The sequence below is a fragment of the Metarhizium album genome (genome assembly GCF_000804445.1).
Source record: "Metarhizium album ARSEF 1941 chromosome Unknown scaffold_2, whole genome shotgun sequence".
Taxonomy (NCBI): Eukaryota; Fungi; Ascomycota; class Sordariomycetes; order Hypocreales; family Clavicipitaceae; genus Metarhizium; species Metarhizium album.
The window spans coordinates 665,446-895,975 of record NW_024467576.1 but is presented as its reverse complement, the minus strand read 5'-3'; the positions used below and the strand labels follow the sequence as shown (position 1 = coordinate 895,975).

General features: G+C 55.1%; 60 protein-coding genes across 60 annotated transcripts; 32 read left to right on the top strand and 28 right to left on the bottom strand.

Annotated features, from left to right (window-relative positions):
• Window positions 1-1,901: 1,901 nt before the first annotated feature.
• MAM_01385 (Lysozyme-like domain protein) lies at window positions 1,902-2,606 on the bottom strand (the record flags this gene model as incomplete). The annotated part of the gene is made up of 1 exon (XM_040820184.1): window positions 1,902-2,606. The coding sequence occupies one exon, from the start codon at window positions 2,604-2,606 to the stop codon at window positions 1,902-1,904; it is 705 nt and encodes a 234-aa protein (XP_040681672.1).
• A 3,788-nt stretch (window positions 2,607-6,394) lies between these two features.
• On the top strand, window positions 6,395-8,559 carry MAM_01384 (trehalase precursor; the record flags this gene model as incomplete). Its single annotated transcript, XM_040820183.1, has 2 exons — window positions 6,395-6,561; window positions 6,696-8,559. The coding sequence occupies 2 exons, from the start codon at window positions 6,395-6,397 to the stop codon at window positions 8,557-8,559; spliced, it is 2,031 nt and encodes a 676-aa protein (XP_040681671.1).
• Window positions 8,560-8,876: 317 nt separating this feature from the next.
• On the bottom strand, window positions 8,877-12,634 carry MAM_01383 (DNA-directed RNA polymerase I polypeptide; the record flags this gene model as incomplete). Its single annotated transcript, XM_040820182.1, has 2 exons — window positions 8,877-12,104; window positions 12,164-12,634. The coding sequence occupies 2 exons, from the start codon at window positions 12,632-12,634 to the stop codon at window positions 8,877-8,879; spliced, it is 3,699 nt and encodes a 1,232-aa protein (XP_040681670.1).
• Window positions 12,635-16,043: 3,409 nt separating this feature from the next.
• On the top strand, window positions 16,044-18,739 carry MAM_01382 (DUF1212 domain membrane protein Prm10; the record flags this gene model as incomplete). Its single annotated transcript, XM_040820181.1, has 2 exons — window positions 16,044-17,916; window positions 18,048-18,739. The coding sequence occupies 2 exons, from the start codon at window positions 16,044-16,046 to the stop codon at window positions 18,737-18,739; spliced, it is 2,565 nt and encodes an 854-aa protein (XP_040681669.1).
• A 2,339-nt stretch (window positions 18,740-21,078) lies between these two features.
• MAM_01381 (ADP-ribosylation factor family protein) lies at window positions 21,079-21,926 on the top strand (the record flags this gene model as incomplete). The annotated part of the gene is made up of 4 exons (XM_040820180.1): window positions 21,079-21,128; window positions 21,266-21,338; window positions 21,382-21,439; window positions 21,493-21,926. 4 exons carry the CDS (start codon window positions 21,079-21,081, stop codon window positions 21,924-21,926), a joined length of 615 nt encoding a protein of 204 aa, XP_040681668.1.
• Window positions 21,927-24,395: 2,469 nt separating this feature from the next.
• MAM_01380 (l-allo-threonine aldolase) lies at window positions 24,396-25,713 on the top strand (the record flags this gene model as incomplete). The annotated part of the gene is made up of 3 exons (XM_040820179.1): window positions 24,396-24,483; window positions 24,557-24,815; window positions 24,891-25,713. The coding sequence occupies 3 exons, from the start codon at window positions 24,396-24,398 to the stop codon at window positions 25,711-25,713; spliced, it is 1,170 nt and encodes a 389-aa protein (XP_040681667.1).
• A 1,109-nt stretch (window positions 25,714-26,822) lies between these two features.
• MAM_01379 (tyrosinase precursor) lies at window positions 26,823-28,454 on the top strand (the record flags this gene model as incomplete). Its single annotated transcript, XM_040820178.1, has 2 exons — window positions 26,823-26,855; window positions 26,913-28,454. The coding sequence occupies 2 exons, from the start codon at window positions 26,823-26,825 to the stop codon at window positions 28,452-28,454; spliced, it is 1,575 nt and encodes a 524-aa protein (XP_040681666.1).
• Window positions 28,455-30,942: 2,488 nt separating this feature from the next.
• On the top strand, window positions 30,943-31,960 carry MAM_01378 (uncharacterized protein; the record flags this gene model as incomplete). Its single annotated transcript, XM_040820177.1, has 2 exons — window positions 30,943-31,381; window positions 31,467-31,960. 2 exons carry the CDS (start codon window positions 30,943-30,945, stop codon window positions 31,958-31,960), a joined length of 933 nt encoding a protein of 310 aa, XP_040681665.1.
• A 1,176-nt stretch (window positions 31,961-33,136) lies between these two features.
• Window positions 33,137-34,812, bottom strand: MAM_01377 (Cyclin PHO80-like protein; the record flags this gene model as incomplete). The annotated part of the gene is made up of 2 exons (XM_040820176.1): window positions 33,137-33,304; window positions 33,367-34,812. The coding sequence occupies 2 exons, from the start codon at window positions 34,810-34,812 to the stop codon at window positions 33,137-33,139; spliced, it is 1,614 nt and encodes a 537-aa protein (XP_040681664.1).
• Window positions 34,813-38,247: 3,435 nt separating this feature from the next.
• On the bottom strand, window positions 38,248-39,378 carry MAM_01376 (proteasome component PRE3 precursor; the record flags this gene model as incomplete). The annotated part of the gene is made up of 5 exons (XM_040820175.1): window positions 38,248-38,566; window positions 38,632-38,872; window positions 38,933-38,967; window positions 39,097-39,142; window positions 39,234-39,378. The coding sequence occupies 5 exons, from the start codon at window positions 39,376-39,378 to the stop codon at window positions 38,248-38,250; spliced, it is 786 nt and encodes a 261-aa protein (XP_040681663.1).
• A 330-nt stretch (window positions 39,379-39,708) lies between these two features.
• Window positions 39,709-40,495, bottom strand: MAM_01375 (ERV2 protein-like protein; the record flags this gene model as incomplete). Its single annotated transcript, XM_040820174.1, has 2 exons — window positions 39,709-40,153; window positions 40,197-40,495. 2 exons carry the CDS (start codon window positions 40,493-40,495, stop codon window positions 39,709-39,711), a joined length of 744 nt encoding a protein of 247 aa, XP_040681662.1.
• Window positions 40,496-45,880: 5,385 nt separating this feature from the next.
• Window positions 45,881-46,633, top strand: MAM_01374 (uncharacterized protein; the record flags this gene model as incomplete). Its single annotated transcript, XM_040820173.1, has 1 exon — window positions 45,881-46,633. One exon carries the CDS (start codon window positions 45,881-45,883, stop codon window positions 46,631-46,633), a length of 753 nt encoding a protein of 250 aa, XP_040681661.1.
• Window positions 46,634-46,918: 285 nt separating this feature from the next.
• MAM_01373 (uncharacterized protein) lies at window positions 46,919-48,286 on the top strand (the record flags this gene model as incomplete). Its single annotated transcript, XM_040820172.1, has 1 exon — window positions 46,919-48,286. One exon carries the CDS (start codon window positions 46,919-46,921, stop codon window positions 48,284-48,286), a length of 1,368 nt encoding a protein of 455 aa, XP_040681660.1.
• Window positions 48,287-53,206: 4,920 nt separating this feature from the next.
• MAM_01372 (General substrate transporter) lies at window positions 53,207-55,361 on the top strand (the record flags this gene model as incomplete). The annotated part of the gene is made up of 5 exons (XM_040820171.1): window positions 53,207-53,220; window positions 53,296-53,388; window positions 53,462-53,863; window positions 53,930-54,980; window positions 55,041-55,361. The coding sequence occupies 5 exons, from the start codon at window positions 53,207-53,209 to the stop codon at window positions 55,359-55,361; spliced, it is 1,881 nt and encodes a 626-aa protein (XP_040681659.1).
• Window positions 55,362-56,618: 1,257 nt separating this feature from the next.
• On the bottom strand, window positions 56,619-57,494 carry MAM_01371 (chitosanase; the record flags this gene model as incomplete). The annotated part of the gene is made up of 3 exons (XM_040820170.1): window positions 56,619-56,906; window positions 56,984-57,325; window positions 57,399-57,494. 3 exons carry the CDS (start codon window positions 57,492-57,494, stop codon window positions 56,619-56,621), a joined length of 726 nt encoding a protein of 241 aa, XP_040681658.1.
• An 866-nt stretch (window positions 57,495-58,360) lies between these two features.
• Window positions 58,361-59,092, top strand: MAM_01370 (glycoside hydrolase family 23 protein; the record flags this gene model as incomplete). Its single annotated transcript, XM_040820169.1, has 1 exon — window positions 58,361-59,092. The coding sequence occupies one exon, from the start codon at window positions 58,361-58,363 to the stop codon at window positions 59,090-59,092; it is 732 nt and encodes a 243-aa protein (XP_040681657.1).
• A 1,034-nt stretch (window positions 59,093-60,126) lies between these two features.
• On the bottom strand, window positions 60,127-60,793 carry MAM_01369 (phosphatidylglycerol / phosphatidylinositol transfer protein; the record flags this gene model as incomplete). Its single annotated transcript, XM_040820168.1, has 3 exons — window positions 60,127-60,237; window positions 60,340-60,556; window positions 60,630-60,793. The coding sequence occupies 3 exons, from the start codon at window positions 60,791-60,793 to the stop codon at window positions 60,127-60,129; spliced, it is 492 nt and encodes a 163-aa protein (XP_040681656.1).
• A 1,212-nt stretch (window positions 60,794-62,005) lies between these two features.
• Window positions 62,006-63,470, bottom strand: MAM_01368 (uncharacterized protein; the record flags this gene model as incomplete). Its single annotated transcript, XM_040820167.1, has 3 exons — window positions 62,006-62,770; window positions 62,858-63,036; window positions 63,173-63,470. The coding sequence occupies 3 exons, from the start codon at window positions 63,468-63,470 to the stop codon at window positions 62,006-62,008; spliced, it is 1,242 nt and encodes a 413-aa protein (XP_040681655.1).
• A 678-nt stretch (window positions 63,471-64,148) lies between these two features.
• MAM_01367 (spherulin-1B precursor) lies at window positions 64,149-66,459 on the bottom strand (the record flags this gene model as incomplete). Its single annotated transcript, XM_040820166.1, has 3 exons — window positions 64,149-64,860; window positions 65,610-66,371; window positions 66,428-66,459. The coding sequence occupies 3 exons, from the start codon at window positions 66,457-66,459 to the stop codon at window positions 64,149-64,151; spliced, it is 1,506 nt and encodes a 501-aa protein (XP_040681654.1).
• Window positions 66,460-67,017: 558 nt separating this feature from the next.
• On the bottom strand, window positions 67,018-67,902 carry MAM_01366 (ATPase, vacuolar ER assembly factor, Vma12; the record flags this gene model as incomplete). The annotated part of the gene is made up of 2 exons (XM_040820165.1): window positions 67,018-67,560; window positions 67,624-67,902. 2 exons carry the CDS (start codon window positions 67,900-67,902, stop codon window positions 67,018-67,020), a joined length of 822 nt encoding a protein of 273 aa, XP_040681653.1.
• Window positions 67,903-68,498: 596 nt separating this feature from the next.
• Window positions 68,499-69,794, top strand: MAM_01365 (decaprenyl-diphosphate synthase subunit 1; the record flags this gene model as incomplete). Its single annotated transcript, XM_040820164.1, has 2 exons — window positions 68,499-69,554; window positions 69,621-69,794. The coding sequence occupies 2 exons, from the start codon at window positions 68,499-68,501 to the stop codon at window positions 69,792-69,794; spliced, it is 1,230 nt and encodes a 409-aa protein (XP_040681652.1).
• A 1,743-nt stretch (window positions 69,795-71,537) lies between these two features.
• MAM_01364 (allantoinase) lies at window positions 71,538-73,143 on the top strand (the record flags this gene model as incomplete). Its single annotated transcript, XM_040820163.1, has 2 exons — window positions 71,538-72,053; window positions 72,115-73,143. 2 exons carry the CDS (start codon window positions 71,538-71,540, stop codon window positions 73,141-73,143), a joined length of 1,545 nt encoding a protein of 514 aa, XP_040681651.1.
• A 1,598-nt stretch (window positions 73,144-74,741) lies between these two features.
• On the bottom strand, window positions 74,742-76,952 carry MAM_01363 (Lipopolysaccharide kinase; the record flags this gene model as incomplete). The annotated part of the gene is made up of 1 exon (XM_040820162.1): window positions 74,742-76,952. The coding sequence occupies one exon, from the start codon at window positions 76,950-76,952 to the stop codon at window positions 74,742-74,744; it is 2,211 nt and encodes a 736-aa protein (XP_040681650.1).
• A 1,691-nt stretch (window positions 76,953-78,643) lies between these two features.
• MAM_01362 (uncharacterized protein) lies at window positions 78,644-80,116 on the bottom strand (the record flags this gene model as incomplete). Its single annotated transcript, XM_040820161.1, has 1 exon — window positions 78,644-80,116. The coding sequence occupies one exon, from the start codon at window positions 80,114-80,116 to the stop codon at window positions 78,644-78,646; it is 1,473 nt and encodes a 490-aa protein (XP_040681649.1).
• Window positions 80,117-80,609: 493 nt separating this feature from the next.
• MAM_01361 (Cytochrome P450) lies at window positions 80,610-82,272 on the top strand (the record flags this gene model as incomplete). The annotated part of the gene is made up of 2 exons (XM_040820160.1): window positions 80,610-80,897; window positions 80,947-82,272. The coding sequence occupies 2 exons, from the start codon at window positions 80,610-80,612 to the stop codon at window positions 82,270-82,272; spliced, it is 1,614 nt and encodes a 537-aa protein (XP_040681648.1).
• Window positions 82,273-82,471: 199 nt separating this feature from the next.
• MAM_01360 (Longevity assurance, LAG1/LAC1) lies at window positions 82,472-83,816 on the bottom strand (the record flags this gene model as incomplete). Its single annotated transcript, XM_040820159.1, has 2 exons — window positions 82,472-82,861; window positions 82,905-83,816. 2 exons carry the CDS (start codon window positions 83,814-83,816, stop codon window positions 82,472-82,474), a joined length of 1,302 nt encoding a protein of 433 aa, XP_040681647.1.
• Window positions 83,817-84,310: 494 nt separating this feature from the next.
• MAM_01359 (TRAM1-like protein & fumonisin) lies at window positions 84,311-87,826 on the bottom strand (the record flags this gene model as incomplete). The annotated part of the gene is made up of 6 exons (XM_040820158.1): window positions 84,311-84,961; window positions 85,024-85,311; window positions 85,381-85,694; window positions 85,793-86,075; window positions 86,729-87,218; window positions 87,327-87,826. The coding sequence occupies 6 exons, from the start codon at window positions 87,824-87,826 to the stop codon at window positions 84,311-84,313; spliced, it is 2,526 nt and encodes an 841-aa protein (XP_040681646.1).
• Window positions 87,827-88,481: 655 nt separating this feature from the next.
• Window positions 88,482-90,944, top strand: MAM_01358 (cytochrome P450; the record flags this gene model as incomplete). Its single annotated transcript, XM_040820157.1, has 13 exons — window positions 88,482-88,668; window positions 88,746-88,918; window positions 88,991-89,066; window positions 89,129-89,175; window positions 89,258-89,493; window positions 89,550-89,697; window positions 89,792-89,833; window positions 89,888-89,979; window positions 90,054-90,145; window positions 90,222-90,323; window positions 90,390-90,510; window positions 90,655-90,823; window positions 90,879-90,944. 13 exons carry the CDS (start codon window positions 88,482-88,484, stop codon window positions 90,942-90,944), a joined length of 1,551 nt encoding a protein of 516 aa, XP_040681645.1.
• Window positions 90,945-91,782: 838 nt separating this feature from the next.
• On the top strand, window positions 91,783-93,198 carry MAM_01357 (Zn(2)-C6 fungal-type DNA-binding domain protein; the record flags this gene model as incomplete). Its single annotated transcript, XM_040820156.1, has 1 exon — window positions 91,783-93,198. The coding sequence occupies one exon, from the start codon at window positions 91,783-91,785 to the stop codon at window positions 93,196-93,198; it is 1,416 nt and encodes a 471-aa protein (XP_040681644.1).
• A 228-nt stretch (window positions 93,199-93,426) lies between these two features.
• On the bottom strand, window positions 93,427-95,101 carry MAM_01356 (cytochrome P450; the record flags this gene model as incomplete). The annotated part of the gene is made up of 4 exons (XM_040820155.1): window positions 93,427-93,783; window positions 93,859-94,406; window positions 94,513-94,905; window positions 95,077-95,101. The coding sequence occupies 4 exons, from the start codon at window positions 95,099-95,101 to the stop codon at window positions 93,427-93,429; spliced, it is 1,323 nt and encodes a 440-aa protein (XP_040681643.1).
• An 821-nt stretch (window positions 95,102-95,922) lies between these two features.
• On the top strand, window positions 95,923-108,197 carry MAM_01355 (beta-ketoacyl synthase domain-containing protein; the record flags this gene model as incomplete). Its single annotated transcript, XM_040820154.1, has 5 exons — window positions 95,923-96,397; window positions 96,465-102,537; window positions 102,590-103,296; window positions 103,395-105,152; window positions 105,211-108,197. The coding sequence occupies 5 exons, from the start codon at window positions 95,923-95,925 to the stop codon at window positions 108,195-108,197; spliced, it is 12,000 nt and encodes a 3,999-aa protein (XP_040681642.1).
• Window positions 108,198-109,795: 1,598 nt separating this feature from the next.
• On the bottom strand, window positions 109,796-111,451 carry MAM_01354 (DnaJ domain containing protein; the record flags this gene model as incomplete). Its single annotated transcript, XM_040820153.1, has 1 exon — window positions 109,796-111,451. One exon carries the CDS (start codon window positions 111,449-111,451, stop codon window positions 109,796-109,798), a length of 1,656 nt encoding a protein of 551 aa, XP_040681641.1.
• A 7,289-nt stretch (window positions 111,452-118,740) lies between these two features.
• Window positions 118,741-119,659, top strand: MAM_01353 (uncharacterized protein; the record flags this gene model as incomplete). Its single annotated transcript, XM_040820152.1, has 3 exons — window positions 118,741-118,796; window positions 118,877-119,243; window positions 119,300-119,659. The coding sequence occupies 3 exons, from the start codon at window positions 118,741-118,743 to the stop codon at window positions 119,657-119,659; spliced, it is 783 nt and encodes a 260-aa protein (XP_040681640.1).
• A 638-nt stretch (window positions 119,660-120,297) lies between these two features.
• On the top strand, window positions 120,298-120,906 carry MAM_01352 (uncharacterized protein; the record flags this gene model as incomplete). Its single annotated transcript, XM_040820151.1, has 1 exon — window positions 120,298-120,906. One exon carries the CDS (start codon window positions 120,298-120,300, stop codon window positions 120,904-120,906), a length of 609 nt encoding a protein of 202 aa, XP_040681639.1.
• Window positions 120,907-122,796: 1,890 nt separating this feature from the next.
• MAM_01351 (ser/Thr protein phosphatase) lies at window positions 122,797-123,835 on the bottom strand (the record flags this gene model as incomplete). Its single annotated transcript, XM_040820150.1, has 3 exons — window positions 122,797-123,515; window positions 123,583-123,643; window positions 123,704-123,835. The coding sequence occupies 3 exons, from the start codon at window positions 123,833-123,835 to the stop codon at window positions 122,797-122,799; spliced, it is 912 nt and encodes a 303-aa protein (XP_040681638.1).
• Window positions 123,836-127,209: 3,374 nt separating this feature from the next.
• MAM_01350 (uncharacterized protein) lies at window positions 127,210-128,897 on the top strand (the record flags this gene model as incomplete). The annotated part of the gene is made up of 2 exons (XM_040820149.1): window positions 127,210-127,311; window positions 127,440-128,897. The coding sequence occupies 2 exons, from the start codon at window positions 127,210-127,212 to the stop codon at window positions 128,895-128,897; spliced, it is 1,560 nt and encodes a 519-aa protein (XP_040681637.1).
• Window positions 128,898-129,922: 1,025 nt separating this feature from the next.
• Window positions 129,923-131,650, top strand: MAM_01349 (phosphatidylserine decarboxylase family protein; the record flags this gene model as incomplete). Its single annotated transcript, XM_040820148.1, has 4 exons — window positions 129,923-129,978; window positions 130,063-130,375; window positions 130,665-130,836; window positions 130,983-131,650. The coding sequence occupies 4 exons, from the start codon at window positions 129,923-129,925 to the stop codon at window positions 131,648-131,650; spliced, it is 1,209 nt and encodes a 402-aa protein (XP_040681636.1).
• A 97-nt stretch (window positions 131,651-131,747) lies between these two features.
• MAM_01348 (glutathione S-transferase II) lies at window positions 131,748-132,850 on the bottom strand (the record flags this gene model as incomplete). Its single annotated transcript, XM_040820147.1, has 5 exons — window positions 131,748-131,959; window positions 132,037-132,204; window positions 132,315-132,372; window positions 132,445-132,627; window positions 132,755-132,850. 5 exons carry the CDS (start codon window positions 132,848-132,850, stop codon window positions 131,748-131,750), a joined length of 717 nt encoding a protein of 238 aa, XP_040681635.1.
• A 784-nt stretch (window positions 132,851-133,634) lies between these two features.
• On the top strand, window positions 133,635-136,200 carry MAM_01347 (uncharacterized protein; the record flags this gene model as incomplete). The annotated part of the gene is made up of 7 exons (XM_040820146.1): window positions 133,635-133,732; window positions 133,895-134,419; window positions 134,473-134,994; window positions 135,048-135,186; window positions 135,246-135,325; window positions 135,376-135,449; window positions 135,512-136,200. The coding sequence occupies 7 exons, from the start codon at window positions 133,635-133,637 to the stop codon at window positions 136,198-136,200; spliced, it is 2,127 nt and encodes a 708-aa protein (XP_040681634.1).
• Window positions 136,201-136,569: 369 nt separating this feature from the next.
• MAM_01346 (uncharacterized protein) lies at window positions 136,570-137,528 on the top strand (the record flags this gene model as incomplete). The annotated part of the gene is made up of 2 exons (XM_040820145.1): window positions 136,570-136,779; window positions 136,848-137,528. The coding sequence occupies 2 exons, from the start codon at window positions 136,570-136,572 to the stop codon at window positions 137,526-137,528; spliced, it is 891 nt and encodes a 296-aa protein (XP_040681633.1).
• Window positions 137,529-137,877: 349 nt separating this feature from the next.
• Window positions 137,878-139,930, bottom strand: MAM_01345 (succinyl-CoA:3-ketoacid-coenzyme A transferase; the record flags this gene model as incomplete). The annotated part of the gene is made up of 7 exons (XM_040820144.1): window positions 137,878-138,015; window positions 138,073-138,294; window positions 138,361-138,590; window positions 138,678-138,985; window positions 139,054-139,240; window positions 139,327-139,611; window positions 139,690-139,930. 7 exons carry the CDS (start codon window positions 139,928-139,930, stop codon window positions 137,878-137,880), a joined length of 1,611 nt encoding a protein of 536 aa, XP_040681632.1.
• A 1,114-nt stretch (window positions 139,931-141,044) lies between these two features.
• On the top strand, window positions 141,045-141,507 carry MAM_01344 (Major facilitator superfamily domain, general substrate transporter; the record flags this gene model as incomplete). The annotated part of the gene is made up of 2 exons (XM_040820143.1): window positions 141,045-141,320; window positions 141,385-141,507. 2 exons carry the CDS (start codon window positions 141,045-141,047, stop codon window positions 141,505-141,507), a joined length of 399 nt encoding a protein of 132 aa, XP_040681631.1.
• Window positions 141,508-142,766: 1,259 nt separating this feature from the next.
• On the top strand, window positions 142,767-146,049 carry MAM_01343 (Male sterility, NAD-binding protein; the record flags this gene model as incomplete). The annotated part of the gene is made up of 3 exons (XM_040820142.1): window positions 142,767-143,718; window positions 143,793-143,805; window positions 143,889-146,049. The coding sequence occupies 3 exons, from the start codon at window positions 142,767-142,769 to the stop codon at window positions 146,047-146,049; spliced, it is 3,126 nt and encodes a 1,041-aa protein (XP_040681630.1).
• A 479-nt stretch (window positions 146,050-146,528) lies between these two features.
• On the bottom strand, window positions 146,529-148,699 carry MAM_01342 (Peptidase S8/S53, subtilisin/kexin/sedolisin; the record flags this gene model as incomplete). Its single annotated transcript, XM_040820141.1, has 5 exons — window positions 146,529-146,958; window positions 147,079-147,356; window positions 147,415-147,926; window positions 147,994-148,427; window positions 148,494-148,699. The coding sequence occupies 5 exons, from the start codon at window positions 148,697-148,699 to the stop codon at window positions 146,529-146,531; spliced, it is 1,860 nt and encodes a 619-aa protein (XP_040681629.1).
• A 2,852-nt stretch (window positions 148,700-151,551) lies between these two features.
• On the bottom strand, window positions 151,552-152,778 carry MAM_01341 (Glycosyl hydrolase family 43, five-bladed beta-propellor domain protein; the record flags this gene model as incomplete). The annotated part of the gene is made up of 1 exon (XM_040820140.1): window positions 151,552-152,778. One exon carries the CDS (start codon window positions 152,776-152,778, stop codon window positions 151,552-151,554), a length of 1,227 nt encoding a protein of 408 aa, XP_040681628.1.
• A 1,515-nt stretch (window positions 152,779-154,293) lies between these two features.
• On the top strand, window positions 154,294-156,171 carry MAM_01340 (uncharacterized protein; the record flags this gene model as incomplete). The annotated part of the gene is made up of 2 exons (XM_040820139.1): window positions 154,294-154,461; window positions 155,311-156,171. The coding sequence occupies 2 exons, from the start codon at window positions 154,294-154,296 to the stop codon at window positions 156,169-156,171; spliced, it is 1,029 nt and encodes a 342-aa protein (XP_040681627.1).
• A 7,909-nt stretch (window positions 156,172-164,080) lies between these two features.
• Window positions 164,081-164,368, top strand: MAM_01339 (uncharacterized protein; the record flags this gene model as incomplete). The annotated part of the gene is made up of 1 exon (XM_040820138.1): window positions 164,081-164,368. One exon carries the CDS (start codon window positions 164,081-164,083, stop codon window positions 164,366-164,368), a length of 288 nt encoding a protein of 95 aa, XP_040681626.1.
• A 5,250-nt stretch (window positions 164,369-169,618) lies between these two features.
• On the bottom strand, window positions 169,619-171,332 carry MAM_01338 (DNA primase large subunit; the record flags this gene model as incomplete). The annotated part of the gene is made up of 4 exons (XM_040820137.1): window positions 169,619-169,781; window positions 169,870-170,477; window positions 170,539-171,083; window positions 171,143-171,332. The coding sequence occupies 4 exons, from the start codon at window positions 171,330-171,332 to the stop codon at window positions 169,619-169,621; spliced, it is 1,506 nt and encodes a 501-aa protein (XP_040681625.1).
• Window positions 171,333-176,471: 5,139 nt separating this feature from the next.
• Window positions 176,472-178,607, top strand: MAM_01337 (Calcium/calmodulin-dependent/calcium-dependent protein kinase; the record flags this gene model as incomplete). Its single annotated transcript, XM_040820136.1, has 2 exons — window positions 176,472-177,987; window positions 178,048-178,607. 2 exons carry the CDS (start codon window positions 176,472-176,474, stop codon window positions 178,605-178,607), a joined length of 2,076 nt encoding a protein of 691 aa, XP_040681624.1.
• A 5,473-nt stretch (window positions 178,608-184,080) lies between these two features.
• On the top strand, window positions 184,081-186,988 carry MAM_01336 (uncharacterized protein; the record flags this gene model as incomplete). The annotated part of the gene is made up of 3 exons (XM_040820135.1): window positions 184,081-185,403; window positions 185,464-185,651; window positions 185,716-186,988. The coding sequence occupies 3 exons, from the start codon at window positions 184,081-184,083 to the stop codon at window positions 186,986-186,988; spliced, it is 2,784 nt and encodes a 927-aa protein (XP_040681623.1).
• A 1,127-nt stretch (window positions 186,989-188,115) lies between these two features.
• Window positions 188,116-189,438, top strand: MAM_01335 (tRNA (adenine-N(1)-)-methyltransferase; the record flags this gene model as incomplete). Its single annotated transcript, XM_040820134.1, has 2 exons — window positions 188,116-188,203; window positions 188,270-189,438. The coding sequence occupies 2 exons, from the start codon at window positions 188,116-188,118 to the stop codon at window positions 189,436-189,438; spliced, it is 1,257 nt and encodes a 418-aa protein (XP_040681622.1).
• A 1,011-nt stretch (window positions 189,439-190,449) lies between these two features.
• On the bottom strand, window positions 190,450-194,442 carry MAM_01334 (uncharacterized protein; the record flags this gene model as incomplete). The annotated part of the gene is made up of 1 exon (XM_040820133.1): window positions 190,450-194,442. The coding sequence occupies one exon, from the start codon at window positions 194,440-194,442 to the stop codon at window positions 190,450-190,452; it is 3,993 nt and encodes a 1,330-aa protein (XP_040681621.1).
• Window positions 194,443-200,250: 5,808 nt separating this feature from the next.
• MAM_01333 (DNA-binding SAP) lies at window positions 200,251-201,052 on the bottom strand (the record flags this gene model as incomplete). The annotated part of the gene is made up of 2 exons (XM_040820132.1): window positions 200,251-200,813; window positions 200,902-201,052. The coding sequence occupies 2 exons, from the start codon at window positions 201,050-201,052 to the stop codon at window positions 200,251-200,253; spliced, it is 714 nt and encodes a 237-aa protein (XP_040681620.1).
• Window positions 201,053-204,024: 2,972 nt separating this feature from the next.
• On the top strand, window positions 204,025-206,005 carry MAM_01332 (Metallophosphoesterase domain protein; the record flags this gene model as incomplete). The annotated part of the gene is made up of 4 exons (XM_040820131.1): window positions 204,025-204,042; window positions 204,124-204,975; window positions 205,047-205,570; window positions 205,627-206,005. 4 exons carry the CDS (start codon window positions 204,025-204,027, stop codon window positions 206,003-206,005), a joined length of 1,773 nt encoding a protein of 590 aa, XP_040681619.1.
• Window positions 206,006-206,422: 417 nt separating this feature from the next.
• Window positions 206,423-210,091, bottom strand: MAM_01331 (Tetratricopeptide-like helical; the record flags this gene model as incomplete). The annotated part of the gene is made up of 5 exons (XM_040820130.1): window positions 206,423-207,930; window positions 207,983-208,279; window positions 208,334-209,020; window positions 209,078-209,901; window positions 209,979-210,091. The coding sequence occupies 5 exons, from the start codon at window positions 210,089-210,091 to the stop codon at window positions 206,423-206,425; spliced, it is 3,429 nt and encodes a 1,142-aa protein (XP_040681618.1).
• Window positions 210,092-211,550: 1,459 nt separating this feature from the next.
• MAM_01330 (uncharacterized protein) lies at window positions 211,551-212,495 on the bottom strand (the record flags this gene model as incomplete). The annotated part of the gene is made up of 1 exon (XM_040820129.1): window positions 211,551-212,495. The coding sequence occupies one exon, from the start codon at window positions 212,493-212,495 to the stop codon at window positions 211,551-211,553; it is 945 nt and encodes a 314-aa protein (XP_040681617.1).
• A 1,206-nt stretch (window positions 212,496-213,701) lies between these two features.
• Window positions 213,702-214,873, top strand: MAM_01329 (Mob1/phocein; the record flags this gene model as incomplete). Its single annotated transcript, XM_040820128.1, has 4 exons — window positions 213,702-213,724; window positions 213,794-214,080; window positions 214,149-214,260; window positions 214,327-214,873. The coding sequence occupies 4 exons, from the start codon at window positions 213,702-213,704 to the stop codon at window positions 214,871-214,873; spliced, it is 969 nt and encodes a 322-aa protein (XP_040681616.1).
• A 1,628-nt stretch (window positions 214,874-216,501) lies between these two features.
• MAM_01328 (uncharacterized protein) lies at window positions 216,502-222,123 on the bottom strand (the record flags this gene model as incomplete). The annotated part of the gene is made up of 1 exon (XM_040820127.1): window positions 216,502-222,123. One exon carries the CDS (start codon window positions 222,121-222,123, stop codon window positions 216,502-216,504), a length of 5,622 nt encoding a protein of 1,873 aa, XP_040681615.1.
• Window positions 222,124-225,119: 2,996 nt separating this feature from the next.
• MAM_01327 (uncharacterized protein) lies at window positions 225,120-225,857 on the bottom strand (the record flags this gene model as incomplete). The annotated part of the gene is made up of 1 exon (XM_040820126.1): window positions 225,120-225,857. The coding sequence occupies one exon, from the start codon at window positions 225,855-225,857 to the stop codon at window positions 225,120-225,122; it is 738 nt and encodes a 245-aa protein (XP_040681614.1).
• Window positions 225,858-229,336: 3,479 nt separating this feature from the next.
• Window positions 229,337-230,203, top strand: MAM_01326 (Endonuclease/Exonuclease/phosphatase family protein; the record flags this gene model as incomplete). The annotated part of the gene is made up of 1 exon (XM_040820125.1): window positions 229,337-230,203. One exon carries the CDS (start codon window positions 229,337-229,339, stop codon window positions 230,201-230,203), a length of 867 nt encoding a protein of 288 aa, XP_040681613.1.
• Window positions 230,204-230,530: the final 327 nt, after the last annotated feature.

Sequence of the window (230,530 nt, the reverse complement as noted above, 5' to 3'; positions counted from 1 at the left end):
AGAGGCTAAGGTAGGCTCTTAATAACTATTAAAAAAATAAGAGGAAGACTTAGTTAATTAAATTATATATAAGAAAGAAGCTAGAAGGCTGTCTAGCTATTGCAATATTTAAGCTATTATATAAGTTATTATAGCTTAAGGCAGTAATAATAACTCTATTAGAAAGCATTAAGTTAACTACTTTCTTAAATATAACCTAGAGGTTAAAATAAAGGTATTATAAGGCATTAAGTCTAAAAGAACTTTTAATATAATAGAGAACTAGCTAAGAGCTTTTTATAACCTTCTTAACTATTTAATTAAGGTCTAGTCTATTAAAGCACTCTAAATTTATAACTTTAATAAGACTAGCATTATAAAAGAAGATTCTAAGGCTAGTAAGGTTATTAAAAGTAGCCTTATTAAATATTTAATAAGAATAATAAAGTTATTTTATAAGTAGGCTTTTATTATTAAATATATAAGTACTATAAGTTACTATATTAAGCCTATAGTTATCTTAAAGAGCTCCTAGCTTTAAGGGCAGTAGTTTCCTAACTATTTTCTATATTAAGTCTATATTTATAGTAATTCTAGCTAGACTAATATATAAATTATAATAAAATAGTTTAAAGAGGTCTTTCTACTAGAAATAATGCTTAAAATCCCCTCCTTATAGTATCTTCTTATTTTAAATAGCGCTAAGCTATATATTTTAATTTAATTAATATATACTACTTATATTAATTATATATAGCTTCTTTTCCTTCTAGCCTATATATTATATATTATATAGCTACTAGATGTTAGCATTTTTAGGCTCTTAAAGACTTACTATTGTTAACAGCAAGCTAGCCTTATTAATTTTACTATATTATTACTATAGCAAAAACAGCAATTTATTTAAGCCTATAAGAAAGCCTCTAGGAGGGCCTTTATAACAGCAAACATCTAAGCTAGATTTTAAGCTGCTAGCATTTATCCTACTAATATAGAGAGAGCTCTCTAGTTTATTATTAAAGATAATAAGCTTATAATACTAAAATAGCTAAGAATTAATAAGCAGCAGCTTTAGTAGACGCTTTATAATAGTAAGGAGGTTTAGGTATAACTAGATTTACTATATTATAACCTTAATAGCATTAATTATAAATATTATACTTTTGCCTTAAAAGCTAGCTGCAGCCTTAATTAAAAGAACTATTTTATTGCAACTTTATCTACTAAAAATAAATATCTTAAAGTTAAGTATAATACTTTAAAGCCTACTAGCTAGAAGCCTATTAGGAAGGACTCTAATTATGCCTTTACTATTATTCTTAATATTATTAAAGCTAAAGCTAAAGCTAACTATATAGCAGCTCTTTATAAGAAATATTATAGCTATATAATTAAAGAAGATGCTCTTAAAATTGCAGGGAAGAATTAGGCTAATATAGAATTTATATTCTAGTTGTAGAAAGCTAATATATACTCTTATTGTTAAAAAAAGCCTTAAATTTAATATATTATGCTAGAGCGGTAGGTATAACGAAAATAGGGGGCTGACGATGTTGTGGGGCGGCACGTTACTAAGCCACTAGGGACGTCAAGTCCGCGTACACGCAATGACCGTCCAGACGCAACAACCAATATGCTGATAGACGGCCATGAGCACAAATGCCGATCGTTACGGTTTCGGCATGCCGAGACTACACGTGCTGCAGAGGTAAACAGCACCCACTGCACGAGCATGAGGCACCATTGACGAGGAGAACGAGGCGGCTAATCTGTTTTTTCTAGAAAGACTTGGTATATAGCGAGAGTTGTGTGTGTACACAGAGCTGGAAGAATGTATCGTTCGATATACAAACAAAGAAGAAGACCCTGCCTATCACGATATCCACCAAGACGGCGCCAAAATCCCCGGCCGCAGCAATCCCCTAACCACAGGTACTGCGAGCCTGAGTCCAGCCGCGCAGGCGGTTAGCAATATCGGAAGCATAGCAGGCGGTGCTCCCGAGGCCCAAGTCGAGGTTGGTATAGTCGGCCTTGCCGCTGTTGTAGAGACGGGCGGCGGTGTAGTAGACGCGGCCGTCGTCGCTGCCGGCGCCGATGTCCCCCCGGGCCTTGGCCAGCAGCTGCTTCAGGCCGTCGCCCGAAGCGGTCCCCCCGACGCCGTCGTCGATCATCTGCTTGATGGTGTCTTCGGGGCAGGAGGGCTCGCCCGCGCAAGTGCCGGCGCCGTTGTGGGACTGCATGAGGCCCGGGTTGACGACGCCGTTGTTGGTGGTGGGGGCGCGGACGCAGCCCTTGCTCTCCTGCATCATGACGGCGAGGACGAAACGGCTGTCAACGTCGTACTGGGCGGCGGCCTGCTGAATGGCATTGCCGACGGCGGCGATCTCGCCTTCGGAGTCGTCCGCGCCCCAGCCGTTCCAGGTGCAGGTCTGGTTCATGAGGGCACTGTTGCGGCCCCAGAGCTCGTCGAGGGGGAGCCAGCTGTCCATGGACGGCCATCCGGCGGCGGTCGAGCCGTCGCCCTGGTAAAAGGTGTACGAGTCTGGGACGGTGTCGCGCTCGGCGACCGGTAGACCTGCTACGAGGGCCGCGAGGCAAGCGGATGCGAGGGCAACGTTTCCAAACATGTTGGCTTCAGGGGAATTTTGCAAACATACACAAGAAAGGAATGAAATGTAGTATATACAATATACAGTACAGTGTTGAAAGGAAGGAAAGTGAAGTCAGATGGTAGAAGGTAAGGAAAGTAGTCCAGCTTGTTTTCCCAAGTCAAAAGAAGCGAGACTGAAATTGTACCCGAGCATGCGCCTTTATATGTAGACCAAGACAGCACCCAAATCGACCCAGACCTCGTCGTGACGAGCACGGCGTCGAGGGCGGATCTCGTGGCAAAACCGTGGCTTCACGCCGGCCAGGCACGAACGCGGCATTTTTCTGAGGACATGACGCAGCACACTCGTCTGGACATGGCCCGAAATGCTTCGGACGCGGGCTGATAGGCTCGTCCAAGACTCGCTCTCAGGAACAGAGCAACCAAGTCTGGGAGAGTGGGCCGGAGACGACGGCGCCTCACCCAGCTTTTGGTGTTGCGAAGTGGCAACGTGGGCGTGGAAAAGGCTCTGAATAACACGCGATACACGTCCACACCGAGGCGCGGCACCCCGTCCTGGCTTGCTAGAGAAGTTGTGGATGGACGTGAAGATTGGTGGCTCAAACAGTCTGGAGAACTTCGCCCGCGGAGGCACCAAGCTCTCCTACACAATGGTTTTGTCTGCACACGAGCCCGCACGCGGTTCACGTAGGTCCATAAGAGGTGTGCCGTCAGATTGCATCGAGCCCGCCGACGACGGGGCCGTAAAGGTGCCTTCTCGCCGGCCGTCTCTCTTCTCCCTCTCCGGGACTCTGCAGCTTCGCTTGAGCTCTTCTCGACCACGGGCAGCAAACAACTCTCCCGCTCTCTCTCCGCCTCTCTGCTACATGATTCCACAGACTGAATCGTGCGTTTGGCCCCGAAAAGAGACATGATTGCCAGTTTCGACGGGAGAAAAAGCCGCTCAGGTCAGGTCGCCTCCCCCGCCTCCACAAAACTCGGCGCCGCGCCGATGCCACAATTCACAGTTTGCCGTCCACCTCGCCCATTGTCCGTCTGTCTGCTCTGCCAATGGTTCACACGTGGCGGCAACGTTCGAAGCCGTCCGGTGATCAGCAGGGGCCCAAACGCGAAGCCGGCTGCGTTCTGCGGAAACGCCCCTGACTCGCGGAGAGACGGCTCGAGGGTGCCGCGGCATTTTCCCCCTCTCCCTTGCTCCTCGCGACGAGGCAACGTGACGACTCTACACTGTCGGGAAAACATGGCAGCAAACCTCCTTGGCTGCGGCGCCTTCGCGGGTTCGGGAGAAATGACTGAGACACCGTGGCGACGAAGACGCTTGCCCACGCCGCAGCCACGGCCAGCGACGAAGCACCCGGGGCCGGAATGCAACAACGGCGCACCGAGAATACCGGCAAGACCGATCGGCAGAGCAGCCGCCGTGTAGAGGTGTTCGTGGCGACGAGACCAGCGGCGCACGCGAGTCGCGAAGCGCCAGACGTCTCGCGCTTGTCCATGATTCTGTGCCCTTCTTCTGCGACGTACCCGCTTCTGGCGTGGAAGCAGTGAGGCGTTGCGTCTGGTGCTACGAGCGCCTGGCTCGTCCTGCCAACTTGTGGCCGTGAGTCGTGAACCGAGGGCGTTTGGTATTCGGGGGCTCAGAGTCGCAGAGGGCCGCTTGGCACTCGGCTGCGACGGCCTCGCCGCTTGTGTCTCTTTGCTTTTTCGGAGAAACTCGTGCGCAGGCGGTCATGGGCGTCTGTAACATGTCGTCCGTCCACGCGTCCTTGTGAACTTGCATGTCGCGACGCGCTCAATGGCCCCAGACGCGTGGAGAGGAATGGGATCACCCTCATTCCCTTGACGCTTTTTTTGTGTTCTTTTTAGATGGTACAGCCTTTTCCCCGGCTTGTACACCCAGTCGAGCGCACGAGGGCGCGGGAAATGCTTGCTTCGTCCGTTATCTGCGTCTGCTCCCGGGAGTACGACCAAGGGATTTGCAGCGCACACGGCGGTTTTGTGGCAAGGCTGCGCGTGAACCCATGACGTTTGATTCGATGTGCCATTTCCCAGCACGGACTGAGCGAGCATGACGTTCCATCGATGCCGCCGAGCACGATCCGACCCGTCGGTCAAGGGCGTGAGCAGGCGAGAAAGGAAGAAGTCCTTGTGACGAAGGCGCCCAGGACAGCATCGCAGCGCCGACCATCATGTCGAGGACGTGCCCGCCACGACGTTGATGAGGGTCGAGGCAGAAGCCGGTGGCGGCCCGGGCAGCCATCGGGTCGGCGGATCGTGCTGCAGATTCCGAACGGCCTCGCGGGCGCTTCTCGGGCTCTTGGCTCACGGCCACACTGTGGGTTTGGCGTTTCGTGTGGCCTCTCATGCGGCCGGGGCTCGCTCTGGCGCGTTTCGCTATTCTAGCCGCTCCTTGTCGTTGCCGTGGTTGTAGTCATCCCTGTCGAGTCCGGGGTGGGAGGACCGACTCTTGGGCTCGCCGCAGCTCGAGTTGGGAACCGGATGCGATGCTATGCTGCCGGCGGCCTCGTTTCTTCTGGAAAGACCAAATCCCCACGAGGTGCTCCGGACTCCGGACTCCGGACGTACATACGACACAGCACATGGACCCAAGACCAAGACCGGCTGAGAGTGGGACGTTGGGACGTTGCATGACGCAGGGTTTTCTGGTCATGGGACCGGAAAAGACAGTTGGTGCCGGGGCACGCCGGGGTTCTGCGCCAGTCGATCGATGGAGAAGCGTCGCAAATTTTGTCGTCGTGCGTTTTGGCGCCTCACCGGCTCACGATGCATCCACTCCCGCCACGCCGAGCCGAGCTTGATCGGCGCCCTCCAAGTCCTGAGCTCTGAGCTCTTGGCTCTGAGCTCTGAGCTCTGAGCCAGCCGGAACACGTAAAGCGGCTCTGCTAGGGCCTGAACTCTGTGTAGACTTGACTCGCACACGGGACAACCCAACGGGGCCGTCCCTACATCCACGCTCGGTCGTCTTTTGCGACGATACGTGGACGTCGAGTCTGGCTGACAGCGGTACGTATTAGCAAGCAAGCTTTTGTTTGTCGAATGTCATCAACGCAAGGACCGACGGGCGGGCTCCGAGATGCCCTCATCCCTGCGTCGCCACCACGGTTCCACGGCTCGTCTACGTTCCGCGCCGTCTCCTCTGCTGTTTGTTTTCTTTCCTTCTCTCCTGCTCTCCTCTCGCTCCCAGTCAACGCCATTGCGCGCCTGGCCGGGCAGCCTGACCTGGCCGCCTGCATGTACTACTCAAGTGCTCCGTGGACTCCGTAAATAGTCCCAATAGAAACTTGTACCCCCCTACACGCTGCGAGCCAAGTACTGTCCGCCGTACATACATGTGTACGCATGTATGTGCTTACATTTACGATATATGAGATGCCTGTCCATGATCCATGATCCATGGCCTTGGCCCAGAACTCCACACTCGAATCGGCCCCATGTCTCTTGGCCTTCGTCACCCCAGGAAAATAGACTTCAACCGGGGACGAAAGAAATGAAGCGGCTGAGGCTGTTTGGCGTCGTGACTGCGCGCTTATCATTGCCTCTGTTCTCACATGGCCGCCTCGTCGTCTCCGGGAGAGGGGGAGAGGGGCAGAACATATAAAAACGGCTTGCCGGTTCGATCCCGACTCGATTCGAAGGCGGCCAGCCGTGGATCTGGAACAGCTTCTTCTACTTACTTACTAGTAGTTACCTTTCCACAGACGCCGGCCATTGCCCCAAGCCTCGAGCCCACTCGGAGGCGTTTCTGGCTCCGGAGTCGAAACACCCGGCAGCATCACGGCCAACATGCGGCGTCTCGCGGCCGTCCTGGCAGCAACTCCCGTCGTCACAGCAATCTACATCAATGGCTCCGTCGTGGCTCCGTGCGACTCGCCCATCTACTGCCACGGCCCTCTCCTCAAGGAGATTGAGCTCGCGCGGCCCTTTGCCGACTCCAAGACCTTTGTGGACATGTAAGCCGAGACCTCCCACCGTTCCCATCACGCAGTACTGTACTCCAAGTGCCAGCCTCCGAGTTGGAGAAGCAGCCAAAACACCAAAAGACTAAACAAGTTCTCCGGGAGGGGGGAGGGTGGTGAAAAAAAAGGCCCGCTCTGAAGCCCCTAGAAGAAGTCCAAAACGCCTTCTCCAAGCTCAACCGACCCATCGCCAACAACTCGGAGCTTCAAGGCTTCCTGACCAGCTACTTTGGCGACGCGGGCCACGAGCTCCAGGAGTTGCCCGAGTCCCAGCTCAGCGCCGACCCGCGGTTCCTCGACTCCATCACGGACACGGTCATCAAGGAGTTCACGCAAAAGGTCATCGACATCTGGAGCAGCCTCACGCGCTCCTACAACGCCTCCGCGGCCAGCCCCTGCGCCGACTGCCCCAGCAGCTTCATCCCCATCAAGCGGCCGTTTGTCATTGCCGGCGGCCGCTTCCGCGAGCCGTACTACTGGGACTCGTACTGGATCCTCGAGGGCCTCCTCCGCACGCGCGGCTCCTTCACCGGCATCGCCGGGAACACGATTGAGAACCTGCTCGACCTTGTGGAGGCGTACGGCATGGTCCCCAACGGCGCCAGGACGTACTACCTGAACCGCTCGCAGCCGCCGATGCTCTCGCAGATGGTGAAACTGTACATGGAGCACACAAACGACACGTCGATCCTCGAGCGCGCACTGCCCCTGCTCATGAGGGAGCACGAGTTCTGGATGACCAACCGCACGGTCGAGGTCGAGTCCGCCGCGGGCGTCAAGTACACGCTGAACCGGTACGCAGTGGACAACACGGAGCCGCGGCCCGAGTCGTACCGCGAGGACTTTAAGACGGCGCGCAGCCCGGAGTCCGAGTCCGAGTCCGAGTCCGAGTCCGAGTCCTCCGAGTCCTCCGCGTCCGAGTTCCGCGATTTCTACGCCAACATAGCCACCGGCGCCGAGACCGGATGGGACTTTAGCTCGCGCTGGCTCGCGGACCTCCGGGTCTCGACGAGCGAGGCCGACTCCCCGCTCCGGGCCATCAGCGCCAGCCGCATCGTGCCCGTGTGCCTCAACTCGATCCTTTACGGCAACGAGCTCGCCATCGCCGGCTTCCTCAACCAGACGGGCAACGCGACGGCCGCGGCGGCGTGGCATGCGAGGGCCCTCCAGCGCAGCGAGGCCATGCACGCCGTCATGTGGAACGACTCCCTCGTCGGCTACTTCGACTTCAACCTCACCTCGGGCCGCCAGGACGTCTACGGGCCCGCCGACGACGAGGCCCTCGAGGCCGACACGCGCGGCGCCCCCCCCGGCCGCCAGGTCCTCTTCCACGTGGGCCAGTTCTACCCCTTCTGGCAGGGCTCCGCCGCCGCGCACCTCAAGGACGACCCCGCGGCCGTCGAGGCCGTCTATTCCCGCGTCGCGGCGTACCTGGACGCCCGCAAGGGCGGCATCCCCGCCACCAACTTCAGGGCCGGGCAGCAGTGGGACCGGCCCAACGTCTGGCCGCCCCTGATGCACATCCTCATCAAGGGCCTGACCAACACGCCCGCCGCGTCTGGCGAGGACGACTCGGCGTACGTGCGCGTCCGCGGGCTGGCCCTCGCCCTCGCCCAGAGATACCTCGACTCGGCGTTTTGCACCTGGTACGCCACGGGCGGCAGCACCTCGGAGACGCCCAAGCTGGACGGGCTCACGGAGCAAGACACGGGCGTCATGTTTGAAAAGTACAGCGACGAGTCGACCAACGTGGCAGGCGGCGGCGGCGAGTACGAGGTCGTCCAAGGCTTCGGCTGGACCAACGGCGTGCTGATATGGGCCGTGGACGTCTTCGGGAATGAGCTGAAGCGGCCGGATTGCGGCCAGATGGAGCCCGCTAGGAAACAGACCGAGCGGAAGAGGGCCCGGAGCGCGGTTGAGCTGCATCCCGAGGACGCGAGGAGGATCAAGAGGTTTGGCAGGAGAGGAAGTGCGTACGTCCCGCGGGCGTAGATGCCGCGGGGGGGCTGCTTTTTCGGAGCTCGGGCCGTTACTCGATAGAATGTATATATAGCACATGTATGCGATTCCCTCTTTTTTCTTTACATGGCCCTGCTGTTGGCGACAACACAGACGGCTGGTGTTGGTTGGGGAGAGCCCCTGAGACGAAACCCGTAATGGCATTGATGCTGATACGACTGACTATATGTACAGTGAACAGTGTGGTGTATGTCGACTTGCGCCAAAAGAAATAGACCAGACTACTTTATTGGTCTTTTCTCAAACCCCCGCCTTCTTCCGGACGCCCAAATTACCGTCTTTGCTTGGCCCTATTGCGCCTTGACGGCCTTGGGCATTCCCATCGGCCGCAGTGGCCCCTTTCTTGGTTCATCTCCCTTGCTGATCCTGTACTTTAGCTTGACACCCATGGCTGCCAGCTCGACGTCCAGGTACCTCAACGCTCCCGGAACAACGACCTGCGTGGTGTGGTCGCCCCCGACCCAGCAATTGCCCTGACCGTCCTCCCAGATCTCGCCCTGAATCTCTGTGAGGTCGACGCCGTTCGTCTCATCCAGCTTGGTGGCGCAATTGCGACAGCGCACCATGGTCGGTGCCTTCTTCCTGCCCGGCGCAAACTGGGAAACGGTGGGCTGGACCGACAAGAAGGAGCCGCAGCGGCGGCAGATCCACGACTTGGTGTAGTCGGAGCAGTTGAGCAGTCTGTCCTGCACCAAAAAGGCCGCGCCGTGCGCAAGCAGGGCGTCGCGTTCCATTTCGCCCACACGGATACCGCCGCCGCGCTTCCTGCCCTTGATGGGCTGGCCAGTCGTAGGGACGACGGGTCCGGTGGTTCGTACCTGGAACTTGTCGTTTACCATGTGACGCAGCCGCTGGTAGTAGACGACGCCGATGTAGATGTCGGCGCCGAGCTCCTCGCCCGTGATGCCCGAGTACATGGGTTCGTTGCCATGGTAGCTGTATCCGGCCTTCATGAGCTGGTGGCCAAAGTAATCGACCGCCGTGTTCTCCTCGTCGAACTTGAACGGCGTCGAGTCCTGGGCCAGGCCGTGCAGCGCACCGGCTTTGCCGGCCAGCGACTCGACAAACATGCCAATGGTCATTCGGGACGGAAAGGCGTGCGGATTGATGATGACATCAGGCTGGATGCCGGATTCAGAAAAGGGCATGTCAATGGCGGGCCATTTTTGAGAGGCAACACCCTTTTGGCCGTGGCGGGAGGAGAACTTGTCTCCGATGATGGGGGATCGTGGGACTCGGAACTTGATGGACACCGTTTGCAGGGGTTCGTTGCCCGTCTCTGCACCGATGAGGCGAACTTCTTCGACGAAGCCCGTTTCGCTGTCCTTGTACTTTTCGTAGTGCGTCACGCCGTCCAGGTTCACAAGATTGCCGTTGTAGTCGGGAGTGACGGTGTGCCATGCACAAATCACGTCGCCTTCCTGGACGAGACGTCCGACGTGGGGGAGGCCGTCGTCGTCCAGCATGCCTTGGTACGAGGCGCTGACGTAGCTGTGAGGTGCGAATCCAAAGGCCTTTGTGACGCTCTTTGCCGCGCGGGTTCTCGAATCGTCCTTGAGCGTGATCTTCTTGGTCTTGTAGATGGTACCGTGTCCGAACCCTCTCTCGTGGGCAGACTTGTTCAGGATCATGGCGTCGTCCATGTCGTAGCCAGTGTATGAGATGACGGCGACAACGGCATTCATACCGTTGGGGAAGTTGTCAAAGCCATATTCGTTGTGCAGGGGCGCCCGCACAATGGGCGTCTGTCCCGTCTGGATTCTGTATGACTTGTTGTCTGTTCGGTATCGGAGTGCGGTGCCCGGGGTGCCCATCGTCTGCTTACCCATCTGACATTGGTACATATTTCGGGGAGACTGGTTGAAATCAGAAAAGGGCGTCATGTTGGCCAAGATGGACAGCATGTTTGTAGGGTCGAACTCGACGTGAGTGGACACGCCTGACTCGATTTCTTGCGGCACCACGGCGATGGACATGTACGGCTGCTCATAGGGCCCGACAAAGTCTTCCTTTTGAAGAGGGAGATACTTCACGGGCCGTATCATTCGTGCCGGGGTTGAGGTGATGTAGACACCGGGATATGAACCCCCGTTGGACGCAGGGACATATCCAATCTCCAATTGCAGGGGCACGCCGTGCGTGCCCTCGACTTTCCAGTACCGCAGGCAGTCCGCTATCCTAAGAGACTCCTTCGGCGTGCACCAGCCGAGAATCTTGCCATCCATCATGACGACCACGTTCTCGCTTGTGAGGGCGGACGATGAATCAACGACACCGAGTTCTTTGGCAAGCGCAGTGATCTTGGACACGTCAACATGGTCCGTCACGATTTTGCACCTGTGAGCCAAATGGTTCAGCAAACCGCAAGGCGAACCATCAGGCGTGTGGACAGGACACATGAAACCCCACGACTCGGGAAGCAGCTTTCGCACGGCAGTTGTCTTCAGCTGGGCAAAGAAGGCACCACGATGAACCATGCGGAAATGACTGATGAATCGGAGAAAGTTGAGCTTTTCCGCCACAACGGTAAAACCGGCTGTTTGCTGCAGGTCCAGCCCCGATGGACTTTGCAAGTTTCCAGTAGACAAGAAGTACTCGAGCGCATTGCCCAGGTTTTCATTTGCCTTTCTGAAAATCGTGGTTGGGAACTCCTTTCTGAAATCCTCGGACGTGAAGGAAACTTCGGGGTGTCGTCGGAGGAAATCGCGCAGAGATGTGCGAACGCCGACGCTCAAGAACTCGTCAAGGCGCTCCTTCAGGATCTGGCTGTACAGAAATCCACCCAGCAGGATCTCCTGGTTTTGAAGCGCATCGGGGTTGTCGACGGCGCACTCGCCAGCCGCCAGGGCATACAGTTTGCGGATCATGAACAACAGCATTCGGAACTTGTCAATGTCCTGCTCCCCTGTCACGTTCACGTTGCCCAGATGGACCAGAACAATCCTTCTCAGAAACTCTGTACCAACTTCATAGTCGGACATTGTTTCTGGTACGCCAAGCACGACCCGAAACTTTCCCCCAAGATACGCTCTTGTCTGCGACATGCTGTAGAGCGCATAGCCCTTGTACGTTCGCAGCAGCAATTCGACTCGGTCTGTCAAGAAAGTGTTCTCGGTTGCTTTCGATCCCATGGGTCCGATCAGCCCCTCGAAAATTTCTCGATCGTTGGTCTCCACCAATGCTTTGAGGATCATGATGACGGGAACCAAGTACTCGTTCTTGCGCCATGAGAAGCGAAACGTAATGTTGCCGTCATTGAGGTAGTGAAGGACATTGGTCTGGGAAGTCTCGTCGGGTCGGACGGATCGGAGAATAATACCGTACGACGTATATCCTGCGCCTCGGTTCTGAAAACTAGGTCGGTTGGTAGCCATTGGAAAGTTTCGCTTGTTCACTTGTAGTAGTCTGATAATCTTTTCGATGCCGTTGACGATGAAATACCCTCCAAGTTCTTCGGATTCCTCCTTTCGCTGAACTAATCGGGCAGGAGGGTTGTTTTCCAGGTGGCATCGATTTGACTGAAACATCAAAACGTTAGGCATCCGAGGCCTTGCGTCGTGACACTTGATCACCATACCTTGATCATGATGGGCACCTGCCCTAGTTCTCGTACAAACTCAACGGCGTCTCCGCCGTTGATCGAATACTCAAATGTGGCCGAGAGCCTTCCCCTATACGAGACATGCCGCTCTCTGCACTCGGCGGGCAGAATCTCTCGGTTTCGCGCCATCTTGTTGGACGGGGGAATCTGGGGCTTTTGTAGGCTCACACCCTTGATTCGGATATGAAGGCGATTCTTTCCCTCCGGGCCGGATCTTTCATCGCCATCGAGGAACGTCTTGGTGCCAATATCCGTCAATCCGCGGTCAAGAAGGCCTTTCTTGCCATCGTCCCCGAAAATGCGATTGAAGGACTCTATGTGTGGATTCACGGCCGACTGAAGAGCGGGATACGCAGAGTGGTCCTTTGGCGGGTTCTGGAAGAGGTCTTGCCGTCGCAGAGTGTTATATTGGTGATCCCATTTCGTATTCGTCGCCGACGGAGCCATTGCGGAGGCTTATGCAACGTGCAGCGCCGTTGCAGCACGGCGGTTGACGAATTTCAAGTTGTTCGTAATGGAACTAGTTGGCCGGCCAAGGATTCTATGATGGAAACTCCAGATGGCTACAATTGAGGCCGACAATTGTATTTCGACCCATAAACGCCGCAGAGGAGCAGACTTTATTCCGCAGGCAAGCTCTGGGGAAAATTGAAGCCATACAAAATTTCCCACAACAGGCCACAGCCAGCCGCAAACGCTGAGCTTATCGCCAGGCACAGGAAAAAAAAAAGCTCGACGATAAAGAGTGCATCACGTGAGTTTATCGATAGAGCACAGTTTGTGGAGAAGTTGGTGGCACAAGACATGCATAGCGCACCACTGACTAGTACTGACTGATGACGTAATGGGGAATAAACAGTACGTACGTAACGTACGGAGAACGTTGTGAGATCAAGGCCTTGCAGTTTCATGGAAGCGACCCGCAGCGATCCCCAGTGACAGTCTGGAAATTTGTAGATCTCAGACTGGTCTGAAGAGATGACAGCCAGCAGGCTTGGGATAAAACCCGGGGACTTGGGACTCGGGTCTCGGGGGAGAAATCTGGCAAAGGCGGCGCGGGATACGCGCGAGCTAGCCAGGTCATCCCGGACGAAAGGGAGCCAACGCGGCACACATGCAGCCCGGTGGCATGCAGAAAGCCACCAGAGTGACGCGTGCCACGCTTGGTCGCTTCGACATGGCAGGAAACCTTTCTGGGCATGCTGCTTGTGCGATTGCCATGCTTGCCTGGCCCCTGGATCTCGTGACGTAAACATCCAATGGTGACGTGTTGGGTGGTGTCTCGTGCCATTGGGCCCGAAGCTGTGTGATACAGCAAGTCAAGTAATCTGGTGCAAGACGGTTTCGGCTTTTGTCTCAGCGTGCTCAGACGGTACTTGACTGGTAAACTTTTCAAGTAAGCAGGAGGTCGCAGCTGTCAGTGGTCACCTCGCCCAAGTTCCAAGTCATCGCGGAGTAAGACAAAGGCCGTGGATCTAAGGTATGGATTACCGGGCAAGAGAGAGCAAGTACTGGAAGCACGACGTCACGTCACGGGTCAAGTTTTTTTTTCTTGTTTCACGTGGCCAATGTCAAGGGCATCCCATTTTTCCGTCAACTACGGCCGCGGGCCTCATGATAAATGAAAAGTCGCCAATGCGCCAGAGACCCCATCTACCCCATCTACCAAGTACTAGTATCTACGAATTAATTAGTAGCATGACAAAGCTCAACTGCGGCAGATGGCCGTGTCCCCATGTTGCCTCCACCTTCACTTTCGCCTAGTATGTTACTCTCACTCCTGGTAGTGCTTCGACGTTCAGGCAGCATTGGCATGCTCAAGAGCTTTCGTCAACAGGTGCCTGAGTCGTCGTCTCCCTTGTCCCGTTCGTCCCGGACACGAGACGCCTGACAGGCAAACGAGGATTGGAAAACGTGCCCCGGTCCTTGTTTGCCCCCCTAGCTACCACGTTCATGATTCAACCGTGACCGTGGAGTCGCGGCCGACTCCCAGAGCGAGCAGAAGAGATGGGCAAACAGCCGGTAGTCGGATGTAATGTTTGCACGGTGGTTTCCCCTCTGGGATTCAAGCGGGGGCTTTGCAAAGACTGGCAACACACAGTGCCGGATTTTGTGGTCCGCGCCGTGTACGGAGTACGAGGCAGCAGCAAGGTCGTGATGGAAGCCCAACAATGGATTAGCAATAATAAAAGCATGGGGCTGCGGCATATAACAAACCTGGACCGCCCACGACAACCACTCATTCCTTCATTCCTCTGGCACAAGCGAGAGGAAGATCAATGCGCCATGTCGGAGCACCGAGGCAAGAAGGGACAATGCGGTCGCTGCCGAGAAAAGAAAGGTCATGCATGTCCTCGCGTTGCCGGTGACTTGGAGGACTCGTGCGTACGGGAGGGAACAAGCTCCGGTTGGTACGGGAGAACCGTAGGTGGCGGCACACGACAAGCATCGACAGCTTTTGGGAGCGGCACAGCACTCTTCCTCTGTTGCATTCCAGGGCCTTGTTGACGAGAAGCAGTCAGTCAGTCAGCGGACGGCGCTCGTTTTCTCGTTTTTCAGAAACCCATCGAGGCGATGCATCATTGATCCCAGATCCCCAGACCAGGACCTGCAGACGCCTCCATCGATCCTTCATCGAGCCGCAGCCCCAGCCGACAGCTGCGGATGCCATGAGGTCTGACGAGGGGGCTGTTGGATTGGACGCCGTGCCGGGACCCAATAGCCACAATGTCAGGTCATGATGGCTGCAGACGCCGCAGGCAGGGGTGCATTCTGGCAGGCAAAAATGGAAGTCGTCGAGGAAACTAGAACACAAAAAGCGGGGGGCCGGAGCCATGGAAAATGCGCCAAACCCTGTCGCCATCTTCAGGCACACCCGACCTAGCCCAGACCCGAGAATCCCGACAATTGACAGCATGGCTCCTCCTGATCCTCGGCTCAGAAGGGCTCATAAGTTTTACGATCCGTCTGTTATTTTACCACGCAGCTACGACGCAACACGCGCCCAGGTGGGAGGCAAAAGGGGCCGGCACATGTTGGGTTGCGTTGTCCCTTCTGGTCGGTCCCCCTGCGGTCTGGAACGAGATGAAGCCGCGTATTACAGTAGTCTGGCCTCCGCACAGTCTGACCCTCGTCATCAAGCCTCAAGTATTGCGAGTTGACGGCATGGCGGCGGCGTGGCAACCTCGATCCGCCGCGCCCGAGTATACGGTGCACACATGTGCGGATCTACTATGCAAGTTCAGACTTGATACCCAGGGTGCCATGCTTTTGCCCTGCTCTGGCGTGCCATGGGGCCTGCTCTAGCCAACGCTGTTACGTGTTGGGCTATCGTGAGGTTCCGGTCCAGGAGGAGGAGGAGGAGGAGGAGACGCGAGGAAGCAATGGACCCAGGCAAGCACAAGCAGGCAAATCAAGCAAGACCCCGAGTGCCATGGGAAGAGCGAGAGGGGCCTTGGACAAGACATTGGTGGGCATGGGGACGCATCACGTTCGGCTCTAACTCTCTCGTTCCAGACACAAGACTGAAAACTGTTCCCACATGCCTCTGATCGTCCATTTGCCGGCCATCCCCAGATTTCCCGCAACTTCTACCCTATCTGTCAAGCCTGCTGTGTATTCACTCGCGCCAAGTTCATGCAAAGCTTTGCCCCATGGGGCGCTTGTGTTTGGCCACGTCCGCTTCGTCACCAGACTGCCGCGAGACAACTCCTCTTATTCTGCCCGCTCGCCATCCTTCCTCCTCGCACCCATTTACAGGAACCCTGGAGATTTGTCTCGGCCTCCACACTTTGTTCCCATCTCCTGCTGCTTCTTCGCCAATTTGAAGAAGCGCCGACTCGGTTCTTGAGGGCCAATGGCCTCGCCGTCGGAGTCTGCTCAGCACGGCCTTGGGTCAGATGCCGGTTACGGGCCCGATCCGGCAACACACTCTTATCAGCAAGTTCGAGTTCCAGCCCAGGATGCCGACAACACCGACGGTATTGTCAAGAACCCATTGGCCGCTTCCGATGGTCCGTCTCCCACTGCCCCCAAAGCAACCACGCCCCCCCCTTATCCTTCTTCTGCCTCCGCAGACATATCCGAAGCTGCTGCTGCTGCTGCCGCCGCCGCGGCAAGGCGAGAGAAGGGCCGCGTTAGATTCAACAGTAATGCAACGACTTCAAGACCGCCCGTCACCAACTTTGAACCTCCTCCACGAGTGCCCGAGCCCGCGGCTACGCCTTCTCCTAAGCTTAGGCCATCAATTCTGCGCGCAAACTCGTCGGGGTCCGTAGCAACAGCCAAGGAGCTGGGGATCGACTTGGACGCTGATTCAGAAAAGGCGATTTCGGCGGCCGTTGCGCAAGCCCGAGCTCAGCATATTGCTGCCAAGGTTTTGCGCGACTCTCCGCCTGGCTCCAGAGCTTCCATGGACTCTCTTGCCACGACTGCGGCCAGCGACGGAGGATTTCTTCCCGGAAAATCTGGTATTCTCTTGCGGAACTTGGTGTCTGATGGTGCAACCGTGGAAAGTCGGCGTCAAACTTCAGAGGACGAGACTAATCAGCTTGCGTTGAACGAAGAGGCATACGACCTTGTCAGATCCCACACTCGCCGGTCTGCGTCGGCCGCATCAAGCAACACTTCTCCTGTAGATAAAGAGGTCAGTGTCAGCTCGGCAAACGTTCAACCCAGCCACATGAACGGCGGACTCTATGACGGCGTGTACAACGTTCCTCCACCGAGGCAGTATCGAGGCAGTGTACTCTCGCAGCTCCTGAAGCTGTACAAGCCCGCCGACCACAGCGTGCACGCCGTCCATCACTCCCGGAGTTTGAGCTCCCCTTCCCCAGGCGCCGTCACGCCCCCGAGCTTGGAATCGGGCACAGCTACACCCCCCAGCACGCGCAAGAAATGGTACGAGGCGGATCGTTCGCAGGACACTTTGGCGAACCTTGTGGAAGCCTCCACGCGCCTCGCCAATCCGAATCAACAGGTCCCGGAACCAAAGAGCCCCGGCAAAAAGCGTCCTGGCGCCAAACGACGAACCAGCAGTAGCCGACTCGGCTGTTTCTGGCAGAAGGAGGAGGCGCGGGTTACTGTACATATTGCGGAAACGCTCTCCCGCCAAGGGTACATCATCAAGTTGTGCCGAGCACTGATGCTGTTCGGTGCTCCCACTCACCGTCTGGAGGAATACCTCACCATGACGGCACGCGTGCTTGAAATCGACGGCCAGTTCTTGTATCTGCCAGGCTGTATGCTTGTCTCGTTTGACGATAGATCAACACACACGACTGAAGTCCGAATCGTTCGGATCACCCAAGGTATCGACTTGGGCAAGTTGAAAGACGTACACCGCATCTACAAAGAGGTGATGCACGACGTCATATGTGTGGACGAGGGCACCCGTCGACTGGATGAGCTGTTGAAAGCCAAGGACAAGTTTAGAGCATGGATAAGGGTCCTCGTGTTCGGACTGACGAGCGCCATGTGTGCCCCGTTTTCATTCTCTGCCCGGCTAATGGACTTGCCGCTGGCCTTTTGCTTCGGCTGTCTGGTTGGGTTGTTGCAGTTGGTTGTGGCACCCAAGTCAAACATGTACAATAACGTATTTGAGGTGACGGCCACGATTTTGGTCAGTTTTCTCGCTCGAGCGTTTGGAAGCCTCAATGAGGGAAACCTGTTCTGCTTCTCGGCATTGGCACAGAGCGGGATTGTCATGCTTCTCCCGGGATACTCAGTGTGTAAGTTGCTCCAAATTCGATCCGCACCACGCTGCTCCCTCACGTCGATCCATCTCCGGTGGCCACGCGCTTGTGGCTTTATTTTATTTTGTTCCCCCCACGCTCGAGGTCCCATGCTAATTTTCGCGGAGTGTGTTCTGCTCTGGAGCTTCAATCTCGCGCCATCGTCCCTGGGTCCATTCGCATAGTATATGCCATCATCTACTCCCTCCTCCTCGGGTTCGGCATAACGGTTGGTGCTGCTCTGTATGGCCTCTTCGACAACAACGCGACGTCGGCAACATCGTGTCAGAACCCCATCCCGTCCCTCTACACCTTCATCTTTGTACCGTTCTTTATTCTGTGTATCAGCATCTTGTACCAGGCCAAATGGCAGCAAATGCCTGTCATGGTCTTCATCGCCTTCGCAGGCTACGTTGTCAACTTCTTCAGCAGCATCAAGTTCGTGGCCAGTCCGCAAATCGCCAACACTCTGGGTGCGTTATCCGTGGGCATTCTCGCCAATCTGTACTCTCGCTTGCGCCACGGCGTAGCTGCTGCCACTCTCATCCCCGCCATCTTCGTGCAAGTGCCGGGTGGGCTAGCATCGACGGGAGGGTTGTTGAGCGGTTTGAGCACGGCTAATCAGCTCATCAACTCGCCAACGGTTATCAATGGTACGAGCACGGTGAGGTTCAGCCAGGGCGAGTCGATGAACACGGTGGTGTTTAATGTTGCCGCGTCGATGATTCAGATTGCGATTGGCATTGCGGTGGGATTGTTCATGAGCGCCGTCGTCATCTACCCGCTGGGGAAGAGACGGAGCGGCCTGTTTAGTTTCTAATGTTGTTGCTCATTTTGGTCCGTCCGTTGTCTTGTACAAAACAGGGTAATTTCTGGATATAGTCATGGCATGGCGATTTGATGCGGCGCGACTCATAGCGAGGGGAGTGAATCTCTTAGTATGTAACATTCGGCGCAGGTCAGGTCCTCTTGTGGCTGTTCAACATCAAAGTCGACGAGTCTTCTCGAAGTTCGCCTGGGCCACGTCTCGCGGCCAACTCGGGCACGTCCTGGTGTGCTTGGGTGCCGGATGACGGAGCACCGTGCCAGTGAGAAGGTGCTACTACAGAATACGTGACGTGCTATTCGCAAGGCATCTGTCTGGCCGCGGAGATTCCGTCGCGTCTGCGCGTTCGGTGATTATATTGCGTTGCGTCATCTCGTTGGGGCTGTCGCGCGAGGCCAGTCCAGGACCGGGGGACGCGCATGGATGATGCTTGACGTCCTGGCGGTACGGAGTACGGCGTGTTACTGATACGGTGCTGATCTCGCTGCGCGTCACGGCCACATTTCCCAGAGTCTCACGGCGTCTGCAAGACTCTGCAAGACTGCGAAAGAGGTAGGGGAGCCGGAGAGTAGGAGTGTAGCAGTCTAGTGTCCAGCAGGCCGCTGGAACAAGCCTTCCGGCCTGGTCTCGGGAGCACAAGTAGTATGCACCTCGTTGATCTTGTATCTTGTTGCGCTCCTTCGGGAAATGGAAATGCACCTCGATACCCGCCGCCATCCGTGTCGCTTTGTCCGGCCACAGCATCATCCATCTGCCGCGTGTACGGGGAAACCCCCCCTTGTCCGCTCTTAAACGCCTTTGCTGGCCCAAGCGACAGAGACCAAAGACTGCAATGCCGGCGAGAGAGCACCTGGCCCGCTCCAACAGGAATATGATGCTGGGCATGGCTGGAAGCGCAGCACGTCTTTCCAGTTGGGGGCAGGTAACCTTGTCGGGCCATGGGATCATCATCACCACCACCCCCGTTCGGCGGACACTGAACGGATGAAACGCTAATGGCAAATGGTGGCAGAGGAACCTAGCAATAACCCCCATTGGCACGACGTCTCGTGACTCCCCCGACACACCACACCGACACCCACACATTTGAACCGCAGACTCGAACCGCACCGCACCGCACCGGCACGGCACACATGCCCATGCCGCACTTGCCCAAGCTTCAAGTCTGCGCCGCCGCCGCCCCGACAACTCGTTGTCCTGGTCGTCGACAAGGTCGCCCTCGCTGTTGTCTTGGTCGTCGTCGTCGTCGTCGTCGTCGTCGTCTCGTTTCGTGTCAGAATGCACAGAGGGGAGGCAGACAGCAGAACGGCAGCCAAAGCCGGCAGCCGGCAACCGTCCGGTCGCAGTAGCGGACGCGGCAACGTTCGCTGCCACACGGCATCATCTGCTCATCCAGGTGAGTACAGAGGACCAAGTGTTTCGTCGCATCTCTGCCACCAAGTGCAGTTCGCTTGTACTCACTGTGCTTCAAACCACGCCGTCTCCAGATGCCCCGTGTTGTCGCTGCCATCCAACACTGGAGCTGCGAGCTGCCAGCACCGCACCACTCGTCCCCGCTCCAGCCCCCAATCCCACAATTCAGGCTCTGCGGCGTACTACACTTTCACTACCCCGGCGGCCTGGCTACCTATAAGTACTTAGGTACTTTGGGTCCTTAGACCTAGTGCCAGGTACCTAGTTACAGAGTACTTAAGTAGTTACTCCGCGCCCGCCATTCTCACAGTGATCCCGGGTGGAGTCTCTACTTGTCTTGTCCACTTGAGCAGCATTGAGCAGCAGTCTGGCTCCATGTCGTCCAGACAGACGTACTCTGTAGCGCGCTCGAATGTCAGTGTCCGCGCGACGCAATTCATTGTCTTGCCGTAGCCCCGCCGGCTGTGATCTCGCGACTTGACTCCTTGCTCTCTCTTGGACTCTTCTCTTTGGGAGGGGTCGTTAACGCCTGTTGTCTTCGGCCCATGCGCTGCTGAACCAGCTGCCGCCTTGCCTCGGGGCCGAACTTGGCCCTGCATCCATTCGAGTCATCAACCTCAGTCATAGACGACGTCGCTCTGCGCCGAGCAGTGAGCACTGGTTCATAGCCCCACCTTCCCACCAACCGACCTCATTTTGCTTCCTGCATCGGCCGTTTGTATTCTGCTTCGTTTGCTCACGTCTTGTCACCCACGACAAGATATACGTTTGATCTTTCCCGACGAAGCGCCTCCTCTTGCTCTGGCAAAAGTCGTCGCCACCAACAAGCTGAGCGGGGCACGCATGAGCTCTCACAGTCCTCCTCAGCGAACATCCATCGACCACATTCACGCCGGCCAAGAAGATAGCCAGAGGTTAAAATGGCCGGAATATTCAAAAAGGTTTACGACTGGCTTCTGCGGACGTTTTGGTAAGTCAAGCCCACCTATAAACCTCGCACAGTCTTCCATAAAGTAAGGCAATATTCGGTCATCTTGACCCATTTGCGACCTGCGAAACCCTTCTGGAAATTGCTGGATGACGCTGGTGCTAATGACGGCGTTCTAGGGCCATGGAAATGGAAGTCACCCTCGTTGGTCTGCAGAATGCCGGCAAAACATCGCTGCTGAGAGTTCTTGCTGTAAGTTGACGGGCTTTCAATCTTCTGAAGCCGTGACTGACAGAGTGCGCGGCAGGGTGGTGAATTTACTCTCGAGCAAGTAAACCCTTTCTTTCTTCATGGTCTGTCGAGAGCCGTAATTTGCTCTGGATCGCACAAAGACGACACCAAACAGCCACTGACCGCATTGCTTTATTCAGTTCAATACCGACCGTCGGCTTTAATATGAAGCGCGTGCAGCAGGGGCATGTGACTCTAAAATGTTGGGATATTGGCGGTCAGCCAAGGTTTCGAACCATGTGGGAGAGATATTGTCGCGGCGTCAATGCTATTGTCTTCATCGTAGACATCGCAGACGTAGATCTCATTCCGCAGGCCAAGGATGAGCTGCATTCCCTCATGAGCTGTCCAACATTGGCTGGAATCCCTCTTCTGGTGCTGGGCAACAAATCTGATTTGCCCCAAAAACTATCCGTCGATGAGCTGATTGACGAGTTGGACTTGAAGCAGGTCCAAGGCCGAGAAGTCTGCTGCTATGGCATTAGTGCTAAAGAAGAAACTAACCTCGATGCTGTGGTTCAGTTTCTTGTGAAATGGGCCAGTCGATGATCTGCCCATATCATGATACGTACGAACATCCGGCGCTGAAATGATCCCCTGACGACAGTTAACGACGATGACAGATCGCAGTACAGTATTGTGGCCTCGGGTTCTTCGAGTAATGCCATATGTTGTGTTGCACCGGTGGAAAGACAAGCAAGGGCGTTTATGCCACCTGCTGCTTCCGAGGATGTCCAGCTTTTGTTTTTCCCAAAACGATTTGGCGATATAAATTTCTTGCTCTCTCACGAATTCACGAACAAAGGCTGCCGGGAATCATTCAATTCTTGACAATCCGGTTGCTGCTTGGTTGACGTTTTCTTGTTCTTTGATTCCTGCTTTTTCATTGAATTGGGGGCATAGCGAAGTGTCATTGCCGAGCGGGAGTAGAATAGGGTCTGGGTCTTGGGCCACGCGGCATACAGATACTTGCCCAACATATGGATTTTTGGTTTTCCACCTTCTCATTGTCCATATGTTTAATTCATCGATTTGGAGTGAATCAAGTGTCGCGTCAGGCATTGTATGTGTAGCACAGATAAGCCGTATGGTAACTTTAGATGAAAGGAAAGAATTGCCGTGCATCCGATGGTAGCTATTGTTGGATGGTGTGCGAATGCTAACGAAACAGTACTAGGCCTTTTCTGCAGGTCGACCCTAAGGCCAGTACGAAAGAGTGGTAAGGCGGAACGATTGTGAGTCGACTGTGAGTTCGATGGCCTTTGGTCATCGATGTTCATGTAAAGGAGAACAGCCGTCTTCATTGCGCGGCAAGGAATTTATGTGGAGAACTTGCGACCTTGGATGACTGGCGGCGAAGGCGACCAAGCGACTTTTGGGGCAAACTCGCCGGCCGGCGAGAAGGAGAAATGAACAGTGTCAAATATTGAACAGATGTAGGACACCCATATATATAGTCCAACGGAAGGGAGCATGACAAGGAACGACTCGTCAATGGCACCTCATTACCGGCTGCATGGTGCTGTGTTGTCGCTGCACACGGGCCACTTTGATGCGTTGGCCAACTCATCATTGCAGATTGCCCGCAAGCACGCTGGCTGGTCCTCGGGGAAGCATCTGCGCGTTCCCTGTCATCCCAGCAGCTCACAGTTTCTTTCCTTTTTCCCTTCTCGGTCGGCAATTGGCATCCGGATCGAAGCTCTTGATCTCTCCTTGCCCTGTCGATTTGCCCTCCAGCTAACTGGCGCCTGACTTGGTGAGAGTCGCAGCACTTGAGACTATTCAAACGAACACTTGGTGATGTTGTGTTCGTCAATGCAGGGCGTCACAGACGGGAAAACTATTCGACGACCAAAGCTGACTCAGGACGCCCCCTTCTGACGCGGTGCAGCCCCTTTCGTACTGCCAATCCAGCTGGAGCTTCGGAGCATGCAATGGTGTCACCTAAGTCTGGCCAGCGTAAGTCTTTCTGTGCAGTTCGTACCTGGGTCAATTCATCAAAAAGGTGGCGATGGATGGCGTGACTGGCTGTAACAATTTGCGAAGAAAGCAAGAGTGCAAGCCATTTTCAAGTTGAGACTACCGACTACCGAACGTAGCAAAGATAGAAGCTGAATGACCCGAATATAACAGGTTTCTACAACGCAGGCCTCGTCATAGTCGAAGAAAATCGGTTGCGCCTCGGCCGAATCCGAGACACTGGCTCGGCCGTCTTCGGTGGTGGTATTCACCGTTTGCTGGGCAAGACATTGACAATAGGCGGTGACAATGATAATGGATAGGCCTCGCCATTCATGTCAGTGAAGACGGAAAGTTGTCGAAGGATGGCTTGAAGTGATTTTGCTAATTTTGCGAAGTCCACAAAGGCAGAGACGTGGGTGCGGGAAAATGCTTCGAGAGGGGATCCCGATGGCTCTTGCCTCATTTGCCTGCCAACCCCATTGGGGGAGCAAGTGATTATACTACCTGAGTATCCATATGGACTCCTCACTTTCTCTTCCTCGGCATTTCAGCCTCAAGTAAATATTGGTCATCCGTAGATCTGATTACAGAGCGCATGTCTTACGTCTTCCTAGGTGTGTTCCTGGGATGCTTTTCTTTCCCATCTTCACCATCCAATGGATCGGCTCCACTATTGGCCCATCCAACGTCGGAAATGCGAACCTCCCAGAGGCAAACAGGCCACCACTCTGTTCTCCCCATTAATCAACCGCCAATGCGATCGTTGAGGCGTGGGCCGGGTTCTCCGCTACGCCTAGATTTGTTCGGAGTCCACAACACCGACGGCGCTGTGTCTTTGCTGGGCCCCAACACCGTGGGGCCGACGAAACGCTTTCTGCTCGTCGTCCTGCTCATCGGGACAGCAAGACAGGAATGAACTCGGCAATGAGGCATCGGTTCCGTCTTCAGCTTCCTCGAGTTATCAGAAACTGGGCATCTACCCGCCTCCAAAATACCATTCTGCAGCCCCCGACTCTGCCGCAGCAAACCAGATCCATATCATCTACAGTGCTCAAAATGAGCAACAGCAACACGGCGCCGGAATCCGAGGGGGAACATAGTTCGTGGATTGGTGCCAAGGGTCCTGCCGCACTTGACCTGAGAAGTAAGACGCGATAGCGCTTGGATAGTCGTCACTGATGTTCCGACAAGGTAGTTGCTAACCTGAGAGTCTTCAGGCGATGTAATGACTACACCCACGCCGTCTATGCTTGCTGCTGTTCATTCATGTACATTACGAGATGACGTCTTTCAAGAAGATAAGACCACAATGGAACTTGAGGCTCATATTTCCGCATTATCAGGCAAGGAAGCCGGCTTGTTTGTGCTGTCGGGAACCATGGGCAATCAACTTGCCCTCAGAAGTCTTCTGAGTCAGCCACCACACTCTGTTCTGTGTGACCATCGTTCGCATATTATTCAATACGAAGCCGGCGGGTTAGTGACCATCTCATGCATGCTCTCCTTCGGTTTCATTGTTGTCCAGGGCTAACCTTGGCCATGGCTTTGCAGTGTGTCCACGCTTACTGGTGCTACCGTGAGAACAGTGGTTCCAAGGAACGGTGTCTACTTGACCCTTGAAGACATCAAGCAGAATGTTGTGCTCAGCGATGACGTTCATGCGTGTCCAACACGAGTAATTAGTCTAGAGAATACACTCAATGGCATGATCATGCCTCTGTCGGAGGTCAAGCGAATCTCCGAATTCGCCAGAAAACATGGCATGAAAATGCACTGCGACGGCGCTCGCTTGTGGGAAGCTGTGGCAGCTGGTTCTGGCACGCTGGTGGAATTCTGTGCTCACTTTGACACGGTTAGCTTGTGTTTCTCCAAGGGCCTTGGAGCACCAGTTGGAAGCATTCTTGTTGGTTCCCAAGGGATTATAACGCATTCCCGGCGCGTTCGCAAGTCCATTGGCGGTGGCATGAGGCAACCCGGATTCATCACGGCTTGTGCTCGAGTTGCCGTGGACGAAACATTTGGCAAAAAGGCTGACGGCAGCGATGGTTGGCTAAGGGCGTCACACGACATGGCGAAGAAGGTTGAAGCCTTGTGGTGTGGCATGGGTGGCAAACTCGTTCATCCGGTGCACACAAACATGTGCTGGATTGATCTTGACTCGGCCAAGTGTAGCGATGGCCGCTTCATCGCGTTGTGCCAAGCTGCTGGTCTCACCGTATCCGGGGGCCGACTGGTAACACACTACCAAATCGCTCAAAACGGAGACGATGTTCTGCAGATGCTAGGTGATGTTTTTCAGAAGGTGTTTGCAGAGCCGGAGGAAGTCAAGTCTGGGGTAGTAGTCAAGAGTATGTACGAGAAGGAGAAGGCATGATGGCCATGACGATTACCCAGAGTGCGTTGCTTTTGGCTTTTGTTTTCACATTGCTTGCCCATTTCTTCGTGCTGTCGAGGGAGGAGCTTGCCTAACTCCTTGGTATTCAACGACGCCGCGACGACATAATAGGCCCCTACTGAAGAAGGTAGCTGGATACAGATTCAACTTATCAGGGATGCACTACACTCACTATGGACATGTCCCGAATCGTGAGAAAGGCATTAAGGCAAAGCGAGGGTGTGATGATGTGATGACGCGTGATTCCTGCCCACCAACGACCTGTTGCTCCTTCCGCCTGTGCAACTGATGGTTCGTTCACCTTCCCAGCTTTCACACCCAGACACGTGCATTTGACCACAGAAATTCAGGCGAATTTCTGGCCCTCTCCCCTCTACTTGTCAATATGGCCATTCTCTCAGGCAAAGCACGTTTCTGCTCCAATTCGACGGTTTTGTGGCACACCCATCACGCTCCAGACGCTTACTGCCGACGACATATCCGAGTTTACTTCGGGTAGGCCTCAACGAAAAATAGTCTGGGCATCTTTATTCGATCAACACGCCCAATCTGCCGTCAATCACAGTTCGACAGCAAGCGCATCAGCAGCTCGTCATTTCGATCTTGTCACCCTGAAAAGTTCAAGATGCCACATCACTATTTCTGGGAAACGTTGCCGTGGATTTTGTTCTGCCTTTGCGCCTCAACTGTCCTTTCGCAACCCTATGATTTTGGAGCAGACACATCTGAATTTACCCGCCGACATGACTCCAAAGGGCCAATTGTCGTTGGTCGTCTACCCACCTTGGCAAATAGCACGACTCCTTTCCGGTTAGAGATACGCCAGTTGAAAGAAAATAAGCATACATGGGACCTTTATATCCTCGCCCTAAGCATGTTTCAGTATGCTGATCAAGACGATCCCCTGTCCTGGTATCAGATTGCTGGCAAGTGTTTGTAAAAAGACCGTTTGCATGGCTCGCTTTTTGCTGATGGATGGATGGATTCCAGGCATTCATGGCGTTCCGTTTACTACCTGGAACGGGGTTGAGCCTCTGTCTGGGACCGATCAGTCTGGCTATTGCACCCATAGCTCTGTATTATTTCCAATGTGGCATCGACCATACCTGGCTCTATTCGAGGTAGGGCTTGAGTCGCGAGTCATCAGCGTTTTGCTACTTACTGACACCTTGAACTAGCAACAAATGTACAAGATGGTTAATGCAATTGCCCTCATGTTTACGAATTCTACAGAAAGGAGACTTTACCAGCGAGCAGCTTCCGCATTCAGAACGCCATACTGGGACTGGTCTCTCCAAGCCCCAGATGGGCAGACTCATCTCCCGGATGTTTTTTGGAGTCCTGTGATACTACAATATGGTCCTAATGGCATGCAAAACATCCGGAACCCTTTGTACTCATACCAGTTTCACCCGCTAGATAAAGATGCTTTGATATGGAACCCAGCAAGTACCGCCTCCACGTCGACTGAGATATTCCAACTTACTCACGAACAGTTGAAGCAGTGGAACGAAACAAAACGTGCCCCAAATATCACGGTCAGTCTCCTATCACCACCTTCAAATAACGAGGAAGTAAACAGGGCATTGCTGTCCAAGCTGCCAGAACTTCAGCAAAGATTGTATATTCTATTTTCCAGTTACCACGACTTCAACTCGTTCAGCAACAAAGCCTGGGCTGTGTCTCGGGGCCTTTCGGCACTAGACTCCATCGAGTCCATTCACGACGTTATTCATATGTACGGAGGGTCCAAGGGCCACCTGACTTACGTCCCTCTGTCTTCATTCGATCCTCTCTTCTTTCTGCATCATACCATGACTGACCGACTGATAACCATATGGCAAATACTCAACCCGTCATCTTGGATCACCCCAATGGCTGCAGGTGAAACTAGCTACACTGCTTTGAAAGGGACGATGCAGTCGTCTGAATCGGCCTTGACCCCTTTCTTCGCCACAAATGATGGTAAATTTTGGGACTCCGACATGGCGAGAGATACGACCGCATTTGGATATGCCTATGCGGACACCATCATGAAAACGGGATATGATGATGACCTACGTGAGGCATTAATCAGAAAGATCAATACATGGTATGGGTCATCTAGCCCGGTCGGATTAATAGACAAGAAAGCTGGCTCCGGGCGGAGGAGTCCAGTCACAAACAGGCCATCCGCTGCTGGGCACAGAGGACCTGGCTTCAGACCCAATATCAAGTATGACGCAGAAGATCCTCCTGCAGAACGCGTTTTCGAGGAAAATCATTACACAGAATGGGTTGCAAATGTTGGGGTCAATGTCGAAGCATTGGATGGCTCCTTCGTCATTCATTTCTTCTTTGGGCCACCACCACAGGATGAAAACGACTGGCACCTGGCGCAAAATCTAGCGGGAACGGTGGCTATTTTCGCCATGAACCGAATGACTGGGTCAGAATCCAAGATATCCGGGACAGTACCCTTGACATCGGCTATTATGAAGATGGTGGCCGCAGGGGAAGTTGACGGCCTGACCCCGCGAGAGGTTCAACCATTCCTTGCAAACGCCCTCTACTTTGCCGTACAGTCCAGCAACGACTCACAGGTCGATCCAAGGCAGGTAGACGGACTCCACATTACAGTGGCCAGTTCAAATGTTCAGATACCCAGGACACAGTCAGAATTACCAAAATGGGGTGCGTCTGTGACCAGACTGAGACTCTGGCCGGTGACCAGCCGATGAATAAGTGTGCTAGTGTAGGCCGTAGGCGGGTTGTCAGTGTTGAGGGGAGGGCGCCGTCTACCTCAACTATTCCAATTTTAGGAGCGGCATGTGTTTTTACTTCCCATGAGACTAGAAGAAGAAGAAACTTTTACAAGACACGCAATTTTCACGTTAGAGCAGGGATCTCCCCCCCTCGGATTTGGCTTCCACAAAACTATGTCTCGGATCAATTGCAAACGGATGCAGAGGCGGGATCAGAAGTTGTCTTGCTTGAAATGGAGGGCTATCCATCCACGACCAACTTTGCCAGGGAGTGGCAAGTCATGTGTACGTATGTGATTTGATGCGGTCTCTGGGCGCGATACAAGAGACGGCTCTGTTTGACGTTTCTTGGAAGACAGCACACGCGGCATGCAGCGGCACGACGGCTTGGTTTTTGAAAGCACAGGCGAGAGGCGAGGGACATACATGCAGGCTGGTTGTTGAGTGAGGGCCCGAAGTGCGTTTGTGGCTTACCGAGCATGGCCTCTCTAGCCGCCCATGATGCAGATGCAGGGATTGCAGACTCGGTTCCTTTTCGTCTCGCGGTTCGTGACAGGTGGGACATGATGCCTCGGCGTATCGTATGGTGACATGACGACGTCGGTCGGTCACGATGGGCCCAGGCCGACATCCGGATGCCGCAAGCTCTCTGCCGACGGGGTTGGAAGGCGAGGAACAGTCCTGCTCAAGAGGCGAGCGGGAAATGTCATGCGTTCACGTTCAGACTGGGCTGGTCTCGAATCCGGCAGTCATGCGCGTATTGATTAGCCGTGTAGTCGGGCGTTGGTGTTGCCACAGTTCTGTGTGCCGCCCGACGTGCTTGGCCAAGCGTCACGCCATTCTTGTGGACCCGGGGTTTTGCTGGTACTTGGGATATAATTGCCTATTCGGCGGGCTTGGCAGCCTTTCTTCTTGATTGCATCTGCAAGATGCGAAGCATGCGGCCCGGGGGGGGGAGGGTAGGTAGGGAAGGGTGCGCAACGACGGGCAGCGCGCGATGGCGGCGGACAGTACGGACCGAGTGTTTGTTGACGAGTCGTCGTTGGTTTTCTCCCTCGCGGCGGTACTTCCGCCCATGGAGTACGGAGTACCGAGTCCCTTGCCAAGTTTGCAGGCAACCACTCGCAAAGCGAGTTGGTGTTTTACCGCATGGACGGACGAGTCTGGAGGCGACGCAACGCAACGCAGCACACAGAGCAAGCAAGCAAGCAAGCAAGCAAGCATCTTCCACGTTTGGCCACCCAAAAGGCAAAGGCGCGGCCTGGGAGTGCCGTCAACCGCCCGTCCGCCGTCACGGCAGCCAGCACGTAAGGAGGTTTCATGTCGTCGTGGCTTGTCGCCCTCGACGAGGGGGAGGAGGCGTGTGCATCCAAGCGACCTGGTCAACCAACCAACCTCTCGACGTTCCGGGCGATACCACTCGTCGAGCCATGTCAAGTTGATCAATCTGCTTGGCAGCGAGGGAGGGGGGTGGGGGTAAGAGGAAGAGGAAGAGTCCAGCGGTCAGTGGCGAGTGGTATTTTCGCAGCATCGCGAGTGGGAAGGGAAAAAGCATTAACCATGTCGCCCCCTTTTCTCCACGCATAACACGCACCTCTTCTTATCTGGGCTTTCCATTCATTATCGACTTCTCTCGGCCGGCAAATACCGCCTCGCAGGACCGTCAAGAAAAGACTCGAAAGGGGCTCGGGGGGGTCAAGGGGTCCTCACGGGATAACAACCGATGCCGTATAAAATATAAAGCCGAAATGACATGCATTCCCTCCCCCTCCAGGCCTTCATCTACTCATCTAAAGCTCACGACACGACCCGAAATCCACAACAACCAAAATCCCCCTTCGCCCCCGCGGCGAGATACGGGAATTCAACCAGGCCACGGGGACTCGCGGCCAAGCCGGCGGGCCTCATGCACATGCCATGCACCAGACTCAGGCTCAGACCCGGGGAAGCAACCGGTCCCAAGATTGATGCGGGCATGTGGTTTGCAACAAACGTCGGCGGCTCCCCCAAGAGTCCCGCTCGGCGGTTGATGCACAAGTCCACAGTGGGTGGGCTGATAAAGGGAAGCGGAAGTTATAGCAGAGCGAGGCGCGAGGAGCGACGACGTTTCCCTCCTCCTCTCTGGGGCTCCATATGCCGCTGCCAATACTTGGACGGGCCGGCTTCCTCGCTTCCTCTGTCGGACCTCCCTCCCCTTTCCCCCCTTTTCTCCTCGAGGAGCAAAATTTGCTTTGCTACTACCCAACGTTGCCGACTTTCCTCTGCGTGTGTGTCCCCCTCCGACTCGTTTTGCTCGCAGTCCTCTGGACAGGTGGCGTGCTGTTACGAGTAGTTGTGAGTCGCCGCTCGACTTGGGGGCGCAAGACGGCGTGATCAGCAAGGAGGAACAGCACAGCTTGTTCCATTGCTTGGTTTGGCAGCGAGGCGGACTACAGGAGACGGCAAAAGACACACGTCGCAAGCAATGGCAACCACGACGGCTGTCGAGAAAGCCGGTCCGCTGAGCGTCCCGAGACACGGCGGCGGCACCGACTCGTCGCCGTCGACGCCGGCCGACTCGATCCCCGCCGTCGCTCCGCCGTGGCAGCTCACGGGCGACGTGTACCTGTTCTCGTGGTGGTCGGCGGCGTCGACGCTGCCGGCGCACGCCTACTCGCCGCTGGAGGCCGGGTCCAAGTTTGCGGCGGCTGCGTCCGGGCAGGCGGTGGGCGGGCTGGGTATGATCCAGATCCTGCGCTATCGCGACTCGCCCGTCGGTCCGTACGACGAGATGCTGCTTGTGCCGGGCTCCTTCGACTGGTCCCGAGAGGCTTCGGCTGGCCGGCCGGCCGAGGTGGGGCGCAACCCGCGCATCTCGCGCATCTACGTGTCGCAGAAGCACTCGTGCTACAACGGACGGAGGAGTACGTCCCTTTTGCTCGCTCGCCTTGCGGCCCGGCTCGGCCCGGCTCGGCTCGGCTCGGCTCAGCCCAGCTCACAGCTTCGCAGACTGGAACATCCCCAAGCACCTCGCGCGCTTCGACTGGCGCTTCGGCCCCAACGGCCGCGTCACCGTCAAGGTCTTCCCGCACGACACCCACGGCGACGCCTCCGAGGCGACGCCCGACGCCGTGCCCTTCTTCCAGGCCACCTACTCGCCGCTCCGCCTCGCTCCCGCCTTCCCCTTCGCCACCGGCTGGCTCAGGTACCTCGGCCTCGACACCAAGGTGGTCATGCCGCCGCTGCCCCGCGGCCCCGGCGCCCACGGCGAGCTCCCGGGCACCAACTCGTGGTGCTCCTTCCTGCCCGACCAGTACAGCCGCCGCGCCCGCCTCGGCTGGTTCGACATTGCCCAGCGCCCCGGCCCCGGCGGCCCCGGCGGCCCCCTCGACAACTTCTGGCCCGGCCTGCGCCGCTGGCAGCTCGGCCTCAAGATGGAGAACGCCGCCCTGCGCTTCGACGAGCCCGTCGACGTGTGGCCCGCGCAGAGGGCCAATCTGTAGGCCGCCGACCCTGCCCTCTGTGACCATGACCATGATGAATCACGACCTGTTGATGCCCCTTGCCTCTTGCCTCTCTGGCCTGTGCGGTGTGCGGTGTGCGGTGTGCGGTGTGCGGTGTCGGCTCGCAGGTCAGCTTGACTATGTTGCTCTGTGCTTGTGCGAATTTGAACTTCCCGACGGTCCTGTATTCCTGCTTAGCTCTCGTTTCTATTTCTCTCTCTCTCTCTCTCTCTGTCTTTGCTTTTTGCATCCTCGCACATTCAGCGCCGACGCTCAAGCCCCTCTTGCTCATTCATGTATGTGTATTGTATTACACCATGGGACCGTGCCTACCACGTTGTTCAAGTCAACTCGCGTCCGCGTCCGCGCGTCTTCAACCTCTGCTCATGCTGCACGCGTACACTTGTGAAAAGACGTCTCCATGGCCCGACGGTCCTTGCTCCCGTCCCGACTCGTCCCATGCCAGACTCGGCCCCTTCTTCGCTGTGCACGTCTTGTCCTCCGTATTGGCACCAACGCGTCTCCCTCGTAAAAACTCGTTGACATCTATTTTTTTTTCTTTTACCCTTTGGCCTGGCCCCATCCCCCCAAACCATGAGATGCCATACAAAAAAAAAAAAAAAAAAAAAAGGTCCTGCTTCCTCCCCAACCACACAGCACCTCCCAGTACCGAAAGACGAAACACCGTACGCCTGTCCTATGTGAATGCATCCATCCTTCCGCCCGTGCCGTCCCTGTCCCTGTTCCCTGTCACGCGCCGTAAGCTCTGCCCGCTCCATATCTAACCAGGCATAAAAGTGTATAATCTACAGCCCCCTTGTCCCCGTGCCATCTTATCTTGGCCGTCACTCCCCCTTCCTTCCATCATCGTCTTGCACATACATGCCTCTTGCGTCAAGCATGTGGGTGCGCTGATACCTTCGACTTCAAGCCTGGCATAGTGGTGTGGCGACGTTCCCAAGGTTCTCGTGCTCTTGTTCCATCCCACCTGTTCACTCCGAGGGGGGGTGCACGGCTGGTTTGCCTTGGTGGTTGCTTCGTCGTCAATTTTACCATCGAAGATGGACCCTGTGTAGGCCTCGCCATGCGGCGCTGCGGCTCGAACACATGCGACGGCCGCTAGCTGCAGGGATCCACGTCCCCCGCGCCTCATGGACACCGAAATTTCCGGGGCTTCTACGCTCGAGGCGCCGACTTGTGCGCCATGACTTCGCGTGCGTAGAACTCGACAAGCATGGTTGCGTAGGCTTCCAGGTCTTCCACAGGAACGGCAAGCCGGAAGTCGTTGAGGACGAGGAACTGGATCTCCAGGTGGTTCAGCTCGGCAAGCGGCAGACCTCCGACCTGAGGGACGTGTCAGTAGGATTTTTCATCTTCTCTCAGAGCGCTCTGCGGGGGCCACGCACCTTGGCATATCGAGAGTTGGTGTAGAAGACGTCCGAAAAGAACTTGCTGGCACACGTCACCCCGGAAATGATCAATCTGTGAATGTTAAAGCTGTCCACTACGAGATATGTTGCCGGGTTGGCTACGAGTCGGTCTTCGGATTCTGTCGAGCTGTGTCCAGATTCGTCGCGCCCACGCGCTGCTGCGGGACGGTCTACCATTTCGTCATCGTTGTCGTCGTCGTCGTCGGCCTGGTCCGAATCGCTTTCATCCAAATCGCGGGCACTGTCGTGCATGGTAGCGTCTTCCGCGGTTACTCCCGACGACACAGGCCTGTGCGAATGTGACGCGGCCCGGCTTCTGGACTGCTCGCTCCGCATGACGATTTCGTTTACTCGCTCCGTCATGCGGTCGAAGTAAACTAGCAGGCTGAGGAACACCTCATAGGTTGTGGGGCAGTACTTATGTATGCGTGTGAGGTAGCTCAAAATAGTAATCGCGGGCACGTTCTTGCCGTGGAATGCCAAAACAGAGTGGCTCAGGGGGCTCATGTGAGACGATGAATCGTTTGACTGATTGGCTTGCTGCTGATGAGCAACATTTCGCTGCATGGCGTCGTGCTGCAAGTCGTTGGTAGTTGTGATCTTGGTGAGCAGGGCAGCCACCATTTCGATAATGTCGGCAATGGGCATTCCGCTGATTTCATACTTGATCTGGGTACTGGGATCCAAGGACGCGGAGCTGCTCCCCCCAAGCATCTGGGCGTCTGCGAGGCTTTGCATGTGCGCCAAGTCCCGGAGGTGGACAACCGTCTGCTGGCCCTCCTGGGACGTCTGCTGGGTTGAGCTCGGCTCGACATGGCTGGACGGCGAGGAGGCCAATGATGAGGAGTCGGGTATGTGGAAGCTTTGGCTGGGTGGTGGCGACGGTTGCTGGTGCCGTCCAACCGAGGTCATCAGGCTGGGGGCATGGCGCAGAGATTGACGTGCTGTAGAGACGACATCTCCGATCTGTGATGCCATCGAGGCCCCCTTTGCATCGTCGACCGGCGAGGTACCACTGGCGACGGGGGGCGACGAGGAGGGCGGCGGGGAGGGAAACGTGGAGGAAGCGCCTCCTGCCGGAGCAGCGCTGTCGGCTGTGGTCGCGGCAGCGGCTGCGGCTGCGGCTGGCTTTCGTGCTCTCTGATGCGTAGGGGACCGCGTCGCGGCGGCAGGCGAAATGTGTCTGTCGGCAGCCGTGATTTCAATGTCGTCACGTCGCTGGGATCGGGGTGTCGAGACGGAAGCGCGTGGGCGGCTCGAGGAGCGGCGGGTAGGCGAGTCTTGGGCCTGCGATCGGGAGTGGGAGCGCTGGCTCTGAGGTGGGGATTGGTGTTGGCGTTGGTTCTGCCGTGAGGATGGATTGACAATCAGGTCGTGGAATCGAGACACATCAGGTACCAAGTCGCCGATTAAAGCGGCCATTGCATCGTAACGACAGCTGAGGCGGTGGTGAGGGGATGCCGGACGACGAGACGGCGCGTGAAGTACGTGTGTTCCCAAGCGTGCGTGCCGCACGAGCAGTTATTACGAGAGAGGAGTTGGGCAGCGGACGGACGGGCTGCAAAGAGGAGACGAATGCATTAGCTTGAGACCGAACCGAGGTCAGAAGATGGAGAAAAAGAGCAAAAAAATATATATAAACAAACAGGTGCAAAGGGAAAGTCATAAACAGTCGTCGTCGAGTAAGGGAAGACGGGAGCAAGAGATGGATCAGGCCTGTAGACTTGTGGTAGGAATCGGATGGCGCCAAAACGAGTTGATGGGCGAGCCGAGGGGCGGAGATCAGACGACAAGCCGCGAGCGCAGGCGACGGGGTTGGGGGGGTTGGGCTGCTGGAGCTGCTGCTGGAGCCGCTGGAGCACGGCGAGCAGCCCGACTTGTTGACCAATTCGAAGTGGTGGTGGTGGACGAGGCGACGAGGGGAATGAGTGACGCGACATAGGAATGGATAGCCAACCCAGCACGCACTGCGCATCTTGATTCTTGACGGACAGACGGCAATGAATGGCGCCATGACCGCCAAGTCGCATCGACCGGGCGTGGATCGGCGTGGCAGCAAGCTGAGTCTGAGTCCGGCGTCCAATTGTCGCACAACAAGCGTGGCCGGCCTCTTCGTCTCGTTGCACGTCGGCGCAGGCCAGCGGAGCGCTCGCCCATGAGCCGAACGAGTGCCTCGTGGCCGCTCGGGCATGGCCATGCAGTGCAGCATCTCGCAGCATGTCACACCTGCAACGGTCGAGGCGAGGATACGAACGGCCTACTCCGTACGTCTCGTCTCCGTTCAAGAGCCGCAATGCTCGCAGAACCAGCAGGAACAGCTCGACTCCAGCTCTGCTCTGTTTGCGCACGATGGCCGCAACTTTGCTGCTACCAAATGCGCCGGTCCGCAACCGAGCAGCGGTGCATACATCAATGCACCATTGCAAAAAAGGAGAGGAAAAAAAAAGGAAGAGAACATGGCATAAAAACCAACAAGCGTAAATACAAGACAGAATATCTCACCTTTGAAACGACGAGACGTCCGTGGCAAATCGTGAATTGCAGTATCCTTCAACCGGGTATATTCGAGATGAACTGAAAATTCTCTCGCCGCGCTGAATTTAGAAAAAAAAAAAAAAAACAGCAAAACACGTCCCAGCGGCCGGCCCAAAGTCAGAGACGCCAATGCTCGTGGACGTCGGTGATGATGAGAATGGAAACCAAAAACGTCGCTAGGCGAAGCAGAAAATGCAAGCGTCTCTATCGGCTGGTGCGTGGTATAACGAAAGAATCAAGACCGAGCGTCGTCGTAGGAGAGGAGAGAGTGAACGGCTCGGAGTGACGCAGTTGGGTGGCGAAAAAGAGGTCCCTGCAAATCGCTGCCGCTGTAGGGAAGGAGCGAGGGACCCTCTTGCTCAAAGCCAACCGCCACTTTGATATGCTATGATGCAGTGCAGTACCGGAGTCCTGCAAGGACAGAGTTGACGAGATGCGATTCCGTATCCTGACTGTGTAGATAAATGATAAAATGCACCGAGGCCAGCGTGGATGATAAATACAGGTACTCGGCAGATGATGGACGGGTGTCTAGGCTTGTTGGCGAGCTGAGGACCAGACCCTCGGAACCCAACAGCAAAAGTCACGACGACACCGGTTTGAGCGCGGCAGCGGGCAGCGAAAATCAAGGCCCGCGAGTATAAGAAAAGATGTGAATCTGGCAGACAATTTGTCGACCCGGCGTGCGCATCGGACAGCCACTGATCCGTCGACGGCGTGCCCGAGGACGACGACGGCCGTCTGGTGGTGTTCGGGTGTCGCAGCACACACGCAGTAGTACTAGCACAGTCGCAGCCAAGCCTTGCCGCACGTGGGGTGACCTAGCCGCCACGGTCGTAGCCGAGGGAAGGAACGCTCGACGCAATTCGGCACCTGGCATGTCGTGTCGTGCCCTGCCCTGCCTCAGCCTCTGCCTGCCCTGCCTGCTCCGCTGTCGCATCAATTCATGGCCGAATTCCCATGCCGGGCTTTTCTGCCTGGGTTTCAAGTTGTTCGAGAAACGCGATGGATTGATTGTCCTGCGGTACCGTCAGCTCTGCCGGTACGGAGTATTACATCGAAACACGTCATCCCATTCATGCAAGTCATGCCAGTGCGTACATACGGTTCTTCTTTTTTTTTTTTTTTCCCCTTCAGCCCACACGTCCCCACAGCTCGTCATCCAGATTGCCCGTCACCTCCACGGCCCAACTTCCTCCCCTCGTCCTCCACCTTCTCCTCGGCTGCCCTGGGGGAACAAGGCCTCCTCAACGCAGGCTGCGACCAGGCCAGCCACGGCGCCGTTCATCTCCAGCCCTGTCGAGCCACCCGCCGTTTCTCAGTTCAGCTCAATTTACGGAGTGATCGGGTATTACGAACTGCAAGGAACCAGAGCAACGGCTCATGGTCAAGGACGACGACGATGCTATCAACCTTCGGCGTGCCACGGGCGTGCCACGGTAGAAGCTTGCCGCTCGGCGCCCCCAACCAGGTGACCATCTCATCGACCATGCCGCTCAAAATCATGTACGGAGTATGCATTTCACCATGTCCGATGCAAGTGAGTGCAACCCAGCCCCGTGGCCGCAGCCAGTACGCCCCTGTCCAACCCTCATGCACCTCGTCCCGACCACGTGTCACCGGGAGCCGAAGAATTTGACAATTGAGCGGTATATCTGTAACAAGCTAGTCTGGACAAATCTCTCGCCTAGTCGGTGTGTGTCGATGTAGTCTGATCTCGGTGGCTGACCGCCTGTCGCATGATCCGTGTGTATAAGCTCGTCGATGTCGCCTGCACAAACTCATGGCATCGCCATGCTCAAACGCGGACGTATTGGACAGCCCCACGAGAAGCACCGTGGATAAGGGACATGGTGTGACATTGCCCTTTGGTTGACCTGTTTCAAAGAAACCAATCCCTTATCACCCTCGGTCTTCGGATATCCCTGACTCTTCTCGACGTTATCAACCACCTCACTCGTTCCATCTTCACCGCTATTCCGCATCCAACTTGCGAAAGAAAGCTGACATGTTGTGTCGCCCGTCCCTGCCGACCCACGGCCCGTTCTCGTACCCGAGTCACAAGCCCTGCCAAGGGTGTATTGGCTCTTTTGTTTCAGGACCATGCACAAGCGGTTTGCGTTTCGATTTCTTGCTCGTGACTCTACTTATTATACAGAAGCGCCGACTCTGTCTGTCTATCGTAGGCTCAAATCACCGTCCAGTGGGCTTGCTTCTTCACATCCCCGATCCCGTATCATGAGCAATGCCGTCCACCGGACATCAACCTGCCCCTTTTGTTTTTATTTGTTTTTTATTTTTCCTCTTCTGCCCCCCCCCCTTCTAATCATGTCGAACCTTGTAGTCAGTGTCGGGCAAATACAAGTGTCGGTCAGCACCCTCCTTGGTCAATACCACCATGCGAATGACACCGCCTGAGCTGCCATCCCACTTAATGGCCTCCCTCAGAGCACCCTTGACGAAATTCACGGCCTCGTCCTTCTCCATGCCCTCTTTCCAGTTGGCATCGCAGTAGCCGTAGATGTATGTGGAGCCAGAGCCACCGATTGCATACGCCTGCTTGTGCAGCGAGCCGCCCAGGGGAATCGAGTACACCTGGCCGCCGAATCGCTCGTCCCAACCGGCGATGATGAGACCGGCGCTGTTCAGATAATCGTCAATAAGCTTCCAGCACCCCAGCAAGCGCCGGCCGTCGGGATGACCTACGATAGACGATCCTTGTTGGCGTAGCAAATCTCCTGGAAGATTGACGCAGCGGTCTGCGTCATGGGAGGCTTGCCGCTGTGCATGGCAAACAGACCCAACTGGTACTGTACAATGTCGGCGACGGCCTGCGTGTCGGCCGCTGAGCCGGATCGGCAGCACCAGATTGTGTCGTGTACTCTGGTCAGTTTATCCGTCACGCGGTTGGCAATGTAGGCTCCGGTCGTGGTTCGGGAGTCGGCGCCTGCAAGGTTCAGTGAGCACATTCACCGACGTCTGTGACGGGGGCCATCTTGAGACGTACCTAAGATGACGCCATCTTTGAACGTGACGGCCATGCTACGACATGTCAGACTGCTGGAACCATCAGGATCGAAGGAGTAGCTCGCACATTGACGTTCCCAAGCTGGAAGCGATGTCAGATCAGACTTGCAAGATAAAGTTGAGCGTTCGGCAAGGGCTACTCACTTCACCTCCCCCTTCTTGAGACGGTCCATGTCGACGTGGATGCCATCTATTCAACCGCATCAGCTTCACATGTCGTCCGCTTGGGTGCGCCTCGCGGTGCAGCTCCGTCGCTCCGTCTCATGGACAAGCTTGCTCACCCTCATTCAATACACCCTTGTGGCCGAACTCCATGATTCGTGATATCTCGACACAAGTTTTCTGTCCGTTCCAGTTCGTGTCGTCTCCGACGACGGGTTGAGGCAGGGAGTGGTTCGGCGAAGCGGCGTTTAATGTGTTGATCATGGAGCTAAGACGTAGGTAGCTCAGGCAGCTCTGGGAACGCGCAGCCGTGACCAGCGATGGACTTGGTCACGTGATGCGACACGTGATTGGGGTGACGGGCTGATGGGCCGGCCTAGTCTGATACTAGTAGAACAAATTGCAGGATCGGCAGCAAAGTCACCGTCTGGATCGTTCGCTGGAAGAATGGTTTTACTTGCTGCGCCTTGGCCCTCGTTTCAACAATGCAAAAGTAAATCTAATGACTGACCACAAAAACAGTACCTCTATTGCTATATCACAAAAAGCAGCGGCGCCAAAAGAGCATATCCCAAAAAGAGCAGGCTTCGAATCCTATAATCCCTCGATAGCCTTGGTCCACTGCTTCCACGGCCACGGCGCGGCGACATGACCACGCTCGGCCCTCGTCACCTTGCTCTTCTTGCCGTCCTCTTCGCCCTCGTCCGTGTCCTTCTTGTCGTCGCCGCAGCCGCAGTCGTAGGCGTCTCCGATTTTGGTGCAATCAAACTGCGGATGCTGCCCGTCAGTATTGAGCCGCTTGTTGACATGGTTGTGCACAGCACACAACCACCCTTGGGCGGCGTTGCGACTGCTCGTCTGCGGCGGGTACTTTTGCAGCAGCCCGCGGAAGTGGCGGGCGCAGTCGCCGCAGGGGTACAGGAGACCGAAGACGTGGAAGAAGCTTTCGAGGGTCTTGCGTTCGCTGTCGGTGGGCTTTTCCGGGAATCGCGCAACCATTGTGTGGAGGAACTTCCAAGTTGCGCGGCCGAGTTCGGCTCTGGACAGCGGTCAGGACAAGGGACAGGTTGTGCGAGGCGTACAGGCAAGGGGCGGCGGGGGAGACGGACTTTTTTGTAGCATTTTCCAACGGCGGCGCTATGGAATCTCCCTTTGAGAGATCCGGAACGGCGCCTAGGTCGAATCCAGTGCCGGACTTTGACCCGGTCGAGGCCGGGGGCTCTTCTTCGCCGCCGGCCGTCGAGGGAACGTCCTCGCTGCGGTCGGGCTTGAATAAGTCTGCAGGCCGGGGCACCAGGCTGGCAGAGTGGATGTAAGTGATGCCGAGGAGGGCGACAATGGCCAGTATTACCACCAGGACGAGATGCTGCCTACGCGCCATGGCTGCGAGGAGTTGCTAGGGATGTTTGCCGAGCATCGGCTTGTGCCTCGTGCGGTTTTGGATTGTCGCGTGAAGACATGTGGTCAGTTCCATGTCGGCGGACGACTGACTAGGAGATCAGCGGAGTCGAACGGAACGGCCAACTGGCGTTTTAGCGCCGGCGCCAACCAACGGCCGCGGATCGACTGCGCCGCGCCCAATTCCCAAGTATGATGAATTGATGACTAACCACCACCTGATGCCGGCTGGCACGCCGCCCACAGCGGGCCTACCCTAGGCTTGGCAACTGTGCTGGTCCAGCACTGCCGGGCCAAGTCGTGGATGTAACTATCTGCCGCGTGTCAGCTTCGATGTGTAAGGGTGCCTACCCGAGAGCCACTGTCTGCCAGGTTGTCTTGACTCTTGTCTCCTGTGGACTCTCCAACTTCAATAAGTTGCTGAACAAGGCCCCACGAAATGCTTGTAAAGACATCTCTCAGAACTCGGCACGAGGCGCAGACGGCACCGCCGTAATCAGCACGGTGACTACATACTAGATGCATCGTCACGTAGTACGGAGTAAAGATGAATGATTTCTTGTCCAGACGGGATTCGTGGCATGCCAGGGTGGAAGCCGCACAGATAAGAGACCAGACGAAGAACAGGGGTTGGCTGGCACTCTGTGATGGCTGATGCCATCGCTGGGTTTTCAAGATTACCTCTCTTTTCTCCCGTCAGGGACTCGGAACCCATTGTCTGGCAACGCCGAGCCCGTGTTGGATAAGAGGGGCCGACGACCAAGACAAGACATGCAATAATGAATAATGCATGGTCCATAGTCGAGGGCCCGGAGATTCATTGACGAGCAGGGACGGTGTTATTTTTGGCAGACGGCCCCAGGCAACTACGTACGCAGTACTACTTGATAAGCACTGGGCGCCGGCGGGCCTGGCGAATGCGAGTTAAAGGGTCAAAGAAGGCTCGCGTACGGAGGGAGCATGTAAGTTAATAATAGTTGCTCGGTCATAACAGGGGCCGAACAAAGGCCACTTTTCTCATCGCAGAACATGCCATACGTACGCATGTATTACTTTTTATGTGCCCAACCAAACGTGATGGGCGGTTTCCCTCGCATCCGCCTTGACGTCTTGGATCGTGGACTTTTTCGTCCGACCAGCGACACCCAGATGCAAGCCAAGAAGAAGGGAGTTGGGAGGAGGAGGAGTAGTAGAACTAGTACTAGTAGTATCGTATCGCAATGCCACATTCCGCCGAGCACGTTTCCATTCATCCCTGCCCATCAAGTGCGGGAGAAACAAACGGTCAGACAGCAGCGGCCACCGGCGGTGTGGCTGATTGGGCTGAAGCGGTGCTGGTGTGCTGGTGCCGTCTTGGGATTCCAACCTGAGGCAGCGGAGCCTCGTTTCTCGTGTCCGGTCAGCGGTGCATCGATCGACCGACGACGGGAATACACAGTCGGAGTCGTTGGTGCTGGTCGCAGATGAGATGCCAACGGTGCGGCGGGTCTTGGCAATTCGTCCCTTACACGCACAGCACAGCACAGCACAGCACAGCACGGCACAGGCACGTACTTTTGCTCGGTGGCGTTGCGGACATGATATCAGGGCTTGTCTGTCTACAATGACGAGCAACAGCACGAGGGCGGCATGCACGTTGGGCCATCACATCAATTACTCGGCTGTCTTGACCTTGTGCGCTCCTCCGCCGCCGCCGCACACAGAAGCCAACCTTGGACGGCCAAGCACGAGGGCACGTTAGCGGAGCGTCGCTCTCTGTACCACCAGCCGCCACTGACCAGTCACCAGTCACCAAGTGGCTTACGGTGTACGGAGGGAGGACGGACTGCTCCGTAACCCGGCCGTTATTTATTGTTTGTTGCACGGGGACGGTACGGAGTGCTCCGTACGCGGCTGCACCCCTCCTTGTGCGGATGAGACAGACGAGCCAACGAAACGTCGGGGACTCTGCGGGGCGGAGCGCTCGAACACGCAGCGCGGAGTACGGAGTTATTGACGTGCTGCCACTGACCGTTTTGGGCGTGCTGTCTGACGAGTCCGCAACTGAGCAACTGAGCTTTGCGTCGGACGGACAGAGAAGGGGACAACTGGACTGGACTGGACGGATGCTGTGCTGCCTATGCAGCAGCTGGCCAGTGGCAAGAACTGCCTTATTGGCGGTGCTCGGTACGTAGTGGTAGCGGGGATGCTGCATGACTGCTCCCCTGGCCCCTGGCCCCTGACCCCTGGCCCCTGGCTCCGTGCCCTCAGCCTGATGCCTGCCATCCCCTGGATCCTGGTCAGATGCCCCTGCCGTGGCGTCCAGGCCTGCCCAGCTTCAGGGACAAGGAGATTGAACTCCTTGTTCTCGACGCACTGATTGGTATGGACGCACCGTGAGCGTGAGCGGGGTTTCAATCTAATGTCACCCACGCCCCCGGCAGGACAGGCTTGTGTCGCACCATGGAGGAGCCTCGCCCCAACTGACCTGCCGAACGACCACTCGGTACGGAGTCCAGAGTACCGCGTGGAAATGGATAATTATACGTGTTGAGGCGGGTGGGAAAAAGTGCATGCCAGCCTGTTGCCAGTCCAAGCCGCCGTGCTTACTCTTTTGTTTTATTTTTGCTCTCTCTCTCTCTCTCTCTGTCTGTGTGTGTGTGTGTGTGTGTTTTAAAGCAAAAAAAAAAACCACACTCGTGCGGTCGGCGTCTCTCGCCTGATGTTTAATGTTTGCTCTTTGTGCAGAGTACGGACTCCCTACTCCTCTGTACTACGCACTAGACCTTGCCCGGCTCACCGTCATGCAACTCCCCTGCATGCTTGCACATGCGGCAGTTTTTTTCCCTCCTTTCTTTGTCGTTTTCCTCCCCCCACGCTAGACTGGACGAGTGGCCAGGCCCAACACTTGAAACGAGCCCTCGACCGGCTCAGGTACCTGCAGCAAAGTGAGATAATCACCGTCACCGTCCTCAACGTTCATACTCATGGCCTATGACTGTATCGGTACGTGAGCACGTACATTCCTCGGCGGCACACGGATTACGGAGCACCCGGTTCCAGACCGCCATGTCGTCGTCGTCGTCGTCGTCGTCGTCGTTGTTTGTTATTTAGCTCCAGTGCTATGCATTCGAAAAAAAGCTTGTCTCGAACATTCCCGCCCCCCTCTAAGGAGCAAACTTGTCGTGGCCGTAAACCCCATCGAAGAGGCTCACGTTTCCTTTGTACGTCCTGCGGCGCCTGGCGTCCTAGAAGTACCACTCCATACGGAGTACTGTGTCCAGAAACCATGTACTAGTACTTATACTTACTCTTTGCTAAGCACATACTCCGTACAGACCACGGAGTAATACGAGGTACTTCAGTACGGAGTGCTCATTCTCGATCAGGCCAAACGGACAGGGCGCTGAGTGTGATGCGACCGACATTTGTGCAAGATGCTCTGCCTGCACATGCTCTATACGTACATAACTTGTCAAGCTGCACTCGTGCGGAGTTGCTCCGCAAATGAGATCGACACGATACTCCGTAATAATGATGAGGAACACCCCACCCGTCAGGACAGCTCGAGACAGAACTTGACTCTAAGTGCCTTTTAGTCGCGGTCACGTCATGCTCGCGGCATGGCATGCTGCTCCCTACAGGCTACAGCCCATCCAGACTCCAGAGTCAATCGACGCAGACTCGCTCAGTACGCACGAGTCTACTCCGTACGCGTCCGCCGTCGAGGGTTTGCTCCCTAGTCTCGGAGACATGGAGCCCTATATGTCGGATTTGCCGTGGTTTCGGGGCCTGAACGTGCTGGCTCCCTCCCTCCCATCGGACGCAATTTGAATGACCGCGCCGTGGTAGCTAATCCTACTACGTGCTCCGTAGCACCTCGCACTTCTAAATCTGGGCATGAGCATGGCGTTGGGGTCCGGGCCCCCCTCACATAAGAGACATGATGATGCCATATGATTGGCCAAGGGGCAAAAGCCTAGGGGCATCTGGTCCTTTCTGGCAGCATCCCCCCAGGACCCCTGCAATGTAATGGCCCTGTCGGGCAGGGGTGGGGTGGAGGCGCAATGTTCCCATCGCCGCGTGCCCCATGCGCCTGCCCTCACCTGGGTTCGCAATTTGCGAGCTCCACAAAAGCTGCTGCTGCGTGTGCGCGACAGGGGTCTGGCGCTGGCCCCACTCAGCCCACAGCGGCTCAGGTACGCGCAACCATTTCTCATTTATTTTCCTCGCCCAAGGTTGCCAAGTTGCCCAGACTTGGCCGCTGAAATTGCACCGGCACCAGACCAAGCGCAGCGCAGCGCCAGGTGCTGAGTGCTGAGTGCTGAGGTCGGACTGATCCGGCGTATTGCTTCTCCGTACGTACGGAGTACTACTGAGCAAGTGCGCCTCCCCAACGCCCAAGCATGTCTGTGTTTCTGTGCTAAAGCCACTCGGTACGTACTCCGCAACGCACCAGAGCCCGGCCAGCCGCCCGGTAATAGTTCGTTGGACCCTCCAGCCGGTTCTCTGTTTGGCCGCCGCCCCTTGCCTACCGGCCTGGTCTTTCTTCGGTCCCGTCCCCCCCCTCTTGGGCGCCTCTACCCGTCACCCGTCACCCGTCACCCGTCACCCTTCACTTCCCTCCTTTTATCACCTCACTCCTCCTCGCCCTCCATCCCAGCCGCGCTCCCAGGCGACGTCGTCTTCGTCTCGCTGCGACTCACGACAACCTCGCGCGCCGCCCCTCGCGCGTTCGATCCTTTGACCGCATCTCCCCTCAAGAGCCGTTCGGATTCTGGTTTCTGGGGCGGCAGAGGGCGACAAATGCATCCTGAGGACTGATCTCTGTCTTCACGCCACCCAATGCCCTTGCCCTCACGACGACGCCACGGACGTGTTGAACATCTCGCTTATTCTGCTGAATGTCTGAACGAATTTAATATCGTCTAGTCGCTCATTTCCGGCCACGGCCTGCCAGCATTGCTTCGTTATCAAATCTTGTATATATCCTACCACGAAAATATCACGTAAGTGGGCCAACACAACGCAGGGACAGCTTCACACCACGATTGTTCTGGCTTGGCCAGTTACACAACCGGTCCATCCTCCATGACATCCGCTGCAAGCCTGGTCGATTAGCCTTGGCGAGCAAGACATTACTGACCGTTGATCAAACGATGGCTGACGTCTTTCCTAGACTACACTCGTTGATAATTCAGTCAATTACATTCGTTCTATCCATTCCTGACAGTACGCATTTACTCTGACCCAGGCCGTCATGTTTTTCCATCGGAATTTGACACTCACAATCAAGCCAGCATCGCCTGCTCTGCGCAGATAGCTCCTGTACGAATACCGTCGACCAAGACAACTATTAATCTGCACCGGCCAAGTACAACTTGCAATCATGTACGCCAAACAACTAGCCTTGGCATCGGCCGTGGCCATGGCAGTAACGGCAGCCGCCGTCCGGCCAGAGCATCCACGCATCTATTTTCCGCGAGAGATCAAGCGAGAATATCAGAATTCTACCATCACCAGGCACCAGCCGATGCCTCATACCACCACCCACACCCCTTCTTCGTCTTCCACTAGAGGGGATTTGCTCACCGACCTCATCTCCGACATATTGGGCTCGGATCAATCGCACGGGTCGACAACGACGGAGAAACCTCACCAAAGCGTTCCAGTAGGCCGGCCGTCCGGATCTGGCTTGCCCCAACAGACCGTTTTGCCCAGTACAAAGACCACCGAGTCGGAACAAAAGCCCATCTCGCACACAAGGTCCTCAACCGACCCTGGTATTATCATTGGTCCTACGGGGGTAGTGTCTACGAGCACGCCTGTGACGATAGCCAAGCCTCCTGTCATGACTTCTAGTGATCCGCCTCGCACAAACAACACCCCCACGACGGATGAGCTCACCGACAAGCATAGTTCGGCTAATCCGACCATTGGGAACGGCCCTATACCAGATGTGACTCCTATTAGCACAAGCGGTGGCATCTTGAATCCAGTTGGCACGTTGCTTAGCAGCCTTTTACCTGGCCCTGAAAGCACGACCACAAAGAAGGACACTCCTGCCCCCGAAAGCACTTCCACAAATAAGGACACGCCTGGCCCCGAAAGAACGCACGAAGGACACGCCTGGCCCCGATAGCGCACGAAGGACACGCCTGGCCCCGATAGCACGAGCACGAAGGACGCTCCTGGGCCAATTGTCACTTCGCAGTCGAGTAAAGGCACTGCCTCCACTGTGCAACCCGTTGCGCAGAACTCTACCACGCAACCTGCCGTGACCAAAGAGTCGTCTACTGGCTTGCTCCCCATTTTGACCTCGCTCCCAATTCCAGATGCAACAGCGACTACGTCGGACTACAGACCGCTGCCTAACGCGACTTCCACCGAAGTGCATGTAACTTCCGCGTCGTCGTCTGGTTCCAGCATGACAAATCTCCCGACTGTCACTTCAACAGATATTCCCATTGTCAACAGCACTTCGACCACGACCGGCACAACCTCTTATGCTCCCACCGCAACTGACGTCCCTGCTACCAATGGGACTACGTCTGCGACTATGACGCCCACGAGCATTGCCACGTCACTACCGACAACGTCGAGTACCGCCACGAACGACGAACCTGTGATCGTGGACACATCTACGTCCACACCAGGTTCAGTCACTGCAACCACAAACTCTGACTCTCCAACAACTGCTGTGCCGACAACGAGCGACATTGGGGTGACTAGCATTCGACCCACTGCCACATTGTCATCCTCGGATGAAAATAACTGGCTTCCAACATCCCTTGTTATCGCGCCCACGACGTTCTCATATTCGATGCCTACAGGAAGACCAGCCGCCACTTCGTCACAGACCCTGCCGAGTACGATACCCAAGGCTATAAACCCTGACGGTGAGGATACCAAAAAAGTGCCGCACGAGAATACTATTCTCTGTCATGCTGGCTTCCGAGACGGGCTCAACTATGAGTTTGTTGCCCAACATTCCAACGCGGCCTCTCAGATCTTCAAATTCCTCCCGGAAATCCTCGCCCTGCCGCAGATCCTTGCCCAGCCGGAAGTCGTTGCCCAGCCGCGACCCCTTGACCTGCCGCGAATCCTTGACCAGTACAAACCTTTTATCGATCAGATTAGCGTTGTCCGGCTAGTGCCCGCCAAGACGGAAGCTGGCTGGCTACAGACCATTGCCGAGGTTTACATCCCCGAAAAATGGGTTCCGCAGCTACAAACTGAATTGTCAATACCCACCAGTGCAATCTACCACACCGAAATACTCTGGCTAGACCAGCTCGCAGCCCAGATAGCTTGGTTAACTCCTTTCACGGGAGACCTGAGTCCTGGCACCTCAAGCGGTGATGGGGGCTCAAATTCGGGTTCCGGGAGCCATGACAACAACAATAACAACAACAACAACCACAACAACGACGCCTTTGGCTCTGGCAACCAAAGCGACCAGACTTCCAGGCAGAAGGCTACCACTGCCGGCATTGCCTTTGCAGCCGTTGGTCTCAGTGCATTGTATGGTGCTGCCATGTTCATCGTCGCTCGACGTTACAAGCGCAAGCGACAGGGTCATCGCCGAGCCAGTTCCATCGACAGCGTCCAAGGTCCGCCTGAGATGAGCCACAATGGTAGCTCCGCCCTCATGGGTGGTGCTCTCCTGAGTCATGATGTTTCGACTTATGGTGGCACTGGAGGCCGGAATTCGCACGCCAGTGGGGGCCACTCCCCACGCACCGCCAACATCTCGGCCCCTGTCGCCGCAGAGAACTCGCTGGGCTGGAACTAATAAGAGGTCATATCCGCCTGGAATTTTGTTGCTATCATCATCGTATCTATGCCATTTGCTGCCATTTGCCTTTCAACTTCGATACCCCCGGGAGAATCATTCTCGAATTGTTATGTGGGCTAGGACCTGGCCATGTTCAATGTTGCATTATTGATGCCGGCCAACTTTTGAGGCCGTGACGAACGCCGGTGTTTATCAAGAATGCTTCCGCGGAGCTAGTGTGGATTCTTTCCTCGTGGACGTTCTTGGTAGACCTGTGGCTCGTTGCTCGGCACCTGACCGTATAGAATGCCGTCTATTAGTTATGCGACGGGCTGGCCTGTGTCGGCCCCGACAACCCAGCGACTTTTTACCCGGCGTGCCTGGAACACTCTTGTGTGGAATCTAGAGCACTGTCTGGCGACTTTCTTCAAGTTCTTATTCTGGTGACACTATTTTTGTGTTTATTTACCATGATACTACGACACCGAGTATCGGGTCTTTTTCTTTTCTCTTGGTTTAATATTTCTATCTCGGGAGCAGTGGAGCAGTGGAAAGGAAAGTGAATCTACGTAGTACAATTGCTGTGTATCGCGTTGTCTAGCGCACACGGCCGTCGTCCTGTGTAGATGTGCAAAAAATAGCTGCGTGTCAACGTGTCTAGAGCCAAGTGTTGGACTAGGTATGCCAGGGGTGTCTTGTGTGCCCGTTGGGGATTTCTTGTAAGAGCTGGCGCGCCTGTACAGACAATAAAGACACACGCTTTCTCTCAACATCGTATGCCGCAGGGTGATTTGACTAGGCACGATGTACATGATGGGCACAGCGGCATGGGCGTGTACCGGCTGTCCATGGCCTACAGGTCGCACCTGGGCCAGGGCCACGTCCGCAATGGGCTCTTGGCCAAGGACAACGTTTCTGGGGCAGGTCATCAGAGTTGAGGTTTGTGTTTGTGATGCACCGGGGCCTCTCCTCCACGATTAGCGTCAGCGCGGCCGGGCGGCTTTCCAAGTCCAAACAGCACAGACGCAAATATTTGAGGGGCTTCTGACTGAAAAATTCGGCGTCCTCGACACGGGGATCCCTGATGGTTCACGGCTGTGGTGATGGTTTGGATGAAATCTCGATTTGATCGACGGGCATGCCGGGCTTGATGAGAAGGAACCACACCTCCAAGCAAGCAAGCAAGCAAGCATGTACGGGGCATGCATCTATACATCCACGGCAAAGGAACACCACTGCATCTCCAGCAGCCAGCATGGCCACGCTGGGTCAACCACGTAGGCAGCATACATACAGACAAACGAAGCGGTGCACCGCCAAACACGGCGTTGCGTCGTCGGTACACAGCTTAATATTGCTACAAAATATACTATAGCTGGCTGTGATCAGCTAGGCCTAGGCATATATCTATCTATCAAACCTACCTACCAGCTTCCGTGATTCTTGCCACTCTGTCCCCCTCCTCCGACGTGATCCGTGGTTCTCCCGCCAGCTGCGGATGGGATTTTTTGGACGGACGCTTCTATGCGACATCTACTTGTCCACGCGGGCTCCTAAATGAAGACAAAGAAAGTAGGATTTAAATGGGATTCAAAGCGGGAAAAGGCAATCAACCATGGCCCGTTTGATCTAACGTCGTATGCGCCAGGTTACTTGACAGGTAATCCATTGTAGAAATCGTTGCGAAGCCAACAACATCAGCTCAAGTCGATGGGCACTGGGAAATGTCGCTGCCCATCTAGAACTCATTATCAAAAGCTTGGTGAGGGGGGTTGAAAAAAGTTTAAGGAATTAAAGCCGATGAGGAGCGCCATCCTATACGTCCCAGCCGCACCTGCTGTATTGTACGGTTTCAGGGATATACAGTAGGTAATCCTCCAACGAAAGGAAGTTACAGCCGGGTTCTGTGCGGGACGTTTCGCAGACTAGACCGGGCTGGCCAAGCGTGCGGCTCAACTGCAATCGTCTTTTGGACAGAATATGCAAGCCCAGATACAGTTGTCGGTGGGCGGTGGCGTTGTGGCGTCCGGCGCCGCCAAACTCAATTCACGGCCGGAGGATGAGGCGGTTGAGCACTGTCTTATATTGGCCGGTCTCGTGAGTACTACTGGCATGCACCTACCCGTTGTTTATCTGCTCGAGGTCGGCCGATGAGGTGGTGGAGCAGCGCATTCCCTCCAACCGTCAGCAAGTTGCTGTGAGACGACCCATGTAGGTTTGCACCTATGGTTGCCACGACTGGAGTTGCTATGGACAGGAGTACGTTTTGGTTTGATGAAGACGCCGTCGGGTGTTTAAAACAATCAGCATGGCTCCGGTTGCAGGCGACCAAGGCGGACACTGCTGTCTAGACATGGGGCGCGGCGCAGCAAACAACGAGGCCAGACACGTCGTGTCTGTGTCTGTCTTGGAATTTGGAGCTCACGGCAGCTCGACAACGACTACTGGCGAGACTTGTGAGTCCGACTCGCGGCGCAAAGTACTCCGTAGCGGCTCCGATGGAGTTCGCTTCGTCGTGGTGTTCGTGTGTGTGTCACTCAACCAGCGGTGCTGCGACTTATTCACCTCGGCGGCGTGCATGCGAGTAAGAGTCGGCATCTAGAGCCAGTGGACGTTTCAGAACTGCCTTGCATCTACAGCAGGCCGAGTGACGTGGGAGGAAGAGCAACGTGGGTTGACTGACCTCGTGTGTCGTGTCAAATGTCGCCAATCGCAACATGGACTGGTGTCTGCTGCTGCCCTAGGCTGTCATGCGAGACACAAGACAATCATTGCGTGCCGCGAGTCTGGGGCTGCCGCCAACCGCCATGTTCCGTCTCATCTGTATCCGGTAAAAACAGACGATGATGGATGGATTCGCGGCCAGTCTGCATGCATGTATGTGCGTCACGTGGCGATCCCAAAGCGGCCCTGGCTCCTGCCCCGATGGAGCGGCGCGATTCTCGAATTTTCGGGACGGTCATGTCACGTGGTTGTTTGTCAATCTTCAGTTCCTATCGCCACAGGCCTTACATGTCCAACGTTATGCCGGCGGCCTTCTCGATCGTGCCCGCCCCTCTCTCTTCGCAGGAACTCTGCGAGTCGAGGTGCCGGCTGGCGGCCCCAGCGGTATCCTTTGGCCGGACACATTCTTCGCCTCATCCATCACCTTCCCCGACAGGGGGGCCTCGTTGTCACGACACGGATAATTTTGCCTGACTGGCACGACGGCTCGGCCGCCGACGCTGGCATGGGAAACTGTTGATCGATTTCCCCAGAGATTGGACTCTTCCTGACCCTTGTCGAAAACGGCGGTGCCGTGCCGTGAGGCGCTACTCAGACTGCCGCTTGTGCCACCGCGCCCTCACGCCAGCAGTGTCGTCTGATTGGATGAGTTAATCTGGTGGCAACTCGGTTTGCACTACGTACTCGAGCTCCCTGATCAGGCAGCAGAATAAAAATTGTGGTGCAGGAACGAGGGCGTCCCGTCCCTTGCAGCTGGATGGATGGCCTTGGCCGGCGGCAGGAGGAAGAAGGGGGTCACTTCGGGGAGTGACCCGAAGCAACAGGTCGCCGGTTCGGGACACCTCGATATCAAGAGGCTGACCTCGTGGCGTCGAATCAGAAGTCCCGATGGTGGTTCGTCTAGTTGCAAAGTCCTGCATTGAGAAGATGCGTTGGGCATCGACTTCTTCGAACTCGAGCTGGCGGAGGCGAGGAGCCGGGCTCGCGGTCGAATTTTCCATGCGCTACGAAACAGAATGCGGGCACGTACTCCGTACTCGGTGCTCCATACGTAGCTGAGCCCGAGCAGCCCCATCTGTCGGTCCATGGTGTCCACGGTTACTAACAAGACAATCCTGTTGCCTGCCTGGCTCCAGGATCCGTTTTTGCTGTGGCGCCCAAATTGAAACCAGCTTCTGGGGAGCCACGTCTCAGCTTGGCATGCATGGCCATGTTACATGGTGGTCACCCTATCGAGTACCATGGAGCAACAGGACTCGCGGGCGAGCATAGTGACCATCAGCAAACAGGTTGCTTTGCTGGAGATTCACGACGTCATTTCCTTGCGGCAGAGAAACTCTCGCTGTACGTGCCAACAACCCACCGAGACTGTGGATTGCCTCGGATATCTCCCGGAACACCACGTGAACCAAGAACAATCAGGTTGACAGACGACCAGGGCCTGGCAAATGCACCCAATGTCTCCCTTGAAAAATACTAGCGGGCGTTGGCTGCTGGCCGACGACAGGCGGCTCTCCATCATGTGCGCCCCCGAATGCGACGTGACTTTCCTTCAGACCCCAACGTTCCTCTATCGGTCATTCCCTTCTCCCAACATTTACCCTGGCTTTGTCCATTGACTCCAGCAGTACTACTAGTAGCTACTCTCCACAGTCACGTTTCTTGGGGTTGGCCTGGGGTGCGGGGATTGTGGGGAGAAAGTCACAGACAGAAACAGGCAAAACGGCGACGGACTCATACCCACTGCCCGTATTGTGTGTGCCCATGTTGCTATCCTAGCCCGGCAAACTAGTAGTTATTAATCTCCTGGGCCTCAGCTCCCCCAGCCTGGACGTCTGTGACTAGCTAGTCACCCGATAGCATGGGCGGGACCAAGTCAAGGATCTGGTTTGCGGTTGGGAACTGCTCAGAATTATGCAAAGTCTGCTTGACCCCGTTCAGTTTCCGGTTTAGAGGGACAGAGAAACGGTGTTACCGGCTCTTGTCCGAGAGGTTCAAATAGCCTTCGTCTCCCGGTTCCAGTTCCATGAGTCACTTCATGCCTTCACCAATCCCCACCCCATTGCCTCTGGTTCCCTCTGGTTCTCAGAAAGGGAGACGAAGGCCTTGGATTGGACCGCCATCACTCTGACTGAACGGGTCGTTTCAACATCTCTCAAGGCTTTGGAGACAAGGCGGCATTCAGACTCAACACGGAGCACCGCTGTCGTCACGATGTCGAACATGTAGTCAGTTCGACCCTCCTCACAGAAGCCAAGCCTGTTCACCTATTGCCTCGGCGGGGACCGCTAACACACCCGTAGTCAGGATCCCAAGGCTGCTCGCAATGAACACGTCGAGGAGAAGGGCACCACCCACGCCGAGCAAGTGGATATGCAGCAGAATCTTGAAGCCAGGTAAGTGGACAACGGTCTGGACAACAACCACGCCGCTGATTGCGTGATGAGCTGACCAGATATAAAATGCCAGAATCCGTAATCCGTTGCAGGGCATTCCTCCATATCAGCTGATGCAGGATGTGGAGAAGTTTGCGCAAGAAAAAGGCCTTCAAGAGTACGTTGCGCTCTTGAAGAAAGGTGCATTGGTTGCCCAGGACCCTACCAGCATTCGCAATATAGACGGCCCTGAGAGGCTCTCCCCCGAAGAGCTCGAGGTCCTCGAGGACGAAGTTACTCACAAGTGGCGTATGCCCCTGAAACTCTTCTTGACCATCTTCACTTGCTCCATTGGTGCCGCTGTTCAGGGATGGGACCAGACGGGCAGCAATGGGGCAACCATCTTCTTTCCCAAGTACTACGGCATCGGGGGTACTACTGATCGAGAGACGATCATTGTGGGCTTGATCAACGCCGGCCCCTACATCGGCTCCGCGTGAGTAACCCTACCAAATCGGCCTCGAATTAACACAGGGGACCCGTTGGCTAAACAATCACTCAGTCTCATTGGCTGCTGGTTATCTGACCCATTGAACAACTGGTTTGGACGAAGAGGCACTATTTTCTTCTCTGCCAACTTCTGCATCTGGCCTGTCATTGGATCTGCCCTTTGCCACACATGGCAGGAACAGCTGGCATGCCGTATTCTTATGGGTATCGGAATGGGCGCAAAGGCATCAACAGTTCCCATCTACGCAGCCGAAAACTCTCCGGCTTCCATCAGAGGTGCTTTAGTCATGTCCTGGCAAATGTGGACCGCTTTTGGCATCATGCTGGGAACTGCCGTCAACTTGGCCGTCTACAAGGTCGCGGGTCCCTTGAACTGGCGTCTCATGCTCGGCGCTCCCTTTATCCCTGCCGTGCCTCTCCTGGCCCTGATCTATCTCTGCCCGGAATCTCCCAGGTGGTACATGAAGAAGGGTCGTTTCCAGGAAGCCTGGAAATCCATGTCTGTGCTACGACGAAATCCTATCCAGGTCGCTCGAGACATGTACTACATCAGCGCGCAGCTCGAGGTTGAGAAGGAGGTCATTGGCAACACCAACTACGTTACCCGTTTCAGTCAGCTGTTTACTGTCCCTCGTATCCGCCGGGCAAATCTGGCCGCGTTTACCGTCATGATTGCTCAACAAATGTGTGGAATCAACATCATCGCCTTTTACTCCACCTCGATATTCGAGCAGGCATTCCGCAACGACCCTAATCCTCAGTTCAAGGCCATGATTGGATCGTTTGGCTTCGGCTTGGTCAACTGGCTGTTTGCCTTCCCCGCCTTCTTCACCATTGATACTTTCGGCCGCCGCAGCTTGCTTCTGTTTACTTTCCCTCAAATGTTCTGGACCCTCCTGGCTGCTGGTCTTTGCACCCTCATCGACTCGGAAGGATCCATGGCGGAAGCTCGCACTGGTCTTGTGTGCTTGTTCGTCTTCCTCTTTGGCGCCTTCTACTCTCCAGGCGAAGGGCCGGTTCCGTTCACATACAGTGCGGAAGTGTACCCTCTGTCTCATCGCGAGACCGGCATGGGCTTTGCCGTCGCTACTTGCCTCTTTTGGGTATGTGAAAGTCTTCTGGCCGACGTGAATCGAGCCATGTACTAACGTGGACTGGTGCAGGCCTCGGTATTGGGCATCACGTTCCCGTTCCTTCTCAACCGCCTCCAGACCATTGGTGCATTCTCGTTGTACGCGGGCTTCAACGTTGCCGCCTTCGTCATGATATTCTTCTGGGTGCCCGAGACGATGCAGCGTACTCTGGAGGAACTAGACTGGGTATTTGCCGTTCCCACGAGGAAATTCGCCAAGTACCAGCTTACCGTGGCGTTACCCTGGTGGTTCAAGAAATACATTTTTTTCCAGCGCAATGCCACCAAGGAGCCGCTGTATCATTTTGAGAAAGTTGCCGGGACTTTTGGGAAGGATTTAGTTGTTGGTTAGACTACATGGTTGGGACCGGCATCATATGTGTCGACGTGATAAAAAAAGAACAGACTAAAATTTTACCCAGTACTGTTCCCTGCGGTCGACGAAATTTCACACATGGCTCGATTCGTTCATTCCGTCTCGTAGCGCTTTTTATTGAAATGATGCACTGCGCGCAGGAGTATCAATTACATAAAGGCCATTAGTTACCCGGCACAGCCAGAGTATGGCGGTGACATTTATTCGCCTTCGCACGAGCCACTCGCAAGTGTGCCACACTAGCCTCTCCCCCAGCACCAGCCACCCCCACTACTAGTCGACAGGGCCGATCCCCCCACCGAGGGTCGGGTGGGGGTCGGTGTGTGTCATCATCCCGCTGCGACGAGCACTTCTGAGCAAATGACACCTTGGTTGTCGTCACCTCTTCTGAAAATAGTCCAGGTTGGACTCCTCACACAGAGTTGCATTTTCACTTGTCCCCATCGAGAAACTCCTTCTAACCACCGTTCTCATCCGGAAAGGCGATCCCTGCTGCCATTTAACCTGGATCGTGCCCTCTGCGAATGTCACAAGCAGTCGGACAAAGGGGCTACGGCAGAAGATTTCATGACGTTCCCACCAGACCGTATCCTTGGTCACCTTACCATGAATCTTGTACGACGCCATCTACACGTGTAGGTCGATATCTTTGATGTTTGCGCCACTTGGGTTCGTTGGGCCCCTTGCATGGAGAAATAAACGACGACATTGTCTGGCTTCTCGAGGTGAGTTTGTTCCATTCTGCCTCAATTCGAGTTTCGAAGCATGCAGGGCCGTTTAAAACTCATAAAATAGTATTCTAGCCGCAGAGCACATCGCAAGAAACATGACATGGCATTACAGGCTTCTTGCCCGTCCTTGCTTGCAAGTATTTACAGGTAATTTTATATTGCCTCATGACTTGCACAATCCCGCCTGACCTGATGCTTACGGCTCATGCTAGATGCCCGAGAGTGCCTGTAGGCGCAAATCTATTACGCTCCTGACACGTTCAAGATGAAGCTCCCCAGCTTTTCCGGGGCCATCAGCTACTAGTATTGAAGCCGGGTCTCCGACAGTGAAGGCTTCTTTGGCTGGAAACGGCGTGAATCCCTTGCCTCGTAGTCGGTACTGATAAGCGTTGACAACGTCACCAAGATGAAGTTTTCTTAAGAACCCAAGGGTTAAACCTATCTGATTGTGAGTACAGGTCAACCTCCCTCATTGTGCCAAAACCAGTGCACAAATTCATGGTCACATCTTTTTCTGACCACACCCAGGCTTGGCCCGCAACTGGGCGACAAGCTTGTTGCCCAAATCCTTGATACTATCCATGAATGCCATGGTGCTGTTGGCCCGCCAGTCCGCCTCGTCCTTGCCCGGAACGGCCTTGGCACCGGGGAATGCGAGGTACAAGACGTCCTGGGCATCATGGCCATTGTTGCCATTGAGACCTTCGTCAGGGAAGCAGAGCTTCCCCAGGGCAATCGAGGTCTCGCCGGTCAAGTTTCCTCCATTGACGTCGCCCCAGACACCGAAAAACTGTCCTCGGTCAGCATCAGGACCTAGCTGCCTTGGAAAAACGCATTCAATTGACAAACACAAAGGGGCAAACGTACCAGCTGTTCACCGCACACAACAGCAACGACACTGAGCGGTTGAATGCCCCGGCTTTGCGGGTCAAAGGCCGGCGGTCCCTCGTTGCCAAGGACTACATAAGAATGGATATTGGCATCCAGATCCGAGATGCCGTATTGCGACACGTTGGCCTTGAAGGCCGTCTGTGACTGACCCGTAGGGTCGTTGGCACAGTCGCCCGCGTAGTTGTTCGCTCCGTCGCAGTCAATGTCCAAGTTGTCATATGAATCCTGACCCTTGAGGAAGATGGCGCCGGGGACGTCACCACAGTATACCATGCCGCTGGACATGGGGCTCGAGAGCGGCTTGGAACAGCTGCCGTTCTGCGAGACGTCATGAGATGAGTTTGCACTGCGTAAAGGGTCCGACACCTGGCATCTGGCAAGGAAAACAAACCTTGTGGGCATCATAGATCCTCTTCAGGTTTGGGGGGATCTCATAGGCCGAGCCCAGGGCGAAGAGGGCAGCAACGGCAAAGACGGCGTAAAGCATGTTTGCGGACAGGCTGGGTGCCGGTGGTGGTGGTGGTCTTGACATAAGCTTAAGCTTTTTATCCTTTCTGTCTCGTCTTGGAAAATGTGCGAAAAACCCTCTCGGGCCTTGCGGTTCTATCTACGTTGAAAATACCCGGGCCATTTTTTCTGGCTCGCTCGCCGGACCAAGCTGAAACAAGGCAATATATTTCAAACTGGCGGGCAACCTCGGCCAGCGCTGCGTCATATGCATGACATCGTCATGGCATGGGCAGCATGAAGTGGTTTGTAGCATGTTGAAAGAGCGATCATCGATCGTGGGCATCATGCGGACGAGTGGGAACTTGCACGTCTCACGTCTCACGCCGCTCGCACGGCTGCCGGGAGGGACTGAACCACGGAATCGGCCGCCGTGCAATGGCGCCTGATTAGATCAAAGTACCAATGCCCCATGCTCTCTGAAGCGGCCGTTTGGGAGCCTGGCGTCGCCGGGCCCAAGTCTGTTCGGCTCGTCATCAGCTAGTCGAGGGCAAAGACGCACGCCGCCGGCCAACGAGTGCGTCATGGAGTCGACTCTTGGGTCAGAACTAGCTGTCAAGCCTCCAGTCCGACAAGCCTCGAGATGCCATGGAAAGGTGTCTTCTCCAATGCTCAGCAATAAAAGGGGGCCTCGACCGCGTACGCGCGGGATGGGCTCGACCACCACAACCCGAAGAACGGACGGCAGGAAACCCGTCCGAACTCCCCATCGATTCGATTCCGCGAGGCTTTGCCAAGAAACCCCATCATTTCGAGACGCGAGACCCCCGCCGGTCAGAAAAGGCCGGTCCTTGCTGCTATCCAGATTGCCGTCAGGGGCTGCTGCCCGACGACGCGTGGCCGACGATGCATCTCGCCCACACCACACTCGCCGCCGGCGTGGCCTTCCTCCTCGCCACCCCAGCGAGCGCTCTCAAGAATCCAGACGCCGTCGGAGCATGCGACCCTACAACCGGCGGCACGAATGCCTGCGGTCCCAACGGCTCACAGCACTGGCTCAACAACGGGCTCAGGGCCAAGGGCTGGGATCCCCCCTTCTTGGCCTGGCACAACATTTCCCGCATCTCCATCAGGCAGTTCTACAGAGCCGCAGGGAGTCCCTGCGAGAAGTTCGACTCACACTTCAAGATCGCAGCCATGAAGTACCAGATCGACCCGGCGCCGCTGGCCTTCATGGCCATGCAGGAATCCGGCTGCGACCCCAACGCGCGCGCGCCAACCCTCGGCCTGATGCAGTGCCTCCCGGTTTACTGCCAGAACGGCAAGTCGAGCTGCCAGTTTCCCATACAGGACAACGTCGAGTGCGCCGCCTATCTCTGGGCGGTGGCCATGAGACACGCCAAGGGCAACGTCGTCCACGCGCTGGGCCTGTACAACGGGTGGTTCACCGCCAACGACGGCAGCGGGCTCGACGGCGGAAGGGGCATGACGGAAAAGTATCCGTGCTCCGAGGAAGGGCGGACTCACCGTATCCCCCACAACCTGAACTACCTCCACGAGATGCTGAACGGCTGGTTTCAGGGCCACGACATGAACAACAAGGACCAGCACCTGCGCGGATCGTACAACTGCTTCTAGATAGAGCCCGTCGAGACCGCACGCCTCTGCCCGTCGTTCTGCTCTGGCGCGGGCCTCTCCCGCGGCACAGACGGATCTCCTGATATAGACTTGATTCCCTTCCCGTCTAGCGTTGACCCTTGTCTTGTCACCTGTGCATGCCGCCACGACTTGACCCTGTTTATTTGCCCTGTTGAACAACCAGGACGTCCCCCGCGCTTGCCGACATCAAGCCGTTGAGCCTTCCCCGCGCTCCGCGAACATGAGATGCTCGCTGCTCCTCGCTGCTCCTCGCTGCTCCGTGACCCAGATCCAGCTCTGCCCGCAAACCAACCCCCTTGGCCAGACGGCGCCGAAGCTCGGCCCCAGCCTGGAGAAACAGCTCACTCCTCCGCATGACGTGCCAGACCCGAGCCAACTGCAGCCCCGTGCCGTCGTCGAAAGCTACCGAGGCCATACGCAGCCCGCTCTCAGCCAAACGAAGGGAGGCGAGGCAGCCTACATGGCACAAACCCTCGGCAACGAGCTCAAGAGATGGGAATCAACGCTCGACGCTCAACGTCACGTACTCTGCAATTCAGCCCACACGCAAACCCGGCGACACGACGTCAAAAACAGCAAGGGTGGTCCCGCCAGATCCCCAAGACAGAAGCAGAACGGGACAAGCGCGCACAGCACATGCCCAGCTCAGCTCGGCCGACAGGAGACAGTACAGTGTTAAGGTCTGTGGTATTCCTACGAATCTAGGAGCGTGGCCGTGACGACGCTGCGGGCGAATGCGGCGGCGAGTGCGTCGTGAGCACTGAGCAGTGAGCACGTCACCGCACACGTCACGGGCACGTCCACGCCGCGGCGCCGCAAGAAACAGAGGCAACGCCGAGGGGCTGGAAACAGACGGTTTGACAAGGTCCGTCGCGGCAAGGGCGTGCAGTCTAGAAAAGCAGACGGTGGAATGGAGTCGTGGAATCCAGCGCCCCTGACCTCACGGGCATAGATGGCCTTGTACATCATACATCTGCTGTCCCCCCCCTTGTCCTGTAATTATACCCCCCGTCTCAAAGCTCCTCATCGAAAAGACCGGGTCGGGGAAAGTTGACGGTTGCCTTGACGCAGGAAATGGCCTCGTCGTCGTCGGTGTACGCGTCCGCCAGGACGTTGTACGTCCCCTGCAGCACGGCACGTCAGCATCGGCATCGGCATCGAGCCAGTCCAAGTCTCGACACGGCAAGGGGGGGGAGAGAGAGAGAGAGAGAGAGAGCACTGCGTACGGGCGGAATCGCCGAGGGCATGTCGATGCTCTTCGTGACGACTAGGGTGCCAGCCTCGACGGGGCAGCCAAGGTCGACCCTTTCGGCGTGCTCGCAGAGGTCGAGCGTCGTGGCGAGGAGTCGGATCAGGCCGTACTTGACAACCAGCTTGGCGTAGGCGCCGCGGGTGATTGTCTTGCTGACGGTGCCTTTGAAGGACACGAGGAGAGGCTTGCCGCTGCGAGACTGGGGTGAGCGGGAGACATGAGATGAGCAGGAGCAGGAGCAGGAGCAAAGGGACACGGGCGTACGGCTGCGGCGGGTTGGGAGAAATGTCGACTCGTTCGATTTGCACGACGTCGTGGTCGCGGTTGGCGTTGCAGAACTCGAGGGGAGAGTCGCCTGGGACTTTGAGACTGTCTGCCGCCGCCGGGAGGCAGGCCGCGAGCCAGACGATTGCAGAGAGAGGCTTCATCTTGGTGTGAGGGGACGGGAGGGGACGAGGGTCGGCCTCGCAGGTCGGGCACGGGGTTGGTTCTGCGTCCCTTGTTTGCCGTGACACAAGAAAAGAGGGTGACGAGTGTAGAGCACCAGAAAGGAGGGCTGGGTGCGTGGACAGGATGGAAGTCTGGGCGCGAGGACTTCCGGGGGAGGGCAAGACTTATATTCACTCGGTACAGACGACAGACAACACGAGTTGGTAACTACGTGGCGGCTCGCCAGGATGCCGGCCTCGCAGCCATGTGTACCGCCCGGCGTGCGAAATACTAGCCGTAGCGATGCCTTGTCAAGTCTAAGACTTGTCTCACCGAGGAGCTCGACGGAGCACGACAGAGCAGGCAGGGCCTTGTGGACTGCTCGACACGGCGTGGCTGCAGCACCGCATTCGGCGTGCGCATGGTCCGGCTTGTGAACCCATAGGGGCTCTGTGCCAGTGACATCTCCCGCTTTGCTCCCTCGGGGAGGGAAGTCTCGGCATAGGGAAAGACGAGGCTCACAGACAGAAGAGGCCTGGGTGCGCCGGGCCATGGACCATGGTTCGTCCTGACTCCTGACTCCTGACTCCTGACTCCTGACTCCCGACTCCTCTCCTGGTGTCCCGCCGCCACGGCCAGGGCTTGCTGAGACATTTGCCCGTACTGCCCCAGGTTGTACGGCGCACGTCGAGTTTTCACTGGCCAGCCCGTGGGAGAGGAATACCAGGCCAAGGAGAGCGCATCGGACGATTTCTACATGTGGCCACCGCCCTCGCTGGCCGTATGGGCACGAGCTCACGCGAGTTCATGGCAGAGCCGGCGAGCTCGGCTTGGACACGTCTGGAGGGACACCAGAACGCAGACCCTCCGTGGCCCTTGTGGTATGCAAGAACAGGGAGCTTGAACGCACAGCAAGCACCATCGCCTCGTCGAGTCCGTACGAGCTTCGTACCGTTGGGCGCATTTGAAACTTACTCGCAGCGCAGTAAAGTCAAGTGATATTATTGCTGTCCACGTGAAACCACTTCACGTCCGCGTCGTCAAAGTTGACCATCTCCAGGAACTCTCCCCAAGCCCTGGGCCAGCAGTACCTCAAGCAAGAACTGATCAACATTGACTCCGGCAATTCCTCCAAATCGAGAGAGAAAAGACGTTGCGTCGTGTACCAAACGCCCATCAGACCGAGCAAGTGATCCCCCAAATCCTCAACCTTAATCCTTGCAGAACCACAAACGTACAACTGGCTTCTCACGTGGATTTCCAGTCCTTGTAGCGTCCCAACCGAGTTCCTTGATGGTCTTCTTGATGAGGTCCTTGTTCGCACCGTTCACTTCCAAGCCCTTGTACCACTTCCCCCCTCCAGCGCTCTGCATTTCAAATACTTTATTCTTCTTCGGCACGGGGTTAGTGCAGCCAAAACCTTTAAGCAATTCCTCAACGGTCGTGTTGCAAGGAATGTGGACGGCTTTAAAGGGAAGCTGAGCTGTGGCGGGCAGCTGCCAGGGGGGAATGTTTGATCGAAAAACATGGGCCTTGGTGTGCTCCGCAGCAAAGAACAGGTTGTAACCGGGCTCACATCCCACGCCTCCCGTTGAGTTGGTCATTTGAGCAGCGGGCATCGTGGGATCGATCGCAGGCCAAGGCTGCGGCTGGCGTGGGAGGATATTGCCTGTCCCGTTGGGCTGGTACGAGAACGTCTGCTGAGTGTAGTATCCGCCTGCCGGGCCGCCGTGCGGCACATATCCAGCAGGGTACACTCCCGGACTTGCTAATGGGTGCATAGTGTAAGAGAATCCTGCCCAGGTATTGTAGTGAGGTACTGTACCGAAATTTTGTCCCGGCCCGCCAGTATGGAAGATATAAGGCTGGCCTTGGCTCGGAGCAGGGGCTCCGTAGGGAGCAAAGTTTGGACGTGTGCCGCTGGGGTCGCGGCCGGTGACGGGATTCCAGCCTCCAGACATTCCGCAAGCACTGATCTTGAGTGAGGTGTGCGAGGACGGGGTACGTATTCGATTGATTCAGAACAGAGGTTGCCAGGTATGAACCCAACGACCTGAACCGACGTCGAAGCTTGCTTGCCAGTGACCGGGAACGGGTCCTTGAGAAACCGGATCCCAAATCGGTGGAGCAATATAAGCGGCAATAGGAGCCGACGGCGTGGGGGCAGGATGTAGATAGGAGTAGGCCGCGAGGGAGATTGGCAAGTCCACGTTTACATGTCCCTCTGCTGCCGAACTGGTCACTATAAATGGTTAACGTAATGGTTCACCGGGCATAGTCCACGCCATGAGAAAGACACAGATACAAGCAACGCAGGTTCGCCTCGACGCGGAGCGAGAAAACCGATGGCATCACGGCATGATCTCGGCGTGACTTACCAGAGACTGATGCTTCCTCCCAGTGGAGGAAAGAATCTGCAGAGTCGCCGGTAGGATCACCAGTAGAATCAAAGCCGTCCGAGTCCGAATCGTCGTTAATTTGGCAAACCAGGACTTCTGTGCTCCACAAAGGTCGACCGTGACGATCGTAAAAGGCACCAACTATGATCCACGCCCAGGCGAAAGCCTCGTCGCAGGCCGCAAGATATTGTGTGACGACAAGTTTGGTTGCAGGAGATGGAAAGAAATGCTCGTCTACTTCAATGGTCCTATGTTGGACACGAGGCGAAGTAGGCATCGGGCAAAAGTGGTTGTATGCAACAGCAAGAGTTGGAGGCAAGTTCGGTCGAATCTGGCAAATACCAGGGGTAGTAGAAGAGAGAGAGTGTGTGCAATTCGATGTGTACAGGTCACACCGCCTCTTTATCGTGCGTCAGAGTCGACGGGATGCTCAGGAGATACTACAGAGGACTGCGGGCATGATCAAGAGAGTCGATCGAGAGCTCACAGCATGATTCTTCAAGTCGTCCGAAACGCTAATCAGTCATGGGAAACGCCGTTTTCAGGAAGGCCGCCAATCAAACTTCGACTCGTGAAGTACATCAGATGGCTCGTCCAACAGGATTCTTGGCCAGATGTGTTTCCATGCGACTTGACAGCGTCGCATGCAAATAAACGCTTGTCACTGCACGAAGCTGTACTGCCAAGTCAAGCAAAGATTCAGACTCGCGAGCCGAAGATGGGTAAGATACACTTGTTGCACCTCGCGGAGACGGAGCAAGTATAGGCCAGCAAAATGACTTGAACGAGCCGGTCGTACCAGTCAGTTTACCGGCCATTCTGCCAGACACGCGTACAAGGACTTGTGGAGCAGTCAGGCATCCAAATGTAAAAATTTTCTAGGCCGCAAGTCCGAGTCAGAAGCGTTCCCTGTGTGGCCTTGATGCTGCGGCCCAGCAGGAGAGAGGAGGAATGCTCACCAGTCATCGTCGCCATCTGCAGTTACCACACGCAATCCCCCAGCTTTCTTGTTCTTGGTGCCTTCGATTCCCTTCTTCAGCTGCTGGCGTCTCTCGACCTCAGTCACCAGTCCTTTGAGATATACCTCGGCTTGCACGGTGGCGCTGTATGCAGCGGGAGTCCAGTTCCAGATGTTTCGTCGTTCCACATCAGCCCCAGCCGCGAGTAAAGTCCGCAGTCCCAGCAGGTTTCCATTGCTGCTCGCAAAATGTAGGGCCGTATTGCCCTCCAAATCGGCCCTCTGGACCGCTTCACGTGGACCGCCCGGCACATAAGTCAGAAGAATCTGAAGCGCAGTATCATGGCCACCCATGCTGGCCTCCATAATGGCGTCGCGGCCTCTGATATCTTGTCGTAGGATGCAGCTTCGGTCGTACTCGCAAAGTAAATGTACGACTTCGGCATGTCCAGCAGAGGCAGCCAGCATCAAGGCTGTCTGATGATTCTCGTTCAGGGCAGGACAGGGATCCTCGTGGCCGACTCTCAACAGGGCCTCACATATTTCCTTGTGGCCGAGAGATGCTGCCAGATGCAAATTGGAGTTGGATAGTCCAGACAATGACGAATCGGGGTTGTGGAGGAGAGGCGGGTGGGACTTGAGGATCCGTAGGGCAAGGAGGCTGTCACCAACGTGAATGGCCCGTCGCAGACGAATGGCCGGGTCGATCCTGGGTTTGGGGACTCAGAGTTAGCCGTGGCGTCATCTCAAAAAGGCCAGAAAAGTAGCTCACATGGCGGATTGTGTCTCATGACGCGAGACCAGCTTGCTGCAGCAGAGGAGACTTGTTGGAGGGTGAAGCGTGATGATTGATGATGATGACGGCTGCAGCTGGGATCCACATGGAAGGAGCGGCGGAGCTTCTTTCACAATGATCAATGTTTCCCCGCGTCGACCGACGAACCCCTGCCACGCATCCGAGCGTTGTCTGTCTCCTTGCACTCTTCGCGAACGTCTCGCATTCATTCACACTAGGCACGCTCTAGGGAGCAGCTGAAGACGCCCAACGCTGGCCTCTCGACTCCCGCGGCCGTGACACAATCCGGAACGGCGCGTGAATCTCTGGGCGTCCTCAGGACATGCTCGCACGCCGGTAACATTGTCCCGTTGTTTCTTAAATCTACCTGCCCAGGTCGCCATTGAAAGGAATAGGTATAACGGCCTCGCAGCTCGCTTTGCGCGAGAACCAAAGACGAAATCATCAGCCCGCTCACGGATGCTGCGTCGTCCAAACTTTGAGAAACAAGGCCGAGTCCATACAAATTTCCCGTCCAATCAATCATGCAGAAACCTGATTGCTGTGCCGCTTGAAATTGCGTTGAACGCCAACCCTCGGTCAAGCACGGGGTCAACCCCGAATTTCAGTATCAAATCATTTTCACTATGCGTGACTTTATTGTAAGGGTATCTATCAATTACAAATCATCCGCCTTCTTCGCCTTTCTCACCAGAGCCTTGTGCGTTTTTTCGTGATATTTCACGTCATCCGGGTACAACGGATTCCAAACAGTATTACACACCTTGCACTCAGCAAACGTCGCCTTGGACGAAATATTCAATGTTGTTTGCACTGTCGGCGAGCACTTCGACCTCGTTTTGACACGAAGCCTGATATCCGATGAAGCTCCATCCCTCTGTCCCTGGTTGAGTAAACCATGGCCCCCTTCATGCAAGGTTTTTCTTTTCCGATCCGGCGACGGGACATTACTGCCTGTCTCGTCTCGGCCCGAGAGACTCGCAGCGTCTTCAGATTCGTCTGATGGCAGTGAAGTCGCCCTGATCCTCAGTAGTCGAGGCTTCCTTCGCCTCCGCACAGCTTGCGGATGCACCGCCTCTCGGCGAATATGCACGTCTTCCTTCTTCGCGCAGTCTGATCTTGCGTCGGTCGGTACAGGCCTAAAATATTGCAAGATGGACGACCGTGGTGCTCCTTCGGTGCTGGGCATTGGCTGTGACTCCTTTTCAAGGTTTGAACTTGAATCTGGCTGCTCTTTCCTGGACGACTGAATCTGTCCCGCCGACGGTGCCTTGTAGTTTTCGACTTGTGCATCGGTATCCAGTCGCGCCCGCTTGACGGGCGGTTCACCTCGCGGTTCTGGGGTTGGCGCGGACTTTCGCCCATACGTCCGGAGCGGCTTGTCACGCTTCCTTGACAAGTACTGTGACATCCCCGGCTTCGTTCTGCCGAAATCATCAGCATTTGTTGAATCCGTAAGTACGAGACGTGACATGCTTACATGGCATATTCTGTTGAAGAATTGATCATCATGGTATTCTCGTGGCCAGTTGTCGCGACCTTTTTTACCTCTACGTTATGTCTGCATGCAAAGACGTAGTCGCGGCAAGATATGCGAGGGCGGGCATATAAAAGTCAGTTAAACCAAGCTGGAAAGGATGACATTACTGTTTGAGGGGGGAAATTTTTTCAAAACATCATGGCGGAGTGTTGAGGGATGGCAGGCCGAGACTGCATGCTGGTTTACGCAGTTCTGAACGACTGGCCCCACGCGCGTTTCCGGAGACGCGACGCGCGACGCGATGGCGGTGCAGAACCACTATAGTTACGCGACGTCACATGCGGCGAGGCTTTGAAGCGCGCCGCCACTTGAATTTCTAGTCTGAATACTCTGTATTTGAGTGCCTGTCCGGGTACTTAGTAGGTTGGCAAAGCTGCAAGCTTGGTAGATGTAGCCGGGCCGTCTTGCGCCGTCCAACAATCTTCCAAGAAACGTCACTCGGCCGATATTCAACAACTGACTGGCGGATTGACGCAGACGCAAAGCTGAAGGCGATCAATTATACTTCTGTAGTCTACTTCTTACGACGTTCAACTTGACAAGGTCGTGATCCTTCTCCTCGCCGTGCCACCCGTCTCGTCCTCTTTCCGCCGTAACAGCACCGTGTCACCATTGTCCTTGTCATCCTCACCCACCACCCACGTATTGACGATTTGCTTGACTTCCTTGACAGCTTTCTGCTTGTGCTTTGCCTGATCCATCCTCCACATGTAGCTCGAGTAGACTGCGACTTCTGCGACAGCCACAACCATGCTTCCACCCATAGTGAGGAATATTCTAGCTGGCAAGCTCCACCAGCGCGAAATCACCCACAGCGTCCCGGCTACTCCTAGGATGCTGACGAGAAAGTTTATGATGAGCATGACTTGGCGGTGGACATCCTTCAGCGTGACGTCGTCGTCACCGAGATCCGAGGCGTCGATGGGGCGATTCACTTGGGAGAAGGCCTGTGCGGATGTCGGAAAGCGATCGTTGAAGGTTTCGATTTTCGGAGGGGGGTTGGTCATGCGCTCGTAGGCGCGTTGCGCTTCTTGGTGCCGTAGCCGGGCCATCAAGGCTTTGTATTCTTCCGTCTATTTCGGTTCAGTACGTTAGCGACGGCCAGACACGCATCCAAACTGACCGGGCGGACCAACCGGTTGGGGTTTTGGCGGTGGCGGCGGAATGTAAACTTGCGAGCCACGCAGCAGCTCCTCCAAGCTGTGATTCGTACTGCGAACGACTCGAAGCTTTCTCCAGAGGTCGACAACTTGACCGCTGGAGATGGGTCTGCCAACTGATGGATGGCTCAATGACGGTTCGCTGTCGGCTTGATGCGGATCGGGGGAGTCATCGTCCGTTGAGCGGCGTTGCCCATGTTCGACATACCATAGTCCGTCCAGTCGCGTCAGTCCATCCACAATGGACGCTGTCATGGTGAGGAGCACCATCTCGACGGCCCCGGTGCAAGAAGTGACACCGAGCTTGTGTTGCAACAATGCCCTGTTGCGAGTGCAAAAATGAAGAGTCTCGGGGTTGCGCAGGCGTCATGATGCTGAGGTTGCCACGCATGCGACGTCGCACGCTTTAGTCGATTTCAGTGCCGAAGAGTCCTGCGGGCGCTCATCAATTAGGCTCGACGTGCAATAAATTACAGAAGGCCACTTCGCTAGACTAGAGCAGTCAGACGGGGGCCTCCGCCGAAGAGCATCCAATGGGCGCTCTCCGAGTCCACGCTCTCGCCGGACTGATCCGTCAGAACCGCTTTCAGACAGCAATTCGCGCAGCAGCAAAAGTTTCGGATCAGCCACCCAGAGCTCGCCTCGTCACACCCTGAATCGACTCGCGCCATACTCATCTACCACAAGACGCTCTTACATCTTGCTATTTTCTATCCCAAAGCTTCCGCCAACCCGCCATGCAGCTCCGGCCGGGAGCCATGGTTTTTCGCCATGCTGTGGTTCCAAGGATGACGGCTCCGAGCTGCGCACAAGGCCTCAATGGTTGCAGAATACACAGATCCAATATACACATGAGCCATAGACGGGATTCCGCCTGGGCCGCGGCCGTCCAGGTCGCCTCCAACGTCGTCGGAAACGTCGTCAAGAAAGCAGCCAAGGACGGCATGGCCATCGACCCATTGCGAACCGTCGCAAAGGAGATGCGGTTTCTCACCGGAAACATTCGTGGACTACTTGGCTCGGGGCACCCTTCCCTCGACCGGGTGGCCAAATACTATACGCAGGCAGAGGGCAAGCATGTGCGCCCGCTCATTGTTCTGCTCATGAGCCGCGCGACGCATCTTTGCCCCAAGAACCCGCAGCCTGAAACGGTGCACAGCGCGAGAGCCATCGACTCGTCAATATCTCCCGTCACGATCCTGGCCGACGTCAATCCATCAGCCATGCCGCTGACCTCGAGCGAACCGGAAATGCAGGATGGAGCCCTAGACATTCTCCCTAGCCAAAGACGTCTGGCCGAAATCACCGAACTCATCCACACCGCATCTCTCCTCCACGACGACGTCATTGACCACTCAGTGTCAAGGCGTGGATCCCCGTCAGCCAACTTGGAGTTTGGCAACAAGATGGCCGTGCTGGCTGGCGACTTTCTTCTCGGACGCGCCTCAGTCGCCCTCGCCAGATTAAGACACGTCGAAGTTGTGGAGCTGCTGGCTACCGTCATTGCCAACCTCGTCGAGGGAGAGTTCATGCAATTGAAGAACACTGCACGAGATGAGCGAAGCCCCAAGTACTCGGACGAGACCTTGGGCTATTATCTGCAAAAGACGTACCTCAAGACGGCTAGCTTGATTTCCAAGTCGTGCCGTGCGGCTGCCTTGCTGGGTAATGCTGACGCTACGACCGTCGACGCTGCCTACTCATACGGCCGGAACTTGGGCCTCGCATTTCAGCTCGTCGACGACATGCTCGACTACACGCAAAGTGGCAAGGATCTGGGCAAGCCTGCGGGCGCAGATCTCGAACTGGGCTTGGCCACGGCGCCGCTGCTCTTCGCATGGAAGCAGAACCCAGAACTGGGCGCTTTGGTTGGTCGCAAGTTCGGGCGGGACGGTGACGTGGAGAAGGTAAAGAACAGCATGAGCACCTGCATGTTGGCTTCTGTTTCCTTGAAAGCACCTTTTGGCTAACAGGTTCTGTTTCAGGCCCGCGACCTAGTGTTGAAGAGCAACGGTATAGAGCAGACCCGAGCGCTGGCGCAGGACTACTCGGAGAAGGCCATGGCAGCAATTGCCGACTTTCCCGAGAGCGAAGCCAAGGATGGCCTTGTTGAGATGGTCCAGAGGACGATCAAGCGACAGAGGTAAATTTGCTGTAACAAACGCGAATGGGAGCATGCAAAGGCGGTTAAGAGGATCGGAGTGCGATCCCTTTTGCTATGTACGATTACTGTACTTGGTATGGGGGATAACAAACTCGGAGAGAAAAATTGAGCTGTGGCGCACTAATCAAGAAAATGAAAACAGCGAGACAAGTCCAATAGGGAAAACATGGACATTAGACTAAACAACGGGGTCTATGTTCATGATCCGGATGCATATAGAACGGCGAGACAAAGGGGGGCGGCATTATTCACTTTATGTCGTCTTGTACATGTTGCTGGGTAGGAGTTAGCGAACGAATACGAATCCTCACAGACTAATCCGCTCTAATATTTCGGGACAGCCTAGAATCTGCAGTACAGGCTCCCTTGGGCTCAAGGCAGTCAACCCAGTTGCCGTGTCGCTGGATTTTGTGTTGACGACGCCGTGGTGAAGAGTCTAGCCGCTGGCGCATCTAGAAATTCGTCCTCGCAGGTGCTCGGGAGGGGGCGCAAGTAAGAACGAACGGAATGAGACACAAGATACCGGCATGACCTAAAGGCATGTTCGTTTTGCGCGATTTTGATCAAGCGGTCCTATCGCGGCTGCGAGATATGCATGATAAACTGTAATCTTGTGCTGTCATTGTAACCCGCTTCCACAGTCACAGTAGACTTTCATCATTGGGAACCATGCACGTCGGGGCCGAAAATGCAAATGGTGGCGTCTACGCATCTTGCAGATAAAGGGAGTTCGATAACAACTGTCACATGTGTGATGACAGCTCCAGAGACCTGCAGTACGCCCTCATTATCGCAAGCGCCGATACCTGAGCCGGATCCATTTCTGCAACTTGAATGGTTGGAAATCTCGGAAGACATCAGCGAGACAGGCGTTGCCAATCTCTGGATTCCCAGACTCGTTTCCCCGAACAGCCCGATCGGGGGCAGGGTGAGGGTTAGGGTTAGGGTCATGTCTGTTCGGAACGTTGCACTGGAAGTGTACCCCTCGGTCCCTCGGTACGTGCTAGGGTCATGGTTCATTCGTCCCGGGGACCCGATATTCCCCATGCGAACTGTACATTTGGACAGGACAAGCACCGTAGCATCGGCTCATCTGGCAGGAAAGATATGGAGGCCGCATGTCGGGGTCGCACAACATGTGCACGTTTGAGGCTCTTCGCGGGGCATTTGGCCCCACTAGGAAATCGCTGAAGTGATCCTGGCGCCTCACAATGGACTGGGAGCTCGACAAGTCGTTATCGTCCTTTGCTGCGTGCGGGTGAAATCGGCTTGCATGTACAGGCTGCCATGTCAGATACTTGGCCCTGTACATTGCGACACTTGCTGTGTGTGGCAGGCCACCTTATATGCTATGCGACAGCACTCAAGTGCCTACCTAAGTACCTTAAGTAAGTACTTAAGTACTTAGTTAGGTAGGTACTTCCTTGTAGGCAGCTACGAAGTAATCTACCTAAGTACCTAGAGGTACCTATTAGGTACGTAATCAAGTGCCTACCAACACAGGAAGGCAGGAAGGAGGCACGCCGCACCTTCCTCGCCTAGCCGGCGCCGGCCGATGAAAAACAGCCGTCGAGGCCATCTAAGCCCAAACCGCTCAAGGCCAAACCAAGCCCAGGTCATTTTCCCTCATCTGACCGCTCGAGTCCTGTCCGTCTCAGCACAACTCTCTTGCTGCATCAACTCACAGTCGTTTTCAGTCTCTCTCCTATCTGGCCGACAGCCCATCATGACGGTAAGCAACCCGCAAGGCCCCTTGACTGTCCTGGCGTCAAGTCGAGCAGTGATTCCCCAAGACGACGGCACTCTGACCGTCTCGCCCGCGACGATTTGCGTTTCACCAGTCACCGGCAAGATCGTGTCCGTAACGCCAGAAATTGTGTCCCAGACGAGCTTCCCCACGGACTCGACATATGTGGATCACTCACCTAAGCTTTTACTGCCCGGCTTGGTGGATGCCCATGTGCATCTTAATGAGCCAGGTCGTACGGAATGGGAAGGCTTTTGGACCGGTACCAGGGCCGCGGCCAGTGGTGGTGTAACAACCGTGATTGACATGCCCTTGAATGCCATCCCTCCCACGACGACTGTCGAGGGATTCAAGGAGAAGCTGGCGGCTGCCGATGGCCAGTTGTGGGTGGACGTGGGCTTCTATGGAGGTGTTATTCCCGGGAATGCAGACGAGTTAAAGCCGCTCGTTGAAATGGGCGTGAGAGGCTTCAAGGGCTTCTTGATTGAATCAGGTGTAAGTCCGTTGTGCTGCCCCTTTTCGACGCGAACCCGAAGCGCTAAATGCGGTGAATCAGGTTGATGAGTTTCCGGCCATTACCCCCGAGGACATAGCTTTGGCAATGGAAACCCTTAAGGAAAGTGCTACGACCCTGATGTTCCATGCAGAAATGGAACCGTGTGCTGGCCACAGCAACGAGTATGCGAATGGTCATTCCAACGGACGCACCAACGGTCATGCACCGGAAAGTGATGTTACGGCCTACCAGACATTTCTCGACTCCAGACCCCCAAGCTTTGAAACCACGGCAGTCCGGGAGATTCTGTCCGCAGCACATATTGCGCCTTCGTTAAACTTACACATTGTCCATCTCTCAGCCACCCAGTGCATCCCTCTACTCAAGGCAGCCCGGGCAAGAGGCGTCAAGATTACCGCAGAGACCTGCTTCCATTATCTGGCTCTTTCATCGGAGGACATTGAGAAGGGAGACACTAGACACAAGTGCTGTCCGCCTATCCGGGACGGCCGAAACCGCGACGGCCTGTGGGAGGAACTTGTTTCCCCAGACTCGTGCATCAGCACTGTCGTCTCGGACCACTCCCCTTGCACACCGGAACTCAAACTTCTCCCAACAGAACTTTGGTCGGCTGCAGAGCCAGACCCCGTACAGAAAAGGGTCAAAGAGGCGGGTGACTTCATGGCCGCATGGGGTGGAATCTCCTCGGTCGGTCTCGGCTTGCCAATCATGCACTCCGCCGCCAAGAAACGCAGCAAGACGTCCAAAACCCCCACAATTACTGACATTGTCCGACTTTGCTGCCAGGCTACCGCAGAACAAGTCGGCCTGTCGCACCGAAAGGGCTCAATCAAGGTGGGCATGGATGCGGACATTTGCGTCTTTGACGATGCTGAAGTGTGGACATTTTCACAAGGTGACATGCCCTGGAAGAACCGGTGTTCGCCGTGGGAGGGGCACGAATTTACGGGCAGGGTGAAGGAGACTTGGCTGCGAGGCCGGAGGATTTATGAAATGGGTGCACAGCGCAGTGGGTTTGTGGGAGTCGAGCCCTCCGGAGAGAGCATCACCGAGCCAAGGACGATGTGATGCACATGTGTCGAGAGTGGCTTAATGCCCACGGAAAATAAAGTAAGAGGTGGAATGCCAAGAAGCGAGCCCACGAGGTTGCGTCAATCTACACATACATCAAGACGAATTGAAATGAAACTTGCATCCAACGCGTCGTCTTGGGCTCAGACGGATACCGATGTAGTGCGACGAAAACCTTTCGCCCGAGCTGACCCGAGACACACTATATAATGTACACTTACTGCCAATTCGTCACCGTGGCCATAGATTAGCTGGGAGATCGTCAGACTGAAGTGGAACTTCAATCCTACGCATGCCTATCTGAAGGTCGTGTGTTCGAGTCACACTGGCCACATTTTTTTGCCTCGTTCCCTTTTTCCTTTCCCCCAACCTCGCGTCGAAATCCTTCTCCTTCCATTATGTAATTTTTGCCCTCCGTTCACGTGTCGACTCGCCTAATGTTTCCCGGGACGCCCTATTAGGTTCCGCTTGTCGTCCCTAATCTTCCTAACTCCTGTATGCTTAAGCGCTAGGCGATAGATAACCCTCGCGGCACATTACACCTGTCTCTGCCACTGTCTTCGGCATGGAACGAAATGCTTTATCTGTCCGGGAGGCGCGAGACCCCCCCTGCCCTTGCTTTTTTGCGCTTGGCTGACTACAGGCATGTTCGTGGACTTGATGTCATGGTGTGGGCTATGCCTAGCTGACAATTAGCGGCGGCGACATTGCATTGCGACCTACGTAGTACCTACCTAGTGCATACCAAGGAGCATCGGCTAAACAAGAAAATGTCCTAATTCAGCTTGTTAGATTTGTATGCTTTTTACCCCTAGTAGTGTAGTTTTTAGAGGGTAAAGCTACAAGTTGCTCTAAGCTAAGCGAGCGTGCTAATACTTACAGGTTATAAAATATAGTATATATTTATATCTTATGTAGTATTTTTATAGTATATTATTATATATATTATTATATTTTATATATATATAGTATTATAGTATATATATAGTATTATAGTATATATATATAGTATTATAGTATATATATATAGTATTATAGTATATATATATAGTATTATAGTATATATATATAGTATTATAGTATATATATATAGTATTATAGTATATATATATAGTATTATAGTATATATATATAGTATTATAGTATATATATATAGTATTATAGTATATATATATAGTATTATAGTATATATATATAGTATTATAGTATATATATATATATATATATAGTATTATAGTATATATATAGTATTATAGTATATATATATATATATTAATAATACAGTATAATATAAAGTATATATATATTTAGAATTATTAATAGTAGTATAACTACTACTAATAGGCTATAGTATTTATATATATATTATATTTAAAAATATCTAAGCTATACTAGTATTAAATGCATAAAACTAGTATAGTGCTAAATTAAGCATATTAGAGGGGATAAACTTATTTACACGTACTAACTATTAGAGGTTAAGAGAGTTAGACGAGAGTATAGTTGCAGCTAGCACCTGCAATAGCCCAGTAGGGCTAGTCGACGACATTCTTCCCTGCAGGATACAGCCTCAACACAGCCTGACATAGCTCCCGTCAGACAATTCGGGCTCGTTTTAGCCGCCGCTCCTGCCGCCGCTGCCGCCGCTCCTGTCGCGTCTCCTGCTCGTCCGCTGAGCTGCTTGCCAGTCTCTTCACCGGCCGCGAGCGCTTCACTGCATGTTGAGGAACCAACTTGGAGCGGTGAAAGTCGATGATCAAGGCCCGCTGCAGCTCCTCGTTCCAAAGGATGTTTTCGCGCCGCAGGTCTTCGTGTTCGACGCCCATGCGGCGGATTTCTCTTATCGATCGCCATACCTCCCTGCAAAGCTCGGTGCCCTCCTCGATCTCTTCATCTGGGTTTTCACCACCCCAGCCCATGATCAACATGTGGCGGATTTCTCCTGCTCCGTGAAGAAAATAGATGTTTGCCAGGTCGATTTTGCCGAGAAAGACGGGTACCGCAGACGCCTGGGCTCGCCTCAAAATGTGGTAGGCGTCTGCCTCGCGGGAGACTTCTGGCCACAACTCTCTGCTTGTTCCTTTCCCGACGACGGTGTATCCATATGTGTCCGAGGTGAGTTTGAATGGCGCGCCGTATCCGCCGCAATGTCCGAACGGAGTGCAGTTTCGGTCGAGATCCTCATCTAGCTGTTCCTTGAGGGAACGCACAAAGTGCTCTGCATTGGTTGGGTGAGTGGTGTCCTCTCCATCTCGTCGGTGCAGCTCCACATTTGGACATTTCTCATCGAGAGCGCCCCCATCCCGAAGCCCAAGCAAACACCTTAGTGTACAAAATTTGGCGTCATGTTGTTTCTGTCGGCTGCCTCGGCCGCCTCGAGCACTTCGTGTGCGGGACTTTGGCCGTGCGGACGGAGAGGATGCGACCTGGCTAATGCTGCGTTTGCGCGTCGTGTCTGTATTCACATCCGATCCTGAAGAACCCGGCGACTCTGAACGCCGCCGCCGGGCGTCCAGTGTCGCACCGCAGGTCTGCGACTGTACCGGCCTGCGTCGACGTGCTTTAGGTGGCGGGGATGGCGATGAGGATGATTCTGGCTCGGGGCGATATTGACTACTCGTGTCCGGACTCACCGGATCCGTGTTCTCGGCGTGAAGGTGGGTCTCCTTCAACTCGTCTTTCGGAATCTCTTGACGTGTGCGGCTGAAGTTCGTTTGCCAAAGGGGTAGCTGACGTCGTGCGTCATTCCGCCATTCCTGACTGCGGACCGGATGCCGACAGCTCAACAAATAGAGACAGAGCCTCCGAGCAATGGCTGTGTTTGGTGCCAGAAAACTGCCGTCATCCTCGCCCACTTCTTTGATTGGATCGTAGAGATAGTACTTCAACGTACTAGGGTCGTCGTGAGGAACCCAAAGTTGGATATCGCAGAAGCCGTTCGTCACATATGCGAACTCTAGTCCCTCCTGTATCATGACATGATATTGCTGGACAATGGCGGAGCAGACGAGTCGCTCTGCATTGTATTTCAGTTTTTCTGCCTTGCCTGTAGGTATTGTGTCGCTCCCGACCATGTCGTCCCATAGTTGCATCGGCCTGAGTCCCAGGCGGATAGTGCTTGTGGGGAGTTTGTGCGGTGGTTTGTATTCGCCCGAGCTAAGATGAACCATGGTGTCGTTGTCGAAGGCGTGGATGCAGACTGCGTCAGCTTTCGGTCGGCGGATTTTGGATGGCTGGTTTTCTGCAGCTTCATCAAATTCAGGATCCTGCAAGAAATTGGTGTGGTCGTGGAACTGGATCCCACTCCCGAGACCGAACTCGTGCTTGGCAGCGGGTATGTTGCACAGCTCCGAGATGATGCCGCCCACCAGCTGATCCACAGCGAATCGCTCGTAAAATCCAAGATCGTGCTCACTGCTGAGAGGCCGGCCTGTAGTTGGCGCGGAAAATCCCTCGAGTACGATTTTGGGCGGGAATAAGCGAGGCGCGTCGGCGTTTGCTGGCTGTAGGTAGCGGCGAACAGAATTGTAGATTTCTCGATGCCGAGCTGGACTGTCTTTCCATAGCCGTAGCTTTGTCGGGCAGTATTTCTCTTTGGGGATCGGTATGCTTCCTGTGGTCGACTTATTTGGTGGTGCAACTCTCAACGGAACCGATAGGAACTCGTGGCAACAGTGTATGAGTTCGAGGAAAGTTGTCTTTCGGGTCCGCTCCTCCGCCTGCCTCTGCCGTTCCTCCGCCTGCCTCCGCTGTTCCTCCGACCGCTCGAGGAGCTTTTTGTAATATTCAACGCTGTTGGTAGACATGAGGGGCAAGTGAAGATGACTTTTGGGAAGTTGGGCGGCCACAGTTCTGCGAGTGAAGATGACTTGTGGGAAGTTGAAAAGGTGGTCGGGCTATTTCTGCGGCGGTACAGAGTACGGAGTTACGGAGTACATCGTCCATTCCATTCGTGCGGCACTAAGCCTAATTTGGTGACACCACTAAACCTGCCACACCCTGCCCTATAAATTTACGTATATAGTATTAAAGAGTACTTAGCTATAGTATCGTCTTGTCACAGAAATACCTTGTAGTATGTACTTTATATTGTATATTATTATATATTATATCTAGCAAAAAGTTGGCACAGCTTGCCCGCCCCTTGCGACTATATCCTACTTCTCCAACCGATACACAAGCTGGAACGATGCTCATCTCCGGCAGGCCTCCGTGATCTGACCAAGACTTGCCTAACAAGGCAAAAGGTTGGTCTCGGGAATGACCTCTGCTTGCTTGTGGTCAAGGGAAGCCGCTCTGCCGAGAATCTGAGGGACTTTTGTTGCCAAGTCAACGTTACATGAGCGGGAGTCCTGATCCATCGGCAAGACCGTGAAAGCGATGAGCAGAACATCTCCTTCCTGGTCACGTCCGACACAGTTGGGCTCCAGTCAGCCCCTTGACGCTACATTTCATCCGTTTCGCCGTCGAAGGAACATTACTCCTCTGCCAGAAACATGTTTCCAGCCGACGCGGGAGAGGGACACGGCCAAATTCACGAGCGCAGCCGTGCTTGACGACAAGCAGGATGACAATAGCGCTGTGCCAGGATCCCAGGAGTCAGCTCTGATGGGTTGGCCGTCGTGCAAAAAGCATGGCGATGGCAGTAGTACTCCGTACAGACCGTGACAACGAGGCACCCCTGGGCCTGCGCACACGGTTCGTGCTAATCCGTCATCTCGTAGCGGCAGCATCTACAAGAGATGCTTACGAATGAGGACCGAGCTGACACGGCACAAGTGGAGAATCATCCCGACGTCACATCACCTCGTGAGACAAACATGTCCAGGGGAATGTCTGTTGATGCAAAGCCACACTGAAAGAGAATGACCATCTTCTGGCGCTGACCATACAGGATTTTCTTGCCAACCGTCTTCAGACCCTGTTCAATGGGCCAAGGGCCCGATTGCTGTCCCTTTTTGACCGTGGAGCCGAGCGCCCCTTGAAAAAGAAAAAGGACGCACACGATTCCCTCTTGTAGCTTGATTCAAGGCTTTTACGATATCCGAGTCCGCCTCGGTGCCTCCCCTGGCGTGCCAAAACTCCGCGCCTACCCTAGACCGCAAGCCGCCCCGTTGCTGGTGGCCACTAAGGCGCATTATCTTCGATTTGCGTGGCGGAGATGCGGTTTGTGCCTGCATGGCGAATATCACTAACCCTTCTACACTGGAGCGCCGTGATGGAAACGAGGGATAGCCACGAAGTCGAATTCGTTTACGGAGTAAGCTACCCCAGAATGACGAGCTGGGCCGTGGGATCGGATCGGATCGGACCGGTCCTAGCGTATCTGACCAGGTGGAATCAGCCACACGGCATTCCGTACTTCGGTGGCACATGGTGTCAAAACAGAACTTCAATCATTGTCGATTCCTCAACCCACAACACCCAACACCTGGGTCGCGATACGGATACGCTCAGTACAAGTACACTTTCAGTCCGCACACCTCTCCACAGCTAACTACCCACTCGTAAGTCCTCGCCTGTTCCGACACCAGACACCCAGACCCTTCTCCATTTCGTGTCTGACGGCCCCCAGAACATCACCAACCCGCGCCGCCTCGTAAAACGCCTCGTTGTAGCACGCACTGAGCACCATCTGTCCCCGCCAAGTCCACAGGTAGACCTGGAAATCAGCCGTCAACATGGTCGAGCTGACCCAGTACTCGGCAATCTCCCAACCGCCGTAGCGAGGGCTCACAAAGTCGTCGACAACACCCATGCTGGACAGGTACGGCGTGCTGCTCGGGGGCACATGCCCGCCCGCCAGCATGCGCCTGTACATGGCCATGCCGGGGACGAGACAGCCGAGGTCGTCGTGCGCAAAGGCAAACGGCTTCTTGTAGTCCCTTTGAAGGCGCTCGGCGATGCTGTCGAAGCTGCTGTCCTCGCCGAGGTCCACGACAAACGGAAGCGCCGTTTGGAGACTGCCGACGGAGTGCTGCTCGGCGTCGAAAGGCGCCGGAAACCAACGTCGTAGATCGATGGTGGTAAACTGGGCGTATGTCGTGCCCGCCTCGCCCTCCTCGCTTTGAATCTTCTGGCGCGCCGTGGCGGTGATGAGCGTGGATGCTTCCTCTGCCGGGTTCGACTCGCATCTCGCAGGGGGGGGGAGGGGGCACGGGCACGTACGTACCTGGATTGCCGTGGCCACGGCGGCGTGCCAAGCCGTGGTGACCGTTATGCCCTTGCTCTTGCATGCGTCGACGATTCTCTGCGTGTCTTTCTCGGACAGACACAGCTCTTTGTGAGCCGGCCGGGCGGGTGTGAGGCCAAGGTCTACCCCGGCCAGCCCAACCGGCTTGTCCTGCACCAGACGCCGAAACAAGACTTGCGCGTCCTCGACGTTCTGCCGCGACGGGCTTTGCGAGAGCCCCAGCCACTCGTCCAGCGGTCTGGTGAGATTCGGACGGTTGCGAGCGCCGCCGGCGGCATGTGCGTCGCCTGGCCGAGACAGCCTCTTGAACAGGGCGTCGAAGAGATACAGCATGCCGCGGCCGTCCAAGAGGGCGTGCATTGCCTGCATCACGAGTTCGTTTGTGCCGCGCAGGAAGTGTAGCGTGATGGAGAACCGGCTCTTGAAGCCGGAGAAGAGCTGGTCGGCCGTGATGCCGTCGTGGACTCGAAACGAGCTCTGCAGCCACGCCTCCACGGATACGTCGTCGTCGGGCCCAACCACCAAGCGTTGGTTGACCAGGTCGACGGTGGCGCCGACGCTGGGCAAGTCGTGGCGGACACGCCTCCATGCTTGTTTCAGTGCCTCTGCCACGTCGACATCATCGTCCCCGCGGTACGCGATCGAGACGCCCGATCCGATCATCCAGTGGACGGGCTGGCCCTCGGGAGCAGCCAGGCTGAGGTAAAACGTCTCCATGGAGCCCATGTTCCTCTGCCAGGAGCCATTCTCCTCCTTCCAGCTGTAGAATTGGTCCATGGCGAGAGCGTGAGCGCGGAGCAAATAAAGAGCGATCCCGGGCAGGTAAAGGTTGGGATTCTTTTCTCGGGAGGCATCCCCCAGACATAATCGTACCTCACCAGAAGCCGGAGTGCTAGCCAACCAGGTGAGGTCCGATTGGTCACATTCCGGTGGGACGTCCGAATGGCGGCCGAAAAAAGGCTCCGAAAAGCCCGACACCTCCGGCCCCGGCTCCGGCTCCGGCCCAGCTCTGTTGCAAGCTGCAAGACGAAGCAGCGAGGCCGTTTTGCACCGATCCGAGCAGAGCTGGCGTCTTGAAACGCAGAGCCATCCCAAACTCTTACCTGCGGCGGCAACCTTCACCGAGCGCAGCCAGTCAACCAACGTCCGAGGTCTCGACCGAAATTCCCAGGCAAATCTTCGTACATGGCATGTGCCGTGCGGATTTGCGCATCAACACCCCCCGCAAGCCGCTGCAAATCTCGAATCTCGACCGCGCAAAAAGAGCAAAATGATTCGCGAACTGCTGTACGGAGTCGCAGCCGCCGCACTGCTGGCCTACACGGCAGACTTCCTGTTCAGCCTCCGCGACGACCCCCGCGAGCCGCCCCGAGTACGGCCAGCGATCCCCCTCGTCGGCCACGTCCTAGGCATCATGAGGCGAGGTCCAACATACTACACCGAAACGAGGTTCGTCTGCTCTGCTCACGTCAAGACCCTCCAGGCGGGACGCCCGCTCACAGCCGAGTCCAAAAAGCAACGCCGCGTCTGCGGAGATGCACACCCTCGGAATATTCCAGTACAAGATCTACGTGTGCACGTCGAGCCGCCTGCTCCCCGTGATTCAGAAACACGCCAAGACGCTGTCTTTCCGGCCGTTCCTGCAAATAACCGCCCGCAAGCACGGCGATGCCTCGGACAAGACGTACGAGATATACGGGGGCGACTTGACGGACCGTCTGAGTCACGCGGTGCGAAGCAGCCTCGCGCCCGGGTCACACCTGGACGAGCAGAATCTGCGGATGGGCAAGCGCGTCTTGCTCGAGGTGGACGACTTGCTGGGTCGTGGAGCAGCCTCTGGAGCGCAGAGCATTCGCCTGCTCGAGTGGACGCGGCATCTTGTGGTTCAGGCATCGAGCTGCGGTGTCTACGGCGACCAACACCCCCTTCTTGATCCCGAGGTAGAAGGCGCTTTCTGGTATGAGCTCCCGGGAACCTCTGGCCTTCTGCTCCGCACCGGCGAAAGGCTAACCTTTGCAAACATCGGCAGGGAGTGGCAGAAATACCTCACGGCTCATCTGGCGGGCCTGGATGTGTTCGGCAAGGGATACAAGCAGCGGAAAGTCGTCTACGACGCCTACGTCAAGTACTGTCGGGAACTTCCGAATGACGGATCCGAACTGGCCCGACAGCACAAGAGGGTCATTCGGGAAGCCGGCGTAGACGAGCTCGACTACGCGAAGCAAGCGTCGCTATTCACCATTGCCGTCTTCGGCAACACGGCACCGACGCTCTACTGGACCGTCTGGGAGGTGTTTTCTAGGCCCGGGATCCTCGCCGAGATCAGGGACGAGGTGGAATCGCGTGTCGTTTCGACGTCAAGCGACGGCGAGTTCACGCTGCACGTCGCGGCTCTCAAGTCCAAATGTCCCGTCCTGTTGTCTGTGTTCCAAGAGACCCAGCGCACGCGTCACGTCAACGCTAGCTTTCGAAAGGTCATGGCGGACACTGTGCTGGGCGGTCGCTATCTTCTCAAGGCCGGCAACTTTGTCCAGATGCCCGGGCAACCTATTCACGGCAACACCAGCCTCTGGGGGGACGGGGCCATGGAGTTTGATCCCTACCGATTTGTGCCAGACAAGAAGAAAGACGCTGCGGCCTTGCCGCCCAGCGGGTTCGTGGCATGGGGAGCACCGCCGCATCTGTGTCCTGCGAGGCAGTTTGCCGCCGTCGAGGTCTTGATTGCGACGGCGCTGTTGGCCGTGAGGGCTGATTTGCAACCCCATGGCGGCGCGTGGGACAAGTCCCCTGCGCTGAATTACAATGACTTATCTACGTTGCTGAATCCCAACAAGGATGTTCGCGTTTCTGTTGCTGCCCGCCAAAGGTGGGTGGGCAAGTGGTCTTTGGAGATGGGAGAAAGCAGGAGTCGCGTTCCGCTCGCCTCGGGATAAGTTAATACAATACGTGCTAGTCAGCGTGCAAGAGTCAGTCAACTCAACCTCGGACTGCCGCGTCTCGCCCAAGAAACTCATGCGCATAAAGTATCAAGTACACGTATCATGTGGCCAGGATCGGGAGCAGGTGAGCTCGTAGCTCTCTCATCGGTCTCTGCACATCATTCTACCGCCGTACAACCCGTAGCAACCATCGTTAGCGCCTCGTCTTTGCGAAGCCGTTGGCACTGCCGTCTGAATGGCCACACGCCATCTCCGCCTCTGACTCCTCCGCCTCCGATCTGTCATCTTGAGCAATGCTGTGAACAATGTAGCGGTACCCGATCCGCAAGAGGCAAACCAGCCAGAACAAGTTGAGTGCCTGGAGGAAAGCCAGCAGGGCAAACGCAATAACGTTGGAGATCCAGCACTTGTACTGCTGCGTTTCCCAGTTGAGAACATACGGGCCAACGGTCCGAAATTCGCCCAGCAGCGAGTACAGGATTCTGAGGTTCTGGTAATGACGTAGATATGCCCAGATGCCTATCGACATGCAAAAGAACGGCCCAACAATGGGACTATCAATGTAATGGAGAGATTTGGAAACCTGTCCAACGGAACCGACATGTTAGTATGCATCTGCAGCTAACCAAGGGCCCATCATACGGGCGAGGGGAGCCGCCACTTGCCGCGAAGAAAAAGTCGCTGATGTCATGAGTCAGGTACACCGCGATGCCCATGTACGTAAAATGAAAGCGGTAGCTGAGAGCAATCAAGCCAATGGTGACAATGTGATGTGCAATGAGCTCCTTGAAATCTTTCCGTGGCTTCTCTAGTCCCAGCAACATGACAATCGCTTGCTGTGCCCAATACGCCGCCTGAAACAGGTAGTAAAACTTGAAGCAGGCTTTGTGAGTTTTGTGAGGAAAGTCTTGGTACATGCCTCGCGTGTTGAAATACCACACTGGCGTCTGTCGCATGACGTGGACACCGAATGGAGCCATGAAGGCAAAGTACAACGCTGTGTACATTTGCTCCATGAAACGGAGCTGCTTGCCACGAGATCGAATGCCCAAGAGGCGGCCCAACGGGCGGAACAGTTCTTGCATGAAGAACTCGCGCGTGAACGACAGGACGATCATGTAGAAGCAAACAAGTGTGATGTCGTGCTTGCCCTTGCCGTATTGCGTGGGCTGGGTTACGTCGGACCCAACAGGCTGTTGCTTGTACGACAGAAAGATGAAGGGGCGGACAATGTTGGACTCGGCGGGATCGACGGCATATATTGCGAGAAAGACGGCGAGGAGGGCGAGAGGCATCAGCCAGGTGCGGGTTGTCGCGGTGTGAATGCAGCGGCGGAGAAGTGAGGGCACGTTCCTGCGACTTGTGCCCCTTGTTGGCGTCCTTTTGTCATGTTTGCCGTTGGCGCCATTGAACAATGCTGCTGTCAAGCTCGTATCTTCCGTCGAGGTGTCGTTGAGACTCTTTCTTCGTCGCGACGCAACCGTGTTTCGCGCGGAGAGACTGGCCGTGCTGTCGGCGACTCCATTTGCAGAGGCCATTATGACGGCGTAAGTTGCGGCATAGAGAAACTGAACGAGATTTCCAAGTCTGGCCTGCTCCCTGCTCGAACTCCCGAGACCCCTGCAACCAACTGCTCAGGCACAGGTGCTCTTCATGCGGCTGATCTCAGCTCGTGTGGTCTGGCGGCAAAGTCCCACAACATTCAAGATTGAAAGGCCGGCAGCAAGTGGAGACACACTCTCACACATCCTGGTGCTGCCTCGTTTTCCGTACGGCCTCATTGCGTAGCCACCGTTCCTTCTTGGCCACATGGAATGCATTTGTGATGGGCAACATCGCCGAGGCAGTCATCATCCGTGGAGCCCCGGTAAGCGTTTATCAAAATCTCAGCTAGATTGCGTGTTCCATACACCATGACCATCCAGCACTGTTTTGCCCACCATCTTGAGACCATCTTTCCCCGTCGCCCACAACTCGCCGAGGTCGCATATGTTCAGGTGGCGCGGATTGACTCTGAACGGGTTGCAACCGCTTATTCGATCTGTTTCTCGCACCCAATACGGTTCAGCAGCTCCTTGCGGTCACGGTGGCCGGGGAAGCTGACGCTGCTGCTGCTGCTGCCGCCGCCGCCGCCGCCGCCGCCGCCAGTTCCCTTTGTGACGCCACCGCGACGCTCCCGCGCCGTCCAGTCAATGGCTTCTCCAACACACTCTTTTTCCAAGTACCGTGGCTGCTCAGGTTCGTCCTCCCCAACTTCGTCCTCTTCGTCGCTTTCTTCTGCCTCGCTGTTGCTTCGAAGGTCCTCGGCCCTCTTGCCCTGGAGCACGCGCATAGTGATTTGTACGATGACCGTGAACCACATGATCATCATAACCTGTAGAAACAGGAGGAATAAGAGAAAGGCATACATGACATTCTTGTTGAGGCACACGACTCCGGAGGGGTTGCGAAAGGGTTCCAGCAGATGACTCCAACCCGCCGTGGGAATGGGTAACGGGCCTTCAAGGTCATCGGCACTGCCTCGATAACAAGCGGGTGGCGTCATTCTGGGGAAGTCGAAGTAGATGCTCCAGCACGTCACCATGTACAAAACGTGTCGAGCGAGCACCCACGAGATGATGAATCCGCCGAATATTACGTCGCAGATGGTGGTGAAGCCGAGGTACTTGAGACATTTTGCGAGCTATCTTCTTGTCAGCGACGTCACTTTCTTCTGCAGGGCAAAAGGGTCCAATGCCAGTATACCGGTAAAAATAGATCAATCACATCCATCAAGATCAGAATGAGGTTGGCGACTCGAGTCTGGTGATAGGCATACGAGCCCGCCAGCAAGGCAATTGTGACAAAGTGATGTGTCAACATTTGCCAGTGGTCCTTTCGGCGCTCTTCAATGTTGATGACCAGGACCATTTGGATCCAAAAGCCCCATTGTCCCAGAATGTACGCCTTCATTAAGCCATCTATCTCGCGCTGTGGCCAGTCGGTCCAGAGCTCCTCCATGTTCAAGAAGTACTTGGAGTTGTAGTAAAGGTACTGATGGTTTCAAAGCGTCAACGGGCCATCATTCACGCGGCGCCCAAGGAGAAGTGGCCAGCGACGTACCATGCCCGTCGGCCAGAATGCGTTGTAGTACATCAACATCCAGCCTTGCTCAGCGAACCGGGTTGCATTCTTCTTGCCCAGCACGCCCCATCGGGAAGCTAATGGTGCGAGAATATAACCCATGCAGAAAGCGCGAAGTCCCGTTAGGATGACGATGACAAATGTCATAAAGTAAAAGTCGTCATATCCCGCGGCGTATTTGCCCGTCTTGCCATTGCGGTAAGAAAGAGTGAAGAACTTGGACGTGTACTGCCGTGCAGCGGGTATACAAGCATGTGTGAGAAACAAGAGCGCGACAAGATTGAACGAGAAGCCTGTTTATGAAGCGAATGTTGCAACAGGTTAGCCGAGTGTGATGATGGTCGACGGAGAGAAGTGGGTTTCTGGTCGCTGGCATTAGGGACGAGCGTACCGACTTGATTGTCCAGCAACCAACGGCTAAAGCTTCTCGGTACGTCATCCTTCCGCCGTCTAGTCTTGCCCGTATGTGGTTTTCTTTGGCTCATCTTCACCGAGCTCAACTGTTGCCGGTCGTCAGTCGGCGTAGAAGTGCCTGACTTGGGAAACGCCCACACGGCGGCCTTATCTGCCCTAGAGTCCGTTGTCGAGCTAGTGGCTCTGCTGTGCAGAGTTGTTTCCGGGTCTCCAACGGCGGGATGCTTGCCGGCAGATGGAACTGGTAGTTCGGGCGAGGTCTCTTGATAAGCTGTCAGCCACTCTCGGGAACGGAGAAGCTAATCTTCTGTCCGTCCTGAAGGGGGTATCGAGATGGCCTATGGAGAATGTCGGGCGGTGAATGCAACTAGAGAGTAAAAGCTGCCCACCCACAAACTGCCCACCAGGCCCCCCTCCCTCCTTCCTCGTCCCTCCTCCCCTCCCTCCCTCGTCCCTTCCCTCCCCTGAAAGGCTGCTGCTGACCAGCACCGCACCCTTGCTGTTGCTGCTTTGATGCATATATGAATTCACAAATTTAGTTTGGCTTGCGTCTGTTCAATTCATTGCGTTTGAAATGTAGACCAAGTTACCCCAAGTCTACTGAGTACCCCCGCTACTATGTAGTAGGCCTATATTTTTGATTCAACTGCAACTTACAAGCCAACCTTATTTTTAGGCAACCAAGCTAAAAAATACAAGCGGCTCCTGTAGGCGGAGTTCAAAATGGTACTTTTGCGTGCGCGCAACCTAGAAGGCTTATTCACACGGTACACATAATTTCGATACACACTCGGGCCAACTTCGTGCAATCAATGGATGCAGCCGCGTGCAAGTTTTGACATTGAGCGGCAGCCAATGTACTCTGCAGTCATAACGCAGATCCTACACGGACTACAAGTTTTTGCCCTCGAACCTGCCCTGCCTTGAGCAGTTCCAGACCCTGTACGATCCCCTTCCACCTCCCGGGAATCTCACGGACAGGGTGGCACTTGAGTTGACCGGCATCTAGAAGTGATTGGATCTCTTGTCGCCAGCGCATCGCCAGTGCCAACTTGGTTGGATCGGCTTCTCTGTGGTAGGGGTCCCGAATCTTGACCTCGTTGCCCCAGAGAGCATAAGTAACCGGCATGTCGACCTTGACCGACTTGCGAGTTCGCCATTCCGGCAGAGCATAATCCAGGCTTGCATATCTTGCTCCGGCTCTACCCAGGGCTGTGAAGCAGCAACGGACAGAGTCGGGATTGGTCACGCAGTCAATGGCATGTCTTAGTGTGCCCTTGGTCGCTTCCCGAACCGTCTCGCCGCACGTCGGAGAGGTATAGGGGTACGTCGTCATGGCACCAAACGCTTTGACTAGGGCGGAGGAGGCGGTCGAAGAGGTGGCAATGACGCTGTATCCCGATCTGCATACAGGCGGCGTCAACGTAATGAGACGAGCGGTCGCCGTTTTGCACTCGCTCGCAGGCACGAAGGCTCTCGCGGGCACACACGACGCTGCGAGAAAGGCTTACCTGGCGAGAATCTGGCATGCCATGGTGCCCGTGGCCGTAGCACCGCCATATACCAGCACCGGCACGCGGCTACCATCAGCTCGAGGCGGCTCCGGTGCTGACGGACGACCCGTGAGCTTCAGGCAATCTTCCATGGCCAGCGCAACCGTAGCCCATCCGACGCCGCCCAACGCTGCCCCTTCGAGATCGCTCCAGGCATCAGGCACCTGCAAGAGTACTCGGGCGTCCGCGACGAGGAACTCTGCAAACGCGCCGTTGTTGGGATTCGCAGCATTGCAACCGTGCATGGGACCGCACAGTCGCGTACCTGGAGGGCAGCTGGTTGCCTGTGAGCCTGTCTCGACGACGGTGCCCATGAAGTCGCAGCCCAGTACCGCACCTGGAACTGGGTTGTACGCAGGCATTCGGTAGTCGGATGGATTGAGGGCAACCGCGGAAACCCGTATCAGGACATGGTACGGTTCCGTCACTGCGGGTATAGGGTTCGTGGTTGAGACCATGGGCTCTGTTTGCCCACCCGGAGGGTGGACTAGACACGTCTGCACTTGAGCCATTGGCTTTTCGAATATCTGCCATGGGCACCATGAGATGAGAGAGATTCATCCTCATATCGTAGGTTTGTTCTAGGCCGCCTGGCCGTCCCTCGGGGCGTTGGGCGTGGGAGGGTCATTCTTCCAAAAAACCCCCGACTCGGGATCGGACGTTGGACCGACTCGGAGGCTCCAAGACGAAATGTACAGCAAACTTGGATACCAAGTCCCCGATTGGTTCCCGATTGCTAAATCAATGGGGCAATTGGTTTGTCAAATCTACGGTGAGTGTCCATGGCGAAATACCTCTTCTATTGCCTTGTCGGCGGATATTCTGTCATTATCTATTCGATTTGTTGAAAGTTCCAGTTTCTGAAAGAGTAACTTGGCAAGAACCATTCGAATCAAGCCACACTGAGCTGCACGGCAGGGCATCTTTGCCTAATCACACCAAACTCCTACTACAGCTGGTCACGTATATCGATCCAGGTGTGTGTGAAGCTAACACGGCGCCGTCGAAAAAGAAAGAAACGAAAGAAAAGAAAAGAAAAGAAAAGAACAAGACAGAACAGAATTTTTTACTTTCTTCATGAATTCCTCTGAACCTCTGCAGTTGGCGATCAATATGACGAGCTTCGTGGTGGACTTTCTTGGCTCCTACGGTAGTACGCCTCAATTGTCATGGGCAACCGTGGCTGTTGTGACCATATTTGGGACGTACATATTCGACATTGGCTCGAAATTATACCGTGACCATAGGCTTCGAAAAATCGGCTCACCTGCAAAACTCGTTCCCTTTATCGCTCCTCTCGGTAAGTCTATTCTTACATTCCTTTCGACGGTACGATGACGGTCCCGGGCTTTCTTACTTCTGCTGTGTGTGTATTAGGTCTCGATGTCGCAATCTACTCCTTGTACCGATTCTTCACCAATACCTACTTCGAACTCGTTTCAAAATGGTTAGATGCATCGCCCGGCCGCACTGTTGAGATGCGCATGTTTGCGCAGGGCCTTATTTTTACGGACGAGCCCGAAAATATCAAGGCCATCATGTCCACGCAAGTATGCGATGAAATGGCTTGCCTAGCATGGTAAAGTAAAATAAGAACTGTTTGACTGACGCCGTGATATCAGTGGTCTAGCTTCGGCAAGGGGGAGGTCACCAGGCGCATTTGGGCCAACATGATCGGCCAAAGACAGATTTTTGCCAGTGAGAAAGAAACCACAACTTCATGTCCAAAAGCAAGAATTAACAACACCCTTGACGTCTAGTTGACGGCGAACATTGGCACAAAGCGAAAGCGCTCCTCCGTCCCCATGTAAGTTGACTTGTTGTTATCAAGATCAAAGTGCCGCGCGACCCGCATTCGCATTATATTATATCTGACCCGTTGATTTCAGATCGGCCACGCTCGTCCTGATGACCTTATCAAGACGGAACGCCATGTGCAGAGATTGTTTGAGCGTTTCTCCCGTGGGGAGGTCCTCGAAGTGTATGATTGGATTGACCGATTTCAACTTGATGTGACGACCGACATTTTCTTTGGCGAGTCAGCCGATTCCATTGTTTCCGAACCTCCTTTCCGTGCGGCAATGGATGTGCTGCTTCCCATAAACACGGCTCGCATGTTATTCGGGTACGCATTACCGCCCAGCCTACATTTTGCGGCTTGGCTCACACTTGGCGTATTAGGACGAAGGCCTTTTACGCACCAGATACCCTGCTTGCGCCCCAGGCTCTGAAGGTGCTCAAGGCTTACACCGACTCGCTTACCGACCGAGCCTATGCAAGAGATTTATCCCAGAAAAGGCCCTCAGAGTATAATCTACTCGATGACTTGGTCAGTCAGAAGAAAAGCTATCATGTATGGTGCTGCCCACTCGGCCAATTCGGTCTTGTCTTGTCTTGTATGCCCGTAATTCTCACAACACTAGGATATCAAAGAAGCACTCATGTCGGTCATGCTGGGCGGCAAGGTACGGCCAGACGATGCCAAGCCTTCGAACCCATACTAAATAACAATGGGCTAGGATCCCTCCTCGATTCTAATCACTTGGGCAATCTTCTTACTGGGGAAACACCCGGATGTTATGACAAAGACGCAAGCCCAAGTCCACAAGGTGTAAGCCAGTGCCCGGCCCCATTGTTGCCGTTGAAAAAAGAAAAGGTGACGGTGCTTATGCGCAAAGACTTTAGGTGTGGAACACGGCCACCTACGGCTTCTGAACTCAAAGAAATGACATACTTGAGACACGTCATCAACGAAACCTTCCGATTGCATCATCCGTGTCAGTAGCTACCCCGAGCGAAATCTCAGCCAGGATCGAAGATTGATAAGGGTCCGATGCTAACCGGCCGGAGCAGTGGGCATGAACATGCGAATGGCTCTAGATGACGTTTCGTTACCCACCGGAGGTGGTAAAAGCGGCAAAGAGTCTCTGGCCGTTGTCAAAGGCTCGAGCATCAGTAGGTCATACTGTTTTTGACTACAGCGTTGATCCAGTCTGTAACGTTGCCGCTGACGTCTGACAGTCTATTCGCTGATGGGTATGCAGCGGCGCAAGGATATATTTGGCGACGACGCAGAGGGTTTCCGTCCCGAGCGTTGGGAAGAAACAGATATTCAACGCTGGCACTTTGTCCCCTACAACCAGTGAGTGGAAAGTGTTCCCAACGCCAACGCCAACACCAACACCAACACCGTCCGTATCATTCGCATGTGCTGCCATCAACTTGACCTTCCTGGAGCGGACCGCGGCTGAGACTTGATTCTTGCGTCCCTGTCCCTGATTTGCAGCGGACCGCGCATGTGCATGGGCCGCAACTTTGGTCAGCAACAAATGGAGTACGTCTTGGCCCGAATTTGCCAAGAGTTCATGGAGATTCGCGTTCCGGACGGCCAGCGCGAGCAACAGGTCAAGATTGAATTAAACTGCAAGATGGCACACCCCTGTATGTGCGAGTTTGTGAGAAAGGGAAACGCAACTCTCGTTGCCGCCCAAGAATAGTAATTGCTAACAGGCCAAACTCGCTGTTCACGATGGGCATTTTGGTGCGCAATGGTCGGACCATGTCGGCATGGGATAGGCAGGATTCGTGACTCAGGGATACATGTGCTTTTTTTTGCATCAGGGCGAGGCGACTCTTGATAAAAAAACTGAACGATTGGTTGTCAGCTTGTCTCACTAGCTGACGTACCAGTAGAGATTAGGTCTTGTTATTGGAGGGCCAGCATAGCCTTGTTCAAAGCGTGCCAGGGCTTACACATCATCCGAGGCGGCGTGGCAATTTTCATCCTTGGTATTCGGTGCGGTGACCGGAGTTGACCGCGGATGGGCATTGCCGAGATGCCGGTCGGTCCGCTCTTAGGCCCGCTATTTGGCATAAAGCCGAGCACACGAGCACCTGTAGCAAGACACGAACCGTGCCCGCCCTACTATTAATTAGTAGGAATGGTGGTTGACACTTGGGCAGGCCAATTCTCAACGTTAAATACATTAGAATATGTGACGGACTAGATTAACGAGCTGTCACAGGTGCCAGCTGCAGCCGCCTCAGTGGTAGGCCAAAAAGATACTTGTTGAACAAAAGACAGCCTGCAACATGGTGTCTGTTGGGCCGCATAACGCTCCATACACAACGGCGAGACTCGCTTCGGTTAGATTTCGTACCGACAGTGTGGCCGGTTGTTTCTGCTTGGGGCCGCCTCGCCTCGTTCCTTCCCATGGCTGTCCGGTACCTGCCCTTTCTGCCCAGGCCAGGGCTGCTTGCCAAGCAGCAGGCTGCGGCGCTTCTCCTCAGCTCGCATAAACGAGCGACCTGTCAGTCGCTTCTCGATACAAATGCAAGCAGACTGTCGTGATGCTTTCCCGAAGCCATACGAGAATCAAATCAAGCAGGGGAGTTCGGGAATCCGACAGTTGCTATGGCGAACCCTCAGCCTGCGGCTTGCAAGAGATATGCCTGTGATCGATGCCGGGAGCACAAGCTTCGATGCTCCCGTAGCTCGGACGGTGACAGTCCCTGCGACCGATGCTTCAAATTCAATGCCCTCTGTGTAACAAGTTCTGCCCGTCCCGTGGGCCGACCATCTGTTCAGACGAGCGCTGGCAACACCAGCACCAGCCATCAACACCGTCGCCAGCTGCACGGCAAGTACAACAGAGGCAACGGCAGCAATAACAAGGTCATGCCGCCTCGTAGCCAAAACGAGGCCAAGCGACAGTCCAATACTTGCTTGCACAATGCCTGGCGTCAAGACGCTCACCTCTTGTCCCCACGCAGCTTCCCGCCGTCCGCGGCTGCTTGCTCCGAGACATCAAGTGGTCCTGCCGGTGGCGCTCCCACCTTGGAAGATTTTGAAGTCATGACCGATGCGCCGTTGGATGAGTCCGACTTCTCCAATGATGTTTCCGAACTGGGGGGCAACGGCTTCGCTCTGGACGCGTCCTCGTTTCAGTTCCAGATTTCGAATTCCGCTAATATGGCAGAATTGGCCTTTGGGGGCATGGAAGTGATACCAGAGACTGAAAATAATCGTCAAGGAAAGAATATCATGTACGCCACCCCCGACGGCACGCAAGATGAAGGCCCTGCGCCAGTAGTCACGCAACCGGCGGCGAGCTCCGGTGGTGACGGTGACAATACCGTTGCATTCATGGTCGTCACAATCGGCAACATTATTCAGGAATTGGCCAACTTGAAGAACCAGCCTTGGAAATCGTGGGAGCCTTGCCATCAGTCTCTGATGGACAATGTTTTGTTTAATATTTGTGCTCCGGAAGCCCTCTACGGAGGCCAGCCAGATATTGCATCGTCCTTGGCCCACGTTTTGGGCATTGCCACGAGGTTTACATGGGCCTTGCAGATCATGTCGCCCGTCTCGAACGGGATGGGAACGACTCAACGTACGCCGCCGACTCTGTCCATGAAACTCATGCTCCTGTCCACACACATTCAATTGGCCCAACTATTTGACACAATCCTCACCCAAACAAGCGGATTCTCGTCTGCAGGACTGTCGGAGGGTCGTGGTCATGGTGCCGAGACAGACCAGTCAAGCTCCCGTGGCCAACGGCGGCCCTCCCAGCACGTCATGATGTTGACTCGGGTTTTTGAACACCACCTGCATTCCGTGGAACGTTTGATGGGCCTACCGGACGAGTCGAGACTGTGGAGCCGGAAGGACTCGTACAGGGGAATATTAGACCAAGATGAGCCGTCAGCAGTCACACAAGCGGTCATGAGCCAAGCGCAAGATGCGTTTCGGTCGCTGAAACAAACCATGGATAAGATGACGGGTGTCATTAGCCGAATCCCTGATGTGCCGTCAACGAAGTGAAGACAGTGGCATGTACACAAAAAGTCAACGGACGTGAGGAGCGGCGTGTCGGCTACAAAACGACAGGATGGAATCAATGAATCGCGAGAAAGTAAAATGCGTCACACTTTGTATGGTGTCCCGGCATCGTAGCCTCCGACGCCCGTGTCTCCGGAGCTACAGCAGGACAGCTGTGTATCGGCATGCAGATTTGGGGAGAGTTCCCCGTAGCCGGTTGCTAATTGCCTCTTATTGAGCCTGTCCCGCAAACGAAGCAAGTCGAACTCGCACAGGAGGCTTTTGCCATACCATGTAAACTCGCAAGTCTCTGTCCCAGTCGACGTCGTTCCTGTTCACCAGCTCCCAGTCAAATTTCCAACAGAGTTTGGCAACCATGATCCGAAGCACCACATACGCCATGGCCTGCCCAATACAGTTGCGAGATCCGATGCTAAATGGCCTAAATGCGCTGCGAGCATCGGTATCACAGCTGTGATGGTAGTCTGGATGCGTGGTCGGCAGCCATCTCTGGGGCTTGAACTTGTAAGGGTCCTTGAAATACCTGACTGAGTGGGTTGTCGCATAGGCGCATGTTGAAACCACACACTGGCCAAGGAATCAGAATAAAATTTGACGACTGAGGGGTCTTTTTGTAAAGCCTTGCTCTGCAGGAACACTTACCCCTTCCGGCACGTAGTTTCCATCGATCGTGTGCCCTGGGCTGATGCGAGGCAGCCCATACGGCACATTGGTGTGGATTCGAAGCGACTCCTCGAGAATAGCGTGAAGCCAAGGAAGCTCACGCAAGGCTTCATCTGTCATTTCATCTACAGAGGCGAAAGTGCCTCGCAGTTCCGATTGCAATCTGGCCATTGCCTCATTATTTGTGGTCAGAAAGTAAAAGATGGCCGACAACACGCTAGAGGACTCGAAATGATCAAAGATCAAATGACCAGCTTGAGATACGAGGAACTCCTTTGGAGGCAACGGGTCGATTTCGCTCATAAACTGTGTCAAATAGTCCAGTTGTTTCTGATCATGTCGATTCTTCACCCGGTCTTGGATGAGATTACTGCTCAGACTGTGGGCTCTGGCGTAACTGAGAGCGACCTTGGGAGACAGCAGGAGGTAAGACATCCAAGAAATCAGTGGAAACCGCCGAAAGACGACGCGGATCGTTGTCCACTGGCCGACACCCAGAATGGATTCCAGAATGGGGTGATTTTTCCCTTCCGCTCACAGTGTTAGTCTTGCGTGTTTCTTCTTTAACCATGCAGAACCTTGGGCAAAGCCTGCAGGGAAAGGCTCTCTTTGGGTGAATCGGTGACCTCTTACCGTCCCGAACGTTGTTAAAATCGTGGTTTACTGCTATGGCGCCACCAAGGTCTGTCGTGACTCGTTCAAACCACTGGGCATCATCGATTAGCTTACATGCCGCCGAGGTTTCTTCCAGTTGAGACGTGGGGATGCATGCCGGCACAATGTTAAACCCGTCGTCTTTTGCTGGGATTTCTTCCAGTTTCAGAAGCAGTTGATTGACGTGATGGTGTATTCTGGGCTGATACTCCCTCAAAGCGCGAGGGCTAAACGCAGGAGCTAATTGCTTCCGAGCAGCACGGTGCTTTTCAACATCCCGTTCTGATGCAAGGCCCTCGTACTTTTCGCCCATGTCCAACATGTCGGACTTGACAAATGCCGGGCGGCCGTGAATCGAGCTGGTGTAGATGTCTATTTGATGATCAACATTAGAAGCAAAGCATATTATCGCCAAAACGCAAGGTAGACTGGCCTGTGTACGCTTCCGGGGTAACAAAGACGAGTTCATTTGGCGCGATACGCACCACGTCTCCTGTTCATTTTTGGTGAGCGGCCGTATACGGACAACGGAATGAAGCTTACCATATTCCGCAAGCACGCGCTGCATGGCCCATGGGAACCGGCCAGAGAGCCTGAGGGCAAGTCAATGTTAGGGACCGCCTTCCGGGAAAAGGGGTTGACTGATGACGTCGCATCTTACCATTGATACCCATACCACACATTCGAAATTGCTGCAAATTTTGGGCCAGGGTAGCTTGCAAGAGGGTGAAAGCATAGCAGGTAAATACATCGTGCCAATGAGTACGCCAATACCTTTGAAGAATCAGAAACATGTACAGACACACACACCTTTGCGTTCCAACTCGAACAGGCCAATCAATGCTTACACTGCCCACAATGGCTAGAAGAGAACCCTGGGTAGACCATTTCTCACTCATCATCGCCTTGGTGTCTGGCACCAGGCGATGTAGAAGATGTTCCATTGTTCAATGTCGACTCGTCGATTCTCGATTCTACCGAACACGGACTGCAAGGCAGTTTGAATTGAAGAACGTCTTTGGGAGGGAAGTTTCCCCGTAAACACTCGCACACACAGTCACAATCTGTCTGTATTCAACTGGCGGCTAGGTTTTACTGCAGCGCAACACTCCGGTCCTCTCGGAGGGTTCCGAGGTCCCGAACATGCCGGACCCCGAGCGAACCAACCGGGCCGGAGACCCTGCGCAGCGCTTGGCTTTCTCGGAATATTCTTTCTGACACTCGGACGCCCCGGGGTGTCGTGGATCGAAATGTTGGCAGGTGCAGACAAACAGCGTCTTTAACCCACATCAGACACACGGTATCTGCTGTACGGGAACAGAACTTTGACTATTATTCTGTGTTATTGGATTTCTTCACGCTTCGCCGCTTCGCCCATCTCGTCCCGCCATGGTTGCAGCAGAAACCTCGCCGTCTCGTCACGGCCCCGAGCCCATTGCCATCATCGGCAGTGGGTGCAGATTCCCCGGTGGTTCCAATTCACCCTCAGCGCTCTGGGAGCTGCTGAAGAAGCCCAGAGACATCCTGAGTGAGATTCCGCCAAGCCGATTCGATGTTCGAGGCCATCATCACCAAGACCCCCAGTTTCCGGGCCACGCCAACGTCAGGCATTCCTACCTCTTGGAAGAAAACATTGCTCACTTCGACGCCCCCTTCTTCAGCATCACCCCGGCAGAGGCTGCTGCCATGGATCCCCAGCAGCGTCTGCTCCTGGAGACGGTGTACGAGGCAATGGAAGTCTCGGGCTTGACTATCGAGGGCCTGAAAGGATCCAACACAGGAGTGTACGTGGGATTAATGTACGGAGATTACGAAGCACTCCAATACCGTGACCTGCAGAGCATTCCCACATACCACGGACTTGGTAATGGACCGCGTTCCCCTGTGCCGATTGCTTTCTCGACATGTGCTAACGCGGCCGGCCGTGGCAGGTACTGCCCGAAGCATCGTTTCCAACCGCGTCTCGTACTTTTTCGACTGGCACGGACCGTCGATGACTGTGGACACGGCCTGCTCGTCCAGTCTGGTCGCTGTCCATCAGGCCGTGCAGGCGTTGCGGTCCGGAGATGTTCGCGTTGCCCTGGCGGCGGGGACGAACCTGCTCCTCGGGCCGGAGCCGTACATCTACGAGAGCAAGCTGAAAATGCTCTCCCCCGGGGGCCGATCACGCATGTGGGACAGGGACGCCGATGGTTATGCCCGCGGCGAGGGCGTGGCAGCCGTCATGCTCAAGACGCTGAGTGCCGCTCTGGCAGATGGAGACCGGGTCGAGTGCATTATTCGCGAAACTGGTGTGAATCAGGACGGGCGCAGCCGGGGAATCACGATGCCGAGCGCATCAGCCCAGGCGGCGTTGATCAAGGCCACGTACAGACGAGCGGGCCTTGATCCGGCCTCCGAGACCGATCGGTGCCAATACTTTGAGGCACACGGCACTGGTACCCCTGCCGGTGACCCTGTGGAGGCTGAGGCCGTCCACACTGCATTCTTCGGTCACAAGACGGAAGACGAACGTTCCGAGCCCAGACTAATTGTTGGTTCCATCAAGACCGTCATCGGACACACAGAAAGCACCGCCGGCCTGGCCGGCATCTTGAAGGTCTCCCAGGCTTTGCAGCATGGACATGTCCCGCCAAACCTACTGTTCAGTCAGCTCAACCCCAACGTACAACCGTTCTATAAGCATCTGCACATCCCGCAGCATCTCACGCCGTGGCCGCAAGTGCCACACGGCCAATGTCGCCGCGCGAGCGTCAACAGTTTCGGATTCGGAGGCACCAACGCCCACGTGATTCTGGAAAGCTTCCGAGGCGGAGCCGCGGAAGACCGCCCGGATAAACTACGACCGAAACCGAGACCGAGACCGAGACCCGTGACGCCCTTTCTCTTTTCGGCGCAATCAAAGCAGTCGCTCTTGGCCAACCTCGGCGCATATTCTCGCTTCCTCGAGCAGCACCCAAACACGGATCCCCAAGATCTCGCCTGGTCCTTGCAGGCGCGCCGATCCCGCCTACAGCTTCGTGTCCATTTTCCTCCATCACCCGTTGACGAGCTTCAGTCCAGTCTGAAAAAGTTGATCGGAAACTTTCAACCGGATCCGCGGTCAGCGAGCACGGGGGATGGGCCGAGAGAAGCTCGAATCCTGGGATTGTTTACTGGACAAGGAGCGCAATGGGCCCGCATGGGTGCAGAGCTGATCGAGACTTCTGCCCATGCCTCTCGAGTTTTGTCAGATCTGGACAGGTCCTTGCAACGCTTGCCTGAGGGTGACCGACCGCCCTGGACGCTGAGACGAGAGCTTCTCGCCGATGCCTCATCCAGCAACGTTGGTAACGCTGTCATATCACAGCCGCTGTGTACTGCGGTTCAGCTGATCCTCGTTGAACTTCTCAAGACAGCTGGCATCCGATTCTCCGCCGTCGTTGGCCATTCCTCGGGAGAGATCGCGGCTGCCTTTGCCGCAGGCTACTTGTCGTCATGGGATGCCATCCGCGTAGCATATTACCGAGGCTTTCACTCACACCTTGCTACTGGTCCTGCGGGATCTTCTGGTGCCATGTTGGCTGTTGGGACTTCCTTACAGGATGCCCGAGAACTCTGCAATGATGAGGCGTTTGTGGGTAGGATCACCGTAGCGGCTTGTAACTCTCCGCTCAGCGTGACGTTGTCGGGAGATGAGGATGCGGTTGCTGAAATGAGAGATATATTCGAAGATGAGCGCAAACTTGTTCGCCCACTGCGGGTCGACAAAGCGTACCACTCTCATCACATGCTGGCCTGCTCACGGCCCTATCTGAATTCCATCGAGAATATCTCCACCGCCACGCCCGGCCCTGGATCGCCAGCTTGGTTCTCGAGCGTATACCCGGACCGAAAGCCCCATGACATGGCGTTGATTACTCCCTCATACTGGGTCGATAATCTTCTGTCCCCGGTGTTGTTCATGCAAGCTGTTGAACGTGCGGTTTTCTCATCTCCTTCATTTGATGCCGCTGTAGAGGTTGGGCCTCACCCTGCTCTCAAGGGCCCCGTCCGAGATACGTTGCAGCAGCTTCAAGTTCAAATCCCTTACACAGGAATGCTTGAGCGGAAAGTAGACTCGGTTCAAAGTGTTTCAGGTGCCCTGGGGTACCTCTGGTCACACGTAGACCATGTTTCGGTCGATTTTGACGCGTTTGCGGACAGTTTTGGGGGTCGTAACACACCTCGATTTCTGCCAGGCCTGCCCACGTATAAGTGGAATCACGGACACGAGTATTGGAGTGAATCAAACCTCTCCCGCAACTTGAGGCAGCGCAGCCACGCTGTTCACCTCCTGTTGGGTGACTTGAGCCCACACAGTTCCTCGCATCAGCTTTCGTGGAAACACATGCTGCGGCCGAAAGATATACCTTGGGTCCACGGCCACCGCATACAGGGGCAGACTGTCTTTCCAGCAGCCGGGTATGTTGCTACTGCCCTTGGAACTGTGCCGTTCTTGGCAAACGACCAGCAGGTGCGGCTGGTGGAGGTGGTCGGTCTCGTCATCCATCAGGCCATGGTATTCGACAATGACGACCAAGAGTCGGGGATTGAGGTGCGGTCTACTGTGAGCAGCATTGGCCGCGACGACCCGAAATGCATTACCGCAAGTTTTACCTATGAATCATGCACGGCGAGTGCTTCGTCGTTTCAAATGGTCGCAACCGGCAAGCTATTGATTCACCTTGGCGAGCCATCACGGGAGGTGCTGGAGGCGGCTAGATGTGATGACCGTAATCTCATACAGGTTCCCGCAGAAAGGTTCTACTCTTCCCTGAAGGACACTGGGTACGAATACGCCGACTCGTTCAGAGCAGCGACACATTTGAGGCGAAAGCTTGGTAAGGTCTCTGGCTCGCTAGCCACCACGCCGCTGGAGTCCAACGGGGAGATTCTCGCCGTTCACCCTGCCGTGTTGGATGCTGCCTTTCATTCTGTACTCTTGGCCTTCAGCTACCCGGGTGACGGTCAGCTCTGGTCACTACACCTGCCTACCCAAATCCGTCGCATTCGAGTCAACCCGACCTTGTGCGGAGCTTCATTAGTTGCCGCTGGCCAAGTGCCCTTTGAAGCTTCGATTCCCCTCGGCACCAAGCAACAGGGCATGTCTGGGTTTGAAGGAGACGTCGAAATTCACAGTCACGATGGGAATCACTGCGCAATTCAAGTTGAAGGACTCCACGTCGTACCGTTTACACCGGCAACCGCTGCTGATGACGAGCAACGGTTCTACGCCATGCGGTGGATCAAAGCAGAGCCAGACGCCGCCGCTTCTGGCCCGTGCCGGGCGACTGCGGAGGAACAGGAATTGGCGGATGTTCTAGAGCGCGGCAGCTTCTTTTATCTGCGCCAGCTGGAGAGTCAAATTGCCCCGGATTGCCCTGGCCGGTTGGACAAATATCACGCGGCCTACCTCGACTTTGCGGCCCACACTATACGAGAATGCGAACAAGGCAGGCACCAGTACGCGAAACCAGAATGGCTGAAGGATAACAAGGAGACCATCCTAGGCATGGCAGAGCGATTTTCGGACCGTCCCGAGGTCAAGGCTATGCACGCCGTTGGAGAGCACATGCACAGCGCGATTCGGGGCGAGACGACCATGTTGGAGCATTTGATCATGAACGGCATCCTGGACGAATATTACGCCAGAGCACTCAGTATGGCTCAAATGACACCAGTACTTGCCGACAGCGTATTGCAGGTCGTTCGCCGGTATCCATTTCTCAAGGTTTTGGAGGTTGGGGCCGGTACGGGAGGTGCAACGAGGCAGATCTTGCGACGCATCGGTAATGACTTTGCTTCGTATACATTTACGGATGTATCGCCCGGGTTTTTCGAGAATGCCCAATCGGAGTTCGCCCCCTACGAAGAGAGAATGACGTACAGCACTCTAGATCTCGAGGCCGACGTGGAAGACCAGGGCTTCAAACAGGGTGCCTACGACATTGTAGTAGCATCACTGGTCATTCACGCGACGAAGAATCTGGAAGAGACGCTCCGCCGGATCCGGCATCTCGTGAAGCCCGGAGGGTACCTGGTGGCGTGTGAAGTGACAAATGCGAATGTTATTCGCGTAAACTCCCTCTTTGGCTGCCTACCAGGTTGGTGGCAGGGCATGGAGGAGGGCCGGACTCTTGGTGCTGCCGTGAGCGGCGCAAAGTGGGATTCGCTTTTGCGAAACTCCGGCTTTTCTGGAATAGACAGTATTTCGTCGGTTCAAGACTCGATGGTGTTTCCGACTTCAGTGTTTGTCTCGCAGGCGGTCGATAGCTGGGTGGAATTCCTACGAGAGCCGCTTCTCCCGAGCCCGGTACTCCCTGCCGGGCAATCTTTCATTAAGAAGCTTTTCATCGTTGGGGGCATCACGTTCCAGGTTGCGCGCTTGATCGGAAATGTCCTCAAGCTTGTCCGACCATTCTGCGACGACGTCGTTCGTGTCCAAACCTTGGAAGGGCTGGATCAAGCTGGCTTCGGCACGGACTCTACTGTGCTTGTTCTTGAAGACGTGGAACATGCCGTGTTCAAGGACATTACAGCAGGTAGATTCGAGTCGCTGAAGAACTTGTTTGGTTCAGAAAAGACCGTCGTTTGGGTCACCCAAAACCGACGAACCGACAATCCTTTTGCCAGCATGCCAGTTGGCTTTGCGCGCTCAGCGCTGTGGGAGGTTCCTGAACTCCGCTGCCAGTTTCTCGACTTTGAGGGCAGCCCCGAGATAGATGCAAGAGTGCTGGCAGAGTCACTTCTGAGATTCCAAGCCACCTCATCTCCGCGGGCGCAAAACCAAGACGATGCATTATGGTCTGTCGAGTCCGAGGTGGTCGTCACCCGTGATGGGAGTCAACAGGTGCAGCGCATGGGACCAGTCCAAGACGCAAATGATCGATACAACTCAGCACGTCGACTGGTAACAAAGAATGTCAATCCCGAAAGCTGTCCGCTGGGAGTGTCCAAGACAGATGCCGGCTACATCGTGAACGAAGTGCGGGCTCCGGGAAGCAACGTGAAGGCCAGCCACACTGTTCACCTTCAAGTCAACTACTCTACCCTGCGAGCAGTTCGTACAATTGCTGGAGATGCGTTCCTGATCATCGGGAAATGCAGACGGACAGGCGTGCAATACATCGGTGTTACAGACTCTGTGGTTTCGCTCATGGATGTCCAGAAAGACAGGCTGCACACCGTTTCGATTTCGTCGCAATCTGAAGCACATCTTTTGAGATTTCTGGCGGCAAAATTGGTCATGGACAAGTCTCCAAAAGCTTTGAGAAAGGCCAAGTCTGTTGTGATAAACGACGCACCTCTAGAACTGGCCACGCTTCTCCGAAGCTTCGCAGCTGACGCGGGTATCAAATTGACTTTCACGACGACATCTGAACAGGACGCGGAACGGCAAGGTGGGATATACGTCCATCCTTATTCCCGACAGTCTCTATTGAAATCGCTGATGACCCCCGACACATCTACCTTTGTTGACTTGTCTCCTGCGGGAAGGCAATCGGCGCAGTCGAGATTGCTGTCATCTTGTCTACCACCCACTGCAGACACGATTGATGTGGAAAAAATGTTCCCGACATCAACTCGGGACCCTTACTGTGCCGCAGCCGACTCCGTTCTGTCGAAAGACTGGCTGCAAAGCGCAATGGATATGGTATCGGCAGGTGCCGATACCGTCACCGATCCGAAACTTGTCAAGATTGGGGACATCACTGAGAAGGGAGAATTCATCGATGCTCTTACAATCGTCGACTGGAATTCCGACAGCGTTCCAGTTACCGTCCAGCCCGTGCAGGCGTGTTTGAAGCCAGACAAAACCTACTGGTTGGTCGGCTTATCTGGAAGCCTGGGACTGTCAATAGCAGACTGGATGATGCAGCATGGCGCCACTACTTTGGTTATTAGCAGCAGAAATCCTAAAGTGGACGAGGCATGGCTAGATGCCGCAAGTCGTCGAGGCGCCACCGTGCGAACCATGAGCAGGTAAGTCGACTAGATGTCTAAATAAGTGGCATTAACTGACAGAGCAACCCAGCGACGTGGCCGATTTCGAATCATTGCGAACTACGTACGAGGAAGTGAAAAATACCCTGCCTCCGCTTGCTGGCGTTGCCCAAGGAGCAATGGTACTGAAAGACGTGGCAACTCGCGACATGACTCTGGAAGACTTGGTTCAGGTCCTCCGACCGAAAGTCGAGGGGAGTCTCAATCTGGACCGTCTCTTACGAAGCGAGCCGCTCGACTTTTGCGTCTTCTTTTCGTCCCTCGCCTCTGTTGCTGGTAACCTTGGCCAGGCAAATTACACCGCCGCGAATGCCTTTATGAGCGGTTTGGCTCAGCAACGACGCCAACGCGGACTCGCAGCTTCTGTAATGGACCTTGGACCTGTCCTAGGAAACGGCGTCATTACTCGGGAGTTGGGAGACGACCTGGGAGCTGCATTGGCTGCCAGAGGGCTCTTGGCGATTTCCGAATCCGACGTACATCAACTGTTTGCAGAGGCCATCAACTCAAGCCATCCGACTTGGGACGGCGATTGGCAAATCGCAACCGCGTTCAAGAAGCTTCCAGAGAGCGCGCCAAACAGGCCCCCATGGTACACCTATTCCCAATTCGCGTGCTTCGCGCTGCGTGAGGCTGTGCACGACGTCAACCCAAGCGGCGGACAGCGGGAAGGCGTTTCGATCAGTGACCAGCTCGCCAATGCAACATCACGAGACAATGTGGAGGAGATCATCACAGGTGAGTGCAGAATCTACTATTCAACTCGAGTCTTTTGTCATCTCGAGTTCCGCACCGGCCAAGACGACAAGCGAGCAGGGGTCTCACACTCATCACAGACGCGTTTACCAGAGAACTTCGCAAGATGCTCCGCCTCGGCGAGGACTACGCGATTACAACATCAATCCGCACCGATGAGCTTGGTCTCGACTCCCTCGTCGCCGTTCGAATCAGGTCTTGGTTTTTGAACAACTTCCAGGTCAACATCCCCGCTCTGAGGATTCTGATGGGTGCATCACTCAAAGATCTCATTCTGCAAGCCCTGGAAGGCGTACCTGAGGAGTTGACGCCAAACTTATCGTCAGCTCAGACCTCGGAGCCAGAGGCCGCTGGTCCTGTATCATTGTCGTCTCGGGAATCTGCCGATGGCGCCCCAGAACAAGAAGACAGCCCGCCGTCTACAAACTCGCAAACAGAGGTTTCGTCAGTACAGGATGAGCCGACTTCGTCGTCAGAGGACAGCGACCCGCAAATTGAAGCCAAAATGCAGCGAATCGGTCGCATTTCTTACACACAGTCAGTGTTCCTGTTTGTTCATGAGCTATTGGATGACAAGGCGACTCTGAACAATACAGGCATGCTTCATCTCGAGGGGGAAATCCGCGTCGGCGATCTGTCGCAAGCCGTCCGAGACATGGGGATCCGGCACGAAGCATTGCGAACTCGAATATACACCGTGGACGGTCAGATCGTACAAGGAGTTATGGACTCGCCAACACTAATGCTGGAGCGCAAACGGGTGTACGCCGTGGAGGATGTATTCAAGGAATATGGGATCCTCAAAACTCACGTCTTTGACCTGACCCGCGGCCAAACCAGCAGGGTACTCTTACTGTCGCGTTCCTCCCGAGATCACTACCTCTTAATCGCGTCTCATCACATAATCTTTGACAGAGTTAGCACTGGCATCTTCCTCAGCGACCTCGATCGCATGTATAGTGGACAGTCGGCTCTCGCAGACCCTCTCCAATATTTGGATTACTCGAGTTCGCAATACGAGGAGTACCAGTCGGGAAACTGGAAACCAAGCATCGACTTCTGGCGCAGCGAGTTTTGCACAATTCCTGAGCTTTTGCCTCTGCACCGTAGTCGTATCGATGAACGTCGCCCGCTGGACCGCTATGCGTCCCATGTCGTGGACTTCCGGATCGATCACCAGATGTCCGATGAGATCCGAGGATTGGCAAGGACCCAACGAGCAACTACATTCCACCTCTATCTCGCGGCGTTCAAGGTGCTGCTGTATCGTTTCCTTGGGACCACAGACGTCTGCATAGGCATCGCCGACAGCTGCCGCAGAGACGAGCACATGTTGACTGGCATCGGCCCCTTCCTGAACATGCTCCCACTGAGAATGAGTGCGGCCGCGGGACAGCGCATCAGCGACAGCATAGCAGAGGCTCGCCAAAAGAGTTTGCTGACACTCGCCAATGCCTTGCCGTTGGAGGTCATCCTGAACGAACTGCAGGTGGTTCGGGAGTCGACTCATACCCCCCTGGCTCAAGTGTTTCTGAACTATGCCGAAGCCAGCGTGGAAGAAGGCCAGTCTTTACTAGGCTGCCAGATGGAAGTTGTGAGCGAAGACCAAGCAGAGTTGCCGTACGACATGGCCTTCACCGTCATTAATTACACCAGCGGCCACGTGCGCATCATTCTGAACGTCCAGGCGTCGCTGTACACGGAGCAGGATGCAAATCTGATAGCCCACGGATATGAGGATATTCTGAGGGAATTCGTGGCAGATCCTCATCTTTCCGTTGGTGATGAGTGGAATTTTCGAGAGGGCGACCTTCACAAGGCATTGGCCGTTGGCCAGGGTAAGCACCTCCTTAATCATTGCATCATCTCAAGCCTGCTTAGCTAAAATCTTCAAAGGGCCACTGTTCAACCCAACGTGGCCCCGGACCACGGTGCATCGATTTGAGGAGATTGTCTCTTCGAGTGCGGACCGGGTTGCCGTTGCAGACAGCGACGGCAACTCGCTGACTTACGGAGAAGTCTCGAGACGTGCCGACCAGCTCGCTTCTGAATTGCTACAAAGAGGCGTGAGACCGGGCGACAGGGTGGCCGTCTTGCAGAGCCCGACGGTTGGCTGGGTCGTGTCGGTCGTTGCAATACTGAAAATTGGCGCCGTGTATGTTCCCCTGGACGTGGCAACGCCGGTGTCGCGCCTTGAAACCATGTGTGCCGACTGCCATCCCGCGGCTATTCTGGTTCACGGAAACACCATGGACCGGGGAAAAGCTTTGGCGTGTTCCAACGGCATTGTCATCATCGACGCGAACGAGTTGCCGGACAAGGAGCCTCAAGAGGCCGTCCCCATCCTCGCCGAACCAGAAGCGGCCGCCATGGTTCTTTACACAAGCGGGTCAACTGGGAAGCCGAAAGGAGTCGTTCTCCAACACGCCAGTTTGGCCCATGAGTTTGAACACTGTTCCGTCGTGTATGGACTGGAACAGCACGACGTTGTATTACAGCAGAGCGCATGGTGCTTCGACCTGTCGGTAACTCAAATTTTCTTGGCCTTGGGTGTGGGTGCCAAGTTGCAAATAACGAGCGACACCATGCGGCCAGATCCAGAGGTCATGGCACGAACCATTGTACAATGCGGCGTCACTGCGACGTATGCCACGCCTACTGAATACAAGAGCTGGTTGTCCCAGGACAACCAGAGACTTCTCGGCAGCTCGTCTTGGAAACTTGCCTTGGTCGCCGGCGAGCCCGTCACCAAGGACTTGCTTCAGCTCTTCCGCGGCGTAAATCGTCCTGCTCTGCGCCTGTTTAACGTCTACGGGCCAACAGAGACAACGTGTGGCTCGACCAAGAAGGAGCTGCAGTACCAAGATGCCGAATCGTACCAGTCGGCCGCCATTCCTGTTGGGCGGGCTTCCGTGAACGAAGCCTTTTACGTGTTGGACTCGAGGCAAAATCTGCAACCGATCGGGCAAGTTGGGGAAGTTGCCATTGGCGGAGTGGGTGTTGCGATGGGATACTTCAACGATGCAGGGTTGACTCGGGGGTCCTTCGTACCGAATCCTTTCGCTACCGAGGAGCACATCAGGCGAGGCTGGACTACCATGTACCGAACTGGCGACGTGGGATATCTGACTTCTGACGGCACGCTGGTCCTCAAAGGACGCGTTGCAGGCGACACCGAGATCAAACTGAACGGAGTTCGCGTGAACCTGGCTGATATTGAGCAGGCCGTCATCCAGACTTCAGGGGGCGTGCTTTCTGATGCGGTGGCCAGCGCGAGGTCAACGTCCACGTCAGAAACCACGGCTCAGTTTGTGGTGGTGCACGTGGTGTTTTCGTCGACAGGCTCAACCACCGACAACAAGACAAGCCACATCCAGAGCCTGCTGAGGAATCTGCCGCTGCCCCGCGCAGTGCGGCCATCGGCAATAATCCCAGTCGACAGGATCCCTCGCACATTGTCCGGCAAGGTCGACAGGCTGACGGTTTCCGCCCTGCCTCTTCCGTCGCTGAGCCACGCCGTCCGTGAGACTGGCAAGCCGCCAGCATTGTCGGAAAACGAGATGCTCCTTGGAGAGCTCTGGAGACAGGTGCTTCCCGAGGAGCTGGTGCTCTTGAACAAGATGGAATCCGATGCGGATTTCTTCGCGGTGGGAGGCAGCTCCCTGCTCCTCATTGAGCTGCGGCATAAGATGAAACAGCAACTTGATATATCTGTCCCGCTTCTGCAGCTCTTCCAACAGAGCACACTGCGGTCCATGGCGCGGCTGCTCGGCAGTGAAGAAGAAGATGGTGCACAGAGATCCGAACACATCGACTGGGACGCGGAGACGAGCATGCCTCACGATCCGGTCGACGCCCGCCAAGGCCAGGGATCACCACGCGGTTTGCAGCCGGTGCCTCCTAGGGTCGTCGTACTCACTGGCGCCACCGGTTTCCTCGGTCGACATCTCCTGCACCGCTTATCCGCCCAGGAGCACGTCGACAAGATCATTTGCATAGCAACAAGAAACCTGCAAGCCCGAGAGGACAAGGCGCCCGCGGCCCAGTCAAAGGTGGAACATCACCAAGGCGACCTGAGGCTTCCCAGGCTAGGACTGGACGAGCACACGGCACGCCGGATATTCCGAGAGGCCGGCGTGGTCATCCACAACGCGGCAGACGTGTCCCACCTCAAGACGTACGCGTCTCTGCGCCGGGCCAACGTGTGGTCGACGCAGGAGCTCGTCAGGATGTGTCTTCCAAGAAGGCTGCCGCTGCACTACATATCGACCGCCGGGGTGGCAATGTACACGGCGTCGGAGGCGATGCCGCAGGTCTCGGCACGCCCTTGCCCGCCGCCGACCGACGGCCGCTACGGCTACGTGGCGTCCAAATGGGCCAGCGAGGTGGTGCTCGAAAACGCCCACGCTCAGCACGGCCTGCCCGTGCACATCCACCGGCCGTCAAGCATCATCCGGCCGGAGCAGGACGTTGCGGGCGGCGGCGCCGCGGCGGACGTGGTGCAGAACATGCTCGACTACTCCCGGCGCATACGTGCCGTGCCGGCCGCGCTGTCGCGGCTACCCGGATCCGTGGACCTCGTCTACCCGGAGACCGTGAGCGCAAGGGTCGTCCAGGCGGCGCTGCGGCGCGGGCCCGGAGCCGAAGACGGCCCCGTCACGTACATCCACGAGTCGGGGGACGTGGAGGTGCGCCTCGCCGACATCCGCGGCCATGTGGCGAGCGCCGGGGGGGAGCACGTGGACGTGGAGGAGCTACCGTTGGAGGACTGGATCCTGCGCGCACAACAAGCCGGCATGTCGGAGTGCATGGCGGCTGTCCTGCGCGGGATAGGAACAGGGGCCGGCGAGACGCTCAAGTTCCCAAGGCTTCTACGAGACTGACTGGAGAATGACGTGTAAGGCGAGCGCGAGACAAGGACGGGGCACAGCTTGAAGACAAGCACCGGGCGAGGAAGACCGAGACATGGACAAGACACGCCGCACCCGGGACGACTCCGTACTTGCCCATCCTCGACATGTCTGTCAGGTCTGGCCGGGTGCGAGACGGCCAGCCACGGGGCCAGAGACAGCTTCACTGTAAAGCTGGCGAGTTTGTTGGCTGTCTGGAGCATGCAGTAGTTAGTTATGATACAGTAACACGATCGCGTCTGGCGTCACGTGACGCGATGCCGTATGGCTGTCTCGGCAAAGCACGCACGCCCCAATCAGACAAGACAATCTGAGCCTGAGGGTGTTGCGGTGTTGCCGTGACTGTCGTTTACTTGGTCGTCGTTTTCGCGTCGTCGTTTTCGTCGTCGTCGTCGTCGTCGTTTTCGTCGTCGTCGTCGTCGTCGTTTTCGTCGTCGTCGTCGTCGTCGTGACGGCAGTTGAAGTCGACGACGACGGCTCTCCTTGGCCTGTACGGAGTAGTATTTCAAGGTCAACCGGTGGAATCACGACGCTGGGCGTGATTGCCACGGCGGAAACCGGCACCGTGGACCGGTTGGATGGCGACTCGACTTACAGGTCCCGCCGGTGTCGGACACGACTCGTCACGTCAGGTGTCAGGTGGCGTCGCATCGTTGCCTCGCGCGGTCCACGTACACGCACTCCGTACACTCGCTGCTCGTCGAGCCGAGTCCGTATCACGTCCTGTGCCTGTGCCGCCGCCCACCCTGCAGCCGAGCGAGCTTTCGTACCTGTGCGCTGTTTCTTGTCTGTCGTGCAAGTCCAGACAGTCAGTCACTCGTCAGTGCGTCCGTCACCTCGGATTCCTTCTCCCTTTCGTGGCTGCACCAAAAGAATCCGCTTGTGCCGGTTTGCAGAAAACTGGCTTCAGTCGCATGCGCAATGACACCCACCGCACACGCGCCCAAGGTGCAGACTTCAAGAGGCCTGCCATTCGGCCATACTCAATTCTTTAGCTAATGAGCGTCTTGGTCAACACGGACCCAGTTGCAAACCCTGCCAACGCCGATAATTCAGGACTGCACAACTAAGCAGATATACTTGGTCTCGGTAAATCTCAACACACGTCCCTTCCTCCCGCCTTTGGGCCCGTTACGATAACAAGCCATCTCGTCGACGCGCCTGCCAGTCCCAAAATGTACAACTGGCGAGCAAACTTTGCTACGCTTCACAGACAGCAATTGGTGCTCGAGTGCATGGATAAAGGAATATTGACAGTGCTTGACTTGCGGGAAAGCCCAAACTCCAAGTGCCATGCTTTCTTCATCAAAAAGCACACCCAACGCGTCTTCTCGGCAACACTTTCGTAAAAACATCCCGAACCGTCGGGTTCGGATAACTTGTTGACAACACAGTCCATTTCATGGACCGAGAAAAGACGACCACACAAGTCAGAGCAAAGGCATGCAAAGTTAAACAGCCGCACAGCCAAAACCACATCAAATATAAAAGCATACCTCGTCGAGTTTCTCTCAAATCGCAAACTGGCAAGAAAAAAAAAGTGAAAAAATTAAAAAGGACCAAACGCCATTTCACGTATATACGTAGTCGCGGGAGGGCCTGCCGTAGGTGCTGTAGGAGACGTCCTCATACCCGTACGACTTGGCCGTCTTGACTTTGGGAAAGTTGGCGCCGCCCGAGTTGCTGTAACTGGTTTCACGACCCGGCATTGAAGGTCGGCTATCCTGGGAGCGATAATAGCTGGCGTACGGCTCCACAATGTCGTGGTCTAGGCGGCGAGTGTACGCACCCTCCAGCGTGCTGCGACCTCCGTCAACCCGGTAACGAGATACATTTTCAGTTCTCATCTGTTCTGGGGAGTGATGTTGTCTTCTGCTTCGATGTTTTCTATCTCGCCGCCTGAGGTAATCCTCGTCGTCTGTATCTAAATCGACCTGAGGCTGCATGCGTGATCGATCGCGACCACGTGGGTGATCGGGCGTTTCAAATACGTTGAATGTCTTGGACCTTGACAGCTCGGGTGGCGATCGAGAGTACGACACGGATTCGTGCGGCATCGTCTTTGTTCGGGGAAGATCGCTCCTCGGTGGCGTGCTAGACGAGAAGAATGAAGCGGCATGGCGGGCCGACGGAGAAGAGCCAATGATGGGAGGGTCGTCCATCGCATCTCGATGCGACCGTTCCCTGGAGAGCATGGGTTCATCCACGGAACCTCGGCGAGGCTTCGCAGACGACCGGCGCACATCTTCTTCGACGGGAGCAGCAAAAGGGCTAGATTGGCCGTGGATAGGGGGCGGTGTCGGCGCCGGCGGCTGGACTGACCGGATATGATAGGTGGTAGCTGACCGTTGCAGACCCGGGGAGCTTTTAGCCTTGGACGCTTGAATATATGAAGTCGCATATTCTTCCTTTGCGGTCCAGGATCGCTGGGGTTTCGGGGGCCGGACGTCTTCTCTACCCGATGAGCGATCTCGCTTCTCCTCGTATTTCCTGGAACTGCTAGACTTCTTCCGCTCAGACCTAACGGGCGGTTCCTCGTCGAATGGCTCAATGTAGGGTTTTGCGTGTCGCTTCTTTTCCTCGGATTGTCGTTTCATGTCCTTGGCCATTTGCTTCTCCCTTGCTCGCTTCTCGGCCCGTCGTTGTTCCTTGGCATCCTTCTCGGCTCTCTTGATAGCGTCTTCTTGCTGTCGCCGACGCTCTCGCTCCCGTTCTCCCCGTTCACGATCCTTATAGGATTTTCGTTCTGTCGACTTCTCGAAGCTTGCTTCACGACGGGATGAGTACCGAGGCGCCGCATCGAAAACACGAGAGCCACGACCCAAGTCTTCATCCGAAAAAGCATGGTATGAGTACTTGACACCTGGTGAGCTCGCACTGGCCTTGAAGGGCGAAGCCCGCGATTCGGTACCGCGAGCTTCATCTGGACCGGCATATCTTGTGGCTCGGGGAGTCGAAATGTTGGCCCTGTTCTGGAACTGCTTACGCAACTCTTCGAGCTTAACCTTGTCGTCGTATTTTTGCCGCTCACGATCGTCAGTGAGCAACTCGTATGCCTGCTGTACTTGTTGAAACTCGGCCTGCTTTTCAAGCTTCAGGGCAGGGTCTTGGACCTTGTCTGGATGGCATTTCAGGACTAGCTTCCGATGTGCGGCTCGGATCTCCGCAGTCTGCGCATCTCTAGAAACACCAAGGATCTTGTACGGATCAGGTGGCAGAGGACTCATGGCGATGGGTCAATACGATGTGTGATTCTGTAGGAGCGGGCCTTGCAAAATCGCCAAGTTGCGCTTTATCGGGAGGTTCGCCGTGATGACATCGAAGGTCCAGCTCTTTTGGGTACGAGCCGTGGGTATATATAGGCCGCTTTGGTTTGCGCTGGCAGACAGTCTCACGATAGGCGTGAATTCCGTTCAGTTGAAAGATTGGCCCGTACAGACAGACGGTGACATCTGTTCAGTAGGACAGGCCAGCGGTCTTTGCGATGCGAATGTAGGAAGCACGAATGATGCGAGGAAGTGCTTTGCCGACTCTCAAACGTGAGAATCCGACAATGACCAGTGCCACGGCCTTGTGTTTGTTGCACGACAGTGCCACAACCGGAGAAGTCTGGAGTGGTTGGTGTTCGAGTCGACACCACAGATGAAGGTGATGAGGTCACGGGCAGCCAAGGGGGGTTCGGCCGTTGTGATTCGCCAGAGCGCCAGTGGACGGTATGGGGGGGAGGAGTGACAGGGCCTGTTCAGTGGATGGCCAGCAGGTGGTCGGTCCACTTTGTAAAGTGGGATAGTTGACAGGGCCGATCTCAGTGCTCAGCTGATGCAGGTGGATGAGACCGTAGAAGGAGGAGGCCGTCGACTCTTTGCTTTGATGGAAATATGTGTATTTCAAGTTCAAATCGTACGGCTATTCCAAAGGGCGCAATCGTATTGCGGCCAGTGACGTGTTGGGGCGAAAATGGAAGCCAGGCTCGTCTGCAATTGAGTCTGAAATCCTGTCTCTATATGTTGCGGCGTCGGACTCTGTCGGAGAAGGCGACAGAAGGAATGACAAAGGCAGTCAGAAGCGAAGTGAGTCCTGGACATCGACTGCATCAATGATTGGCCCGCAAAGAGAGGGATAAACAGAAATGGGACAGACGCCAGTCCGTTGATTCCCGCATTGTCTTTCTGACACAAATAGCCTCACACCACATGTTTGGGACCGGAGCACTCACCTAAAGAAATTCACTCACACATCAGCCAACAGACAGGGAGTGAGACTGCTGACAGAACTGAATAGTCGTGGTACGTACTCCGTGCTCCGTAGCACACTTGGCTTCCCGTCGTCGTTCTAGGTGCCGGAAGTGGCGCGGGCGGTCCGAGAAAGCGGAGAGGGGTACGAGGGTATTGGTGGCAAGACGCGTGGCTGCAGATGTACCAGGCCTGTACCCCTGAAGGCTGTCCGTGGTGGTGGTGCGGGCTAGAGTTACTGGGCAGAACCGAGGGGCGCCTTGCTGTGGAAGGCTAGGTGAGTTGGGACAAGAATTGAGGAACGTAATTGACAATATGGCGCGATTCCCGTCCTGATAGTGCGGTCTCTGGGGGCAGTGACGTGAGTTGCCGCTCAATGGAACGGAAAGACGAGATGATTACCAGATTGGGTCTTCCGAGCCAAGTGGAATAATCTGGGAATGAACGGCCTGCCTGGCAATGTCGTGGGGTCTGTTGTCTAAGCCACACACAAAGTGACAGAGGGGTAGTTCAGCGAAGCGAGGAGACCGAAGCAGGGTGAAGGACAATCAGGGCAAATGTTGGGACTCGATTGCCGCCGAGGCTTGGAAAGAAGGTACAGGCAGTGAGGCCTGGAGGGCACAACGTGCGTGGGTGGCTGGTGGAAGGATGGCGACAATTGGCAGTCCAAGCCAGGGACAGTGCCACACGCGATGGTGGTGTGTTATGTTGGTCAACTGGTGTGTTGGCGTTGGCGTCCTAGCGTGTCGGCTTGGCGGAGATGGTGGTGTCGAGTCGAACGCAAGTGGCCGATACGACCCAAAAACAAGAATCCAATCGAAAGCGAGCCTTGCGTGTTAGAGCGGATCAGCGAAGCATCCCAGGCTTGTCCAACAAGCTACGCAGTTGATGGCGCCAGACGAGGCGAGTATGGCAGAGAAGATGCTGAAGAAATGCGAGCACGATGCTGATGCCAGTTGTTTATTTTGCCAGATATTGCGTCTTAAAAAGGCCGCCTGTGATTGTCCTGGCGACGGAGCGAGCTGCACGCAGGGACAAGCGGTGAGAGTATGGGGAAACGGAGTCGACAACGAAGCGGCCGAGGACGACTGTCTCTCCACAGATGGTGTGGTTATTCTTCTGGTGGGGCCAGAGCAAGATCGCGGTGAACTGGTCCAAGCGCGCGGGCAAAGCGAGAGAATCGAGAGTATCGAGAGGGGAATTTCAAGGTGATGGCAAAGGGGACATGGACATGTCAAGTGGTCGGGTGTTGAAAAGAGTGTATTCGGGGGAGGCAAGGAGGAGAAACAAGAGGTCAAGGGCGGATGAGCAGGGACTGGCAGAAAGAGGCCTTCACACAATTAGGCTGAGAAGCTTCAATGAGATGGGAAGGCACGAACGACCTCGCCTCGCGGTCGTACGAGACAAGAAACGGAAGGAACCCCGAGCCCCTCGATTTGATCTGTAGCCCTCGAGTGGTCGAATGGGTACGGAGTTCACGCACAAAACCAGACGCCGTTTGACTGACTGACATGTCAACGCCAGACACATCATGCTCCGCCAACAAACGCACCGCACTCATGCCATCACTCCCACTCTTCCCAAGTCAGCCTCGCAAAAGATAGGGCAAGCCAAGTAGACCAGGTCAGGCCAAACACCTGTTGTTTTGCCGGCCGCTACCCGCGCAGTTCGCCGTTGAACCTGAACCAGTCAGTTTGCTAAGAGTGGGCATCGACGTGGACGGATAGATCACTTGATGTACCGAGCAGTGCGTATGTGTATTGCGGCGTCGACTCCCTACTCGATACGGAGTAGAGGAACAGAATACCACGCAAGCACGTCCCGACCCGCCCCTGGCAGCAACGAGACTCGCTATAAGACATCACCTGGTATGCCCACAAGTCGTCACGGGAGGCGCTTCCTGCAATGCCCTCCCGCTCGGGTTGGCGCCTCTCAAGCAGCATCTGCGCGATGCACAATGACGGCTAGGTTGATGAGCCTATCATCGGATGGGGTGCCTGGGCCGACGCCGCTTTTACAAGAGAGTCCCTCTCCAAAACGTTTGGTCGCACACCATTGCTGACCACCCGCACAGCCTACAGGAGTACCAACCTTATCTGACAGACCCCAAACTGCTGTGACGCAAGACTCAAGAGTCAAGACAACCTAGCAATATGGGTCCGTAGAAAGTTTCAGCATGTCTACTCCGTACTAGGATGATCAAATTTACGAAACCAAATGGCTGTTGCTTCTTGTCTTTCTGCAACAAGCCAAAATCACGTGTGCCATCGTTGTGAGCAGTTCATGAATGGCCGACCTTTGTATAATAAGCCGAACTAGTACCTCGGTGCTACTCACCACATCGGACAATTGGCACGAGTCCAACACCTACACTTCCAGAACTGAGCTTGTTCCCGAGAGTCCTGGACATGTATGTTGAGATACGCCAGCAGTGACCCTGTTTCTCGACTATAAATGCACAATAGACCTGGACGTAGCTCAGACTCTTCTTCAGTCACCAAGAACGAGCCACAATTGCACTTCAGAACCTGATGGTGCCAAACAAGGGCTCTCGCTCGGCGCGGCCGGCTACACTTACGTCGGAGGACAACACAGTCCGTCAGCTGTAGAGCGTGGCCAAATGGCTTAGAAAAATACAGCAATGATGAAACTTTTCAGCGGGATCCCCCATCACAGCTATCAAATAGTTAGACTGGACAGATCACTCGCCACTAAGAGCTGGGCGTACTACCGCAGTCGTTGATAAGACGACAAGGTAGATTCATGCCAACCAGCTCCGGGTCAGGGCGGAATCTCATCGGCTACAAAGGAGGACCGCAGTCGCAGACCAAGACACATAAATGCATGCACGAAACATACGGAGTTCTCATCCTTCCATGTTCTGCATGTAAAATGTAAAAGAAAAAAAAAAAAAAAAAAAAAGGTATAAATGCTTCATTAATAACCCCAGCGAGTTTAGGTTCAAGATGGTACGGCGCAATGTGAGCATAGACTCGCTGCAGGGCTCAAGATGATACATACAACGACAGCTCTTTTGTACCAGTCAGCCAGGCCAGTCTACCACTGCGCCTGCGCAACTTCTAAACATGAATGACCAGCCGGATACATACCGAGACTGTACGGATACCGTAGTTGTAACTAACACCGGTAGTTATTCATTACGCAGAGGCTTTGGTCCATGCCGGCCTTCACTCCCATTGACGTATTGGTCATTTCTTCCGGGCCACGGTTTTGGCCGAAGAAATCCTTTGAGGAGGAAGAACAGGAGGAAAGCCGGGGAACACTTTGAAAAACAAGCCCTGGGGAGGCTTTTCGCAGAATATCCAAAGCGCCGTAAAAAGAAGCCTTGATACCGAACGACTATGGTTTTTACAGAACAATGCAGCCGCTCTTCTCGCGTAAACCCTTCGGAAGCTGGATGTCATAACAATGACGACCGTCTCAAATGCATTTTCGCGACGAGCTTGAATTTGCAGAGGCTTTGGATACGGCCACGACAAACCACTGCGCAATGTCAAGTTTCAGGCGCGAGGTCCAATATGAGGCTCACGAGATGTGTAAACAGGAGCCAGCGGCTACAAGACAGGCCTTATCCGCATGACGACCCGCAGGTACTGACTCGAATACACGAGACTTCTAGTCGGACGTATCACCAGTCGCTTACTACGGCCTACGAGCTCCTAGCAAGATGGATGTCGGCACGAGACGGAAGTAGGGCAGGCCGCAGGCTCGGATCAGCCTCCTGCCACGGATTTCATCCAATGTCCAATCGCTCGCCCTGTGGGAACTAGCTGTACAAAGACTGCCGAGCACAGACAAGGAATGACGGCCGATGGCAGTTACAGCTTACCAGGCAGGTCGACCTTCTCTCCGGCGTTGAACCTGTCACGTAGCACCGGGCGCCTCGGCTCAGATGCAGTCCAGCTCGGAGAGACCACTGCAAAACATCTCAAGCACAATTGCGTTGCCTTGGCTGACTATAACAGTCCTGGATGATGCCAGGACCGCTGGGTGCAACACGGGCGGATCGGCTTGTAAGACAAGTTTTGGCCAAGACCCACGGTATACACGTACCTGAGGGTATGCATGAGCAACCAGTGGAGCCGCAAACAACGGGTTCTAGCGTCTTGATGCTAGGACGGGATGACGATACAGCGGCCTTGTTGTCGAACATTGTCAGGACGGAGAAAGACGGAGAAAGACGGATTGGCGATACGTGGAACCAGCCCACTGCCCAGATCCATCGGTCAGTTTATGAGAAATGAAACAAAAAAAAAAGGACTCGTGATATCATGGGGTCCTTCTCGTCATTCAGCTTCAGCAAGATGGCTCTTTGGGATGAAACACGGCCCATCAAGGGCTCGGAGTGCGCCTGTTTTTTGCCGGCTCCGCAGGGTGCAGGCATGACCCCAGGACGACGACATGAGGAGATGGCAGAGGGTCGGCAAATGCAAAAGCGCCTAGTTACTTCGTACTCTGTACTTGCTGCTTGAATACCAAGGTAGGTAGTTTACACTCCGTAAATACTTGAGTAGCTTGTTGGCCTGCACACAACTGCTTCAGGTCCTATATTGCGTCAAAGTTGCGAGGCGGGCGCGGTACTCAGTACTCAGTAGTTACTCGGTACGGAGTATGCAGTCCGTTGCCAGACCGTTGCACGCCTTGCCCTTTTCCAGGATGTCGCCCCTTGAACCTTGAGCCATCGGCGAAGCTGCCCAACCTTGTCGACACATCACACTGCGCGTGCCAGGGAGCGCAGAGAGCTCTGCTCTGCTCTGCTTTGCTTTGCTTTGCTTTCCCCGCCATCGCATGGTCTGGGCAATCCATTCGTCCGATATTGGGTGCGCCGAAGACCTCGTTGTGGGCGGGCGGCGACGGCGATGGGTCCGGGAGAGAGGCGCTTGGCTGGCGATGAGGCGTGCCATCGGCGCGGCCAAGATGCAAGAACCAAGAAAGCAGGAAGCCTCGCGATGAGAGCCAACGTGTCGCGCCATGGCTGGGCCTGTCGCCCCAACACACGTCATGGCATGGCATGGATACTTTGGCTGGGCGCGTTGGCTGGGCGCATGTGGCCCAAGTACGTACGGACGAGTCCTGTTGGAAGTCGATGCGTGCGTACAGAGTAGATGCACGGAGAACTCGGTACTCGGTAGACAAGTGTCTCGCCATGGCCCATGGCGATGCGGGGTGGGCGTGGCCGCCACGCCGCATCCGCGACCACACGGAGACGCAGGATGAAGGATGAAGGGCCTGTTGCCCTCGAGTCTCGGGCAGAAAAGGCGCGATGAAAGCCCAGGCACCGTCTGCTGCAACTCGTCCATGTTGTTGGCTCGCTCGCTCCCGGCCAAGTCTCCCACCGTCCATGGATGCCAAGTCGGTCAAGTAAAAGTTGTCCAGACGGTCTTGCCAACAGGCAGGCCGGTCGTTGGAAGAGTCGGCGGGACTGATTGGGTCTTGGCCTTGGTCTGGTCTGGTGATGGTGGATGAGGTCGAACAGAGACCGTGCGGCGCCTCGGGGAACTGACACTGTATGTACTGTGCTCTGTACCTTGTGCGACATGGCACAGGGACCATGGACACGTATTCAAGGGAGTCACCGGATGCGACGGGCTACAGTGTATCACGTCTTGTAGGTTGGCCGTGATGGACCATTTATTCAATGCGCCGAGCATTCTACGTCGAGGGCATTCATGGCCTCTTGCGACTCGAGCTCACGGATCTTGACCGAGCCTGTGTAGACGATTACCCGATTCTGAGCAACAATAAATGTCGTGGAAGGAACCTCATCATGTGTGCTTCAATCCTGCTGCACAGCGGCCGTGGCCAGACACCGACAGACAAACAAGCAAAGAGCCGAGCACTTGTTTAAAATTCCTGCCCTGTTTCCACGGTACCAGAGTGTACGAACAACACAATGAGACTTGAAACTTGGTTCCTCATTACCCTCCTAAGGGCTGCTAGTACAGTTTGGTCGCACCCAACTTCCGAATCCGGTGGACAGCCCGGGAAGGATGGTAAGTTACATATGTCTTGTTCCTTGCATTTATAATACAATAGCCAAGCGCTAATGGCCGTCGTTCAGAAGAGATCAGTGATGCTCGGCGAGAGGCACTAGGTATCAATCCGCGGCGCTATGGGCTTGCAGAACCCCTGCCCCTGGTGACGAACAGAGCGTGGGGCAGAGACGCGGCGAGCTCGGAGTTTGCACCTGCTGTCAAGCTTGGTGCTGGAGGGCAGGCCAGCATCGGAAGCTCCATTACCCCAGCAACTCGGTGGCCGTCCACATGACGCTCGGCTTCGGCGAGACGTTCGTCTACCTCAATCTCCTGTACTACGTGAGGTAAGAATCCCCTTCCCACAGCGGTAGCGGTCGACGGGGCTCCCAACTTGCCGCCGCCGCCCCTGCTTACGCCTTGTCAGCACCCTCATGCTTCACCGCGAGTACTTCCCCTTCCTGCCGACCCCGGAGTCGGAGCCACGGGGTCCAGTCGACCAGCCCATGCTGGGGGCGCCCGCCCCCGAGGGCTGGTGGGACGACAGCTCCCGACTCCTCTTCGGCGCGGCAGAGCACATCGCCGCCATTCTACACGAGGCCTCCGAGTGTGGCGTGCATCTCATGACGCCCTTTGCCGGGTTCTGCGCATTCTCAGCCGGCTACCTCAACCTCTACGTGGCGAAATACCCCCGAATGAACCTGGGCCGCAGCCCGCGAGCAAGCGACTGTCTCAAAATGTGTCTCGACTACCTGGAAAAGTTTCGACTTGTCTGGAAAATCGCCGACGGATGGGTAAGCCGCCCGCAAGCATGACACGACCGTGGCCACCGTTGCGCTAACATTGAGAGGGCGGCACGCGCAAGATCAAAACGATACACCATGCATCCGTGCTCTACGAGCGAGCAACCGAGGACCGGACACGATACCAGGGGCGCACACGAGCAGACTTTGATACTCTACACCAGTCTGTCCACGAGTTCCGTGTCGTGGATAGATCCGACGCGCATACTCGGGAGATTCGGGGCGCGGAGCGGCCCTCGGCGCAGGCGACTTGGCCGGTTCAAGGGCACGAGCACGAGCACGAGCACGAGCACGAGCTCGACACTAATACCTTGTTGAACCAGCTTTTCGCGGAAGTCAGCAATAACCTCGACGAGCAGGGGGCCTGGTCTCAATGGTGGCCGGCGATTGATCAGGTGGATCTTTAATGAGCTGCGTAATTACATCCGGGGTTTTTTTTTTCGTTGAAGCTTCCAATGAATGAGTGACGACCTTTGATTTTTTTGATTTTTTTTTTAAAAAGGGCTGTAATATCTGGTTTTCTATACATGTCCTATTTTTATTTCCCGGTCTAGAAAAACAGTCAACAGATAATGCACCTCTTCATATGGCTCCCCTCCCGTCACCGCCAACAAATGCATACCTGTCGCGTCAACCATTCGCCGTTTCTCCTTCCAATCACGCCTTTGCAAAGACCTTTCTCGAGTTCATCAGGCGAACAGCAAGCATAAAGAGCATGCCGACAAAAGGCGCCACAACCACGCCAAGAGGACGTTTTTTGAAGCAGCTAAAAAGGCACGTAAATGGCGTCTGGATTCTGTACTAGATCTACTAGAAATTTGGGACGAGAAGGGTGTACATTATAGGCGAAGAGGTTAATAGCGTTATTAGGTTGAAAATTGGCCCGCCTTGGTGTCCGGCCCGCCTTGCTGTCGAGCACCACCTTTGGTGGTGAGGGCTTTTGCTAGCCGAACCACATAAAGTGGGGCGGGCACGATTATATGCAGCTGAGGACAACTGGCGGGAAGTCTACCCCGCCAACACTGGCGACTTTATTCGCCTTCAGATGCAACCAACGGGTATTATCGCTCTTTATTCAGATGAAGAGAAGGCTGACTTCACGGCCTTTGAAGAGAAGGGATTGAAGCCATCCGAAATTCCACTCGCGGTGATGCGCGTTGAGGGAAACTCGCCGACGCCGGATCAGCACTCAGTTTTTAACGCATTCTTTGCGGACAATGCCCACGGCCTGATTATGGCCAGTCCCCATCCCGACACATTGTCCACAATTGCGGTTCTTTATCTCGGACTGATGATCGAAAACGGCGTGGTTAAAGAGGTGACAGGTAATGTCACATACAACGTCTTGGAAAGCATTTTGCCCGCCGTTCAACGCTCGGACCAGGAGCTCAGAAAGGCGATTCGTGCCGTGCTTGAGGAAGCAGGTCCCGGTCTGCTGCAAAAACCTGGAAATGCAACATCTCCAAGTCCACACGGGCAAGCAGCGGAAACGAAAGCGCCACTCGCGCAAGGACCCGGAGAGGCGGCAGCAACAGACGCGCCAGGACCTGGAGACAAAAAGGTGGCAGCAGCACGCAGGCAAGCGCCTGGAGAGTGGCAAGCATCCGGACAGCCAAAGGCTGAAGACGACCGGCAAGGAGCTATGCGGCCGTAAGCTGAAGACTGGCAAGACCTGAAGAGTGGGCAGGAAGCTGAAAATTGAAATTGAAGCACTTTCCGGCCAGCCCTGAAATTGGTTCCAATGGGGCAAGGACTCGTCTGATGGCTTTGCTTCCAGTCATGGTAAAAGTCACAACCGAGGGCTTACACAACGTGGCAGAAGGTGAGCAACTTCGCCTACCACTCGTTCTACTCTTGTCACGCCACCAATGTCAACGTGGACCTTGAGACAAAACCAGCTATCAACTAGCTGGGCAACCGAGTTTGTATCCATTCACTACTTGTTGTTTGTTTGCCAAGTTTGGCGGGCGAAGAAACCACAGTTTAAGCCGATAGTCATACGTACTATCCTACGTCAGGCCAGCTGTGTTAGAAGCTTAAAGCTACCAGCTAAATATAGATTAAAAAAAAAAAAAAAACTAGCTATCCAACTAGCTAGGCAACAGAGTTGACGTTGACATACCACATGTTGATCATTCGCCGAGTTCAGGTGCTGCATAAATTACCGTGTCATGGTAGTCACAGCCTCACAGGGCTTCGAGAAGTAAACGGTCCTCTATTCGGAGATGATTGTAATGGACCCGAGCCCACAGTAGTTGTGCACGCCCCGAACAAATGGCCCCGATTGTGTATCGTATAACGTTATAACGTGACCATGGACACGTCACGAGTGAGGCCTCGGGGTTGGAAATTGAATAACCGAGTGGTCACGTGTGGACAGGTCGTGGATAAGATGGATGCTGGGGCCGAACGTGTACGTATTTAGTTACGAGTACCCTCATTCACATACGAACCAGCGTCTGACACACATTGCCAGCCAAGACATGCATACACTGAGCAGTGAGCGCCACACCTTGAGAGGAGCCTTGGAAGCCCACGCCAATGCAGTCCAGTCTCGAAGTCACGAATCCCTTGTGCGCCGTGCCGCCGTGCCGCCTGCTCAGATTCTTCCCGCATCAAAAGACGCATTCGCTTGCCCATGATGGCTCTTCTTCAAGCATAACCTAGGGCCATTCGAGGAGCTGTGGTCGTCCATTGCGGCCTCAACTCGACCAAGAAAAGATGAGGGGGGCGCGGCCCCGTTGATGCCGGAATTCGCGGCCCTGCTGCCCACGTGAACAAGGCAAAGCAAAGAGGAGAAAAGGCCGCGCTGCTCGCTAGCATTGAACGCGCTCGGCACTCACCAGGCGTTGGGCGTCGTTGTCCCAAGAATGGGCACAAGGCCGTCGTGCATGACCATGGAAAATGGAAACCATGTGTAGGAGCAGCGGCCGGGGCCTACGCAACGGCACCGGTGGCTACGTGGCCGGCGTTGAAGAGCTGCAGAGCAACTCAGGGGCGACTGTAAGCTACTAGAGACTTCTGCTAGTGAGTTGGTGCTTTGATGCCATGTGAAGCTCGTATCGTCGCGTACCGGAATGCCCTCGGACAGAGTGCGCTTATGGCCTGAAGTGGACCCGACGGTCACATATGATATTGGCTGCCTTCTGGCGTCAGCCATCCATGTTCGCCGAATGAGCAAGGCATGTCGCACGGATGGCATGGCGGGTGAGACTGGTCCCATCAACAGTGTAGAATCTCCTGGAGTGCTCGACATGTCGTGGCTGACGGGAGAATCGTCACTCTGTCCGGCTAAGAGACAGACGAAAGCTGTCATGTTCTGGGACGAGCAAGCACTTCGCTTCACAGTACTGAGTTCAACTTGGGCATGTACACTCAACGACAATAACGACCGACGTGGTAGCGCTGTATTGCGTCAAAGGCCACGGCACGAACCAGGCTACAAGCTTCAAGTCAGGGGATCGCGGATCCAAATATACATCCGAGAGCACGGTGGTGACCGTAAATCATGCAGGGCACAATGTAATTCGGCATCTCTACCCTTTCAACTCCCCTCTACCCCCACCGGCAGGTTCACATCCACCACGATAGGTTTGTGGAATTGCTTCCCACCCTCGTGCGGGTAACTACTCTTCATGATTGCCGCGTTCACCACACACGTTTCCCCGGCCTCCAACAGAGACTCCTTTCTCCCCGAAAGATCTACCAGACTCATTTTATCATTATTCCCCGCCCCGGGATCCCGCCAGGCCCTCACTCTTGAGGAAGAGAACCCGTCCCCCGGGTCCCAGAGAACCCGTTGCGCGCCCCGTCCGCCATGAATATGCCCGCAAACAGCGAGCCGTGGCCTCACCCTCCGCAGCGCTCTTCTCAGAGCCTCGCACCCTGTCCTTTGCACGTTATCCGTCTCGTCCCGGCATCCCTTGGCCGGGGTGTGCGTTACCACAATATCAGTCTCGGGCGGGATGTCATCCCACAGGCTAGTCGGTTCCGAGTCCTCGCCGGGGGAAGCAGCTGGGGCGTCGTAGGCAAAGGCCCAGAGACCGCAGCGGAGCGAATACGGCGATCCAAAGACTGTGAAGTGAGTGCGCGGCCCCTCGGCCGAGCGCAGACGGATTGTCACCGCTTCGTGATGGAGATATGTTATGGATGGTGAAGATGCGAGCAGCTCAAGACACTGCGAGTGAGACTGGGGGCGTTGGTTGTGAAACCTTGGACCGTGTTGTGCGTAAAAGTCCTTGTCGAGTGTTATGTCGTGGTTCCCTACGTCTGATCAGCCACTCGGTCGACCCGTTCGCTGGAGGACCGATGAGGCTGTGTGCGAACGAACCGGCTATGACGATTTTGGCTTCGAAGTCTGCTTCTTCTAGCCATGCTACCGTCTTTGAGAGCTGCGTTTGTGATTTTTAGCAACTTGCGTGTCGAGCAGGCTCTTCTGGCGGTGGGAATACCTCGGAGTAGCTGCCTTGGTTTGTCATGTCTCCGGCGTGGATGAGGACATGGCCTTTGGGGAGCTTGACGGTGCAATTGTGCGTGTCTGAGATGCAGACGACTCTCGTCCGGCGCAGCTTTGGTTCCGCCATAGCCTCGGAGGCGGCTCGTCGGTGACGGAGTACACTGGTAGAGACGCGAGATGGCTTTGGGCTGGAAGTCGAGGTTTGTGAATCCGACCATGTAAGTTACACTACACCGGCTCCCAACGAATTGAACAATAAATTACTCGATGCTTAGTAAGGCTTTTAGTAGTGCTCATGTACCCAAACTCAAAGAGCCTCGAGCTTTCGAGATGATAGTTATCTAGGTTGGTCAGATTTTTTTATCTCTTTAATAACAGTACTTATCAAAGACTTGTTCAATAACAAATATCTACTAGGTACTCGTACTTGCTACGCACCATCCGGGAGGGCCATCGTGAGTATCAATCAGCACGGTCGCAATGTAGCCTGACGCTTGGACCGAATTGACCGAGTCTCTCATTGGCCCGAGCGGCGTTGGCCTCAAGTTTCAACAACACTATCGGGGACTTCAGATAGGATTCGACCACCTGGCCTGCAATCTATTGACAATGACAATGACGGAATAAATAGGAGATGCTAATAAAGGTAACGCTCCAGAAGAGACAAGACCGTAGGGACTACCTTTCAGGCTAGGTCCGTGTCCGGTCCGTCTCGGCAATCCGCTACACTACTCTTGCTCAGTCGTGCACCGTCGAAGGAATTCTTGCCCAGGCCGCTCCCGGGACTTCGAATGGCCTCGTCCGCTGCAGGCCTCGTTTGGCCCTCATCTTTTCATGAGTCTTGTCTTTACATGAGGACCGCGGACGACGGGCTAGCTTAGCTGAGGTCACCATGCACCTCCGCAAAAGCAGGCACCATGACACAAGTCTGACGTGATCAACGGCAGAAAATAATTTGCGCGTCAATAGAGATACGTGCTCGGCAGATTATATGGCCTATTTTGCAGCTGCTGGACCGGTCCCTGCACACTGTAGCATCCGCTTCCACATCAGCTCATACTAGTTAGTAGTATAAGCTCCAAGTTTGACGAGATGACAGTGCCATTGCTCCGTAGACTAGTTGACTAATTGACTAGTAGCTCAACGTTGGATGAAGAGTAACTGACTTACCAAGTGGTCACGGACGGCGCCAGGACCGGTAGGGGCCATCCTGGCATGGATTGGCAACATCATCATGACTAGAAGCGCGATCCGAGTGATGTGTTGCACCATACGGAGTACATGGCGATGATGAAGTTGCATGACTCTGACTGATGGTACGGACACTGACATACAGCTTGGCCCTGCTGAACAGACGCGTCTACGAGTATTGCCGCAGATGGAAACGACGACGCCCCTATACTTGAACGCGTACCCGGTCCAGGCTCGGGTGAAGTTCGTCGCGTTTCTCGCCAGACAAGCCCAATGGCCTGGATGCCATGAGATGTTGGAGGCCATCCATTGTTGGACGCAAACGCGCCGGGATTGCATGAGATCTTTGTTATGACTCCCGACATCATCCGCACCCTGGTGAACCCTTGCCATCACGTCCTGGTGGAGGGCTGACAAGGAAAATCAGCGACAAGGTGCTGACACAGAAACCCTGCCGGTCGCGTCTCGATTACATCGACTCGGTACTCCGTATCGACGCCATCAACAGAAAAGCAACGCTCGAGTACGGAGGAGTACGGCATGGACGAACAGTCGGGAGGACTCAGGAGGGACCGCGACAGGTCGGCGGCTTTTCGCTGGCCGGCGCCAGATGATGAATCAGAATCGATGCCGAGTCTGTGTAACTTGGGACGGAGTCGAGGACAGAATCTAGTGGCTCCATCCATCCCGACAGATGAGCGGCAGCTGCAACAGAGGACGACGATGCAATAATGCCACAATCTGGGCCGTCGGCCGGAGACGTGGCGGTTCGTTCGCTGGCTGCGTGAGGCGAAATGAAAAATATTACAGCGTTCAGGCGGAGACGAGCGACGGGGGTTCATTAATGTTAACGTCACACGGGGAGACGATGATAATTTTGAGGCGGAGCGAATGGAGCTGGTGCCGTGGCCTGAGTCCCATCGCCTAGACCAGACTTTTGTCTCCACCAGACCGCGCCGTGTCTGGGCCCCCCAGGTGTCACTCCAGCCACACGTTGCAGCGACTGAGCTCAGCGAAGAGTCCTGTAGCACCCGCTCCGTACTTTAAGTAAGTACTAAGTATAAGTTAAGTAAGTAGGTATGTAGTACTTGCTACGGAGTACTTCCAAGGCCCAGCCTCCCCCAAGTGCTCGCCGTCTCCGAGACTGCAAGCAGACTCAGACTGCACTCGGTTCCGTCGCCGAGTTCGTCAAAGTTACTCCGTATCGAGTACGCAAATTTTCCAAGACAACATCCATTGACACGGTCCTCATCAGCATAAGCAAACATCCGTCATCAAATGTTGACAAACACGACCGCTGCCGCTACTACCACGCATCTACCATCTGTTAGATTGGGCTCCTCATATCCTGTGGCGCGCCAATGGACCCTGCCGACCCGCACAAGCTCCAACCAACACGACCTTCGCATGCATCGGTGCAAAGTTGACTCTGGACCAATTGGCCGCGGCGCATCGGCCTCCGGCCTGTGCCTTTCATCTCTCATTCCTGGTTGCTGGATGTCGACTGCTCTCACCAAGCCTCAAGTGCTCGCCCAGCGTCCGGCCGCCTCGAGATATTCAAGTCGAATCCTCGGGCACAATTGACATCTGCCATCAGCCGCCACCCCCTGGGGCGCTCGGGCTCTTCGTGACCGTGACCTTGACCGGGTGCTGGCGAGTATCAGCCGCGCCCGTTCTACCAGACAAGTTCATATCCACCCGCGCTCCGCCGTCATCAAAACACGAGAGCAGGGCCAAGGCTAGACTAGACGGCCATCCACGCCGAGCACGGGAAAACGCGCTGCTTGCCGTCTTGCTGCCCGTGCAAGCTTCCCCGGCTCTTCGGTGCGAGCCCGAGCTGCTTCGATTCGTCTCTCCCGTTGTGGCTGCGCCCCCTCCCCCATCGTCAAACCTTCGTCCTTAAACCCACTGATTTTCCCGTCCTCCGTGGCCATTGTGCCGTGGCACGAATTGCTTCATATTGCCGTCACCGCCGACCACCGCTGGCTAGTGAGAACCTGCCGCGCACCGTATTCGTCCGCGCAGAGCTCCCTCTGGCCCTGGTGTCCTCGACGTCGTCTACCCGTCACTCGGAGTCCACAGGAGGGTTTCGAGAACCAACGACGCCACATCCCTGAGCCTCTTCTGCCATCAGCGCGACTAAATATTGTCCGTGGGTGGCGGTAGTACACCAAACCTTCGACTTGGATAAATAGTTGTCACGACAATTGTCCCGACGCAAGCTGTGCTGCTGGCACCTGCTTAACCCTTCAGGGGCCGTCTTCCAGCCACGAAAAGGGGCTTTCGGCTTCTCCCGCTACTCAACTTTCCATGGCCGCTGTCTCACCAGCTCCTACGGGAGCTGCGGCTTTGACACCGCCGGGCAGCAGCCACGGAGATGGCAAGTGGGATTTCCCCGGTACGCAGTCAGAGGTACGAGAATACAACACCCATCACCTGGCGCGTTTAGATACCGGATACACAAACTACCCGTTTGCCTTGCCTAGGCGGAATCCGCCCCTTGCACAACGAGTTTAGCTAACAGCATTCTCCATTCACAGAAGACAACGCTAGACAATGACGGATCTCGCCTCGATGAATTCTCCCGAAACTCCTCCGCCGCTTCACGTAACGGCAACGCTTTGTCCGCTCCCTCTCCTCAAACGGGCAGCCATTTCGAAACGCCTGCTCGCAAGATACATCCCCCCGATAATCTCACCATGTCTAAATGGGATAAAGCTGGAGAGGGATACGCCGGACTACCATCCCACGCGATGGTCACTGAGTCTAGACAAGGCCCATCGAACACGTCGGGAAATGAAGTTGCCGGAACGCAGAGTGCGTCGGAAGAGCGCAGACGGCACGATCAACCAACCTCAGGCCTTGAGTACAGCGAGGCAGATTCTAAGTGGATTCATCGAGATAAACTAGCTAAAATCGAAAATGAAGAGTTGCAAGCCGCGGGCTTCTTCGTACCCCGAGTCCGAACCTCAAGCAAACAAAGACGGCCCCGTGGTCAGAACTCGGTCGATATCGATAATCAGCATCAAAACCGACAGCGCCATGATTCTGCCGTCATGGACCAGGTGGGCGAGGAAGAATCAGCTACACCTCACTGGGATTTGCGAACGCCAGCAGAGATTGCTGAAGAGGAGGCAAATGCCTACTTTTCCTCGCAGGGGCAGAAGGGAGGCACCAAAATTCCGGTGGCCAAGGCCAGCCCAGCTCCCATCCCGCAAGATTATCTGGACCGCGGTTCTCCCTCGGTTCGACGCATCGAGCCGATGGATGGCGACACCATCGCCTACACGAAAACGCGATCGCGAAGTGCCAGTGCCACTACCAAGGACTTTGAAATGGCCCACAACGGCAATCGGCCTGCGGCCGCTGCAAAGCGGTCCGTCACGGAAGGCTCCCCAAAGAAGACCACGGTACGAAAGGCTTCGACAGGATCCAAGACCAGCACAACCCCCAGCAGACCGAAGACCAGATCTGGTCCGATCAGGGACGCCAGTGGAACTCGGCCCTCGACACGATCCGGGGAAGTGTCTGCTAGCAAACAGCCTGAAGGCGACCCGCCCTGGGTGTTCGACTCGTACAAGCCAGACCCGCGACTACCTCCGGACCAGCAACTGATACCTACAGTAGCCAAGCGCCTGCAGCAAGAAAGGTGGGAAAAGGAGGGGAAATTTGGCGACGCCTACGACAAAGAATTCCGCCCTCTAAACGATCATGAATTCCCGAGACCACAAGAGAAGGAGTTTGTCCTTGCCGAACAGGAGGATCCGACACAAGCAGTCGACTGGCCATTGAAACCGAGCATTACCAAGAGTCCAAAGCAGGGCTCGTACTCAACAATGCCCAAGATATCGGACAAGCCGCTGGTCAGCATGACAGCGAATTCCAAACCACCCGGATCGCAGCCCATCTCTCAGCCACAACATACCGAGCCGACATTACAAGCAAAGGAAGAAGCCGAGAAGAAGAAGGCTCGCTGCGGATGCTGCGTGATCATGTAGTCAAAACTTGCCTTGCGCATCTGTACGTTGTGTATATATACCGTTCGGCAACTTAACTTCAACCAACATTTACGACGTTACGATGAGTGATGCATAGAAACCCATCCTTAGCCCATTTCATTTATTGTCGCGTCACCATTTTTTACTTTTCTCTTGTACATCCTTCACTCCACTGTCTAGCTTAGCGACTTTCATGGTTTCCTTTGTTCTTTCATTTTGCGTTACTGAACCGGGCGTCACACGACGTTTGATTCTCTCCATTCATTCATTCGACGAATTTTCGGATATCTGATACGGTAGGTTCGGGTGTCACGGGACGGATCGTCTGATCGTTGATCGTTTTTGTCCGACTTGGGCACCTTTCCAACGCTTCGGCACTAACGCGTCCGATTCCACATTGACTGCCTTTGACTACTCCGGCTCTCGATCTTCGCTTGTTACGAAAGATAACATTTCAATCCACATCTCATGGGAGCAAATTTGTGATGGCAGGGCCGTTGTGTAGGGCCATTGGAGGACTTGTTGATTCTTGTCCAGAATTTTCTGCAAGGGGCAAATGTATGGCGGTGGCTCGAACCAATTTGAAAGAGGAACTTTTCGGATTCCAGTGTGTACAGATACCCGTCCCAAGAGTGATGGACCTTTCAGCCAATGGTGGAGCAGGTGGAAAGAAATCCATGAAGAAATTCATAAATCACGCTCTCGTGCGAAGTGAGTGCTGTACTGTGATGAGCCTCGCCGTGAAGACCTGGAATTATCAAATCAGCAAGCCGAGTGTTGGCGTTGGCGTTGGCGCGACTTGGATTAATTGCATCATCGATGACGGCGCGGCGCGTGGAGCCGTGCCGGACTCCCGTGTCGTCACCATCGGCACCATCGGCATCGTCGGCCGAGGCCAGGGAGACGGACTTATATCTAGGGCTTGCGTGCGGTCACAGAAGCGCTGTCAGGCGATTTGCAATGCATCAGTTTCACCTCGCGCCACACTCGTCAAAGGTAACCGACTGCGAGTCTCAGCATTCACCATGGTTCATCAGCACGGCGACCACCATGACATCCCCTCGGAGCACCGCATCCACAAGTAACCACCCCCTCCCCTTTCTTCCCCGCGAGCAACCGTCTCAACGTTCAGCATCCGGCTCCCTTGGCTAACGCGTCCGCTCAGGCCAGGGGCATGGCTCCCCGCGGACCACCGCGTCCATCGCCAATACCTCTCCGACGTGACACGCCACGTTGACTCCCACCCCGGGCGGGAGCTAACGCCGGCCCTCGCCGAATTCAAGCAGCTCATCGAGGGCAACTCCCGTGTCTACATGTACTTTGTGCAAATGTTCGACGAGATCCCTCGCAGGCACCCCTACGTTCGCGATCCCACGGGCAGCAAGCAGATCCGCGACTACCGGCACATGCTGCAGGTGCTGAACCACGTTGTGACACGAGCGCCCGAGTGGACTGAGGCGGCGGAGAGCGTGGGCGTGGTAGGAGTGCCAATGTGCTCGCTGCTGGACTATCCAATGGGGACACCGAGGTATGATGTTTTCCTCCGTCCCCAAGACCCGTCCCCCGGCCGTCCGCCGCGGGTGACGACGATGCACGGCAGCTGACGGGGCGAGCAAGTGGACACGCGGCCTTTCTAGATCCAGACGTGAACAAGGCGCTGAAGAAGGTGCTCAACGAGTGGGGGAAGTACTTGCAGGTTCGTGTCGGCGTGGACTTTCGCGTCCCGTCATGTTGATCTGGGCGTGGGAAAGCTGACGGACGTGGTAGACTCCTGAATCGGCCGAGGTCCTCGGGGACCACAAGCTGGGCTGGTTCGGAACAACTGCGATAAGCGATCTCGTTCAGGTCGCCAACGCGCCGTACCAGTCCGACATGAGGTTCGAGGACATGTTTGTGTGCGATCCTAGCGCGAAGCATATGGGCTTCAAGTCCTGGGATGGTATGGGCCGGATCTGGAATCCCCCCCCCAATTTTTACTGTCTCTCGTCAAAAGAATCCCGCTTGTCCGCTGTCCTCTTCACAAAGCACCCCGGCAGTCCTTGGTGTCAGCTAGGCATGGTGGTTGCTGACTTGTAGAAATGGTAGACTTCTTCACCCGGCAAGTGCGTGACTCGGCGCGGCCCGTGGCCGATGCCGACGACGACTCCGTGATTGCCAATGCCTGCGAATCCAAGGTGTACAACGTCTCGCGCGACGTCAAGCTGCGCGACAAGTTCTTTGCCAAGGGCCAGCCGTACTCGCTCCTGGACATGTTTGCCCACGACGCGCTCGCGCACGAGTTCGTCGGCGGCACAATCTACCAGGCGTTTCTGTCGGCGCTGTCCTACCACCGCTGGCACTCGCCCGTCTCGGGCACGGTGAGGCGAGCGTTCGTCGAGGACGGCACCTACTTCAGCGAGCCGCTCTTGGAGAGAGACGGCGGCCCCAGTGTCCAGATTGACACGAGGGGCATCTCCGTCGCGCAGGGGTATCTGTCCGCGCTGGCGGCGAGGGCGATTATCGTGCTGGAGGCGGATAACCCCAAGATTGGGCTGCTGGGGTTCATCGGCATCGGCATGGACGAGGTGAGCACGTGTGACATCACGGTCAAGGAGGGCCAGCACCTCACAAAGGGCGACCAGTTGGGCATGTTTCATTTTGGCGGGTCAAGCCATTGTCTGGTGTTTCAGAAGGGCGTCAAGGTGGATGGGTTTCCGGCCCTGGGCAGGCAGGAGAATGTGCCCGTGAGGGGGAAGCTGGCTGTTGTTCATTAGACGGTTCGATCCTGACGCGCGATGTTGCGGTGGCTGTTTAAGTACGTAATTTATTATAGACGTTACGGCGTGGTTCGTCATCCTTCGTAAAACGGCTTCATTTCTGCGCATCAGCCTTCATGCCGCCCTGCACCCAATTCCTCGCCCCCGCGGCCTTTGCGTTGAGCTCCTCCTCGGTCAGGCTGTCATTGTCAAAGGCGGTGTGCGGCTGGGGGACATGGCGGCCCTTTTCGAAGCCCGGCCGCTTCAGCAGCGTCTTGAGCCACTTGTCGAGATGGGGAAACTCGTCGAGCGAGACGCCCGCCCACGCTGCAAACACGGTCGAGTTGCATTAGCATCACATGCGGTTGAGGCAAACGGCCGCGCCTGTGGGTGAGGAAACGTACTGTGCGCAGCAACCCATCCCCAGCACGAAATGTCGGCAATGGTAACGCGGTCGCCGACCAGGAACCCGTGCGGCGACTTGGCGAGGTGGTCGTCCATGGTGCGGTACAGGCGGCGCGTTTCGTTGCCGTAGCGGTTGATTCCGTATTCGATTTTCTCGGGGGCGTATCCTGCACGGGAAAAAAAGGGGGGGAGGTTCAGCTCTGGGCCTTGGTGCCTGGTGGTTGTTCCAAGACTCTTGATACCTCGACGGGCGAGGAGAGAAAGGGGGACGACGTACTCTTGAAGTGGTTTGCCTGGCCTTGCATCGGCTCAAGGCCGCCCATCTGCCACATGAGCTGTCAAGAAAGAGGGGTCAGCGAAGACGGTCCCCGTTGTGCAATTGGGTGTGATGAGGTGAGGCGACCAACCCAGCTCGTGACCTCCCAATGCTCGGGCGTGTCCCGAGGATACGAGATCTTGTGGTCCTTGTCGTACCGGTCCGCGAGGTACTCGAGGATGGCGCCGCTCTCAAAGACGCGCACCTTTTTGCCGTCCAGAGCGTCGGTGAGGGCGGGGATGCGTCCATTGGGGTTGATTTCGAGGAACCACGGCTGTTTCTGTTCGTTTTCCATCATTTTAATCTCGTGCACCTGCCCGCGTGCTGGTCAGTTGCCGTTGCCCTGCCCTGCCCTGCCCTGCCCCGTCTTGTCCTGCGCTTTCATGATGGACGTCACGCACCTTGTATTGGAGACCGAGCTCCTCGAGGGCGATTGACGCCTTGATGCCATTGGGCGTCGAGGCCGTGTAGAGTACGATGTCGGTTTTGGTAGCCATGTTGCTGCTGGTTGGCGATGCTTTACTTGGTGAAGCCGAGCTGTGATGAGGGGCGGGGCGGACTGGGTTAGGCGGTGCATTTTATATACATGTGAGGTTCCCCGACCGAGGTATTTTCTTTTTTGAAAAACTTAAAAAGAGGTATTTTTTCCTTACTTTGTCAACAATGCATGGGCAATCAGAGCCTGTTGCTTGGTAATCCCCTTTTGGAGGGCGGATGAGCATTTGCCCCGGCTTAGAAATTGAGCTGAATTGATCATCACGTCACGTCCCCGCATTCAGCGCCCTCCAATTGTGTCGGCGTTGCGGGGGCACGACAAGCTGGTGTCTCTGTACTGTAGTTACAACTGCAACTGCAGCGATGAGGCAATGCTCGACCCGGGAAGAAACACCAATGCTTTACCTCAGCTCACATTGGACACCCTGCATCGCCAGTCAGTCTCTGCCGCGGACGCACCGTCAATAGCCGTGCTGTTTCGGACCATTCTTTGCGGCAGGGATCGGCGATGAGGCCGAGACTATAGACTATTCACTATTCACGGCATCATCAATCCATCGTTCGAGAGCAGGCACGACAGGTCCCAGGGGGGCTCATCGACGGACCCACACCGACTGAGCGCTACCAGCCAGAGCCGTCGAGCCCGGGGCAGATCTCGCCAACATGAACATGGTGATGTGCTTTTGATCACACGCCGACAAAGATCCTGATGGGACATCGGTGCCGGATCATGAACGCCAGACTCCACACTGCACAGCAGGACCAAGCTTGGCATAATCTACCATCATGGACGAAACGCCAAAGCCGAAGCAAGCAGCGTGTCTGGTTTGTCGTCGCAGCAAGGTCAAATGCGACTGGGCGCCCCCAAGTGGCCGCTGCAAGAGGTGTGTCCAGCTGGGAGCAGAATGCATCCGTCCTGATTTCCATGCTGGTCGTCAAAAGGGCATCAAAAAGTATAGGGCTTAGTAGCTTGCCTCGTTCTCGCATGTCCCAACCCCCCACTGCTTTAAGCTCGCATGCTCATGTTTTGTACCTTCGAACAACAGCAAGAGAGTTGGTCTCGACAAGGCGTTATTTCAGGTCCAAGAGGCTGTCAAACGAGCAAGAATAGGCCAGCAGCAGAGCGCCGCGGATGACAAAGTCCTGACGCAGATAAGGGCCCTCGTGGGCAGTCTCGACGGCAACGAGTGGCCGTCCAGACAAACGTCCAATCGTCAAGTGAGCGGAGAGGCCGAGGATTCGTCCGGCGAATATGAAGAAGACGTGGCCGACCGCACGTCCACGTCAGATTTTGCTCGGCGGACAGAGGAGAGCCTCGCTGTGGACGATGCCGAGAATCCGCTGCAACTGTTGGCTCGCGCATCCTATTTTCAACCATGTCGAGACGTTCAGAGCCGTACTTGGACACAGAATATGCGGAGGAAAGGCGCACTTCCAGGCGGAAGTCCCGAGGCCGCGAGCCTCGAGGGCTTCTTTTCGGGGGCCAAGGTGAACCTCGATGTCGGTGACGACATCGATCCGATTGAGCTGGGGTTGATCACCGAGGAAGAGGCCGATTCTCTATTTGCATAGTACGTGGTTTTACGCTGCCCGTGGCTGCAATGGAGTATACTAAACCGGGTAGCTTTCACGCAAACCTCTCCCATACGAGATGGGGGTTTGATCCCAGGCTGTACACGGTGGCTTACACCCGGTCAAGATCCGCCTTTCTCTGCACGTCCATCCTTGCAGCGTCAGCGTTGTTCATTCCCACAGCCTCTGCATTGTCAAAACGCCTGTCGAATCATGTCACTACTTTGGCACACAGAGTCATGATGCGGAGACACAAATCGCTCGAAATTGTTTTGGCATTCATGGTCAATATCCCGTGGATGTTTCCAGGACAGCACAGCACCGACGACGAGGCCTGTGTCTACATATCCATGGCTACTAGCATTGCCATAGACCTGTCTCTACACAAAGTTATAGTCCCGACGGAAGACCTGCAGGATTCAAAATTAGCTCTCGCAAGAGGCGAATGCTTAGATACTCGTACAGCACTAGCAATGGATGGATATCCAGACCTTGATGCAGGGACAGACAAGGCAAAACTTTTGCTGCGAAACAGGGAGCGCTGTTGGATATCTCTATTTGTCCTAGAACGGGGGTGCGTATTGTGTGGCACAAAACGGCGGTTTCCCGTGCTAATGGGCAGTGTAGAATGTCACTGGCTCGTGGGCGTCCATCCGTGCTGCCTGTCACTAGACTGATCGAAGATTGCGATAGTTGGCATCGATCAGCGGTTGGAGACCCTCAAGACGGCCATTTGGTGTCAATGGCTGTGCTACGGCGAGACTTGGTATGTCCTAGCTGCCCCAAGAGTTGTTCATCAGGTATCCGTCGTGCTCACTGAATCAGGACGGTCTCTTCGCCACAGTGCGGTCTCTCTGTGACGGGTCGCAGAACCCAGTCAGCGACGGATCCTTGATTGCTCAATCGTATGCGTTTCTGTCACCATCACCATGCAGTACTTGTTAACATTCCACAGAATCCAAAGCTCCATAGAACGGTTCTTTGATCAGTGGTACACAGAATGGGGTGTGTCGATTGGCATTGGACCTCGTGGGTAACGTGTGCCGTGGCAGTGACAAGTCGTTTTCTTGAAGCTACTAATTACTTGTTAGAGCGCCGGCTACCTCCATACGTCGATATCCTTGTCACACATACTCGACTGTCTACCTATGGCGGCGTTATCAACCACCCTACAGCTCCTGTCGAAGTCAGGCAATTCTTCCGCACGGCCGGTCTCTCCTCAGCCTTGAACGTGATGAGAGCAGCCATTCAAGGCGAAGGCCAGCTACACTCCATGCCCAACAACACAGCCATCATGATCTCTTTTGCTGCTTGTTTTGCACTAACCCTCAGCGCTTATACTTCTGGGGACTCCACCCTGGCACCGAGCATTCGGAAACTCATTGACGAGGCCGCCGGTGTTCTGGAAAGGATTGGGACCATTACGCAACATCGAAACGGGCTGTCGGCATTATACGCAAGATATCTGAGGCAGATTGTGCGCAAAGCAGCGAAACAAACAGTTGCTAATTCATCTGCGCCACCGCCACCGAATGCGAGTACCCCGACAGCCCCTGAACTACAGCCCTTGGACGCATCAGTCGCCATATCAAACAGCAACAGGTTCTTGAGCGAGCGATTGACATGGCCCGAGCCTCTGCAGTTCTCCGCAATGTCGGACGATCAAATTGCACACGTACTCAACCAACCGGGCAACGAGTTTGAGGCTTCATTTGGTGGGCTTTCCCGGGAAGACATGAGCAATTTCGACTGGCTCTACTGGCCAGAATTCGTGGGCTAGGCAGCTCCAAGATGTACCATTCTACCATGCCTCTATGACGAATCCTATTGTGATGACGCATGACGCATCCAAGTTGCATGCCGGCAGTTTTGCGCCGCCCCAGCTGTTCCGTGAAGACGAAAGTCGGGACGGCCTGCGCCCTGCATGCCATGTTAGTTATTGACGACGGCATATGGCTCGGCCAGGCCTGCTAGCGACAAACACCTAACCGGGTACGGAGTAGTGGCCAGACCAACTTACTCGAGTATAAGACCAAACTGCGCGCTTTCTGCCACGAACCCCACCAGCGGATCGGCGCCGGGCCGCGTTTCGGCGCGCAAAAGTAGTCTCCGACCGAGAAACCCTGCTCGAGCCTTCACAAACGTCATCATGAGTAGCCTTTCCCGGCCGGCAAACTCGCGACAGGCACGCCCCCGAAACATGGCCAAGCTGTCGAATTCGCTCAAGGCCCTCATCAACGCGCCGTTTGCGCGGCCGGGCCCAACTCCCGCGCCAGCAGTCATGAGAGACGTGTTCGGGAGCATCGCCAGAGACGCGGCGCAAAACAAGATTGGGACTCGGCCCTGGCTGGCCATCTCCGTACGTCGTCCCCCCCTCGACTCGACACCCAGCCGCGTCGGCCACGGCTAATGCGCAAGAAACAACAGACAGCAGCCACCTTTACGCTCAACTCGCCCGACTGCCTCCCCATCCTGCACGCCATCGCCTCCTCGCAGCGAGATCAGAACCAGGTCCAAACGGCAGACTTCATGCGCGAGGTTGGCCTCAAGTGCATCAGCTTCAACGGCATCCCCCGCACCATCAACTGCCTCAACGCATTCTACGCGGCCCTTCCCGAGGCCGTCTCCTCGCAGCTCTCCGCCTCGCCGTCACGGGCGCCGACTCCCTCCAGCTTGGGGGACATTGCTGCACGCGGCCGCCGGCTGTGGGATTCGATATACGCCCCGTTTGAGAATAAGCTCGTCGACAGGCTGGCGCTGTCGCACCCGGATCTGCCGGTACACATATTGAACAGTCACTACGGGCCGCTCCTGTCAGACCCCGTGGAGAAGAATGGCCCGGCGAGCACGGGGCGGGTCCTGACGAGCATGGTGGCTGTCGCGTGCTTGAGGGCCCAGACAGGCGTCGGCCCGCAGGTCCTGTCGCATGTGTTTGGGCTGAGGAAGGCATGGGAAGATGGGAGCTGGCAGGAGAAGGATGGCGAGAGCGAAGAGGTGGTGGAGTGGCTGGCAGGCGACGAAGGCTTGGAGTGGGTTTTGCGCTCCGTGGATCGGATCGCCGAGGGACTGGGGTCGAGTTTTGCGCCTACGAGGGCGGCCAAGTTGTAGCCAAGTGGGGGTGTTTTTTTTTTTTTTTTTTTTTTTTTTTTTTGCCCGTGGCATGGCGGTTTTGGTTTTGGTTTCATGTATATGTATTTGCTGCATTGATAGACGCATGGAGCCTTTCGTGAGGATTGATCATGCTCATTGCCTCTGGTGATGCATGTGTACTTGTTGTGGACGAGCTGACATGGCCGAGACCATGTCAAGCTCTACTACTTGGTCACGGGATGAGGTGTTGCGGGTTTATATAATGCAAACGGTACACGGATAAGCAATGTAGCCGGGAAAAGGAACGCGAAAGCAAGTGGTTCACGTCGCCCCATGTCTACTGGCACGTGTAGACATATTCTTTCGTCTACGCCATCATCGTCTTCACACTCTTGGCCACGGCAAACTTGGCATCCGTCTTGCTTCGCACCTGTGCAACGTCGACGCCCGGCGCCAGCTCCGTCAAGGTCAAGCCGCCGTTTTTGCGATCAACCTGGAACACACACTGGTACACAGTTAGAAGCGGCACTCACAGACCCGCTGCCGAGGACGGTCGACCTACAAGATCAGTAATGATGGTGCTCACGACCCTGGCGCCAGTCAGCGGCAAGTCGCAGCGCTGGACAATCTTGGAGGTGCCGTTCTTGGCCACATGTTCGGTCGCAACGACGACCTTGGTCTGGTCGGGATTGGCGACGAGGTCCATGGCGCCGCCCATGCCCTTGAAGACCTTGCCGGGTATCATGAAGTTGGCGAGGTCGCCGTCGGCGCTGACTTGAAGGGCCTGTCGCCGCGTCAGTCATGGACCAGAACAGAACGATCTTGACGGGCCGCCGGGGACACGACATACTCCCAGGATAGACACATCCACGTGGCCACCGCGAATCATGCCAAACGACTCGGACGAATCAAAGCACGCCGCGCCGGGAACTAGCGTGACCGTCTCCTTGCCAGCGTTGACAATGTCCGGGTCGACCTGATCCCTGGTCGGGTATGGGCCCATGCCGAGAATTCCGTTCTCAGATTGGATCCAGACCGTACGACCTTCCAGGATGAAGGTGGCCGCCAGGGTAGGGATGCCTGCCACGCACGGAGTACTCCGTACGTAGTTATTAGTTTGAGAATATTCTGCCAAGAAGTAAGTGGATGAACGAGGTGGAATCGTACCGACGCCCAGGTTCACGTAGTAGCCCTGCTTCAGTTCCTCGGACGCTCGCCTCCCAATGCGATTCCTTCGCTCGTGGGCTTCATTCTTGGGCGACGAGTCCTTTGCCGCTGCCTCGGCCTCGGGGTCGCGCAGCTTGAGGATCTCGATTCGTTTCTCCGCCGTGGCGGGCACAACACGGTCGACAAAGATGCCGGGCAGGTCGACGTCGTTGGGGTCGATGCCGCCGATTTCGACGATGTTGTCAGCTTCGACGATGGTGAGCTTGGCGGCTTTGGCCATGAGCGGCCCAAACGCCTTGGTGGTATATCTGCGCGGGTGAGCAGACGCAGCAAGGGGTGAAATGACGAGGAGGAAGTTTGCGGCGGGCACACGCACCGGAAAACACAATTGCCGGCCTTGTCGACTTTCCAGGCTCGCAGAATGGCAACGTCACCCGTGAGCGCCGTCTCTAGCAAGAATGACCGGCCGTTGAACTCTCGGGTCTCGCGGCGTTTGCCGCGTTCAATCGCCTTGCCAGATGCGTCCACTCTGATCGGGATCTCGCCTTCTTGTAGCAGCGTGTCTGTGATTCGAAACCCAAAGCAAAACGCGGGCAACGAAAAAGTCAGCCTGCGACCTAGCGGCTCAAGGTTGCTCAATTTGACGTACGAGCTCCAGTTGGGGTATAAAAAGCCGGGATGCCCGCGCCTCCGGCTCGCAGCCTTTCCGCCAGGGTTCCCTGGGGACAGAGTTCGATTGCCAGCTCGCCGGTGAGGTATTTCCTCTCCAGCGCCTTGTTGTTCCCGAGATAGGACAGGATGAGGTTGTCCACCTGCCCGGCCTCGGAGAGGGTAGACAGGCCACCTTTGCCTTCTATGCCGGCATTGTTTGACACGGCGGTAAGGGAATGCAATGACCCGACACCACGGCGGTTGAGGGCTTCAATGATGGTGTCTTGGGAAGCAGGGCGGCGTGTCAGCTACGTAGGCCGTCTCATCGGGCGCGTGACGCGGAACAAGACATCAGACATACCGGCGACGCCGCACAGTCCGAAGCCTGAGCTGAGAATCGTAGAGCCACTCTTGACATCTGCGACAGCTTCATCCGCACTCCTGTAGACCTTGGAGTAGCTCTGCCGCGACCGTGAGAGCCGCACTGGTGTCGTGATAAAGGTGCGTCTTCCGAGATTTGTCTTGGCTCGCTGCATCCGCGCGGTGACGGTCCATGCTGTTCTGGCAGCCATGCCGGGCTTCAAGGTAGTCGTAGCGAGCATTGCGAGATCATGTCGGCAAGAGGCACAAGAGTAAAATACAGGGAAGAGACTCCATGTCCTTTTCTTCTTCGGTGTTATGGAAGAAGGATAACCGGACCTCCGAGCCAAGGGCCGCCGCAGCTCTCAGCTGACAAAGTCACCACGATGGGAGAGATCCATGTAGTTATAAGGGCCGGACTGGATTTGTGACGGCCACGGATCCGCCGGCTTGCATGATCAAATCCCTTGGCCAAGCCTATTGCGGCTCCTCCTGGGGCTCCTCTCAGGGTCCTCTACAGGTCCTCTCCGAGTCCATCTGTCGACAGCATGGTCCCGACATCAATGCCAGCCTCGGAGACAAGAAGTAGCCCCGGGAGCGGCATCCAAATTTGACCGCCGACCTGATTGGTCCGTTCCCGTGGTAAACCCGTTTCTGGACATGTCGGACTTCACCTCAGGCCTCGCCCAAAACAATGAGAGAATCAAGGTCGTTTTGTATCTTCGTTCATGGCGTGGTCCCGACACGCGGCTAATTCTGCTCCCGAGCTCCCCTTGCCCAGGATTCAGTCAAGGATGGCTGAATCACGATTACCTAGACTGGGTTCATGTTTTTCACCTTGGGTTCCGATGGATTTGACTCCGATGCAATTGTGATTGCATTCACGTCGAGTTTGTGCACGGGTCGGCACCAGAAACCTGCCTTTGTCTTGTCAATTCGCACATGAACACCAAGGATCCTTACATGGAAAGCAAAACCAAGCACCGAGGCTGTGGCAGTCCGCCATCGCAGCCCAATGGAAAGGATGTGTTGACGAAACGCTTGTTGCTGAAACTGGACTGTCGGTAGGTCAACTTCCAGGACGCCGTCCAAGAGAAGGCAGATCATCTTACTCACGGAACCGTTGCGTCTAGATGCTGCCCATCCTAGTCCTGTTATTCCTGCTCGTTTCTCGACCGGACAAACGCCGGAAACGCTAGGATTCTCGGATTACAAGACAGCCTTCATCTGTCCGACTCGCAATACACAACCGGATTGACCGTCCTCTACGCGACCTGTGTAGCCAGGTGAGCTATGGCCGATCCGCGCTGTGCCGTGCCGTGCCGTGCTGTGCTGTCTAGGCAATGTTGCCTGGCTATGCAAGACTACAGTGAGCTGCCAAGCAACCTGCTCCTCAAGAAAATTTCCCCCAAGATTCTCCCACCTTGCTTGGCAGCTCTGTGGGGTATCATTGTCATGTGTCTTGGATTTGTGCGCGGCTTCACTGGCTTCTGGGTTGTACGCGCCCTGCTTGGCGTCGCCGAGGGTGGCCTACTTCCGGGCATGGTGCTGTACCTCTCCGGTCTGTACACGCGCGGAGGGCTCGCATTGGCATCTTGTATTCCGCGGCGTCCCCGTCTGGCGCTTTTGGAGGTTCGTGTCTGGTTGCGGACTCGGCAAGAATGGGATTTGGCCTTGCTGATACATGGGTCTCCAGGCCTCTTTGCGCGTGGATCATCAGCAATTGGACCACGGGGTGGCCTTGAGGGTTGGCGATGGATTCTCGTCATCGAGGGACTTGTCGTACGTGCCCGAGAGATTTCACTCTGCCGATGAATGACGAATATTCTCACTAATGCATACGGTCTGTAGACGGTTCTCGCGGGACTTGTTGCCCATCTTATCCTTCCAGACAGTGTGGCTACCGCGAGCCATTTTTCTAAAGAGGAGCGAGCGTGGGCCGTGTCGAGATCAGCTGAGGACTCGAATTCGAATGGTAGGCTCAAGTATGTACACGCCGGCGCGCTCCCTTGGTGGTTGGCCTGAAGTAGGATTCTGAGAAATGACAGCTGATCATGTTTGAGCAGGACTTTTGCCAATGTTCCATGGCGCACAAAAATTATCCGCGACAAACGACTAGGTGAATACGACCAGTACGTAGGGTACGGTGACGACCGAAATCCCGGATTCAAAACGGTCTGTTAGATGTACACCGATTCGAGTGTCGAGAGACTATTCATGCGAGTGCTTTGATATCCGAATGACGACAAAGTTGATGAGCAGAGCACCATGTTGCGTTGCTTCTCGATACTCGGGGGAAGATGTGCGGGCTCGGGCAACAGGATGTTCGCTTCGGGACTAGCCGCACCGCCTAACCGCTCGCCCTAGACCTAATCAGCCCTTAGCGCCGGCGTCGGTGGTCAGAGCCAGCCGCGCCGCGGGAGATGGCGAGCACCTGCAACCGACGCCGACGCCCCGTGGAATGAGTCGTGACTGGGGCGAATTGTACTCTGGATGTGGAGTCAAATGAAAGCAAGAAGACGAAACTCTCCACGAAGGCGACGTCTCCATTGCAGAGAGCTCGGTGCTCTCGGCGCCCATTCGGGACCCGAATGTGGCGCTGGCGCCGGAAACTTACCCGGCTATCCGAACCGCCTGATCTATCCGGACTCGCGATGAGGACATTGGGGACAGACCTGTCGGCAGTGGCCTTTACAACGAGGAGAAAGGGGCAAGTCTTCCCGTGGCTTGTCACATTCGTGAGTCCGGCTTCGGCGGTCGCATGGCCTTGGAAGCGTCACATTTCGCGGGCAGATGCCGCGACAAGTTGCATATCAGCGTAGCATCCACGGCGGAAGTCCGTTCCGTTCGAGCGTTTGCATGCGGCTGCCTCCGGACGGCCGAACCCCTGGATCGGCAGCGGAATATATAAGGGAGAGGGGTCCTGCAAATATCTGTACGACTCCTTTGCACTCGGGATAATCTACATCACAACCAACCAACTGAAACCACAATCCTAGCATGACGCTCCCAAGGAACTAGGTACCATCACTCCACATAAAGACGTTCACACCATTGCATTGCGACCACTACGTCCTCATGGCTGCAACCAACGGCCTCGGTGCAGAGTCGGACAAGAGTGTCCCTCGTCTGTTGACCACGGTAGTGGATGAAATCGCTGCTTCTGAGCCCTCTCGCCCGTTCCAGTTCCAGCCCAAGTCGCGCAAAGCCGAAGACGGCTGGATCCCAGTAACCTTTGCCGAACTCGCCAATGCTGTCAACCACGTGGCTCACATCGTCGCCGAGACGGTCAAGAAGGACAGCACCGACGACTTCCCGACGCTTGCCTACGTTGGGCCCAACGACGTTGGCTACGGCGTCGTGGTCCTGGCCACCATCAAGGCCGGCTGCAAGGCACTGTTGGTCTCTCCACGAAACAGCATCGAGGGGCAGCTGTCTTTACTCGAGAGGACCAACTGCAACAACGTGTGGTACGCCGAGTCGTTTCACCTCACCGTCCGGACCTGGCTCTGCGAGCGCAGGATGAAGTCGTGGGCCGTTCCGCCCCTGAAAGAGTGGCTGCAGGCACCGCCGGCATCGCCGTTTCCGTATGCCAAGACCTTTGAAGAAGCCCGCTGGGACCCATTGGTTGTCCTGCACACGAGCGGCTCTACCGGGCTTCCCAAGCCCGTTGTTTTGAAGCAGGGCGGCTTTGCCGTCGTGGACATGTTCAGAGCCCTGCCGGAGTACATGGGTTCCGACTTTGTCTGGAAATTCTGGAAATCTCACGCAACTCGCATCTTCGTACCCATGCCAGCGTTTCATGCGGCCGGGCTACTCGCCGGCATGTTGAGCTTGGGGATTTACTACGGGTTGCCTGCCGCTCTGCCGCTGCCAGACCAGCCTCTCACGCCGGACTTGACTGTCCGGTGTTTGCGGTGTTCTGGGTCCGACGCGGCGTTTTTGCCGCCTTCTATTGTCGAGGAGCTGAGTTTGGTGCCCGAGGGCGTGGAGGAACTCAAGAAACTGAGATTTGTAGCTTTCGGTGGAGGTGAGGACGCCCGAGCGATGCGCCAGTGCCACAGAGAAGGAGAAGGAGAAACCACAACTGACCACTGCGTAAAGGAAACCTGTCCAAGTCAGCCGGCGATTCGCTCTCGAGGCAAGGCGTTGTTCCCCATTCAAGTCTGTTCCCTGCACACCGTGACTGACTGGCCGCAGGCTCACGCCGTATGCTCTGTACCACCAGCCCAATCTGAAACTATGGCAGTACTTTATCCTCAACAGCGAGGTCATGGGCGCCGACTGGCGAGTCCACGACTCCGAGAATGGCATCTATGAGCTCTTCATCCGCCGCAAGGATCCCAAGGAGCCGCTTGATCAGCCCCTGTTTTACACGTTCCCCGAACTCACAGAATGGTCTACGGGTGACCTGTTCAAGGCTCACCCCACCCTCAAGGACCACTGGATGTATCACGGACGAGCGGACAACATCATTGTCTTTTCAAACGGCGAGAAGCTCAACCCCGTCACCGTCGAAGACGGCATAGTCGGGCATCCCTCCATCAAAGGTGCCCTGGTCGTCGGGCAGGACAGGTTCCAGCCGGCGCTGATACTGGAACCCACGACGCCGCCCAAGACTGACGACGAGGCGCACGCCTTGATTGAGTCCGTCTGGCCGCTCATAGAGGAACTGAACAAGGAGACCGTCGCCCACGGACGCATATCCAGACAACTCGTTGCGCTGTCCGACCCGGACGTCCCCTTTCCCCGGGCCTCCAAGGGGACAGTCCAGAGAACACTGGCAGTTCGCACATACAGGCACAAAATCGAAGAGATTTACAAGCAGGCTGACGAGGCCTACGCGGCAGCCGCTCAGCCCCTTGACCTGACCAGCGTCGACAGCACGTTGCGCTCCGTGCTGGACCTTCTCACCGTCCGAATGGGCGTCAGCAAGGTAGAGCCCGCTACCGACTTCTTCAGTGCGGGCATCGACTCGCTGCAAGTCCTCAGCATGTCAAAGTTCCTGAGGGCCGGCCTCGCAGCCGCGGGCGCGCAAGTTGACCATGCCGTCGTCGCGCCGCGTGCGATCTACGCCAACCCTACGCCGGAGCAGCTGGCAAAGTATCTCTATACTGCTAGGAGCGCAGATGGCGCCGCAGAAAACACACGAGACGCCGATGAAATCTCCATCCTGGAAGACCTGGTGTCCAAATACACGGCAGATCTACCTGCCCGCCGAGGCGACAAGCCGAGACCCCTGGAGGACGGACAGACGGTCATCTTGACGGGCTCAACGGGATCGCTCGGGGCGTATTTGCTAGACATGCTCTGCAAGTCGCCGCACGTCAAAACCGTCGTCGCCCTGAACCGCGGCGGAGACGGCGGCAGGTCCCGCCAACCCGACGTCAGCGCGGGTCGAGGTCTCGCCACCGACTTCTCCAAGGTGGACTTCCTCGGCGCGGACTTGTCCCAGCCTGACCTCGGGCTCGGGGCGGCCAAGTACAGCGACCTCGCCGCCGGCGCCGACCGCATCATCCACAACGCCTGGCCGGTCAACTTCAACATGAGCGTGTCCTCCTTCGAGCCCTACATCCGCGGCGTCAGAAACCTCGTCGACTTCTCGGCCGCGTCGTCGAGACAGGTCCCCGTCGTCTTCCTCTCCAGCATCGGCACGATTGCCAACTGGAGATCCCGACAACTAGTGCCCGAACGGCGCCTCGGCGATCTCTCCCTGCCCCAGATGGGCTACGGCCTGTCCAAGCTCGCCGGCAGCCTCATCCTGGACGCCGCGTCCGAGACGTCCGGCGTCCCCGGCGCCACCATCCGCGTGGGCCAAATCGCCGGCCCCCGCGGCGAAAAGGGCAAGTGGAATCCGCAGGAGTTCCTCCCCAGCCTGATCGCGAGTTCGGTCCACCTGGGCCTGCTCCCGAGGGAGCTCGGCCCCCAGAGCGTGGTGGACTGGGTGCCCATCGAGGACGTGGCAGGACTCATCCTCGACGTCAGCGGCGTCACGCAAACCAAGGACGTGTCGGAAATCAGCGGCTACTTCCACTGCGTGAACCCCGAGACGGCAGACTGGGCCGACTTGGCCGCCGCCGTCAAGGACCTGTCTGGCGGGCGCATCCGGGAGCTCGTCGACCTGGAGGACTGGGTGTCGGCGCTGGAGAAGAGCGCGTCCGACAAGGCAGACGTGGACAGGAACCCGGGCATCAAGCTGCTGGACACGTACCAGGGATTCGTGGCGGCCAAAAAGGCCGGGCGTGCGGACCACGTATTTCTCGACATGCGGCGGACGGTGAGGCACAGCAAGACCGCGGCCAGCCTGGGTCCCGTCACGACCGACCTGATGCGGCACTGGTGTGCGCAGTGGAACTTTTAGAAGGGAGGGAAGGAGTAAGGAGTACAGGGCATGCCGAGACGCAAGTCATTGTTTTCGAAGCAGCAAACGACAAGACGGTTGCGGTTTGTCGTGTCCTCGTTGCCGTCTGTACATTTATGTTGGCACTGATGCTCATTGATAGTTGTGAAGCCTGTGGATTAAACAAGTGCTGCCGAATCAGCAGTACGGAGACGGGGGGGAGTAAGGAATAGCACCATGTACAGTATGTATGTGCATGTATGCATCACGACTGCTCCGAATGAACACGCCAAGCAAAACCCTTTCCAAGTCACCGCAAGCAGGTCCAGATAAACAGGCCAAGCAAGACACCTTCCAAGTCACCGCAAGCAGGGCCAGATAAACACGCCAAGCAAGACACCTTCCAAGTCGCCGAAAGCAGGTCCAGCCGCAGCAACGCCTGGGGAAGCACCAGCATCCCACCGCAGCCTTTTTTGCAGAATGCAAAAGGCCCCCCTCCCTCAAAGCCCAAGAAAGTACTCCAGCATAGCCGGGTAGACGGGCGTGCCCAGCCCAGTCACAGGGTCCCAGCCCGGCACGGCGGAGAATCCCTTGTTGCCGCAGGCACTGGGCTGGCCGTCGCCGTCGGGCCCGCCCTTGGCCTGGTCACCCTTGACGACGTCGGTGAACATGGCCGGGTTCTTGTACAGGGCGGGGTTGGCGAAGCCGATGGGCGCCTTGCCGGCCTGGATGCGCTCGTCGTTGATGCGGGTGAAGATGGCGGCGACGAGGGGCGCGCTCATCGACGTGCCCCCCGAGGTGCCCGGCCGGCCGCCGACCACGACGACGCCGTTGTCGCCGAGGGCCGCGACGTCGGGGTAGCCGCGGCCGGCGCGGTTGTAGATGCCTCCGCCGATGGTTGGGATGGTGCCGTCCTGCGTCGTGTACGACCTGTAGCCCGGGTCGTGCTTGGACAGGTAGCTTTCACACGCTCCTTGTCAGGCCTTGCACACGCGGCGCGTACGTTGGGAATTTCGGGGGGAGAAAAGGGGGGAGGGTTGCAAAACTTACGCAGCTACGGCATCCTTCTGGTAGTCGGGCGTGGGCCAGATGTTGCTGAATCCGCCGCCCGAGGAGAAGGACTCGGTAGCAATCTCCTCCCCGCCGGCGAGGAGGACGGTAGACCCGACCGCAGTCACGTACGGGCAGCTGGCTTGCTGGCTGGGAGTGAAGATGTCGTCGTCGGGGCCGAGGCAGGGACCCGACCGTCGGGCAACGCCGTCGTCGCCGCTTGAGAAGACGACCGAGGTGCCCTGGAGACCGAGCTTCATGAACTCGTCACATTGCCGCTGTGGCTTTCACGTCAGTCAGGCGTTCCGGAGAGGAGATGGAGCCGGCCTGCGTTACCTGGAGGTACTTGACGGGGTAGTCGGCCTCGGCGGTGCCGTAGGAGAAGGAGATGACGTTGGCGGCTTTGAAGGTGCCGCACATTTCGTCGGGCGTCTTTCTATCGACGGCCGGGTCGTCGCCAGGGTTGTTGCAGTAGCTGCCGTCCACGGCGTCGAGGAAGGTGTTGAAGATGTCACCCTTGCGGGTGGCAGCTTCGTACAGCTCGGCCCCCTGGGGGTAGATGATGGGGATGGCGATTTCAAGGTCAAGATCCGACTCGCCGCCAGCGCTGTCCTGGTCCACGGGGGCCGTGGCGCCGTCAATCAGATCCTTCTTGGGTCCGGTGCCTTGGGGAATTCGCGGTGCGTATTTGGAGTAGAAGGAGTCCAAGTCCTCCTGGGAGTAGACGTCGTCGGACGTCTCGAAGATACCCATGCGGTTGGAGTCATGGTGCAGGGCGCCATCTGAGATATTGTACCGAGACTTGATACACGCGGGCGTGATGTACTCGGCGCAGCTATCGGTGGCATCTGTCGGGGGAGCGTCAGTCATGGTTGCACGGGGCAGGCTTCTCGTCCTTTTCCCTTGGCTACGTACTCGGGTGAGCTGCCAGGAACTCGGCCGCTTCAGCCGACAAGGGCTTGTGAGGCCTCAATATGCGGCCGTCACTTCGCTTGGCCTCCGGGGAAGGCCTGGTGGTCTGCGACATGACGACGCCGGGGGTGATGAAGTCGACGAGGTCCGAGATGTCACTGGGGAGCGAGTACTCGTCCGCGCCCATGTGGGCGTTCCGAGCCTGGATGTGGTCATACATGTGGTATTTGGTCTTGAGGATAGATTCCAGCTGTCCCACGGTGGACTGGAAGTCGACCCAGCCCTTGCTCTTGGGGGAGGTCATGCTGTCGGCAGAGACGCCAGACTTGGTCAGCCAGCTCTTGACCGAGTTGATGGCGCCCTCATCGGGCGCGAAGAGCTCGACGACCTGATCCTTGGAGTAGTGCCGGCCGTACTTGGCAGAGGACGGATCAGAGCTGTGAGCTGGTCAGCCGGTGAAACTCCCGCGGGGACGTGTTTTGTGCCCAGAATGCACCACCTACACTTCGAGGAGGTAGTCCATGCCCTTGTCCAGGTTCTTCTGCTTGAGAGCGATCCTGACGGGAACCTTGGTGTTGGCATCTACAGCCTCGCGCTTCGTCCATCGGCTGCTGGACACATCGCGCTTCTCGTGGACAGTGTCTGAGCCCATGGAAGCGGCAATGGCTCCGGCAAAAAGGCCCTTCAAGAAAACAAGGTTCGTCTTCATGCTGACTAGATCTTTTTCAAGAAACACCACAACAGTATGGACCCGATGTAGCGCCGGGGATGAGGATTTGCGAACAGAAACATCATCAAAACCCGGAACTTGGACCCCTTTTATGCTTCTATTCTCGCCCACGGGACTATCAGAGAAGAATCGTCATGCTCCTGACACGGCTTGTGATGACGAAGCCCACTATGCCCCATAACACAGTCATCGTTGCGAGTACGTCGTCCTCCCAGCATCACAGGACCGGAGGATCACGTTGCGTGGAGATTGCATCATATGTTGTGACCTTGCCAGATGGCTGGGGATCGATGGTGTCATTGTCAACTTCCATCCTCGCCTCGGTCAGCGGATCGCGAGTACAACGCTAGTATCTACATCCTGTTTGCCCAAGAAAGCCAGTGAAATCATTCAAAATACCTTGACTGGCGAGCACCTCCCTTGGCGATGGTGAGAGCTGATCAAGTATTGATGCCAAAGGACCTTCCGTGTTGAGCAACGATAACCATTCATGCCTGGCTATTCGCCAGCAGACAGGCTCAACAAGTCTCTCAGACGGCAGCAAAATGGATGTGAGATTCTGATATCTTGATGTGACGGACGCTTCAGAAGCGAGGTAGACGATGGGATTTCGGAATAACTAGAGAAGGTGCTGCGAGGGTGACATCGCTCGAGTCCCTGAGCGCCAATGGCGTGTAAAGAGCAATCTACTGACGGTAAGGTTGCCGAGAGGGCGGGTAGGCCTGGAAAAGCTAACGACAAGAGATGTGTTTGGAATCTGGCGCTATCTGGGCGCCGCTGTGTGTCCTGGTCCTGTCATGTTAGCCGAGGTGAGCGGCCGCGGAAGATTAGTGAACCATCCAGGACGAGCCAGACCACGAGGCACTTGATTGACTGGAGCCATGAAGGCATGGGCGCCTCGTGCTCTAATGCAACATGGTCCGTTGGCACGCCATTCGGAGGCCTTAACACCAACAAAAGATAATGTTGTGTAATCGTGTGAATTGGATGCTGGACCTCACGCCTGCCCATCGAGGCCAGCCACCCTCGGCGAGTCGCATCGTACGCACCGCCGCCCGGTTTCGGCAAGAGGCGAATCTTTTCAGCAGCAGGAAACAATTCGCTGGAAAAAAAAAAAAGCTGTTGCCGTTGCGCTTCCCATGGACAGACAGTCGTGTTGATCGCCGCGTGTCTCGTAGTGCCCCATGGCCGCCCACACGTCCATGCTAAACGCCAGCCATGAACCCAGCCTCTCTCACCTATGGCAGATGTCACATCATACCAGTGAGTGTGCGGGTGAGCCTTTTCTCCAACCTCGAAATGGATCATCAGGGGACCTGGGCCGAGTCTTGGAGAGTCTGGCCTTTGTAGCAGCGCCCATCTCGCAAACACACAGCCGGCCCCCTCCTCCCGGTCTGTCTCGGAAAGGGGAGATTCAGGCATACTATCTGAGCGAATTGACATCAAGTGTGCAGTCGTGATAAGGAAGGCACATGGTATATCGGAGGTGCTCGTTCCAGCGACATCTCGAACGCCTCCCGGATGCAACGCTTTCCGAATTCGCGATGCCGCATAGCCGACGCAACGCGCCGAGGCCGCCCCAGCAGGTCGAATACTCCCCGCTCATGGAGTCATGAAAGATCAGATATGCTCTTTCTTCGTCCCTCGCGGCGTGTCCCTGATCCGCCTTCTTGATCCAGTTCTCCGAGCGGGTGGATGACTGTCGATGATTGGGGTTTTTTTTTCGGGGGGGAACCATGCCCGTCGGCAGATATCAGCTTGACCTTGAGAGCCTGCGCTTGGTCATAATCTGCGTCGTTTGAGGTGAGGGATAGTCTGGAGGGTGTTGTTCGGACAAGGATGGCGTGCTTTGCTGGGCTCAAACGCGCGTGCCGCGCACATAATTCGAGTTGATTCGCATGGGAGTCCACGGCGTAACGTATAAGTTTTGAACCTGTCTAGAAGATCCAAGGGCCTCTTTTTCATCTCTTTCGCTGTACATCTCTCGTGCTGCCAAGCGCGCACGTGCGGCGTTGTAAACACATATTACGTGTTCCTCCGTTCCTCTGTGCAAATTAGTCGCCCTGTGAACTTTAAAGTGAGTCTGCGACAGTTCATAAATGATGAATCTGCGCTCCCCGAGGCTGAGACTAGCCTTCGCGGTGTATCGATGGCCAGGGCTGCAAGTCGAGCTATGTGTTGTCAGATATTTCCGATTGGCATAGCACGGAGCGGACTCCTACAAGACTGCAGGGAATCTTTGGCCTCGGCAAATAAGATGTGTATTGGTACAAAAGCCTAGAAGTAGGAAAGAAATTCCATGTTGCGAAGGGGAACGCGGTCCACTCGCGCAGCAGTGAGTATCCCTTGTATTCTGCGGGCATCGCGTCATCCAAGTTGTCATGGTGCTGTGCGACTCCAGACCGTCGTCGCCCGGCGATGGGCACGTTGTGCTCCAAAAGACTGGACTTGCTCAGAATGCCAGGTTTTTTGTGTGACCTGTGGTTGAGTCGCCTACGGCTTCGTTTGTTCTACAGAGGTAGGGCCGGTGCCTCTCACAATAATGCGGCGGTGCAAAGTAATCCACATGAGCATGCACCATGCTCTCGTGAGATGCAGGTCAATGACAGATGAAATCTCCTAGAGCAGTCCGGTACGCGTTGCGACCAGCGAGCCCCAGTGCCATTTTGGCAAGCAGGCTGACGAGCTGCTACCATGTACATCAGCAAAGAGTCAAGAGTGAACCTACATGTACGTCTCGTGATATCAGACAACCTGCAAAGGCCACCTGCAACCAGACAGATGCACGTATGAACCCAACCAATTCTGCTTCGACCTCGCCTCCAAACGTCTCACCGTCTTGACGCCCTCTGTGCGTCAACACCCGCATCGCCGACAGGCACGATGACCGAATAGCTCATCGCGCTGCCCTTTGGCTGCACCCCCGTCCCCAAGAACAGCGGTGTCATGGTCCCATCCTCTGAGAAATACAGCTGCGGCCGCTCCCTTCTGTGAAAGTCTATGACGGTCCCGTCATCATACTTGATCTCGGTACTAAACGCCAAAGTCCGGTTGCCGAGAGTCCACGGCCCCTGGTAATCGCGCGCCCAAGCATGCCGTCCGACCCTTGGCCCGTCTCCGAACCCGCCTCCTGGTTCGAGGGAATGCAGCAGCATATGGTAAGTGCCTCGGCTGTCGCGCCAGATAAACGGGTCCTCGTTGCCACTGGCAAAGACTGGATCCTGCTGAAGCTTCTCGTAGGGACCAGCGTATCCGGCTTCTGACACGGCAACGTTGATGAGCTCTTCGCCGGCGCAATTGTACGGGCAGCCGCGGTAAGCCAGCAGCACTGCCCGAGTGTCGGCAATCAAGTCGCCCTGGTCACCGCGGCTGGTCCTGGAGAAGAGCGGGAACGCAGAGGGGTTTGTCACGTCTGCGTCCCAGCCGCTGCCGTTGTTCCCTCTCAGCACCTGACCCTGGGACTTCCAGTTCCTCAGATCGCGGCTGGTCATGACGGTGATGCCACTTTCGCCGTTGTTTGTGTTTCCAGCTCCGCACGTGAAGCGCTTCACTTGGCAGGTATCGGCAACCTCTGTCGGACAACCAATGCGGTACATCAACCACTCTCCATCGGCAGGGCTGTAGACCACAGTCGGATTGTGGGCAAAAGTGCCCTGGACCGGAGCGGCAGACTCGTATGGTCCTGCTGGCCCGGAACGGGATTCTGCTCGGATGATGCGGCTGTACGGTGCCCAGTAGTCGAGGCCGCAGCCGTGGCTGAACTCGGACACGAAGAGGTGATATAAGTTGTCTTCCTGGGGGTCTTTGACGATGCTGTTGCACCAGCTTGATGTCCCTCGGGCTGTCTGGTTGTACCCATTGTCTCTCTTGGCTGGGCGGACGTCGAGAATACCACAATCGTCTCCGATCCAGCCGGCATCGCAACGGCAGGCGTGATTGCGGCTGCAGACGCCGTTTATTAGACTGCAATCTTGGTCCTGGGTGCACTTCTGGCGTGAGGGATGGAAAAGGGCGCAGGCAGCAGCCAAAATTTTGGAGGTGTGATGCAGACCTCTCATGTTGGACTTGGCTTTGGCGTATCGCGTAGCGTACAAGGGCTTTTTACCACTGCGCGGGCAGGGGGTTCAACGATGCGTTTGATGTGCCTCCGGATAGTTATTTGATGACGATCAAAGCCGTCCCATCTTGCCAAATCCTCAGGCAGGCCATCGTGGTTATAACCTCTAATCCTGGCTCTTGATGCGGGGAAGCTCCAGCAAGCTTGATTGTGCCCAAGACGTTTTGCGATGCGGGGTAGAAGTCGACGATGCCCGATTGAAATGGCTGCTTGCTTGATGGTTTGCGGGTAATCTAGATCTTCGGTCATTCGTTTGAAGTTGTGAGCAAGTCGAGACTCGGAATTTCCAGAGGAGTCGGATGTGACGGGCTAAGCGGCTAAAACCACTTGACAAAAAAATGACGGGGAGATTTCACATTTCATAATATGATGTTAATTTATAAAAAAAGAATCAGCCAGAAAGCATCGTGGAACGATTTCTGCTCCCGGCAGGGCTTGAACCTGCGGCCTCCGCATCACTAATGTTTATTAGTACGAAGCTCTAACCAACTGAGCTACGGAAGCTTTCCTGCTGATCTGTGACTGCGGACATCCTTGTTCTTAACTAATAAGGTGTACCGAAAGTAATCGCCGCAACGGCAACTCCCTTGCTGCAACGCGTCATTTTTCTATTCATTGATAGACGTTCCTTTTAAATATCCCCAGAAAGAATCAAGGGACTTTGATGAAATGTCACTGTACTCCGTACATGCAGCAGAATCCAACGGATTCCTGAGCCGTTTGGAGCCAAGCACATAATTGGCATCGACGTCTTTTCGCATTACTCAGCATGGGGAGAAGCACGACTACGTTGAATCCTCATTCGACAGGTCGACCTCCGTACCTGAAATAAAAGCAGGTCGAACGAGAATGAAGCTATTCCCGCACTGATTCCACCCGTTCTGTTGTTTCATCTTCTCGCCTCTGAGTGCCAAACGCCGTTCAACTTCCCCGGACTCGTCATTTGCTTCTGAAGCGCGGTGACTTTGTTCAATTTTGTAAGAAACATCGTGTGCCTCTGCTCCGTGAGATCTAATTCCTACCTAGCGAGCGTGCCTCGAAGACGTACATGTCTCCAAATTCCATCGTACCGACCAACACAGGCTGATACGCAGTCCAACAGCGATGTTGTACCTTCAACAAAATATCCAATCCAACAAATTTCATGCAGTCACTACTCTTCCCACAGCACACAAACTCGCCATGTCGAAAATCACATCCACCGCATTCATTCAGTTCCGCAACCTATCCCCCTCCTCACAGCCAAGGGAACCTCGTCCCTGGCTCCAGACCTGCCTGGCTTCGGCTTCACCACTGTCCTGAACACCTGCGTCCACAGCTTCGACAGGCCATCCAAGGAACCGAAAAGATGGTCGCAATCGCCGGCTAAGACGAGAACACCGACTTCTGGGCTCCCTCTCGCAAGTACTGGGCCTCGGGTTGCCAAGAGAGGCGCTCAGGGGTTTTCTACAGCCGGATGCGACCCAAGTGGCCGTACACGCATGGCTCTCCCGACGCTGACAAGGTGCAGCCCGAAGCGTATGCCCTCCATCAGGCGCCGGTGGACAGCGTGGGAAGCAAAGATGTTCAGCTGGGTCTGTTTTACGGCTACCGCGCCAAATTGGCGCGGTGTCCCAAGCTCCAGGTGGATTGACGCACCTCCAGGGTTCCGCCTTTGGCGGTTTCGGCCAAGAAGGATGTCACTATTGCTCCTGCTGATGCGGAGGCGTTTAGCAGGGACGTTGAAACGCCAGAGGTGAAGTTGCTGGATGCTGATGATTCTTCTGTTGAGACGAAGGAGCAGTTTGCAGATGGTACTGCCTCTTTTCTGGACAAGTTTGGCGTGCTTTGGGCCGTGAAAAGAACACTCACGCCATTTGACGAATTGATCGAACCGACATGCATTATTTGTCGAATATTATCGTCGATTCATAACATTGATACGCTTTTCAGCCAAGAACCAAGGTGTCATCTGCGTAGCTTGTCCAAAGTAACAACTGTGCTGACGGGGAGCAGGAAATACTTGTACGTCGAGGCAACGTGCAAGGCAACTGTCCCGTTTCTCAGAACGCTCCAGAGGTGCATCACAAGCCGCTCACATCCATCAGCCAGTGGGGAATAATGCCCACAGTGACTCGGTATGCTCGGCCAGATACAGCACGGTCGACGCTTGTCGATAGATGGCTTGGTGTGGAAAGAGGCCGCACAGATATCAACAGGACAAGGTGCGTCCCCTCGACGCCTTCAACTAGATTTCTCCGAATCATTACGTCACGGTCATCTTGCTTCGTCGCGTACTCTCACCCCGAAACGGTTGTCGAGTTCGACCCTCGACCTTTCGCATTTCACGGCGTCACGCCCAGCTCAGTGACTCCCATTCACACCTGGCTCATGACATGTTCACTGCACGCTCAGACAAGAACCAAGGCCAAACTGCCAGCTGGCCACGTCAAGCCCTCATCCACGCCAGACTCATCGCCACCTACCTACACAGCGGTCATCATCGCGCATCCGTCCGTCCACCGTCGGCTCCCTGGTAGTCTCGCAAACTTCCCCCGTGGACAGCCTCACCGCGGCGTCAGCAGCAGCCGCCACGGACATGGATCAGTGCGAAAGGTGCAAAAAACGGTTCCCCGGCCCCAGACTCGTCCGGTGCGACACGTGCTTCACCAAAACTTGCCTCTGGTGCCAATGCGAAGTCGTCGGCGGCCTGCACTCGCACATCAACGACTGCTTCACCTTCCCCAACAACCCGGCCGCAGCCTTCGATCCGCTCTTCAAGCCCTCTCTCGCCGTCTTCTCGCCTCGCCGGGGCCTGGCACAGCCCATCCAGAGGCCATTCACGGCCATCCTGGACAAGACGTGGATCCTCAAACGTCCCAAGGAAGACGCGTACCGCCTCCTCATCGACTCGTACCGCCTCCGCGTCCACGATTCGTTCCTGTTCGAGGGGGTGACGAGGCCAGACACCATATACAGCGGCTGCCCTGACTCGGAAAGCGACTTTGTTCGGTACCTCCAAGCCGCGCGCGCAAAGGGCCTCCTCCCGCCGTGGTGGACGCAGGAGACGCTCCAGGCATGCCGGGACATGGGCATGGCCGACTTCCAGTTCCACTCGCTGAAGCAGCAGCTCAGCCAGGCCATGGTGGTGGACTATTATCAGGATGCGACGTTTCCCACGCAGCTGCGGCTCTTTGCGGAGGACGTCCTGGGGAGGGGGACGTGCCTCAGGAGCTGTCGACAGTCTCTCGATGCGCTGGTGGACATGGAGGGCCAAGAGGCTGGGGGGACGCGTATTTTCGACTGGAATGCCTACAACTCGGCCTACGCTCACCAGGACTGGGAGAGAATCTAGAACGAACCGTTTCGACAGGGTAGGAGTGACGACGACTGTATAATACTATTGTCGTCGGGCATCAGCTCAGAGCCAGCGCCCCGGATCACATTCGAGCAGTTGTAGCACACCGTCCCTCGCTCAACAACAACACTTAGGTCTGGACCAAGGGCACGTTTTTACTGCCTAATCATCAACAATGCTTTAGTACCCCCATTCGACGCTGGTCTCCAAGCACCATCAAGTCCACGTTCGCAGGTGCCTTTTTCTTTTTCCCTCTGTTTCGAAGCCGCCACGGGCCTTGCACGCAATGCGTAAAGGCCTACACCCGCTCTTCTTGGCCATACCCTCTTTCAGCTTCAAACGTTGCGTCTACACCAGCCTCGTCCTTGCGCATGATGGCCCGGAGTGGTCGACCCGCCGGTCTACAACGTTCTCGCTGCGTCCAGACCTCATCCACAGCCTCAATGCCAACTCCGTGACAATGGGCCACCACCCAGTAAACGCTAGCCTCTGGAGCAACAGCCTCCCAGCACACTTTCGCATCCATTCATATAGAAACATGAAACACGTACGCACGCCCACCACCGCTGCTATGAAACAAAAGCATCGGGACCTCAGCAAGTGCGTCGAGGCCCCAAGCCTCCCTATTCACATCAGAGGTCCGCGATAATCTTTCCACACTGACCACCATCGGCCCGCGGTCTGGCCCTTTGCAGCAAGTATGTTACGCTCATGTAATGCTCGCAAGGCCACCGTGCCCTGTCACGTGTGGCTGCGCTTACACACCATGTACGAATGCCAGGCAGCCATTTATTGAGTGGCTGCGCCCTGCATATGACTGAGAAGAGCAAATCACGGGGGCCCTTTTCTCCTCTTCTTTCTTTTTTAAATTTTCCACGGCACCCAAAGTTGCAGGCTGCATTGCTTACCCCGCGTGTTTTAGGTGTTGAGTTTCAGCAGCCATCCTCCCAGCTCTGGAACTTCCCGCGCACGGTCTTACCGTCGCAATGGCCTCAGCAAGCAACATGTAAGACAGTACAAAGCACAGTCTGACGGAAAGCGACTGGGTCTTGTTTTCGAATACATACCAGCCGCGAGGGCGAAAAAGATTTCCGACTGCGTCGTGGAGAAAATGGGGGTTTCTCCCCAGGTGGCGAGTTGGGCGTCGCAAGCCGTGGCACCGCCTCTTTGGATAGCATTATTCCCTTCAGCACTCCGCACGGCATGATGCACACTGCCGCCTGGTTGGGGGGTGACAGCCGTCGCCAGTCAGGCGATGCCGTAACGCCGAGATAAAACACAGAGACGTCTTGGCATTCAAGGCGCTAGCAATGTGTGTTGATACATCCTGTCCACAGCCCCGTGCAATGCAATGCTCAATCCCCCGGGCCCTCCGGAGACCGCGCCGATGGTCCTGCAAGTATTTCGACAGCGGAGGTGCAAGCACGGGGTTTCTGGACCGCCCTGGGGAGGCGGAGGAGGGGCGTGGGCGTGTGAATGGCAGAAGGCCACCGAAGTGCACCGGTTACTGCTCCGTGGATTCTCGTAGATGGGATAAAGCGATTATTGCTACACCAATTGTACTTCTCGGGCTGTAAGCCGAGGAGCGAACATGGCGGAGCCGGAGCCGGTGGTGTCGTGGTCCTTGGTCGTCTCACTGGGCTCGCCATTTGTTGCGACTCGCGACGTCAGCGCACGACCCCTTGACCTTGGTTTGTTAGCTCTGGGTCGAGGCTAAGTCCAGAACAGAGGGAGAAAGAAGACTCACACGATACCACAAACCCAAAAGGCAGAGCGTCGCAGCCCGCCGTCAAAGCTGTCAAGCGGTAGCAACAGGCGCGATTCCACGAGCCACAGGACGGGGTCTGGACACGGTCAACCAGAACGGCCGTTACTTCCGACTCAAATCTTGTCCGTTGTGCTCTGCTGCGGCTGCGTCGTACTACTCCGTACACGGGGTCACATTGTGATCTGCCGCCCGGTTGTCACGGTTTGGCTGACGTGAGGGAGAGGAACGCTTGGGCCGTCTCCAGCCGTCTGCTCTGCTGCGATGGCGAGCCACGGAGTATTGGCATTGACGGGTACTGACTAACTACTCTTTTGGCCAAAAGACGCATACCAACTGGGAGCCAAGCTGGAAAACCGAGCTTTCCGGACGAGCTCCCGAACCCGTCCGTGCCGCCCAACACCCACAGCAAACCTTGCTGGCGTTGCTACCGAGTCACTACCTAGTTAGCGGACCAGTTGGCCTTTATGGAATGTTCATCGCAGAATCAGAGAGTGTCGCGGCGGGTTTCTCACCATGACATCTCGACTCACCACGACAAGGTTCTACCCACTGTCGCCATGGCCGAACAAGACGAGCCAAATTGGCCTGGGCATTATGGATTGCAAGTTGGAGGCCTGCGGGACCTTTCTGGGAGTTCCGTCGTCCAACTGGACCTGTGCCGCCAGAGCACCCAACTTGTTGTTGCCAGTTTGGCTACGTGCCGGCTCCAGCGATAAACTTCGAACCAGTCGAGGGGTTCCTGGCTCTAGACTCTCGTGCAACCGATCCATTGCGGACAAAGGCTAGTTATGTGTCGTGCCAAAATCCGCTTGTTCCTCAAGGTGGAGGATGCCGTCCAATCTTGCTGAGCCAGGCAGTTCACCTGTCGATCTAGGCGGAAGAAGGGATAGAGAAACTCTTGCCGGTACATGCCACTGCCACTAGCTCAAAGCCTACTGGATGGGTGAGTCGCTTTGGGGCGTTGACTGGAAACTAGGAGCTAGAACAAGTTAGAAAGCCTTCGAAAGTCTGCGAGGCGGGCTAGGAGCTTTGCCGGCGAGTCTGAAGCCACAATTGGATCAGTCTATGCCTAGTATTTTGGTTTGTGTTCTGCACCACCAATGACATCCTCTTGGCCAAAGTCTGCTGCCATTGGGCTGTTGCTAGAAATACAATAGAAGCCTCGACGACTAATGCATCGCGCCATGTTACTTGCGTCTCTCTCGGTCTAGTAGAACCATCTACGCTAGATGGCGATTGATAAGCGCCTGTTGTCAGGCTGCTTCTATCGGTTTCGCTGGCAGTCGTGTGAAAATTTGTTCAATGTTTCTATCTTGACATTCCATAGTTGTAGTACTGTGTGCGTCGTCTTGAGCCACGAGGCAAGTTTGAAGTTTAACATGCTGGTTGGTCGCCGTTCTAACAATGAATGGCACTACAAACCCATCAGTGGTAGTCAATCAAAACTCCTCATGCCGGGGCTCCGAGCCGGACAGTCTCCGCATCTGGTAATAGTTGGTGCTGAAATATTAGTGTCGCTAACGTTGGCGGAGTTGTTTGACAAGGGAACTCGCTGAACTACATGTAGCCGCGAATGGACCAATGCCGAACAATGAACCAGGGCTGGGCTGGGTGTTGTGAGCCGTGTCAGCCCAATCACATCGGAAACCCGCGGCGAAAGCGTCTTTATGAGTGTCTCTTTGAGCGCTTCAAATCGTCGTCCGCTGCGTTCCGGCGACGACTTGTGCCGACGCAGCAGAGAGAACCCTGCATGGCCATCGCCCCGGTCTACTGTTGCTAGTAGGGTGTGCTTGCTAAAAATTCGCCGATTCTTTCGCACGTCGACGCATCTGCCGCGGAGGTCAAGTCCCTACTGGCGTGCACCCGGGGCCATTGAACTCTTGCCCAAGTGTGAGTACAAGTTTGATGTCGCAGCATCTCGTACAACTCGCCCATTGCATTTTGCACGACCAGCGTCCTTTCCCGTGCTTCTCCGACAGAAAGTATCGGTTGGTCGAGCAAAGATTCGAGGAATTCGGTGCTGAAGCATGATGGCTTGATCCTGCCACGAAAAACAACCATAACCGGCCGTGCGAGACATGCAACGGCGCCTCAAGGAAAAGTACTCTTGCCCCCACAAATTGTATGCTTGCTGGGAGCTAGACTCCAAGGTCGAGTTGGCTGGAGCCTGGGACTACAAGAGACACTACGGAGTAGTAGTTTTGCAAAAGCATAGGTCAAAGTGTCACTCTGAAACGGTTTCAACCGAGAGTGAGGCATTTGCCTGTGAAACGATTGCGATCGATCCGGATCAGGTCCAAGAGTCCAAGAGTCCAAGAGGCAATCTTCTTCTCCCTGCACCTCCTCCTCGCGTTGAATGGGCGTCACAAACAGGCTCCGCGTTGCATTGGCGATACTCCGTAGAGGGCGCGGCTCAGTGAAGACGCCGGTCGGTCCTGGATATCTTTGACATGTGAGGACGGGCCCGTCCAAGTTTCCAGCTGGTAAAAAACTTACCAAGAGCGGGACATGTCATGCCATTTTCTGACTAAACCCTCAACTGGGCTTGGCCGCTGTTTGAAGTCGGAGAATGTTTTGGGCATAAGTCGCGACAAAAGGCTGAATCTGCCACGATCCGCGGAGACGACGCCGAGAAAACTAGTCCAATTAAACACATCAGCATTCCTGAGCACAAACAAAGCTTGCACAATAGAGCGGCGCTGGCCCTGGTCATTACATTGTGCCCAATCCCCATGACTCTGGCTGGTCTTTCATCGACGAGACGCTCATCACCAGCGGAAATAATTGATCATTCATTCAATATCCGAGGTGTGGCATCGTCATGTCCCTTCTCAGTCTATTCAACTGAATTTTCTGCACACGTGCATCAAAACTGCCTCGAAAGACGTAGAATTAGGATCGGAAATTTGCAGGCCCATCAGGAGTCGCCGATGAAGCTAGCCCGCCTTCAGGCCCCAAGACTCAAATCGCCACGTCTCACAAGAACTGGATTTGCTAAACCCGGCACAGTACATGCATATACTGAAGGACCTGAGCTCTCAGAGGCCCGGCCTGTGCGGCTATGCCAAAGGGCGGCCGAGGTACCACGCAAGTACCGAGGGCAACTGGAGTCCTCCTCCGCGTCCTCGTCTGGGGTGTGTGTGCATGGGGCATGGGGCGTACTCCGTACCTTCGCTGGAAGGCTCAGACATGGTGCAGCCTGGTACAGTAGTTTGACAGCATCGTAGCAGGGGTCGCAAAAAGAGGTACGGAGGACACTCATATTAACGCGCCCGCAGACTTCAGTGGTGAATTGAATGTGCTGCGTTCCTGTAGCCCGTGGATCCTTGATAGCCGGACCATGATCCCTGGGTCGTTTCCCCCGTATGCCTACGCGACGTTCTCACGCATGATGACTCAATCAGTCCGGCTCGGTCAGCCTGTTCCACGGGTTTAAGGCTGAGCACCCGGCACCGACATTGTGTCCAGACATCACCCACATGACCCATGGGCAAAGCCCGAGACATCAGAGCTGCAGGCAGTCATCATCTCATGCTCGTCACCGAGCCGCATGACCTTTGCTCGACGTTGCTTGACTTTGGAATGCAATGGTGCAGTAATCTATGCCCCAAGACATAGTGAGTGGCTGACTGCTTGCCGCATATCTCCGTGGTGAAAACTCTCACTGTTGCTACCTGTCTCAAAGTGGACAAGTTCACTGCAATTGTCTGGGGGCTTGCGTATCGCATCATTGTGCTCATCCTCCGTTTCAGTTCGTGAATTGTGACAGTATTCCGGTCACGCTTTCCCGGTATGTCTTCCTGTGACGGTCTCTGCTCTTCCCATCTGACGTGGGGGACAAGATGATACCAGCTTATGCTTGGTACAGGGGCTCGCATGTGGCAATCGGCTGCAAATTATGGAGTAAGCACGCACATCAACACACTGAGGGAGACATGGCTTTTCCCTGCATGTCTCAAACGCCAGGCTGCTGGTCGTTGTCGACAAGTGCAACGGATTGTGCATGTCTCTCATGAGTCGACGGTTTGCAGCTTGCGAATCGGTCCCAATGCAGTTCGTGTGACCGCAAGAGAGCGTTGCTACAGCCGAAGAGTTCTCAGTCGATACCCATTCGCAAGTCGCGGTTCCAATGCCATTCCACAAGCTTCGCCCCCCAAGTAAGTTGAGCAGGTTCCAGATCCCAGGCGGCTGCAAGGGCAGACACCGTGGCTTTCTGGTGGACTTGAAGTGTCGCGGAGGGTAGGGCATTGAGGCTAATAAGCCTGGACCCAGCTCCAGCGACATTGGACGGACACAAGCCGTTCCTATATCCACCCCCTTCTCCCCGAGGTCTCCGATTCGGTAATCTCCTGTTCGGATAGGTTACCACGGAGCGCTTCGTTGCTTTATGCTCTTCGTGACTTGGAATTGGTCGCACCGGGTTTTGTCTTTGCGCGTCACCAAAAACCACTCACAAAACGCCTGGACGAAGGATGCCGGTCCTCAACAGAGTAACTAGTAGCAGACTGGCTGGTCCATGCGAATGGGGGGCCGTTCCATGAGAGGGCTGTGTATACTCAAAACGGAGCAGCCGGAGCAGTGCGTGTGCAGAATAAGCCGAAGGAAGGGCGACAGACGTCTGACGCGGACAGACATATCTGATGATTGCGAATGCTACTCAGTCCTCAATATTTACGCTCACGACTCAATGGCCATGCCGGGACAGCTGTGTCTGCCTGTCGTTCGCCGCCGCCATGTGCCAACCAAAACCCGTCTTGGCTCTTCTCGAGACAGGTGGACTAGTGAATCCAAGACCAGATCAATGCTGTCTCGTTTCGTAGGCCCAACGGAGGACGCCGTAAGAAGGGGCAAAGAGCTTTGTGCTCCGTATTCTGCATCCTTGTCTGGCTGCCTAGTGCTCCGCAATGAGGCGCATTCTCGTACCTGAGTATTTGGTCTTCATCACGGCTCGCTTTCATCGGCCAGGCCATGGCAGAACACAGCTGTCTGGAGTCTTCAGTCTCGAAGCCATCCCTCCAAGTGGCCGCGAACATGGCTCTAGTGGACCGCCTGGCAAGGCGATTCTAGGCTTAGAGGGTTGTAGTCCATTGAGCATGAAGAAAATTACGGAAGCGTACGGAGGACTCGGCACAAGAAATTGCGACAAGCTTGGCGGGCTGGGCAAGGTGTGGGTGAGTTGACCAGTGCCAGAGTTGAAGGCCTCGTTTTGGGGTGCAACAAGTTTCTCCATTATGTCTGCTTGGCTCTCTTGCTGCCTGGTGCCCCCGTGTCACAGAGTGCCGTGCCCGCATATCTGCATAAATGCGGCATACGTTCTCCGTAGATGCATGGGCCAGCGAACTTTCTTCCCTGCCTTGACTCCCCGGCGCCGCGCGCCCCTCTGCTTTGGTGGACCCACTACCCCCACCCCCCACTACATGCATCCACCCCGTCAAACTGCAACTTCGCCCTGCAAACCCGCAAGCCACGCTACGCTGCGGTACCCGTACATTACACGGCCACAGCCGATCCTGGTTTTGCAGTGTCCTCACATCCCGGTCAAGGTGAGAAGCTCGTGGAAGGCCCGGCCAGCATCGACGATCAAGCCATGCAGCAATCTTAAGAAACGGCCGTGGATTTGCTGGCCATCCCGGACCCTATTTTAACTTCTGTCCCCGGACGCACTTTACTTCAACAAGACTGTCCCTCGCAATCGCCTTTTCTCTTCCCAACGCCGCACACCCAAGGCTAGAATTCCTTTTTTTTCTGCCTTGAAGCTGCCCGACGTCCTTTCATCCCCCCGAACAAGTCTCCTAGCCCTGGTCATTGATTGTCCTGCTTCAACAATCACCCTTGGCCTGACTTCACCCACGCACGACACGCGGACCCTTATGACTCCTTCGTCTTGGCCGCAATATCAACGAGACGCCGCTTGAATTTCAGCTTTACGTCTCTCCCCAACACCAAAAACAAGAGAACACGTCACCTTTTTTTTTCCTTTTCCCCCTGCCAGCGTCGAGCCAGAATCGATCAGGGGTTGCTGAAACAGGGTTGTATGTCTGACATCCGGCCGACTCGTACACCATCTTCACACCTTGTCCTGCATCTGGAAAGCATATGTACAGCACGCACCACAACCTGTCGACTATATATACCGCCATGTCCTCCGCCAGCACAAACTCATCCAAGCGCTTTGGCTCGTCGTCTTCCGCCTCATCAGAATCAGGACTATCTACTGAATCTTACCCTCCCACCAGCTACAGAAACAGCATGGACTCTTCAGCCCCTCGACCACCAGTCGCCTCCGTCGAGGTCTTGCGCTGCATGCGTTGTGCTCGCTCGGTCGAAGCTACTTCGACTGACGATGTGAGCTCAACCGGTATGGTGCGCATCGCTCACAACCTCTACTACTGCGAACGTTGCGCAAAGGCGGTCGGCTACAAGTAAACCATGCGCAAGGACGACGCCTAGGGATGGCATAAAACTGCCCCCTTTTGATAAATCGAGCGAGTGCGACATGTTTCCACAATGAGCGAATCACGACAATCGTCCCCTCTTCGTGTGTTGTCAGGCAACACTATCTTTTGCGCGCACATGGGCGGCGCAAAAGCATATGTTGTTCGTTCTACACATCGCACAAGGCCCGTTTTTTGTTTTACCAGCGAAGATACAGAAAGGATACCCCCTCAACATGTGCTACTATTCCCATCTGGCAGCTCGCTAGCATACGACGCCACGTCCAACCTCATTCGGCCTCTTGATCTCAAATACGAGGTAGTTGTGAGATGCGGACGAGTAGCGGAACCCCTCCCCCTCTGAGGGAATCGTCCGCGCGGACAGTCGTGATGTATTCCCGGAACGTGTCAACTGAGAGGAGGTTCTCAGTCATCAGCTCGGCGCCGCATAAATCGTCAACTCTCGGACCAGAAGACATGCCCCTCCGAGTATCGTTCACAAGGTTTGCACAGTCTCGACAAGTTTAAACCGTGTGAACTGGGCCATTCTCCACACCTTGACTGTCCCGAACATATCAACGACGCCGACAGGACCGCCTATGTACGGCACGGTTCGCTCGCCGGCTCTCAGGTAGTGTCATTGAAACCACTGCACTTTCATCCGATGACATCGCAAATGGGCGGTCGTTTTTTTTTTCATTTTCATTTCTTTCCTCTTCTTTTCTTGATTGCGGGACCAAATGCACCGTCACAGGTCATCGACAGTGATGGATTGGCGAGTATTTGGATTTCAATCTCAGTGCCTACGTACTCGAAAGAGGTTATCACGGCATCAAAATTAGCCAGCCAGCCTTGATTGGCGCGCATGGGCTCTGGACTTCTTTTTATTTTTTTTCTTTTGCCACAGATTGAAACGGACGCGGGCGCTGGAACTCCGACCCTGTGGACAAGGAGCGCTGCTGTGCGGCATAACTGGTATGAACGTTTATGGATCAAGGCAGATAGACTCAAAAATACGATACCACATAGGCGACATTGCCCATCAAAAGCTGTCAACTCTTGACGATAAGGTCTGTCTTCTGTGCACGTCTCATTTGTACAAGTCAGACGCTAAAATTTCAGCCGTGAGTGACTTGGCAAGGGGCTTTAAAGCCGATACGAGTTACAGAACACGTGTAGGGGCAGTAAAGTACTTGGTTTTCTGAGGAAATCTGTCATTAAGACAAGTCACCACGTACTACAGGGGTCACTGCATCCGTCCTCTGTACTCGAACTGTATTCTAACGCTCCGCCTGGCCGCCTGCCTGCGAGTCCCCAGCGGCTCGGCCTCGTTCTCCCTCACCAGTGATTGACCCGGCGCTCTGGTTCCTGCAATTCCCTCTCGACCCAGCCCAACCCAACCAACAACCCCTCGAAGAATGTGTTCCTGACCGAAGATTGCTTGGCGGAAAAGGTGGGACCCCCCCCCCTTCCTCTCCTTTTTGACCCTGAAACGAACGACATGTTTTGCCAGCAACATGGGAAAATGTGGGGGCAGGGCAAGGCAGTCGCCGGCCAAAGGTCTCGCCGACAAAACGTTGCGGCGCAGAAGTTCGGAGGATTCATCAGGCAAACGGCCATTTGCTCCAAAGTTGCCGACCGGTACTGTCGGACATGTATTCTATGAGGCACCGGTCTCATGGCACCAGACTGACACACAGGCACGGACACACGGACACAGAGAGCGAGCGAGACCCTCTCTTGTCGAGCATAGCCTCTGTTTGATTAACCGCCTGAGTTTGCAGGGTACGCAGCCAATAGGGTGTGGGTGCGCACTCCGTGCTCGATGTTGGGAGCAGGGGCTCTCAGCCGAGCCAGGCAGGCAGGTGTACAGGTAGTAAGTTAAGTCGGTGCAGTGCAGTGGGGGTCCTGTCCTGTCGTGCTGAGCGGATGAGTCAGACGCCCTCGCGCATTCGAGGGCACGACACGACGGGTTGCTGCGCAAGACGGGTCTCATCATGCATCATGCACCAATGTCCGCGACAAGCAAGGACGACGGCATCAATGCTGATGTGAACATGGACACGTGGACTTTTACGTGTGTGTTTTTTTCGAGGGGCAACGGCGCAGGGTCGCGTTTGACTGTGCCTGTTGAGCAGGTCGGTCTCGGCTGTCGCTGGGCCTCGATAACGGGGGCCTGGCCAGCCAGCTTTTTAGAGAGGGATTGCTGCCCAGCGATGAGGGCGTTGGTTTTACAGTGACGGGGCTGTCGTGTGTGATTTTCTGTCGTTGTTGTCACCATCTGGCTATTGTTGTCAGGTTGATCACCTAAGGATCGCAGCCGGGTTTGCGTTTCCCAATACTGCGGCGTGCCCACTTCAGAGCGGGAAGGGATGTGTGCCCGATAGATACTTAGATAACACCTGCTCAAAGACCCCTTGTACGCGAGTGAAAAAGATGAAAGAAGGATGAAAATGATGAAAATAATGAAAATAAAAAGGAAAAGGCGCGAATTTGCTGCCCGCGCTTGACAGCCTTGAAATCCATAACAGGGTCAGCATCCACGGTGAAAAGTCTTGGCGATGTGAATCCGGTCTCGCGTACGGAGAACCGGACGCAGGGGCCCGAAAATGTCAAATCTTCAATGCTGCTTGCTCCTCGCGGACCCCGTTCGTCCGTCCGTGCTGCCTCGGAGCTCCAAATGCCGACCCGACCCTGATGGATCACGATGAACCTGCGAGGGCTGTCGGTCCAACGACCCCGTCATCTCCGGGCTGGCTGATTGGGCGGTGTGCACCATCAGCAACCGAGGCTCAACAGGGCAAAAGTCGGAAGCATCGAGACATGCGCAGGCAGCGACCGGCGATGGTTGCAGACACAACAAGGCCCTGCCTCATCGCGTGCCCGTCCTGTGTCTGATGTCGTCTGAGCGTCAGGGAGCTGCCTCACTTGCGGCCCAAAGCGCAAGGCGGGAAAAAGTGTTAAAATAAAAGTGAAACAGAAATAATTTCCAAGCCATCTCTGTTGTATTGCAGCCAGCCCTGCCCGCTCCGTACTGTGAACTACAAGATCCGGCGTGTGCGTAGTGTATTGTCGGCCGCACCTTCCCCATTTGGTTCGGTTCTGCGCTGTGATTGCACCACCTGTACTTCGTACGCAGGTAAGGACGCTACGACCAGACGCTGCGCGCGTTGGCCACCGGCCGATGCAGTGTTGACCGGGCATTCGGCTCTGTGATAAATAAGTTCTTTTCTGTTGTGAAAAAAAGGCGGGAAAAAAGTAAGGGTAGGATTTTTATCATGACCCCTACTCCGTAGATGGGTGTGAAACTGCCTCCCCCCCCCCGGCGCGCGGACATGCGCTGTCTATATTGGTAACTACCAGGACATGTGTGTTTGTTTGTCCCATTGCGTGTGCGCGCATGGCTACTTTTACGATACGTGCGGACGGCGCCCCGTATCAGTCGCACCGGCGGCGGCCTCCAGAGTGAGAAACAGAAGACAGCATGATGTAGGTGGTATGGTGAGGTGAAATGTCGGGTTGGATATCTGGTGCTTCTCATAAACAGGACCAGAGGTGTAAGCCGAATTGCAAATATCCGCTTGAGTCTCTACTGGGACCGTGTACTCCGTATGTACAGTACTTCCGCGTATAACCCAACATCTTCATTCAAGCCCTCGAGCCAAGTCTTGGACGCCGACACTCTCGGATCTTGGCAGCTTTTCCCAATTGCCCGAGATGTCGCGGCAACCTTGTGCCCACGCCCACTACGCTTTCTTTTTTTAAACACAACAAAGAATAAACAAAGGGAAAAGAAGGGAAAAGAAAAGAGGAGGAGGGAAAAAAGGAAAAAAAGAAAAGCCACACGCCACAGACGGCAAGACACCTTCTGCCGGGGTCTTGAAGCTATTGTTCCTGGTCCTCTTCGTCCTTCCCTTACTCCCTGTTATGGATTAATAGCCTATGACGAGCGGCACGCCCCAGGACCAAGCTCGAGCTCGACAAAGGCGGTCTGGAGCACCAGCACCCGGGCGACAAGATGACTATGGCGCCTTTTGCATTGGCAGACAGCTTACGGAGTAGATACATGGGTATCGTCGCGTGTTCCCTTCCCTGGGCGTATCTGTGGAATCCTTGGCACGGCTCGGGGTCCCGGCGATTCTGCGCGTCCGGCGTCAATTTCATTTCATTTTCACCTCTACAGGCGCCGAATGCATGCCCAGATGACGGGGAGTGATCCTGTTGGGCGCGCGCACAATGAGCACGGATTCTTTCCTGTTCTTTTCTTCGTACGTACCTCCTACTACTAGTCGAGCTTGTCAATGACGACGACGGAAGAGAGACGCCGTCGGGAGAGTGTAGATGACCCGACCATTGCTCGCCTACCTGAGGTGACCTGACCATTGCTAGTGGAGAATTTAGTGGGGCCTTAATTTTAAAAGCACTGGTTAGGGTTAGGGTTAAGGTTAGGTGTTCGGGTTAACTCCGGGATATATACTGCCTAATTAGGAAAGGTCAGGTCAGGTCAACTACAATGGTCAGGTCAGGTCAGGAAGGCGAGCAATGGTCGGGTCATCTGCATTCTCGTCAGGTCAGCTGAGGTAGGCGAGCAATGGTCGGGTCATCTACACTCTCTCAGCAATGCAGCTTCTCGCGTGTGGCCGACGTGCGTGCGTGTGTCTTCATGTGTGTTGCATCTGCAAGAACACCACATGTACGCGGTTGACAGTGCGAGGCAACACGCCACTTGTTCAACCTGTACCTGTACATGTCGGACGATATTTCATTGCGCCGTACGAGTGTACGGAGTAGTGTCGCGGTGCTTTGCTGTGCCTGTCCGTGATTGGGCCAGGACAACACCGTCTCACGACGCAGCTCGAAGCCTCTCGCGCCGACAGCAAACAACTATGTTCTACACACCAGGCCAGTGAGGACTGCTCGTGTATGCCAAACGGCTCGCCGTGGCTGCACAAGAATCAACACGCCATATTACGAAACATCGAGCTGTCCGTCTTGACAAGCGCATTCTGGGACAGCACACGCTCGGCATACTCTGAAGATGTTGTTGCACGCGGTGCATCCATGTTTTCCACGCAGCACAGCACGCAGCACCGTCGACAACCACAATAAGGCGCACGCAAAGAGCCTTGAGCCAAATCACCGTCTTGCAACATGACCAAATCCAAGCTCCAAAACTCCCAACCATGCCGTAGCTCATTCCGACTCTCGCAACTGGAAAAATGTTAAACCCCCCACAAGCAACCTAGTCCTCCATCTTCGCGTCTCCCTCTTTGCCCATATTCTTCAACAAATAACTTCTCTTGAAATACTCGTTCGGGTGCACAATAGTCTCCAGCTGATTCGACGTCATGACGCCCTCGTCTTTGGCCTTTTTGATCTCGGCCTTGTGGAGGTGCTCAAATACCCTGTAAATGGAAAACAAGGGAAAGCAAAGGAAAAGAAATCGTTAGCAGCCATGTCATTTGATTACCCGCCTCGGGGAGCCAGGCATACCTATTACAAGCCATGTGATACTTTTGATTATCCTTGTCCTCCTTGATGCCCTGCAACACGGACCTGTCCGAAACACCCATTGCCTGCACCAGCGCCGTCAGATTGTCCAGGTTAAAGTGTCGATACGGACAGCCGTGCGCCTCTCCGGGACCAGGAGGATGTTCTGTCAGGATCTTCTGGCAACTGTAGGGGCTGTAACCGCCGCCCCGGCGGTTCGAATCGCCGCCCACCTCGCCGTATGCGTGGCGGACGTTATACCTGTACTCCTTGTTGAACTGGTCGTCGGTGATTTTGTGGAACGAGCTGCGCCAGAACATGAGGCACTCCTCGAGATTCAAGCCGATGCCTTTGAGAAACAGCGTGTACTGCAGACGTCCGTAATGCTTGAGGTGCGCGTCTCGCCGGAGGGAGCGGTGCAGGTGTGACATGCACGCCGGGAAATGCTGGGAGAGATTGTCAATATTGGAGGCGGTGATTTGGGCGCCGGCCGGGGCGGACGAGTTGGATGCGTATGCAGAGTCGGGCGTGACAAAGTTCTTGGAGAGGTGGTTCAGGATGGGCGTCAAACGGTCGTCTTCATCGAGACGTGGCAAAGCTCGAGCAGTCAACTATAGACGTGTTAGCGCTCTTCAAAATATGCCAAGGGGCCTGTGCACCCATCACACATACCTCGAGCTGCTTCTCCAGGCGTGATGAGAACTCTGCCACAACCATGCTGGACTGCTCCCTCGACGGCACAAACGCCTTGCCTTGCTTCAGAAACACTCTCCGCCCCTCAATCAAGTCCGGCACTCTCTCCCAGTCCACCTTGAACCAAATGTCGTCTTCTGCGCCGGATTTCTTGGGACCCGTCGCCATGGCGGCCAAATCCGCCGCGTACTCCCTCTTCTCGTCCTCCGTTACGGGCTCCCACCAATCCAGGTCGAGACTTGACACAAACGCCGACCGCTCCGACAAGTCATCGCTGTTGAATCGCAAGCGGAAGAGCATCGTTTCCACGCGTGTGAATCGGCGTCGCAAGTCCTCGGTCGAGGAGAATGCCAACCTGAGAATGAAATGACTATAGTGGTCCTTTTGCCTTTGACTAAAGATTCGCGCATTGGAGGAGCTGTGCGTGTCGAGAGGCAGATACTTTTCGAGAATGGACTTCATGTGTGCGGCTGTTTCGGTTGGCGTACGGTTTCTGAAGGAGCAGGCCTCCAATTCAGCAAGGACTATTCCCCGTGTCAGCAGTTCATGTTTGTTTGCAGGTCAGAAAATGTAAGATTCAGACCTCGTAGGCGGTCAATAGCCCATTGCTCAAACTGCTCGAGGGTGATATCAGCCGTCGGCGCGTCGGTGTAGAAGTTCAGCCTGTGAGGATACTCGGCGTCCTTGTACTGAGGAAGCGCGAACGGCTTCTTTCTGTGGTCCACAGTAGCTCGACGCTTCGGGTCAATGCGATTATAGTCCTGGCGCAGCATATTGACGGTTTCAAAGGCTGCAACGACGGATAACTTGATTTGCCTTGTCACCAGAATTCAGGACTGTGCCATGGAGGAGAAGAGGTGTCAGTGGGAGACGCGTTCCGGCGCGTCGTATGGGGCGTCCAATTAAGGCCGCGAGCCAATCATGTGCGTGGTGATCTGGACGTGGGGCGCGTCAACGGTCGTCCAAGCTAACTACTAACTTACCTACTGCACATATTTCTCCGATTCAAACAGAATGCAAGACGTCCTTCGGCCAGACAATGAAACGTACAAGAGCTGTTATGAGCCAGGCTGAACAAGGAGAAACAGCATGATGAAAATCTATCTGAAACCCAGGACGTTGGCCTCCATCCTTAGCAGCACTCACTGTCAACACTTTAAACATCACCACTAGGCTCTGAATTCTGCAGAACTCGCAGCTCAGCCGATATCAACCGCAAAAAGAAGGAAGAAAAGAGCAGCAGAAGCAGAAGCAGCAGAAGCAACAACAAAAGCAAAAAGCAGAAAGCAACAGCAGCATGAGAGATCATGTCCCGCCAGCTCCGCAGTCGCACTGCCCAAGACGACCAACCTTGCACCGCCAGCATCGATCTCCGCATTACTGACGAGGCGAGTATTCATCCTCTCGAACGTTCCTGTTGTATTTCTGTCATTGTGCTTCAGCTCACTTGCATTCATCAGCTCCTCCCCTCAACAACCAACATGACATCGTGTGGCCTCCTCAAACTGCCCCCCGAAATCCTCATACATATCTTCACACACGCCTGTGCCCCGGACGCCATCATCCTCGCCCTGACCTGCAAGGCTCTCCTGTCAATCGCCCACCTCTGCCACCTCCAAGTGCCTCGTCCGCGAAGCCACCGTCAACCCTGGGCTCTCGCCATGACACCACTTGCGTCCTCGAATCTGAATTCCCCGTCGCCGAAACTCTGCCACTGCAGACAACTGGGCTCTATCCTCCCACGCGTCCGGCCAAGACATGTTCAATCCCGGCGCGCACGAGCATGGAATCTCTGCGTGGACTGCGCCAGCTACCGCCCGACCAGGAAATCATACTGGTCGCGAAAGCTGGTCCGGTTCAATCCACATGATTGGGATAAGGATCAGGGTGAAGTTTGGCAGTCCGCGGTACGGTGGTTCTCGGCTGGGGTCAGAGTCCAATGTCCCACTTGTCGGATTGCCGAGCATGGTTTGGACAAGGCGACCGAGGACATGCAAGATACAATTACTGCTACCATCTCCTAGCTTCTGACTTAGGGGAGGAGTGGTGCGTGGGCTTCTGTGCGAGCCGAGATGGATGATACGGATCAAGTTCAGTTATGCACGAGCTCTCGCACATGTACCAATCATCGGAAGACCAGACAGCTATACGAGACGGCTGGATTGTCACAACCTTTCGACTTTCGATGCACGACTAAACGAGAGCTGCTCCGATACTCGTTATGGATATATCGGACAAGTGGCCAGCCAGGCTCGCACAAAAGCCAAAATTATCATACTGCCTTTTTGGCCCTTGTTTTTCCGGGCATTTTCTTAGTGGGGGATGCAGATCATCATCAACTCGCCCCAAAATCTCTCCTCCCTTTTCTCGACCTGTCTCCTTCCGCCATTCTGTTCTTCTCCCAGTGAAGCTCTGGCCGCTTAGGCTGGCTCAGCGGAAGCTCAATCAGCCACGCATCGAGCGCAACGTCGAGAGAGGCGTGCATCCACGCAAACAACTTGATATAGATGCAGTGGCCAGGCGCGTTGCCTTCAACGTGCTCCGTTCAGAACCAACTCACAGGTGTGCACTGAAAAATACCCGTCGCGGCGAATGTAAAGCCCAAGGCAAAGCTGCAACATTAACAAGGCGAGAAGAAAGTACTCAGAAAACCGTTTCAGTCTCATCATAGCGATGATGATATGCCGACCCCGTGGATTCTTCTTTTCCACGGCCAAGCCATTCGCTCTCTGAGTTAATGCCCGCCGTTCGAGCTTTGTAGAGATATGGAAGCGGCACACCACCCGTAGAGAATGGCCATACTGTTGAACCAGCTTGCTATTTTGCCATTCCTATCCTCAGCCCTCTAAAGCCAAACCCCCCTTGGCGGGGATTGCACCGACGTGGCTCGTAGAAGAGGGTTGGAACGTAATGGCAGAGGCGATCGTCACGACTGTCTGTGTCAGGCGCGGCGTGAGGCAGGGCCGCCACCTTTCTATACATACCCCAAGCCCAGCCCTCTTCGGAGGTGATTGAAGTTGAAGAAAAGATCGAGGGCAGCGGAGTGGACCGTGAAATTACCATCACGACGCAAAGTTTACAATGCTACTGAAGTGACGGGGGGAGTAGGTGACACCACCGCGACCATCAAGCATGTAACGATATTATATACCAAATCGGGCGAGTCTATAATGTCTGCTGCAAACCTAGTCCAGAGCTCGCAATGCTTGTCTCTTCTCAACCCCTCTCTTTGGCAGCGGGCTCGAGCGACGGTTTACTGGTGGCGGTCGCATGTGCGTTTGGACATCTTCAAGACCCGCAGGTCCTAGCCACTGGCGTCCATACACAAGTGCCAGGATATGTAGTTAGTAGTAGTAGTCTTGTCTTGAATTCTTGGTAGCCTTGCCGTCTTCACCGGCCGGCTCCAATTTGCTGAAATACCTGCTGGGTACTGCCCTTCTGGTTCTCACACAGACCTATGCGCGGCCCTGCATACACACAAGCATATGTCCATAGTGATATGTCCGCATAGTGCTGGAATGTAGGTATAGAGTAGTTATTGGTTTCCTATGTGATGCATGCAGTATATGAAAGCATAGCGCGGGTACACAGGTATCTATGTAGGCAGGTATGTGTGTGTTCTGGTCACATATGCGAAACACTTTCGGTATCTTACTCCAGCACAGGCTGGACTATGTCCAGGCACACAGGCTCGTGCCCATCTTGGTGTAAACTGAACAAGTTCAGTATCGCAGCCTACCTGGCGCAGATATGACTTCGCAGTAGTATGTATTGGCAGCCGTTGGATGCGATTTTTTCGCATCGGAGCGGCAGGATCCTGCGTGTCCCGGTAACTCTTGGTGGCGACGTCTGCTATCCGCATCTTGTGACTCGTCTCTGAAACCACCCGTATAACACAGTATGTTTGCTTATCTGCAAGCTGAACCTAACAATGCTAAAGCACGCGAGATGATTGTAGATCTGTAGTGATGGCATTTGTCACCCCTGTCGGATCACCCAACGCTGAACTTGGCGTCCAAGCTCTGAAACGGTTGCCCGTCCAGTCAAAGTCTTGAGGATGGGCGTGTGTCCGGGATCCCCTGGGCTGGTGGGAGAGATACAAGCAATTGGCGGAGCTTCGTCACATTTGACAGCTGCCATCCAAGCAAGCCACTGCTGGAGCCTGTGCTGGAGCCTGCGATCATCACGTTTCGGGTTGCACGACGCAAAACGTGTGTTCAAATGCCGCCGCTGCAAGGGGCATAGTATTGCACTGTTCAACACGTGCGCCGATGCCGTTATATTGCGCTTTGGCCAGAGAACCCATCATCTTGTCAAGATGTATTGGAATGTTTGCAGCCGGCTCTGCCAACCAGTAATAAGCAGCATAGGCGAATACCAGTGTGTTGAACGGGAGTTTTGGGTGCCTGGGAACTCATTCCCTGACCACTTGCCACCCCGATCTTGGCGGCAGGAGGCCCGCATATTCATTTCAGAGCGTTTATACTCCGTACTAGCTTCTCCTACCGACGCAACTTTCGGACAAGGTTGACGATTGGCGTAGGGTAGGGTCAGAGAAGAGTAACGCCGCTCGTCCAGTCCCAACTACTACCTCTGCGGTTAGGTAGGTAGTCTGGGGACACACACGGGTATCGACGCGTCATGTTTTTGTTTTGTGAAGCTTTGTGACGAGTATTCACTCGTGCGGCATGCGGTGCTCGGTAGAACAGGACTTGGCCTGGCCTGGCTTTGGACGTGAACTGGGCCCTGCTGCAGATGTGTAGCACTCATCGTGACGTGTAATAATGCAGGCAGGCGTCCTCGCACCTGCATTGGTCTCCGGGAAACTGGTGATGCACAAGAGGAGCCGGGTGGTCGACGGCCTGAGTGCGACGATGTCGAAGTGGTTGTTTTTTTGTGGACCCCGTCATTGTTGTTGTCTATTGTGCCATCTTGCCGGTTCTCGACTGGAATCTTGGGAGATGGTCGGGATTCGGGGGTGAGATTGATACATACGTGCTAGGTACGGGGCTCGGTGGGGCTCGACGGGTCAAATGGGGGAGTCCGAGCATTGAGCACGAGCAGTTCGAGTAGTAGCAGCACTTGCACATCCCCTTTATCCACATGTAACGACATGGAGATGCGATATGCACCTTGATGTTTAAACTTAAGTGCGGCAGGGACCTAAGTACCTAGGTACTTGGGAGTTTTACTCGGTACGTGTACTCCGTACTCGATAGAGTTGCGTGAGTCTGGTGCCTCTCGCCTAGCAAGCACTCCACCCATTGAGACTGGTTGACCCCACACGTGTATCCTCTGGCTCGCTCCTGCCGCCTGAATACTGTACGTACAGACTCTAGCTTCGACGCCCCACTCTGACAGCTCGAGTCTGGTGGCCCCTGGGTGTTCCTGCTTGCCAAACAAGCAACCTTGGACCACCACCAGCCGCCCCGTGCCTTCCTGCCTACAGCCACCCCATCGACAGCCTCAAATCCTTTCTCACCCGCATCTCCTCCCTCCAGTCTCGCCAGGCAACGCTTGACGGGTCGCCTCCCGCGCCCTACGTATCCTCACCAACACCAGTCGCCGACACCAGCACGGCGCATAACCGCTCCCATGTTGTTGTTATAGAAGATCCATATACTTGTTCCTGCCGAGCCTGCGCCGCCCTGCGACGTGCACCCCTGCCATCTCGCCTCGTCGAATTCCTCCACCGGCCACCGCTTGCACATTGAACCACCAGGCCCCTGCTGCCACGCATCGTCGTTTGCTTTTAGAAGTCTCATCGGCTTTGGAGCAAAGCCATTTTCGAGGTATTGCTTGCCCCTCGTCTTGTGGACTTCATCAAACATGCATCGTTGACACACCCATCCCGTCACGCTGGTACAGGCCCGACGCCAAGACGATTGACATAACAATTTGGACCAATAGCCATGAGTGGCTCCGGGGCGTCTCAAGTCATTGAATCTTTACCATGCAATGAATCCAGCGGCCGCATCTACAATGGCTCCGGAACTCAAGACACTGGATTATCGACTGACCCGTCTGCCACTGCCACGGGACGTCTGGTCGAGTTCCATTCTAAAACCATTGCCCCATCACCACCTACCTCACATTTAGCATTCCAACAGCACGTGGACGACGGCAAACAAGAAACAAGCTCGCCTCTTCGTATATCCACCGGCGCATCTGCCCCGATTCCAATACAAGTCTCTGCTGGACATTGCGAATCCCACATTGCCAATATGGGCCTCTCGCCACCCCAAGCTTTCGACCAGAAAGCTTCTCCAAGCAACCTCTGCCCCATCTCACGAACACCCAGCATAAAGGCTGCGTTTGCCACTTATTCTAGCTCTTTGGCAGGGTCCGGCGGAAGCATTTCCAGCCCTGTCATCGCCGCAATGGGAGACCTAACGCCTCTGCCCAGCCCATTACTCTCCAGTGATTCGCCCGGACCCTGGAAGAAGCTCGACGCCAGCTCCCCGCCGCCTCAACTTCCAAGTATATTTTCTAATTATGAAGTTGTTTCCAAAGGCAGTGTTGATGATATCACAAGCAGCCAGACTGTCCGGACCGAGGCTTCTCGGGCCGCTCCACCCAGGCGAAAGCAGTACGGCAGCTTGATTGAGCCAGACAAGTCCCTGGCTGCGATGCCACCGAGTGAAGATGGACAAACACAACGTGTACACCATACGAGGAACCGCAGCGTCAGTGAATATATCCCGGAACCCTCACCATCACACCGACGTCAGGTCGCCGTGTCCGGACCTCATATCAGTCGCAACATTACACCCGATAGTCACGAGTCACACATGAGAAGGGAAATCAACTTTGCCGAATCGCGTGGGATCACTTCTCTAGCTGGTCAGCCACCAACTCCGCCGCCAAGCGAGTCATCGAAAGAGCCTGTCGATGGTGGGAGATCCAAGGATAGGTATCACGAATGGTTCGAAGCCTGGAACAGGCATGACCAAAAGCGTCGTCGTTGGAGATCAATAGGGTTTCTCGGTCAAGGGACCTTTAGCCGAGTTATGCTCGCAAGCAGTCAGATCCTGTCGACGGATTATTCACAGGATCAGCCCATCGAAGCCTCTTCTCTTGTGACAGACAAAGGGCAGCGGAAGAAGCTTGTGGCTATCAAAGTCTGCGAGCATGGCCCTCGAGGTGGCGCAAGTGAAGAGCGTATTGAGATGAGTCTGAAAAGAGAGCTGGAAATAATGCAATGCATACACCATCCGTCTCTGGTCAACCTCAAAGCATGGAGCATCGAGCCAACCAGGGCCATTCTCGTTCTGAGCTACTGCCCCGGCGGAGATCTGTTTGACATGGCAACCATTCACAGAAGGCTGTTTACCCCGGCTCTTTTGCGCAGAGTGTTTTCCGAGTTGGTAGGCGCCGTCACGTACCTTCATGAGAAAAAGATTGTCCATAGAGACATCAAACTGGAAAGTAAGACATCCTACAGGTCGGCCCTTTGGCGTGTCTGAGCTAATTTAGTCGTCCTCGTAGATGTCTTGGTCAACTTGACTCCCATGGAGTTGGCGGACCCTTCTGTCGACTGGTCCAAGTTCCCCACGTCTGTAATTACCCTTGCGGATCTGGGCTTATCTCGTCGGATTGCAGATGATGAGAAACTAGAAACTCGGTGCGGCTCAGACGACTATGCCGCACCTGAAGTGATCATGGGCCAGCCTTACGATGGCCGTGCCACTGATGCGTGGTCCCTTGGAGTTCTCCTTTATGCCCTCTTGGAATCTCGCCTCCCCTTTGATCCACATCCTGGCATGAGCGATGCCCATCGGATGCGTAGTAGGACAAGCCATCGCATCGCCAGAGTAGAATGGCGCTGGGTTGAATACGCAGGGGACGACGGTGAGCATGAGGCCAATATAGCCATGTTCGAAGAGAGGGGCCTCATCGGCGCCATGGAAATCACCCAAGGGTTGCTGAAGCGTGCTCGTAGTCGGTGGACTATGGATCATGTGGCAAGCCAACTGTGGGTGAAAGACGCCATTCGAGTCCAGGGCGGCATCAAATTCAGGGACGAAGATGAGGGACAGGAAGTCTAGTCGACACGAGACAAAATGGCCTCTACCTCGCTTCACGGGCAGTCTTGATGCTGGCCCGTCTTTTGCCTGGCCTCCTCCCCGCATCGCCGGGTGGATGGCATTACCATTTAATTGTCTTGGGCAAAGACGACTTGTATTGCGATATTTCCTGATCACACACTCACAAACAAGACGCCCTGCGCCGCTTTCTATGCTTTTTAATAATTTTCTTTCGTTATACACGAGATGGTTTCTTGTGCTATTTAGTCCCGTCAATAGCATCTGGACTAGCACAAGACTCCCCTTGCTGCAATCGCGAAAATCGCGACGCCAAACTTTGCTTTCAATTTTCAATTCTGGACATTGTCCAAGCCTTCTTTACTCACCTAGGAGAGGAACGAGAGAGAGCCAGCACGAAGACTTTTTGTCTTGACACTCAGCATACCTTATACACTACACCTTGACTGTTTTTTCATCATTCGTTTTGTGTTTTAGTTTTGTTTTATGGGCAAGGCGCTGATGCATTTACCACTTGGAACTTGATACAATCATGGGACCTCGAAGATGACATTTTCACACGCCAACACATTTGGCAAATCACAAGTTGACAATATTACGGTGGATGAGTCTGGGGTAGGGATACTACGGAAAATCGGAGATAACGACAGGCTCGGGCGTGAGGAGAACCTTTTTTTTTTTTTTTTTTTTTTTTTTTGGGATCGATTCCGTTGTAATAGTATTGGGACTTGAAGATGTCTCGCCTACAGGGCTAGAGTCAAGAGAATATAAATTTAAATGTGTGACGATTAGCATAGCTCGGGTCCAGTCGCTTTTCTCGTGGCGGCTGCCCCAGTGGATAAAACCTGCATCTTCGTGAAATGAGGCTGAACTTGGCTGCATATTGCAACCCGAAGTCCGCAGCAGAGTCATCTCCCCTCACTGCATACCCGTTGGACAGTCCGGAGCATTTGCTGTTGAGTGTGGAAACCAGGATTCCTGAAGGGACGGACGCACCACTCCGTTCAGAAGCAAGAAGACGTGGCGTGTAGAGTAGTTCAAAACAGCCCATATGATGTTTGTTTCTATACGTGCGTGTGGAGAAGTGTCCGTGAGGCTCCGAGGCTGCAGTCGCCATCGTGTCCTTGGCAGCTAGAACAAGACTCGAAGTCTCCAGACAACAAGATTGGTCGGGGCACCTCAACGTGAATAATCGGCGGTTTTACCTGGCTCGCGGAACTGGCAGTCTGAGAATGACGCTGGCTGACATCATGCGGCGTCCGACCTCGAAAGCAAGCATTACACGGAACGTACATACTCCGTACACTTGTGCGAACCGCCCAGAGGTCTGGTTCAAGGCCCTTTAGATGAAAGCCGACCATGCGACGGACTGCACTGTTCAAGCATGTACGTCTCCCTTGACATTGTAGCAGGCCCATCTGGTCAGTACGTATTAGTCTGGGACTAGTTGGAAACAAGGAACCGTGCGGCGTTGGATACTGACACATTCCGAGCGCACCGATCCCGTAGTTTATTGGCGCTTAGGCCTTTATGCCATGCTGATCGAATGTGTTCAAGAACAACGTGTTGTACACAGCGTCTAGGCTGGCACCCCTCGGCGGATGAAGCCACCACTCGATGTCGGCCTTCGCAGATGGAAAGATACCTTGGAAATATTGCTATAGAGCTGTCATATTATTGCAGAAAGATGCATTAGTGTATCACAAACGACAACCATTGATCATTATGACTTCGGCCCCCTATAGATCAGATGTCTGACCTGTGAGACGATGAGGGTGAAATGAGAAAGGATGACGACGGCAACAGGGGCCGCATTCTTCTCATCCTGTCTCCGACCGCGCACAGATGGATATCTGTCTGAAACAATGAACAAGGCACAGGCGGAAGAGCCCGGATACTTGGTTTGACCAGAGCCCATGTCGGAAAGAATGAATGAGTCACATCCATCCTTGAGCCCAGGTGCTGCCCCGTTGAATAACAGAGGAGAAGGGCGGCCCAAGAAATGGCGAACCTCGTCGGATGTCGACTACGGATTAAGCTTAAATGGAGGGTGCCGTATGGCTATGTGATCCGAGCACGATGGCACTCTGGCAAATGCAAGAATTCTGTCTCGGACCTGATCGGTTTCATGTCGATCTTTCTGGACGGCAGCAACGCACTTCCTCGTGGGATTGATCAGCATCTTTGCAGGACAGGAGCAAAGTCGAAATAGTACCGTCTACCGAGACTCGTTGGATTATGCAATTCACATGCCACCGTACTCCGTACTGGACACCGCGTCCGTACGGTGGCTGCTGCTTTGTCCCAGAAGGGTAGGTCAATGTTGGACTAGTTACAAGCCTTTACCCTGGCTACATGAACTGATGATCTCCTGGCGGCGCGATGCGGTGGCGACTGGCGATGTCGACGTATCCACAGCCCCAGACGCACGTCAGATCGAGGGGCCAGAGCTGGGGTTGCGTATGATTCCTATGCTTCCAAACCAGATGATTCCTGTCCTGCACATATGACAGCCGGACTTTGAAACTGATGCGAAATAGTCGGGAGGTTCTGGCGGTATCAATGACAAACTTCCTCCGCGGAGGCCTGCAGAGCGCAGTACTGGAGACAAGTTTGAATCGACCTTGGTCCTCCCTAGTTGTGCTTGGCGAAGCTCGTCGCTGATGCCGCAGTCAGCGAAGCGGCCCAGAATAAAGCCGAATGAGGGAGGCAATGCCCAGGCCTTGCCTGTTGTCAGCTCGGCGTCGCTCCGCGAGCCACTGGCCTAAAAAAAGAAGGCTGCTGAACAAAGTCTCGCCGGGTCTTTGATTGATACCCTGTCCCGGTCCGAGGGCCTGGGCAAAGACTGCGTCCTTCTAACTAACTTATTAGTCCCCGCAATAGAGACATGTAGCCGACAAGGAGTCGGTTGATTTGATTACTTGAGCTTTGTTGGAAAGGCGGACCGAATAGGGGTTGAGGGACCGGCCGAGCGATGGAATTTGAGAGCCGTCATCCCTCGCGAGCAGTTTCCGCTACTCCGTACCACGTGTGATATCGCGGAATCTGCGAGTCTGGCCAGAGAAGACCCCATATCCACCCCTTGCTATCTCTGTCGAAGGGTTTCGACTAGTAGTTGAAGTTCGCGTTCTGTCCCCAGAAGTCATACATATCCCGCGTGGCAAATGCCTCCTGGTGTCCGCCCATCCCATCCCATCTATCCTGTCGTCGGCTCTGTTGGTGGAACACGCTGGGGTAATCAACATAGGAAACCCTGGCTTGCCAGACCCCTCGCCGCCGCCGGGCCATCCCCAGAGACCCCAGACCCTGACAAAGCAGACAGCTAATGGGGCTGATGCAGTCAGTCAGCCCCGCAGCGCCTCGGCTTGGCTCGTAGCTCGGCTGCCACCAAGACTACAGAGTGAATCTGTCTGCTCGGTCCCGGCTCAGCAATCGGGGGTCAGGACTCTGATGAGGGCAACATTGGCAACGGTTCGCAACGTTCATGTCGACTCCCCTGCGCTGGCTGTCCGTCGCCGTCGCCGTCTTCGTCGTCTGGCTCGCCGAGACTGCGACGAGACACCGAGTCGCGCCGGCCCCACCAAGCTTGGGCCGCGTGAGCTGGCCAGGTGCGGTGTACGTACGGAGTACGGAGTATAATGGCTAGATGCTTCGAATGGCCCCAGGTCCGTCCGGCTTGAATCAAGGGTGCAAATACAATAGTCGCCCTTGCAAGTCCGAAGTGCCGCCCGTGAAGCCAAGCCCCCTACCAGCGCAAATCGGAGCTCCATTGGCGCCTCCAAATGCGCTAGTACCATTTCAAGTATATTACCACGTGTCGAGGTAATTGCCTTTGGGCTACTCCGTACTCCGTACTCCCGCACCGAGCACCGCGTACTGCCGCCGCCACAACGGGCTGCCCCCCCCATGTTGTGCGCTTGGTTGGTCTCGAGGGTCTCTAGGTCACTGGGTGTGCCGGCCTCCGCAGACGCCCGGCCATGCTTGATGAACTGTGGCGCCGCTGCCCATACTAGCAGCTAGATCTGACAGCTGATCGGGACAGGAATGTCATGGAGCAAGGGCAAAGCTGGTTTGCGGAAAGGCTCTCTCGGGCTGTATGTAATGTGTCCCCGAGCGCTGCGCGGTGGCCAATGTCCATTTCGTTTGCACAAGTTCAGAGGCGAAGCCAGTGCCTGTCCCAGAACCGAACGTCAGCGGAGCAACATCTATCTGCTCGTCACGCGCGGTGGCGCCGGCCACGCCGGCCCAAGTCTTGCTTTTTTGTGACGCCAAGTCCTGGTGGACGAATCATGGGCAGATGCTGACAGTGGAATCCTTCTGGAACCGGCTGGGGGAGATGGCGCCCATCGCAGACGGTTTCTCAGTCCGTGGACAAGTCGACCTCTCTGCTCTCTGCTCGTCTGTCCCTTGCCAGGCCCACAGAGAGGCCGGCGGTTGGCTTCTGGCAATTTGGTCCTGACTCCTCGTCTTCCAGCTCAGTCGAGAAGTGTGGCAGGGGCTTGTATCACGGCTTCGTGATTGGCGATTGCTCGTCTGCAGTGGCCCCGGGGTCATATCATAATATCACCTTCTTTTTCTGGCCGATAGTCGCATTCCCACGCATGGCCACCCGCCCCTCTCGTCATGGCCATCCAGCTCCAATGTCGGGAGCCCTATGCCTGCTCCGCGGCCTTGATTCTTTGCTTCGTCAGTCGCCAGTCGTCAGTCGTCGTCAGTCTTCTGTCGTCAGTCGTCGGAGCTGAGGTTACTCCGTACATCCCCCTCTTTCCGTTCACCTGCTTCCTCACCCCAGCTCACGACGCGCTCCTCCCCACTTCGTTCTGGTTTCTTGCCATCTCTTTGTCGCTTGCGCATCTAGAGTTCCTGGTGAATGTGGCTCTCAGTTCGTCTCGGTGGCCTGTCTTATCAAGCAGCGGAGCCCACCCTGGCAAAGTCACTCCCCAGACAACGTCTCTCGAGCCTTTCATTGTGCTTTCCCTTCCAGAAAAAATTTGGTGACGGAACTTTTGCTCTTGGTTTCTTTCACGCGCGTTGCTTTTGTCAAGTTTTGTACCTTCACAAAACAGCGACCCTGACCGTTCATGCCAACAGTGCACAATACAGAGACACTATTCGGCCCGGAGACGCATTGCCCCCATCAACCAACCTATTCGGGGGAAGTGTACCGACTGTCCAAGCGTTTCTTTCCCTTGACCCTCCTCTTGTGTCTTTCTGATTGCCGCACCAGCTTGGCTGGCCAACTGCAAGTTCTTACCCCCAATCTGCCGATTATGAGGCGCCAGTGGCCGCCAGTGTTTCCGTCTTCGTGATAACATCACCGCACCCAGCCCTTCGCTACTCGAGACGAGTGATGAATCCTTGTGTTGGCGACTGAGCATCAAGACGTGGTTCTCGACTCGGTCGAGTCCCCGTCACTGACTGACCTTCAGCCAATAGACGGGGCACTGAAGCTCGGTCTGCTTGACTGCTCGTCGCCATGTTTAATCTCCCTCCCGACAAGTCGACGGCTTCTGGATTCAATGCAGACTCTTATGGTTTCAACAACCAGGGATGGTCGACTTTCCATTTCGGCCAGGGAGGACCCTCATCGTTGGGCCTTGCGCCAGAACAAAACCATGATACTCGCCAGTCATTCAGCGATGTTGAAGGGATGGAATGGGCCGCTACGCCTTGCGATGCGCACGCAACTTATGACCATCGCCCCCACGAACCCCAAGATCATCAAGGTGAGACAGCGATTGATCTCGAGGCTTTGAGTCCGCCTCCGGTCGGCGGAGGGGTTGGCCGTTTAGTCGCCCATTTCGAAAATAAGGGATTTAGTCCATTCGATAACAAGTCGTTCGTACCGGCGCCTTCTCTCCCACCGCGGCCCATCAACACCACTGCGAACAACGATCAAGGTCATCACCAGGCTCACCACCAGTCGGTGCAAAGTCCGTCAGTCAGCATGACCAGCTTCCAGCAAAGCCTCAGCTTCGATCCTTTGTCTTATTGCGGAAATGGAGTCGGCAGCGACACCAACACCTCAGTCTTCAACCCAAATGCAATTACGAGTCCAGTCAATAGCCCCGGCGCAAGCTGGGGAGAATTTAGCTCACTACGACGAGTGACAAGCCCCATAACTGCCAGCCCGGCTGCCATGTCGTATAACAGTCTCCAGGATAACAAAGTAACAAGTCCTGGCCTAGGTTCATCGTCAGCACATTTCGGAAACCTGGATAATTTCATCTCAGATAACCGCATACATAGTCCGATAGCGCAGTCTCCCTTACTGAATTCGCACCTGGCATCGCCCCCAATGCTTTCGTCGCCAATTACGGATTCTCTCCCTAACTCGAACGCAGCCTCGGTTGGCGGTACTCCAGGCTTTGAGATTTGGCGCCCTCCTGGCACCACCACCGGAATCAATCAATCTCCATCGAACAACTTCACGGCGTCTCTTTCAGCTGCAAATAGTTTCATGAGCCCGCGAAACTTTCCTAGGACAGTGACTGGCACGACCAGTCAGCACGGTTTTGGCAACAGAAACTTGACCAACAGCGCCGGCTTTCCAAAGCCTCCCGTGCCGACAACCCCTAAACCTAATATTAGCGTAGGCAATCAGTTTATCTTGGAATTAATGCCAACTGAAAAGGCCAAGGGAAAGGCACCAGCAAAACCACCACGGCCACGCCTGCCCCTTGCAGTGTCAACTTCCTTTGCAGGAGAGATCAAGCGAGAACCAGAGACGTCTAAACCGCATGAGATGCACTTAGTATCTCCAACGCCAGCTTCGCTTAGTACATCGACAACTTTATTGGTAAGTGATGGGCTTACAGATTGAACAGCCATCAGGAGGTAGCACTAATCCTAATGCAAGCCCCAGGATCCAAAGCCCGGATCAATTTCTCTGCGAAGCCAAGCAGGAGCTCGACCGTCGAGGGAACAGGTTCCTGCCGAGGCCTGGGAGCAATTTCAAGGGACAATCCGGTCATTGTACCTGGAGGAGAGAAAACCGCTGAAGGAGGTGATGGCCATTATGGCAGAGAAATATAATTTTCAAGCAACGTATGTTGTGACTCCAATGACTTAAGTAATGGGATATTGCAGTTCTTCCGCTAACATCATTTAGGCCCAAAATGTATAAAACCAGGTTCTCCCAATGGGGGTTTGTGAAGAACAACACAGAAGAAGAAGTGAAGAAACTCCTGTCGATGAAATTTCAGCGCGATGCAGAGGGTAAAGTTTCTGAATTCGTTCGCAATGGCCGAGTTGTGAATCTGGGGACGTATCTGAAGAGAAAGGGCGTGACTGAGTACGACTTGGTTGATTTCGAGTTGTCTGCCGACCTACCAGCTCATGTACGGTGCCGAACACCGACGCCACCTCCAGCCCCTGGGTATCTTCGATCTCCCGACCTACTTCGTGCGCAGGAACTCGTTGTTGGCAGTATGCGGAAGGCATTTTTGCACTGTCGCCAATTCGAAGTTGAGACCGATGCTCGCATCGGTTGGCCAATCACCATGGTTTGGGGTGCGGGATCTAGCGACTTTTTGTTGGAAGCCAACTTTTTTTTCGAAGCACGGGATGCCGACCAGGGCGGCGAATTTTTGATGAAAGCATTCAAACAACTTGAAGTTGATCTGAAGAAACTCTCACCGTTAGGTATCAACGAGCTGTTGCTCGGCATGGTGCATCGTGATCCTGGCATGATGACTGCTCTTTGCAAATATTTGGCTGCGTATTCCTCAACTAACTTTGAGCGATCACATCCCCTTCGTCAGATATTCTCTTGTTTATATGACGTTCAGCAGAAACACGGGTCAGCAACAGTGTCGGAACTTTTATGGGGGAGCATACCGACGATTGCGGAGGAATTAGAAGCGATATACAGCCGTCGTCACCCGTACGTCGCCAGGACGTGGATAGATCTCGCTCTATTCCATAACCATGTAAATGCCGATCGCCTCAGTAAGCTGGCTTCCGAGCTTCGGCTTCAACAGCGGCAAGTGGAACAACGGCATGGCACGGACAGCCTCGACGCGTTAACCTTGCGGTACTCCATTTTGCAACTACTGTATGTGGTCAACTCCCAGTCCGACATGACCAGACACGCTGCACACGATATGTGGAATCATCTTAAAAGAATGGGTGTGGTATATGGGCTTCGGGATGCCAAACCCAACGTCTTCTGTTACCACAGCCCTATCAAGGTTGACCCGTGGACTAAGAGATGCCGACGACGATATGACTCCGGCGTTGCCATTTTGGAAGAACATGTCGGTGTTAGGCTTCAGCTATATTTTGAAGAAGACTTCCATCACGCTGTCCATGTTCCTGACGCTCAGGAGGCATGGTCTTCCGCTCTGGGCCACATGAACTCGGCGAAGTACTCGTTCATCTAATTGATCTGATCACCGCATCGAGCGTTTTGATGACTAGGATGGAATTTCGAGCGACTGTTTGAAACTACTTGTTATTTATTGACATGTATGCGGCAGCCACGAGGAGCAAGATACCAGTTGGAAGGGCGAGGTGGGAAAATAGCGGGAGAAGGTACGCGGGCCGAAAGGCAATATACCCATGGAACTCGATATTATTTGTATACCCTGAACGAAATGCGGTGCGGGAGCGAAGCGACAATGCGAGGCCACCATTCCGGTAACGCTGTCGTTTTTTCTGATTTTCTTGGTGCCTGTTTCTGTTTTCAACTAATACTCAGTCTCGGCGTCATTGCAGCGTGCTGGCCACCGACATGATGGCTCAGCAAGTGGTTTTCTTTGAATCTTTTTCTTGGGTTCTTGTCCCGTAATGTCAGCGGGGTATGATTTTCGATGGTCTCATGCAGGCGGCGTTGGAAAATGAAAGTTTATCGAGGGCAGGCAACGGGAGATGCCCTTTTGTACCATTAGAAGCGATTTCAGTCTTGTTCACCAATGCCATACCAGACGCACGTGTTTGGATGGACGGCCATAACGAGCGAGTAGCTCGAGAGCGCCATAATTTGGGAGCAACGGGCGTGCATTGTTGAGTCTGTTCTGTTTCATTTCCATCATAGCGAGGTCAACGGGACAAGGGACGATGTCAAAAGGCGCAGACAAGGACTGGGAGGAACCATCTCGGGACCGCCACCAAACCATTGCCGAGGAAGGAAGGGGCTGCCGCAGTGGCCGGCCTTGCTCCTGCCTACGTTTCCATGGAGGACACGAGGCAGTCGTCTCCTTCACCTTTATCTGCAACCACAAAACCCAAGCTTTCCCACGGGCAGACATACCCACACATCTATAATAAAAACCAAACGCTTTATTCTAATGGGTAGCCTTGACTTTCTGTGCTGTCGCGTTCGTATGTCTGGCTCAATCGCCGCACACAGTGCAGTCGAAAATGCATGTTCACTGGCCTCGGAGCACCTAGGCGGGTGGGTAGCCGGTCGCTCTCTCTGCTGCCGCGTCGCAGCCGAGGACCCGCCTGACCCTCAAAGTTTTTGGGACAGCAACCGTCATCATCGTCTTTTCCACAACGCTTTGCAACGATGCGTTGCACCCATTGCCGACGATTGTGCTGGCGCTCTGCTGTTACGCGCGCACACAGAGGGTTCTCGTCGGACCGCAGGATACGAGGTAAGCTGCTTTGACCATTTGTTTGTGTTCAGGCTCCTTCAGCGAAGCTAACCCGCCTCTTTGCAGAGCACGATGTCCTTTTCCTTCGACAACAGGGCCCCAAGTACCCCAAATGGCATTTGACCGCCCCCCTCCAAGCCGGTAACAATATAAAGCTCTCATACGGGGCGTTGGTACCTGCGACGGAGCTAATCGGGAAGAATCTTCTCGACGTTGTGCAAGACAGCAAAGGCAACCGCGTGGTCCTACAGGAACCCACCCTCTCGAGCTATATTGTCAATAACGAGCGACATGCGACGCCAATCTACCCCCACGACGCCAATACCATCGTTGCCTTGCTAGATTTGAACCTGTCGCGCCCCGGAGAAGAAGAAGGCGAAGAAAACGCACTGCCGTTCGAGATATTCGAGGCTGGTACTGGAATGGGTAGCCTAACCCTGCATATTGCTCGTGCTATCCACGCAGCCAACCCGCCTTTTCCCCCAGCATTGCGTCGCGCCATTTGCGAGGCCAAATTCAGACCAAAGACTAACCCGTCCTTGACACGTGTTGATCTCGAACAAGAAGCCGAAAGAGCCTTGGACGAGTATCGAGCATGCCGGCGAGCCATCCTTCATACCTTGGACCAAAAGCCAAAACATACCCACGCTGCCTACAAACTTGTGCGCAACTTTCGTCGAGCGCAGTATCTCCCTTCGATAGATTTCCATGTCGGCAGCGTTGATGAGTATCTATCTAAAAGACTTGCCGAATCAGATGGCCAGCCATTCTTGCATCGTGCGATTCTGGACCTCCCATCAGCGCATGAAAATGCAGAGCGTGTAGTCGAGTCTTTGCTACCAAACGGAATCCTCATTCTCTTTAAGCCGTCCATCAGCCAGATTGCCGATTTCCAAAAATGGTCCACTGAAACACGTCAGCCCGTCCGTCTGGAAAAAGTTCTCGAGCTGCCCGTCTCGACTACATCTGACGGTGTCCATGATGCCGGAGGTGGTAGGCATTGGGATGTCAAGCTCGTTGTACCCAAGGCATCTCTAGGCGGAGATGGGAAACCCGTTCAGGTTATGCGGCCCAAGGTTGGGGATCGTATTGCTGGGGGAGGATTTGTGGCTGTTTTGCGAAGGTGGCCTGCGGATGCACAATCAATCGAACAAGAACAGGAACAGGAACAGGAAGATGAAAATAATGGGGAGCGGAACAATAACCAGGAGGAGAACCACGACAGATGCATATGATACCCACGCAGATGCTATGATGAGGGACATTGCATCTAAAAACTGCCGTATACACTGTATATTAGATACCTACCTGCCGGTAGGTACCTAGTTGGTTAGGCAACTACGCACAAATATTTGTCGTATGTCGTCCAAATCATGTACATTTATCTCCACAGGGACTGTTTCTGCGATATTCATTGACGGCAGCCAGGACGTCGTGTCAGTTGCAGTTCACGAGTCCAGTTCGTGAAACCAAATGGCTTGCATATCATTTGTTGTCGCCAACCAAACAAAGTCAACGGGTATCTTTCATGCACATGTCATCAAAACATTCCCCGATCCCTGAAGCCGTCGTCAACCATCAGCTCAGCTCATCCAAGCACGCCATTTTCCACCAAATTAATGATCCCCGGTGGTCTGAAGCCCAGTTCTCCGAGATCACTGCACGCCGCCGTCCCCTCAACACCAAAAAGGAGGGAGTGTGATGATGAGCATTGCCCACGTCCATCCTTCCAGTGCAAGTATTACTCCTTTATATAATCATCCCTCAATCCAACCAGCAGCAACCGTAGGGAAAACAAATTCTGAGAAGAAAAAAAAGTAGCAACCAGAGCCAAGAAATACTTGAACAACTCCAGACCCTTCAGTCCCGCTGAAGGTCATTAATAGGAGATGGGGATTCTTGAGAAGCAGACGAGGCGAGACCTCAACCTCACAGACATGTATAAAACACAATGTGCGTTGGCGGTGAGCCGAAACTTTTCCTATACCGTACATTGACCAAGGCATGAGAAAAGGGAAGAGTCTCACAGTTGCGAGTCCCTACAAGTTCACTGCCGACGGCGATTTCGAGGGAAATGCTGGCGAAGGAGGCTTGCGCCTTTGTCACGCCTTCTTGAATACGCAATTCATTTGACAGACGAGATTTTGTCTCAAAGTAGAAAAAAACAAGCGACGAGAGTAAAAGCGAAAGCAACTAGTCGACTGCTGAAGGGCAACAAAGGGTGCGAAGCCAAGTGTGAGTGGCATTCAGAAGTTGACCCTCCGCTCTGGTGCCCTCGCGCAGCATACCATCAGCTTCAGGCTAGTACCTAGTTTCTCACATTCGGAAAGAAGCATCTTGTCGTCCCAAATGCTGCCCTCAGAACCGAGGCTGAAGGCGTTTTCATAGCAGCGGGTATACCACCAACGACCGACCCGCGTGACAATCTTCGTTATGTTTGCATCCGCTAATGGGCTACTGTCACGCATCGTTTCTGCCAAACTGAGATGGCCTTTCTTCCTCTGATCAGGGTCACGTTTACTCTCTGACTTGTGGCTGCCAGGTCGCGTGATTGAACTGGCTACAGGTATTCCCACTCGAGCAGCCTTGATGTGGGAGAATCCGGCCTTGCCTAGCAAGCGCACGGTCAAATCGGCAGCAGACGCAAAGGTTGTGTCAGGGGCGCTCTGATGGATTCTTTCCTTCAGCTGTCGAATCGCTCGTCGGCCGCGATTGCCCATGTTATTGAGGTCAGAATCCAGAATCGAAAGTTCGATATATCCGTCGGGGCGAAGAACCCGCAGTGCTTCGTTCAAAACATTTCGATAATGGACTTCAGAGGCAGCTATTGGAAACCGATACACGACGGCGTGAAAGCTTTGCGATGCAAATGGGAACTTTTCCAGATGAGACGTATACTGGACCTGGTGGTGGTTTGCGGGACTCAGAGGGTATCCAGCAGACGAGGCCTCGAGTTCGACTGGAAGCGGTGCACGAGGAGAAAGGTTGAAGAACGAAGCGCCTGGGTACGTCTCGGCAGCATAGAATGACCAGTCATCATTTCCAAGTCCATCAATGACTAGGATAGAATGCTGCTTGGATGAAGTCTTGACATGGACTAGCTCGTGTCGGACGTCGCTAAATAGTACGTGGCCAAATGTAAGCCATTTGCTGACTGTCATCGACCCGACTCGAAGATTGACTTGAGCCAAAGGCGACCCATCATTTGACGAGCAGGAACTAAAGTCGGAGAACGTTGTTTGGCAGGAAGAACAACTATTCCTTTTGAGGGCAGCAGTCCCTTCAGCGTCCGCTGGCTTGTCAAGTTGCGCTTCGCTGATACCGTGGCCTTGTGTGCCTACAGATTGAGGAATGGTTTTTGGTTGGAAAGCGCAGCGAATCCGTGCCGTCATGCCTGCTCTATAACAAGGAGACTGCGTTGGTGCTTCTGAATAAGTCGATGTCTTTCGGCTGTCAACAGCAACAGTGGGAGAATCAAGCTCTATCCCGTTTGCTAATTTCCGTTGATAGGTTTCCAAGTGAAATGGTGCACCTTTGGATGACGTAGCAGACCGCGACCTCTTTATGCCATCATCACTAAGCAGATCGTCGTATTCATCCCATATTTCATCTTCGGCTGGTGGATCCTCCGGCTTGGGGATAACTGCCGTGGCCGTCGTGAAAAAGGGGCTTGCCGCCCCGGAACTACTTGAGCTGGTATTAATGGTACCGCTTGAATTCTTGCGCGGAGACAAAGACAGAAACTCCCTATCAGCTTCACCGAGCTCTGCTGATATATCAGAGCCCGAGATGCTGTGTGGAGAGAATCTTGTCCCGCTCTCCGAGGCCTCCCATTTCCCAGATGGTTCTGGGAGAGGTTTTGGGGGATTTGGTGGAGTAGAGCCAACGGCAATGAGCTCGGAATCATGGATTTCTGCTCTACTCCATGTGGGATGATGTGAACTGGCTCGAAAGGGACGCGAAAAGCTTTGTGGAGACGCATTCTCCGTTCCCAGTTTGATGACTTGTGGAATCCGACCGACTCGTTGAAGGCGACTGGGTCGGAGGTTGTTCTTCATTTGATGCGTGCCCGTTTGGGAGGAAGTTTTTTCTCCACCAGATGAAGCAATTGTCGTGATAGAATGACTGTCTGAGGAGGTTTGCCAGTATTTTTGTATCGGAAAATCCGCCACTAGCCGCCTCGAGGATTGGGCAACTGATTCTTGGTAGTCATGACTTTCCATGATGGGTGTTCGTTTATGCACTTCGGCTTGTCTTAATTCTTCCTGACTGTCCAGATGTCCACTTTCATCTGGTTCAACATTGTCCAACATGGTGTAAAATGCGATAGGTCGTTCGCCCACAGTTCTGACAGTGGCTTCAATATTCTCGTTGCTTTGGGTCTTCTTCGTACTCGACTGGCTCTGTGTTCTACTAAATAACTTCCAGATCCTTGGTGCTCTTGTCTCTCTCTTGAGCTTTTTGGGTACGGGATTTACTCTTGCTGACTCTTGCGAAAGGCCCTGTGTCAATTCCAACTGTGAGTCATCTGATAACAGAGTAGTATCGAGGCTCGTCAGTGGCGATGGAGATACATGGGCACAAGTTTGAAGGAGTTGAGGTAGTCGTAAGGGATCATCTGGAGACAATTGGAGTCTCTGCATAGATCGTCTAAATGCTAGGGTCGATTCCATGCCGAGCTCATCAGACCAAGTGCCACCATTTGGCTGATGAGGGCTAGAAGTTCGAAGCCGGGGCAGAGCGGACGGGCGGAGCTCCGTCCTAGATTCGTTGTAGGAGGTAAATGACCCTTCAGAAGACATCTTCGAATCTATGCTACGACGACCTGGCAGGCTGTGATTGGTCTCCGAGCGAGACAGCTCTGCGCTGGCATTACTGTTTTGGACGACTTCGCCACCAGAAATGATGACGGGATTCATTCGATCAGTCAAGAATGAATCTGAACTCGCCAGGCTATCGTACGACGACACGGGGTCGGTAACGCCATGTGGCAAAACAGAGCCACTCCCACTGCGTCGTCGGATAGCACCAACACGACCATAACCCTCGTGCCCTGTTCCTGCTGCCGGGCCTTTTCGACTGCCTTCTTTCTTGTTGGGCCTGTCTTCTTTTTTCGGGATGTCGAAAGTAGCCTTTTTCCTTCCGAAAAATGGGAATCTGCTTCTGGAGGTCGACCTAAACCTGGACTGCGTAGTTTGAGGGGACAGACCGGGCTCCGTGACTTGCCCCTTCAATTTGTCAAAGCTCGGTCGAGATTTTAACGATTTTGAAAGGCCTTCATGCCCTGGGGAGACAGTTGATGACGATATATGTCGGCCGTTTTGTGCAATAGGCATCGTAGTTCCTGGAAGAGAAGTAGTTCCCGAGGCACCACTGCCGCGGCCCTCCGGAGTCCGCATGGTCGACACTAAATTACTTTGTATCACAGGGATGGGTCTGCACAGCTGTGATTTCATGTCGGGAGTATTATGGCGACTTGGTCGTGCCGGAGGACCCATCTCTATCGGGGATGAAGCATCGGAGTATGTGGGACTATGCGGCTTCTTTTTGATTGCAATGTCTCCCGATTCTGGGATCTTGTGTTTGGTTAACCTGAGAATTTCATTCCGTTCCTTCGACTTGGCAAACTTCTGCGAAGATTTCCTAGGTGGTGGGCTAGGTGGTGGCGGCGATAAATGCCTGGCCTTTGCCTTCTCCTTTCTCGTAGCTCTATCTCCTTCTTTCACAGTAGAGTTAGAGGAAGATGAGGTGAGGGATTCTCTGACAGATGCTAGCCCATGAGGGTCGATGGACGCTTCGTCGGGAAAGCTTCCGGCACGCCTTCTGCTTACAGGAGGTCTAGTCGCTAATACACTGTGCTGTCGGCCATTTCTATGCGTGATTCCTACTCGGCTCGGGGCAACGAAGACTGGTGACTGAGAGGAAATTGAAGTTGGCGTGGTATCTCGACTATAAGGACCAGGACCTGGCGAATCCGACAACTTGGTCGAGGGGCTTCCGCTAACGGCGCTAATCTGACTACTACCACCGGAGAATAACTGCGACAAGGGCGTCGGCGGTGGCTCATGCGTTGTCAATTGATAATGAACATCGATTTCAGGTCTTTTGAAAGAATATTCTGGCTGCTGCTGAAAGTCGCGATATCGATCGAGCTCCGGATATAACCCAGGCGGTTGTGCCAGTGATCTTCCGGTGTCGTCAATTCCGGGAACTTGCGTCTTAGCGGACCGTTCAGCCATTTCTCGATCGCATGGCATTAATTGTCGGCTGTTCAAAGCACCCTGTGGTAGCTTGTCAGAGATTGATGAGCCATTACTGCCGGATTCTTTATGAGAGGTGCCTAAACCACGAGGCGCCGAGGCCTTATTCTGCCTGAACGAGCCTTGCCTAGTCGTTGATGTGGCATCCACGGATCGGCCAGATGACGATGAGCCTGATGCAGTTTGATTGTGTGATGTGGAGGTTTCCGACGATGTTCTGTTGCCTACGCCAGATGTCGTGACTTGTATATCCGATCTAGACGACGGCCGGGGAAGAACCGACCCTCGGATAGAGCAAGATGGCTGTATTCTAGTTGATATCTTCTGTAGAGGGTTTGCCTGCCTCGCAATGCTAGGTGGCCCCCCACCAGTTTGCCCTGTTGGGTTCATTGGTCTAGGAATAGGGCCATGAAATATATCGTCCTCGCTCCTTTGTGGACGATATGCGTCCGAAGGCCTTGGCGGGAGGCCGTACCCTTTCATGATCGATGCCATACTCTTCCAGCCTTTCTGGACTTTTCTGGCGACCCATACATCCCTCTAAATGGTTGAACACCGCATACTGCCAAGCAGAGAGCCCGGGCTTTGATGAGACAAACTCGGAAAGGCCGTGGACGAGCGAGTTCGCCAAGTGTTAAATCTTGCTGCGGGGAGCCTCAAATTCACCAAAGCTTTTTCAACATTTGATAGGAAGATGAACAATGGTGCCGTCTAGGTGGCTCGATAGGAATTTAAGGCTTCAAGTCGTGCTTTGTAATCCGGAAATGCTTGCCTCGTTTCTCCCAAGCGGTGTGGTATTAATATGAACCTGAGTAGGCGCTGTTGGATACTCGTGAAATTCGTGGTACAGAAGTATGAACTCTTTTTAATATCAAAGGGAAGGATCAAACTATCCAGCCAGGAGGATATAGAGGGCAAAACGATACTCGCAAAGTCGAAGATAAAAGACAGGTCGAAAGAACGAGGTCGTTACACGAGACTGTTAAACGAGGACAGGGGGACCCAGTGGATATGTGTACCCAGGTGCGGTGTATGTATGTTGAGTGGGGTTTGATAGACATTTATTTTCAGGTATGTTGTAGTTCAAGTTACTTGACGTATGGACGGCGGTGGGGTGGCCAAGATGGCAGATTTCTCTGGCAAGAAGGATCAGGTCGGACTGAAGCCAGCCAAGGTGACTTGTTCAAGAAGAGGGAGGAACAGTCGGCGTCTAATAAGTGACAAAAGTATACCGCCTGCTTAAAATTTTATGAGGCTTGCATGTAGCTTGTTGGATTTATGCGTGTGACGACAATGGGAACAAGATCCGGCCCGCGGTGGCAACCCTGTAAACGAGAAGGGAGATCAGCAGCCGAGGAGCAATGAGAAGTGGTGTGCGAAAAACAGTACTTTTGGCCGCTCACCCAACAGACTGGGCCGTTCGAGGAAAAAATTTCATTTTTAAAAAAGGGGAAGAGAAGAGAAACCCGAGCGTCTTGGAGCCTTAGTGAAGTGAGCCAACAAGTACAAGGACGGGCATTAAGGAAAATTTAGACAAGTTCGACTGTATGAACTGGGAACAGTTGAACAGATACCTGAGCAACCAGTGGCGGCGGGTTACCCCTGGTTCCCATCCATGAGCGGCCACGATAGACATTGATTGATTGTATTCATGTCAAAGACTCCGTACCAGCTACTCCGTGCTCCATGGGAAGCATGCTGTCCAACAAAGAGTGAGTGGCCATTCCAGGACATTGAGAGGCGTCGAATCGATTTGGGCCATTCAAGAGCATCAAAACGACCGTACGTCCCGACTGGGCAGGCCGTGGTGTGGAACCGAAAAAATGCGAAGCGTGTAATGTCGCGGTGTTACTGTACAATCTGCAAATGCAACTGCGCCGCCATGTACGCCGTACGGAGTATGCTGTTGAAAAAGACCCCAACACGCTGCATACAGCCCGCCGAGGCTATCATTGGGTGCCAAGCCCCTGCTCAGCGCGTGGAGGAGAGTGGCGATATGTCTTCATCAAGGCGCCCGGGTTTGTGGGCCTGCCGAAGCCTCAAACCTCCCAGCTAGGTACCTTGTTTGGACCGCCAGCCGCCGACCAGATGTTATTAGTTTTTGGTGTAAGCCATGGACATGTGTTGGACGTAGGTTGGTTGACTTTACTTTGGTGCGGACTAGCCCAAGCCCGTTACGATGCACCGCAGTAGTAGCAACTGGGAGGAATGGCCCGCCCGCCATAGTAGTAGCTCGAGAAATTGGCTAGCGAGTAGGTACCTACTTCATAGGTACAGAGTATTTGTTGGTGGACAAAGGAGAGAGCAAATCCATCGAGTTTAGCTTTTGAGCGTGTTGTGGGGGAAATACAGGCCATCCCAACGCTAATGAGCGAGGAGGCCAGGACAGACGGAGAAAGCCCAAAGAAGAGCAAGGACGCTATTAAGAACAATGTCGTCCACTTCCTTTAGGAGGGCTGATGGCTGCAGGCAAAGGAGTCACAGACAGGCGCCAGGACAAGGCAATCGACACGACCCAGGGCTGGTGGGAGATGTGGAAAAGAGACGACTATCTTCTGGTGGACAAGGGGTCGTCGTGGCTGCACTAGCAGTAGAACCCATGTTGGTATATTTGACCGATCTTGGCTCTCTTCATCGGTCCTGTGATTCACAACCAGCACACGTACCAAGTATCGTATGGCATCTGCAATTGGGTTGGGATTCGGAACGGGGCCCCTGGTTGCTGTATTGTAGCTGAGTGTGTTTCCGGCGTAGTCTTGTGCTCGTCCACATGAAGACGGTTTCTTTTCGTCAACTACGTGCCCCAATTTTGAGTCGCTCCGAAAGAGCGGTATGTCGTGTACGTCTCTCTCGCCTTGGAGACTGGACACCAATCCTTTTCGTGCCGCGGACCTCAGCGCCAGAAGTCTCTAGAATTTGGCATCTGCATCTGACAAGGCACGGTCTCGTCGGAAGTCTCATGTGTAATGTAAACGCCGAGTGAGCAACTAGTGATGTGTGTCAAGCAACGTCCTTGGTGACTCGGAGCCGAAGCAACATGAATCAATCATGGTGAATTCCGAAAGCGAGGCCGCGACACCCTGGCTCCATGGAGGTGACAGAAGGAGTGGCGGACGGCATGAAGAGTGACTATAACGATTCTATGCCCGTAACTCGTTGGTGGTTCATTTATTTGGCCTGTTGCATCGAGCTGGATGGATGGAATTGCGAATCGACTCGCATCCGGGGCCAATTGATCGTCTCAAGAGGACGCGAGGCACTCCGATCTGCGGCGTCGACTTTCGGACCATGGAAAGCGTGCTTGCATTGCATAATGCAGCTTCGGGAAGACGACGCCGCTTTGTTGAATGCAAAGCAAACGAGTTGTACAAACCATCCATCTTTGGGCGCTCACTCTCTCATCGTCTGTCGTATTTGTTGGCTGCAGCAGCTCCTACTCGGATATGACATTCTGGAAGGTCTCACATACGCCAAAGGCCGTCTGCTCCTTCCTCAGGACACGGCAATGGAAATACGTAGTATTCCCGCACTCGCTACACTTCGGCAAACCCATGAATGGCCCGTTTTCTTCTGTCAGGCCCGCCAATTTTCATTTGCTGATTATTTTCTCCCATCAGCCAACCCAAGACGCGGCCATGCTTCGAGCTTGTTGATTGGCGGTCAAGGCCATCTTTTTCTTCCAATAAGAGCATCGTCCTCGACATTTGTCCACTCGCTTGTTCAGCTTGCTTCTTCCTTTGTTCCTCGGAATCCGGGAATTTGCGTGGTGGCGATATTGCCATCCCGCCCCTGGCTTGCTTCACCTGCTCGAATGGAATCTTCAGTTCAACTGCCTCGGTCCCCGTCCGGAAAGGGAGCCTAGGGGTCAGTCACCGCCATAGGCCATGGCTATCGTCTGCCGATTTGTCTTGGCCATCCGCTGAAATGGGGGCGTTCGACGGGAACAGTGTCACACAGTATTTGTCATGGATATATTCGCCAGCAAGAAGAGATGAAATGGAGTGATCAAAGCTGAAAGCTGCAGCCCGCAAATTGGCGATTGATTCATGCGCATGCGCGTGCGCGTCTAGCACGATGGTAAGGCTCTTGTTCCGTGGACCCTGCTGCGAGACCTGCATGTCCTGGGTCGTCAAATCGCAGTGGCAATGAGGCCCAAGAGGCCGCCTGCAGAAGCGAGCCAGGCGATTTGGGACACTCTTCATGGCAGCATCGCCACCGACAAGATCGAGTTGACGCATTGACGTGGCACACATCGTGTGGCTGGAGCAAATCCGTCGGTCCCTCCGCCATGTCTACCCTGCAGGCAGAGCAAGAAAGCATGACACTTCGGTCTCGTCTTCGCCCGTCGGAAGGACGACGACGACGCATCTACATTTCGCCTCACTCATTGGGACAAGTTGTTGTGAGAACTGAGGCCGTGAGGTACGACTCGGCATGACAACGGCTGGTCGAGTCGACGAGTGCGCTGTGTGCTTGACACCATCATAGTCTGAGAGTTGAGTGATTTGGTGACGAGAGCCGTTCAGCCGTTCAGCGATGCCTTCTGTTGCGGTTGCTCACATCGTCGGCCCTTCACGTGCTTGCCTGCAACGCCAATTGAGCAGTAATTGGCTGGACTTTTGTTACGAGACACCTATGCTTGAATAAGGTTGTACTCTCGGCTAGCAATCTGTAGCGTGTGGGCTCCTATCACTATTAAACAGAGCTGCAAGCGCCTGTGCTGACAATAGTCCCTTCTATGAGATGGCCGAGCAAGTGACATTCCTTTTTAATGTAGAGCGAGGCAAGTGACTCAAGGGGCAGCAACAAGGCGACGGACCTTCGTGACCTTTTCTGATAAGCCCAACTAACTCCCCAGAGCGCAAAGCAACAGTGTTGAGGCCAGGGGTATCTTGGGACGGCACGCTATACTCGTGGCCCGTTCCGCTTCGTAGGAGACAAGACTTTCGATCTGCAAAAAGTTAAATGAGAGTCAACATGTCCCGTCACGTCTGTGGCTCCGTACCGGCCAAATCTCATGCTTGTACGCTGTGTGGTTGTGTGCCTTGTCGATGCCTTGGGCAGTAACGCTAATGCAACATGGAGAGTTGCATCAAAAACAATGACACGGAGTACTACATCTTATATTATATGTGCGGGGGGTTCCCATGCGGTTGCGACCCTTAGCAACAGTCTGTCTCATCAACTTGTGACAATGCCATGCCCTGCAGCATATATTCGCACGGCAGGATATTCCCAGTTGGTGAGGAAGACGGGCGCGATGTTGGTTCATACTTGATTGCCGCCTCGTCCACAGCTGACGAGGCAAGGCGATCGACCCCTTTCAGCTCGAGCCCGTGTCCCTCGAATAAATTCGTCGCTCGTGGAGAAGAACAAGGATGACAGCCCGTACTTTTTCCAGACTCAAGTACGGAGTAGCTGCACATGCTGTGTGCGTGGGCGGGCAATAAGTGCAGTCCCGCATCACTTGCATATCCTGACCACGATAGGAGCAACGTCCCATGTCTACTTGGACTTGACCGGGTACCAAATGACACCCTGTACAAACGGGACAAGAAAAAAGCCGAAATAATACCTGTCATTTTATATCAACCCGATCCGAGCGCTGGCCTTTATTCGTTGTCAAGTCTTCCCACCCCTCAACGCCATGCTCTTGTCCCGTGTCGTTTTCTCGGTCGCTGGTCGTACAAAGTGTGAAAAAAAAAATCCCGTTCCACGTAGTGACCTGTCTGGCATTCCTAGGTACTGCAGCAAAGTTCATCGACGTCAGCGTTGGACCAGCGAAGCCTACACGGCCGCAAACCTGGCGGCTCTCTTCTCAGCCTTGGCTCTCTCCACGGCATCGCTCAGGATGCCTCGGCCACGTTCCTTGCTGTCTCCTTGCCGGGGCCCTCTCCCCTGCCGCCCTCTCCTATCAAGGCTCTGACGCTTGCCCGGGCGGCCATCGCCACCGTCGCGACCACGGCCGCGCTTCAAAGGCCGCTCCGGCAGCGCCGAGTCCAGACCCGAAGCGAGTTCCGTCTGATCGAGGCCGAAGCGCTTCGCACGGTCTGCGCGCTTCTTCGCATCCTCGTCTTCCTCGATACCAAACCGCTTGGCTCGATCCGCGCGCTTCTTGGCCTCCTCATCGGCAGCCGTTGAAGCTAGCCCGATGGCGAAGGACTGGGCGGGCTCCGCGTCATCCGTCTTTGCATTTGCAGCGTCAGCGTCAGTGGGAGCCAGAGCCTCCTCCTTCTTGGCTGGCTCTCGGGAGTTGGACTCTGTCGCGGCGGCGACAGGCACCTCTGCAGCCGGCTTGGACACGGCTGCCTCCTCGTCGCTGTAGGTGATTTCGTCCTCCTTGGCGGCTTCTGCCGGGTTGTTTCGTTAGCCACGGCTGTGCCTCCGACGACAACGGGGGGCGATTCCCCGTCAAATTGGACGCGTGCGAAAACTCACCTGGCTTGGCCCCCTCGCCAGCAGCGGCGGCTTTGTCGTCATCCTCTTGCAGCCGCGTGATTAGCGCTTGCTTGTTCCCCGTCTGCGGGAGCTTTCGCTGGCCCAGCACGGCCTTGAGCTCCGGGACCTTGAGCGTATTGTAGTCTGTCATGGTGGCGGGCAAGTCTGGCTTTCTTTTTTTCTTTCTTTCTTTTTCTTTTTTGCCGGCGGCGTAGTGGGCAATGCGTAACCCGATCGTCCGTCAAGCCCGAGGAGTGGGAGAGCTATTCGCAAAGGCAAGGAGGCCGGCGGACGGAGGAGACAGCGCCGGGTTATATTTGGCGCAACAGGCTGCGAGCGCAAAGGAAAAGGGACGCCTTGTGGGACGGAGCCGAGTCCAAGCTTTACCGTTGCGGAGCAGCGAGTGACGATGCGGCAGATGAGCCTGGACAAAAAACAGCACCGTGATTCAGACTGGATAGGGTGGCGACTCGTGAAAGGATAACGAGTGAAGTTGGCAGCTGGTTTGGTGCGGGCGCGTTCCTGGCGCGTTGTGGCGCAGGTGGCTGGGCAACCGGCGGCTGGACGACTGGGCCGCTGAGTCACCCGCGCCTATTTTACGTCCGAGTGGCTGTGCAGTGGACCCCTGTGAGTTTTGTCCCATTTCATCCTTGTACGCACTCTTTGTCGCGGCCTGTGTTCCCTTGTTGTGCAATTACGCTTTTGTCGCTGGCAAAGGAAGCCGTGCGAGATGACGACGCACGAAACAACACCCCGAGATGCAATGCAACGCCTTTGCTTGGGTTGAAATGCAATCGATGGTGATAAATACGTGCCCGGGGGCCCCGCGCAGAAAGCCACAGAAACTTGTTGCTCTCAAGTCCACGCACGGCACGCCCGTCAGATTCTCCCAAATTCACAACCAACCAAGTCGTCTGCAGCCACCAACTTCCGACATGACCGTATGACTGGACAAACCGCCCATGTGACTGATTCCCGTCGTCTTCAGCAAAAGGATACAGCATAAAAGCCACCATCATCGCCGCTCGTCAGAAGACTCGTCTCAGCTTACAGGGGGCCGCAGCTGCATACCCTGTATAGCAGCCGGGACTGTACAAGGTGTTTGCCACATAAAATCAAGACCTGGCAGCGACTCGTAATTGGACTCTTTGTCATCTTCGTACTACTAGCGACGCAGCGTGTATTGAGTGGCCTGCGGCTCCGCTGCCCATAGAGATACATACACGTCCCGAGTTTCTCGCCCGTGGAATGCTCCAAACGCCTTGGCGTACCCTCGGTGTGCCGCAGATGCCGTGTCCACACTTCTTTGTTCTTGTGCTCTGGAAATAGAACTGCCCAACGAAGTGGGAAGTAGCGCCTATTGCAGATACTACACACCCCTTTGTCCCCTTTCCCTTCGTCCCCGGCGAGCTTTGTGCCACGAGACAAGCTAAAAGGCGCACTTCCAAACTATGGGGAACGCCGGCGACACTGGTGTTTCAGCGTCGAGACCTGAGCGGAGCAAATATAGCTTCTTGGCTGGGACGGGCCCTTGTATGTGCTAAACTATCGCAATTTAAAATCGCATAGCTGGAGGACACTTTCTACGTGTGTTGATGCCCTCAGAGTCTCCATCTTGTGATATGACACAATTGAGGAGCCCCCTGCAGTTAGATAAAGTGCTGAGGCACAGATTGCTCGTCGGATGCCTTTCCGAGGGTCTTTGATGTATCTGCTGATCTATGCGTCTCCTGCTTGACTGTTCGTTCAAAGACCTCGAACATGATGGCGCGGATATACGGAGTACTTGTTTGAAAGAGAGGGGCGTGGAGAGGGCGACGCCGAAGCTGCTTCCGGTTCGACCCCACTTCTTCCCGTGTTTGTGCGGTGGACCCCCGGGGCCGCCCGGCGTCGGCGCAATATGCATAGGAAAGACAAACATGCGGCCCATGGCAGCGGGCGGTATGCAGCGCGGATTGTACGGCCGCTCTACCCGACCTGCGATGTCGTGGTGCCCCATACGTTCGGAGGAAGGGCGTATGGGGATGGGGATTTGCTGCGGTATGCGTATGCGTTCGAGCAGGCGACGAGGAGAAGGGTCGCGCCGAAGACGACGCCGCCTTTGTCGTCCGATCTGATCCAGACGGGGCTGCTGTCGACAGAGAAGCCGGCGAAAGAGAATAGACAAAGGGTTAAAGTCCACGTTGAAGGCGAGAGGATAAAGATATCCCCTGGAACATATGACGTGCAGGTCAGGGTTGATGTTGATGCAGACACCGAAGAGGCGGCGGATCTACGGGTATTTGTAGATGGCAAACAAATCGACGCCGGGCTTGTGCAAAGACGGGGCACGGGAAATGGAAAATGGGTTGCAAGGATGATGCAGACGCCCATCATTGCAGGGCGGCCGCAGGGCGAAGACGCAGAAATTCTCGCAGATCAGACATTGGTCATGGTTCTTGCGCGGTGCAACGGGACGGTGTCGGGCTCCTATGTGTTGCTACGATAGGCGAGGCGGGATATGAAGATGTTTCCGTTGCAAGGCGGAAACGCGAAACCGAACGATGGCAAGCATTGGCGAAAGGAACCCGGAAGGCGGATGAGGTGCAGGGTCGAGGTCCGAATGTTTCCAGATCTCGACGGACATGGCGGAGCATGAATTGTGGAGGCGAGGCCTGTGCATAAGTACCTAGGTACCCACCCAAGTACACATACACATATACACACGTGTCCGGTTACTTGTTCTACCCCAGGCTTACTTACCAAGTACGACCTAGGTACTTACTTAAGGTGAAGTACATCAGTGGGTGGCTCCAAGAGCACACACCATCGCAGCCATCTCACCAAGCCACAGCTTCGTCCACACGTCGTCCTGCCTCAACCTCGTCCCCCCCCTTTGTTGTCATCGCTGCCGCATCGCCGTCTCGCCACCCATCGGGTTTCTCCTGCCGACGAATCGCATCAGTCGCACGCGACATGTTCATGTTCTAGGCTGAGCCTGGAAAATTCAGATGCAGTCGACGCAACCACAGCTTTCAATCTCCAGGTTGCCCTCCATCTGCCCTTGAACGCTGCCATCGCTGGCGTCCTCGCCAGCCTCGACGTCGCAGAATCCCTGGGGACTCGCCGGTCCGCCCGCTCGCCATGATGACGCGAAGAATAGTATGCTACGTCCCTCGGGCGCTCCTTGCAGCAGTCCGTGCCTGTCCTTGTCGCCAACAATACTGACTGGCTCCTCTCCAGGTCCGCACGCTCTCACAGCTCGCCGCCGCCGTGACGTTCACCTTGATCGTCATCTTTTTCCTCGACAGAAACTACCGGGTACTCCCCAATGCCATCCATGGCTACATGCCTTCCCATCACCCGGGTCTCGTCATTACCGACGTCACCGTTGTACAGTGCTCCAGCTTGAACCTCTTTTCATCATGCGACCTCGACCCGACAATCTGGCACCGCATCGACAAGGAACTCTACCTCGGACGGGCCTGGACGTCAAAGGCCTACCTCTACATCAGTCGCAAGCACGAACGAGACCTAACGTCAGAGGACAAAGTAGTCATGGATATCTCCGTCGGACGCTTGAACCCTGCAGAAGCCAAAAGCGCCAAGGCCCCAAAGACCAAGGAAGAATGGGAATCCCGCCCAGCCGGTCTGTGGATCAAGCGATCCGACGGCAAAAAGTCCAGCGACTCCGACGATGTCGTCACCAACGTCGACGTCCTCTTCGGCGACGACGCCGTCGAAGCGCGTGATGGCTGGGCAATAACAGGAACCCAGTTGCTGCTCGACACCGGCGGCCCCCTTCTCAGCATCCACCTCAGCATCCGCCGCGGCGCGCCCAAGGAGCGTAAGAAGCCCGAGCCCAGAATCGGAAACAATGGCAAATTCAAAATCATGCAAATCAGCGACCTCCATCTCAGCAACGGCGTAGGCGAATGCCGCGAACCAGTGCCCGACGGCTACGCAGGCGGGAAATGCGAAGCCGATCCCCGGACTCTCAACTTTGTCAACAAGATGCTCGAAGAGGAGAAGCCCGACTTTGTCGTCCTCAGCGGCGACCAGGTCAATGGCGACTCGGCGCCCGACGCACCGACCGTAGGCTCCCTCCTGCTTGCTCTTCACAGTCCACAACGTTGGACCCGGCAAAAGCTAACTCTTTATCGCAGGCCATGTTCAAGATTGCATCCATCCTCATCAAGCGCAAAATCCCGTACGCCGGCATCTTCGGCAACCACGACGACGAAAAGACCATGTCGCGCGCCCGCCAAATGGCCCTCATGGAATCCCTGCCCTACTCCCTCTCCCGCCCGGGGCCGGCCGACATCGACGGCATCGGAAACTACTACGTCGAGATCCTGGCGCGCAGCGGCCAACACTCCGCCATAACAATGTACCTCATGGACACGCACGCCTACTCTCCAGATGAGCGCAAATACCCCGGGTATAACTGGCTCAAACCAAACCAGATCGAGTGGTTCCGCAAAACCGCCGCGAGTCTCAAGAAGGCTCACTCGGAATACAGCCACACCCACATGGACATCGCCTTCATCCACATCCCGCTCACGGAATACGCGAGCCCCGAGCTGCCCCGCGTAGGCGAATGGAAGGAGGGCGTCACAGCGCCAGTGTACAACTCCGGGTTCCGAGACGCCCTCGTCGAGCAGGGCGTCCTCATGGTCAGCGCAGGACAGTACGTCACCAGTCCCTCCCTCCCCCCCCGCCTCCCCAAGCTGACACGGCCACCAGCGACCACTGCAACGACTACTGCCTCCTTTCCCTGCAGAACGTCACCCGGCCCGACGCAAGGTCCCACCCCGACCAACAGCCACCGCCCCAGATCCAGAAACCCGCCCTGTGGATGTGCTACGCCGGCGGCGCCGGGTTCGGCGGCTACGCCGGCTACGGGGGGTACATACGGCGGCTGCGCGTCTTCGAAGTCGACACCAACGTGGCGAGCATCACCACCTGGAAGCGCGTCGAGCACGGCAGGACCGCCGACAAGATCGACTGGCAGGTCATTGTGGACGGGGGCAGACCCGTGCCTCCGCCCCCTCCGCCCCCCTCTCCCTCTGACAAGCCGCCTGCTCCTGCTCCGCCGCCGCCTGTGCAGGATATACACGAGTAGCTCTGGGGCCAAGAAGGGTCCTATGGCGTGGAGAGCACAATCACTGACCATTAAAAACGTTGGATGACCAGGGACGAGAGACGGCAAGGCCACGTCACTAGCCCTTGACACGTGTAATAAGCGACTTTTGATTTCTTGCATATATGGCGTTGTCACGGAAAACAAGCAGGAGTCGGGGTGTACGATGGCAAGCACGGGAAAATGGGTCCAGGCGGCATGGGCATAATCGGGGTAGGAACTCCACTCGGCTGAAGAATTTCCATTGGCTTTGCAAAAAAAAAGCGACACGGGGAACGCGGGAAGAACAACAGGCTGAGGGTGTATTTCTACAGAGTCATAAGTCATCAGAACAAGAAAAAGGCACGCTCCACAAAACGCCGCGATCCCACGTCCCCCCGTGCCCCGCGCCCGAAAGTTTTATATGGTTCCCCTTCTACGACACTCTCTCAACATGACTCTGAGCTTTTCCATCAGCTCGTTTCTGTTGTCATCGAAGAATTGCTCATTCTCGTACATTTCTGCCAGCTTGGACCCCGTGGAAACAATCTTCTCTTCCGAGTAAAATTGTCTTGCCGACTTTTTGATGGTCAAAACGTCAAGGTACAGCTGTTCGGCTTCTTCAAAGGCTCTTCGACAGCTGACTTCTCTCTCCAAGGCATCTTCCTTGATTTTGATCGATTTTGATTTTTCCCGTCCATGTGTGGACAATGTGCGGGATGCAGCAGGCCGCGGAGGTGGACTGTGAGCGAGAGCGTGCCCGTGGCGGCGATGTGAGAAGGCCATGTTTTCCAGAACTGTGGTGTACAAGGGATGCCCCTTGCCGAGAGAGGGGGCGATGATGTCCAGTGCCTGTTGGTACTTCAGTTTGGCTTCGGCGTAGCGACCCCGAAGATCCTCAATCACTGCGAGATTCTGTATCGCGTACGCCGTCTCGGGATGATGCGGCCCGAGAGCCCGCGTCCGGATGTCGATGGACTGTTGGTATAGCGTTTCGGCCTCGTCAATGGCATAGCTTTCCTTATAGCTGTTGGCCAGGTCATCAAGTGCATCCAGAGTCATGCGGTCGTTTGGGCCGTAGATGTTTTGGTATGAAAGGTATACTCGACGGTACAGTGCCTGCGCCTCGTCGTGTTTGCCTCGTTTGTCCAAGGTCGCGGCGAGTTTTTGAACAGTGCCCACGGTGGTGACGTCGAGCGGACCGAGCGCCTCTTCTTGTTGCAGTTCAAGCATTTCATACTGGTTCTTTGCACGTTCATGCTGACCCAAGGCAGCCGTGGCAGATGCACGTGCCAACGCAACTTTGAAACCGAGTGCTTGGTCAACAGAGGCGATGTCAATGTCTGCGAGTACCTCGCTGCTCTCCTTGTGCTGCTTCGTCTGCTGCAACAGAGATGACAGGCACAAGGCGATTTGTATACGCTCTCTGGCATCCATCTGGTTTGGCTCTTGTCGTAGAGACAACTTGAAGCATCCGATGGCTTGGTCAATGGCGCCCTGTGTCATGCACACCTGACCGAGAACATGCCAAGCGACGTCGACATCATCTGCTGATACCTGTAGCACGTCGGACCAGTCATCAAAGCACGTCTTTGCATGAGGTCCCATGATCCTCCCAAAGTCGTGAATTTCTTGGACTGTGCTTGATTTTTCTTCTTGTTCCTTGATTCCGTCAACACAAACGTTACATGCCATCCAGGCGTGGTTTACTTTTTCTTCGTCTGAGAGCATTCCCCTGACGTATTCTCGCGCCTTTGAATCAACGACAAACGCATCAAAATATGTCGATGTTTGTGAAGAAGGCAGGGAAGAGGGTGATGAGGGGACCAACGATGACGCCGTGTCGGAAGGAGAACTCGGAGTTTGAATAAAATTCTGGTCCAGGAGATATTGTAGTACGTCATCCAAGTGTTCAGGGTCTTGAAAAGCTAGAAAGTCAGGTCAGTTTGTACAACAGTCTCTTGGATACGCAGATCATACCTCTAATTTCTCCAAGGATTGGTCTAAGTCGCTCTGGGGCCTCTTTTACATGCGACGTCGCGCCGAACAATGCCACGGGTATTATGGATGTCGACAGCATGGCGCTGATCTGCAAGACTGTCTTGGTCAAAGGAGACTGATGAAGGGTCGACCCAAGCAGGGTCATGGGCATCGATGTCTGAATGACGCCGCAGTACTCCAAGACGCTTAACCCTTTATTCCGGATCGTAGCTGCTGCCATGGCTATATCTTGAGGGTGGTAGGCAAGTTGCTGAACGACCTGGGACGCTGCCTCGGCTGGTCTACGTTAGTTTCGGCCCATTCGTAGGAGCAATTTCATCTTGTTCTCACCTTGGGCCGGGTTTTGCACAGGATTATTCCCAACGATGGTATCTAATAAACTGACGGCTTCGTCTTCCTCCATGGCGTCAACCTGCAGCTCAATGGCCCAGGCGCAACAATTCCTGTCTTGAGACGTCAATATAATTTTGCCGGACAAGCTGACAGGAATAAAGTCGAAAAGATCGTACGACTGCTCCACGTTGTCGAAAATGAGCAACCACCCGGTATTTTCTGGGCGAAGCAGCCAATCTTTGACAGAAGACACGACTGATCTAACGCGAGACTCGTCCAGTTGCATAATGCTTTTCACCTTGAGCATATCCTCGACACCGGCAAATCCCAAATCATTTTCGACTTTACTTCGGGGCGTCTCCCTAGCATAGTGCTCAACGATGGTGTTTGCAAACTCAAGATAGCTGGCTGCAACGGTTTCCCAGCTTTCTGCCCTGAGCCAAAAGACGAAGGACAGCTTCTCGCGGTTGACGTCCGCATAATACCTAGCTAGGGTGGATTTGCCGGTACCTGGCGAGCCCCAAAGGCTAACTATTCCGAGCTTCACAATCATTGGATCTACATCGGAGCTGAGCATATGCTCTAACCGTCCAAGAAGACCCCGGCGGGGGACCACAGCATGTTGCTCGCCAGGAAGTCGGTATGGGATCGAGTAGCCTTGAGCCAGGTACTCAAGACGGGGCACTAAACAACAGATCAGCAACCTAGTGACTTGACATGAAACATGAGCAGTGCACACACCTGCAGCAAAATCAAAAGCCTTTTGCTTCGATTCAAGCAAGCCGGACGCTGCGCTCGTCTCTACCATGTGGCGGAAGTTTTTGATAAAAATCTGATAGTTGGCATCCCGGCCATGAAACTTGATCAGGTCGGAATGGGTAGCCGTGAGCCCAATCTGCTCCCCATCCGAACCGGCCATGGAAAACCGTTGCTCCACAACGTAGTCATCCTCTGTCTTCTTTGTCTCGTAAAAGGACAGCCTCGGAAGACTGGCAGCGATGGCTTTGAAGGCCTCCAGCTGGTGCTCCAGCCACTCAATATCGCCGGCCGGGGGTTCATGAGGCGCAGACTCCCTGCTGGCTCGTGGTTTTGGTTTGTCCAGCTCGGCCAGATTCGAAGTGGTTCTCCTAATAACATGTGCCAGTGGCGAGGGCGATGCCGGCCGCCCGGGAGACAAGGTACCAAAAAAGACGACGCCGCAGGTAGACAGCTCAATGTCCCTGAGCCTCATGTCTGCAGCCTCGCTTGAGATGATCAGCGCCCGCTTCACTATCCAGCCGCCCAGACTGTGTGCGATGACGAATAGGGGCCGGCGGCTTGTTCCATCCTGCTTGCGCTTGGCGGCAAGCACCTTGGCCAGGTGAAGCGCACGGCCATAGACGATGTTGCGAACGATGTAGCTGTAGCTCACGCCATCAGAGAGATAGCTATACGTCATGATACGGGCACCGGGGATATCTGCGCCGAGTAGCTCCTGGAGCCAAGGCTTGGACTTGCCGGCTCTCGAGTCCGAGGTGACCCATGTGCCGAAGCCTTGGCCACCAAGGCCGTGAACTGCAACGATGCTTGTGTCTCCATGTCAGCTGACGATGATCAACGGGTGTGCCTCTACAAACGTGGCCGCCTTGGGGGGGGATCTTACTCTATCTGGGCGTCTTGGGGATCGCAGAGTACCCGTAAGCCACTGCTCTCGCCGGTCCTGTGTCTAGAGAAAGCTCGTCGAAGGTTATGGAGTATATCCTTGAGCGGTTCCATCGCAGACTGATGTGAATTGATGCGTGCCCAGTGATGCCCTCGATGCAATGCAAAGAAATAAGAAGAGAGGGAAAAGATGAAATGTCTCTTTCACTAAAAAAAAAAAAAAGAAAAAAGAGGGAGAAGGTTGCACACAGCAGCCTCCCAAGGTGACATCAACGGCAAGGCATTGACGAAGGACCGGATGCGGATTAAAAGATGCAGCAAGTTGGGTGAGATGGAAGACGCATGGCTTGAGAAACACACAGACGCGGCGGCAGCCACAGGGTTATTATGATGACATTGAAGGAACAGGGACGGGCGGGGGGGAGGGACATCGGTAGGACAGCCATCAATCGGCTCTAGCGCGTTTTTGGAGCACTGGGCGCAGCTCGGAAGACTGAAGACTGAAAGCATCAACAAGTCAGCACCTGAAGTCTGCTCTGCAGCATGGCTGGGCGTGCTAGGCTGGCTCCCGCGCACACAGACACCGCGGCGACCACGCTAGAGGAGGTACAAGCAAGCCCTGGAGCTCGAGCGCCCCGAGTCTAGACCCCTACAGCGCTTGAAGATGCGCGGCCGCCACTCCGCGGCCGCGCACCAGACCTGACCAGACCAGATCAGACCTGGGCCTTCAAGTGTTTTAATGCTGACGAATGTGCCGCACTGCCAGGCGGGTCGGGCGCGGGTCAGGCGCCGGCGCCCAGATGGCTCGGGCGTCAGCAGTGGAAGGCATCTGGCAAGTTGGTGTTTTGCATGTCGGATTCACCGCCCACGGAAATTCGCAACTGCATCATATGATCTGGCATGGCCGACATGCCATGGCTGTCCGGGACATGGCTTGTTGACATGACCCAACCCGACAACAGTAGTTTGCGTCCAGGGCCTAGTCGCCCACCTCTGACCCCCATGCGGCCGCGCAGGGCACAGCGACGTCAACTGGCTCCTCGCCGCTCGGGTGCTACACGTTGGCCTTGGAGGCGTCTTCTCTGGCCAGTTTGTTGGCCAGTGACTGTCAAGTCTGGTACGGAGCACAGTACTTGCTGAAGCCGGCTGACTTGCCGCAGACGCTCAGGTACGGACGGTCCTGCACGCAGGCGGTTCGGAATTCAATATTTGTCCGTCATGCAGCCCGAGCCAGCGCCGGTCGAACACCAAAAGTTGCCAAAGGCGCCATGTCATAAACAACGTAGCTGTATTACTTACGTCCACCATGCGGACTACTTTGTGTCTACTCCGTATAGTTACTCTTCCTTCGCCTAAAGTAGGCACCTCTGCAGGTACTCGGGGCACACTGCCGTACAAACAAACAAACGCTTGACCAACCGACTGTGTCGAGGTACACTCTTGTTTCGCTCAAGCAACACAACAAGCCTATTGTAACACAGAAAAGCACGCCATGTGGTATCGTAATGCAAAGCAAAGCAGCCAGTGTTATCGTGCAGCGTCCCTCCATCATCCCTCATCGCTCGGCCGTTGCTCACCTCTCGTGGTCACGGCCAACGACAGGATCGATCCCCAACTCCTCCGCTATGGCATCGAACATCTGGCACATCTCATTCTCCTCCAGTGCACGTCTCTCCTCTTCCTCGCGTGTTGCTCGCATCTCGTCCGTCTCCTCGCCCGGCGTTTCCTTATCCTTCTTGCCCAGGAACGGATCGACAGACCCCTCCACGGGCCCTTCCACCAACTCTGGCCAGTAGTCGTGTCTGTCCTTGATGGCCACGCCGTGCTTGGGACCCTGGAAGAAGCGCCGCAACTTTGCACGCGCGCCGTCCACCTTTTCGAGCTCGATCTTGCGGTATCCCATAAACACAATGGACTCGCCTTCGTAGCTCGCCGAGTGTCCCTTCTCACGGACGACGCCAAACTTGGCCCCGGCGCCCACCTTGATGCCGGTGCCAGGGTCAACAGGAACCCGGACCGACGCACCGGCAGCGCTGCTGGTGCCATGAGTCCTGGTCTCCTCGAGATTCACCAAAGTGACAATGTCCGTAACGAAATATCCAACACCGTGGTTGCTCTGGAGCAGCTCCAGCAGCTCATCAAAGTAGGCCTTGTTGCGGAGCAGGTCCTTGAACTTTTCGCCCGGCGAGTCCATGTGCCAGACTCGAGCAATGGTGGCCAAGTTGTCGTTGCTCATTTCCTTGGCGCGGGCGACAAACGCGTTGATGATGTCCTGGACCGTCGTTTTCAAAGACGCATCGTGAATGTTCTTCTCCCAGAACCGCACGTTATATACCTGTACTGGCTTGGGGTCCAAATCCGCGACGATTTCTTTTGGCAACTTTGGAGATCGATAGGGGATGCGACGTTCGGTGGGGAGGTCGGGGTATTTGACGACACTGCCCATCAGCTTTTCCCTGTATTCTGCCGCACCGAGGCGGGGAGAGACAAGCCAGAGAGGCTTTTTATCCGTGCGCATGATGTCTTGGCTCCTTCTTTTCCCCTTCGTTGTCCTTTTTCTTCTTCGGTCTTTTTTTTCTGCGTTACGATTGCGGCTGCAGTGATAAGTAGATTGCTGTGCTCGGAAGTGAAAGTCAAAGGATGTTTAGTGTGGAGATGCTGCTGGTGCAGCTTATATATTTCAAGTTATATTATTGATGTGCTGAGGGCTGTTCGAACTTGGGGCAACGTTCTGACGTTTCGCCCCTGGCGCCCCAGACCCTGGGTGGGGCAGGAACGGGACGAGGGAGGCAACCCACCTCCCGGGCAGCAAGCAAATATCCTAGGCAACCAGGGTATCTCATCCTGCCGCGGGTTGTGGCTGTGCTCCGCTTCCTGCCACCATGTGGCAGGCAGCTCGACAGCTCCCGTGTCATCATCTGACACCAGCTCCGTCGGAACAACGGCCTGGTGACTCTAGTCCGGAGCAAACGTATGGCGCAGCACGTGGAGAATTGGCCGCTCAACGGACCAAGGCGCTAGTCCCATTCGGGCCCGTGAGTCAATCATCCATCAGGACAGAATCACACAAGGTCGTCACGGGCCTTCTGGTGTTAAAATAGCTGAATTCATCTCCACGTCAACTTCACTACCGGCCGCGAGCAGGTCTAATGCTGGGGCTTGGGTAGTCTGTGCAGGCGGTGTCACTACTGGACGGATAGGTTGTCGACGATGCGATGGCTCTACGGTCCGTCTGAGGCACCTTGCGTGATTGTGTACTCCGTACAGACGCACAGAGTGCGCCGTAACATGGTCACAAAACAAGGGCTTGACTAATATTCCGTTACGCAGATCTTTGTGTGTTGTGTATTTCTAGAGTTCAATACTGCGTTGCGAACAAAAAAACACCACATTTGTGGTCTGGGCTCGGGAAAAGTTCACAAATTAGACTCGTCAAACAATGTCATTCGGCCAAACCACGCTTTCGCCATCCTTCAGTCGGTATTGCCACCAGCGTCTGTCTGGCCGCTCAAATCACCGACTGGTCTTTTGTGCAACTCTTCTCTTACCCCTCTGCTGCTCGATGCTACCACGGCACATGGCAGACGGCCCAACCCTCAGTCGACATGTCGCCCGGGAGGGATTTGCTTTTGCTACCCTTCTTCCCTCACACGCAGCGCTTTTTTCTCTGTTCTGCTAGCTCTCTCGAACATCATATCAGTCTCGAGGTCGAAAAGGACGTACCATGTCGAGTTTACTTTTGGGACTGTGAGTAGCTTGCTTCGTTGCCCTGCCGGCTCTGGACCTCTGGTACGGCCTGTAACTGATACAACACAGCAACGCCCGCATGAGAGCTACATCGAGAACAGACCATGCGAGCCCCATCATCCCCAGCGGCGAACCAATCCTCAGCGGACTCAGGCCATCGAACTCGGCGCCGAGAATCCCGCAGTCGCCCTCGCTGACGGCGTCGGTGGGCACGGCGTCGCCCACAATCGACTGGACTCGACCCTTGCCGTTGTGGCTGAGTCCCGAGCATGCCAAGCACATCGTCAAAGGGAATCTCATGACGCTGAGTGCCCGGCCAAAGACCGTCGAACAGAGCGAGTGGATAGCACATCAAGGTACGGCGCACCGCGTGCTCCCACGAGGCTCTCGAATACGGACGAACAGACGAGCTGACGAGGCCAAGTGGTTGAGCACTACCGCATTGTATGGAATTTCGTCCGAGTGGTCCACCAGAAAGAAGACAACGGCAAGGCCATTTGCAACAATTCAAGCTGTCCCAAGATGTCGGCAGGAGAGTAAGAATCCGTTCCTCCCGGAATCATCCCGTCCCGTGGCCTACGCCCGACTAAGAAACAGCCCAGGAACCGGTCATACACCTGGCTCAACAGGAACCACGAGCCCGTGGACCTCCCCGCCAACGAATACATGAGCCTCATGCAGCGCTGGATCTCGGGCAAGATCGACGACAACGCCACGTTTCCCACCGACCCGGACGGCGTTTCTTTCGCCGTTCACCCCGAGTACTCTGCCCCGACGGCAGCGCACCTCTTCCACCAAGACCCCGTCGAGGAGTGGCCAGGCAGTAGAGGTGGGTTCCCGAGACGCTTTGCCGGCACCTCACAGCTCATCTTTCGCCAAATCTTTCGCGTGTACGCCCACTTGTACTGGAACCACTTCGTCGATCCGTTCTACCACTTCAGCCTGGAGAAGCAGTTGAACAGCTGTTTTAGTCACTTTATTCTTACGGCGACTACGCTTGACATGCTGCGGCCCGAGGAGTTGGAGCCGATGCAGTACCTGATTGATCTTTGGGCAGCCGACGGGACCTTTCCGGAGGGTTCGAGGGCGTACTTGTGTGCAAATGTCGAGAGGGGCAGACATATATCGACCTTGGGCGGTAGGGCGTAAATCCCGTCCCCTTGTAGCTTGGCATGGTTGGAAGCAAGCACATATATCAGGCACATGGTCGAGAATCTTCCTCGGATATACTGGCCTTGCGTACCAAGTTGACGTATCGAATTCGAAGAGGGAGAAAGGGAGGTGGCAACTGCAACTTGGGAGGTTGGCCTCCGCTCTTGGAAGTTGGCACACAGTTGGCAGAAGTAATAGGCTTTTGTAGGGGTCCCTGTCCACGTCGTACTAGCGGCATCCGATGGGCAAAACCAAACTCTGAGGACGAGGGCGACTTGTACAGTCGGATCTTTTGCATCTCTGTTGGCCTCGAGGCCTTGGGCTTCCATCCTGGCCTCCTGACTCCTCACCAATTCATGTTGCGTGACCGTCTACCAAGCTACCATTAAGCCCTTGGCAATACTCGTCCTCGAACAGAACACCCTCTTTGCTCAACCCGATCTCAACGTTAACCGGCGAGGAAGGTCTTGCTTTCACGGGCCTTTTCTCCGCCGAACAACGATTCTCGTGGTAGCCAAGATGGAATCAAAGGATCGCGGGCGTTCGCAGTGTCAGAGTTGCCGCCCCGCCGCTCACTGCAGGCGGCGGCGGTCTATAATAAATTCTCAAAAGCAGCAACAGAAACACGGGACTCATCGCAACCCTTCCCAAAATGGCTCGCAGATGACCTCTGCGGTGTCGATGCACCGGTTGTCCACCCATGAGGAAGCAGTTTGGCCATAGGGCAGCGAGACGATCCAGTGAGATGGGGGAGGGGGGGAATGTTTTGCAGGCATGACAAATCTTTCTTTGTTCACGTATGGTGTTTTCCATCCAGACGCCGCCAGTAGCTGCGGTTGTTATCTCGAGGAATAACGCCTGTTACGAGACCACCTCGCACTCGCGGCGACCATGTTGTTCCCGAGATTCACATGAAATGGTGGAATTGACAGATCAAAGTGGAAAAAAAAGGGGGGGTGTTTTCTCGGTACTCTGTACAGTCCGAGATGGGATCAAAAAAAGCTGTCCTCAGCGAGACTCGAACTCGCGACCTTTGGATGGCCAGATCATTCATCTGATCATTAACAAGACGTTATGAGACCAACGCGCTAAACCAACTGCGCCATGAAGACTGACTCGGATCGGCGGACAGGGGCCTTATTTCGTTCTATGCAGAAAACATTCATCCAGCAAAGTTGCACTCCAGCTTCAAACATCACCACCTTCACTCAACATGTTTTGGCGGGCATGGTAGATGAGCTTTATTCCATTCAAACATACTGTTCAAATCAAGTATATTATTGATGTGCATCAACACAACGCTGCGCCTCATTATCCCGCCCCCCCTTTCTCTAGTTCGCACCAACTCCGTGTCAACGAGCTCTCTTGTCTATGCCTGCGTCCCTGGCGACATGATGAACAATAGAACAGCCAAAATGATCAAACAAGACCGCTTCGCTTCCAACAGCAGGAAAAAAAAAAAGTCACACAAACACTGCAGAGTACATGAGCATCCTCCCGCCACCCTATTTCCAGCTTCTAATTCCTCAACCAGCCGCACGGCGGATATCAAAAACAAATGCAACTGTAGTCCTACAACAAGACAAGTTGTAAACCGTGAACAAGGGAAAATCACAAACGCCGCGTTACGCCCGCAAGACTTCCTGGTGTACAAGGGTGAGCACACCGTTGGCCTCGGCGGCATTCGAGAACTGGAAACACCACTTTTTAATGTTTCCGCCTGTCGCGCCGGTCTCCGGTACCATTCCTACAACACCGTCTCCATTTTTCACCTCCTCCCATACACCACATACGATACCTCGGCTCCCCATGGATGAGAAGCAACCGCTGCCCAAGACGGCATCGAGCACAATCTTGGCTTCTTCACTGTCCTTCCTCGGCAAGGTCGTTACTGTGATGCGCTTTTCGAGGCCGTGATCCGCCCTCAGCGCTTGACGCCAGCCGGGCGGTGGCCGTCTTATCTGCAGACTGCAGTTCCCATAGTCTTCCCATTTCGTCGAGGTGACGAGCAGATGAAGTCGGATTCGGATGTTGTCCGTACCTACCCCATTCATCGCACATTGGCCGTCATTCGCAATGCTAACAGAGGGAGAGCGGGGAGGAGTACCGCCGGCTGATGATGACGACCCTGATGCATATAGGCTATGTACTCCGCTTCCAGCCCAGCTTCGTCTGTCAATCGATGATTTAGCGATATTAAACGACATGTTGCCATTCATTGTCAGGCGTTTGAGGAAACTGGACGCCGATGGCGTGGACGAGGGCGTAGTGCTGGCTCCGTCATGAGACTGCGAGGGCGCGCGGATCGAGCTCCGGTAACTGTTCTGCCTACCAAACCAGCTCCGTCGTTGGCTGCTCGTTTCGCCGTCATTTTCCGGTAACCCACGTTCCCCAAAGCCCTTGAATCTGGCTTCGTTCTCAAGCTGAATGAATTTTTGATTCTGGAGTCGAGCTTGATGTACCGACATGTATAGACCGTAGCAATCCGACGCCGCGAAACAGCGGAATCGGAAGTTCCCACCACTGTGTGACCGATAGAGCCTGGAGTGAGATTGAACGGACGAGCGAATCTCCAAGTCAACCGCGGTGCTCTGTCTTATGAGAACCAAAGGTGTCAGGTCCAAGGCGACAAGTGGAGGGCCACTGTTGCCTGTGTCAGATGCCGTACGGAAAGAATATGCTTCAATCAGACCGTTCGTGACGACAACAGAGCATGGGTCGGCCATGATGTCTTTCCACACCCCCTTCTCGGACCATCGGGAAATGCGAGCCATGTACCGTGCACCAGGCTCGTTCGAAATAACGCTGTGGCCGTACGGGCCGGCCTGAGAAGCCGAATGAGACGGCGTCAGACTACACTCAGACTCGGGCATGAGAATGACGCCTGGCTGCGGTCGGCCAACGTTCTCTTCCTTGATACTAACGCCTACTTCAGTTTCTGGAATGTCAGGACTCTCCATCTCGTCGTCAGACGACTCGACTTCAGACTCTTCTGTCGAGTATGCCTCCGAGGTTGACGACTGGTCCGACGGCAAATACTCGTGCTTCAATGGCGATGACCCGCGACGCTTAAGGCGATCGCTGCCATGTTGATCTGCTGCTGGGGGCGGCATGGCTGGTGCTGACTTGCGAACGTCTCCCCCTTCTGTCTTCGGGCTCGTGCTAAGGCTCCTGTGGATGGGTGGCGGAGGGGCTCCGTCTTCTCTACACGGCGAGGTGTTGGGCGTATGAACTTGTTTCTTGGGTTGAAGAGACCGTGGGTCCGGCCGCATGCTTTCCTTCAAAGGTCGACCTCTACCTTCAGCATATTCCGTTGCATGAGGATCATCCTTTGTTGGTGTCTTGTCCGGATCTCTCAAGGGCGGTCGCGACGATTTGCTATCCGACGAAGGAGAAGTCTGTCTTGGTGTTGAAGTGACAGGATGGTGGTTGGACACATCAGTCTCCTTGCTTATGCTTGTGGGCGTGGAAATTGAGACGTCTTTAGCAATTGGCGACCGAGGGGTCTCTTCGGGTGATGACTTGGGAGCGGCCCCAGCCGAGGGCTCTCGCCATCGGGTTGGTGTTCTTGGCTGGTTTTGAGGCCTTTCTTCGGCCTCGCGAGCTGCTAGCGGACCAAATTCTGTAGGTGGTATGGGTTGTGAGGGAAGGATATCAAGCCAATCAAGAATTTGGTTCTCATTGTCAGCTGTGAGGGTAAAGACCTCACGCCACGCCACTTCCTTGCTTGTGCCTCGGACCATGACAATGATATCAAAACTGCTACCCCCTGTTCTTGCAGAAATCATAGACATGCTAATGGGAGGGAAAAGAAGATAGGATTTACGGCCCTCTCCCTTCTCTCGTATCAGGACGTCGCCTTCATCGGTGGTATCAGCTTGGTTGTCTCTGTATATGAGCTCCACCTGACAATCCAGTCTTTGGCTGTTGGAGTGACACAAGCTGAGAGAAAACATGTCCTTGGCGTTGACCTGCCGGCTGGGTTCAACCAAGACTGCGTGGCAGACATCCAATGTTCCCAGATCTCGACATCTAGATGTTGATGTGCTGGCCGCCTCTTCATCCACAAGCCTCGCGGTCTCTTCTCTGTATCGTCGACGAGCCTTGTCTTGCAGATCCTCAAAGTCTCGGAGAAGCTCACGAGTGTCGTTGGTTCCGATAATGGAGTCAACGCATCGCATGAGCTTGACAATTTGTTTGACTCGCATCAAGGGCCGTTTCAAGAGGTGAGCGACTGCCACGCGCTCTCCATCGCTATTGACAATATCTCCCTTTTCGTTTCTTGGCAAAGCATTTAGCAACGAATCTCCATCATCCATACCATCCGCTGCCGGAGCCAAGTTGACGACTACATCATCGAAGCCGAGTCGCCAGGCCTTGATATAACTGTTGTACATGGGCACAACACCATGTGCCCAGTTAGCCATTTTGCGAATATCCGTCGTGGGAGCTTTCTTATGTGCACTTTTGAGCTTCTCCAACGCCACGCCCATGTTGACAACAGATTTGGAAATGCAGTCTGGTACCTGTCCCGAGGCCGAAGGGCCAAAGAGCTCCGTGACATTGGTGCCACTGACCACATGCGAGAGTAGTACGGGCACTACCCCGTCAACAAGTGTCTTGAGCTCGCGGAGGTACAAGTTTTCATCGTCGATGAATTCGCGCAGCAACTCCTGTGAAGCGACTTCGCACGAGGCACTTCTTCTCTTACGCAGGCTTGGTCTACAGCGGTAGCGGCTGACGGCTTTTGGGATGCTGGAGTCATCCGGTAGTGACAGCACAGACACCAAGTCGGAATGTTTTGTCAGCCTTCTCTTTAATCCCCCTGCCGGATTCACAGCAGACTTTGATGCACCACTGTCCTTTGTCAGAGTGGTTGACTGTGTCAGGGTCGACTGACTGACATCGGACGTCAAATCAGAGTCGACGGCGCTGGAACTTTCCTCTGATAGAATTGTTGATAGCTCGTGATCTCCACTAGTGGGAGGGGGAAGCCTTGGTGCAGCCAGCGTCTGCGGCGAAATGTCGGTGCCATCCAGGGATTTGGATGACGGCGGTGGCGGCATGGACTTTCGTATTTGCAGAGGTTGGGGAACGTCTTCCGTGTGCAGGAATTTCCGTTCAGTGCTTTGATAGCTCTTTGGTCGGACTGGATGAGGGCCTGATTCTCCCTGGAATGCTTCCTTGAGAGCACCAAACAGTTGGCGCCTGGCACCTTCCGCCTTCAGGGGAGAAGAGCTGCTCCTAACCGCCCGGCTTCTCTTCAGCCCCGACGATGGAGGCGTTGTAGAACCCTTCGTCGCTTCAGACACCGGAGTCTGATGCTCTTCTTCAACCATCTCCTTCCGGATATCACCATCGGCTTCGGCGCGATGGCCCGAAGCGGAGTGTTGGGAGGTCCCGGCCCCATGCGGTCCACGACCACGCGGCTTCACGGCTTTCGCTCGGTCTTCTTCCACACGTCCTCCCACACGTCCTTCTTTTGCCCCAGGTGACGGAGGTTTTGATTCGGCTCCTGATTTTGAATCTACAAACGGATCAACCGTCGTATTGAGCCATTTTTCGATGCTTGGCGGCTTATTTGAAACGATCTGTTTTGGAGGTTCGTTCATCTCATGTATGATCTTCTTGCCCTCTTGAACAACTTTCTTGAAAACCTTTGGCACGGATTTGAGGCTGGTAGTCCGGTCGACTTTGGTGCGCTTGGGACGACTTCTGGGCTGGCCGTCAATTGTCAAGTCGAGCTCACTAAAAGCAGAATGTCCAAAAGGAATGTCTCCCGGGAGATCTGCAATAGATTTGTTAGCAACACTCGAAGCCAGGTCTGAGGCTGCCTTGTACATGCTGCTGATATTGGATTGCTCTTCGCTCAAATATGAAACATCATCAATGGTCTTGGACAGCTCAGGGGAATGCGCTTTTTGCCGCCGAGATCCCCTGCCCTTGGGAGGTGTATCAAGCACAGAATCCGGGTCTTCATTGGCGTCAGATTTACTTAGTTCATCAGAGGTTCGACTCCCAGTTTGCTGCGAGAGATCGGATGAATCTTGTTTGACGTCGGGTAGACCTGATGGCGAACTTGGGCGACCGGAATCAGAAGTTGTTTTTCTCCTTGACCGCGATATAGGCTTTTCTTCTCTGCGCGTGGCCATGGCTTGGAAAGGCTCACTTATTGGTCGTATTCTGATGCCATCATCATGAACGGCAGTGGTCGCATTTGGAGACGAGATACGGATTCCATCATCATCCAACTTCCTTGGTTTCAGAGGCTTTATACGAATCCCGTCAACGTTTCGTGATTCTCGATTCTGAGCCCATTTGGCCGTAATGTCACTGACAGAATCGCCCGCCTCGCTTTTGGCTCCATCGGATCGCGCGCTCCTATGCTTTGCTTTGGGCGATCCGTGGCTTCTCGGCGATTCAGGAATTTCTATCCTGGCAGCCCATTCTTTTATTTTGTTTGATACCAATGGGTTTCCTCCAGATCGTCGAACAAAATCTTTTGGAAGCCCGGTAGGGCTTGGCGACAGCTTCTTGTTCGAGGGAGAAACCCTTCGCCTGGGAGGGCTTTTGCGGGCTCTTGGCTTCCTCCAGTGTTCGTCACTGACGACTCGCTTCTTTGGGGGAGAAGTAGATTGTATATTGTCCGTCTCGATCTTGTCGGTACTCGAACGAGCTGTTGGGCTGTTTAAAAATGCTGGCGGAGCCTTTGGTCTCGAGTCGCTTCTCCTTTTTTGCCTGAATTTGATTCGTATCCGATCGGATTCTGTGACGCTTACTTCGTCCTCCCCCTTGAATGCAACTTCTGTAGGTTCTGTTGCTGCATCACTTGGATCCCCCTCGGCCATGGATGAAGCATTGGCCTTTTGCCATTTTTGAACCCTCTCTCTTACGCCGCCTGGTTGTTGAAGTTTCCGTACGGGGCTTTGTCTCATCTCCTGACGTAACTCAGCCTTGACGGCTTCGATGCTTTGTCGACGTTTGCGATCTGCAGCTAGGCGAGCTGCAGATTGTTTCCCGCGGAGGAAATCCGTCAACAATGTGGGTTCTTTTTTGGAGTCCGACCTGGGCCGGGCTTTTGTTGCGACGGCGGGAGGCGTTGGATTAGGTTCTGCACGCGGACTTGGGTTACCATTTGTCGGCGTTTCTGCACTCGTATTGGTGTTTGCCCTGCTAGCCTTGGAAGGAGTGGAAGGAGTGGTGGGAATTTGGGACACATCGTCGTCGGGCGCTATTGATGATGGCATGGTTTAATCTGGCCGGGCGTCGTCAGCGTCAGTTTGCAGTCAATCAGAAGGCGAATGCCTTGGTCCAGGTCTGCGTGCGCAAATGGCTTCATCCCATGTCGCAAGACCGTTCAGGTCGCGACTTGATGCGTCGGTGAAGCCCAAACCGGAGCAAAGCTGCAACAACAAAACAGGAGACGCATCGAGTCGAGAAACGGACTCACCTGTACCGAGGACCATGCCTGCGGCGACAGACCGGTAGCAAAATTGGAAAAAGACAAGAAAAGGATGAAAAGAAAAATGACAACTGTACTACCGCATGTCAGCCGTGCGATTGTCCACGAGGCTCGCGATTGAAAATCGTCGTTCGTCGTCGATGCCGGTGGCTCCCTTGTTTATCGCGAGCGGAAAGTGCCCGAGCGACGTCACAACTGGGGCAGGGCAGGAGCAAGTGGCAGGCGCGACTGGCAGGTCCTGCAGCACAAAACACCACGTCGACCAGCTTGGAGATGCTTGGGCAAAAACGCCGACTTCGAGCAAGTTCCCTTTCTCGCTGCCGACCAGCTTGTGTGACACGTCTTCTCGACCGACTGTCAAACAAAGAATGATACCAGCACAAAGAACGACAGAGCTGCGACTTCCGCCCGCCTCCGCCTTGGTTTGCGATGGAGCTGGATGCCGCAGTAACCACTGGGTCCAGCTGGCTAGCGCCGCTGCCTTTCATCAACCAGACTGGTTAACTCGGACGAGCTGTACCAGACCCATCCATGTCTCTTGCACCGGCACCAATGTTTATCCACGGGCGCTACCGCATGTAAACAACATGACCCTCAGCCGATTGCATACCGACGAGGCTGACCAGAGTGCCAGACGTTCTGAATAGGATCCACCCGTCATCGTGGCCAGACCAACAAGCCAGGCAAGCTACGGATGAGATGACCTCCAAATCACTTGCAGCAACAGTGGGGCCGAGGGACCAGCTCATGTACGTGCGAACATAATAAGAAGCATTGGCTCCTGGTTTCGTATCAGGGCTTCGTAACCAGGGAAGCATTTGGCGGCCGGAAACATCACCAGCCTATCATCTCTGTGGCGTTGGCCAGCATCAACGGCTTTAATATTGGGTTGGCCCATGGCTGAGGGCGGGGACTTGCAACATACACTACTAATACAATGCATATTGCATGCCCGCCCGCATGTACGCAACTGCTTTTGAACCCGTCACGGGAGTGACCACGGCAGCATCGCCCTCGCTTGGAGTTTTTCTCCTCTGCATCTCTGAAACTCCTGGTTGAAGTGTCAAAGTCATGCGATGTCCTGCATTTGAGATTTGCACATAACGACAAGTACCACGCTGCCGGCGGCATACAAAGCCAGCAGCAGTCTTGGACCCAATGTTGGGCGTTGGAAAAGGCAATCCACGAGCAGCCGAGCTGTTGTTGGCAGCGAAGCTTTGAAATTCGTCCAAAAGCCACGTCTCAACATCGCAAACTTTGGCAATCGCGGGACTTTACGGAGGGCTTCAGCTGACTCTACAAAGACATCACGCTTGACATCCTCCATAGTCAGGCATCCCCTGCGACCAAGGTTGAAGGAGACGAGACAGCACGGATGCTTGCCACAACCGGCGTTGAACTCCCGGCACTACACCCACATATTTTGGTAATCCAGCGAAATAAACCGAATCGCAGTGTTTGATTGGCTCGTCAGTATTCTCCAAGACCACCACGTCGCGGACGAGTCTGGGATTCAACTCCAAAAACCAGCAGAGAGAATGCTCCGAGGCCGAAAATACCAGCTGCTCGAGACATGACCAACCATTCAGAAAGTTCGAAAAGCGCACGCTGTCTCACATTTTTCTGAGCGTTCCCCTATACGTACCACGAAGGAAGGCGATGAGGAAAATGCTTGCGTGCGCCGCCGCCCTCGAAAGCAGGCGGCCCCCCTCCCGACACGGCTGACGTGCGGACGCGCACATTAACCTGTGTAATAACGTTACTCCGTACGGAGTACCGAGTGGATGGAACTTGGACAAGACTTGCGCCGGCCGCGGGCGAGCGAGCTACATTTCCAGCCCTTTTGGGTCGGGGTCATGGCTGTTTTGCTGATGCAGCTGGAATGCATTCACGAGAGAGGTTGAGCTGAAGTTGCGACATGGGCGAATGGAACGCCTCGTTTGGCCATGAGAGTTGGCTCCAATATTTCTCAGCACTCGTGGCTAGACCTCCCGCAGCGCGCGGCGCCGCTCCCATGAACTTTGGCGATTGTTGTTGAGCGACCCGGACCGTCCGTCCGCTACGAGAGATTCCCATGCGCATTGTTGTATGCCACCCTCACATTTTCTCATGTCCGCCCCCGATGGCTCCCATGGCTCCCACGAACCCGCCCACACGGCCACCCACCACCTTGTGACGGGCGGAGGACGGGACCACACACACCAGAAATAGTTCGCCCCACAGCCGATATTGTGCATACCGTTTCTCTTGGCGGCGTCCGACAGAAGGCAGTTCGTTATCTGATGTGCGGCTAATAAGTGGAACAGACACTGGTCACACACTTGCGTTATCGGAAAGCTGTTCCAAGAATACCGGCGTTGGGATATTTTGCACACTACGGAGCACGCAAGTCAGTTGGCTCACACTTCCACACATGCGGGGGCGAGATGCTGGGAATAGCGTGTTTGATACGAATGTTGTTGCCTAGCTATTGGGAAACAAGGACAAGCTGAGATATAGAGCAGGATACCAGACCATGCGAGAAGGCACAGAGAGCCTCGAGGAAACGCCGACAACACCACCGATCAGAGCTGCTACATCAGGCCAGAATTACCTGCCATGCCCCCTCTATGCTCTCCGGCAAATGCAAGCATCATCACCAACAGTCAGCCCAACCAGCGCCGCCAATGCAATAATAGTCTGAAACAAGAAGGACTGAAGAACAGCCAACAGCGCCGTCATCCGTGTAATCACTCACAAACAAAAAGAGAAGCAGTGTGTGTGTTGAATGTATCGAGCAATTCACTCCCGTGCAGGGAGCAGGAAGCGAACCTTTTTCTTGGGCTTTGCGTGATTACTCTGGGCCGAAGTGGGAGTCGCAGTCGACATGTCCATGATCAAGTCCTCCTCGGTTTCCTCTTCAATAGACCACACATCCGGGCTAGGTTCACGCCAGAGCCTTCGTGCCCGAGGAGGCAGTCTGCTTCCGGCCGAGAAGCTCCGGGTGAGAGCCTGGCGAGGTCTGCCGCGCGTTGGTGAAGATGGAGCTGGGAAAGATGCCGTAGGGGACAAAAAGCCGCTGGGGCGCCCAAGTGGCGGGCTCTTGGAGCGGAGCTTGAAGCTGTCCACGGATATGCTCCTGAATGGGGTCAGGAATGAAGAGCTAGGAGGCGAGAAGCGGATATAATCCTCGTCGTCGCCCTCGTCGTCTGTAGTCACGACATCGGAGTCAAGGTCAGGCGAGACGCTTTTTGCCCGGAGCTTGGAGAGCCCATCGAGCGTCGAGGGGCTCACGGAGCGGACAATTTCTGGTGGATTGTTGGAGTCCTCGATGCCGGCGTCAAAGAGCATATCGTCGGCGCCAAAGTCGTCCATGTCTTCGTTGTCATCCGCAGAAGGGGTGAGGAAGTAGGTCAGTGGGTTCTCGTCAATATCTTCGAGGAGAGGACGAGGCTCGCTCTTCTTGGGTGGCGAGAGAGCGAGGCGCACCTGGGTAGGTGGCCAAGAGTCTCGGCGAGACCAAATATCTGAAGAGGCCATGGCGATATATGTAATGTTTTTTTCTTCCCTTTGAAACCTCTGTGGAATACTCGAGGGCAAGTCCGGCAGAGATACTGTGTGTCTTTCAGAGACGAGGAGGGGAAAAGAGGGGAAAAGAAGCGACTGCAAGAATTGAAATCAGCTTCAAATTTTGAGAGTCCAGCCGGCCAAGCCGGCGACGATGATTCTCAGCAAGTCGGAATGAGTCCAAACTGAGAAAGCTACCTTGTGTAGAGAAGCCTGACGAGGAAAAAGAAAAAGGAGCATCCGGAAAAGACGTGGACGGGGAGAGCCGAACATATATAGACATTCCGAGATGCCTTGCAGGCCTCACAGGCCTCACCTTGAGTGTATGCACACTAGGCAAACGAGAGGGCAGGAAAAGAGGCCAAAGGAAAGACACAAGCCCCCCCTTCTCGGAGGTCTCTTTCAGCTAGAATTGGCGCATTGTGTAGGACTCCCACGCACACCATTTGGTGGCTAGGCGATGGTAGTTCCGACTAGTCCAGTCACATCTCGACGAGAGTGTGGACACAGATATGGCCTTGTGAGGCGAAGCCGGGGTGGTCAGGACTCAGGACTCGGCAGCAGACAGACAAGTGTGGGTGAATCACTTGGCGCACGTGAAGCGGGCGAATGGGAGAGCAGCACCGTCGTCTTCCCGCTGCACGGGACGGGGACGACTTGGGCGGAGGCTACTGATGGACATGACTGCGTTCCAGCTCGGTCGGGTGGGCGAGCAGAGCACATCATGAGCGTTGATTCTGAGGCCGGCGGGGTCGCAACGGGGCCACGGCCCACGGGTAGGTCGCATTTCTGGTGGAGGAGAGCCCGCGTCTGGTGGCTGCGATGACGAGGCCGTGATGAAGAGCAGACGGAGGAGGCTCTGTCTGTCTGTCTGTCTGTCTGTCTGTCTGTCTGTCTGTCTGCCTGCCTGGCGGATGCTGGATGCGGGAAGCGGGATGCTGGCATGTTGGAGCAGGATGCAATGACGATGCAGGATGCACTGGTGCAGGGTGCAGGATGCAGGTCCGGCCGATGCATGTGCGCGCGGGCTGATTGATGATGGATGAGCAGGCGAATGACAGACGCCTGCCGGCCAGGCAGCCAGCCATGCACGGCTTTCAGTTGCCTCGTATCGACATCGACATGGACATGTGGTCATTTCCAACACCAAGCGTGGTGTCTGTCGAGATCGAGTCAAGACTCCAGACTCGGCCCGCCCCCCTCCCGACCAGCCACGCCGCGCATCGCGTCGTCGACGCTTCTTTTTTCCGATTAATACGGAGTACACCGCCACCAGCCAGCCTGCGCCAGACACCCACGCGCCACACTCACTCACACCACTAGCCGCAAAGCGCCCCATTGGCCCCGGCCATCTGACTGCCCCCGGTGGCCACATGTGCGCACAAGCGGCTTTTTCTCCCAGCCTGCATGACCAAGTGCCGGGCCGGCCGCCCTTGCAGGATGCGAAATCCGCCGCGCCAGCAAAAAATCACAAGCCAAAGAGGTCGAAAAAAAAGAAAAACCATGATCGGGATGCCGGGCACGGAAACAACCAGTCGGCTTTTGTTGCGGCCGTTGACATTGATCTCATCTGCACGTCGCACCGTCGCACATGGCAGGTCGGTATGTAAGTCGACCTGGATCCTGCGAGTTTGCCCGCAACTACATAGTACTACTAGTAGTCCGGTCTAATAATAGTTGCAACGTGTGGCAGAGGCCTATCGGGACCACATCACGCAGCCGCAGCCGTCAGTTGGAGACGACGGCTCTCTTGTCGATGCGCTTCTGTCGCGAGCCCACCTGGTCGTCTAGACACTTAACGATTGTATCCGTCGCCTGTCGCTGTCGCCTTTTGCACACAATGACTCGCCCGGGCACCGCACGACTTCTCCAGGGTATCGCCCTCGGACGGTGCAATGCCCGCTGCGACGGGTCCATCCCGGCGTCGGAGCATCTTCCGTGCTCATCGGACAGGAAAGCAGGCCGGCAGGAGCAAAAGACCATGTTGAGGTTTGAGAATGACAAAAGCCCCATGTTCTCCCCCGCCACCATCCCGACGTCGAATACAACACTGCGCCTTGGCCGTCGTCACAGCCCGTTTGCGTCAAGGATCACGCCGCGACAATGGGCGCAACGCTGCTCAAGAGAGTCCATGAGGAAGGAGAGTGCATGAACCTGTCTCGGGGGACGCGTGAGCCCCTGCTGTCGTATAGTCGTATTCCTTCTTCGCGAGGTGCCTCGAGAGTGCTCCCATGACGAGGGAGGACCTCGCGTGCTAAATGCGCTTGGGGGGCGGACATGTTGTCACGCTTTTCCCAGGGGCTGTGCAATGACGACGCTGAGTTTGCGCCGGTGAGCTTCTGTTTACTTCTTTTTATTTTTCGCTTTTTTTTTAAAAAAAGAAAAGCAAAAAAAAAAAAAAAAGCTCGCTCATGTCCGCGCATGTTTCGTCGAAATCCCCGTCAGTATATATTCACTCATACGAGACCACTCACAAACACTTACTTGACTTATACGCGGGGCTGAATAACCATCCACGCAACGACAAGCATATCGCAGGGTCTTGTTCGCCAACCGCTCCGATGGCCTTGATTTCTCGCTTTCCATCACCCGCCTGCGATAGTTACCCATGCTCTCGACTCTGATTGAAATGGACCATCCGCGCGCGTCGGTGGATAATCCAAGCCAGTCGATGCGAATGCCGCCGGCAACCATGGCTTGATGGACGTGCTGCCAACATTTGGCGAGCTATGTCTGCTCTCCCTCTGGCGGCCTTTTATCGCCCGCTATTGGTGCTCAGGCCAACTGCCAGCAGTTCTCGGCCGACTTCACGCCCGCACCGTCAGGGCAAAGCTGCCCGAGGACTTGTACTTGGAGTCCGTGATGGATAATTCATCCAACCTGGGCCCATTTTTGGGTCTCTGCACAGCCGCTCTTGGCCCGTCCCAATAGGCGTCAACATGTTGCCGGGGAGAACCTCTGTGGAGTCTGGACTGGCATGTGGTGTCTGGTGTGGTGTCGGATTAAGACGGATCAAGGACCGAACCATCCCGTGCGTCATAAATATAGTCCGGTGCCCGGCCGCCGTTTCCCACACGTTTCCCAATGTTCCCTGTGCCCCACGTGATCAAGCGACCCGAGCCGAATCCGCCTACCCGACACCTGATTGATACTCGAAACCGGCGACCGCTCCTCGCTCAGGTCCATGTGGACAACCGGCACTTTTGGCTGCACGACGACGTGAAGCTCGCTCATCCAGCCAATTCCAGTTCGGCATCGTGTCGTGTCTCCTCGTCTGTCTGTTGGTATCCTGGCGCAGTATCCACCTTCTCTCTGGCGAAGAGGCATTACCTCGTCGCCCATCATCTGCGTCGTCGCGACACGAGGCCTGGGACATGATTGAGCCTCAACAACACCCGCCACGCATGCGGCCGCAAAACCAACAGGCCATCTTCCCCGGCTCGTCTCTCAACATGAACATCCATACCAAGCATGCGACCATGCCCGTCAGGCTCGTCAGCTTCAATATTCGGTATGCCGCCAAGCGGGATGAGCGTTCGCTGGGTGAGCAGCCATGGGACGTGCGGTGTCCCAAAGTGTGCGCTCAGATACGCTTCGTCACTGCAGGCCACGAGGGCCCATTCATCTGTCTGCAAGAGAGCTTGTATTCCCAGCTGAAAGACATCCAGACTGAACTCGGTGAGCCCTGGGCGCACATTGGTCGTGGGCGGGGAGCGGGAGAAACCGATGGGGAGTTCTCACCCATCTTCTACCGCTCCGATGCTTGGGCCTGCGAGCATAGTGAGACGCGATGGCTCAGCGAGACTCCCGAGAAGCCCTCCCGGGGCTGGGACGCGGCGCTCAACAGAATCGTCACGGTTGGACTCTTCTCCCATAGGGCAAACGGCACAAAGGTTGTCGTCATGAGCACTCACTTTGACCATGTCGGTGCTGAGGCTCGTAAGAATAGCGCCAAGCTTCTCATCAAGTTTGCCAACGAATGGGGTCGCGGAAAAGGCGAACCGCCATCCGTCCTTCTCATCGGTGGCGATTTCAACAGCCAGCCCGATGATGAAGCATACAAGACGATAACAGCGCCAGGGTCCGGCATGTCAGACATCTCCGATCTCGTTCCCGAGCGCAAGCATTACGGAAACCACCTCACGTATACGGGCTTTGGGGAACCAAACGAATCCCCCCAGCGTATTGACTTCCTGTTTGTTCAAGAGCCTCGCACTGCTGAAGTAGAGACGTTTGGCGTGCTGGCAAACAGCTTTGACGATCAGATCCGGTTCTCGGATCATCGGCCTGTTGTTAGTGACTTGCAGATTCGAGTCTAGGGCCGCCTATGCAAAGACCGTTAGCCGTGCATAAGAACTCCCGGACACGGCGGCCTTTGTTGCGATCTGTTCCATCTATTGCCAAGGCGGCTGTTGGCATTGATTCTCAGCACGACGCACATTCTACGACGCCGGATTTGGATGGCAGAAAAAGGATTCCCTCGTCGAGGTGCTAGCCAGTCCTGTTTTTCTGTCCGACATGGACAACACGGACCAAGAGTAGGGTTTGGAGCGATGCGAACCTGCACAGCAACCTGCCCGTTAAAGTCAGTCTGTCCGCCGACGTCATCCTGGCCATAACTCCAAGATGCCTTGGACACGCACACG